The sequence below is a fragment of the Anabas testudineus genome, chromosome 17 (genome assembly GCF_900324465.2).
Source record: "Anabas testudineus chromosome 17, fAnaTes1.2, whole genome shotgun sequence".
NCBI lineage: Eukaryota > Metazoa > Chordata > Actinopteri > Anabantiformes > Anabantidae > Anabas > Anabas testudineus.
The window spans coordinates 6,352,503-6,564,001 of record NC_046626.1 but is presented as its reverse complement, the minus strand read 5'-3'; the positions used below and the strand labels follow the sequence as shown (position 1 = coordinate 6,564,001).

The window sequence follows — 211,499 nt, the reverse complement described above, 5'->3', positions numbered from 1 at the left end:
AAAAGCTGCTGAATTTCACAGAGGACTGGTTGAACACGTCTTTGATGTGTGGCCTGTTCACTGGAAGAGGAAAAAAAAAAAAACTCATGTAGAGAGAAGCTTGGTCATACAATATGGATCAAGTGAAAAGGAAATAAAAAAGACACTGTGTAATGTCATTAGCATGACCTCAATGTGGATTGTTGCAGTATTTATTATTTAGGATGTGGTGAGACCTGCAGCTGCACAGCCGCGTTATCGCGTCCTATCATCTTCACAATGAGATGTTTTTTCACAGGTATTGCTCCACTACAACCAAGAATGAGTTTCCCATCTGTGTGCTTTGATATCAGAAATGATCTGTTTTCATGTCGTGGCCCCGCATTGTGCAGCAGACTTGCTTTTTCCACATGGCGAGTGCCTCTACATAATGATGAGAGGAAACATAATCTAATTTCTACTTTTATTGAAACAAAGTAATAACTATCTCCTTTGCCCCTTCTTCTTCTTCTTCTTCTCTCTCACCTCAGCGTCCTCCTTCTCTCGCTCACCGCCAATTTCGTGTCCCATTCATTCCTTGAAGAATGCACGTGAAACCATGCGAACGAGAACAAGTGAACAAATGAATGTTTCATGAAAAGCTTTTATGATGAGAAAATGCAAATGAGGATGAGTGAGCGGATGAATGTTTAATGAACGCTTGTTTAATGAAAAGGACTTATTAACTAGAGCGCTGACTTAGCACTATGCCACAGCTCAGGCCTACCACGCATGAAAGGATCACATTATATTTTGGCAAGGAGCTGATACAATACATTTAAATGAACAAGCACTCCTAATCAGTTGGACTTGACTGACAGGAGGGAGACATATTGAATTAACATTTAAATGTCACTTTTCTCTCACCCGCCTCTGTTTGTTTTCGGTTACACTGAAACATACCATGTGATGGAGGAACACTGCGAGGCCCTTGCCGAGCGAGCGGGGGGACAGAGGCCCACGCGTGAGGGAGATATATCATTTGCCTCATTAGCTGCTGTTGTCATGTTTTCCTTCATCTCACACAGAGAGGTGGAGAAAAATAATATTTAACGTCACCCTCATGTCCTCTAGAAGCAGCTGACGTGCGCTTCTGTCATCGCAGCTTGTGTCTGTGTACAGGTACGCTGTACATGATGAGTGTGTGTACACGCCTTTAAATTAATAAAACACACATGACATTGCCTTTGATCGTAATGTTTAAGGCCAATTTGGTGCAACTTTTGTCTCTTTATGAGTTCTTCCGGCCGCCTCCATCACTCTCTCCAGAGTGGCCTGACCACAAGGGTACCCCCAGTAGGAATGATGATTGGCTGATGCAGTGAAGTGGATTAGCAGGTATGACATCTACTAGTGTGCATAGAGTGTGCCGGAGATATTTAGGTAAACAAATATGCTCTTTTTAAAACCACAAATTGAAAGAATGATTATTGAATGCAACATTCGAAGCTGCTGCTGTTCCTCTGCTAACATTCTGCTCATGCTCTGCTTTCTTGTGTTGACACAGCATTAAACCAGCCTTTGGGTTGTGTTCATGCTCCCATAGCATGAATGACGCCTGAGCTGACATGAGGGCTGTGTTTATAGCCAGGTTGATCAAATTAGGGAGCACGTCAGTTGCATGATAGAAGAATAGTCCAGAAGCGTGCACGAATCCATCACCCATCCATGTCCAACCATATCATGGCATTAAAAACAGCAGTTCATATAGTAGTAAGTATTTGTTTCCGTTTTCAATTTGCACTTAAGAAATCCTAAGTGGAAGTAGAAAATCTACATTTAAACATTCATTGAAATTTCTGCTCCACTGGAAAGACAAAAAACAGTGGCAAAAAACAAAACAACTAATGTGCAAACAGCGATGAGGGGACTGTTCTTCAGATTAATACATAACACAAATGTGTGCCTGAATGGACAATTAGTTCCACCAAATGTTTTTTGTAGGAAATGTAATAGCAAGCAAATTACATTTTCTATTAGCATAATGAGGGCGTGTTCATTATTTACTTAAATGGCAATTTGCAAAACAGTGATGCTAAACATTATTAATAAAACCTTACTTTGGTCTTTTCCAACATCCGGTTTTGGAAACTAGAAGGTCATTAAATTTGTAAGGATTATTATGAAAAGTTACAACGAAACAACAAGAGACGAAAGGGAGAGATGAAGAGTTGAGAGTTGTTGCTCAGGCTGTGGGGCTTGGAAAAGGAAGCGACAAAAAGAACAAACTGGAACTCAGCTGGGCTCCTGTTGTCCTTCTCCACTGCTGCAGCGCGTTTCTTCTCGTCTCTCCAGGTCAGCAGGATGCTTACAGTACATCTCTGGCTGTGTTCGACTGTGACAGTCAACCGCTGCACAATAGATGCCCATTAACTTGAAAGTGAGTGTAGATCTTTATTAAGAGGCCCGGGAAGACACTTCGGTCGTGATATGTGCCATTTTGTAAATATACTGTAACTCAAAACAGTTTTGAGATGACTTTACTCGTCCTTCAGGTCAGTCAGCAGACGTAAAAAAAAAAAAAAAGAAAGAAATAAAGCTCATCATTTAGAGGCAAGGTCACACTTTTTTTTTTATAATACCTGAATGATTTTAAACCTTTTAGCACAAAACAGGGCCATTTCATTTCAATAACCGTTATTATCCTTCGTATTAGCTTAGCGGAGAGAAGACACCAAATGGCAGAGGCTGCTCTGTCTCCTGTTTGACCTTCCACACCCACACTAACACTCACTACTCTGCATATGCTCTCTCCCTCTGTCCACAGCCCTCCCCTCTATCTTCCCCATCTCCTCTCTCTCTCTCTCTCTCTCTCTCTCTCCCCTGTTGCTACAGTTGCGTTAGGGGGAAATGGGGCTTAACAAAAATATTGTCAAACTGCCTGGAAAGCCGAAGGGAGGAAGCTGGGCGAGCATATCCAAATAGCCTCCATTTGAATTGCTAATTTGAGCTCTAAAATAAAAAAAAAAAAAAGTGTTGACAGAGCTGAGGAGAGTAGCTCCTTAATAAAGCAACAGTGTTCACTTTTGGGTGAGCGGCTTCAGAGCGAGATCAAAGCATTTTAAAACAGGGCAGACTTAAGCTTCTTCGGGGGACCTTTCTCACCCACACACCTCTCTCTCCCTCAGTTTCCCACTAATTCTGTTCCTGCAGTCGTTAGCCTCCTCAATCCCCTTTTCTCACAGCCCGGGTTTTTTTTTTTTGGATGAGATCCGCTACTTCCTCAAAGAGCATGCAAATGTGCAAATGTATGTGCTACAGAGACAGAGAGCGAGGCAGAAGAGAGGCAGTGAGAAGGCGCGCTTTGTTAGAGATGTCTAAATTGGGTTTGCCTTTGTGCAAATCCACTGATGAAAAGGGAAACATGTGCTTTTGTCCCACTAATAGGCAGTCCATATACCATGAAAAAGTCTCCATTGTTAGTGCACACGCGTGCGTGTGCATGTACAGTAACACACACTGCGTGTGTATTAGTCTGTAGTACTGTGCGAGTGTGTTGTTAATGTGCAGGTCCTCCTGTGGGCTGCAGGAATCATGCAGGTCAGACAGGAGGCACGCACACATCAAAACACAGAGTTATTCATGTGGAGAAGGAGTCAGACAGTGGAGACACACAACTGGTGGAAGAAACGCACACACCCACACACAACGATGCACATGTCTTGATATTTAAAAAGCTGTTTACAGATTGCTTTCCTGATTCATTTGGACCTCGTCACAATCGTTGTCTCGGCCCTCTTTCTTTTGACCTTTCATTCTTGATCAAGCCAACAGATGTCCTCTTACTTTCCCTCCATCCTCGATCTTCTTATCGTCCTCAGCCTCACAAACACCTGTTCCCGGTTCCCTCATCAGTGCTCGTAAAACGTGTATCGGCCCACTTCCACCTGCACGCTGCCACACTCTCTGTTGCACCGTGCCAGCTGGAGCTTTTCAGCCTTGTTCATCTGGGTGTGTCTGCTTTTAATGCCTACTCTTGAGCTCTGGCCCCTTTTCTCTTACCCTTCCACTTGTCTCTTGCCAAACAATGCCATGATTTTGGTTCTGACCTCCTGTTCAGTGACTCTTTTGAAATCCCAGCCATTCCCATTCACTTTATATTCTAATCAACCTGATATAACTGGACAGTTAAAACTCTGTGTATCTACAAGGACAAAAAAAGATTTGTAAAGTCACGTGTAAAAAAGAAAAGCCAAAGAAATGTGCTTCTTTTTCCTTGCTGTTTGGTGTTTTTTGTCATTTTTTATCCCCTTCTGGTTGTTAGAAATTCCATAGCAAGTGGTTTATGAATGCTACTCACCTGCACCAACACCTGTGCCAGAAAGGAGTGCCCTGGGAACACATGTTTGCACCTTGATACCTGTGACCCCTCTACTACTCAGTCAGTGGAAATAAATAAATAAATAAAGAGATTGTGTCACCTTGGCAAAGTTCTGTAAAAGCACCAGAACAGCTGTCGTTACATGTGGCTCATCACAAGTCTTTCATAACATGTAGCGTACCTGGGAAACTTTTTGCTGACGATGTCTTTGCAATAGTTAATATCAGGAAGATTTCTTATTGAGTTCTATTTAATTTAAATTTATATTAATTGTATTCATTTTATAAATCAATCCAAACAATCTATATAAGCATGAAGACATTCTCTTCATCTACATCTCACAAAGATTTCTCATACATACAAATCCTACTCTTCCCCTCATGGGAACCAAATATTACTGTACAACCAAAATGAATGTCTGCCATGGGATCAAACTGAATACTGTATCCCGGCACAAGTAGACTCTCTACACTGATCTCTGAATCTTTCTATGAATAAATAAGTCTGCCCACATCATTCTGTGGTCGAGCCAAATTGACCCCTGCGAACAAGTCATTCCATGTCAAATTGGATCGTGTCTGTGATGTAGACGAAATATTAATTTGAACAAAAAGTGGCAGAAGAAGAAGTTACCAGACCAGGCATCGGGTGTTAATGAGGAACGAAACAGATGAAGGAAACAACACTAGCAGTACAATGCCTCTTTGTACTGCTGGTACAAACCTTAAGGAGTGTTGTAAGTCTTTAAATTGATACAGAATTGGTCAGAAGTAGTTCAAAACTGTGCGTCTGATCAAGTAATTATACATCAATACCTGTACTCATTAGTTTTCTGGTACACTCTCAGTGTGGAACCTTATCAGATGTTTACTTGAATCTCTGTCTAGAGACAACCTCATCCAGGCTACGCGGAGTGCAATCTAGGTCAGACGTGTGAGCTGCAGTGCCAGTTTACCGCTCCGACCCAGTAACAGGGCGCCTGTCCTGTTTGCTGTCAGCCCACCTTACCTGGCACATGATGTTATTTCAGTCCCTGTGACTGTGTCATACAGCAGCCAGAGGTGAAACCAGACAGGAAGATCCAGCTGTTTGATCATCTGCAGGATCAACAGATGAAGGCAGCTTGATGACAGCTGGTTCTCGGTGTCAGCGCCAGAAAAAAAAAAACACAGGGATTTTTCATTAATTGACCAACTTTGGGTAAAACAGCATAAGCTAAGGTAACAATGTGATAAAAGAATCACATACTAGAAATATGAGAAGGACATAATGTCAACTTACACTCACTCTTGTGACCACGTGACCTACTTATGACCTTGGGTTGGAAAGCTTATTTTTCTATGTCCGTACTGTAATCTTTTGCCATTAGAAATGTCATATTATTTTTTATTAAGTACAATGATGTTTGACCACCAGTCAACTCTTGCATGCTGTTGATACATTTGTCTATTTGTATTTTTTTCACCTCATCTTGATTCAGCTGAGCAGAAATAACAGAACACGTCTGTGGTCATCTGAACTCAACAGTTGTAGTTATTGCTCACAAACTGGTGCTGCTCCTGTCGCTGTTTAGACGGACCATGCCGCCTTCTAATAACCAAATGACTAAAGTTATTAAAGAACAAGTAATTATGACAAATCAGGATGTTGAGGTTACGATGTAGAAAACAGAGTAACACACCTTTAAACTCTACTCAGAGTAAGATTGTGTCACACATCAAGGCAAAGACTGAGAGTGTGGCTTTTGTCATAAAAGAAAATCATTATTTTCTAACCTGAATCACATGTCAGCAACTATGATTGTGATCATCTTGATCAAGGGATTTGATCCTGGGTTGCACGAGTCTAACTGCATCATGGCTGACTTAAAAGGCTGTGAGAAAGAACTAGATCAGGACGTGATCAAGTTAAAAATAAAATATCCCTCACTCTCAGTTCCACTTGAGGTCGCGTTCACATTATACTTGTGCTTCATAAATTGCACATAGTTAGAAGTGATTATATATATAATGAAAGTAAACATGGTCTGTATTTTGCTGTACGGGGAACAAAAGCACAGCAGATATGAACAGCAGTCCAGTCCAACGTCCTGATGAAGGTCAGCCTCTCTGAACATTTCAATATCAACATGAAATAAAAAAAATGAAATTAAAATAAATAAATAAATTAATTAATTAGCAGGTGGTACATTAAGCAGCTTATGTTTCTTTTATGGTTGCCCTCCTCCCTTCTTTACAAGCCGGTTCCTCGCTGCCGCTTTTTTTATGACATGTCAGTTCTGTCCCCGTGTTGCTCCACCCTCCTCCTGTAGCTGCCTGTGAAGCTTCACCACAGCACTGTGTTTGTTAACTTAATGTTGGTGCAATACTCTAATCTGTCATTAATGCAGTGGGAGACAGGGGCTTAGTGGTGTTTCTCTTACAAATCCACTTCCAGAGAAACCCTGGCTGGCATTCTGCACTACATCACAGCAAGAACAGAGAGAGGGCTACCACAGAGAGGGGAAAGTGAAGAGAAGAGGAGAGGGAGGGGGGGAAAAAAGGTAAAAATGAAATGATGTGATGGAGGATAAAAAGAGATGAGATGGATAGAGAGCTCCAACGACACACGCCACAGAGATACAGGGATGGAAACCTACTGTAGGCATGGAAATGAATTTGTGTGTGTGTGTGTGTGTGTTTGCAAGGCGCTGCATTTGTGGTTTCTTACGTGGGAATGCACACAAGAGAGAGTAATGAAAAGGAAAATGACACAGGAAAGGGGGAGTGAGAGCAAGAAATGGAGGACAAAAGGAAGGAGTCGGTGGTGCTGTGTGGGTCCTCCGGTTGTAGAATTAGGGTTTGTGGGCTGTAACACATAATATCTGGTATCCACACAGCATTTATTCAGTATTTATTCAATGTTGTGTGCAAATATCACTCACTGAAAGATTCCTGCTCTGGCTGAACCTCAAACGTCTCCTGCATTCTCCCTCCCCTTTCTCTGCTTATCCTTTTGCGTTCGTGACAGCCAGAGTGCACGGCCCTCCCAGTGTCACTGTGTTGCAGTCCGGGCATGACTAACACCTTTCTGAAGGCTGTCCATCTGTGGTGGGAACACCGGAGAGCCAGAGCAGGGGGTCTGAAATGGAGCAGTCCTGACGGACAGATGGCTCGGCTCCTCCGTGCCAAGACTGTGCCCAGTTCCCTCCACCCCCGCAACTCACCTCCTCTTGGCTCAGTCCATCTGTGGACTGGCCTCGGAGGGGAATCAATGTGGCCCACCTTGGCTGACTGGGGGCCCCATGTACAGTGTCCATTTTTTGTTCTGGTTCAATTTAATGAGTCAGAGGTCTGTCAGAGAATAAAACACACTTAGCAAAGGAGAAACCGCCCACGCTCATCCAAAGAGCTGCCCTTCTAAAGGTAAGTGAAGGGTTTTTCTTTTCTTTTTCTTTTTTTTTTCTTCTCCTCCACCAAACACTCTTGGCTTTCCGTGGGCAGTTGCCATGGCTACGGCGAAGTAAGCGACCACCTGTGGGCTTGCTTCTGATGTACAGAAAGAAAAGGCAAAAAAGAGACAAATCACCAGACCGCAAACTGATTGACTGAGAGTACCCTGGAAAAAATCCAACGTTTCAAATCCTGTGATGTTTCAAGACATTTACGCAGGCAGATGAAACATCTTGATTGAGCAGACAGGCGACTGTCTGGATCGGTCTGATAGTCAGAGTCACACTGGGCTTGGGCAGCACATTTCTTTTTTTTCGTCTGGGTCAGAGCAGCTCAAACCCCCCAAAGCAACTCGCTCCCCTGATTCCTCTCCTGCTGGACATCAATCTTCAGAGTTGCTGTCTAGGCAAAGAGCAGATCTGATTTCTCCACTGAACAGCACTCAACCCTTGACCTCCCGCCCCTCAAGTAGTCCCAAGTAGTTGCTATGGTTACTGTAAATCAGGTGGTAGTAGTAGTTGCAGCCCTGTAGGATGCAGAGTTGCTGTGAACATTATAGGAATAGATATAAATTTGTGCGAGCGCCTCGCCAAGTGTAAATGAATGTAGTCAGGGAAGCTGCCCCTGTCAATAAATTACCTATTTATTTCTGGCCTTGAACAAGGTGACTGCGTGTAGCACGTGCCAGCACACTGTGCAGGGTGATGCTCTGAGCGAGAGCAGAGGTGGATCCTGTTTAAAAACACAGTGGTGTCTGAGCACCCCTCCAGTTGTGCACAGCCACTGCAGCGACGTGTGTGTGTGTGTGTGTGTGTCTGTGTACTAGCGTGTAACTGTATGTGTACGTACATGTGTCCAGACGTGTGAGTGTGTGTTGACTTGGTGCCAGTGCTGCAGCCTGGTGAGGCAGAGCGCCGTGTCGGCTGCACAGCTGCTCACGGGCAGCTCCCATTGGTCGAGGTTAACGAGGTAGAGAGCACATCTGCATCGGAGCAGGCCACGGATGAGTGAGGCCACAGCAGAAACTGTCATGCTCTCTTTCTCACTTGCCTGCATGTGTTTTTATGTGTGTGAGAACTGCAAGGCTGTGGCTTCTAGTTTTGTATCAAGAAGGATTTTTAATATTTTAGTGAAAGGCAAATACCTTGTATAGGTTTGTGTGCATATGTATACAAGAGTCTGAGCTGTTGTGGAAGGAGGAAAAGGCTTCAGTGCCTGTAAGCCAAGGGGCAGGGCTGATAAACAATGACTGGAGACAGTAACTGATTAGGTTGGCTAATAGAACTTATAGTCTAATTGTATGATTTAGACTATTATTTATGCAGAAATAGAAACTATTCGAAAGGGTTCACAAATTCTGTCAGTGGTTGTAGTTCTTTCATTCCTCTGTGCTTACCACAGAGTAGTAAATCCAGAGCTTAACCTCAAGTACAAGTGCTAGACTCAGCTGAAAGTTGCATTTTGCGCTCACCTCCAGTTCTTTACTTCTCACCTTGCAGCAATGATGTAGACGTTTTCGCCAGAGCGTGTCATTACACTGTGACTTCACTGTTAGGCCACATTACAGGTGCAACATAATGTTTTGAATGAAAAATTGCGGTCCGCAATTTAACTAGTGCACTGTGGCGTTGTCAAATACAAATGTAGTGGAGAACAAAGTATTACAGAGGAAAGAGTATTTCCCTCTGTGTAGTAGAAACATGAAGGATCATCAAATGGAGAGAGAGAGAGCTCAGGAACCATCATTTCTTGTGTAGAGTGAGAAAATGCTCCTTCTAGCAGCGATTTCTGGTTCTGAAAAAGTCATTTGTCTCATCTACAATTCACTGTGGTATTATGTGGCCTTTGGATAAAGCTGTAGATACTAAAAAATGTGTTTCAGTTTCTGGCATGTGTGCAGGTGTGTCTTTAGCTGAGGTTAGATACGAGTCAAAACACAGAAAGCCTAAAAGAAATACAGGAATTCTGCAAGAACATGAATAATCAGGTAACATCTGCATGGATTTTGAGTGCAACATGTGCAAAGTAGGCAACAGTATGAGACACAAAATCAGCAAACTCGTCATGGCAGGGGGTGCAGTCATGCAAAGGCTATTAGCTTCTGGGAATAAACATACACAAGCTGCGTCGGCAAAGAGAAGGAGTGATAATGTAATTCCATTCACTGTTCATCAAATTTCCCAAATACCAGAATTTTCCTTCCTCACCTTCAGTGAACATTTTGACCGTAGAGTTCCACATCAGCTGGAGCAGTGGAGGCTTTTCTTGTGGAAATATTTTCCACTTTTTCCCACTGCGAAAAGGGTTCAGGACGAACCTCGCAGCATCAAAAGAGCAGTGAAGGACATACAGTGGCTCTATTCCTCACTGGATACTTGTTATTCATCTAAAGGAGAGTTCATGCTTGTTTATGCATGTGCTGTCGCAGGCCTCACTACGGTCTACTGCTAAGTATGAATGTGAGTGTATTCAGTCATGCATAAATATGTATTTATGCTTAATTGTGTTTCAGTGCACAGTAGTATCTATCTAGGACAGTGGCATGTAGTGATTGTTGTTTACACAGCCTATTTACATTAGAAAGCCCCGTTACAATAGACAGACTCACCATGTAGATCCGATAGCCGGGGGTTTTAACGTTGAAACCCATCGTCCTTATTGTCTGTCTCACCCAGGGAATGTAGAATTAACAGATTAGCCAACCGGAGGGGAGGGAAGAAGAAAACGCCTGCATCTGCTGTTTGATTTAGAAACAGAAAGACAGTGGCGATTGTTTGAGCGAGCATGTATGAATTCAGAAGTCTGTTTGAGGATAATGACTTGAATTTGTGAGCACACACAGGACTTGATGAATGTAAGCAGGCCCTGACCATGTGTTAAAGCAAGTGTCTCCCTTTCCATCTCTGCTCCTTTTTTCAGAATCTACATATATATATGTGTGTGTGTGTGTGTGTGTGAAGTCTATCAACTGAAGCATGTGAGGAGAGCGAGACAGAGAGTGAGAGAGGGCAAACATATTCCTCTTTACCTTGGATTCACTGGCTGAGTCACTGCAGATGGAGGGCATTTTTCATGCTGCATTGCTACACAGTTCTCTTTACTGCGTTTTTTTTTTTTTTTTATGACACTCCTCCCCAAGGATGTTGGTGTCTTAAGGAGCCCCCTGACTGTGATTAATATAACAGGCTGCTGTTACCGACTGACATTTGAGTTCTTCTGCTACACCATTACGCATCTGCCTCGTTCTTCATCGGGCGGGTTATGGAGACAGCCGCACGTCATGCTACAGTACACGTGGAGAGATGGCAGTTAGCTGAATATTCAAACCTCCATCTGGCTCTTCTTGTATCTATTTTTTATTTTACTCTGTCTTCTACCTTTGTTGCTCCCTCTGTCACTCACTGCTTCCCGCAGATGCAGTTTCTTTTCTCCTCCTTCAAACACACACTGAGCACCTCTTTCAATCTGTCTGATTCCGCATACCCTTCTGCAAGTCTCCATGTTTTCATTGCAAACAGGTTGCAAATATCATACGTGCCTGGCCAACATAATTGAAATGTGGCTGCTCTACATCAAATCACTCAAGTTTCTGGTGTAATTATACTGCACATTCGCTGTTTTCTGAAGCAGTAATGCCCCCCATGGAACAAATCAAAACTGGGTCAGAGCTTCAAAATATCAGAAGAGGAGCCTTATTATCATTTTTGTGTATTGTTCAAACTTCATATGCTGCCAGATAAAAAGCCTCCAAACAATAGGTTGGCACATTTAGGATGGAGATGAGGATAGAGTGAAAGGAGAGGGATGCCCAGACTCTGAATGTCAGAGAAGCAGCCTCAGCAGTTGTCTGTTTGTCCAAAGCAGCCTCCAGCTTCTAAATAACCCATAGTCAACATTTTGGTGAACCCACTCCTGCAACATGATCAAAGCCCCGCAGTCTGGGACCTGAACCAGTTAAACTCACAAAATATCTCATCTCAAATCTCTGAGCAGCCCTGCCCATGTGGGACTGAGTGAAAAACCAGACTGTGTGTTAGTGTGACTTGATTTGCATCTTGTGTGCATGTATATAATAATAAATACGTGTGTGTGATGTCATGTATATGTTCAACAGCTGCGCCGTTCTGTCTGCATGTGCACAGGATGGTGATGCAAAGATGTGAATGTAGGTGTGCCTGTCAGGGCTGTGAAGGGGTGGTCTGAAGTCTTTGGAAGCTCTTGATGGAGAATCAAATGCTCCTCAGCTCCCTCCTCCTTTGCCTCGACTCCCTGTGCAGAGCACTACTTTCCTGACATGCTCCTAAGAAACGAACTCCACGTGGGTGCCAGACTGCAAAATCTACACATCGCAGCTTGTCATTTATCTGGGATTGAGTCTTAACATCTCGTTTGCCTTCTAAAAAATAAAAGCATTTGGCAATGAAATGACAAAATCTGACTTGTTTGCAAAGCTTGTTTAAAAAAAAAAAACGTTAACATCTTAAAATATGACAGATAAGATGCATTAAATCGAAGGTAGTCATAAATATTCTTGATCCACGGTGATTTGTGATGGAAGCAAGTGCAACTGCTGACAGTTTTTTCACAGCTTGTTTAAGGAAAGGTAGGAACTGAGACCTGGAAACACCCAAAATGTCAACATGTTGTCAAGAGAGTCGAAAATCTAACTATTGCAAGAAAAATTAATGGCACCATTTGCGATTTCCTGGTTTTCCGCATACATCAGTAAACGCGGTCTGATCTACACCAAAGTCACAAATATCAACAACCACCATTTGTTTAAGCTGATAAACGCTGTTCTTTCTTTCATGGCTTCATTAATGTCTGTTGAAAACCACTGCGAATATTGCCATTACCTTTTCTTGCAACAGCTTTTGATTAGTCCAATAATTTAAAATGGAATTTAAAAAGAAATGTACAGTTTAAAAGAAAGACACCTACAAAATGTCCCCTTTTTTAAATTGCCTGTGTATTTGTTGTTTAGTAGCAGCTTTTACAGCTAGCTTCCTCACTGCAGGTAAGTTTGTTCATAAAATTTAACTAATCATTGTAGATAATGATGTACTGTGTTCACTGTTTTGTCATTAACATAAAAAATGAGCAGTCAAGTTGTAATTCTTTGTCACTATTATTGGAAATTGAGACTGCCTGTTGCATCTAAGTAAAATCCAGTAGTAGCATAATACATTGTATTTGGGCTGAATTGAAAATATACGTTGCGTCTCAATTTCCTCATAAATTCACTGATAGAAATATGCAACAAAAGTCCCTAATTTATATTAACCTGCTGTGACAACAATGCTAAAAGGAGGCTACCAGTAAAATAATATATTAAACTAATACATGAAAACTTCTTCAATTCTAATGATGTGTGAATTTATAAACTGTAGAAACTCGAGCTAGTTAGTGCTACTCTGATGACTCTGATGACACAGACAGTGCTATTCCCATCATAGTGGCTTTAATTCACTTTAACCTCTTAGCTCATGTCAGATCCTTATGTCAGATTTTGGGACTCTTATCATTGAAGCTCTGGTGAAAATGGACATTTTTGCTGGGCAGCAATGATGGAGAGTCATCGTTCCAGGTGTCCTGCATTTACTGTCTTCAGTTTGTCCTTTGCTTTAAAAAGCATTAGAGTAACCCGTCTCTCTCTCTCTCTCTCTCCTGTGCCTTCATTTGACACTTGTGTATGTGTCTTGGGAATTTATCCACTGAAATGTGCAACACACACCCACATGACACACACACACACACACAAAAAAGACACTCACACATGCTGAGGCGCACAGGATGAAACACACATCCGTACACAAAAACACCCACTCTATGTAGTGCAGGAAATACAAAGATTGTATTTTGGCTCCATTTTCTCCAGGGTGGTGACAAGCATTTTTCCTCTCACATGGTTGAAATGAAATCCAATTATATCTGTGATGGCTCTCCAACTTTCCTTCTGCTTTGAAGGAGTCAGCTTGCTTGAGTCACCACTGTTGGACCCAAATGTGTTCAGTAAATCAGTGATGCGCAATGGTGCAAAATGTGCTATGGAGACAGATGTAGTGTGTGAGCTTGTGTGTGTGTGTGGGGAGGGGGAGGGGGGGCTTTTTTAGGCAGCTATCACTCAGAAGTGACTGAACTCTTGTCAAACTTTATAACTCTGCAAAATGTGTGGCATGTTACGGCGATAGCTGTCTATTTGCATATTTTAATTAAATAGCTGGAATTTAGAATTAATCACTTCCTAAATTTATGGGGTAATTATATGGTGTTTGTCCTTGACTTGGAAGCATCAACCCACCCATGAATAAATTCATCATAGTCTTGTGATGGCAGGCAAAGTTACGCTGACACCTGCAAACTTTGTTTCCTCCACTTACCCCACAATTACCCTCTTTTACTTTCTTTTCTGACACAATAAATCACATACTGTCACAGTGTCTTTGTCACCAGGCCCCTGTGACAATTTGATCACAGTGACGTGTGGGTGGAAAGAGCGCAGACAATGCGTGCTGATCTGTGTGTGTGTGTGTGTGTGTGTGAGTGCATGTCTTTCCTAAGGTTATGCGGGCAAAGTTTAGTTTAAAGTGTAGCTGTGAGGTCACTTTGGCCGGTCCTCACAACTTCACTCCTGGTTGGAGGGTTGAGGCTTTGGCTTAGGTTAAAGGTTTGAATTAGGTTTGAGTAGGTTACGGTAAAGGTGAGATCAGGATAGGGTTCAGGGAATGCAGCTAGAGTTCTCACAACTACTCACAACTAGAGAAGCGTGTGTGTGTTGGGATTTCTAAATACCCAGCACCCTCGCTACAATAAAGGGCCTCTTTGACAAACTAGACATGAGCGAGCTGTCATGTGTTTCCATGGCACCCTGAAGAAGGGGATGTGTGCTTAGGGTTGCTTAATGGGCCAAAGATTACCATCTCATTGTTTTCACTTCTTCAGTACTACTTACAGTACAACACCAGTAGATCGACCTGTTGGCCACTTTTCCAGACTGGTGATGAGCTTGTTGCACACATAGTTTAGTTTAAATGTTAACATGTGGACTCTCAAATGTATATGGCCCACCGAAATGGACTTGAGTGTTCGTATAGTGCTATCAAACAATAAGAATGTGGCACGAACAAAAAGATGCAAATGACTCGTGGAGTTTAGACTTTGCCAAATTTCCATCGAAAAGACAATAATCAAGATGTTCAGACCCCGAATAACTGGCATAAGATAGCTGTGTGCAATCCTGTATCCAAATAGTGTACAGATGCAATGTAACCATAGTGTTAATGCCTTTAATTAAGAAATCAGCAGATGGATGTAAAACCATTTCCTTTTCCCTCCAAAATGCAAACTGGCACCTGCCATTGTCCATCTGCTTGATTTCCTGTTCTTGTGATTTATCATCAGCAGCTAATGAACCCTCACACCTTGAGCTTAAGCTCCATCACTGTGTGTCCTTCAAGCTGTTGTCAGACCGACTGACTCCATGTTGCACTTAACCCGTGAATTATCCAGACTTCTACTTGCAGTTAATATTTCATGTGACATGTTTAGGTGATTGTTTTTGGGAAGTTTTATCAAATCAGTTTCCACACAAATGCAAAAATAGGCCATCGGTTGAGTGATTGCATCAGGATTTCCATAGTCTGACTTGCTCAAGTTTTATGAGCAAGATTTCCTTCAGATCTCCATGACAACTAGACAAGACAACTAGTGTGAATAAATGAGATCAGTGAGCAAGCATTTTGTCTTTCAGACAATCGAAGAGACCATCAAGACGCACACGTATAACAAATCTAAACATGTGGCACATTAATTCAATTGTAATCAAACTGTTAAAACAGCAGTTTGGCTACTTCAATACTTTGTTTTCCTCTCACTTTGTGTGTACTGTTAGGAAGATAGACATCAAATGAGAAAAGGGACGCTAACAACACACTTAGACCTTCAAGGAAAGTTTTTTGAACATTGACAATGAAGGTGATAGCAAACATCTAGTATGAATATAACATAATATGAATGTACAGCAAGTGCAGTGTTTGGTTTCCTCTGTTCTATAGCTACAAACTACAAACTGCGTCACTATATTCACCAGTTGACTGCTGCCAAACTGACTTTTGGTGCAGGGCCGATAGCGTGCAGTACAGTTTATAAGGATGCTTTGTTTGTATTGGAAAAGAGCTGACAGCTGCATCAGGATATGATAATGAGGTTGGCTGTGTGAAGCAGTAAACAGTAAGGTTGGCCTAAAACAAACAAAATGTGATCTGAAAGATAACGATGGTGTATCCTTAATACTGCCTTGGCTGTGCATTGGGTGCAGGCGGTGCACAATTTAACTTTGACCCAAGCTGCCTAGATCTTTATGGGGAAAAAAGAAGTTGTCCATTGCTTGAACTGAAAGATACATGAAACACTAATTATGAAAATGAGTGTAGTGTAAAGTGCAATGTGCCCCATGCTAAATGTTAGCACGAGGCACTGGAGTGAATGATCGGACCACCTCTCACATTTAATAGTGGGTGAACTACTTTGCCACAGGTGCTCCTCCTTTGTCCCTTGAGGAGTGTGGCCCCCGGACCTGCTGATGTCTGAGTACATTATGATTAGCCACAACAGGAAATGAAGAGGCCTGCGTGACACTGATAAAAGGAGAGGAACCTTTCAGCAGCCGGTGCAGTCAGGATCAAAGGTCACGTGTCATTTATCGATGTCAGGCCTCTCCCTGCCATCCCTCTTTGAATGCTAATCACTCACACGCTGCTACGACAATACGATTAGACTTGATTAAAACAGTCCATTAGCATAGAAACACAAGAAGCCTGAGCAAACAGCCCCCTCTCCTCCATAGCACGGCCGCTCTGCAACTGTTTTCTCGTGTCAGGACTATGACTGAAAGGTCTAATCAGTGGTCAAGTCTTCAGCAAACTGGAGGCGGCGTGGAACAGCAGGAAACACTGGCACATCAACGTCTCGCGTGTGTGCAATAAGAATGTTTAGTGTCTTTTAAGTACATGTTGTGTCACATCTGTCATTTTAACTAGAGACTAGTTAATTGATCAGGGCTCAATCCAAGGTTGTGCAAGGAGCCACCAGTTAACCATCCCTCCTTTGGGAGATGACTAATCATTTGCCGGGTGCAGCAATGAGAATTTTGACTGCACTAATCTCTGGATTGAATGGAGATTAACCGCCATGTGGGGTGATGACTCTCCTCTTTGTCTTTTTTGTCTGGATGGGGATCTGCTCGCCTTATCTTATCGCTCTGCCTCATTTCTCGGGGGCAGTTCCTCGCTGTTATCAACACAGCTCCATCTACATGGAAATCAAAGCCTTCGCCGAAGTGGAATACGATTAGGGGAGGGGGAGAAAAGTCTAATCTTTCCCCTTATGATTCATGCTAATAATACACTGCAGCAACCTACGAAGTGCGGAGAGACTGAGCGACAAAACAACACTTGGAGGACGGGGGGATAGATGAACAAGGTGGCACAAGAGTGTTGCGTTCATGTGTAACTCGTTTCATGTACGAGGCTTCGTTTTGTCTTGAAAATGAGGATTAAGTCTCGCCTCACAGGACACAGCTGCCTGATGACACTGACCTCCTTTGTTTTTTTTTTTAATGACCAGAGTAGATGCCTGTGTGCATTTGTATGTGTGTGTGTGTATGTGTGTGTGTGTGTGTGTGGGGGGGGGGGTTACAGAAGGGGGATTACACACAGCACCCTGCCTCCCCAGTAAACAAAAGTACATGGTAAGCGGTGTGTGCGTGTTTATCTGTGGAAATGTATAACATGCCACAGCCACTGTGGTGACACTAGACAAAAAGAGAAAGACTGAGTCCATCTGTGAAAGCAGCGGGATTAAGCTGTGCTCAAGTCGAGAACTACACGTCAATCAACTGCTAAGTGTATGTGCGACTGTGTGTACTTATGCCTGTTGTGTGTGTGTGTGTGTGTGTGTGTGTGTGTGTGTACACCCACGTAAACACACGGATCTCATCCCACTGTGGGGGAGGGCGAACCCCAACACTGTTGTTTTCATTTCTAATCTGTGGGATGGAGCGACGCCAGCGATCCATCACTCACGCAACACAAACTAAATGTACAGAAAAACTTTTTTTTTTTTTTAAATCACATGTAAACGCCGAGCGTGAATCCAACGTGACTAACGTCTTTCTGCCGCTCTTAATGTAGAACGTGGAAGACGTTTCAAATTGCACTAAAACGCATGAACGTTGGCTTAAGAGATGGAAGAAAAGATATTTCATGCTGCTTTTTATCTGCTGGAATGTTGCAGGATTTCTCCACGATGGGGTCCAGACAGTCTAGTGCGTGCTCCCACACATGGGTCACACCCCCCTCACCCCCCCTCACCAATGCTGTTTCCTTGAGGAGCTTGTTGTCATGCTGTCAGGACCCCCGACTGCTCCCCGATAATGCAGCAGCACTTCTGTGTGGCACCCTGTGGGGGCTTGTCTGAAGCCACCAGCGTACACTCACACATGCCGAAGCCCTCTCATAGGTGTGTCTGTGTGTTGGGGGCCTTGACCTGGATGTAGTAGCTCCCTCAGTGGCAAATCATGTAGGTAGAGGGGGGTGGTTCATCATACCTCAAGGTGTTGTGTACCAGTCATTGAAGCTGGCTTGCTCCCCTACACCTTTCACCCCGGCTGGAGGGGGAAATTGAAATCAATACAGCCTATGATGAGGAGACTGGAGTGGGACAAGGGGTGAGGGAAGAAGAAGGAGGAGGAGGAGGGAGGAGGGGGGAAAGCTTTGTCTTGATGGATGGCTACAAATGGGGGGGGGGGGGGGGTGATCAATTACCCTGATGGATTGCTTTTTGGGATTTTCAGAAATGAGACGGATCTCTGCTCCTTAAAGAGCGGCCGTCCAGTGGAGAGGAAAGAAGGCTCCACAGCAGTTTGCACAACATCCTGCCAGGCTCCCAATATCATTCACTTGCATCTTTGTTGTTGTGAGAAGAGGCAACTGGTCCCTCCTCCTCTCTCCAATCCTTTATTTTTTCGAAAATGTTTAATCCCCTCTGTCCCCTCCCCTCCTCCACACATTCTCCCTCTAACGGATCCCCATCTCTCTCTCCACATTATTCTCTGTGCATTTTAAATTTTTTTTTTTTTTTTTCCCTGTCACCGGGGGCCCAATTTCCCCGCCCACTCTCCTCATTTTTAGCCTGAAACTAGAATAGTTGAGCCAAGAAATAGTTAATCTCTCCGGCTGCTGCTATGATTGGCCGCTGTATGCAGCGCTTCAGCCTCCTTGAATGAGAAACAGGGGTAACCAGGCAACTTCAGTGGTGGAGAGAAGGGGAAAAAACAACAAGATAGAGCTCACAGGCATCTGAGACTGATGGAAGAATTTTGAACATCCCAAAAAACAGAGGCAATGTGATTTCACCTTGTTTCCGGAAAATGGAATTAACAAATGGATTTTCTTAAACGCGCTCTCCCTCCCTCTCTCTCTCTCTCTCTCTCTCTCCATCCCTCTCTCTCTCTGCCTCTCTCTCTCACTGTGGGGGAAAAATAGAGCGCTCAAATGAAGGGGACACAGATGTGGATTAAAACGCATAAATGGGACACTTCAGAAAAGCATTGGCAGAGAAAAGGTGAGTGATATCTCAGTTGTGCGCTTCTCTATTAGCGGGAGTCTTTTAAAAAAAAAAAAAAACAACTGTGAAACTGTAGAGCTGTTTGAGGATGCGAGGCGGCTCAGCGACATGTCAAGATTTATGGATAGGATGGCCGCGGCATGAAAATGGGTTGCGGAACGGTCCGCTGTGGATGACTGAGACCGTGACAACCACATATGAAATAAAAGGAAACGAATGAGATCAGAAGCGAGCGGGTTTCATCATCGATGGGTCTTCAGTGGATTTGAATGTTTGAGTCCTTTAAAGCGCAAACGCCGGTCGCCTGTCAAATAGCTGCTGTCCCATAATGAATTGCGCACCAACTGCAAATGAACATTCCGCTTTGAAACGATTTCGATGCTTGAGCTGCACTGATTTGTCATGTCGTTTCGCGCATTTCGAATAAAATACAAATATCAGCAACAGCTAAAAGCTTCTTTCCACCACGACTGCACCCCCCCCCCCCTCCTCCTCCCTCCCCTAAATATTCAAATGAGGAGATGTTCTGCTGCAACAGCAGTAAGTCATCTCCAAACGACAGCTTGTTAACCCGCTCTGATGCCAAGTGAAGTGAGTGAATGATGACGCATATGTTGATGCACGTATTGATTTCGGTGCAGAAACGGTCAGAAGACGCTCAGCCGGCTGCTCCGGGAGCTGGGTACCTGTGGATGGGTGCTTGGATGAGAGCGCACAGCGCTGCGCAGCGGCGCGGCTCTGACCGACAGCGCTGAGGCAAAGTCTGCTTCAGACCGGTACATAGGCCTGAACTATCCGGTCTTGTTTCAAGTTCACGGGTTAATGTGGGGATGAGACCATCGTGTTAAATGGGGAGGCGTCCAGGCGTGGAGGTGTTTAAGCTGCGTCATGGCGTGGTGGGTTTTGCTGATTTGAGGGGCCAGTGATGCTCAATTGTACATGGATTTAACACTTGGATAAAACTTATATTGGTCTCATTTCGGTTTTAGTTATTCAGTGTTGACCCAACTACCAGAAATCAATCTTTTTTTTTTTACAAAAGTAATAAAAATAAGAGGTTAGTGTTGAATAATTTCTTAAATAATCTTTATGAAAGCTGCTGGTGCAGTGTTTAACCCATCTCCTTCACATCTTTTACAGGGTTTTTAACCTTTAAACCGCCAACCCCCCCCCTTGAGGTAAAACTGGTGATGATGGCCAATTTTACCAGTTCAAATACACAATTCAGTGCTGGACCATATGTCTATCATGATGCCCTGTGTTTTCTGCTTGAGCGCTCATGTAAGAGCAGCCCCTACATGGAAAATGGCCTTGACTATTGCTGTGGAAAGACACAGTTAACGGCAATACAACAAGACGCTGATGAAGTAATGTGACTTACCTACAGTATATATCCAGTTCACGTCACGTGTGTTGTGTTTCAGCGGGATCTAAGCCGAGGTCAGCATTAGTATTGTGACATCGGTGCCAAAGTTCGTTGGCGACTTCTGCCAGCCGGCCAAACTGCCTTTAGTAATCTCCTTATGGAGGATGTTCTGCAACAGATCCTAAGCTGCACTCACTGGCTCGTTTGTAGGACACATGTGGTGCGCACACATATACACTCACACACACACACACACACACACATACACACAGACACACATGCCACAATTTCCAGTTGTCATCTCAAGACAGTTCTCTACAGTCCAGTGTGAGTTACGGGGCTTAAGATGGAGCTGAACAAAACACTAGAGAGCATTAACTTCTTCAGTAAGGACTCCTTTGTTGGGGTCTCCCAGTGGAGTCAAGACACTTAATTTAGCTCCTGACAGCAAACGCACTGAGAGGATATGGGAGTTGCTATATCTTATCCAATTAATGCCATAATGCCTTTTCCCCTTTTGCAATTATTGTAAAAAAAAAAAAGTGCAAGTGGTTTCAGTACTTCCTTTGCACGTTATCTCGGAATAATTACAACAGTGCAGGCACAACTTTTTAGCCGATAGTTGTTGTTGTTGCACTTATCTCACCCATTTGCCATAGTGTTGCTTCTTGTTTTCTGTCTTGCTGTCTTGCCGGTGTGTTATCACATTAGTTGTTTCTCTTCATATTGTGTTGGCATTACCTCAACTTGAACTCCCTTAAGATTTGCCCAAGTGCTCGGAGATAATGCATCTAACGAACAGAGGTTACACTGACATCAATGTAGCGTTTCAGCATTAGACGCACAGTTGCGACAGTGAGTGGCAGAGTGGCCTAAATCTTTTCTAAAACTTGATTTAATGAGCTCGCAAGATTGCGTCTGAGTTCTCGTTTTGCTGGTGGCCTGATCACATCTAGTCTATTCATTAATGAAGATGTGGCCCCTGGCAGCAGGCAGCCGAGGTGATGTCGGCTGCCTCGTCTGAACAAAAGCAGGAGATTGCTCAGATAGTTTTATATTGTAGTCGCTGAATGATGCACAGGCTCCATTTGAGGTTTAATCAACATGACAGGTGCATCTGAAGTTGGGAGTGCAATGGGAGGGTTGTGACAACCAAATGTGTCAGAAACAAAGACTCAAACCACAAGCTGCGATAGTAGCTAAAGAAACTGAGCTCAGATCTCCCATGGGAAGTTTAAAGAAGTAGTTTGACATTTTGAGATATATTTGTGTTTGTTTTCTTGCTAATAGTTAGACAAGAGGATTTTTGTGAGCACCAAAGTCCACAAAACCCCAATTTAAAGGTTCCTGTTTTACACAGGTTATGTGCTGAATTGCTTCTTTATACTTTATACTAAACACCTGCAGCTTTTTATTTAGTGCAAAAGTTTGACTGTGGCGCTGATCTTCTCATCGAACTCTGAACAAGAAGCCAAATAGGCATATTTTCCAAAATGTTGAACTATTGTTATAACATCTTCCAGGAAAGTCATCCTTCAGTGAAACACCATATTTAACTTGTTGGCACCTCATACGATGTAATATATTGGAAACGATCCTGACTTATTACTCACTGGAATAAACAACTTCAGTAGTTATGCAAAGTACAAAATCTAAGTGATAATTTTCTCTTGAGTATATTTGCTGCACCTGTCAAAAAAACTAAAAAGAGGCCCACACTTTTAAAATTGAATTCATCCCCCACAGAATAGTGCAAATTAGAGTTTTTGTCTCTTCATAATGAGGCTGTAAATTGAAACCCCATTTCCACTCACATCTTGTTACATTCATAAGGTTCTAATATGTAGACGTTATGGTAGTAAACATGTTGAAATGAGAGGAAACAATGAGAAAAGCGTAAGTTACTGGTCAGTAATTGTTGCTAATGGCAGCTAGTTCTTAATTAAGGTTTCTGTCCATTTCCATGTAGTGTAGTCAGGTGTAGATATGTGTACAAAATCTGCAGCAGCAGCAGTCGAGTGCCATTGACTTCAAGTGTCTTCACACAGTTATGTCCCTTATCACACTGACTCTATTGAGTTGACAGTGAGGCAGTGACCCCGCCACTACAGAGAGTCTTACGGGAATCAAATGGGACAGTGAATTGCCAGCGCATCACACAATTCTCTCCATTGTGTGGATATATGGGTGGGCAGTAATCCTTTTTGCCTTGGTCTGTAACATCTGGTGAATGAGTGAAGTGTTTGCTGTGAAGTGAGCAGTGTCATCCTGCCTCCCATGTTCAGCCGGAGCAGCCGTCAGTACCCACTTTACTTCCAGAGTGCTGGGCTTCTTCAATGCATCAATGACACCAGCCATCACGAGGGACGTGTAGCATGCCAAACCAATGATTCATTAGGACTCAATTAGCTAGGAGGCATGGGGCGCCCTGCCATATGCCTTGAGGTTCGAAGGCAAGCTGTACCCACTCCCTTATACTGTACTTTGTCTGTACATGTGGGATGCATCAGTGCTGTACAGTACCAGCACAGGGCTGTAGTTTGATCCCTTCTACAGAACCGTTCTCTTTGTACTATTAAAACAAATCAGTAGAAGAGATTTAGCGGCTCTGTCTCCAGCCACCCAGCTCCTGAGCTGGAAATGAGTCACAATGACCTTCAGCTCAACTCATGTTGCGCCAGTTGGCACCGTATGAAATACTCATCCATCTAGTGAAGTATGGGGCTGTGGAGCTCCAGATACTGTAAATCTTAGGAGGTAGGAAAGGCTCAATATCGACTTCATTTCGCTTGCCAAGAAGCAGTGTGCGCTGCCGACAAGATCTATCCGCCCTCAAATCTAGTTTGTCTTCTTATCTGCACCAAGGTAAAAGCCCCCTCAGCCCATCTTCAGTCCCGTCTCACTCTTCTACAACGTGAAATTAATGAAATTTCAGGTTGTAGATTAGAGTATTAAACAGTAAAAGCAATGAACACACATACTTCCAGATATCTGATGCCCTATGACATGATATGGTGTACATGTATGACATAATAATAAATGATTGAAGGTGATAGAAACTGGGCTCTTTAATACTCTGGTGTCCAAAGAATTTAGGTTTATGCACATTTTAAAGTAATAGTTTGCTTCAATTTTCAGGAGCTTCCATAACATGACTTAAATACAATAATATATATACATATACTGTAGCTAGAAAACCCGAGCTAACTTTTCAAATGGTCTTTTGCATGATGGGATGGTGCAGTGGGTCATCCCAAAATCACATTTGATAGGACACATTTATGTGTCTGTGAGTCGCAGCATGAGTCATCAAGTCTTTATCAGGACACTAACAGAAAGGGATTCTGCTGCCAAAAACACAAAAAGTAAAGTACTTTTCTTATATGTTTGTCATATAGAGAGATAAAAACATTTATTTTTATTTCACATCATGTTGATTTTTTCTGTTGTGAAGACATGTAACAAGATTTTGTGCCTATTAATACCCTTTTTATGAATGAACAACAGATTTACTCAAAACATGTTGTTGCACAACAATATATTTAAATCATTTTATTTGATCTTATTATGTATCAGCAGTGGACATGAAGCTAATGACGTGGAATCCCATTACACAGTATTTGTTAGCAAACCACCATAAACACCTAAAGTTGGTGCTTAATGCGCGTATAGTACTAATGTAGAATTTGTGCATATGTGCTCTATGTCAAACACGTTTTTATCAAAGCAGAAAGGACAAAACATGTAAAACGAATAAAAAAAAATTAAGCTTGCCTTTCAAACATGTCAGAAGAATTGGATTTGGTTCATTTTATGTTGTTGTTGTTGTTGTTCTGACTGAGGGACTTCAAGAAAATTAAAAAATCAGAGCATGTTTTTGCATATTTAAAGCGTAACTTTTCAATTGTGCCAGGAGCGTGAGAGGAGCCAGAGAGAGGAAATCAAGTCAAGTTAGAGCAGCTCTGCCCCAGTTATGGGCACGTGCAGCCACCCAACTACACTCCACCGGCGCTTTCACCGCATTACCTAGAAACGCTACGTTCGTGTGACCCAATTTATCAGCCTCTCCTCCCCATTCATCTGCTCTCACAGATGCACCGCAGGGAGACTCCATAAGAAGCAGAGCATTCATCACCTCTGAGTGGTGAGGTCCTTCAGTTTCATCCCGTTTGCCCATTCTACAACCGTATTCCCCATAGGGCGGGACAGCAGCTCCATGTGGGGCTGATGATTATAATAGTGTGGCAGGAGTTTGCAGCAGCAGGCGCTGCTGTTTGTGCATGCTTTTGTTTGTGTCCCTAAAAAAAAAAAATGTAATCAAATATAGGTTTAGCAGACTTTTCTTCCAGTAACAGTCAATTTAAATATTGTGTCTGCCCCATCTCTTTACTGCAGTACTTTCTTTTTGGCCCCTGGAGGTAATTGAGTTGTTCACTTCAGCCTAGAGGAGCTAGAAGGCACAACTCTCCTAGGATTTCATATCCCCTGACTCCCGTTGGGTGTTTTTTTTTTAAGCATAGTACATTCCCTCTGTTTCAGTCATTTACAGTGTTGAGTGCTCAAACATTAAATGGCAGCAAAAGTTTATTCACTCCCACACAACTGAAGCATCTCTGTTAATTGAATTGTATGATTGTTGTGGAGGCTGTAGCTTGTAGTGTTTGGAATACTTAATTAACTAATGACGTATTACAGACATAATAATAATTTGAGGTAGGAGACCTCAGATTCCCACCAACTTTCCGCAGAGTGGAGAAATATTAAGACCTAACAAGAAAGAAATATAGTTGCTGAGAAACCTCACTGACAGAATAGAAGGTTATTAATGTGTATAATCCACGTATAATACTAAATAATAATAAGATGGAAGAAATAAAATGCTGTATTTAATCATGAGTGTGGCTACATCCGCTCAATATCAGTCACTTATGTAGAAAATGAATAAAATACAGGAAGAATTATTCCAAAGCAGGGATGTATTAACCTGCCACATGTCCAGGGGCAAGCACAAGCTGTGAGCCCCTCTTGAGCAGCCCTAGCTCTCCAACTCCCTGTGGAATGCATATGTGGTGTTTAATTGGTTTGTAATTTCACTACACAGAGATGTGCTAAATATGAAACTGGCACACTGAACATGCACTGAAATAATCCTGCATTAAAAGTAGGTTCAATCCGCAGACAAAGTCAGGCCTGAAGATTAGTTACCTTATGATGTCGGTTTATACCATCTAAACCTGGAGCCTTCATGCCCTTTAAAGATGGGGCCAGCCCTTTCCCTGAGTCACAAGCAGCTCTAAATGTTGAACCTCAGAGTCCAGAGGGAAATGCTGTACAGTATATAGCTTGATGATGATCAGCTGAGCTACAGAATCTGTATAAATATTTCTTTCTTAATGGCTCATGACGCGTGATTCCCCTAAACGTCTGCCCGGGCTGAGTAATCACAGCTGTGTTCATTTGGAACTTTGTACCTTTTCTAATTAAATGTGGATCTGTCTTGTAGCAGTGCCTGCGGGGAACAGATTGTATGTTTCTGATGTGGAGTTTCACTGAGTGAAGAGCTTCTGGCACAGCAATAACGGTCAGCATGACGTCTTTTGACGAGACCCTTTAGATCACATCTCATCAGAGCATCGCAGTTGGAGGCTACCATGATGTTTTGCTCTAATCAGCCATCAAGTGTCATATTCAGAAGGCGTCACTCAGGCTCATATCTGGCCTCCTCTTTGGGTTTATACAAAACAACATGAACGGCTGAAGAAGCACCTCCTCAGAGAGCAAACAGCGGCGCCGCGTGTGGGCGTGTGTTCTCGATCTGTGTGATATCTTGACCTTGCGATGCCTTTGTAATGAGAGGCAGTTGAATATTTCACTTATTATTAGCGGCATGATTAGCTGCCAATGGACTGTGCCTGGCGTGGTTTAATCCTCCCAGTCTCCAGAGTGCGATAACATATGAGATGACAACAGTTTCACACCCAGTTTCACACCTCCCGTGGTTCCATACGTCGCAGCAGCCTAATCACTCATGTGAGATTAATGAGAGTTGTTGAGGTGTGGTGGGAGATTCACTAATTACACCTGCGCATATTGTATTGTAGTAAGGGGAATAGATTTTGTGTGTGTCAGTGTGTGTGTGTGTGTGTGTGAGTGGGGGGGGGTTGCATTAGCTCCTCTCTAACCACAGTTTTACACCACAGCCAGAGACGTTGAGCTACAACAAAGGTGCCCTCAAGAGAAAAGTACAAATAGTTAAAAGTTCTTTGTGGAAATGATGATGCCTTCAGTGCTGCAGCAAAAACAAAGTCACATCGCCACAAAACCTCAGTAATTGGGAAGTTAACAAGAGTTGTAGTGTAATTTATTGTAAAAAAAAAAAAAAAAAAGACTTCTTTCTGTGCTTTGCTCTTACAGCTGTCTGCAAGAAACTTTGTTGAGTCATAAAAGCAAAGCAAATAACCCATCACAGCAGAAAGTGGCAGACATGCTAACTTTGCTTTGCATGAAATATGAGATACTCTATAGTTTATCTTGGGGATCTTTTTTTTTTTACCTAAAAGGAGTTTTTCCCTAGCATGAGAAAAAAAAACTTTTTAAATTTAAGAATAAATTATCTAATAATGTTGGATTGATACAAGTTGTTTAATCATGAACATACAGTATGACTATCATCAATACTCTAATGTATCAAACTACGACGTGAATAGAGCTGCTTGAATCTGCAGCTCTTACACATTTTTCTAGTGAGTTTCACTCCTCTAATGGAATCATTTTCATTCAGCTACAGTAGGAAACTATATTTAGTGAATCAGTTTTAAAAACTCACTGTACATTACATATACATACAACGTAACAGCTGGTGAACAAACAGTAGGGGAGCAAATAGTGTGGAGTCTAGAGAGCATTTTAAATGCTACACATGTACATATAACTAATGTCAAACATACAGTATGAGAGTGTGATTACCAAAGTCCCCTTCATCAAAAAGGCCACTTTATGATTGAACCAGTAGTAAATGTTTAAATCCACTGTCGTCCAACCCCAAAAATAAAAAATTCAGAATTTCTTTGAACAAAACACTGAATACATTTTCTTTAGCCGCAATTTCCATTAGAATAATTGTCATACAGTCCCTTCAATCAATCTTAAATGACAGCAGCAGAAAAGAACAGAAGCACTCACCAGAAACAAAACTGGAACGTTTGCCTTTAGTTAGTGCAGAATATGTCGCGTCTCGTTGTTTTTTCATTCACAGCAAGTGAAACTACTTTCCAACACTACGTGTGTGTGTGTGGTTTGTCACATCGTGACAACATCGCTAAGACAGCGTGACAGTATGAAAACAAAAAGGTTCCCGTTTTTAGATCACTGGTGCTTCCCTTCAGCTTCATTAATTCTGTCTGGCAGACTGCAGGTAATGTTTTTGTGCTCAGCAGTTTTGATCATGGCAACTTTTATCCCGGCTGCACTGCGTGTCTGTTGTGTTTGATAGTCATATTGCCTGTCCGCAGTGCTTCTGAATCAAACTCAAACCAGCAAACTGTGAAGCCGTTATTCACAGTCAAGTTTCATGAAGCGACTGCTTATGTATCTTAATTATATCCGTGACCCATGTGCAATTAAAGAGCACACCTTTTGGCTATTTATTTAGTTCAAAGAGAACACAGAGGGAGGAAAAAACCCTAATTGTCTCATTAATTATTCTCTGCATGAAATTATGTCCAAACCAAGGTATCCACAGTTCTTTTGTAACTCACAAAAGAAGGCAGGGGAGGGGGTGGCAGCAATATAAAACATGCTTCAACTTCTTTTCACAAACAGGCATTATGTTGGAAGAGAGAGAAACAAAGACAAAAAAGAGGGCAGGGGGAGACAGCAGTGGGAGCTTGAGCAACGAGATAATAGAGAAGTGAAGATATAATTGAGTAAAAAAAAAAAAAAACAGAAAGAGAAAAATAGCTGAAGAGATTCAAAATACAGAGATAAATAGAGAGCGAATCAAACGGAGAGAAAAGATACACAGACTGAAAGAGCGATTGGCAGTGAGGTAACGTGGTGTTTGTCCAGGCCTTCTGGTGTCTGCCCAGTTCTCTCTCCCACTGAACGTGGTAAATAGTCTGTTTTAACACTCTGTTCAGACACTGAGACACGGCACAACAACAAACTAACCATCAACAGTAAATTAAAGACTCCACAGGGAAGCCACAGAGTAACACAGAGGAGGTGTTTTGGAGAGCCACATCCACCAATTAACTGTTCTGATACGGGGTCCGGACCTGCTATATGTGTGGTGGGTGGAATTAGATGAATAAAAGAGCCTACCTTTGTTTTCATGCCATTGTTTACTGTCACCATAGGGAGCTAGTGACACTTTATTAGCCTGAATATGTCTGTTAGAGAGGCAGGAGCAGCCAGAGAAATGCAAACTTTCAAAATAAACCCCATTAATATTTGCATCTTGAGACCTCCGCTGTGCATGCGTCAGTGTATTTGTTCATTTATGTCATGTATCTCAGACTTGAAGAGACCACTTTTCACACACTCGCTCACACACACACACACACACACACACACAAACACTCGATCTCTTCTTGCTCTCCTTCAGTCTAAATTGGGCCCAGTTATCCTGCAGCTGAGCTGGTAAAAAAAAGGATAATGCAGGAGCACTTCTGAGGGCAGCTCTTCACTGCCCTCTTGCTTGGTGCGCTCCATGTTGGAGCCACGCCTAACTGAGTGCACTGCTCCAAGGCCTTCGCTGACATAAATCTGCACTGCGAAGCAACTGTGTGGCAACGCTTTAGTTTACCAGCTGTATCTGCTGAACCTGAAGCAATGAGGCCTTTCTTTCCCTCAGAAAGTAAATGAGAGTGCCTCAGACGCCCAAACAGAATTTTGTGTATGTATTTTCTCCCCCCCCCTCCTCCTCCTCCCTGCTTGCACACTTGACTGTTCCATCGTCAGAGGCCCTCCATCTTGTCAGAATGAGGTGAACTAATGGGCCGTGGCTGAACAGCCTGAGCTCAGAGGCTATCAGTTCCCCCTGGAAGTCCAGGAAGGCAGAGGAAAACGAAAGGAGGAGAAGAAAGGAGAGAGAGAGAGGGGCTTTTCTCATCCTTGGCTACAATATATTTCAGTTTTGCCCCAGATAAATTGCTGCAGAAATCAAAAGGAACCGTTTTGTTTTGTAGCATGATGTTAATATAATGTAGTTGCCCCCATTTCTTTTGCTTCCATTTTATGTTAATGTTATTCACATTTGCACATGCTAAAAGAGCCATTGGCTTAGTTACATTAAGAGTCCTCTTCAGATTTAATACTTTAGCCATGCAAGTAGATGCCAATGATAAGTCTACTACACCAACAGTCTCCAGAATTCTGCTGGTTACTCCTAGACTTCATTGAGAGCAATAATGTTTTTTCCTGAGATATTGCATAGACTTTCATCACATTTGGTCCAGTTATTCAGATTCTCATTTCAAACATTGAATTTACCCAATAGTTCGGTTTATGGTTAAATATCTGACAAATCACTGACATTCTCATTAGCCTCAGCTGCACTAAGACACGCTAAGATGATGAGTTTGGTAAATATAACAGTATCTTAGTGAAGCCTCACATAGGAGCTAGAAGTGTCGTTATGGTACATTTGTACATTTTCATGTGTCCCAACAAATGTTGTGCCTGCACATAATAAGTTTAACCAACTGAATTACATGGTCAGAGGTGGTAATAGATTGCACCAGTACTCATTAGTCCATTAAAAGATAATGAACCTTATCTTAGATTTTAGGACTCAGATAGCTGTAAAGCCATAAAATAAACATTTACAAACAGCACAGGTTTAAAGGTTTAAACATAGTATATAGCAGTAGTTGGTCAGAGCCCTCGCTGCCATAGGTGACACAAGGTAACACAGCAGGGCTATTCATAGGAGCTGTGCTAGGCCAGGTTGTGACAGTCGTGTCCCACTCCATAAGCTGGGGGGCATTTTGTAACAAAGATGACCAGAGCGAGGTGCCAAAGCCGGTCTGTCGAACAAACGTTCCCCGAGCCCCAGGCCATGCCAGCATTGGCCAAGAAGCAACAGAGATGGTCCAGAGACAGGGCCTCCCCACTCCTCAGCAGTCACATGCGAGCTGGAGAGCACATACTGCGGTTTCCGTCGGGAGCAGACTGAATGGAGGTGTAATTGGCCATATCCAGTGATAGATGGTTGTTCAACCTTTGTTACTCATCGGTGGCAGGATGCACTTAGGCTCGCCTCACAATATGAGGTTGATTGTGCAGTCTATTAAACACCAGTCTCAGGAGGAAATGTTATTTATTGGAATGCTGGAGCTTAAAGGAAAGATCTGATTTAAAAATGATTGTGTGTTCAGTGATTGCCTATTATTTCTCAGAGACAGTAAACAACACAGAAGATCTGATCACACTTAATTAATCACTTTCGTGCACAAAGATACGTAAAAAGCTAGAACTCATTCTGACTGTAGAAAATCACCGGATTAATTCTCCCTGCAACATAAATAAGTTATAGAGTTTATTTTATTGCTGACTAGTTATTGTGTCAAGAAAATTATCACTGTGTTATATATGCATTAGTTACACAATTACAAAGAAATAAAACACTGTATTTTTAAACATAATGCACCAGAGTTCATATTGATTGATCTCAACTTGCTTTGCTCAGGGTTATATGGTGCTAATACGATGAAAACAACATAGAAAACAGATTGAAAAAATAAGAATGGTGGATTCATCCCAATCCACTGTGGGCACATGACCACATATATGCACCTGCATGTTGCCCAGGGTGTGGAGGTATAAAGTTAAACGCCTCTCCTGAAAAATCAATGGCCCTGCATGACTGATGCAGTTAATGTTAAGGAAGAGGCCATGCACCGGGTTTTCTCAAAGCATGTCTGTTTTTTGTTCAGTAATCTGGTTACAGGATATAGATTCTGATGCAAGCAGGAAACAAACATCTCCGGAGATGATTTGTGAAATTCAGGCAGACAGGCTGAGACAAAGAGAGCGGTGGGCTGATGCAGAGAAATAAAGAAATGCAAGCAGAAACGAAATTGGCTTCCCTAAAAGAAGTTTTCCTTTGCATTTGACAAAGGTAGTACTAAAAAGAACAAATTAATAAATAAAGGGTGGCTTTTGTCAAGGGCTTCTGACATCCCCTAACAGTTGAGAGTAGTTGAAGAAACGAGTGATGCTCGTTAACTCTGACCCAAATCATAAGAGACACTGGGAGCTGTTAAAACACAGAGCAGATTGGGGAGTCTGGGTGACCTACATAGCGTTGGTTTTGAAAAGCAGTCGTACATCACATTAAATCGCTCTTCCGTCTAATACAATGAGGCATATCTTCCTCGTTGGTAATGAAAATTACATTCTGATCCCGATTCAGAAGGTTCTTTGTGACATGGAAAATACCTCTCCCATCACTGACACTCCGAGGCTCTGTCTGTGACGTATTCATAGGGAGAGTGCCCGTTTGTCTCGACCTGGGTGACATTATCCTCCAAGTAGGCACACATGATGGCCTAAACAGCCATGCGCTGGTAGTGATGAGGCAATCGTACTGACCTGGTGTTCGCAGAAATGAATTGTGTCTTAACGCCCTAGCTCCTTTTAGAAGAACGGGTGTCTGCAGGAGGAGGAGGTTGATGTAGGTGTTCTGTGTTTGCTGAGAATATTACTGTGTAAGAGTTGTGAAAAAATATATATCTTCTCTTTTAGTGTTGCTTTCAGAACAGGCAGACATTGCACCATTGTGGGCGGACAACACTGTTGACCTGTGACTGGTAAAAAATGTTGTGATGTGATGTTTGATTTTTGTCCAGGTTTTTTTTTTTTTATTCTCTCTAAAAGAATTGTGCATCACCTCAGCAGAGTCAAGCTGAATGGAGTAGTATTCTGGGTGCCCGGCCCCTTTGGAAAAATATCTTTTTGAAAGATAAAATCTCGGAGGTTCATTGAAAGTCAGAAATGCAAAAATGTACATGAAATCACGCTTCTCTTATTGTTACAACAGAATCATGTTGCAAAGGCCAAGTTATTGAATCTGATGATGATCCTGAATTCCCCCTTTAGGGATTAATAAAGTTTATCTTATCTTATTGACATAATGCACACTAATGGGCACTCCACTGGCACTGTATTCAAATAAGAGAACTTGAAAAGACTCTTAAATGCACGAAAGAAAGAATGGCACTTTAGATCACATTCACTCTCACCACACTTGCTCACAATGTCACACAATGTCAAACAGGATAATGTGTGCCCGCTGCTCGATGTGCAGCAGCTCTTTTCAGGCCAGGGAAGGCTGAAGGCCTCTTTCTCCAACAATGGCCATCACCATGCCAACAGGAGCAGTGCCAGCCGTGGTGCCAGCTTGGCACGGCCCCCATGTTTGCAGTGGATGATTCAAGGGCATTAAAGCACAATGTGGGGGGTTCCAGTTTATAGATAGTTGTGCCAGAATTCCCACCACAGTCCTCTTTGAAACAGCCTGTCATTTACTGCTCTCTGCTACTTCTCTTCTTCGTGTGCTGCTGGCCTGAGCTACGAGCATTAACAATCCATCTTCTGAAAAATTTGCCTTGCACGCACAGACGCATCGGTCATGCCTTAATGTTCTATATTTACTCACAAGCAGTACATTAAAAAAAAGCATCAAGTATTTCGCCACAGGTCTCCTTCAAGGATCAGTGCTGAACAGCAAGCGTTTGCTGCACTCTCATTAAGGATTGATGATCCAGAAGAGATAATAACATCTTTGTTGATTTGTTAAATTGGTGCCTGCCATTATGTATGTTAAATTAATGTTGTAATGAGTGATCAAGAGGCATGTGTTTGTCATTTTAATTTTTAACCACCTGCAGCTTAACATTAAAATTGTCATCTCTGTCTCCTCGCCTTGCAGCGCTCGAAGCAAGTGACTGTGATGAGCTGTCGGATTGCATCTGAAGTACTCCACCAAAGACTAATATCCACTCCTGACCTCCTTTGAAGAACAATACTTGATTCAATCAATGTTTCAGTCTCCCCTGGAGGGAATTACTCCTGAGCAATAGGTGGACCCTCAGAAAAGAGCAACAGTGGACCATGTGATACTTGACCTTCACGGAGAGAACTCAGGTACACACCAGAAGAGGAAAAATCTGATCTGAAGCTGCTCTCGAGCGGATCGCCAAGCTCATAATTCAATCATCTTTTCCTGTGTTGTTTAGCAGTACTCAAACACCATGGGCCAGCGGTGACAGATCACAGATTTACATGCTGGATCTTCATTTATTGAGGAGTACCAGACACATCACTATGGGTTTGAACACGATTTTCTCCACCAAAGAGTGACTGTGAGAAAGACTGGAGTCGGGGGAATCGGACACCGGGTGTTGGGAGGATTAGCTTGTGTGCTGCTAACCCATGGTGGATCTGCTGTGAGCAGGACAAGGGACTCAGCAGTGGAGGATGTCAGCAGAGGCCGAGCTCCAGCCGGGTGTCAAAACCAGCCAGCGAAAGGAGTCAAGGAGGATCAAAGGTGTGTGAGATTTGACCTACCAAACCGCCTTTATAACAATAATTCTCTGAGATGGATTTAGTCAAATATTAATTAATTTAAATAGATATTTGTCTATTGTTCAGAGACATGTATTCTAAAGATAATCTGAAAAATAAAGAAAAGGGAGACAAAATTTGCAGCTTTCCAATATTTCACAGACATTGAACATTACTTTCAGCCGGTTTAGATGGAGTTAAATAATACTGGGCTACATGGAAACAGGCTTCACTCGGTTAAAATCCACAGAGAGAGACTCCCTGTCCCCTCCCAGGGATCCAGATGTAGCAACAGCTATTCTGTGTAGCCCCGGGGTTCGGTAGCGCCATGATTTAGGTGTCATGGACAGGGTAATTCACACCCTGTCGCTTTGATGAACAGCATAAGTGATGTAATAGAAGGAACGTTCTACTGGGAGATTGAAATAGGATTGAATTGGCTGAGAGGACGAAAGAAGAGGAGATACAGAGGCAGAAAAAGTGAGATTCACAGGGAAGGGGGAAGAAAGTGGGTAAGAAAAGGATGTTTTTTCATTTGCCTTCCCTCTCTTCATCTTTTTCTTTCTCATTTCTACCTACATGAATAAAGCCTCTCCAGTTAGTTCGGTAAATCTGGCTTCTGCGGGCTAGCTGTGACAAGGCAGCGGGGCCAAGTCCTCTGTGGCTGTTTCACTGGCTCTGTTGGCTTGCTTAGATAAATGGCTTGGCTGGAGGAGGCCCCATCGATTTGAGTTAAGTGGAGGCGGGAGAGCGGACGCGAGGGGGCTATTACACATGTGGCCGTGCAGCTCATCAGGGGGGCTATCATCCCCTGACTTTACCATGTTAATGACATGTGCTGCAGGGACCATTGTCACAGTAACCAAAGATGCTATTTAGATCTATATAAATGGAAATGGGGCGACATAAATGCATGCAGACTAGTGGTGGTTGTGTGTGAGGCAGCCTGGGCCAGATAAGAGAAAACTATTAAGGATCAGGTCGATGACACATAGAGAAAAAGCACTGTTTATTTTCATGTGGACGGGACGGCGAGGATAAGGCTGCCATTAGTTTTATACTATTCTTGTCAACAAATCCCATGAAAGACCAAAACCAACTATGTGTAAATCCGTTCTTCAATATTTCATGATTTCTGTCAGGAACGTTTAAGTCCAAGCCCATCAACTCATACTAAATCTTTCAAGTCTGGTCACAAATGTATTGAGGATTTCACATCGCGTCTTGTAGGTCACGTGACAACTCCAAGGTCGGCCATATTGGACGTGTTGCTATTTGTCACACAGTTTGTGGTCCTGACTTCATCAGCAATCTACGATTACCTTAAAGAAAATGAGCATCTGCTGTGTATCTGTTAGGTATCATAACTTACATAATATCTCCCCCACCCTGCTTTGTAATTCTTGCATCAAAGCTCTTGTGGGCTTTTAATTTAATAATACTTTAATTTATATCATAGAGATGAGTTCATTACAACATAATCATACGAATAACAATCTTTATCACAATCTCGTACATTTCATAATGTCTGACTGATAATAACATACCAGGAGAGACATTTCCTTCAAGATATTTCCTCTTACAATGTACATTTCAACAAAACAACACAAACAAAATGCTTCAAATGCCAAGCATCAGCCAGTTACACTATGCTGGAGTATAGTACATTTTTGGCCGCTGTATTCAGCGTGTGGATTAATGCATATTAAGGGCTTTAGTGACCATTTACAGAAGCAGGGCAGCTTACATGTTGACTCTAAATAAACTTGCGTGTGTTGTTATGATGTCACTAGCAATGATGTAGCTCTTGTTGTTTGGCTGCATAAGTCATTAGTTCTGTCACAAGGCTACTTGTAACATTGGGCTTTATTTAACTTGTACTTTGTGTTACTCACCCTCTCACCATAAGTGCATTCCTCCCAACTCGTCACACTCCACATTCATTATTTTTATGCCATAGTTTAGACGACAAGATTCATTTATTCCACTGCTCTCATGTCTTTAGACTGAATAAGAGACCCAGGAGACTTCACGAAGCATAGCCAAGATGAAGACTGTAAACAGGAGAAAACAGCTGGCTGTGTCATAAACTTACCTCTTAAGCTCACTATAATTAACATATTATATTATATTTAGTTATTATATGAGGTTGTGGCTTCACAGGGCAGCTGCTGCACCTGCTGGAGCTAAACAAACTAGTCACCCAACTCTTGCGCTACAGTTACCAGATGTCTGGGTGGTTTGATTCCTCTTTTACATTCTCTCCTTCTGTAATATATTCTGAACTGATAATAAAATATAACTTAAACATTTATGATGAGATTTTTTACACCCAGTATACATATTCATTGTTTTCAAAAAAACATTTGGAAAAAGTAAACCACCTTGCAGCAGACTCGGACTACACATGGTAAGACCATCCTGTCCTCTGCCCTTTGACAGAAATACTTTACAGGCGTGACTTATCTCCATAGCAACTGTTGCTCTCCAACTGTAATCTGTACACAAAATAAGGTTCATTTCAGAAAGAGAGAGACAAGGAATGGAGGACATGGAGAAGGAGAGAGGGAAAGAGACACTGAGACAGAAGAAGGTAAACAGGAGATTACACCAGTCACGTCTCGTACTGAATGTCTGACAGTGGAAGGATTGTAAGAGGCAGTGCAAATACTAACCATCTCACTCTGTTCAAACACTATTTCCCACATCAGACAAAATCATTTTCTCGTATGCTTATTCACCTGTTTCATCACACTGCCTCAGCACATCAGCGAGATAACAGTATTGTGGAGTCCCTATGGCCTCGCCTACCATCACCCTGCACACATCTATACTTACGTGTAACTGTAAATGAGTGGTTTCTCTACTGCACTGATAGTGCACCCCTCGCACCCCTCGCACCCCGCAATCACGCTGTAGCTGCTTTAACCATCAGACACTTAAGCAAAGCCGCGAGCTTGTGTTTTGTGCCAAAGTTGGATGAAGGACATCTGACATCAGTTTCTATTGGATGAGGGCAAATGTACTGATGTTAATGTTTGAAAATGTGTATCAGTGTGTAAGCTGAGGCTTATAAAAATTAGGCAGATGGCACGCTTGGATTTTCCTTCCACTTACATCCATTTTCTTTACTACTGCTTAAATTAATCAGTCCTCTGTGCTGTCAGGACCTTCCTAGTGTTTTTTTTATTTAAGGGACATCAGATGTCCTGTGCATAAGCACAAATTATAATAGTAAATATTGTATATTGCATGCAGGCAAACACATGTCACAGTAGGCATAGTCATACCCTCTCATTAAAGCTAACGGGATGGTGTGTGTGGCCTACTGGCAAACAGGGGCATTAATGCAAAGACACAGGCAGACACAGATACACACTCAGAGAGGTTCAAAGGTTAAGCTGCCTAGATGCCCGGATCCTCAACAAAAAGTTTCTCGTTGCCAAGTCCTTATATCTGGAGGGGCGCATCTGACTCTCCATCTGTTGCCATCTGTCCCTTCACTGTCCCCATTCTAGTGTGGCAAGGAGGAGGCTGCAGCACTGTGATCAGAGACAAACCCTGAAACAGTATGGAGCAGGGCTATCAGTAATTGTTCTCTCCATGGTTCTGGTGCCGGGCCTGCGTATCAGGCGTGGGATTGTAGCATTTGACTTGACGTCTTCAAATCTCAGCTCCTAGTCAATGGCATTCATATTTATAAAAGGGGAAATGCTGAAATCAAATAGATGCCACTAAGGTCCAGATTCTAACCTGGGACGTACCTACCTCAAACCACCAGGGATCTCAAAAAGCAGGCATGTTGTGCCATGTGTAGGACACAGTTAGACGCAGACTAACAGTAGACAATACTTTAGGCAACCCTCTGTCAAACAGATTATGAGCATCAAGCTTATGGGCCAGAAATACTGTGAAGACCATTCAACCTTGGGTAATTGTACATCCAGAAAGCCAGAGGAATATGTGTCACCCACTCTCACACTCACACACACACACACCTTCTCCCTCTCTCTTCTCCTTTCTTACAATGTGTAACAACATGAAACAGCATGCCCCGCAGCTCTTTAGTTTTCAAACACAGCATACTTGCCCGTCTTGATCTGAACCCAGAGCACGTAATGTACGAGTTATGCCACTGTGTTGAGACTCTCATTGGGTATGCAAGGCCTACTTTTTTAAGGGATCTGTGCATAAACCTCTAAATCTCTCCTGAAGTGTTATTAGGGGAAAATGGCACACTGTATGTAAAGAAACAAATGGCACAGAACATCTGGTTAAAGCTCATCTGAGAGAGCTGCACTGAATTGGACCAATCGTGTTTGAAATGCAACTGGAGCAGCATGCATTTTACATTATATTGCAGAGTGTATGAGTCAGTAAAATCAGCATGCAATGCATAATACTCTATGAAAAGTTTACAATCACTGTATGAAAGATGGTTTGAATCAGGTAGAGCAATAATTACTAGGGCACAGTTTAAGCAGTAACACTGCATGTTGCAATCATGCATGGAGCGATGTGAAAGAAACCTCTACGGTTTATCTTTTTAGTCAGTCTGTCAGCGCCTGAATGTTCATTTGTCTACGCAGTTGCAATTTGCCAGACTGCATCTGCAATGTTCAGAGGTGCACGGTGACTCTATGTAAGACTTGTTATCCTCTGGCAAAGAAAACAAGTATGAATTAGACCCAGATTTGACTTTCACTTGCTTCGAGACTTTAATGACTTCAGCATCTTCAAGTCACCCCCTCCCCCATTTAGAGAATTGTGCCCTCATGAATTAGTGAGAGGGTGTGCGTAGCCAAGACAAGCGCTTGCATTTAAACTAAGGTGTTTTTTTTTTTTTTTTTTTTGCTCAAGCCCCTTAATTTTCTCCTTTTCTGGATTTGCTGGGTTTTTTTTTTTTTTTGCTATTTTTCCTTGGAAATTGCAGGGATGGAAGAAAAAAATCCATTTGTGTTTGGGAAGATGTAGCGTGGATCATGTGTTTTTTCATGGAATAAGCTCATTATGGTTTAATATGTCTTGGAGTGCAGCTTGACAGTCTCTGTTAGGGATAATAAACATTTTCCTCTTAGCCAGCCACTTAAATACACCATCGACAGATGTACTGTACGGGCTCATGGCCTAGAATTAAGTGAGCAAGGGGCCTGAAAACTGGTGAATTCTCCAAGGTGCTGGTGACCTTGATTTGAAATCCTGCTATCTCTTCGTGTAAATGTGTTGGAAGCCGGTGTTGCGATTAACAAACCCCCCACAGGTTGGATGTTTAATACATTGTAGACGCACAAGACAGTGCTTGAGGCTTGCACCCACATAATCAAAACAGCACGATGACAGACAGCGCGGAGACAAAATGACAAAGGTGTCGATGTCAAGGTGGTGTCAGGGCAACTGCCGACAGACTGACAGACATAATAATGAGCAAAGCGGATGGGGGCGAGAAGGGGAGGGAAAGACAATATGAAGCCCGAGGCCATCCAGACACACACTTGCAAACGCCTTCCATTGTCTCCCACCACCTTCCTGCCACCACCCAACATCCATCACCCTGGAGGGCCATGGTGGATAGTGGGTGAGCACTGGACCGAAATGATTTATCTCAATAGCACCCATTCAAGCTGGTTTGTCTCCCCCAATAGCACCCATGGGAACTGTTGGAGTGGGTGACGCGCAGGAGAAAGCACCCCCGCGCTCAGCCACCCGACAAACCTCCACCCTTGCTTTTGTGTGTGAATGCCCCACAGTGCCCTGTGATGGGAGACAGTAGAGTGTTGTCAGTGTTCTCATTTAGTCCACTGGCTTTGTCCAACCTCATTTTCAATTTCAAGTTCAATTTTCTTTCAATCTTTGCTCGCTGCTGCTAATTTGCTATTCCTTCAGCATTTCCTATTCCATAAATATTTATACCAGGCACACGCAGACACACACACACACACACACTGTACCTCAAGCATCATAATCGCTCTCTTTCATTTTCTCCTCCTTACTTCTGTTCTGTTTCTTCGTCTGTCTTTCTCTCCCTCCACAGGTCAGGACCGCAGTGAGGCGGGGCTTATCAAGCGTTTCCGTGGCGATGGCGTGCACTACAAGGCCAAGCTTATCGGGATTGATGAGGTGACAGCGGCACGTGGCGACAAACTGTGCCAGGACTCCATGATGAAGCTGAAGGTGCAGACCTTTGTGTGTGTGTGTGTGTGTGTGTGTGTGTGTGTGTGTGTGTGTGTGTGTGTGTGTGTCTGCGGGGACATCATTGAGCCTCTTCACTCATCTCAGATTTGGAAAAGGCATGTTCGAGCATGTCTGTATTGTCTGTTCAATGAGTCATGGGAGCTGTCTTGTCCTGTATATGACTCACTGAAGCTTTGCAAAGAACTGACCAGATGGAACAAATAATAGTCCAACCACATTACTCTGTAGCTCCCTGTCGTGTATTAAGCTACTGTAAGGTTGATCTTAGTATACCTTGTGCAGAATAGTAGCAGCTTTATTCTTTATTTTCCCTCTAATAGGCTGCTGTATTTTTAGTATTGCTCAAAGCCTGCCACATTTATTCATACAGCTTATTTGACCTTGGAGGCAAACTGGCTTCCTATTCTGAGACACTTAAAGCAGTATATCACCCCATTTTGTCTGCTACTTGTATGTCTTCTCATGTCAGTCAGCCTTCTATTTTTACAACAAAGTTCATGGCGTTAAACTTGTAGCACACATATGCAAACTGTGATAATGTGTCCCAGATAATATTTGAGCCAGCATTCTTCACACAACGCTGCAAATAAATTGGGTCAATGCAGCCACACAGTAAGTTGGGGAAAAAAGTGCAGTGATGGTGGATGAAAGGGTTGAGGATTCTTGATTCTTCGTGTTTTGAAGTACAGTATGCGTACTAAAATTCAATTCACTGTTTCGTGAGCTCCACCATCATTGGAACTGCTTCCCAGAACTGCTAACAATGCTCTGTGTTGATGCAGTAAAAGGTTTTAGCAACACTAAACTAAATATTATATGTTGGATGGAGCTTTCAGGCCATTAAATAATGTTGTATGAAATTTCATTGGGCTGGTGTAATAATTAGTTAGGTTGTTGCCAGTTGTCAGCTATGTCAGAGATATACTTTTGCTCTATAGTTAGTTGTGAAAGAGGAAAAAATGCCATTCAGACTGTTTTAAATACTGAATATTGTTCTTAGAGCCCAATGCACACAACACCAAGATGTAAAACCTGATACTGCTAGTTATAGTTGCAAAGCAATGATTGCACAACTGTTAGGGTAGTTATCTGTCACTAGAAGTTCTATGTGACATATTACTGAGAAATTGCATGCTTCCTCTTCTCAAAAGTTTATTCTGTACCTTCTTAAATGTCAGCTCTGTTTACCGGCTACAAAGTTAAAGGCAGGGTATACTTCTCCCTTTGTTGGAGAAAAAAGCAGCACATAAGCATCTTTGCAGTAGGTAGCTACAGGATAAATCCTTCTCCAAAAGAGGACGTATACGCCTGGCTCTTTAAGTGCTTATCATAGATTTCGCTGGAGCTTAAATGTGTGGGAAGCCCCACGAGAAGAGCACTATAGCCAGAAGGCAAAGCCTCTCATCTCCTATATCCATTTCAAGTGATATGTCCAATAAAACAACTTTTTCGCTGCCTCCATCTGACATTTCATCAGTGCCCACCACATGACTCCAGTAGCCACCAGCCACCAGTCAATGGAGCAGTCGATGCAGGCCTGCTATTATCTGGCCAGTGGATAGAGGAGGGGATGGGGTCTCTATTGAGCTGCCTTGAGGACTAATCCACCAAATGGAGAAGCCAATGGCTGATTGACAGCATCCATTGACTCTCCCGCCCGCCCGCCTCTTCCTCATTTACTTCGTCTGTTTCTCATCCCTGTTACTTGTTCTGCGCTTTATCCTTTTCTCTGAACCATTTCCCTCTTTGTGCTCCACTTATCCCTCCAAATCTGCCCCCTCCTTTTCTCATATGAATATAGAGTATGTTTATGTTTGCAAAATGGATGGATATTTTTTCTTTAACATCTCCCTGCAGAAGCAACTTAGCCATGGTTCTAAATGTTAGCTGGGCTTAAAAAAGAAAAGGTCTCAGATGGAGGGTAGCTGACGTGCAGAAGAGGTCGACCACTTGTCAGCGTAGCTGGGCCTGCAGTTTTGTAAGACATTTTCAGCACAACAGGCAGATCTCCTCTTATCTCTTCACCTATTTTCCCTTCTTCTCTCTTCTCTCACAGGCTTTGTTTTGTGAAAAGCAAAACAAGCACAAAGGTTACATCAAAAGGAACACAATGGAAATGTTAATTGTTTCCTTTATTAGAGTCAAGAACATAATCATAAGAAAAAAAGAGCTGCTGAGATGCATGGGAAAAATGTACTTCAAAGGATGAACCGGTTGTTCAGTCAGCATCACGCAAAGTTGCCGTAGCGAGCTGGTCAGACAGCAGCGCTACCCATCCTGTCAGCAAATCTCAATTCATTGTTGTTAGCAACCACTTTCGTATGTCACGTTGAAGTGCAGTAGACCTACTTCAAGAAAATGGAGAGAAAAAAGGTGCTTGGAAAATAATAAGACTCGCTGCACGAGGCGATGTGCAAATTCCTCTGAGAGTGAAGCTTCAAGAAAACGCACATGAAAGAACATCATGTCCTATAACACCTTATGTAACTCCTGTCACCCCCTTTTCCCAATCTTCTCCCTGAATCACCCCTCAATCTCTCCCGCCCCCACCTCCCACTGTCACACTCACCTGAGTCGGAGGAAAAGTAAGCTCACGGTCCTTCATGCTGAGTTCACGTCCTCTCATCTCCTCATGTCATTTCCTTTAATCTGCAGGGAGTGGCTTCCTCGGCACGTTCCAAAGGAGAGCACAAGCAGAGAGTCTTCTTGACGGTCTCTTTCGGCGGGATCAAGATTTACTGTGAAAGATCAGGGGTGAGTAGCATGTCAGCGAGCGGGCCCGTGGCAAAACTGCTCTGTGAGGCCTCTGCCAGCTGCTGTTCTCTGAACCTACAGTATAGGACATCCAGAGGGCAAACACTTGCACAGTTCACTTCACAACGGCTGCCAGGGCGCCATCTTGCAAGCCTGGCTGGCACGGTTGACATATTTAATACAACTGTAATACCTGCACAGAAGTGATTCACAAGGTTGGGCTGCAGTACCACTCTAAATATCAGTGCAAAACAAGCAATAACATGCTGTCTATAGGAGAGTTTAGGAGAGAGAACTTGACGGCATTAAATTGCAGGTCTGAGTTGACCCTGAGTCAACTGGTTTAATATATACCCTTGCATGGTTAGGGATATGCTGCAGGAACTACTTCATATCATTCAGGGCCTGCATGCTCGCTAATGACAGCACAGTGAGCAATAGTCTGGTGATGTTATGAGACGGGCTGTTTCCACCTCCATGCTGGCTTCCTTCCCCCTGGCGGAGTCAGAGGCCTGCTGTTCCATTACAGGATGATCGAGGGGCTCAGCTCTCCCCCGTCCTGGGGCGTAATATTGGCTAGATAGGCCCACTCTGCTCATCAGCGCTAACTGATAATTAGCACTCAGTTCCACCCCTTAATGATCATTGCCGCTAATGCTAATTACACCACGGCTCCACCTCAGCTGTCGTTAGGACTAAACTGATAATTATGCAACAGCATTTGTCCCATAGGTGCTGACCCCTGCCCCACCACAAACCACAAATTTTCCAAAGAAACACCCATCTTTGATAATATTTCTTCTCAAAATGACTGATGGTAACAGTGGAGTGTCTTTTCGCCTGTAATGAAAAAGAACATTAAGCCTCCCGCCACTACCAACCAGCACACCAGCGTTTGACAAGCTCATTTGTTGTTTTGGAAATCATGCCCCCTAATGTTCTTCATTTTATTTACTGATTACTGGCAGTAAATAACTCTCCACACTTAATATCCCTCCTGAGTTATTATGGTGCAAATAGGGATCACTCCGGCGCAGGCGGCGTCAGCAAGCTTTTAGATGGAAATACTCACTACGTTAAGCTGACATTATTCTCTGCTGAATCGTGCGGGCAAGTCGTATTAGTTTTTGTATTTTACATTAATCTGAGGCGTTACTAGCAACACTCCCTGCTGAATATCAGCTAATATTCAAATAAAAGCTCCTCCCCAGCGCCGCGGCTTATCTCCACTAATGGAGGAGCAGCAGGTGGGAGTCCCTGAGTGACAGCTGAATAAGGCACAAACAAAACAAAAAAAAATGTTTGTTTTTTTTCCATTTTAAAAAGAAAAATGTTTCCTGTACAAACACATCTCTGCCATGTAGGTGCTCATGCATCACCACTCAGTCCATGAGATTAGTTACATCGCCAAGGACACCAGGGACCACCGGGCCTTTGGCTATGTCTGCGGGAAGGAGGGCCACCACAAGTTTGTGGCCATCAAGACGGCACAGTCGGTGAGTGCTTCTTTGATTCCTTGAATCATCAAGTGTCAAATACTTAGTTTGTCAAGTCCTCAAAAACATTAGAAAAATAGATGGGAAGCCCTAAAATAGAGGGCCAACCAAGATGCCCTAAACCTAGAACCAAGACAACAATAACAGTAAATTTGCTTTTAACTATATATTAGCTATAGTAACTATGAACTACTCAACACCTCTGGTGGTAGTTTATCAGTTATATACATTAACATGAATCTGATTCAGTAAAATCTTATTATAAATTAGTGGAAAGATATTTCCACAGCACAGTGAGCAATATTCTGGTGATGTTCATAAACTGCTTAAAGGTCACTCGCCCTAACAAGTTGGCATTGTGCTTTTTCCATCCAGGCGGAGCCTCTCATCATTGACCTACGTGACCTCTTCACGCTCATCTATGACATTAAACAGCGGGAAGAGCTGGAGAAGAAGGCACAGAAGGACAAACAGTGTGAGCAGGCGGTGTACCAGGTAGGACACTCCAAGTCCCCTTTTCTTTTTCATTTCATTTTATTTATTTATTTTTGCTTTTTTTTCTCAGTTTCAGTTCCCATTCGGAGGCGAGATCACACATTATAACTCAGCCAGAAATTCATTCACACAACAGAAATCTTAACACTTTCGACTCCTCTGAAGTGCATCTTGGACTGTACTTGTATGCATCATTGATTTCTGTGTTGAATATCTAAATATGATAGAAGTGCTGGTCTAGGTGCTTTTTTTTTTCACTCGAGTGACAGGAAATAGACTGTGTGCGTTGGTGTGTCTGTGTAATTGCATATCACACTGTCAGTTTGTGATGATGCTTGGCTGCAGACAAAGATGAATGTATTTTTTGTGTGCTGCTTTCAAAACCATCCTCCATTTATTTTCTAATGAGACTGTGAATGCTCAAAAATTACTGATAAAATACAAAATGTGTAATCTCCCTTGTGTCCCAAAACTGAACAGACCATCCTGGAGGACGAAGTGGACGATCCAGTTTACCAGGTAGGTCTGTGGGCACACACAGCCAGACCGAAACACTGCTGACTTTGACGCTTTTGTAGCTTCACTGGTGCTGTTTTCACTCTTAAAGCTCGGAATAAAAGTAATTAATCCTTGACTTAAGTATCTTCTCGAGTCACTGATCTGCTTGCATTAATGATTCATGATATTCCACCCTTCCAGTAATACACAGTAAACCATCCTAGTGGACAGTTTTGTTCAACCATTCAACTTCCATTTGCCAGTGCAATGTTGTTTTTAAGTTGATCTGTGTCAATGTTCTGATTTCTTCAAAAGACATGTCCCACCTTGACTGGTTGTTACCTCCCCCCTTCTCTTTATTTGCCTTGTGCATTTATTTGGCTGAACATAATTTCTTTTTTCTCTGTGTTTGCTCACACTGAATACAGACAACACTAACTCTTACTCTGAATGCTATGTTCAGTGGTATGTCCAACCACCTCCCAGATCACCTGTGTTCTTTGCTCTTGAAGTGTGTTTTGCATAAAGCCATTCCATTTTGCAGCTTTCAATTTATGTTGATGTTGGTTGACAAAACTCCAGACTGTGGCCAGAATCTTAAAACGAGTAGTCTGACATTTTGGGAGATAGCGTTTAGTCACTTTCTTTGAGAGCATTAGATGATGGGGTATATACAGCTCTCAATGATTGCTGGAGATGGAAAATGGTTAACTTAGCTTAGCAAAAAAGACTGCAAATGTGAGGAACTAGTTCTCTGTTTCTCCCTGTTTGTGCAAAGCTAAGTTAACTAACCACTGGCTAAATACTGGATTCACCTTACATGAGTAAGAGAAATATGAATCTTCTCATCCTACTGTCAGCCAGAAAGAGAATAAACACATTTCCCAAAATGTTGAACTATCCCTTTAACCTTGATCCATTAAAGTATTTATTTTTGTCGACATCAGAGAAGATTCATATGTGAGGCTACACTCACGGATCTCAAGTGAATATTCTGACCTCTGGGTCACCTCAGGTTGCCGATGTTGAAGGGAGACCTCCACATTGACTTGAACTGCTGCCTGACCTGTTATACTTGTGCTCTTTCCTCTTCCCACCTCACTCGATTTTTTTCTCTCTCTCTCTCTCTCTCTCTCTTCATTTCCCCCCATTCCTCTTTCCCATGCCCCATACTTTTATTCCTGATCTCCTTTCATTCCCCTCTTGACGTCACCCTCACTCCCCTGTGCGTTCATGTATTCTCATCATGTATATCCTCTCGTTGTATCTCTCCGATTTATATCCCTACTTCTCTCTCTGTCTGTCTTCTCATCTCATCATTCTCTGCTATGCCTTGCCCACTACTTCTGTTCTGTAGTACATAGTGTTTGAGGCTGGACACGAACCCCTGCGTGGCCCACAGTCAGAGGAGAGCGTTTATCAGGTACAAAGACAAGCATTGCCCCGTTTTTTTTTTTTCCTCCCTCTTCACACCCTGTGATAGATGATAATAGTAACATTACTAACAACTTTGTAGCACGGTTTTTAAAGAAGTGCAGATTGGTTTTGGAGATTCAGAAAGAAGATCAAACTAAGGTGTCTGTTTTAATGTGGGTGTCTTCTGTGGCTTCTTGATAATAAAAAATCTTCAATTTTTTTTTGCCACTGGAATAGTTTTGATGTTCAGGAGCAGCAGTAGCATATTAATACAGCTCTGGTATGGAGCTAGGAGATTGGGACGGTAAAGTGAGGCTGATATCACTGAAATAAAATTATGAACATCAGTGGAATATAGATCCGTGTTGTCCTCTGGATCCAGCGCAGGCATGACAGACTCCACCATTAACAATGAGATCTACTCAGCAGCAGGGTAATTACTCAATGTAAATACAATTGGTGAAATATCCCGACCATAGCTGTGTCAGTTATATACTTTTATATATCCAGCACTTTGACCTTTTGATATCAGACCAGTTGAAGGGCCAGCTAGGGCTCCAGAGACCTGTCGTATGGTTTAATCCTAGCCCCCCCACCCACCCTACCCCTCCGCCCCCCCCCCACTCCTCCTCTTGCTCTTTTTTGCCTCTCTGTGTCTTGCGTTTCCTCTGAAGATGAAAGATGCAGAGAGAGAGATTAATCACTTGCCATGCCATTTGATCTCAGAATGAAACAAGATCAATAGACTTGGGGAAAACGTAACTGAAAGTTAACCAGTGAAGGGAGCAACAGGAGAGACGGGCAGCGAGGTTAAGAGCAGCACAGACTGTAGCTCGGATAAATGAGGACAAAGTGGACGTGATGCAAAGAGCAGCGCTGAGGCATTTTTTAAAATGTTTTTATATTGTCAGACGAACCAGTTAAGACATATTTTATTAATAGATGCACCCTATCTTCGTAGAATTTACATCATTTCATCGCTAAAAAAAAAGATTCAAATTACACCAAAGAAACCGAAATTGATGTAGCACACTTTTTCTCTTTCAGTAGACGTGTTTCAGTTCTTGTAAGCTCTTTTTTTTTTTTTTAAACACACAGCTTGTAACAAAAAAAAAAAAAAAAAAAACTAAAGAAAAAAGATGTTGCTCTGATACGTCTGTTTGAATCGACCTCCAATCCAATGCAGGTCCCAACCAGTCAGCAGAAGGAAGGGATCTATGATGTCCCAAAACGCCATTTCATGACTGTAGGTGTTTTTTTATTTTATTTTATTTTATCATTTGTTTCTTTACTCTTCTACTTGCAAACCTCTCTTTAACATCCTCTTTAAGGAAGCGCTGTAAGCCCCTTTTAACAGTGTCAATTTGTATTATCTTACTCTACTGTGTTTAATGGATTTAGTATACGTCCTACAGCCCACGGGCTCGAAAACACATTCCAAGTCAAGAATCAGTGAGACAGAGGTCTGTGTCTGTGTCGGCTTTCTGTGATGGTGCAGACGATGAAACAGAGCTACGCTGGTCATGCCGAGCCTGGCTGCAAAGATAAGTCTAATTGATTGGTCAGCCGAAGTGAGACGTGTCGGTGATTTCGAAGAACATTAGACAAATGCAGTGCTGAATCTGAATCTGAAGTGTGTCTCGACCAGATGGATAGACGGCTCGATTCTCCTATTTGACTGGTATGACTAAATAAATGAAAGGGTGGCTGTTCCATCTTCCTTAGAGGATGAGGATGAGAGGTTTGTAGGTGGGGTGGGTGTCGGTTTGAGCTGCATGCAGTGTAGTCATGACTACATCCAATCAAGGCCACCAAACACTCATAAAAGCTGGACCTTAATGAATAGCGACATATGTCTCCTCAGTGAATGAGTTTGATCAGAAAACAGCGCAGAAAGCATTTTTCGATTTACCCCCTTCTCATCACACATGCAGTTATATTTCATCCCATCCTGGTAGGTTTTATGAGTTCTTCAACGCCATGCAGTGACCGCGCTATTACTTTACATCTCTCAAATCGCTTATTAAAAAAAAAAAAAAAAGAAATATATAGATATATATTCAAGCCCTATTTCACCGAACATTCACCCAGAGAGAATTTCCACACACATTTTGAAAACAGCCCTGGCAAAGGGCTTCTCCGCTCTTCGCTTGTGTGCTTGTTGCTCAGCATATCAAACAGAGGAACTGTCCCCGGCCCCCCCCTCGCTATCTCACCCGAACAGCCCATGCCAGTATAAGTAGCAGCGCTTCCATATCTCTAAGTGTTACTGCTTGTCTGTTCATTCAGTTGGAGCTTTTCGAGAGCCTCGAGCTCCCCTGATGTGTGTCAGTGCCTGCAGGGAGAGACCTCTGTGTACAGTGTTTACTTTTTTTTTTTTGTTTCCTCCAAATTCTGACTCATTCTGTGCCCCTCAATGGTTCCTAAGTGCCGTGCAAACTTGTTCAAGGAGGACATAAACACGACGGTTATCAGCAACACTGATTGCTGCGATTCCTCCTTTTTTTCTGTCTTTTGTTTGAATGTGTCGTCTTTTGTGTGTCTTTATTTATTGCATGCAAATCCTCTGTGTCCTGTGTGTTTCTGTGCTTTTACAGTGTCTCGTTGTCTTGCTTGCGCATGGCCCCAGTTACATTTCACGCAACTTAGCCATCCCATAGTGTCTCACACACAGCCGCAGTCCCCTGTCCTTCAAGTAGTGTGAGCGGAGGACAGAGGCGACTGGAGCAGGGGGTCACATCTGCCTATAGGGTGAGGTGGCCTCATTGTCTTGGTTGGGTGGTTTCAGGAGCGTCTTCTTTCATTCATTCTGATGAAATAAACACCGTCCTCTGTGTATGTATCGGCTCACAGCGAGGAATCAGCATGATAAAGCGTCCCGGGCTCTCACAGGGGCCCCCTCTTCACCGGCAGATGTAAGAATATCTAATCAGAGCCTGTTTTATAGAAACTGAATAGCCTTTTTACCCACTCAATTATAGCAAGCCATGAAAGATTCATTTTAGATCCATTTTCTGATAATAAAACGAGGGGATAGTTGTTTCTCGCCATCCACAGCACAAACTGCTTTTGTGAAAAGATTTCACTCCCCACACCTACCCACCCATGCAAGCACCAAACCCTATTTGGAAATGAATTCAGGGTTTCATGACTGTGCAAATCTCATTGTTGTGATGTATAACTGGCCTTTGTCTCTCTCTCTCTCTCTCTCTCTCTCTCTCTCATCCCTCGGTTCGTCTCGCAGAATATCAACCACTTTGATCTTTTCGGCGACATGTCTACTCCTCCCTCGGTGAGTATTGTCACAACACCAGCACCTCGCTTTTAAGTTTAGTGAAATGATAGAAGTTGGCGATATGTATAAAATCTAATTTTTTAAAATGTGATGTTGGGACTAAATTACCTGAATATCGGACGGGACAGCAGATGAAAGAGAAATGTGCAGCACAGTGACTTTTAGGTGACTTTGATAGTGGTGACATCTGTACGCGTGTGTGTGTGTGTGTGTGCTCTGCCTCCCAGATGCCCCCATCACCTGCCAACACGCTGGACCCGAGCAGAAGCAGCCGCCAGCAGCAGCAACACGCTACTGCTGAAATGTACGCCCCCTTCAGCCCCACCTCTGTGCCATCAGGTAGCTACCGAGACTGAAACACATCTTCTTCTTTTCTTTTTCTTTTTTTTTTTTACCACTAGACAAAACATAAAAGAGACAAGAAATAAGCTGGTGGGGATGTTTTTTTTTTTTTCTTTGATGTTACTGAAAAACCTTGCCAAGATTTATCAGGATGTGGATTTTATAAAGGCCACGCATCAAACAGCGTTGTGATTATGCTCTAAGCCCCAGAGATGCTATAAAGTGATGTTTCTTAAAAAACCATTGTGGTGGTTTTGCATATTTTAATGAAACCACTGACATTGTGTTTTCTGATAAACACCCACTGTCTCTTAATTCCCATTTACAATATTTGAATATGAAAAGTCAGTGTGATTAGGTATAGGCATTATAGAGGAACATGCTGTAATTTTGAGAATGAATGTGCTGAATTGTAATTACAGGACACAAAATGTATTTTATGTTCATAAAAATAATTTATATTTCCTTCTCCAGCTTTAATCATTTTCTTCCCTCTTCTTCTTTTCACTCCAGGTTATATGACTATGGGGCCTGTGCAGGCGGCCCAGTGGGCGCAGCAGTCTTTTCCCACTCAGGCTCAGACTCTGGCCTTCCCCGTGCAGGGTCCCCTCCAGGTGGCTCAGGTCCTTCCTGGTGGTCAACCGCTCATTTGGAGCCAAGCAAACATCTTCCCTGCCACTCAGCAGCAGTGGGCGGCCATGGCGGCGTACATGCCGGCCCAGACAGTGGGCGTGGGGGGCCACGCCATCCCAGCTGCCATGCTTCAAGGCCTGGTACCTATTACCACCATGTGCCCCCAGGCCTGTGACCTATCAGCCCCTTCCTCAGCCATCACCAGCCCCCAGCACACGGCCGACCCCGCTCTGCTCCAGAGGCAGCTAAGCCTTGGGAAGGAGGGCCTCAGCGTGGACTCAGACGCAGGTGAGGGCCCGTCTACATCAGGGGCAGTAGCAGCAGGTGTGGGACCTGGTGTTGCGTCAGCAGCGGTGAGCAGGTGTGGGACCCCAGGCCTCATGACTGTACCAGACACACTGGCCTGCAGTCAGCTGTTGCCACCTTCAGCTGCTGCAAACCAGGAAGACGAGGGGAGTTGTAGTGACCTTGATCTCTCTAGGATGACACTGAGCCCAGGTACCTCAACATCGCCATCCACCGAATCCCGTAAGTTTTCTCTTTGTATTTTTAAAAATCTCACTTGAACCAATTATTAGGCTTGATAATCCCATGAATAATTACACAGACAAATTCTTCAGCCTCATCTGTAGCACCGATTAAGAAATATTAGCATGCCATAAACCTAAATTAAAACACATATAAATGTATATATAACATAAAAATACAAAATTAAAACTGTGCAACTAAAAACTGTATCGACCTTTAGCGAGACAAAGAGAGTTACGTTTCATTTGATGGTACACAGAATACAGGTGAACAGGTAATGTCAGGTACAAGACAAACCAAAGAGAGGGGACGACTTGCAGTAAAGGTCATGATCTAAATTTAAATCCACTTCTTCTCAGAATAGGTTACGCCTGTTGCAAGCATGATGCTAAGATACATTCACAGGACAGATTAGCATTGAAGAGTTCACCGTCCACATTCTGGAAAAATGCTACAAATCAAAGTGGACGTGTAGTAAAATATTATTCTTTCCTTCTTTCTGTGCGTCTCCCTTCTATCTTGGCAGCATCAACTCCAGCCCCTCAGCAGAGCTCCTCCTCAGACTGCCCCCCTTCCCAGGCCAGTGACCCCCCAACAGATCACTCCCCAGTTGACCCTGAGGGCAGTTCCAGCAACGCAAGGGAGGAACAATCGGTGAGCGCCAGCCCCCTGGGTCACATCCCGATCTATAAGACTCATGGATTTCATTTAACAACTGACTGACGTGACGCTATAATCAATTACCACCACACTGATGATCTGTTCCCAACATGAAATCAAATGAGTCACATGTTATGTGATTATTACGACCAAATACGATCAATTTTGTATTTTGTTTTCTGTTTGTTTTTGTTTTTTCGGAAAAAAATGCCAAGTTAATTAAGCATGAAAGGTCAAACATGATTCAGGTGTCTTGATTAGATGTAAGGCTAAATTAAGTTTCAGAGTAATTATAGTTGTCATTTTCCTGACTCTTTAGATGGTGTTTTTCTGGAAAATGTTGGTGGAAAGAAGGGTTCACACTGGGATGATTATAATATTTGAGCTTTAATATAGATTTTCTACAGCTTCATCTCACTCTCTCTTTCTCTTAGGGCTCTGCTGTTGCAAGGTCGGCCTCTCCGGCACCCAGTGGAGCTCCAGATCCTCCGCAGGATCAGACCAGTGCACAAGAAGACAGCTAGAGAATAGACACTGAGTGGGTATTTAAAGGTCCCTTTGTTTCTGAATTGCCCATGTTATCTATCAGATATCTTCACTCCATGGCCTGTGTTGTCCTGGTCTTCTCCTCTCCAATGTCCAAGTGTGCCCTGTCTCTTCACCCATTTATTCACCATTCTTCTCTGTGTTTCTTTATTTGCTTTATATTTTCATTTGTCTCATTTCATTGCACATGTCTGCTGCCAGTTAGAAGAAATCCTGGGTTTAGTTTTAGTGTTTTAGTCATGATGTGTCTTTGCCTCAACAAATGATGGCACTATGTTGCCACCTGGTGGCCAGGTTTATAACTGCATTCAGAATCAGATTTGGGTCTGTTGACACACACAATGAATTTAATTCAGGCTGTTTGTGGCTCATAGTACAGGCCAACATAAAGACACATATGCACATTGCTATACACAAGACTCCACACGCACAGTACATACACAGCAAGTAAATAACATTCAATAACTGTACAATTGTTGCTGTTGTGTTTTTAAGGGGATGGAAGCTCTCAAGGCCAAGACAGAAGCTCATGAGAAAGAGAGGAGAGAGATGAGGGACTGTGATCAGCAGCATCTCTCACAGCTGGATTACACAGACTTGTTCTGCTTTTTTAACCTTTAAACGATATTTTGGCGGTTCTGAAATAAGCTGGCTATCCTAGGATCTGCTTTTCCTCCATAGGCTACAAACTGCACTGTGCTTCTCAGCATGACAACCAGGCTTCGGCTTTATCATCCAATCAAATAACCTTTCGACCAGGAAGTGACCTTTGACCGAAACCTGCAACAGGAGATGACTGCACCCTCCTGTGATGGATTTCTATCTGTGAGAATACATTAAAAGGCCATGGTGATGTTGATGATGCAAATGAATTTTCAGAAACTCTGAAGGAGAGCAGCGTCCTACTCTATGTGGTTTGACCTTCAGTCTGTCAACTGCCACCAGCAAAGACTGTGCACAGCAGATGGATTTGCCAAATGTCCTCATAGTGTTGCTCCACCGACTCGTCCATTTGCATGAACAGACTTAATGTGGATTCAGCGTGCTCAGCTGTGAGCAAAACTGCAAAAAAACTGTCTGCAGCTTCCTTCTAGATCTGAAACAAGTGAAAAAAAAAATATGGTTCTTATTTTATAAGCTGTGAATTCTTAGTTGATGACACAGAGTCATTTAGAGATATCGAAATGACTTTGAGGCATCAATGTCGAAATCAAAATTTGCCAAACATCTATTTTGTAAATAAGAATCTCCCGGGTCCCCCGTACCTGAGCCTCTGTGCCATAAGATAGCTCTCTGCCTCTTGAATGCCAACTACCTGTGTTTCTCTCAAGCAATGCCCTACCAGCACCTCCGTTTTTTTGACGTCTGGATGTTTGTTTTGCTTTTTGCAGGCGGATATTTTTTAACTTCTTGAAACGTCTCTGTTTCTGTTCGGTTGGTGAGACATGAACTGTGAATCTGTGTTACATGGTCATTCAAAATAAAGCCTGCTGTACCCGTCTCACTCATGTTTTTTGGACTCATTACGAACTTGAGAGATGAAAGGATGAAATGGAAGAGGTCAGACACAAAAAATTCTACTACGTCCAAAAGGTCACAAACTTTTCTTTTGTGTGTGTGTGTGTAGCAATAGGAGGCGGATTTGTTTTTCGAATATCCTGCGTTTTCAACTTTGCCTCTCAGAATATTTCATATCTGGTTGGTTCCTTGAATAAATGAGCAGAATATTCAGATGCGCTTGGACTTAAAAAGCCACGGGGGCAGAGCCAGCTGAGTGCATTTCTACGCCTTACCAGCTTTTTTTTCTTTTTTGTTGTCCAGTCACTGCACTTTTTGTCAGCTCATTGTAAACAGTAAACAGGTCACCGTTGTAACAAAGCACTTGGGAATATTGTGGGTCTGCTTCACTCAATTAAATGGTCAAAAAGAAAGGCAACTTTATAGACGACAAAGAATAGACATGTCACTATTAACTGCTAGACTTACAATAACAAACTGTACCCCTGCTTGTGTAATGAAAACGAGAAATAGTCCAAGATATTTTGTAAATTTTATTTATGGAACAATGATTTGTCATTAAAAAAAGAAAACAAATGACTTTTGTACATCTTTGACTTCCCCCATACACTGTACCCATGCCACTCTTCAACCACAAATAAAAAATCATGTGACTCCCACTCGTGTGTTTTCCTTCCTTATAACCTAATGATCCATTGTAAAGACTACAATAACAGCCAACAGAGGTAGCTATGCTCACACAAATTCAACTTCAACAACTTCAGATATCTTTTATATAAATCTTGACCCTAGTTATGGTTTATGTCAGTGGTTTGCTGAAGTGAAAGTACCAGTACAAAAATGAATATAAAGTCCTTTGTAGGTAAAGGTCCTGCATTCATAACCTTGTGTAAATAAAAAGCAGAAGTGTTATGAGAAAAATTAGAAAACACACACACATACACACTTTCATATTTGAATAAATCAAATTGCGGAGTGAAATTTATGACGTTTGCCATGGTGGAGTGATATAGAGCAGCATAAAACAGAGACACCACAGTGCAAAGAAGTGTTCATTAGTTAATATTTATAGGTCAGTAGTCGTGGTATTTTGATCAGGTCAGTAAGTGTTGTGTTGTTCTTTGCTGACTAAACACAGTACTGCTGATTCAAGTGATTGTGTCATGCTGTAAAATCAAAAGTGAACAAACTTTAAAGGTCACAAAGGAGACAAACATGACTTCAATATTTGTACTTCACCAGTTTTGTAACAGGAATTCACTTCATTACAAAGACTTGTTTTTCCGTCACTGATCTTATACATGCTCTAAAGGATGTTTTGTTGCTATTCCAGGCTCATCACATAATGATGATTATACATTAATGATCAATATGTGGTTGAAGGTGAACGGAAAAGGAAGTCAGAGCCGTGCATTAATAAGAGCATCACAGTTAGTGAGTTTTTAATCATCTATTCTCAGTCTTGCTTTATGTGATGTGTCCCTACCTGTGTGACTGTATATTCACTGAGTTCATATCGAGGTCAGTATTGATCAGTGTGTGTTTACACAGAGCGCAGAGCGGTGTTGTCTCCTCGATCATAGTCTGTCACTGACACACAACCATGTTTTCTGCAGTGATGCATACGAGTCTACTGCATGTTGCTCTGAGTTTGGTGCTTATAAGGTAAGACGTTTGCTTAGTTCGATGGATTTTAAGACTGAGTTTCATTTCCACTGAGATTAACTGATGTAACTGTTTGGCTGCCAAAGGCAACCCGACAGTGACAGCAGTGACTGATGTCACACTCTGAACCAAATCAGCTTTATCCTTTCACTAATTAAGATCTGCCAGTTGTTCTGTCTGTAGCCATTTGCTTTTAAGAAACCCCAAAACCTTTTGTGTCCAAATGTCTGTTAGTTTTTGGTTTTTTTATGTGATATTCATCTACATGTCACAGTAACGTTGCCATCACTACAGCGAGCAATGAGGGGCCCAGTGTGCGTGAAGCTCGATCAGTGGGTGATCGGGTAGTTCAGCCGGTGGACTGTGTTTTATCAGAGTGGAGCGCGTGGTCCCGCTGCGACACCTGTCAGAAAAAAAGAGTAAGTATGACGATGACAGACAGATGAGAGTTTGCACTGGTGCGCGTGTTTGAAGTTGAAAGTGCAGCCAGAGACACTTATGACAAGCAGGAGTTGTCTAGAGACTGTTGAAAATGTTACATTAAAATTGAAAGCCCTGCTTTTTATTAAATTATTCATATTTATAACATTTCAGACTAACATTTAGTGAGGGTTCCTTGTGTTAAACATTTCACGTTGTGTTAAAGTCACATATAGGGTTGGCCAATCAGACCTTTGGGAGACTTGTGCCAACCCTGTCTACCTCTGTGGCCCGTGGAGCTGACAGTTTATGGCAGGCGTTTAAACTGTTTGTCAGAAAGGTTTATGCTTTCTAAGGGAGCTCTCGGGACTGGTGACTGCGTTTCCTAAAGGAAACCTCATTACTGCTTAAGGAACATATAGTGTAGGTGGACATTAAAACTAAATCAACAATACCATGCTGCGCGGTGCACCTGCATGGATATCACTGGTCACAAGCAGTCATTCAGCAACACAGCTGTGACCTCTGAGGCAGGGATAAAAGCACGACCAATGAATCAGCTATTTTACAAGCTTCAGTGTTGCCTCAACTTTATTTTTAAAAAGGAAAAAACTTCCTCTTTAATGTGGAGAAAGCCTCTGACTCAGGCTTATAACAGCAAAATTTACCAGTGAATCATCATCATCTGAGGTCAGGAGCTTCTTAATGTTCCCCTCAGTCTACTTCCTCTAATCATTACTTCCACAACAAATCTTCTGACCTTTAAGGACATATTTCAGAAAGCAATTAGGGAAATATGCTTATTTGCTTTCTTGTAGAAAGTTAGATTAGAAAATAGAGACATTCGTATAACTGCAATGTGAAAGTGGAGCCAGCAGCTGGTTTACAGGTACTTAGCCGATAGAAGCAGTAGAACGTCATTTGATGGGGGTTAAATGTGTTTTGCAATCTGTCAGTCGTTTGTGGACCAAAATGTACTAAATAAATTAAATGAATCTAACTAATTTTCATGCACAGATTACCACGAGATTGGATTTGGATGCAGTGAGATTAGCTTTGAGTAAATGCATCACTCTTGCAGTACATTTTGATCCTTGTGGGTGGTTTTTCTCTGAGGTACAGAGCTCCACTGCTGGCAAACATCTCTGTTGATGTACTTCGGTGATCTATCTGATCCACTTTACAGGGGGGGGGGTTTAATAGCCCTGACATGACTAAGTGAAAACAGCCCACTAATGTGATTTTGGCTGTTACAGAGCTAACAGAGAGATTTTGGAGCTGTTTCCAGGGCCTTCCCCTACCTTTATTTAGTGGTGAATCTTCCTGTATATGTCTCTGACCTTTTGCTTGTTTGTCTCCCTCAACCATTCAGTATCGCTATGCTAAGCTTGATCAGCCGTCTCAGTTCGGAGGGGAGCCGTGCAATTTTTTTGGCAGGGAGGAGGAGGAGTGCGCTGTTCCAGCCCGCTACACCTGTGAAAATGTTCCTTTGTGTGAGGGATTTCTCTGCACCCAAACAGGTCTCTGCTGTACTAAGACTATTGGAAAACCATATAACGATGTTACATTTTGTGATGTCTTTGTAGAAATACACAGCAGTAACAATAGGTTAATGGTTATGTATTAAAGTCTCAAAGATATGCACAGACTTCCTGGAGTCACAGACGTGCTGTAACAGTCATATTAACCCTAAAAATGAACTAATGCTAAATGGATTCTATTTCTCTCCTCTCACTCAGGACGCTGTGTGCACAGAACTCTGCAGTGTAACGGGGAGGACGACTGCGGGGACATGTCAGATGAAGTCGGCTGTAAGAAGGTTCCCAAGCCCTGCAGGCAGGAGGCTGAAGAGTACTGGGGAATCGAAAACCTCGCCAAAGGGTGAGCCACGTCGCCTTTAGTCTACCGAGGCTTTTAGAGCCAATGAGCAGTAACTCACTGTTACTCTTCTTTCAGAATCAACGTCTTGAACAGTAACCTGGAAGGTGTGGTGCTTGATAACAGATACTATGCTGGCAGCTGTTTGCCACAGTACATCCAGGACGCCAGATTCAGGAAGCCTTACAACTTGCAACAGTACACTCTACAGGTGGCCCACAAACTCACTTCTGTCTAATGAGTATTGAGTTAGAGATAAAATGGGGCTTGTGGTTGTATCTGTACTGGGGGAGCTTGTTAGAAAGTGGTACCACTTGCTCTTTGCGTTGACCGGCTAGGATTAACTTGGAATAATCATTGTTTCTATTTCTTTCTAATAGTGCTTGCTTATTTAAAATGGTTCTCTCTACCTATCTACAGACAAGAGGCACATATGATTTTACCCTGCAGTCTTTTGAGACATATTCCGAATACATGGACTACACTATGAAAGAGCGGACGTCCAAAACCACATTTTCAATCGGCTTTGGTTTTCCAGGCGTATTTGAATTTGGCTTCAACTTCAGTAATGACAAATACAAAAAATCTGTTCAGAAGATTCGCAGTGTCTCCGGCAAGGTAAAGTAGTGTTTGCTTTTTTCTTTTCTTCTGACCTCCTCGCAGCCCACCTGTGTATACACTGTTCTGTAAAGTGAAATCAAACTTCCCACTGAATTCCCACGCATCGTGTCCCCAGACCAACAGCTTTGTAAGGGCCAAGGCAGAACTGGAGCTAGCCCAATACATGCTGAAGTCAGATGATTTGATGCTTCACCCTGAGTTCCTGCAGCGCCTGCGCTCCTTGCCACAGTCCTATGTTTATGGGGAATACAGACAGATATACAGAGACTACGGGACCCACTACATCACAGAAGCTGCCCTCGGCGGAGACTACGAACACACCATTATTCTAAATAAGGAGAAGCTCGAGAAGACAGGTCATAATGACTCATTCCCATGATAAGAATGCATTTGCATAAATATTATGATCAGTGACTTTATGTATATCTTGTTCAAATTGTAAAATTATTTTAATTGCTGGTGTGATCTAATTTTGTGAACACTAACCTAATTTTGAAGGTGTACCAACTGATCCCTGACCTAGTTTTGTTTTTTAGATTATTCTTTGGAGCAGTACAAGTCCTGCGTGCAAGCAGGCCTCAAGGTTGGGGTCAACATAAAAGGCGTCTATGTGTCAGCGGGCGGTGAAGGTGGATCCTGCAATGGTCTGCTGAATGAGATGGGAGGTGAGGTTCCATGGTTATCAAATGGCCCCCGTTTGATATTGCACATGTGAACTGACGCTAAAACAAACATGTTCTGTCTCTCCAGATGAAACTAACAAAGGTAGTATGGTGGAGGACTTTGTTGCTGTTGTCCATGGGGGCAGCAGTGAATCCATCACTGCTTTGGTGTCTAAAAAGCTTCCCACCCCACAGCTGATGAGGCTTTGGGGTGACGGTGTGCGTTTCAACCCCGACTTCATTCGGAAAACAGTGAGTTGTCGCTCATTAACTTTTGGATTATTCCCTCTCTCTTCTGAATGTGACATACTTACAGTGATTATTTGTTTGTTTGTTTTTCTTTGACATTTGCATCCCATTTGGTGCTGATACTTAATTTGTTTTCAAGGGATGAAACCACATCAATTCTTGTAGAGGCAGAGAGAGACATGACACAGTTAGGCGGATCAATATCAAGACAGTTATACCTTTATTTCCTATTAGACGCGTCCACTGTATGAGCTAGTGACCTCCAGAGATTTCTCCAATGATGCTACCCTGAAGAGAAACCTGAAGAGGGCCCTGGCCGAGTACCTGGCTGAGGCTAGTTCTTGTCGTTGTGCCCCCTGCCACAACAATGGAGTGGCTGTTTTGAGAGGTAAGAAAATGACATTATCTATTGTGTTTTTATACTTATCAGCCTTCATCACGCACAGCTGACTAAGGTTAGACAGCAACAGCAAGAGATTTTGTCACAGTTCTTTGGTATTTCTGACATGCTTGTTGAGCAATGACAAGACTAGTCTGATCGTAATATCTGATGTTGTTGTGGAAATGATGATGGTGCCTTCCGCAGGCACCAGGTGTGACTGTGTGTGTCCCCTTGGGTACACTGGGCGTGGCTGTGAGATCACTCAGAGGCAAAAAGGTTGGTTTTCCAGATGCAAAATACAAATTCATTCAACGTAACATTTCTTGTCTGACATAATATGATGTGACCGTTTCTGACAGAAATTGCCATTGATGGCAGCTGGAATTGCTGGGGTGCATGGTCCTCCTGCAGCGGAGGAACAAAGACGAGGAGTCGACAATGTAACAACCCGGCACCCAGCAAAGGGGGCATGGACTGCAGAGGACTGCAGCAAGAGTCCACTGAATGCTAAATCCCTCCTCAGTAGCCCTGACTTAAAGATTTTTTAAAAACTTCTCAGCGTTGTTTGTCTTTAAACGGCAGAGTGTGACACAATGATTCATATTTCAATAAAAAAAATGACTCGCCTAAATGGGATGTGCTCAGTGAATTCTCTTTAAATGATGTTAAACCATGTGTGTCGCTTCTTCTCTTCTGTGTAATTGAAGCATTTAACTAAATCTGCCTTAGGGACTGACCTTAATTTAGCTTCTAGTGTAACATTAGTACACACACACAAACAGTCTGTAACCACACACATTTATTCCAATGCGGAATGACACAGTGTTACATACAGTATGGGCTCACATCATAAATGGTACAGATGTCCTTTAATTTTGGAGACCTCCAAAAAGCTTGTAACAGAGCCAAGACATTTTCTTTGACTAAACAACACAAAGGTTCTTAGTCTAAAAGTAATGTTACATTAGCAGCGCAGAGTCTGAGAGGATGAGCCCAGGCAGGCTGCTCCGCCGCCTTCAGGTGGGGGATTATCACAGGTTCTTGTCCGAGTCTTCCTCCCTGATGCACATGATGACCAGGCCCCCCAGCAAGACCATTGCCCGTCTGTCTTGGTAGCTGTCAAGTAAAACTGAAGTGTTTACCAATGCACATGGATTCGGTAAGAGGAAATGTCTGCACGCTGACGTTACCCCATCACATCCTCTGAACATTTAGTTGACCTCTGTGATTACCAGATACTTCGCCAAACGAGATCCTACCACAACAACTAAATAATAAGATACTGATCTGTACATATAAATATTCATAGTTTTAGCATAGTATAGTTTTGCCATGCTGGCTTTGTGTCTGTAAGTGTGATCTTTAAATGTCTAAATCCTCATCTACATGTTCATGTGTTGGTATTGAAATTAAAAGTTTATTTGTCAGAGTTGTGAAATAATCACTTCTTGCAGCTAAGAAAGTAATTTGACGATATCTACATCTGCTTTATATTACAAAAAAGCTCACCTCCTCTGTGAGTCTCCTCGCAGGCGTCTCCTCGGTAGCCTTCCTTACATATGCAGCTACAGGAAGTCCCTGTTAGAACGGGGATCCCGTTGTGCTTGCAGGGGGCACAGCGACAGGGGTTAAACTGCTGCAGGTACTCATCCCAACCCCTCTTCAAGTTGGCCAGTCTCGCACCTACATGGTCAGCGGCTGTGCTAAGTTGCACTAGCTCATGTATCGGCATGATCTGGTTCACAGAGAGAAAGGCCAGAGGCAGGGTGAAGAGAAACAGAAAAGGTGATAGGTAACCGCACCAGAATAGACTTAATAGTGTAAGTTTGAGTCATTAATCTTGTGTTTTATCATAGAAAACAAGTGTTTTCACCTCATAGTTGATGAGTGCTGGGTTATACTTGAGCGTCGCCCCCCAGTTCCTGTAAGTGTCTGGGTTCCTGATAACCAGCAGGCCGCTGCTGCTATATGGGATTCCTCCCTTCACTAATGTCACAATGTCGTCAATCGAAACTGAATTTGACTTCCTATCTACATTTAAAAAAAAAAAACCAACAACAAAATATTACTGATCATTTTTTTATTTATCAGTTGAAGAGAAATTCATCTTACTTACTAATAAAGCTAATGGATAACAATTTAGGACTCCCAAACACGGATGTGCTGTCAGTCTGCATATTATCACTCAATATTCTATTTCTCATTTGATAATGAAAACAGAATGGAAAATGTCTCACCTTCACTATAACTCCCCTCTTTGTTGCATAGATTCCCACCCAGTTTTAGACCTTCAGTTACTTGGGGATTTAATGATTTGCTTATGCCAATAGAGGCACCGAAGCATCGACCAGCTTGCTCACCTTCAATGTCTGTAAAAGTTAGGGAAAAGAACATATCAAAGGTTACTTTACATCACCTTTACCATTAGTATTTATTAATTTCACAACTGCAATAAAGTGTAAAGTGCACTCTACCAGATGAGGCCAGGGAGGTTTTGTTGATAACCACAACATACTCGAGTGTTCCTCCCATAGTTCCCTCTGTGACATAGTGGGTGCCGAAAGTGTTGAAGAATCTAGAGTACATCCCAAAGTCATACTGCTCGGGAAGCTCCATCAGCGCAACATAAAAATCCTCATGAAGCATCAACTTATTAGTTCTCACCTTGAAGTTAGCAGTTTGCACTTTGGAAAAAAGCCTAACAAACCCTACGTCCTGAAGGAAAAAAAGACAAATAATAGAAATAGAAAGAAATAACTATATCATGAAAATGTTTTACATTTCTTTTGAAGAATGTATTTTTTCTTGCTATGAGTTAGATGGGGAAATCTGACCACTGACTTCCTGGAGTGTCTGCTGGTTACATTAAATGTGTCTGGACCAGGTTACTACATTATGTGATCTGGCCGCAAATTGACACATTACATTTAAAGAAATGATGAGATAGATTATACCTGGTTTTTATACTTTGTTATGTTCTTGAGAAACTCAGACTCATCACTTCCACTCAGTGTCCCCTCAATTTTGTTGATCCCAAAAGAGAAACCGAGATTGAAAGACTTCTCTGTTTTCCTCGCGTTGAGCAGGCTCACCATATCGTTAAAGTATTCGTGAGAGCCCTCTGATGTGGCTTGAGCCTGTAACAGATTGAATTTTCGCGTCAAAGTATTGAAGTGCTTCAGATGAAATTTTCTGTTTGCACACAAAAATAAACCACAACATTACAGTACCACAAAATGGTAGGTATGGTAGTTGTAGGGTTTCCGGTAGTTTTTATCATCCTCACTGTAGTGCAGATTCTCACAGAATGCATCATAGGTAAATTTCCTCCAATCGCCATTGTAGACATATTCACATTGTCCTCCGTAGTACTTTGGGTCAAGTACATGATCCACAAAGTCTCCAGTCAAGACATTGTAGCTGTGCAAAGAAGAATAATGCCAATTAAATGTTTAAAAGAGTACAGTAAGTCAGGACAAACATTAATTGCTTTTTGTCTCTATGATAACAGTTAGCTTAGCACAAACAGCAACCCAGCTCTGACCAGTGCATATCTTGTGTGATTGCTCCATAGTAAAATTTACATTTATGACATGGTTTTACAAGGAGTTATGTGTGGAATTATTTTGCAAAGGTCATGACTTTGCATTGCTTTAATTTTCTGTGTGATGAACTAAGTGCAAAATAATAATAATAATAATAGCAGTAATAATTATGCAAGATTTACCCTTGAGTGCCACGTTCTGCACCAGGAATTGGTAGTAGGGTGGAACACTTGTCATCTCTCTGATTGAAACTTGCACAGCCCTCTTCATCAGAGAAATCATCACAGTCTAACTCCCCATTACAGCGAAGAGACTGGCTGATACAGCGCCCTGGAAAGACACATCCTCACTTACACAAGCATATAAGTATATGTTTTGGAGGTGCACTCATCGTCAGCCATAACGCCTTCACCTTTAGAAAACGTGGTGTTTGACTGGTCTTTGATGGGACTTGCCTGTTTCTTTGCAGGTGAAGCTTTCCCCACAGTAATCTGGCACTTCACAGTCTGTGGTTGCTGTTGGACATGCCAGCCTCTCCCACAGTGTGTCAACACACTCCGTGCCTCCAAACTGAGACGGTTTCTCCATGTATCGGAAACGGAACTAAGACAAAATTTAAAATGTCATTATGTGTAATCCCTCATATTATTGTTGAGATATAAATTAATGTGCAAACACTGTAGATGTAAAGTCACATAATATTGCATGGTGTTGTGATGCAATCCACATATTAAAAATACATTCTATACATTTCTAGATTTCAAATGAGTTTAGAAGTAGATATGTAACATCTGGTATGTCTGCAAATGGCTTTAAATAACTGAAATGAATTGTGATTTCTGGGGATTTAAGCGAAGAACTTGCACAGTACCACCAAAGTCCACTTTTATTGAGCTGAAAAAAGCAGGACTGCTGATTCAAGATGACCATAGCTCCCTTTGGACCTAATGATCATCCCATACTATAGCTGTATTGATCTGAGCTACCTCAAACTCTAGCCAGGTATTGAACAAACAACCCACAATAAAAGTTATAAAACAGATTTCTCTCATCTTTAAATGACTGATGTCTAGTTCATTTTGAAAAAACATTAATACCTTTTTGTCTGTGCAACTGTTACAGGGAGTCCAAGTGGACCAGCTTCCCAGCTTACAGTTGACAGGTATTGGTCTGTTTACAGCCCTGGCCCTCCTCCTCTCGACTCCACTCACCCTAAGAACATGCATGGATGTTGATATTAAATCACAATTATCAACATATTTTCCATATGATATAAGAGGTAGTGAAGCAAAGAATACTGCACCTGTTATCAGCAGCTCTCCATGGTCTCCTGTATGCATTCACCGTCGGACTACAGTTGATGAGGATATGCAATGTGCATAACGCCAGGAGTATATTATTAAATAGTCCCATACTGAAATAAGAGTGGCTATTCCTTTAGATTCAATTGCCACATCACAAAACAGATGTTGTGATCCTGTGGAGACCTCTACCACTGCAGTCTTGACCAACCACAGTGAATGATTGATCAAGAGTAAACACATGGTGTTACAACAGTTTGGATTTTTTTAAAACGCTCCATAACCCCAATTTCATGGCGTACTGTGTAAACACCCCAGTCCACACAGAAATGTTGTCCCAACAGCAAGTAAAAATCTTTGATTGGAGCAACAGCTTAAGTAAACACAAATCTCATGTGCAATGAGAAGTTTTTGTTTTTTTAAAACAGGTAAAATAGCTATAGGCTAATAATAATAATAATAATACTATGATTACTCTTATCATTCTTATTATTGTTTACTAGAAATTACTGTAGTAGTAGTAGTTAGTAGGTATATTTTCTGATTATTCTAGTAATCATTGATACACTAACACATCGCGGCTGTCGACGCTTCTGATTTGTCAATCAAACCAACATGTACGCGCACGTACGTAGCGCGCAGGACGCAGGTGCGTAGCGGCGTTTTCAAATTGTTTGTGCAGTTAGCGTAAACACTTTGCTGTGGTTTGCCTCCTGAAGCTATCAAAGTTATCAAAGTTCAGACCGCTTTCTACATGTGTCATCCTGAACAGTGATGAACAAAACCACCTACCATGGAAGAGGTAAAGTTTTAAGAGTTCTCTGCTCTTCTAGCTGAAATGTTAGGGAGTAGCTAACGTTGCATTTAGCCGCGTTACCGTGTGTGTGTGCGCGCAAGCTACGGTCCTCTGTGTTTAACACGGTGTTACTGTGGTTTGTTTTTAACTAATTGCTCTGTGACATAAAATACACATTTTAGATTAGTGGTGATCCTAGCATTGAAAAATAACTTTATCATGTCAGCAGCATTATCTTTTCTGTTGCTGTTATTCTGGATAATACATTCACTTTATTATCAGCTGTTCTGTGGACTTTTTTTTGCTTTTTAATCAATCAATCAATCAATCAATCAATCAGTTAATTTAATTTTCAAAATGTAAGAGCTGCAAAACATGTTCATTACAATTCCAAAACTTAAAGATACTGAGTGTAAAACTGTAGAAATAAAAGTCAGGTTTTAAGAACCTATACTGACAAGATTATAGAGTTTTAAGCAAAACATTGCTCAGAACAATTAAATTGTTATCAAAATGATTATGAATCAAGAGATTAGTTATTGTATAGGATCGGGGTGAATGCCAACTCATAAATTGTCAGCACAATTATTAGGAGCTTTACCTCCCCTAAAATATGAAAGTAATGGCGATTTTTGGTTTTGTTAAATAAGCGACCAATCAACTTCAAAGCTTTGATGGCCAAGTTTCAAGAAGAGGCCCTTCTGGCTCAATCCAAAACCAGTCGACCAGCTGTTGCAGAGAAACCCAAACTCCTTCCACCTCCTGGCGGTCCCTGCAGCTCCACTGTTACCAGCATTAACAGTGCTGTAGAACACAAGATTGCTGGGGTCGTCTTCAGAGATGGACTCGGGGCATCTGGCAGCAAGCGACCAATTTCCTTTCCACCACTACCTCAGAAGACTTCCCCCTCACCTCCATTTACCAATGGAGACAGTACAACAAGGCAGTCCCTCAAAGAGCGACACATGCCTTTGGTGCTCCCATTCCTGTCAGTGAAAGAGCAGAAGTCAGAATCACAGATGAAAAGGGAGCAGAAACTGGAGTCTGAGCAAGGAAAAGAGGTCCTGCCACCACCTAAAATCAAAAAGAAGGGTTTGCTGCTTCCATTCAAGTCAGCCAAAGCAGCAAAAGTCAGTACAGAAAATGGAGAAGATCCCACATATGCTGAGTTGACCACTAGACCTGCTAGTGCTCCTGGTGAGTTGCCCTCTGTGGAAAAACTAACCACAGAAGAGGGGAGCTCGATTCATAACGACCAGTCGACCGCTGAGCGCCCCCTTTCGAGCCCAGATGTTATGACCTCCCCTTATCCTGTGGAGACAAATGCGCTCGAAAACAAAATCATTAGCACCTTGGAGAGGGCCAAGAAGAAGTTCTCATGCCAGCCGATGTTGATCTCCACCAAAGCCAAGAGCTTACTTTCCCCTGACCACACCTCAAGAGTCAAGGCAGTCTATTCGCCACCAGAAAACAATGAAAGTGTTAAGTCTGACCTAAATACATCCCCACCAGTTTGTCTTCCACACATTGCTTGTATTTCAGCCCGGCCATTCTCCAAAGCCAACAACTGTGCACGCAGTAAGTTATGTTCACACATAAACATTGTTAAAACATCACCTTTCCTTGTTTCCTTTATTTCAAATCTTTTTTCCCCAATCACTAGAGTCTCCATTGGATAAGCAGTTTAGCAGGGATAAAGCTCAACCTTTCTCTGTGAGAGCTGTTGAACCTTTTCCACCCTCTGTTCCTCTGAGGAAGCCTCTGCCTGACCTGAAGTCACTGGGGCCTCCTCCAGCAAAGCCCCGCAGACCTCCATTAGTGGATCTCATCCGCTACTACACAGTCAATGGTACTGCATGTGAACATGCTTTCATTTTTCCACTTTCTTCGCTTTGCTGTACTGCAGTTGGTCTTATTCTTATTTGTGGTAAGGATATAAATTTGTTTGAGTGCTGATTTCAATTTCTTTTTATAGAGGTGTCACCAGGTCTTAGCCAAGGTCTACCTGATGATCCAGAATCTGAGCGCCCATCAATCTCCAACACTGTACTGGATGCTCCTGATTTTCCAGACTTTGAGAATTCCGAGACTGAGACCGCAGTGAGAGATGCTGTTGATATTGCAGGGTTAGAACTGGAGGCTTTAACTTTAGTCAGCACCCAACTTCTTTTACCACCTGACTTTGAGGTCACCGACTTTAAAGAACCACAACTTGACTCATTGGTGGGTCATCCCACAGAGCCCAGTTTGTACTCTGTCAACCAAGAACTGAACCTTGGCAGTCACAGCATAATACCCCTGGATCCAGCCAGCTTTCCTGAACCAACAAACCTTTCAGAGTTCTTAGAGCCTGTTGCACCAGAGCAGTGGTCTCAGAGTGAGGAGGTGATTGTAGACCTCTCTTCTAACTCTCCAGCTGACGAGAATGATCTGGGAGCTGCTGAGGGCCACTCTGCCACCGAGGAAACTGAGTCTAGTAACCCTGTAGTGTTGAAGAATGGCATACAGCAACATACAAGGTGAGTTTTACTCTAATTACAATCACAATTCTCCTCTTTTGTGTCACAGTTTTGTATGACAAAGCATCTGTTTTTTTCTTTGTAGTGTTTATCAGCAGGACATTTACTTTGACAGGTCTGACAATCTGTATGAGGATGTAGACATCAACAAGCACATCCTGGGCCACAACGCTCGGAAACGCAATTTAAGTCTGAAGAGTAAGAATGTTCAATGCAGTGTTTTGTTCTCAAAATGACAGCTATTCCTTCTATTGAAGTACTTTTTGTAACATTTCTTTTATAGATCCATATGCTGAGAGCCAACCTATGGTAACTCCCCTTTTAATTTATTTGAGTTTATTATTTATTTTTAGTGAGCAATGCCATTTAGATTTATAGTCAGAGAATAATCAGTGAATGGTGAAAACAAGTTAAGATTTTTAATTATTGAACATTTAAAATCCTCTGTGTTCATCTCAAGAAGGAGGAGATGTGTCCTATCATGTGGTCGCGGAATTCCCGGTAAGTCTCTCTATTTTTTTTGTACAGTCCTTTGTTTTGTCACGGAGCTCTTTCTGCATGGAGAGTGTTGGATTGAATGCTAATTCAGCCCATAATCTTGTAAAAAGCTACAATGACCTCAGAAGTTGGCGCCATATTTTTCACATCAATCAAAAATATCACCTTTACCAAAGTGTTCAAATGACCTTAATTCTGTACAGTGTAGCGGCAACTTTCTCTGGTTCTTGCTAGTAGATTGTCTTAAGCTCCGTCACATTGTATATCTGCCTGTTGTTTACCAGACATAGCGCTTCCATCCAGCCTCTCTACCATAGAGGAAAAATAAAATTAAATATATGGCACAAAGGTGTGATACCTTATCTATTTTTTCCACATTGATTTTTTTTATATATTATATATATATATATTTTTTTTTGCTTCATATTCATGGTTGCATTTACGTTCTTTCTGCCACTGAAGAGTCCAATTTCTTTTTAGCAAGGAACGCCAAAGCCCCAACGTTGCTGACCATAAGGAACAGAAGAAGAAGGAGAAGCAGCGGCTGGAGAAGGAGAAAAAGGAGCAAAAGGAAAGAGAGAAGAAGGAAAACGAAATGAAAAAAAAGTTCAAAGTAAGTTAGGCAGTCATCTTACCTGCAGGTTGATGCTTTCTTCTCTGTAGCAGGGCTGTGTTTTTTCATGGGTGTTGTCGTAGCTAATTTACAGGAATCCATCTGCACAGAATTGTTCACCACTTGGTCTGCAATCGCTGTAAATCACAGACTTTCACTGCTCAAACTTTTACTCTCCAGGTGACGGGTCACGAGGAGCCAATGTATCACGCAAAGGTCATGGTGGCCAGTAAGGTTCGCAAGAATGACCTGCCTGTGAAGAGTGGGGACACAGTCAGCATCATCCGCACCACCAACTGCCCCAAAGGCAAATGGCTGGCCCGAGACACTAACCAAAAATGTGAGCACTCATTTCTATGTCTTCACTCCCTCTAGTCTAGTTTAATAAAGTTTCATTTTATAGTATGGTTCCTAAGATTATATGAGAACAAAACCTTGTGCTGACTCCACCTGAATTTTGAACTTAAAAAAAAAGAAAGAGGGGAAAAAAAAAAACACACACAAGCTTACATGGATTTCTTAAAAATATCATTAGCTTCTGCTCTTTTCTTGCTGTCTGCAGATGGTTATATTTCAGTCATGAATGTGGAGCTGAATATCAAGGATATGCTGGAACTTGGCAAAAAGGCCCAAGCAGCAGGACGAGGTGGCAATGTGGAAGCAGATACTATAAGCATTGGGAGCAGGTACTGGTTTGCTCGCTAATTAGTTTTGATTTGAAATAAAAAGTATTTGTAAGCACCTCTTGCTTGCCAGTTCATTACCGTATTGTCATTTATTGTTTATACTTCTTTTTTGTTTTGCAGATCTTCAAATCATCCTGTATTAACAAGCAGCTGTGAGTGTCAGTAACCTCTACACAAAGTCTGCATTACTGTCACCCCTAACCCTGTTATTATTGAATCAGATACTTTACAGGTTTAAAAACTTATCTTGGTGAAGTGACATAAGATGTTGTTGACTGATGGTTTACAGTTTCCCTAAGTCCTGGTCTAAAAACCCTGACTAGATGTCATGTGTTATTTAACAACTGTAAAGGAATTCCACGCATTCTGAAGGTTCTTTCACTGTTACCCTGCAAAACATCTATCATCAGCAAGAATGTAGTGCTTTATCAAACCAATTTGTTTCTCCACAGTCACAGATGACAGCGAGGAGTGGTCCTGTGAAGATGAGACTCTCTCACCCTCCAACGAAAGCCAGTAAGACTGATAAGTGTCTGTCCTCTGCTGTGGCTTCAGTTGCTTTTACATCAGTGTTCTTGCTAAGAAACCATTCGCCACATAAGAGTAGTTTTAAGTCATTCCCTTTGAAAGATATGATTGAATTTATGTGGCACACAGCGCATATATTATCTTTCTCTTTGTTTTTATATCGTAGCTGTCCCAGGCAGACTTCTTCCATGCCTGACATGTGTGAGTAGATTTTATAGCCGGTGCTTTTGAAGCGAAAACATGACAAGATGCCTGTGGTTGTTTTATGTTATCCACCGACATATGGCAGACTTTAACATGCCTTTGATGTGCACCTTTACCGTCCCGTCTGACTTGCTCCCTCCCTCTTCTGTCTCACTGCCGTTGCATAACTCGCCCCCACCCCTTTCCTCACCCACGCACCTCTGGCCTTCATGTGTTCGCTTTGACAGCTTGTGGCCATGTCAGCGCTCAGCACACTCTGAGCGATGCCAACCTGGAGGACCTACACACACAGTAAGTCTCAAACACACATGCGTGTAAGCAGATTCCTTTGTATATTTACCCATATGTGCATAAATCTTTCTTCATACACCTTTTCCCAAGACATCCTGTTTGTACATGGGATGTATGTGCTTAGTTTTACATTTTTTCGGTATTTGAATGTGGGACGGAAGAAAAGGTTTATAGCAAGCTAGACAAATTAGCACTCAACGCTATAAATTTGGCCGTTTGGTTGGGCTGTAACCTTTTTAGAGAGTGTTTCTGGGCTCCTCTATATGATTACAGAAGAGACCAAAAACAGTAATTTGTGCTGTGATAACAATAATGTGAATGGAGTGACCAAACTAGGACTGTAGCTAACTACTGTTTTCCTTTTCTGTTAATCTGTAGTTGCACTAGATGTGCATGTTTTGTCAGACCAACTGCCTGAATCCCAAAGATATTCAGTGTCTGTATAACTATAACACAAGCAGCACATTTGAGAGGACAAAACAAAAGCGGTTGCTGAGTGATTTATCGTTTTTTTTTTGATAACATTGTCTTCATTTTTATGTGATCATATAAAAACCTTTAGGTTATTTCTGAATGTTTTAATGTTATTTAAATGGAAAAAACCTTCGGCCTGTTTGTAATAAACTAAAAAGACTAGTTTTGTCATTAGTCAGCCTTCTGTTACTCTGTGTTGGGCAGGCAATCCTGCCCTGTTAATCTCTTTTTTAAATTTGTTGCAGACTGGCCACAACCACAGTGTCCCTGTAAATCTTCATACTCATTAGAGGACAGGAAGAACTGACAGAAATACTTTGACTGTTAAGTGGGGGAAACTTGTCAAACGTGTTTTAAAATAATAACCTCAATTATCACAAACTGCCATTTGTATCTGCCCAAACAAAAAAAAATGGATGGGAAAACTGCCTATTTAGCCAAACACTGCTGTAACCACTTACATCAGTGATGCAGATGGCAACTAGTGCAGCTTAGCAGCACCTACCGCAGCTGGAGACCGAGACCAGTGTGGAAAAGTGCAGAGCTGCTGACTACCACTAGATGCTGGCTCCAAAATATCCTGCCTCCAATATTGTTTTCTAGGAAACACAATTTTCTCAATCACTTCATTTGGTTCTTCTAAGAAGGATTCTGCAGATAATTTTAAATTGTATTGGTCCACTAATAAGATTTTATAGCATTTAGTTTATTAATCAACTAACCTAATGCAGCCTAATACAACTGCAGTAAAAATATTTCCATGGTTATAATGTTGAGTTTTTTTTTGTTTTGTTTTTGTTTTGTTTTTTACATTTTTATCCATTATTCATTTCAAGATGACTGTAGCTGTAGCTTTGGAAGCTGTAGCCCACCAAGTATGAAAACCAACTGTTTCCTGTCTTCAACTTTTAGGAACAGACATGAAGCTCTGCAGAAACTAGCCATCTTCTTCCAACACAGCAAAGATGAATTTGCTGATGTTCTCGATGGTGAAGGAGCAACGCCCACAAAGTACAGCATGTTGTTTTGCTTTGTTTCACATTATTGAAAATTATCTTTGTTTTAAGCTTCGTTCTAACATTGTCTGTTGCTCACCTTATTTTTTCTCTCTCCTTTGCACAGTTCCGAGCCACCAAGTAAGTTTACAGAGTTCAGTTTTTTCCATGACCACACTGTTGTCACTACTCCTGTCACCCTCACTGATAATGGGGAAGCTAAGAGGAGAGCACTTACAAATCACTAAGGACACTCCAGTCTAAACACTGCTTGGCGTCTTCCCCCTAATGGAAAATGACTTCTTAGAAACGTTTATCTTTTTCAAGTAACCTGGAGACGTGATGTTGGTGTTGGACATTCTGCAGAGACGGCAGTTCAAAGTTAATGTGACGTTTCTATCTGCTTGTCTCTAACCAGACTTCTTGTGTGCTGTGGAGGAGCCACCATATCTGTAAGCGCTGACAGTTTCCTTCCAACTAGCAAGTGAAGCTCTGTTTGATTTTGACTCATGTTAGCCTGTTGTTTAAACATTTTGCCATAACGCACTCATACGGTATATCAGATCGTTTGGCATCTTCCTTATGAACTGTGATGTCTTATTCTGTTTTGTATGACAGGGAGCAGGAGGCTGATTTAACAGAGTTGGAACTCTTTCCTCCCCCACCTCTATATGCTGACACTTTATAATCAAAGCACCGGTGGAAGCAGGAAAATGAAGCTATGTGAAACTTAAACTGCACAGTTCACTTTTAGGATCTGATGCAATGACAATGACCTGCCGTTGAGGTTAAAGAAATACTTTGGGGAAAGAAAACATGATTAAGATCTGATTGTATTGTAATCCTGATTTCACTTATTGTTTAGTTTGTGCATACCAGTGCATTTTCATTTTGTGTTCTGCACTTCACTTTTTCACTTTTTGTTGGTATTAAAAGAGTAATTGGCACACAAATTGAATTATTATTGCACTTTATCCCCAGAGCAGTGACATAAAGGAGCCAATTCTTCACTAGCAAGAAACTGTAGAATATTTTGATTTCCTTTTACATTTAATAAAAACTGTGATCAATTATGCTTTGATGGAGATTTTTGGGACTTTGAAGGGGTCTGAGTCCACAGTAACGTCCTGTACACTTTTCAGTAACCCTGATCTCTTGAGTTGTTCCTCATCAGAGTATTGCCCATCATACCTTGACATTGTTCAGGGTTTACATGTGCCTGAGATAGAAATAGGAAAAAGTCTGACTCATCTAGGGGATTTTGCTTACTCATTTTGCCCAGACTCTGTGTCATTAATGATTTCTTGTATGCAAGGTGAAAAGCATCATTATGCTATGTGGGAATTATCCTGGAAAACAGTCGTGAATATGTAAAACAAAAATTTATGCTCCAGGCTCTGAAAAATTCCCTTTTACTCCAACTCTGGCTGACTGCTTTGTAAAAACCCCTCGTTAGTATCAGCATCCGTCCTCAGAGGTGTGTGTGTGTGTGTGTGTGTGTGTGTGTGTGTGTGTGTGTGTGTGTGTGTGTGTGTGTGTGTGTGTGTGTGTGTGTGTGTGTGTGTGTGTGTGTAGGAGCCAGCATATGGCATTAATTGAAATAGGAGGAGCTGGAGGAGGGGCTTTCTTGGAAGGCTGTCGCTGGACTCCCACTACCCCCGTAGAAAGGACCCGAGGATGGTGAGAGAGGAAAAAAAAGAGCCGAGCTGCTGCTGATAAAAGCTCCAGGAACCAGCGCATTTTATAACGACACGACCGTGAAGTGAAGCACTAGAGTAACGGTGCCGTAAACGCAACACTGTGATAGCAAACCGGCAAGTTTTGGTTTGGTTTGTTCTGTTTGTTTTTTTTTTTCCTCATTCAACTTAGTTTGAACCACAGAAAAGGTTTTAAATGCAACGTTGTTTGATCTATGAGAAAACGATGGCAGCGCAGACGAGGAACGGCGGGAGCAACAATAGCTGCAAAGACCACAGCAGGAGAAAGCTGCTGGTCGGAGTGGACCTCTTCTGTCTCTTCTTAGGTGAGAGTCCCTGTAACTCTGTGATCAACAGGAATCAGCTGATCTTTATAAAGTGGCGGCTTCATGACTTTAATATGCATTTGTTTCATTGTAGGGAACATAAACGTGTAACCACTAGTTACTTTGTTGTTGTCTAAATCTGTTCCTGCAAACATGGCTAACATACTATACAATATATGAAGTTATATTATTATAATACTTACATTTAACTGTACTGTGTTGATAGTATCGATAGACTGTAATGTTTTATTTGGTGTGTTTCTTATTAGCCTCACTCGACTTGTGAATTAGCCACATTATTTGGGATCAATGAAGCCCTATCTATATCTCAGGCTTCACTTGAAGCTAACTTCGCTAAATGATACTTTCACAGTAAAGTGTCAATTAAACTTAATTATAAGATATATTGGGAAAAAAAATAGCATAACATACAAATTAATGTGTTACTGTTACTGTTTTTATATTGATTGTTCTATAATTATCTACTTTTCCTGTCTAGGGTATTTTTTAGTTTTAATTTTTGCTTGTTTTTTTACTATTGTTATTTCTCTGCTATGTGAACAGAGCATGTTAGTTTCACCTTTTCCTTTTAGGAATGAATGGACTTTGTCTATATCTAGACAAACCGAAAGCTAACCATCACATGTAAACCGTGGCAGTATGTTGACAACCTTTGTTAGCTGTAATGCTGTGTTGTAGCTACACCAGCTTAACGAGCTGTGTTAGCAAAGCAACAAGTGATGCCCCATTAGCAACATAGCTGCTGCCCCCCAACCCCCCCCAAAAAACTTTGTTTTCCTCGGCCAAAAAATGTGCTTGCAAAAGGGAAACTAATTAATTCACTGCTCCACGTTTCCTCGGTGTCCACCCACACCTGTACTGTAAGTATAGCCCTCCCCTGCTTTGCTTTTACTGCTCTTTATATTTTCCAGAATGGCTCACATTCCTCCCCAGCAGGAATTCACTTGATCTCAACATCTGGCATAACAAATCTATATGTGGACTAATTGAAAAGGTCAGACTAGGGTGTGTGTGTGTGTGTGTGTGTGTGTGTGAGAGAGAGAGAGCTTGTTCACTGCAAGTCTTGTCATGTTCAACAGCTGCAGAAACTGGGTTATGTTTGATGCAGCCAGCCAAACATGTTCTCCCACTGATGGTTGAACCTAAAAGTCCTAAAGAAGGGTTCTCCAGTCACTCAGGCCTAAACCTTTGACCGACAACTGATTTCCGTCATTTGTCTGCCTATATAGCAATATATTTCAGATGGGCTGATCTGTGCTTAAGTGTAAAGTCATGATAGCAAACTGCAAAGCAACATTCAGCTGCTAAGATAAATCTGTTGCAACTGTGTGGGAAAAACAGCAGTTCAGATCAGTTCAGTCAGATCTACAGCATAAACATTTATTTTTTTGACAGCCTATATTTACTTTTAGTCTAGTTATTGTCTCTGTGGAGGGTATGATTTGCATGATCTGTTCTGTATGTGTACAGTACCTTCCCACAGAAAAGCTTGTCAACAAACCAGCAGTGTTTTTATGGGTAAAATGTGGTTTAAAGCGGGCGACCACGAGAAGGAAATGGTGGGCCAGTGCTGGTAATCACCACTCTTCAGTTCTCACACACTGATTGCAGTTCTAGTATTACTGCATCCAGGGATATTTATCTCCTGCTCTCTTGTGTACATGAACAATTTCCAGTCACTATAATCCCAGTAGACTCTCAGCGCCAGTAAAGATAACATTAGTTAGTTGACTGGAGGAGGACGGCACCCTGATTATAATGTGATTGGAGATAATATAAATCCTGCAAATAGTATTGTTTGATTTGTTTACATTAGTTTTCGTTGAGCCAGTGAAAGCCAGCAGGTGGCTTTCACTTTTTAATCTAAACAGTATAGGGCTTACACTTTCACCTATATCTGTTCACAGCCCATGTTAACCCAGGAAATAGACGTAGTTTTGTTGTTTCACAAAAAATCCCACCACCTTACACTTTGGAAAACATTTTTGTTACTGTATGTGGGAGGCATTTAGTGGTTGGTGGTTGAAGTTGGAGCAGTAAATCTTACTGGAAAATATCTCAAATCCACAGAAGTAACACTGAAACTGAAAGTATCTAAAAATAACCTGCAACATGATCAATCTCAAACACGTTCTGTCTAGTCATGCAGCCACTTTATGGCCTTTGTTATTGTTTTTGAGTAATTGGCCACTTGAATCACAGTTGAAAATAGCTTTGAGACGTTACTGGGAGGGTCTCAGTTTAATTATCAGTGTATTATATTTGTCATAATATTGCTTTTGAATGTGATTTTATTTTAGTCACAAATATATACCAAGATGCTTAAATACTGAACTAATTCTACATGTGCTCACATGTCTAAATATTGTCTGAATAAAAGGAGGCCAATATACAGTATTTGTGGTTTTGCAGCAGGCTAGACTGAAAGACTGACAGACGGCAAGCCGGTTGTGTGTGTGTGGGGGGGGGGGGGCAAGGTAAAAACAACTGCATCTGTGTCTACACCACAACCACTTCAGACATATGAGTGAGAGATCTCTGCAAGTGGAAAATGTGTGGCTGTTTGTTTTAACTTGTAGTTTTGGTGAATGCCTTCAAAATATGGTGGAAAATTCAGTTCATCATGAGTTATACATTGATTCTGGTATTTACCAACTGCAGCTACATGAAACTGCTGTTTGCTGAACTGGAAGACAGGCTAAACCGGAAAGCGTAGGAATATCTAGCCCGTTGATTTTAATAAGTTTACTAGGTTAAAACTCCAGCTGTTTTGTTTGTTTCTGTTGTCTTTGAGTTGGTGTCGAACTAATGCGAAAGACATACCCACACTTGCTGACTGGTATTGTTATTGGCAGGACAAGAATACTTTCCCACTCCTCCTCATCCCCCCCTTGGCTGTTAGAAACGGGAAGGGAGGAAGAGGGTAGGAGGGGAAAATCCCAAGATGCCGTAGACAATGCTGATGCTGCACAGTTTAGACGGATGGAAGGGGTCAGGGGACTGAGCCGTAGGAGAAAAACCCTGCAGAATGTCTGGAAAACAGGACCTGGTGGTGTCTTGTTGTGACTTTTTCCTTTCTTTTTAAGGTACTTAACCCAATGCAGGTTCTTTAAAAGCTATTAACACTTAATAAACCCACTTGCCACCACATTGTCTCTTTCTATGAGGCTCTGCTCTTTTGCCTCTGGCTTTGTGGTTAGTATTGGGTCTTTGAATGTGTTCAGAGACTGCTGCAGAGGTCAGGACTCTGGGGTTAACGTGATTCTTATTCGGCACATGAGAAACAGAGTTTTTTGGACAGGTACATCAGTATATAGCCCCTGTGAACTGCTTTTTGCTGACGACTGTGTGCTGGACAGACTAAGCAAACTAAAGAATCAGACATTCAGGTTTCAAAGTAGAGTTTATTTTCATTGCCACAGTGGTTTAATACCCTGCTCTTTCTTTCCATCAGATTTTCTTCAGAGCCAATTGTTGGTATTTGTTTTAAGAGAGAAAGTTAATAATGTGAATCCTACTGAATTTGAAGGGAAGGCCAGTGTTTTGGAGTTCCCATCAGACTGCAGAGCTCTATGTGTAACCTGAGCTCGACCCAGCTGGACCTTCAAAGGCCAAAGTCAGCTGTGTGTGTATGTGTGTGCACGTATGTGGATGTAAGGGGTTGAGGGGCTCAGCAGCAATTGATGTGTGTGTTGACATTTGGTTTGAGAAATCATGCCCCCGCCACCAGCACCATTCCGCCTTCAGCAGCTCTTAGCGCTGACCTCTACACCCTGGTGTTTTTCAGCTTTCTGAGACAGAGCAAGAGAGCGTGTGAGAAAGTCGGCACTGATGTTTGTTTTTCTCTGTATTGGCAGATTGCAGAATTATTCAGAGAGAGACTTGAAAGCTGCAGGATCAGTTAAATGCCACTTTGAAGTGATTTGAAAGTGTGTTTTCAAAATTCTGTCAGAGATTTGACGCCTCTCCTGAGTACCACATTTACACTCAAATTTCAAAGTCCTCCTCTGATGCCTGTAGTAATGGGGGGAAATAAGCTGTCCTTCTTGGTGTGCATCATAGTTACACCCTTTATGTTTGTTGTCAGGAGATAAATAAGATCTTCTTGCCACTTTACGTGGCAAAAGACACTAAAGTGATCAGACGCAGACATCCCCCACTACATTTTTAAAGTGGTTCTTTTAAACTGCACTTGAAAGTGTCAGCCGGAAACCACAGAAAATTCTTAGTGTTTGTGTTTTTGTTTTTGTTTTTTTACTCTTGTCACTTAGATGCGGTTGTCTCTGTAAACCTTTTAGCGCTAACACATCAGCTGATGCCATTCCAAACGTAAAAAGTTCGCAAACGTTTAAAACGGTAATAAAGCTTTGATTGTGGTGTTTACTTTAACAGAATGTATTTTCATTTTCTTTTCACAGCACCAATGTCAGTTTGAAAACAGATGCTGATGCATGGCTTCTGGATTAAAGGAGTTTTTAATAATTTTTTTATTTTTGTATAAGTATATCTGCTTGTCTCAACTCTTATGTACTTTATGTATGCTTGCTTGTTTTTCTGTTAATGCAGCTGTCCATTGTTTGTTTGTTTTTTAAAAGCTGTCTGACCTGCGCTCATATATCTGTCCAATCATGCAGTGTTGCTTGTTGCCGTGTTTTTGCACAAATCTCCCTTCCCGCCTTACCAAAGAGGATTCTTCTGCAATGACGACAGCATCACACTGCCCTTTAAGAGCAGCACAGTGTCCAACACAGTGCTCACAGCCGTGGGCGTCATTGTGCCTGTGGTCTCAGTAAGTCCTGGTGGGGTGCATCAAGAGAACTAGAGAGCATTTGTTGGGACACTCAATTCATCCAGTGGTTGACACCTGAAACAGCATGATTGGTTTAACAGGCTCTGACACTTAGTTGTGCATGCTGTACCTCATTAACAGTAAATCGTCTATGCCGTGTCTGCTAAACATTTTTCAACACATGTTATCATAAGCTTTCATTTCCTACCCTACTGACAGTCACCGGTTTCTATGTACTTCACCACTGTCAGAAAATTTATTGTAAAAGTAATTTGAATATAAATGTTGAAGAGAGCTTGGAGGTTCATCAAAACCTTACAACCAGAAGGCTTTAGAGCTGCAAGGGCTGATTATTCTCTCAATTAATCAAATTATTAATTATTCCACATATGACCTGCCCCCACACAATTATCCAAAAGCTACATTTTTGTACTTAAACACAATCATTTAAAAGTATTTCATCATCTGTTATGTTAACTTTGTCCATGACAACTGAGAAAAGCCAAGAGATGCTGTTTAAACCTTAGAAATGTAGTAAGTGGACCTAGAGTTAAAGGTTTGTAACCTTAAAATTAAAACTAATAGTTTCATTTCAAACATCTATCAATGTATTGTCATTCCCTGGGAAAGTTATTGTTGGAAATCAACAGCTCTGTAGAAAAAAGAAACACAGTTGAAAAAATATATTTTGTGCTTTGGAAAATGACAGACAGTGGTGAATATTACTGTTACGGTCCTAGATCTACTAGATCTGGAGTCTATATTTTTTGATTAGTCGCACATAACAGCCACAGAATGGATTGAGCCAGTTCCAGATGTTCCCTAGTTAACTCTTGCTTGTACCTACTGCCTCTATAATGTGTCTTATTAACCGAGCACCTCCATCTCTCTCTTTCTTCTTCACCCATCCCCACCCCTGTCTTTCTCTCCATGCCACCCACTGCTTTATCACACTAGCCGGCCTGCCTTTCTTGGTCATAGAGACCAGCGCAGTTCAGCCTTACCGTAGAGGGTTTTACTGCGATGATGAGTCCATCAAGTACCCGGCCAAAAATGGAGACACCATTAGCGACGGTGTGCTTAGCGCTGCTGGCATTCTTATCACCATCCTCTCTGTAAGTCACCTCACTTTCATCACTAATATCATCATCACTTCTTATGTTTAATTACTAGCAGCACCTACTGTACTGACAACTAGATGTTAATCATATCATTTCTCACCCATCCCATCAGTGCATTTCTCCAAATCCAACAGCGAGTTCTAGTTTGATTTAAACAGAACATTTGCAAAAAGTAATTTATTTTTAAAATATAATGTTGTTATGAATTGTGAACTGTTGAATGAGTTATGTGTTTTATTGGGTTTCTTTTTTTTCTTCCACTAAACCACACACAGTCACCGCACTCTTGATCACAAAAATACACTTGTGTATCACCAGTCAAAGAGCTTTAACTGAGATTATTATACATGAATACTAAAACAACATTTTACTTATCTCTGATTGGCTGTTGCTGACGATCAGTCAGCAACACTTGTTTAAGGCTCTGTTTGCTTAAGATGAATGAGATGGCCCTTCAGAAATTAAGTCTCCTGAGAGAAAACAGTGACAATGAATCCACAAATCTACATGGTACTGTTATCGTATACTCCAAGCCATTGTAGATCAACTGGCCAAGTGTATTTTACTTACTAGACAAAATATTAATAATATAATAAACACATTCAATAAAAAATAAATTATAGTTTCATGTATATATTTCATAGACATAATAAGGAAAATCTGAAACACAGACAACCTACGGTCTGTACTGTTCCTGAATACCTCGCACTAATTGCCGGATTGTATGGCAGACAGAAGTAGACGCTACAGTTTGATTTTAAACCCGCACAAAAAAAAAAGCTCCACATACATCATAAAGACAGGAAATATCAATTCCAGCTACCATGTTTAGTTGATGGCACAGAGAAATATCCACTCGGCTATTTGATTACCTTGGTGATGACAGGTCTCTGTGTGTGTGTGTCTGTGTTTTGCCAAACTCCAACACAGACAGAGGAAAGACGTAGAATCCCTGTAATACAGTACAGAATATTGTTTCATTAAATGACTATTGTGCTACAGCACAAACATTGACCCGCCAATGTGGTGGATAGTCTTACTCGCCAAACGGAAAATCTACCCACATTTGGAGCTTGGCGGGTGGTAATTCTGGACTCGGACTATAATTCAGAGTCATTTTACTACATTTCCCACAGGTTGAGCTTAACACACCATATACAGTGTACCAGATGTGTGTTTTTTCTCACAGTTCTTCAGATATTATTCAGCCCATATATCTGTTTGCTGAGTGAGTGACTGATCATTGATGTTCTCTTATTCTCAGTCTCTCATGATGAAGAGACCTTAACCTCAGTTAGACTGCTCAATTACTTATTGTACTAATTTACTTAGTACTTATTATAATTACTGTAGGATTGTTGCAGCAGTGTTGGATGGTAAATTATCAAGTTACAGGTTATCCTTTGCCTAATGCTGCAGTCATGTCATGTCAGCAGAATGTGAAAGATAAGAATAGTTCCTGTTGAGAAAATTTAGGTGTGTTAATGCAGTAATCCAAGAGGATCATCCAATATGTTGGTTCTGCTGCCGCTAAAGTAGCTAACTTAGCTAATAGACTTAGCCTACTAGTTATGGCATGCTATTATTGCATTGGCTGCATATTTCTGCTTGTTACTGCATATATACAAGTTACATTTCTCCAATAGCTCTCCCTGTAGCCAGTAGTGCCCTCTTCCTGGAGAGCAGACAGCTCTATGGGCTTGGGGCCATAGGGGTTTTCATGGTGAGAGGGAGTCCTGGCTCCGTGTAATTATGGTTGACGCAATGGTTGTTTGGTTAAATACTGCGATTGGTGGGGGGGAATTGTGGTGAAGGCCTCAAACAAGGAGGCTTTGCCAGATATCTCATTTTCCCCTGGCAAAACGTGATTTTACGGTCTCTCCCCTACAGCTTTCTGGCCAACCTTTGTGTTTTCTGAACCAGAAAACTCCTCCATTAGGTAATTTAGTGATTGATTTCTCATCGAATGAAATGCAAGAGGTCTCATCCTTTACAATTTGTAAAGATGTTTTGGAAGAAATCATAGCACCATTTATATAGTCTACAAATCTGCGTTTTGCCTCCGTCATTATCTCTGAGGTTTCACTTTAACAGCTATGTATCCTACAATCCCAATTCGTTCACTAATTCACATAGTAAGTTAAACCTTTCACACAAGGGGAACCAGATGTGTTTTCTCCTCCATCCCTGTTTCTCTTGAAAGCAGCTGGACCGTATCGAGCTGGCTCTAAAGGCCTGGATGGTGGAAACACCACACTGTATCAGTTTGTTAAATCTCTTCAAGGGCTACCCCACTGCATAGACTGTTTTCCCAGAATGAGACTAGTTCATGCGCCCCTCGAAAGAATGTCTGATGAAACTAAGATACTAACATGAAAACAGCCGAGACATCCCTCGTGAAACTGGAGCCATTTCGGAGAGACTGCCAGAGCGCTGAAAAACAAACGTGCCCCCGATGTGTGCCTGGTGGAGTCTGGCCACCAAAATCAGACACGTCGCCTAGCTCAGCGTTTCTGCTGATTAGATCCAGCGGTGCCTCCCCCACTACCTCCCTCTCCTATTTGACTCCTTGTTCCTTGTCTCACCTCTTTCTTCCCCTTTCTCCTTCTTGTTCTTCCTCTACTTCTCCTTTTTATTAAGCCTCTGGATTTCTGTCCTCCCTTCTATGATCCTTCCCTCAGTTCTTACATTTTCTCACTACTCGTCTCCACACTTTCATTCGGGAGCAGTTGGAAGACAACAGGAGAGAAGCGAGTGTGGATTGGGAAGACATATGTTTTTAGCTTTAACAGCTGTTCTAAGTTATGGCAATCCACCTCCCCCTAAGTGCGCCTTACCTGTCAATCGTCAGTTTTAGACTGTGGTTTATTTACACACTCACAGAAAACTATACTATGGACAGTTTGAGTTGCCTCCCACGTTGCCTCACTGTTTTCTCTCAGAAGTCTAATGACACAGGTAAATACATTTAACCATAAAGCAGATGTTTTCACAACACTTCAAGAAATCACTGCATTTTACCTGTCAGAAAATCCTGATCCAGCCATCCAACAATTTTCCAATGGGGGTCAATAAAACACGTGCTTATTATTACAGAATCACTTTGTTGCATATTTTCACAACAAGTTTGCCAATGCCTCCCCTCTAGGAGGTTTTCTGAGATCATGAGAACTTTACATTTTTAAAAATGTTTAAGACCTTCTACACGCTTTATCTTTATGCTTCAGAAATTGCCTCAGGCCTAGCCTAATGATAGCTCAGGCTATTATTATATTAAGCAAAAAAGGAAATCATGTAATGGAGTGTACATGGAATTGTAAGAGTTAGAGAAATTGCTCCAGCCAACACCATTCCTTAAAAACCATGGCTCTCTTGCACTCACATTTTCACTGAGCACTCAAGAGATGTAAATAAAGTGCATAGGAATGGGTGATGACAGGGCCTTGCATTGTTGCAAAAAACATTAAACAGCATTCACTGATCTAACTCCATTTCCACCCTCAGATTGTCATTGGAGAGAGTTACAGGATCTACTTTCTGAATGAGGGATCCAAATCTTTTGTAGGCAACCCCTACATTTCCGCCCTCTACAAGCAGGTTGGAGTGTTCATCTTCGGCTGTGCCATCAGCCAGTCCTTCACTGACATTGCTAAAGTGTCAGTGGGCCGTATGCGCCCCCACTTCCTCGATGTGTGCAAACCTGACTTCTCCACTATCAACTGTTCCCTGGGATACATCACTGACTATGAGTGTCAGGGGCCAGAGAGCAAAGTTCAGGAGGCCAGGTACAGTAACAGGACTACATTAATAATAAAAGAATAAAGCGTTTGTAGTGTGTTGTATTTGTATAGTTGTAGTTGAATAGTGTCTGTCAAGACTAGAAGCTGTGGCACAATGCTGATTTTCTTCTATTTTTCTTAGGAAGTCTTTTTTTTCTGGACATGCATCGTTCTCCATGTACACCATGCTGTATCTGGTGGTAAGTCACTCAGTGTTTTACACATGTGCTTTCTCTTCTCTTTGTCTCCACACATCTGTACGGTATATCAACCCACACTTTTGTCTGTGTTGCAGTTTTACCTGCAGTCTCGTTTCACCTGGCATGGAGCCCGCCTGCTGCGCCCCCTGACCCAGTTTACCCTCATCATGATGTCTTTTTACACCGGCTTGTCTCGTGTCTCTGATCACAAGCACCATCCCACTGATGTCCTGGCGGGTTTTGTACAGGGAGCCCTTGTGGCCTACTGTGTAGTGAGTCATTTCTTTTCATGATTCATAGCTTGTAACAATAGTAATATCATAGTAGCCACTCAACTATAGGGACACACCAGAAAATAAACAGAATTGAGATGGGATATATACACTGGGCATTTAATTTAAATTAAATGATGTCAAGTATTTGAATTATAGAGGTCAACAGGTATATACAATGGGTTGTTGGTACAAAACAAAAGACTGACATTTACAATTGTGTAGAAAATACCTCCCCTCCAGATCTAAGACTAGCTCTTATATTTTGTAGTTATTGTTAACAGCATTAATTGTGATTTCAAATGTACTACTTTACAGTGTTTTAAATGTAATCTCTGTCTTCCCCAGGTATTCTTTGTGTCAGACTTGTTCAAGCCCAAAGGTAGACGTTCTACACTTTTGCCAACTCCAGTGAAGAAAGAACTGGTTCCTCCAGCAGACATCAGAGAACGAAGCAACCACCTCATCATGGCATAGAGATCACATGTAATTGTGAGCTATGCCGTTATAATCACTACTACAGCCACTGGTCCGTACTGGATAAATAAACTCCTCAAAATGCAGACAAATATGGAGGCATCACAGAGGATGAGAAGAGGCTACAGAAAAACCATCTACCAACTTAATCTTTTTAATGGAAACGTTTTTTCTCATCTTCACCAGACTTTTTAATGTGGAAAAGAGAGAGTACCAGGCATATTTGTCCTTTCTCTGTCATGATTACTGGAGATTCTCCTCTGTGAAGGCCTTTCCATGCACAAAACTCTAAAGTCGAACAAAACTGAGAAATGGCAGCTGGTAACGAAGCTATGTGTGGCATTTGTCCAGCATGGGACCTACATTAATATTCCACTCACTCACTGTGTGACTAATACAAACATCACAAAGATACAAATTCCTTGATTTCAGGAAGGATATTGTTTAGAGTTTGGTTTTATTTTAAATATAAGCATTGTATGTGTGATTTATAGCACTGTTATAGCTAAACTCAGTACTGTTTGTCACCACTTGAATGACCTGAAGTGAAGCTTTTGGAAAGCTTTGTAAGCCTTTTAAGTTTTTATTATGTCCAAAATGTGGTGGTCCTACAAAGGTGCACATCAGTGACATTAGGTGGAAAGTACAGTGCAGTATGTGTTGGATGTGGGCCTCTTTCTGCTGGCTAGGACGAGCCCCCACTGAGCCATTTAATGAAATGACTGTTATATGTACCAGATAGGTGTTCACCAGTGTGAGAGTCAGAGTGAGTGTGAAAGTGTGTGTAAGGTGTGTCCCTTGCAAATGTTCATGTGTATGTTTGGGTGAGGCCTTTCTGTGTGTGTGCCAGCATGTCTTAATGTCATGTCTATATATTTCAGTGTTTATAGCCCCTACATGTGTGCCTCTCCAGCCAGGGAGCAGGCACCTGCTCCAACAGACACGCAACTTGAGACTGTGGAAAAAAGCCCCACATGTATTACATGTACTTAACTGTTCCTCATCATAGTATTTACTGTAGGCTCCACAGTTATATTCTTCAGAATAAGACAGGAACTACAAAATGGTTACATATTCTGCAGTCAGTACTAAAGCACATTTTACAAAAAGAAAGCTTAATTATTGTGGCACATTGTAATGTGCTTGATATATCATAAAGTCTTGTAAAGCAACAAAGCAGAGTTGGTTTTAAGACTTTGAATTTTAGTAGACGAAAATCACTGCGTTGAATTTGAAAATAATGACAAAGAATGAATAATGATTGTGAAATGTTTCCTCGATTTTGATGGAACCACTGACACTGTCGCTGTGACAAATTGTGATCCGAGACACGTAGACAAAACAGTCCCGTTCCTACCTAGATACAAATTGAAAATGTACCATAGACAGCATCAGCAAAGTCTGCATGCTGCCATACATTGGCTAATACACTATTGTGTAGCATGTGTCTTTTGTATAAAAGGAAATCCACTATGACTTTGGGTTGAGACCTGTGTAAATGTACAACATGCTACAAGATCAAGCTCTCGAAGCAGAAAACTTCAGTACATTTTTGTATTGTTTTCCATATTTTTGTAATGCCTTGTGAATTTTTGTACAAATGTATCAGAGATAAAGTGTCTTCAATAAAAGACAAAAAACCGAGAGCAGTGTTGTATATTATTTATTTTACTCTCTGCGCCATACACCACAGAGGACGATTGTGCCCAAAAAAAAAAAAAAAAAAGTAGTAAGAACTTTTGAACTTTAATTCAGTAGCCACCCAACTATGTGTGTGATGGGGCGAGCTGGGCGTGGGGCAATGGTAGACTTCCATGCTCGGCTTCCTGTGGGGAAATAGTGAACATTCCTGACTTTAACCCCTCTCCCCTAAAGGCCCTCTGAAATAATATAGACTCAACACAGAAACTAAGCCAGGGTGGCTAAACACATTCTTGTATGAGGAATCCTTAAGGCAATAATTTGCCTTTAGTGTCTTGTATTATCCTTATAGGTCCCTTTACCAAGAAGAAAAACCGTATAAATCATTTACTGTCCATATTGACCCTCGACAAGAAGTGTTGTGTGCCAGCACATCATGAGCTGGGTTTTAGTCCATTGTGTTCACATGGTATCCTAAGCCTAAGCTGATTGATTTCACTGTAGATCAGGCACGTTGTCCAGAAGGAGATTAGAGCTGATTAGTTTAATAAGCTGTAAGATGTGTCTCGTTTTTATGACCATACCAGGGGTGATACCATTGTGTAGCAGCTGCCTTGTGTTATAAGTCATTTCAGTGGCACAAGACTTCACCCTGAATAATGTGTCTGCTTTGTGGGACACTGGAGTTTTCTTTTTACTGTAATTCTGTTTAGCTAGTCCATCATTTTAGTTCAGCTGTTAAATCGATTGCCAGAAAATTCAATGATGATCCCCAGAGGATGAACCCTACCTACTTTGTTAGTGCATGAACTTTTCCACTATGCACACTACAGGGCAGAAATTCCCCCGACAGCTGTTGAATAGATTGCATGAACTTGGGTACAAGGAAACAAGTCACTCTCTTTCTTTATCTCCTATACCCAACATAAATTAAGTTTGAACCAGTGCTGAACCACTTCATTATACCAGCAGTGGTGTAAGGTTTTCTCACAGATATCTTCAGATGTAATTGGAAGTGACAAAGTCTTTATACTAATTGTTTTTTTAGGGGGGGAAAAAAACAAGAGTCCCAGTCTGTAGTTTTTTCCTGTTTTCAGCTGGAGACATTTTTCTCGTTGGGAATCAAAGATCTGTCTTGATCAGCAGCGTTTGACTTTGTGATAAAGGAATCCCTCTCATGTGGTTTGGGGGGGGGGGGGGGGGGGTTAAACCCGTATTATTTGTGAGGTAATTAGTCTGAGTTATTTGCAAATTCTTCTCGTGAACTCTGTAGCAGTGTTGTGGTCGCTCTGATGAGATCAGTTGCTGTATTCTCTTTCTTGTTTACCCCCTAACAAACACGCCACCAACCTGTCTCCCGCTAAGCCTGTTGTGAGTTGCAGTTGTTATCAATTAAAGGACTTGCACAGATTTTGCCCAGGTGGCTTATGGTGCCTCCTTAAATTGTCTTTTCACAGCGTGTGAGCTGTTCCTGGTTTTTCTTTTGTGGTTCGGTCTAGCTATTAAGCAAGAGCAACAACAAATCAGTTAAAAAGTCATAAATTGGCAGCAAAAGCAAAGGAACGACATCAGACCTGAGTCATTCTCCTACTCCGTACAGTACTTCAGAAAGCTTGGCCTGCCTGCTCCCTCACTCAATTTGAAGTGTGTCAGAGTCTGACGCCACATGACATTATTGGCAGTGGTTGCTGGGGTCATTCGCCCTCGCTCTGACAGATGGAGGGATGCTGTTAGGAAGTGAAGCACACCCTCCGAATGCCCAGGCTGATAAGTGACCCCATTACAGCTCCACCGAGCATGTTTTTCTTATTCACGGAACACCATGATGACGGCTGGCTCCCCAGGAGACCTCAACTTTTAAAGCCGTGCCAAGCCCTTGGACTTTTTTGGAGCTTTTCTTTACTCCAGCTCAGGGCGCATCACTATCAGGCTGAAACACTTATGTACACACAAAAAATAAAACGCACCATCTCTTCAATTCCACTAACTATTTATAAGAATAGTCATTACATGTAAATGTTTGGAGTGGTCTGAAACAAAAATATGGCAAAGACAGCAGTTATGCTTAATGTGTTATGTCCATGCCCAGAAGCCCTCAGTCTTGGAGGACTTGGGTTGCCGCAGCTGTAAGTAATTCTCTCTCTTTCCCTCTTACTCTGTTCATCATCCCACGTGTCTGGAGAATGTAAACATCAAGGGGGAGGCGAACTGTCTGCCATCACAGCCTTTCCTACATGAGATGTAGAGGCAGGGCTACACTGACCGGGACTCTGGGCCTGATACATTTGAATGTACACAGGCAGTAAAGTCTGATTAGGGCTTAGATTCCAATGGTACAACACTTTGTTGACAGTTTAACACTTTCCTGAAGGTTTTCCAAATCACCATTAGCATTTCAGCTTCACGTGGGATGTGTAATTTTTCACAACCGAGAAAACTGTCAGGAAACCATCTCTACTGTTAACGAGGTATTCATGGTCCTTAATCAGACGACTAGATTTCCTCACACACTGTTGTTGAGTTTGTGAACTCTATGATAAAGAGTGCTGATGATCACACCACCAAATATTTCAAAAGCTACCCAGATGTCAATTATATTTTATGAAACTCAAAAGGCTCAGTACCATGGCGTTTGTGGAATACAATCATACTCACCAGAGGATGATCCGTTTTAAATTTGGTGATTCCAACAACTAATGATATCATATCACGGCAAACTTTCCATCTTCACCCTGTGTCTGCTCGGGTTTTCTTCAGGTACTCTGGTTTTCTCCCACAGTCCAAAAGCATGTTAGGTTAATTGGTGACGCTAAATAGGTGTGAATGGTCTGTGTGTGTCTGCTCTGCGATAGACGGGCGTACCTGGAAAAGCAGTTAAGATAATGGATGAATGGATTTACAGCTCATATTTGTGAACCCCACAGGATAAATGACAAGGTTATACCTCTGTTCTTCAAACGGGGAATTTCATGCACGACAATGAAGCCTCGATAAGATTTCTCACAATTCCAAAGTTAAACTCAAAATTCAAAGAAAAACAGATATTCAACGTCCCCAGAGGATGATATATGTTTTCCCTAGTAGCGTCATGCAACAGACAGATTACTATGCTGCATGTTAAGAATACCACCATTCCTCACAAGAGGAGAACTCCAAGAATAGTGACTGGAATTGGTCTAACAAGTATTGCGGGCAGTAATGGACAATGGTTTAACAAGCTTGAACTTTTTTTTATGTGCTGTTTTTGATCTGATGTCACAATCAAGTCGTAACGCCATAAAACATCTAAACACATACCAGCACGTTATGTAAAAACCCAAACGTGAACCCCCACCCACCCAATCCCAAACCCTCAAACTGAATCCCAAGGCCATTTTTCTCCCTCTGATTTTATTCTCTGTTGAAGAATTTGAACAAATTACCTCCATATGTGCCTAAAGGAGCCCCATGGGAAAGGGGCCAAGAGGAATATACTGCTGACAGAACACAAACATTGACCTCATCAAACATTGCGAACAGCGTGCGCTGATGCTCTCCATATGCTCACCTGGCACTGGCAACCGTTCGCTGACAGCACAACACCTCCCCAGTGATGCTCTTTATCTTCAGATGCCACATGTTGCTCAGTATCTGACATGAGGAGGCGAACGGAGGTCTGCCACGCTGGTTGATATCAGCAATGAGGCAACATGTCAGTATTTAGAGGAGGGCCTGTGTTTCCTCGGATGTTCGAATGATAAGGTAATGGAGAGATAAAGACCATTCAATGTGTCAAATCAAATGCTTCTTATGGGCAATGTAATAGAAGTGAAAGAAGTTCCAGAACAGCCCTGTGTGTGTTTTTAGGCAGTAACCAGAGATACGGCAGAAAGGGGAAGTGAGAGGAAGAAAAAATGGAGCAAAGAGGAAGGCAAGGTATAGGTTTCCTCGTGTGATTAACTTTAAATCTCAGGTACCACACTAAAACATGTATTGCGTTTGGCACCTAACCAGACTCTTGACCTTGTTCATTTTCTTTCTCATGCCACTTGGCAGGCACTTGATTATGACCTTTCGGGCAATAAATGCACGTCTCTAGAGAAAGATCGCTTACAGAAAGTCCTCCTGCCATATAAGAGAAAAATCACCCAGTCACATTCAGCTATATTTCATGGAACCATCAATGTGTCTGGAGCCCTAGTCCTCCCTCGGGGCTGACCTTCCACGTTAGGAATGTGTGATTCACCAGGGAAGGGAAAAGGGTGGACTGCGCTCCTATCTGCGCTGTAACAGAGCTTCAGGCTGGTCCAGAGGAATCCTGTCAGTGGGTTCTGCCAGGCTGCTCTAACGCCACAACACGCACAGCGAGAGTGAGGGGGGAGGGAAAATCCAGGATTTGGCAATAACAGACTTTCTAAGTAGAAATAGAGCTATTAAATTGCAGGGGGGGGGTTATTGTGTAGCATTCCAGTTGGATCTGCTATTCAGCTGTTTGACAAGTCTTTTAATAGTGCTTAGATGAGATTTAGAGCTCACGGCTCACATAATAATGAAAACAGTGCAACTGGATGGGAAATTACAGTAGTTTTAAGCTGTGTCACAACAACACTCAATCAAATTATTTTATAGTCAATTCAAACACTTACGACAGCTAACTGGATCATATTGACCTCTATAGTTAAAGATGTGACAGATAATGTGAATCCAAATGAAACTCTAAATGCTGAATTCATTTAGAGTGTCACTATATGTGTTTAAAGCTGCACTAATCAATATTTTTGATATCACGAATGTGCCAAATGACTGTGTATAATGAGACAGGGGTCACGTGCAGTAACAAACCCACAGTAAATTATCAGTCAGTCGTGCTTTTTCCCTCCGCTCTGCTAAATATTTCACCATTGTTCAGCTCATTGTCTTGGTTTTATGACCCGGCAACTTACTGTTTTCGTTCACTCTCTCTCTGTTCTCATTGTTTCGTAAAGAGCTAGCTATTTCCCTCACAACAAAAAAGAGATAACCTGTGAGTGACTTCTAGACCTACATTTGTCAAGTGGACACACACAACCGCAAATGAATGATAATGTTACACTGCTTACAAATGGACGAATGGCTTACAGACAAATCAATAAGGCATTGATTGAATAACTTGCATTTTCACCCTGTGGTTTCACCCTAAAATAATAACACAAAAATTATTATCTTTCACGTCTTTATTGAGAACAACCATAAAAACCTCATGGTGTTGGTGGAAAGTATGTGAACCCTTCGAATTAATAACTAGTTGACCCCCCCACCACCTTGGCAGCAATAACTTCAACCAGGTGCTTCCTGTAGCTATGGATCAGACCTGCACAACATTCAGGAGGAATTTTAGCTCGTTCTTCCCATTCATATACTTTGGACGTCTCATGTGTGTGGCTCTCTCTTCAAGTGGTTCCATAGCATCTCTGTTGGGTTGAGGTCTCTGCTCTGACTTGGTCACTGCAAAAGGTGGATTTTTAGCTGACGTACAGACATTCTCACAGTATTCTGTGTTTTTTTTTAATACACTTACATTTATCTTCCCCTCAATCACTGTAAGCTGGCCAGACCCTGATGCAGCAAAGCAGGCCACCATACTTTAGATGATGTTTTCATGATGGTATGCTGTGACTTTTTTACACCAGATGTGTTCTTTACAAATACTTTAAAAATAGGCACATCATATATGTTTAATATTCTTGAATGAGATGAAAATCTGATCACATTTTATGACAAATTAATGCAGAAAACCATGAAATTCCAAAAGGTTTACATACTTTTTCGTGCCACTTTGAATATATAAAAAATTTTCTGTATAAAGTAGTGCAGTTTCATCAAGCCCTGATTTTTTTTTTTTATTTTTATTTTTTTTTTGAAAGTGAAATATGTGCGTGGCAGTATGATACCAGTCCTCAGTGTGGTTTGCACTCACTTATGGCAAGATGTTTCTATTTCCTAAGTTTTACCATTAATACCATGTCACACCGTGAAAATTACAGTTTTTGAGTAAAGATGAAACCATGAGTTCCTCCTATAGCGCCCCTTAGTGGCCAATCTGCATGAAACGCTATCATATAGTATATATATCATCATATAGTATTCTATAATAACATTGATTGTTTGGTTTGTTTAGTTTAATTGTATTTAGGAGCTACGCCATTGAAATGACAACATTTTCATCCAAAAATTACAGGACAGCGGTAAGAACTGTTGTAGAATGGGTGGTACCATTGAATGTGGGGTGGTCCAAATAGGGTATGTACCAAATTTAAAGATGTTTTGATGCAGCATGATAAATAGGGAGTCAAGGAGTGTTTTACAGAAAGTTAAAAATGGAAATGGAAATCTAGTCAGACGGAAGTGGGTGGTGCCAGTTACAAAAGGTTTCAAAAGCATCCAAGGAACAGGAGGAAAAAAGATTTTGCTTCTATCACTTATGGTTCAGGAGTCGGGAGAGATGTATGTGAAGTATTTCAGCATGGAACAGCTCTCCACAAAAAAATAATTTAAAAAATAAAAGTAATAGCACGTCTGTCGTCAGTAAGCTTCACATTTAAGCAGTGGAACCATGTTTCTACCTGATAGCATCAAGGACTTATTCACTTACAAAATTTAGTGCGGAATAATATTAATAATAATAAATAGGTAAGATAACATAGTGCTTTCAGCAATCAAACAATTACATCTGATTATTAATAAAATCACTAAAATGGCCAAACATACAGTAACATGACTTTAAGTCATGTGCCTAAATAGCCAACTACCAGACTAGTGAGCAATAAAAGTGAAATACAACGTATAGTCAAAATTAAAAGATAACGTACTTTTAGTGCTAAATCATTTCCATGTGTGGCTGCTAAATTTTTACGCCATAGCAGAATCTGTGGAAGGTTTTAAAAACAGCTATAAAAATGTTTTATTATTGACCGAGATATAGTAGAGATGGTGAATGTATATTGAGTTACAGTGCATGCAGTATTACCATAAGATCTCACAATTTCAGGCTATAATGAAGATTAATTTGTTTGTTTGTGCATTTTATGAGGTCACAATGTGAGGACACATTTTACAACAGCATGTCCCCATTTACATTTTCCATCATGTGTATTATCCCACTAACAGCGGATGATGTCAAGTTAGTGCACACGACACTCAGTGAATGTAGCAAGAAAAAAGGGGGAATGCACATGCACAGTACATCAGGTGCTTTTCAAAAGTCCCTTTTTAACCTCTTTACCCCCACAGGTCCTTCTGAAAGTCTGATATTACAGGCACGTGTGTGCAAAACAATGTGACCTCTTGTGCAATAAAGAGTGAATATGTGGTTTTCTATGTGCAGTCATCAGATATGAGAGTTTGTGCTTGATGATTTCACTATTATTCAAATAACTAAGTAAGAAGTAAGTCAGCTGAATTCTTTCATGTGGTGCAGCTTCTGCATTTTGTTCTTTAGTTTTCTGTTATTTTCAAAGAGATGACAGGATGTTAAGAGTTTGCAGACCTCTCCTTTTTGCTTCTTTAGCTCCTTGTAACCCGGGGCGATGGAAACGAGTGATGCCTGGCCGTTCTCCTGGGATCTGGGATGAAAATCCTGTTTAATCTCCACAATAACATTCCCCGGGGTTATTTATTCAGGAATGTTAATGTGCTTAGAATCCACTGGCCCCTGTGGCCCCTGACACGGGCTCCTCTAGGCTTTCCTATCAAGCACTAGATCAGGCACAGCGCAAGCCCGTTGCTGCCTCTACCATCTGTTCAAACAACAAAGATTGATGCAGATGGAATCTATCGACGCCTGCCGTCAGACAGCACGGGCTATCTGTTTGTGTACAAGCCTGCGTTTGGTTTATTCTCACGTCGTTGCTTATACTGCAATTTAACATAAAAATACGCACGTTTGGAAGTTGCAGGCCTTTCAGCAGAAATTCGTGGTATGCCGACTAACAGCTATGCTTCATGTCATGGTTTGAATTGAAACAACACAATAACAGGATGCAAATGGGCCTCTCCGTGCATATGAGATCCATTACTACACCAGCCTCATTGAATCTCTCTGTAGGTTGCTAAACAGAAACAGATGCACAGCGCAGCAACATGGTGCAGACTTTCAACTACTTTTCAGTTTGTGAACAGATGAAACAAACAACAATATACAGAAAGTTAAATGGTGGAAGTGGCTTTTGAAACCTTTGGACCGAGCCGGGGTGAGCAGTTTCCCTTAGTTTGAGGCTAATGAAGGTTGATCCGTATTTAATATCAGCATACAGGTATAGTAGAACTGTATCGATCTTCTCATGTAACTCTTGGCACAATGTTCAGCACCTCACTGGAACACGGGTGGGGGGGGGGAGCTCACATTTCTTGTGTGCTGAACACTTGACATGTGAAGATTTCCACACGCGAGAGCTTATTTTTCTTGGGAAACTAGAACGAATGAGTGTTTTTCAGGCCTCGCTGTAAACCCACCAGCCCCCACCCCCTCTGGTAGGCTTTGTTTTCATGCGAGGACATTCATCAAACTATGTGAACTTGGAGGATTTCCTGGCCCAGTGGCCTCATTTGTAATGCTGTTTAGGTGACCCCTCGACTCAGAGCGTGCAAACACACACACACACACACACACACACCACGCTGCACGCTTGTTCACCGGGTGAATGAAGCTGTGCAAGGAGGATGTTCAAATATCTAGTCCTCTTTTCCAATTAACCACCCGCTTCAGAGCGAATGCAGTCAGTGAGTCACTGGTCTTGGTGTTTCAGAGGGTCTAGAAAGAATTTCAAGCAACTCCTCTAATAAACCTCACATCCTCTTTATGAGTCATGGTAAATCACACTTAATTGCACTGACAGACGTTATAAAACCTTATCTGCTCATAATGCAGGCTTTTTCAGCGACATCCACATTGTGACCATTTCTGAATGTTTGTGTAATTTTATGATTTCCCTTAAAACTGGAAGTCAGAGGCCCCGACTCGTAAAAAACATAATTCTTTCTGTGTGCAACGTTTTTATGATTACCCTTTACTTCATGTAATGCTGACCCACGGGTCACTCTGAGCCGCACTGAAAACACTTGCTTCAGCAGGGGTAATATTTTACACCCCCCCCCCCACCGGGGTGAAGGTAATCTGATTTTTTTTCATCCACTCGTCATCCCAGCTTCCCCCTCGCTTTTTCATTCCAAGGAAATTGCAAGAATGCCGTGTCAAGTATAACAAATTTGCTTTCAGTATTATGTTTTTGCTGATGAAATCATGGAATTCACAGCAGGAGAGCATATTTGTCATGGTATTTCAATAATTAATGGCTGAAACTCTCCTATTAAATTACAAAAACGTATTCTGTAGGATTCTTAAGTGGGTGAGATGACCTCAGAGTGTTGATTTAGGCTCAGCTTCCAGGGTTGCAGTGGGTTTGACAGCCTCATCAGTGAAACTTAATCGGCACTGTTAACAAAACAGACCTAATGAATCTAATCCCAGGGGCGCACGAATCCAACGTGATTTTTCAGCCTCTGAGAACGTCATCAAATGCCCCAGTGGTTAAAGATATTGATAGCCTGCTGCCCCCTAGAGGTCTCTTTAGAGAAAGCCATCCATTTAAATTTAGCTGACTGGTACTCCTCTCCACAGAGTACCCTGCCTCTCACCCAGTGCGAGCTGGGATTGGGTCCAGCACTCCTGCCACCCTTGGCAGAAAATAGCAGTTAAGATAATGGAAGACACACCAATAACCCAGCAGATGCCACCCTCTCAACGTGAAATGTCTGTTCCAAAGGCACTTCAACATGTAGAAGTCAGAGATAGACATTTGCAATAACAACATTATTTGGAATGTGCAAGAAGAAAAGCATTTAGGCGTGCATGTTTCAGCAAAATCCCACTTTCATATTTATTCAGTCTCCCCCTGGAACCTGTCCGCTACAACTACGGTGCTGTGCTGATGACCACAGAGCAGCTCCAGTAAAATCAACCATGAGATTCTACTGCACTGCCGAGACTTTGGAGTAGAGGTGACTGAATTTTATGAGCGACTCTAAACTGTGGAGTAACCCACCGAGGGAGGTGGAGGCTGGTAAAATTTCACCTTTTTAAATCACATGGGTGAGATCATGGTTTATTGGTTACAGCAGCGTAAATCTAAAGTTCCTCCAGATTGTTTCTTACAATACTTCTTGCTGGTTTTGCTTCACACGTTCATGGTGGCTGCAGCAGTGTTTGTCTCCCTCTACTGTGAGCATCGGTGAAAGTTACGAGAACAACATTTTCGAAAACACTGCTCACCTTGTGCGGGCTGCTTCACCCTTCCTCATGCCATCGGAGTACAGTCACAGATTCACACTCACGCAGTTGGTGTTTCTCATCAGAAACTGGTTTTAACCTCAACCATGAGGAAAGAGGAAACCCCCAGAACCGTTGCCCTGATTTTGAAAGATATGAGGCAAGATGGCAGGCCGATAAAAATAAATCATCTATTTGAGTTTGTGGCACATTTTGGCTGCATCGCTGTTTGTTTGGCCCGTTTCTGTCTCTGGATGTGGGCTGTGTGCAACTGTACAGACCTGTTTCTTTCCACTCATTTGGAAAACATTGAGCAATTCCAGGCAAAAGCATGGCGATAATATGTCTTAATAAAATATGTTTACTCGTGAATAGAAAATGTCTTTGTAAATGACAGTGAAATGAGATTTGCTAATATTCTGGACATTTCTTTTTACGCACCTTGGAGCAGCATCTGCAATTACACAACAACAAAACCACCAGGTCAGTTTAAACTGAGTATATCTTACAGTAAATACACAAAAAGCCTAGATTCCACACAAGCTGTAGCATGTTAGCAGAATTTCCCCAACTTGGGCTATTTCTTATGTTCCTTCCTGTAAGACTGTCACACTCTGCTACACTCTGGCCGTACCTACAGGTATTATTCTTAGGAAATTACTTTTAATAAAAGCTTTTTTTAAAAAAATCCAAATTCAATCTGATTTCTTTGAGAGAGCTGCACCTTGGGCACAATGAAAGGCCCCAACTCAGTCGCAGTCCTTTTGTGTCTCTTTTAGCTTTTGTCTCCTTTTTCAGCTGTTTTATTGTCATTTTGTGTTGTGATTTGTGTATTTGTTGTCCGTTTGAAGCCAATCTGCAATTTTTGTCTAATCTCATGGGCTCCTGAGTCTAGCCTGACTGTTTAGTGAGTCTGGCTCAGAGAGGTCTTTGGCAGCAAACCTTATGTTTTGGGGCATATTTCTACTAAAATAATGAAAAATGTTACACACTGCAGCTTTAAATGTAGAAGAAATTTGAACTGACTTGCTAAATTAGCCAGTTGACTGCTGTGTGACAAAACAAAGAGAAAAAAACTGAAATTGGAATTGAAAAAAATACTGCTACAGTACCAACTGTGGTTGTTTCTTTCATGTTGTGCCATCAAGGTTTAATTCTGATAGCATTAAAATAATTATGATAAATAGATCGTTCATTAGATTGTAGTCAGTGTAATAAACACAACCACGCCATCTCCCACATCTGGAACGCGTAAAATGCGCAAACGGTTAACGCGCTGCGGCTCGATGCGCAGCGCTTCAGCACTGGTGTTACTGAAGCTTCCCCATGTGACACCTGCTGTGAAACTCCCGCCATTGTTTAACCATTCCACAGAGAAGCGTTTCCTCTTTCCAGCAGCATGTTTGGTGCTGCATACCAGCAATACCTCTGTAGTGTGAATGGTGGCAACAGTCGGCAGGGGCGGATGATTTGCTCTTCCAGCGTTTTCATGACTCGTTTTGCGCTTCTGTGGCACGTTTGTCATTAATGATCGTGGAGGGTTCGGGGATAAACGCGCTCTGTTAAACACTTTTCAGGCTTTGTGGCTGTGTGATTTCCTCGCTGGGGGTATAATTCCTCCGTGGAAACAGAAAAAGTGAGGTGACTCCGCACCAGCGCTTCATCCAGAGCCTGGATAAAAGACTGCATGTGGGATGACAGAGGCACTCTTTAAAGATTCGTTTCCAGATCTGAAAGCTGAGCTGGAAAATAAGATTGGCAGGAAAATACCTGAGAGTCTCCTGATGTGCTTTAGGGATGCTGCGGACCGTGAAGACGTTTGGGGGTCTGATGTGGTCGACAGAGGAGACCAGAGCTGTGCTTTGAGCGACAGCATCTCTGCCAAAATCACCCACTTAAAACAAGAGATGGTGAGAAAATGTTCTGATCCGAATTGATTTTTGGGTTTATGAGTGTTTGTAAGTGTGTAAGAGTCACTCTCTGTTTTCTTTTGACTCCTTGTATTCTATTTGAGGATATTACCTGTGCCTCCTTTCATATTGGGACAATGCTTTTTAACAGTCACTGCTCTCACCGTGTATTTTAATGAACTGACAGTGTCCAAACCACACTGTCTCATTCTGAGCAACTTGCTCCCGTTTGTTTTTTCTTTCTGGTGACAGACTCTGTCACCTGTTCCTCCACCACACCTCTCACTCAGCTGGTTTCTGTACTCATTCACCATTTTATACATTCTTACTGGATTCCTCTGCTCATCTTTGCTCCTCCCTAATTCTTCTCAGGTCTCTTGCTTTGCTTTATGTCTTCAGTGTTCATGCTATATAAATACTCATGATATTCTATAATAATCAGAGTCAGTCATGACTAGAGAGGGGCCCCTGACAAAGGATTAACGCTACAGTGAAATCCACACATATCTGTATTATTGCACACCTGCATTACATGTTATCTAAAGCCACATTAATCATGCAGAGGTTGCTGCGTCGAGCTGACGTGAAGATACTGTGCCAGCTGATGACTGTGCACGAGGGTATCGAAGACATGCGTTGGATGATGGAGAATCACGGGGTGTCAACCAGCCGCGGCAGCAGCTTAGCAAGCAGTCTGAGCAGCCTGGTGACTGTGGAGGAGTTTGGGCCCTGCATTTCTCCCTGCAGGTACTTATTCTACTAGTTGTGCAGGAGCCTACTCCTCCTACTCTACATCTAAAATGATCTTTTCCTTTATATCTTGACAAAAAATAATACCATTAATTAAACCAAGGTTGGTTCTTATCACCTGGAACAATTTCATTGCATAAAGGATGGGAGAGGGCGTTATTCAGATAGTTGCAATCTACACCCTCACCGGTAGATGCAATTAAATCTTGCACACTGCACCTTCAAGTCTTTATTTGGATGTAGGGGCCCTTGCTTTACTTCACACATGGTTCAGTAGTTCAATCATTCTACTATTGCTCCCACAGGGAAAGCCCAAGTCCAAGTCCAGTCTGCCTTCAGGATTTGACTGAAACCACTGGGGAGGAATCGGAAGAACAACAACAACAACCACACACTGATGATGGTGATTCAAACAACAAGAGCTATTTTAACGTGCTGAGCCCCAAAGACAGTGAAGCAAGAGCACCTCGTCCTTCCACTGCTAAATTTGGAGTCGTTTTGTCATCACATGCTCAGGCATCCACTAATCCTGCCTGTGGTTTGGAGAAGTCACAAACACAAGACCTGGCAAGTCCATTACAATCCATCAAAACTAATGCCAACACCATCAGAAGGGCTCTGCTAAGATCTAGCAGACTAAGAAAAGAGGTGACAGAAGACACTAGCAGCGTTATCTTCACTAAACCGTCAGGGGAGACGCGGAGAGAGCACCAAGCTCAGGAGAGTTTCAGAGCCTCTCAGAGCAAAACCGTAGAAGACAACAGCACACTAAGTGCACAGGAGGATTTGCTGGACTACGATGCTAAGTGGTGCTGGGTGGCGTCACAAGACGATGTGACATTTTTATGATCTTACATAAGCATAGTCTAGATGGAGTGATGCTGATTGAACTGGGATGTAAAATGCACTTTGACAATTAATGTGTCTCACTACACTGTCTATGCTAGGCTGCTCATTCTGTTATGTCTTTTTTATGCTCTGCAACAGAAAAATGGCATTGAAGTATTAAAGTATTATTGCAATCTTTGAAAGACTATAGAAATTATTTAAAACAAATAGTTTTATACATTACGGATTCGATTTTTATGATCATAGTTGTAATTAGCTGCACTTATTGAAAATAAAGTACAACAATGATCCTCTATGCTTCCTTTAAGTCCAGTCTTGTTGAAATCTTCCAATATTGAGTTTATATGTATTAAAAAAAGTTTTTATTGTTGTTCTTGCTTGTCTCTAAACCATGGTAGCACAGAAGTGTGTGTGCTGCATGAATGTAAAGGATAGTCTGTTGTTATTTCATAGGTACTTATTATTACCAAATCTTTTAATCTGTTTTTCAGTGTCTTTATTATTTGTTTGAGGGCAGTTTAAATAAAAGGATGCAGGGATGTTCTGATAGTTCTTATCACATTCACACTTTCCCACCTGAAAGCTGCCGAGTAAAACCACAGTCTGGCACGTGACCACTGAGCAGCTTCACTGGTGCAGATAGGATTAACCAGTCTTGCCCATACTTTCTGACTTCCCTGGCAATTGCTCCCAGCAGTAAACCCATCACCAAAATGCAAAAGGTCTTAATAAAAGTGGCTCAGAAATATGTCTGTAGAATTATTAAAAAGTACTTTCTGAAAACACTGGGTCCCGTAGTTTTTAGTAAGTGTCACTTAAGCATGAATAAATATTTGTTGAGAAAGACTTGATAAAAGGTTGTTAACAATAACATACAGAACATCACTATTAATTTTTATTTGTTTTTATTTTATTTTATTTGGGATATGAAGGATGGTAAAATAAATCCTACTCATGTCAGTTATTACATGTTGCTCTGGGCCAGCGTTGCCTTCTCTAAGACTTGTATTTTCAAGTTCTCAACACACGCATTGTTCGTTACCTAAAATGTGTACTACAAAATCAATGTGTAAGTATAGCATTTTGTCGAGATATTGTTGTTTATGTGGGTTTAATGCTATGTGCATTATCTCTCTTACACACGGCTCTATATCGACTCGTTATTCTGGTGTGTTCTCACATTTCCGACAGGCCGTAAATGTAGCGCCTGTGGTCCTTAGTGACGTAGCGTATTTACACGGAAATCAGGAAGTTTTGTGCAGAGTGATCAGCAACGACAGATTATCCCAACTTTAGTGCCGAAAACACGATGTAACACTTAAGTTAGTCGGAAAGAAAGCATGGACGTTTGTTTTCTACGCGGTCTGCTTTTCGTTGCCCTGACGGCTTGGACATTAGGAGATGGTAAGGGTTTCTACCTGAAGCCACAAAGTCGGAGATAAATGTTAGCATGTTTGCTAACATGGTTGAAGTTACCTGGATACCAGAGAAACGTACAATATAACTGCACAGTAAAATGATCCCACACTAGACGCTACGTTTATATTTAAATTAGATTATTAAGGATGCATCCTCTGTCAGCCTCTTGTAAAAAAAACCTATCATGCGTGAAGGTTATACTATTCTTCATTACGATATGTTATATGACACTAACTTCACTGCACTTCATGGAATTATTATGTGACCACAAGGGATTTGGAGGAAATCGTGCAAATGTGAATCTGAAGTGCCACTGTTGCATTTTCACGCGGTGAAATCATTGTGCCCCGCAGATGGACAGGTGACGTTCGTGTCAGAGCTCTCGTCCAAACCTGCTCAGAAGTTGTCTAAGTATGCTTGGTATGGCAACGTGAGGCTGCAGAGGTTTCACATACCACAGGACACCGCCATCGCCCGCTGGCTGTTCTCTGTTACCACGGGCCACACCTTCAACTGTGGAGAGCACAACGTCACCATGTAAAAGGAATCATACATTTCTTCATCATACCAGCATTCAGCTCATTGTTTTTAAAGTCTATTTCTGTGGTGATGGGCAGATCAGACTTTCTTTTTCTCTCTTCACAACTTTGTGTGACTTTTTTTGTAGCTTTCTTCACTTCCCTGTTTCTCTTACGTCTCATCTCTCTTTTGCAGACATGTTCGATGGGGTGCCCCTCCAGTTATAAACCCAAAAGGTTTGGTGTTCCCCAATGCGACGCTGTGGAACCCCGGCCTGTCTCTGACGGTGCCGGTAACCGCACACAGCTCCACGACCTTTAACCTCCCCAACCCTGCTCCCGGTGACTGGTACATCGCTGCACACTTGCCTGAAGATGATGGGCGCATAGAGCAGAAGGTATTGTAGATCTGCTTTGTATCTGTTTTGATTTGTGCTTCTCCTGACTCATAACTGTTCCTCACACTTCGATCCGCTCTCATCTGTATGAAAGGTGCAATGCAAACGTTGATGAAAAACATCCATGCACCAATACATCTTCTTTTTTTTGTCTTCCTTTTATCTGTTAGGGCTTTCCATCATGCTCCTTCTTCTTCCAGCCTCAGCTGTCAATTAGGAGAGCAGTGGACAGCCCCATTTTACAGCAGGGCTCAATTCTCCCACAGACTGCCGCCCCCGACAGACCTGCACGCCTTAAGTAAACAATGTTCCTCTATGCATGCATGTATGTATTTCAATTACATGTGGTGGTTTTCGCTGTGCCAACGTATTTGTTTCTGTGTTAGGTTGTATGTTCCAGAGTTTGCCTCTATCCTCTCTGTATTTGTGACTGACTGTTCATCTGGAAAAGGAGCAGAAAGTGGAAACTGTTCGCTGGTCCTCAGGCTCGGCTCCGTCTCTCTACAGCAGGGCCCAGTGACAGCGAACTGCTCAGGAACTAACTGCTCTGTAACTCTCTCTAACCCACCTTGGAACACCTGGTTACTAGTAGCTGTTGAGAGCAGCCAAGAAAACCGTACTGTAACCTTTAGTATCGTCTCCAACTACACAGGTGAACACAGAAACATATAACTTAAATTTAAGATTCACAATTTCTGTTCCGATTCACTAAACATTTTCCCATTCTGCATTTGTGTGTGCACCTTCAGTGGGATGCAAGCCAACAAGTGTAGGCCTTAAAGCAGATGATGACATCAACAGCCTCCGCGGCAACAACAGCCTTACCAACCTAACATCAGCAGCGAACAGCTCTGTGGTTACCGACACACTCACCCTTAGCAACAGATCTGCATCGGTGCTAATGCCATTGCTGCCGTCAGCGTGTGTGTGGAGCATCCCTGTGCTTTATGAGGAGGTGGATGTTCTGTCACTCAGATTCACGCCGGTTAACAGAACCAATGTCAGCGTTACAAATACACACCCTACACTCCTCAGCTACCCCCTGCACACACAAGCCACTGGTGGTACACTCAACCTGCAGCTCTCACTCAACACTGTGAGTAGCACACAATAAGTATACACTTAAACACCTAGAGTCTAGACGCACAGACTTGATGATCCATGCTGTTTAACTTTGATGTGTGTTTGTGATTGTAGACTAATGTAACCCTGGGGAACAGCAGCAATGTGGTGGCCTGTCTGTCTCCCTGGGCCCCAGTCCTCAACCTCAACCACTCTCAATCCTGTCACACAGGTAGCACAGACCTCTAAGGATTTCCTCATATTTAATTATGCTTGATCATCTGGAGATTACGGCTGAATTAACAGTAATATGTGAAATAAAAATTGAATTATTGAAATTCTGAATTATATAGTATTCAGATTTAGAAATCTAAACATTTTATGCGTTAGGTCTGTTACATGAATATTGATCAGATTCTTCTAGTTCAAAGTATGTACCTAAGCAGGAGACCTGTCTTTGCTTTATAAAAAAAAAAAGTGCAAATTCTCACTGTGTGTGTTTATCTGCAGCTTTGTTTGGAGGATATAGTCTCCATGTAAATGCCAGTGTTCCTAAAGCTGTGGTCAGGCTGCCTTTCCCTCAGTCAGCAACATGGTACCTCACCCTGCAGCTCACATGCAACAGGTAAAACATATAAGCATATTGCATCTGTACATTTGCAAATGAGTTCTGTTTCTAAATCATTTCTGCACCTCTGACTCTTTGCCTCTGCATGTCCTCCGTCAATAGATGTTTCTGATATTCACAAATATATACCTAGGATTAGAGAACCCTGATTTCCCCTGGTAGATTTCTCCTGGAGAACAGAGATCTCTCTTATTGAATTTTTACCAGAGTACATGTGCAGGACAGAGGCTGCAGATAGGAAAGTAGGGAAGAACATAGAGTGGCTAGATGAAAGGAGAGAGCATTACGCAAAGAAGTGCATCACTTATAGAACAAGGTCACCCTAAAGTGAGACTCACTCTAAGAACTTTCCCTGAATTATAGAATATATAGTCTATAATATATAGTTTATATTATATGTACAAACAATTAATACATATACAATATATATATATGTGTGTGTGTGTGTGTGTGTGTGTTGCATGTGTATATGTATTGCAAACTAGAATTTGACACAATTTATTTGTTTTGTTTTGTTTTTTTCTGTATTGCCTCTGCAGCAGTGACTGTGGTAATGTATCAGTGGTGTCTGTGGTCCCAGAGGTGTTCATCAGCGCCTGTATAGAGGACTGTGGTACATACGGTGAATGTAGACTACTGAGATCCTACAGCTACCTGTACGCTGCCTGTGTCTGCAAGGCTGGTACGACACAAGCACACACTAATTACCTAGTTATCTGTCTAAAATGGGTCGCCACTGTATTCATTGATGTAATACTGTGTGTTTGCTTTCACTCTTTGTGTCTGCAGGGTGGAGTGGTTGGGGCTGCACTGATAATTCTACTGCTCAGTCATATAGTCATCAGCTGACTGCAACTCTGCTGCTCACAATCAGTAACCTGTCCTTCTTGCCCGCCATCGTAGTGGCCATCAGTCGCTGCTACATCACCGAGGCGTCGGTCTACCTCTTCACAATGTTCTTCTCCACGGTAACTCACGCTCTCAAACACGCACGTATGACCATGGCCATGGGACCAAATAATAATAATGAACTGTTTTACATTTAGCACATTAGTCACCATGAAAACCAGCCTGTGTATGTTAGGAAGCAGAGCACACAGGCAGGAAGAGCTCCATTTACTCACAGTCAGAGTGGTGTGTTAAATTTTGGAGAATTCAGAGTGATCCCACTCTTTCCTTGTACATTTTGTTATTTGCAGTTCTACCATGCGTGTGACCAGCCAGGTGCAGCTGTATTGTGTATTATGGACTACGATACCTTGCAGTACTGCGACTTCCTTGGGTCAGTCTGTTCCTTCTGGGTCACCATCCTGTGCATGGCTCGAATCATGGACACATTCAAATATGTAAGACACAGACTTGTGGCTTTTTTATGATACTCTCATCACATTTTACTGTGATCTGTTCAGTATCACCTTTTTCTTACTACTTTGTGTGCTTGTTTGTGTGTGTGCATGTTTCTATAGACTCTGTTTATGCTCGGGGCTTTGCTCATAGCCATGTCGATGCAACTGGACCGCAAAGGCCTGTGGAACCTGCTAGGCCCCATCCTCTGTGCACTGCTGTTCATGGTCACAGCATGGGTAAGGTGCCACTAAGAGGGTTCTGTTAAGAATCTGTTGCTGATTTCTGTAGACAAAGTGTTGTTTTTTTTACTATGATCTTGCTGTGGCTGAGTTTTTCTGAATCCCTTTTTTTTTTTTTTTACAGGTCTATCGTGGGGCACGGCAGCGACATTGCTACCCGCCTTCTTGGAAACGCTGGGTCTTCTACCTGGTCCCCGGGGCTGTCTGTGCACTCATTGGGGTTTGCTTGTACATTTTTGCTGAAACAGAGGACAACTACTATTACACACACTCGCTATGGCACATCCTGGTGGCCACATGCGTGGTGTTCATGCTGCCACCAAAAGAGAAGAACAGGGAGGCGCTGGGTTGGAGCAGGGGCTGGAGCTGGAGCTGGAGCTGGAGCTGGAGCTGGAGACCCCGGGTTTGTGGGTACACTCTCTGCCAGAGCGGCAAGGATGAACTTTACACTGTCACGTAGTGGGACAAGATATGTTGTAAGGAAGTAAAGGGTATTCGCTGTTAGAGTTCAACAAACATTCACAGAGGGTAAAAAAATACCTTCTGTACACAAGAACAGGGTGTCTGCATGTGTTAGAATTAAATAATGCCGTTAAACGTCCCGCTCTTCATTTGCTAATATGTTGAATAGGGCATTTTTAAAATTAAATAACTGTGAACTGTCTTCAAAATGTTAAATTATCACAAAAACATAAGAAAAAAACAAAACAAGCAAACCTGCAGACACCCTGAAACGCACACAAACACAACATGTAACCCAAATGGAACCTGCTGAAACCTCCAAGGTGGTCCAGTGAAGCAGCTAAAATCTAAACATCAAAACCTTCAGGTAACAGACCACCTGACCTGTGACCTCATGACCGGGAGTTTGTACATATTGTACTTTACTTTACTTGGCTAGGAAATGAATGTTGAAAAAAAAAATACAGTACTGTGCAAAAGTCTTGACTATATATATTAATTTATTTCTCATGTGCTGACATTAGAACTGCTACACGAAACCGCTTTATACCTTCATACCTGAAGTAGAAAGTGGTTTCGTGGCTTCTCTCCTTCCACAAAGACCATTCCTGATCAAACTTCCTCACACTATGGAACAATCAACTCGGCATCCAGATGAAGGGGCGAGATGCTGATCCAGGTCCTCGCTGGTATCATAAAAAAGACATTCCGAGAACTCCCCATATTCCTCTCCAGAGGTCACTCTTTGTCTTCTTAGCCTACAGAAGCTGTTTTTTTTTTTTTTTTTAAACTATAACTGTAATACTAATACTGTTTTTTAATACAGTGTTTATAGTTTCTGGTTGTATTTTAATAGAGACTAAGAAATAAATATAAATATGGTGATAACACAATGAATTGCCAAAACAACAAATCCAACGTTGGCCAAAGACTTTTTCACAGTACTGTGTAACAAATGGCACTTTGTGGAACTCTTTTAAAACTTTATATTCACTCTATCACTCTATAGAGTATAAAAATCTATATTTATAGCTGTTAACACTCCTCATCATGAACCCTCCTGCATTTTCATTTTTCCCCATAGACAAGGCACTTTGACAAACGCTCCCTAGCACTACCAGCTGATGCCAAAGCAAATCATGTGATTCTACATATGAACCGTGCAAACAGTTGGCTTTAGGTGCATTGCTTTGGGATACAGGGTGCCTCCTCATTCCTTTAAACAGCTCTGTGTCTGTACACAGCGGGAGCTTGTGTTGAAACTGTCCCCTATCTTGTCTTGTCCGTCATCTGTTGTGTTTGTCACCTTCACTTTTGCCTTTCCCACTCTACAAATGTACCTGTTGTAGCACTTTTATAACTACAAAGCTGATACCACTATGTAATGTGCATCGCCCATATGTGTGTTAGTGGGCCCATTATGAATGTATATTCACAGTACTGTGTCCAGTGCCTCTTCTGGTTTTGGGAATGAGTGCACCTTATGTGTATGTCTGTCGCCTGCACCTGTAAAGCATTTCAATCTTTGTTTTATTTCGGTGTGATGAAATTCTTATTGTGATTCAGCGCAGGTTGAACTTGAACAAATTCTTGACACGTTATTTTGTGTTATGTCCGTAAGTGTAAATGATCGGGGCACAAAAAGTCATCTTACCACTATAGGATACTTTCATTGTGTGTGAGGGTGAAGAAATGTAATGTTCACTGTTAAATATGATTCCGCTTCCTTGTATTGGGCGATTACTGTCTGTCCGGTAAAAACCTAAACAGCATTTACTCTACCAAAAATAAATATGTCAGACAAAGAGAAATGTTTTAGGTTTTGCTTGTTTAGTGATTCTCTTTGTCTTTTTTTTTTTTTTTTAATGTGGACATAGTTTCACACTGTTTGTCTTTCCTCAGACAGACTCGCATGCACTGAGAGTGGATTAGGGAGTAGAGAGAAGCAGATTATCCTAATCCTCACAAGCGAAGAGAGTGCTTCCGTTTAAACACACATTTCACTCTGTGTGTATGTTTTTTTGCGTGTATTTGCTTGTGCACCCGTATGTAGCTTACATCCATTAGTAAATTTGATTGGGCTCCCAGGTTCTGCAACGCCTGAAGTGCTACATATTACACATCACCCCTAACTGTTCATTGTTGTGCTGCGGTTGGCATGTGAGTAGACTTAAACATGTCTTTGGTGGGCAGATTGAAAAAGGGATTGTAAACATCAAAATAGCAGAGGCTGAGATATCCTGACCTTTAAACCTTAGTATGGGCTTCAAAAACACTGGATCCTACAATTCCCATAATGCAGTTCATCAGTATCAACAGCCTTAGACCTTCCAGGCCGGGTTTTAATTTGCTGGAACATTCTTCTGTACATATTTAACTCTAATATATTTTGTACTTTAGAAACATTGGATCCTTTCATCTGTGCAGCTTCTGCCTCAAATGCTATTTGAGCTCTCACTATTTGGTTGAACGGCATACTGAAGCCAGCAGAGGGAGACAGTCCAGTGGAAGAAACTGCAGCTCCAATAGAACCAGTGAAGAGAAGAAAAGAGGGAAGTAAACAATGAAAGGTTGTTAGAATAATAAGTTCAGACAAAGTAGCAGAGTAGAAATTGGGCAGCAGGCCAGTCTGTTTTGTATTTGTCTCCAAATGACTGCTGAATATAACGCTTAAGACGGCATTATATGGGTTAAACTACTGATCTGTACTGAAAATAAAAGGCTAATCAGCGTTCCACACATACTCACAGTTTTCCACAGCATGCAGAGCACAACACACTGAACACATACACCTGTTGCCGTGACATTTTATTGGGATGAAAACAAGCTCAAGCAAAATGAACTCCAGCATGGGATGAACAAAACAAGCAGTACGATAATGACAGACATGCCAAGGCAAGTTTCTGACTGTATATATATTTTACATATCTGTTCTCTGTGTGCAACCCCTTTATCTAAACCTATTTATGACAGACCGATGGACTGAGGCAGGAAGAAGAACTACTAGGTCTTTGGTCCGAGATGGGATGTGGATGCAGGATGAATATGCTGCAGTCACGGCAGTAACAGTAGCAATAAAATGCTCTGGGTCTGGCTCCGATCATGCTCTGGGAGTAAGATGTAATGCTACAGACATATGCATGAAGCTACGGTGAAATCCTAGCTCTGGTAATGTTGCAGCAGTGGAAACAAAAAGCTCTGGCAGAAGAACTCGGTTTGACAGAACGCAGAGGAGAACTCCTTGGGCGGTTGCTATGGTGACCAACAGAGACAATGCTGTGGAGACGGAGGCGACTGCGTCTGACATGTATGTTTTTTGGCCCCAGCATCAGACATGGGAGCCGGCTGCGGAGTTGGTACCTGCTTGCCCGGGCTGCTTGGCACGTCCCTCTTCTTCCGGTGCCTGGGCGCCGGCCTGAGCTGGCGAGGGGCTAGAGTGCCGCTGGCGTCTCATGAAGGGGAACACACTAGCAGGAATGGGAAGAAGAAATAAAAGGATTAAAGGGAATGAAAGATGAGTAAAATGATGATGAAGTTGTATTGAATATAACTGTCACCTTTTCTTAGTTTCCTGAGGAACAATAGCTTTGGCCAGCAAGTTCTTGTAGAGGTCAGACTTAAGATATCTTGGGTAGGAGTCCTACATACACACATATACGACACTTTAAGAGCTGAAACGAAGATGAGATTCTGCATGAGTGTAACGTGAGATGTGGGTCTGACCTTTTTCATAAGGAAGTAGATGTGCATTTGCGCATCATCCATGACAAAATGATGTGGGTGTTTGATCCCCTCTAATGTCTTATCCATGGTCTTGCTGTCGATGTTGACCCAGCGGGCAGCTCCGGGAGCCAGAAAAGATCTGAATCGCACACAAAGGAAACAGTCGATGGCGCATAGAAAAGTGCACGTTTGCTTGCTTGCGTGTCTGTGTACTTACTTGTAGACCTCGTCCACTTTCTCTACTATCTTGGAATTTTCTCCGTGCCTGATGTCCTCACAGGCCTGCCAGAAACACAGGTTCTCCGCTGAGGGCACAGAGGCAGACAGGGAAACGACGGAGCAAGAAAGAAAAGTGACAACACAATGAGAAGCTTTTTAAACCATTTCATGCATTATCTCTACAAGGATGAACAAACCCCCCCTCCTGCTTATTGTCCCCCTCTTGAGAGCTGTCTTGGACATAATGTACCTCTCTCCTCTCTACCTACAATTCACTCTTTCCATCGTCTCAACTAACCATGGTTAGGAAATTAATCTTGGTTTCCACTACCTCAGTCCTTCCACCTCTCACCACTGGGACTGGAAAATGTGATTAGGGAAGATAATGAAAAATCCTGAATGCTCATAACAGAAAGAAATAAAGTCATTAACACTAACAACTGTGTTATGTTCAGTTATATCACATAGGTGTGAAGCCTGTTAATAATAACTAATGAAGAAATACAGGTTAAAGGTAGGACAATGCTGTGGAATACTATGTCACTGTATGTGTGAATTATTAAATGCATTTTGAATATAATCCCACTGTTCTTTTCTTTACCACTGAACTCTTTTTCCAGGTAGGTCATAAACTCCTGCCTCCCCATGGGGTCACTGAGAAGCTCCATGAAGCTGAAGCTCCAACGCTCCACGCGGAGACGTGTCGGCACAGCCACACTGTTCACAGACATTCACACAAAACAACCCCGACAGGACACACAATACAAAGTACAGTGTTATTGTTCGACTGAAATATCAATTAATATGTTCGTAAATGGAAAGCGGCTCAACTACATGAAGTATATTCTCTCACATTTGTGCATTCATAGTCCAGTGTGCAGTGTCATCAGAGATCCAGGGGTTACTGGGAAGGCAGCCTTGCATAATGGGATCATGGTTCTGGTACTGCTCACTGTACTTCACAAAACTGCACACACACACACACACACACACACAGTATTATTGTATTAGTGCTCCAGATCATAAGAGTTAATGGCCACTAATTCCAACTTGCCTCTGGAAACATCCATTAGTGGCTCTTATAGTGGGAGCACTAAGCCTTATGTGTGCGTGCAAGACGAGATGAAGAGTTTGGTTCAGGGAATGTCATGCCCGTTAAACCTCCCTCGTACCCGCACGCCTGCGTGCACGTGTGTGTGTGTGTGTGTGTGTGTCTGCATGTTCGTGGACATGGAAGTGACACGCACCCTTCTAGGCAGATGGACGACTTTACGCGGTTTCGTCCGAGGGCTTTTCTGCACGTTTCGATCTGTTCCCAAAGACAGAAGGAGCACACGTGCAAATGAACACACACACACACAAAGTGAACTACATGTGCTCGATGTACTTAAAGTGAAGGTTTATTAATTATACATGCTACGATGCTCACCTCTTTTTTGTAGTAGTCGCTGTTCTAGTTCTGTGAAGAGAAACGCGGCGTCATTACAGACTCACTGAATTATACTGCACATTCATGCAGTCACATCAGTAGAAAGCAGTTTCCCTGTGTCCATATGCGTTTATCTATATTAACAAAAGCTTTAAATATTAAACTTTCCTATATTTGAACAAATGAGAAAGGTAATTGCAATATACTATCATTATCTATAGCATAGGGCAGTGGGATCTCTAGGTCACTTACTTTGAAACAATTCCAACACCAAGTAAGATGGAAAGCAATAAAACAAGTAGACAAGGGATAGACAGCAGACGTGTTATCACACTGGATTTGATCGAGCAGGGAGTGTAAAGCAGGAGGTATAGAAATGTGTTGATGTCACTGACCAGCGTAACTCCTGAGCTGTTATTCGGTCTCTCCAGACCCATGTCCAACACATCATGTGCCCCAGGCTGAAAAATACGCACACGCATGCTTACTGTCTGTGTGCATGTGTGTGCGTGTGTGTCTGATGAGAATGAGCATCACATGAGCTACCACTTATCCTTCCTTGAGCTTTCCACTCCGCTAGCTCTGACTTTTCTTTATTTTTCTCCATGCCCTCGTCCCTAATTCATAAGGGCAAGACAAGATGAGTGCTTCCTCCAAACCCTCTTCCTACGCTTCGCCCTCTCCTCTTCCCTGCGGGACTGCTCTGCAATTCCTGTCGTCACTTTTCCTCCTTCCTTTTCTGAATCCCCAATCAATGTCTCCACCTAAGAATCAAATGGACTGCTGCGGTGTTTAGGTGACACATAAAGTAGAACGTGATCATTTTCTCTCTCTCTCTTTTAGTTGCCCCTGTTGACAGCTCAGGCTTTTGCCAGGTTGAATATTTCATGTAGGAGGTAGAATAGCACGTATAATAGCACAATAGATTACAGTACAGTATATATAGTGTATTATAGAACAACACAGCACAGGATAGTAGTATAGTACTATAGAGTAGAGCAGTATTATAACAGCGACGTAACGTACCGGGGGTCTGTTGATGAGCCAGTAGGCCTGCTCCTGACATTCTAGAACAATGCGGTCAGCCTTTCTCCTCTGTTTGGACGCTCTAAACATAAATCACACTGTAAGTTTGTGTGTGTGTGTGCGCATGTGTGTGTTTATCTGAGACTACCTGAGCTGCTCCCTGGCTTGCATCACCACAAAGTCCCAGGTGTGGTTGATCCGCTTGTGCAACAGACTGTATCTCTCCTAAAAAGAAGGAAGGCAGAGGAATAATGGCAAAGGCCTGTTAACACACACTCGTGATTTCATAATTCATAATACACACACACACACACACATTCTCCTCACCTTTTCATATTCCATCAGCTCTCCTTGTTTTCTTATGTTCTTTTTAGCCAAGTAGATAGCTGGTGAGATATAAAAAGGAAAACAAAAATAGCATTCAAAGAAAAACTGATTTGTCAGCTGTCTTACATGGTGTGATCAGCCTTCACGTTATTTTTGTCTTACCATAGTCCAGCTCTGAAGCAGGCCACCGGGTACTAGTCCAGAAATAAGGGGTCTGAGAAAAAGAAGTGATATCTGTTTTAATTTCTGACAGATTGATGGGTCTTAAAGAAAGACAGAATGCTTTATTCTAATACATCAAGGATGCTCATCTGACCTGGAAGCGGTAGGGCGACTCGTCAGGCCTTAACACAAGTGATCTTGGCTCCTTAAGTGGGTAAATATAGCCGTATCTCACCAGCATACCTCCAAGGTGCATCGCTTCTGTTAAACCGGGAAGTAAAGTCTTTAGATAATTGTCAGGGCTATAAACTTAGAGTGGTTTTATTCAAGCTTACTACACTTATTCAAGGCAAAAGTGAGCTCTCAGGTTTGTTCATGAAATTATTTGTGGTGAATGACAATAATAATATGCCAGAATACAGAATTTCTCTAAAACAAATAAAATTAACTGTTCACAAAAAAAAAAAAGCATCAAACACAGACGCTCTGTCAGCAGTTTCTCGCAAATGAAGGCTTTGTTCCCGTGCTAGGATGCTTCATCAATCTTCAACCTCTGCTCATTTATTGAAGAGCCCTTCTTTTATTACTGACAGCAACCAAAAAAAGCTGTGCAGTGCATTTTAATCAGCTCCCTCGCTTGATGTCTGACTCAACTCTTTCCTTCTTTAGTCTGCTCTGAGGCACGAGGGACCAGTGGGCTACTTTCTTTTCCAGCCTCTAATTTAGTTCAGGTATGATAAAGTCTCCTGTGGTGAAAACCTCCACAGGGACGTTAATCAAACCCAGATCATCGAGTGGGTTAATCAAACTCGGATCCTCTGAGGCTCCCCTATTCCTGTTTACTGGAAAGAGCAACCCCCACAGTAGACACACACCACCACCACGGCAGCTTGAGAGAAAACACCATATCCTGGCAACACATTAGTTCCGACACACACAACAAGTCGGCGAGGATCAAGCCAGAGAATCACAGGACGCTGTTGAAAATCCTTCAGCTGCGTCTTACCCTCCTCACAGATATTATTTTTCTGGATCAACCAGTCAATTACATCCCGGCCTGCGCAAAAACAGAGAACACAAAAAAAAGGAGGTCAAACTCAGCAAGGCACACAGTATTCTCCAAAATCCACTGCTGCATTATGAATGACCAGTGGGAAAAAAAAAAAAAAAACACAAGCAGCAATGTGCCCCATCCACACAGATGCTAATGCACACTGACACACACACACGCACCTGTCATGGCGTGTGGAATGACAGTGATAAGGAGCCTCTGGTTTCTCATCTTCATGCCCATGTCAGGGTCCTGCATGGACACAATCACTTTTTCCATCTGTAAAGTGAAGGTACACACACACACACACACACACACACACACACACACACTTGTGAACATGCAGAGCCACACAATAAATAAATACAGTCAAAATACACATGCACAGTGTAAGTCAGAAACTAAGAAAAGCTGTTCAACATCTTAAATCCCTTTCACAACTGTTTCCGCGTTTGATTATATTTCATATTTACGGAACTGTGTCCCATCTGCAGTATAACGTGTCCCGTTACAGAAAACACACCCAAACAAACTGAAGCATGTCATTTTACCTTTCGAAAACATGCCATTTGTTCTCGGTTCCAGCCTCCTTTAGCCATAGTGTTGATTGTCATCTTGCGGGGTGCTCGTTATCCCCTGACGGGACGATGCAAGTGCATGAGCGAAGTGAAGAGCTGTCGGGAGCGCGCAGCAGAGAGCGCTCCGGTGCCCGGCGGGCGCGCTCCTGTGCAGATTATAAAGGATTACAGTGTGCATAAGTGATCTCAAATCTGAAAATGTGGACTGTGAGATATTGGACAAATTGCGACGAGTTCCACACACTCGCGGGGAATCTGGATTAACACAAAAATAACAACATTACGACACCACTTTGAAGTCACTCAGCATACAGTTTCGTCTTGTCTTGCACATTAAAAATGCACATATCTGCAACGAATGCGTCCTTATGTAACAATCTATTAAAACTATAATAAACTTAATAAACTTATAATAAAAATAGTTTTTACTGTCTGTCTGACAGTAAAAACTACTTATAAGTCAACTGTAATAAAAAAAAATTGTTTAATTATAAACAACTGAAGGTGTAAATTAAATATCCACCGTAAAACATTAAACTAAGTTATTTAAACTAGGTGAACTTTTGAGGACAGTGTTTTGTTGACTTTTAGGAAACAGCTCATGCAGTGACTTCACTGAAAACGTCAATGACAAACTTTGTCCACGCAGGCTTCCGTAGCAGCCGGAAGTGGGTGCGTTGTCGTTGTGAGACAATCCATTAGTCTCACTGTGGGCACATTTGTTAAGTAAATTAAGAGCTTTTTTGCAGAGGTAAGATCCTAATTAAATTTATATATTCTTTATATAAGGCCCCGATAATAATAAAGACGGGTACAATTTGCTGCGCAGTGGAAATCACTGCTTTTAGCTAACGTTGCTAACCCTAGCAGTAGCAGGATGGAAGAGACCGACTCATTGAAGTGTGGAGTTGTACCTACAGTATATGATCATGTGCAATGTTTACACGCGAGTTTTTAGTTAGTCATTTAGTGACTGTGTTTATTGTACATCTGTTTAAATTGTGTGTATGGACAAGTCTGGCTGGATATCTGTGCATTGTTGTGTTACACTACAGTTAGATGCATAGTGTGTATCGTTGTTTTCGTCTTCAGCATTTTCCAGACACATAACAACAACAACGTGTGACACATTTCTAATGTCAGATTTATAATATCGTATTTTGTCTGGTTCAGGTGGTGATGGGTGACATTCGTCAGTCGTTGCTGCCTCGCGATGTGCTGAGTGCAGCCAAGGAGCTGCTTTACCATCTGGACATTTACATCTGTAACCTGGTGCAGTCTGGTAGGCAGCCTCCTCAGGTGGACTCCAAAACCCTGGAGCTGGTGGAAGAGTTCATTCTGCATGCACCCAAGGACAGAAATACCCCAGCCAGGGTAAGATATAAACCTGAAATGCCTGTACACCACTATACAGTATAGAAACACAATAGTAGACCGTAAAGCTAACAAATGATGGCTGCATTGTTGTTCTTTCAGAGGATGAGTGCTCTCCAGGAGCTCCAGCTGCTGGAGATCATGTGTAGCTGCTTCCAGGAACAGAGTCGTGACACGGTGCGTCAACTCATGTTCTCCGCCCTCTTCAGTCTACAAGGCAACCAGGCAGACGAAAGCCGAATGGCACTGTTAGGCAAGCTGGTCTCCATGGCAATCGCTGTGGGCAGGGTTCCCATCTTGGAATGTGCTGCCACCTGGTTACAGGTGAGAATCATAGTCTGATAAAATGTGTGGCTTTGGTGCATTGATTCCTTCTATACTACTCATCCTTCTCTGTGTTTGGACGTATGTATGCAGAGAACACACCGTGTGTACTGCGTGCGCCTGGCACAGGTGCTGGTAGATGACTACTGTAGTATGGTGCCCGGCTCAGTTCCCACACTGCAGAACATCCACAGTGCCAGCCCACGCTTCTGCTGCCAGTTCATCTCTGCTGTCACCACTCTGTACGACCTCACCTCAGGTACTTTGGTGGAATTAACGCAAATGTACAAAAATAAACGAGATCTGGGTCCTCCAGGAAATGGGACATTCAATAATCGCTTTGTCATTTTCACTTGTGTAGAGGAGCTCACCCCTCCTTTAGAACTTCTCCAGATGATTGTGTCATGGATCCAAGATGACCCTCGTCTAGTCCTTATCACCTTCCTGAATACACCTCTCTCGGGCAGCCAGCCACTCAGCTCACTTGATGTCACACCGCTAGGGGGTTTGGTACGCTGGTGCGTCAAGGCGCCACTGACTTACAGGAGAGACAAAAAGCTGGTGTTGACCAATGGCAGCAGTGAGAGCGAGCCGGAAACGGGGCCTCTCTTCTCTGCTCTCCACCTAAGTGTCCTGCAGGTATGTGTTTGTAGTTTACACATACATGCAGAACATTGAACAACATCCCATGCTATTGTCCATCTTCTGCCTCATTTAGGTCTTCATGCTTTTGCCAAACATACTAAATGAGAAGGGGCTTTTTGGTCGCCTGGCGCTGCTTCAGATGGAGTCCTTGGCTGCACTGACCTCTGACCTTTCTCGACTGTTAGACCAGGCAGACAAACACACACACACATCATCCACAGATACACATGTGTTGTCTCAGCTGGCCCTGGACCGACTGGCACAAGCCTTGCAGGTGGCGATGGCTAATGGAGCCCTGCTGTGCTCAAGAGGTAAGAGTTTGGTACGGAGGTGGGGTGGAAAAGAAAAAGAAGCTGGGAAAGTAGAAAGAACTGACTCGGAGAGTTACATTTTATAGAGTACTCCTGCTAGATCTTGGTAGTTTCAGTAAGTGGCTTCATTAATCAGCACAGCTAGCAGTGCAGAGATATCCCTTTTCAGGTTGTGAGACGAGACCTGACCTTCTAGCCAGTCAGAGAAGGTCAAAGTCACTTGTAGGATTTTAAGCAGGTGAAAGGCTGGGTGGAGTGTAATAAAGCAGGGTGAGGGAGGGGTGGCAGGTGCAGTGTTTAGTCTTATGCTTGTGCAAGCATGATTTCATAAACTTGGACATTGTAGCTTTAACTGTAGATTTTGAAATCCAACCCACTTTACATGCTTTATTTCGCTTTGTTTTGTCAGTTTCTACTGTAATGTTTACTAAAGACAATGACGCTCAAGATGACACTTAGACAGGAAAAAAAAAACTGAATAATCCTAGTATAGATTTCAAGCTGTCAGAGTTTGTTGCTTATTGACTGCTGTCTTGCACAACTTAATTTTTACTTTTCAGAAATACAGAAACAACCATAACGTTACAGACAAATGACCCCATCTTGTGTCACTCTTTTATAATTTACATTTGAGTCATGTTGACAATTCAGGGATAAACCAGAAAATCAGTGCTGTACGTGGTGTTTTCTAAATCTGAATACACTCACACCAAATTCTGCAGGTATTTCCACAGTCCTTCAAAAAGACCAGACCCAGCTTCACACTGGGTAAAACTTTTACTCACAGTGCATTCAACTGTGACAACTGGCAGCACTGCCTCAGATTTCCAAACCAAACTAGACAGGACTGCAATTCAGTTGGACCTGTGATGACATTTTTGTATAAAAAATGAATTATTCAATTGTTGTTTCTGGCATTAGGGCCATGTTTCATTGTAAACTGGTGAATTACAGAATTATCATAAAGTTCTTGGTGGTTGCTTGTTCTATGGATTGTGTCATTACGCTGTGTTGTTGTGCGTAAAATGTGTTCTGTTGTCTTTACAGAGGACCTGAGAACAATCTGCTCCCGCCTCCCCCACAACAAGTAAGCAGTGCTCACTGTTTGTTTCTCACTTGCACCACAATAAGTCATTTGTACGTGCAGCTGTGTGATGTCAGTGTTTTTAATTAATCAGTACCCTTATATGAAGAGTCAGTCTTTACTATGCCTGTTCAAGGTCATACAAAGCAACATGTGATGTTACTCAAACCTGATGGAAAAACAGGAGAAAGTACATTTGATTTCTGATGCAGAGATAAGTGGTCATTCTGGGCTACCCCTGTTTTTTTATTTTTTTTATTACTTATTTATTTATTTTAATGAGTGTGCTCTACAATGTTAAGTACATTTCAAACACAGATCAGTTTTAGAACCATAAACATATTTACAGTAAACACTGCTAAAGAGGATCCACTCACATTTGTTCAATCTAAGTGTAGTTTTCATGGATGAATGTGCTTCAACCCTCCGACTTTTGTTGTGATGTGCAACACTGTTGTATTATATAAACACAATTTCTAACGTTTTTGTGCTCCATCTTATTTTTTTCTCCTTTTTAAATCTTCATCTCCTCTTTGTCCTCACTCTTTTTTTTTCTTTTTTGTGTATTTGTGTATCCAGTTTGCTGCAGTTGGTGCTGTCCGGCCCAGTGATTTACTACAACAACATCCACACTCCCCCGCTGGCCTTCAGCCCCCACGCGGCTCATTCCCCTATCGCCTCGCACCCCACACATCCCGCACACACCCCACACACGCCTCATGCCACACACCCCTCCTCACACCCTCAGTACCCAGCGCAGCCTTTCATCGCAGGGATGCCGTTTCCCTTCCGACCCAGCCACTGAAATAAGTAATGTCCAGCCCATTTGCAGATGTGAAGTGTGTGTGTATGTGTGTGTGTGTGTGAGCGGTTGAGTATGAGCGCTGCCGTTGGTTTGTTGTCGCGCATGAACTAACGTGTGTATGAGAGTTATGTTTTAGCACATTTGCTTCTGAGAAAGTCTGTAAGACTAACGTTTGATCAATAAATATTTTTTTACTTAATTATCAGTGCTGTTCTTTTTATCAACCACTTGTGGTCACTGTTCATCAGCTTTCACACTGACAGGTTTTGGTGTCAGAATTTTATTTCAATTCTTTCACAGACCAACATGACATCAGATTAATGTTGCTTATACGTGCACGAGAAGGGTCGAGTGTTTCTAACTGCATATGTTTAATAGAAAAAATATATACTAGTATATACTATATATACTCTTCTACAAGAAATGTGCTGTATTTTATTTTTGACTGTATGGAGCAGTGGCTCTTGTTGGTACTTGGTGAGAAACAGGATCATCATTCAGAAATTCAGAAAAGTCCTGGATTTGACTTTTGTAAATGCAGGGACACCAGTGACCCATGCTAAACACTAAAAGCACAAATATTTAAAGTTAGACTGTTCGCATCTGTCCTAAACTCTGTGTTTGATTACATAACCAAAGATGACACTCTAGTGGCGCCAAACCTTGTGTGCATAAGTTTGTCTCTGTTTTGAGACAGATAGTGTTATCGTTTGTCCGCACGCCGAAAATGCGAAAAAGCTGTTTGACCCAACCCCAAGACCCCAGCTGCCCTCATCCAGGGCGCGAATTGCATCATCCATAGTAGTCTAGTCGTCTCCACGCAGGGTCTGTGATGGCTGCCCTTTTACGTCAACATGTTTGCTCAAAAGTTGTAATTGGAGATTTACTAAAGGCAGTTGGGTTTTGGGAACCCAGCGGACATCCCTGAATTGTGTGCATCTGCTTTTTACCCTGTTTCCTCATTATTTTATGCATGTGTGCCAAGAATGAATAAACGGACACAACATTGAGATGCTTCGAATATTGCTGCTTTATTACAATTAAGACATTGACTACTCGTGACTTACAATCATTTCTTAAATACACCGTGGAACTGTGCCATCACATTGTTTCTCCCAGGTGTACAGTCTGTTGAAGGCTGATTTTGCTGTTGTCACAATCTGTAGATGGTAGTATCTATGGTTTCCCCCTATAGAGCTGATGGGTGGGACGGTGATAAGGATATCTTTTCTTGGAAAGTGATGCACTGCTGTTGCTGAGGGAACATGACACACGAAGATACTATTCAAGTGAAAAAAGGCGGCCTCGTAGTGGAAGAGTTTTTCATCTGTAAAGCATACTGTTGAGCTGTTTTCAGATTCTGTGCACCTGTGTCACCGTCTCACTTTCATCAAACATAACACCAGCCAGAGCTGTTCTGTCTGTGCAGACGCACGCACGTAGTTTAAGAAAACAGCAGATTTTCCACTGGTTTTAAAGGTTTTCATTTGGTTTGGTCAGAACCCCCTTTGCAGGTGTGGGTTGTGGTTGTGTAGGACTTTCTGTGCCAGCAGCTGAATATTGGTTTCCTGTACGAAAGGAAAAACTTTACAAGTCTGGGTCAGAGAGGTCTGCGAGGTACCAATCTTAATTTCTTTATTTAATTTCGACTCACTTTAAATGCAACCACGTCCGTTGCTTGAACTGCTTTGCCTGAGCTTTTATCATCTAAATGTCACAGTGAGTTCTAAGCTTCAAGAAACTAACGGGTGGACAGAAATAGATAAGGATGTTCAGAGGATGCTCTATTTTCACTTCCTCTATCATAAACAGCAACACCTGCAGATCTGATCACCTGCAGTTTCAGATTTAACTGAGCGCCAATTTGAAAATTGCAATCGGAAACTGTCAAACCATCAGGAGGGGAAGACAAAGAACACAAACATCACCTGGCTTTTGGACATCATGTAACTGACTGAACACTTACAATGAGTCCATACTACATGAGGTATCATTAACAAGCTCAGATCCCAGGGTTTTGGGTAAAGATTAGAAGTCCAGCTGTGGTTGAAGTGAGACCCCTGTCATTTGCTTTTCTCAAAGAGGGGATTACCACAGCTGAGTTTACATCCTGATATGCCTGAGCTCATAATTGTCTTGACTTTCTTTCTCATCCACTCCTGTGCTCCTCCAACATTTCTCAGAGATCTGAGTGAGGTTTGTTGGCAGCATAACGATACATTACATTGTTTTCTGTAAAAGATCAGCATATATAACATCCTCTCTAACGTCCCTTTGTTTTTGTGCAATCATCTGTGGCCGCACTTATGCCAACATGCTGTTAAGTTCAAACATACTGCTGTTTAGCAAAGCAAGCGGTAACAAGCTTAACAATTAAAGAAATTGGAGACTGCATCCAAGAGACAAATAAGACGAGTTCGTGACATTTATTCACAGAAGAGGATGATTTTGTGTGCAGGACATATTGCATTAAGTGTTGCGTGTGCGTTTCTTAATCATTTCAGCACAGCGGTTTTGTCTCGCAACCTCCTGAAGTATTGTTACAGTGCCATGAACAGCAGCAACACATCCTGTAGAACGCTTTCAGCTTGCTTTTCAGCCCACATGCAACGTATCTGTCTGAGAGTTAACAATTCAACCCAGCTCACAGAATTATTACCGGTTACTTTACAGACCGCAGCAGAGTTTCAAGCTGTGATTACACAAAAGAGACTATGAAATGTATCCTGACTGGCAGTCTCTGGTGGTGACTTTACATTTTTGGTCTGCGATTGCATGAAACTACAACAACGGCTTGCCGTAAAAAATGCTGTTGAACTTTCAGGACTGTAAATCCTTTCACAGTGAGACTGCTGTTTCCAAGAGAGGACAGGACTAAATCCCCATCTAGTCCACAGGAGATACACATATAGTGATCTTGGGTGTTAACACTTATGTTTTAAAAGTGAACTTATCTACTTAGGCTTTTTGTTTAAACCCACATTAGCATCTCTTTCATATCATTTGATTCAAAGCAATGAGACAAAGAGGACTGGAATGTGGGAAAACGACACTGTGAGAAAATTATTAAAACCTGAGCTCAGACCACCCAATGACTGGTTTACACAAAATACATGTTAGCAGCCTGGCACTAAGCATAAACATGTAATTACTGAAGACATCCAAAAGAAAAATTACAGGGACAGTAATACAACCTTACTAAAGCTGTTTTGGTTTGATTATCAATAATTAAAATGATGGCAAATACGTAAGATTACAAAACTTAGAGGGAAAAAAAACTGTTTACAAAGATTTACTAATAAGTTACCACCAGTGGCGACTGCTTTGCTTCTGCCCACCACAAATACCCAATCACAGGGGTTGCTGATATGTCAACCCTGTCTGTGTGAACATAACATTGGGTTGATATGATGACCCAATTATCAATATTGTCTCCATTTTGAACTGCTGGCATTGGATTTGTGATGTTTTCTGTTGTGTAAAGGCCAAATAGACAACCTCTGCCTTTGCACTGAATAACTTACCAGTGTTGGCGTCAGTAACATGTGGGAATGATTTCCAAACTGTGCATTTTAAAGCTTAAACTCTATTATTAATAGTAATACAGAAGTGGTCCCAGACAGCCTAACTGGAAAAAATCTGTCTTACTTACTCAGCACACTGATGACCAAACTAAACAGACCTTTATTCCCTTTCCTTTCCTCGAGCTGGTATTTTGACAGGTGCTGCATGAAGGAATTTTGTGGATTCCGAGGTCTGAACAGTCCCGGGAACGCTGGTGTTGTGTTTGTTCTTGTTTCAAGGTGAGCAGCAGATGGAAGTCGCCAATTTGTCTGTGACCTGCTCGGGGTCATTCAGATGTCATTGAGATGCAATAAAGAATTGGTTTTATAGATCATTATGGGCAAACCTGTTGGGTCAGTGGTGCAAAGGGACACCACAGAACCCAATCTGTATGTAGATACTCAAATTCGCTACCAAAAGTGACAGTAGGCTTTTGCATTTTTAAAATAATCTATCATTCAGGATTGTACTCTAGCAAAAAGAATTAGCAGTGTTGTCAACAAAAAAGTGAGCTTGCTCATTATGGAATCTTTTACTGTTCTATTTTCATATATAATATCATCTGATTCAGATGATTATTACTCATCGGTTATGTGGAAGTGACCAAATCGATGCTGGTTCCTAGTGTATAATATTTTCTACATACAACCTTCTGTGAAGCCATCAAATAAATGCAGTGGATTCCCAGCCTATCCGCTAGAATTAAAAAGTTAAAGCTACTCAAATGAAGGTGCCAGTTGTGGAGAACTTTGTTTTATTTTAAAAACGATTTCAAGAGCAGACATAGCCATTTATTAGCAGCTGTTTCTTTGTCGCCTATACCTGCTCATGTAGATAGGCTTTAAGATAAAATCTTTGTCTTTTTTGGAGTGATTTTGCCCAAAGTGCAGTGCAGGCTTTGTGTAAAACGTGTATTATTGTATTATTGTATCCTGACACATGAAGGGCAGTGGAGCTTTCTGCAGGGATATCAAATAAGTGGAGGCAGAGAGGCGGGGCTAAGACGAGGAGGAAGTGACGTTATACGTGTGCGTCGCCAGTGGCCGTATAATTGGAAGCATGGTAGTCAAGGGCAGAGCCACCGGCTGAAAGAGACGAGGAGGCAACCGCGTGTCCGAGGCTGTCATAGACGAAGTCAGGCCACATAAGCTGTGTTGAGGAGAAGGTGAGAGCTTTATCTGTCATCAACAGCTAGCCACAGTAGTTCAAACGCAGCGGGAGCAGTGTTGAGGCTTAACGTACAGTGCTTTGTGGAAGGACATCGGTTTTCCCTTTGGAGCTTGTGCTCACAGTAATAACCGGGCGATGTATTTGAATGCATATTTAATTTAACGTTGTACGTTTTAAAGTGTAACTCTTTATTCGACTAGGGTGGATTGTATTAAACCTGTGACTGACTTGTCGTAGCATGTCATAGAAAAGCGTACGTTAGCGCTGCACCACCTGTCACAGCACGCGTTTCCTCCCTCCGCTAATGCAACTGGAGGTAGGAAGGAGCTTGTCACGCTGCCAGTGTAACGAGGACGCCATAACGAGGAAAGCTGCTAGTCACGTTCAGCCAGTCCCCAGGGCCCAGTGAGCTGCACTGTGGTATTGTTAAATACTGTCTGCTGCTCCGGGGTAACATTACACTGTCCCCCGTTTACTGACCTTGACGCGCTGCTTCACGTCGATATCCACCGGTGTGCAGCCTCCAGTCTGGACTGTTGTCAGAGTCATCCAGCCCGCTTCTTGTGCACATGTAAGAGAAGCTGAAAGGCTATTTGATTGTTATTGTTATTTTTATTTTAATGCTTGAAATGGATTTTCTATGAAGATAATGTAGGGCAGAAGCTGGATCTGGTTGTGACTCAGACTGGCAGCAGGTGAACCTGACAAGTCTGGACTGTTGGCTGCTGCTTGTCTTTGTTCTGAAAGTTATTCCTCTTTATCATTGCATTTCAGTGCATGCCTGAACAGTCATGGATTGTTTATTGCATTAATGGTAAAAAGAAGCCTGACTGCAGTAGGACTATAATAATAATAATAATAATAATAATAATAATAATAATAATAATAATAATAATAATAATAATTTACTCAGATTTTGACAAGCCTGGCTTGGTGGGACCTAGTATTATGAAAATTACCCTTGTGTTATAGTAGAAATGTGCTTAAAGCTGAAAAGAGGTTGTTGCCCCGTCTGCAGAGAATACAGCTGCCTCCTGCGATTGCGCTTTTAAGAAGATGTGTGGTATTTTCCTGCTTCACTGTTCGACTTCTGGGTCATTTTCCCATGAGCTGCATCAACCTTCTCCCCAGTGTGACTCTCACATGGTTTCACTGCACAAGGACTCCTGTGACACAATCCCCCCCCCCCCCTGTCGTTCACGTTTCTTAACTGAACCTCTCATTGTCTCTGAAGGTTTTTATTTCCCGATTTCATCCGCTGGATGAAGAAAATGGGTTTTTCGCTACATGCATTGGAATTTGATGTGGGACTCCGGGGGGCACACAGGCACAGATTTTGTTCAAAGTCCTGACTGTAATGGTTGTTTTGTCTGTAATTAGACGATTCAGCTCTTCTTGGAATGAAGAAGTCATGTTTTGGGACCAACTTATTTTTATAAAAATCACATCATGCTATAGTAGCAAATGTGATAAGTGTCTTTTGCAACAACAGCTGAATATACACAAACAGTTGATGTAAGGTGCAGCTTTATTAGGCGACAGGACCAGGTCTTTAACACCATAAGGATAGCTCTTTCTGTTATCATGCCTATGTCAGACATTCAAGGCTGCACCTACTATAATTATGTTTTGTAATGTTGTTTTTCGGGTTGGCGTTAATTGTGATTGTCTAAAATAACTGCTTGTAATTATGCTCGAACCATAAAATAAGTGTTCAGACAGATTCAACGATGCAGTGCACGTGTATTTGGTGTGTGTCAGTTAATTTATGAGAGAAGTGGGGTTTTTTTTTCGCTTTCACTTTGGTTTTATAATGTGGGAACAGTGTCTTCTTCAAACACCTTCCGTAACGTGGTAATTATGAAACAATAGGTACCTTTCGTTTTCAATTGGATTGAGTTAGTAAGAACTCGGTGAGAAAGCTTTGTGAGATTTTTGACCCTGGAAACCAGAGATGAATTCCCTCTTTACACACTGACGGTGATATTTAATCTGTCTGCAGAGCTATGCAGTCCTTGAGGGTGAGCTTTAATCATGCTTAATAGTGATTCTCTTCAGCACCTTTAGTGTTCTTTGCTAAAATGGCAAAACTCAATGGAAGGTAAGAATGGCAGGTTGTTTTTTATTTTAACGACCTTGAATAGAAGTGCATTATCCAGTTAAACCTCTGAGTATTATGCTGTCCTGTCTTCAACCCAACAGTCCACGTCTGTATGCATTTGTTGTTCCCAGAAGGGCGTGACTCCAGTTCGCTCTTACTATCTCTGTTGCACACACGTGCCTACACTTTTTTCCTATGGAGATACAAGTTGTGCCTCTCAGTCGTGGTTCAGAGACTGATACAAGGAAATGGACCTCATCAAGGACGTGACGCACATGCTATCACGTTTTAGTCGGATTGTTAATGTAGTGCTAAAGTGGTTTGTGTGCGTACATACAGTATGAATTACTAATTTAGTTTTGTTGCATTGCCAATATCCATAGGTCTCTCAGCTAAAAGAGCCGCTTATCTGATTATAGTATTAGCTCTGCTGAGGCCCGGTATGTTTGGTATGTAAGATTATAGACATGACTCTGCCCACCTTTACGGATCAATTAGCTTTAGAAAGCAGTTAATCCTGACTTGATACCAGTTGATCTGTACTGGTCCATATCAGTAAGTGTCTTTTTTGGTTGCATTGCAAATTAGGATATAAGTAAGAAAATTTGACGAAGAAGTTCCTTAACTTAGTGGCCTTTATAGCTAGTCTAGTGCTGTTTTAAAGGCCTGACTCTGTCTCAAGCCAGGTCATGCTCTTAAGTTAGTTGTACCTCACAATGCCTAGAATAGCCAGTGTTTTCAGAGCTAACTTATGAGATGGCTAGGTTCCACCATGTCTGCTTTCTCATTTGCTGTATTGAAATACACTTGCAGTACAAGGTTAGGCCTTTTATCTATGCTGTTGGGAGTTCAGCAAGGCCATGCTTTGGCTCTGCAATTTAGGACAGGCCTGCCCGCCCGCCTGAGGGTTCGTGTCCCCTTGGCATTTACCCACACAAGATCTCCTCACGCAAGAGGTTTTTTTGTGCCGTTTGGCTGCACAGCACAAATCATAATCGCCACAAGCAAGAATGTTTGTCTCTTGTCTTACCTCCATTCCCTTGTTTACTGAACATTCAGTCACAGAAGTCATTGAACTGATGCACAAATAAAATTGTGAGCCAAATTAGACAACATTTTGAAGCGTATGAGTTTTGCTTAAACCTACAGTCAATAAAACGGAGTTCTCAGTGACTATTCAGTCCAAAGTTCAGTGACTGTGGCAATGGTTTAACTACTGAAGGGGTACCTTTCACAAATAAGTTGATTGTTAAAAGCTGGTGGATTAACATACTTTAGGGCTTGATAAGATGAAGGTTGTTTAACAGGGTTTGTCTATTTTCTATGAAGGTCTGACGGGGTATAAGAAGTAAGAGCACTCTGTCAAATCATCCAGTCTGTTGTATTTGTACTTGAAATTCCCTTTATATAAACTACATTGGAAGAAAAACTAGAGACCTTACCACTACTGTGCTTTTCCAGTGAACATGACTTTTTATTTTTCCCCAGCAAAATGTTTGCATACCTAATACTAAGTAACTCTATTGAAGTTTTATGTCACACAAATGTATATAATCATCAGCCAATAATATAATCATTAAAACACGATGCCCCTTTCAGTACATGTTTAAGTCATGGAAAACTGGAAAACATTATGGTTAGTTTCAACTTCAGGTCCATTTTTTGTCATGTACATTTGTAAATACAAGAGCAAGTTTATATATAGACTAGCAATTGAGGACATTGCCTTAACGATGGATATGGCCAATGTGTACTCGTGATCCCACCCCAGTTAGAGCCGTCTGTTCAACATAGTAGTCGTGTGGATTCACATAATTATCACGGGTTACTCAAACACAAACCTGAAGATGATCACATGCTTGACTCTTATTCCACAAATCATGGATTATAATATTTAAAAAAAAATAAACAAAGGACTTGCATTTCAGGTCTTGTTTTTCTGCTACGTTGAAACTTTGCTTTGTTTGGCTTGTGATTTGAACTGAAGCTAGTGGGAAGCTAGTCATTCTGTTATTGTATTCTTCAGGAGATGGAGGCATGTAGTCTGTGCCGACCTGTGCAGGACACTGGTCTTTTGTGTCTAGAAACAGGGCCTTCTTTCTAGTTAGCAGCAAAGGAAACCCCATGGTTATTTGGACAAGAGGTGGGACGTGTTCTTTGGACACCTCTCTAATCCCACAAGTAGAAGAGGAACACACTGTGCAACCTAAGGAATTGAAACCCTTAGGAAGAACTCCACCTGAAGTCTTTTCAAAGCATACTTGAATGTTATACTGTATAAAATAATTTTTTTTTTTTTTTTTATAAATACATACTATTCTACAGTGTTCATGTCCATTATTGTTTCTCTTTTTAGAACCAGGAAAAGCAGAAATGGACCAGGCAAGGTCAACAATATCCAAAATTGTAAGTATTGTAACTCCTGTTACAACTTAAATCCTCCAGTAACCGGTAATCTTTTATCTTATATCTTTTAAACATTTTACATCAAAACTTGTTTTACCAAAAAAAACTTTAGAATTTCTTTCAAAAATGTATTTTAAAAAAGTATTTTTTGTGTATAACTGTCCCATCCTAATCCTAAATAATGTTCTGTAACTAAATGCACTGCAGAGTTTTATTATTAATAAAAATAACTGTTGGGCTGTGTAAAATTCCTTTCCTTCCTCAAATGAGCAAACCCCTAAATCATTACTTACTAACTCAGCAACTTGCACACTTGATAAGTAACTAAAATACCATACATGCAAATACTTTTATTCATCACAAATCCACTGAACTATTAGTTTATCACTGGCTAATCTTCAGCTAAGCATATGGCATACAGCGTAGCAATAAAAATGCAAAGTAACACAATGTGTCAGTATTAAGTCAAACTCCCATTTTTCAGAAGGCTTCTGAGAACTGGGAGTGTTTCTTCAACTCCCTGTAATAAGATCTTGTTTAAAAGCAGTACTGCGTAGTGCTCGATGTTCGTGTTCACCTGACCTCCTCTTACAGCTCAGTCAGAAAGTAAGTTCATTATACTTTTTGTTAATTGACATTTATTTTTCTTGCTTTAATAATTTATCAGATAGGTATTTTGAGTTGCTGCTGAGATTTTGTAGATTGAATGCCATGTGCTTAGGTCCAAAAAACGCATTACATTTACATTTTGGTTTTAAAATAAATAAATAAATAAATCTGTTCATGTAGCATTAGGCTTCCTTGTCACAACAGAAGATTGAGCTCAGCAGATGAGCATGTTAAATGGACTTCGTAGGAAGGGGGGGGATGTTGACACTCAAAGTAGATGCAGGAGTTTGCAATCACAAAGACGAAATAACTATTTTCTCTTAATTCATTGTCATTATTTCACTAAGTTTCCCAAATACAAATACATTTCAGAATTTTATAGTCGACCAAAAATGAGTCATGGGTTTCAGACTACCAGATCTGCAGTTTCCCCCGAAATGGTAAGCGGTTGAATGACCCGTTCCAGGGTACTTTACATGAATTGCAAGTGCAAGTTGAAAGATTAAATCAACTCATGCAAGAGGGAGTGGAGTTTTCCTTATTACTGCTAATAAACTAAGGTTTAATAATTAAAGCAATAAACTACAACTTATGCACACTTCCAAAAACTATATTTTTCATATTCTATAGACAAACATTTCACAGCCATAATACATATTTCTGTGTATCTTGTGTCTCGAGCTTTTGGTTTTACTTTAACTATCATTAGGAGCGGACCTAAAAAGGGGAACAATAGCTAATGGCGCACACGCTGACTTGGTTGAAACCCTTAATCTCACTTATAGTTCTCTCAAAACTTTGTAAATGTGCTGAAATTTAAGTGAGACTTGGCACTAAATGTGCCAAAAACCTAGGAAAATGTTTAGTTAACTGTCCAAATACTTAATATTGTCTGCACACAAGCGATACAGTATATAATAAACCTTTCTCAACTTTTCTGGCATTAGTTCAACGGGGAGCCGCACTCCTACACACGTTTCAACCTGACCCAGAACATGGAAGGTGACAACAGCCAGGTCGAGATGAAGCTGTCATCTGACGTGGATGAGGAAGTTGGGGGAAATGGGGTGGGAGACCACCTCAATCACAACTCCAATCGCAAACCCTACGTGGCTCAAAAGTTCGGACGCACACCCAAGAACCTCTGCTTCATGGCGGCTGCGATTTTCCTCATCTTTCTCATTGGTAAGAGAGGCCATCACTCTTAAAAACATGTAGCACAGAAGCAAGACGCTGAAAAAAATAGCCCTACTTGCCAAATGTCTTAATAAAGTTTACCACTCCACTAAGCTGCACCACCTTAAGACTCCACCGCCCTCTACAACCTCCAGCTGCTGTAGCCAACAACAGCAAACATTATTTTACACTTGTGTCAAACAGATGTTTGCTGACCTGTTCAGAACACACAGGAATGTCAATGAGTGCATGAGCTGTGGTGTTTGCAACTTTCTGCTGTGCTCTCTCTCTCTGTCTCTCGGCTGTTGGAGTAAAATGTACTTTAGTAGAAATAAGACGGTACACGTTCTACACTCAGTAGTTGGCTGTAATTTGATGTCTTCAGTTTGATCTGTGCCATACTCTGTCATTGCTGTTGTTCCTGCCTCTCTGTTGTTCATTATAACAAATCGACGCTTTCTTCAGGGTACTTGATTGGCTACCTGGTTCATCGGAAGAAGGATTTGAGTCCTAGCTGTTCAGCCTCTGCGCTTCCTTTTGCAAACCCTCCTCCCCATGAGACGGGGGCTGCCCCACTCATGGACTGGGACAAAGTCAAAGAGCTCCTCGCTCAAAAACTCAATGCAAACAAATTTGAAGCTGCCTTCATGTAAGTGTAAACTCTGCACACTGCCTGTTGGGCTTCTTCCTAAAATGTACATTTTGAGTTAAAGTTAATGTTTCCTCTCTGCTCCACTTTATTTATTTATTTATTTTCCCCCCCCTTTCTCTTTAGGGAGTTTAACAGTGAAAACCACCAGGCTGGTTCTCCTGGCGATGAAGATCTAGCGAACAAAGTGCTCACGAAGTTTAAAGAATATGGCATGAACCCTTGGACAGATGAGCACTTTGTTAGGGTTCAGGACCCCCCAGCTTCTGGCACCAACAAAATTACCTTTAAAGGGACGAACTTTCGTCCAAGTGGTTTCCTGTCTTACAGTCCCAGTGGACGAGTAACGGTAATCTACAAACAAAATAAATGAAGTATATTTAAAACAAAAATAAGAAGAGAAGAATAACCAATGGTTTCCCCCCTCCCCCCCAGGGTGCGGTTGTGTATGCAAATTTTGGGGAGGAAAGTGACTTGGATTTCCTGGAGGACAAGAACTTCAACCTGACTGGCAAAGTTGTGCTGGTCAGAGCTGGAAAGATCAGCTTTGCTGAGAAGGTTGGTGGTTTAGTATGAATATCATGACTTAGTATAAACTTTTCTCTTCTTTTTCTCCTCAGTGCCTCTACAGTTTATATTTACTGAAAATGTTCTTTCCTGTACTATTTATTTATTCTCTTCTTGCTTACAGGTTGCCAATGCTGCCAAAAGGAAAGCCGCTGCTGTACTGATCTGCCCAGGCACCACTGATGACTCTATCGGAGATAACATCGAGCTCTTTGGACATGTGAGTGTGGACAGTTTGTTCAGTGCACTTATGATATGAAATTATCAGACAGCATGGTGGCTTTATAAGGCAGGGGAATTTAAACGTGTGTTTGTTTGTTTTTTTATTTATTTTTTTCTATATGGAAAATGCTTTAGATGTCCATATTAAAACTCAAGGAGACACAGAGTACGTCTAAGGCTCCAAGCTGACGAAAGCCTTCAAACATAACTGTCAAATCATAGCTGATGGCCAATTTTCTTTTTTTTTTTTTTTTTGTCGTAGGTCCACATGGGTTCAGGGGATCCCTACACCCCAGGCTTCCCCTCCTTCAACCACACCCAGTTTCCTCCTGTTCAGTCCTCAGGCCTACCAACAATCCCCGCCCAGACTATCACAAAAGGCATGGCTAGCAACATTCTGCGGTATGACTTGCATCTTGTCGATTTTTTTACTACTACTACTACTACTACTACTACTACTACTACAGCTTTCATTACAGTGCCTCGTCTCTCAACTTCAAATATTCTCTTGCACCAAGATTGTTCCTGCAGTTGCTCACATAGTGTCACTGTGTTAATTTCAACCCACAGGCAGCTGAGTGGTCATGAAATTCCAGCTCAGTGGAAAGTCTTCGGTAGCCTGGGAGATGAAAAAGATGTTATTACTGTGGAGGTGAATAACACTCTTACAGAGAAAAGGATAAATAACATCTTTGGGGTCATCAAAGGCTTTGTGGACGCAGGTAAGATATAATATAAGGATAATGAGAGATGGGGTGTTTAGAAATTTGATTTAATGAAAAGAACGCAAGGGATGAATGTCTTGTCATGTTTTATTTTTTTTTTTAAGATCGCTACGTGGTTATCGGTGCCAAGAGGGACGCAAGGGGTCCAGGTTTTGCTGCTTCGACTGTTGGTACCAGTGTCCTCGTTGAGTTAGCTCGTTCCATCTCAGACATGGTGAAGAATGGTGAGTCTCATGTGGTCTCTGATGTTTAGTCTTCAATGGAAGACCATGTTGCATGTTTGAAGGGGGATAAAGATTATATTTATTAAAAATCTGGTGACTGAGGGCATCGTCCTTTTTGTTAATGTGCTTTTTTTTTTTACCCTCTTTGACAGATGGATTCAAACCAAGGAGGAGCATTGTGTTTGCTAGTTGGAGCGGTGGAGAATATGGGAGCATTGGTGCCACCGAGTGGTTGGAGGTGAGAACTGTGTAACTGAATTTTCTCTCTCTTCTGATTTTCTCTATAGCTGCTTCTTGAGCTGTTGCTGATTGGTATTTGTACTGTTCCCTAATTCAGTCATTCAATGTGTTTGTATGTCCAGGGTTATCTTTCTTCCCTGAGCATGAAAGCCTTTTCCTACATCGACCTGGATGGAATTGTAACAGGTATTTCTTGTCATTGCTGATCTTTAGATTTGAAAAGGGACACTTTTAGTGAGTTAGTGCAGACTTGAAAACAAAATATTGGACTCAGGCTTATGTGGTTACCAGAAACCCAACTCCAAATTATTTACAACATTGCTACAGATCTGCTGAATGTGTGAATAAGCAATTCTTGGCATAAACATTTGACACATCAACTTAGACAGATGATTAAAACACAAATATTTCATTCAATTCTTGTCTCTGTTGTCCCTAAGTGGCCAAAAAAACGGTAAAGACTGATTTATTACCGTCACACTTAATCTCATTCTGATAAAGTGTCATAATTAATACAAGTCTTCTTCTTAAGGTCGAAGTACATTTAAAGTAGCGGCGAGTCCCCTTCTGCACAGCCTGATTGGAAGCACAATCAAAGAGGTAAATCCACAAGAGTAGAGCTATGAACACAGCTTGTAGGCAGTTCATATGTCATTTTATTTATTCAAAAGGATGGTTAACTAAAAATGTTATTCTCCACAGGTGAAGTCTCTCAACAAGGATGCGTCCATGTTTCCTGATTTAACTGGCAGCTGGGAAACAAATGTGTAAGTATGACCAGGAGGTTTGCAACCACATTCAGTGTCGGCATTTATACACTTACTGGCTAATTTATTAGGCACACTTGCACAATTTAATGCAATCTAACACAGCAGCTCTGCCATGAATTCTACTTTTACAAGGTTATGAATTCTCAGTTGAAAGGTAATTCTATTTATAGAGGTCGTTAGAGTCAAACTGGAGTGCATTATATTAAGGGTTTTTTCTAACATTTTGGCTCCTTCATTTATGTAAATAAGGAGCCCAAAATATTAAACCCCTCTCAACATAATGCACTCCACTGCGACTCCACCATAGACTGTGACCTCATGACCATACAGTAGACATGTCTTACATTTCCATGACATCCAATGTTCTCACAAGTATCATATCTACTGCTGGAATGTGTAGACTTGTTGTCACGCTCGTGTTTGGCAAATTTTCCCTCTTTAATCTTATTCAGGTTCGAGCCTTTGAAATTGGACAGTGCTGCGTATCCTTTCCTTGCCTTTTCTGGGATTCCATCAATCTCATTTAGACTGACCTCGAATGACTTGGTAAGTAGAAGTTAAATAAATCTTTTTGGAACAATAACCAGAAAACCTTTTCCATTGAACCATTATGTCAAAGTTTGCTCCGTCTTGATGTACATTTGATTTTTGAACTAATGCTCAGTACATTTTGTTTTTTGCCTTCGCAGGATTACCAGTACTTTGGGACAGAGCTAGACAAGTGGGATAAGCTGAACCTGATCACAGGAGCCAAGGTTCCTCACCTGACTCAAGTAGCAGCCCAGTTCGCAGGTCATATCGCTCTGAGGCTTGTCCATGATCATCTGTTGAGGATGGACCTTGCCAAGTACGACAAGTTTATACGTGCTAAAGTGGTTCAGATCAATGTTAAAGTCAAGAACGTTCAGAGGGTGAGTGTTGAAACCAAGGTCATTTTTACATTTATCTATTTGAAGACATGTTTTTAAAGAAAGCAATGCTGACATGCATTTTTACAGCTCTATACCACTGTGGATGTTATGTGTGCTTCCAGATGCAGCCCCAGCTGTTGCCCAAGGCCCTGACAATGCAGTGGTTGTTCTCAGCTTCGGGCTCTTACAGCCGCGCCTCTCGCAGTCTGGCAGCCGACATCGAGAACAGTGATCTGGAGGACATTGAGATGTGCCGCATCCTCAATGACCGCATCATGACAGTAAGAGCTGTGCAGTTTAGGGCTCATTGTTAAGATCTTGGTGCACAGTCTGCATAGTGGGATGTTTTCAGAATTATGATTTCTCTAAAAGTTATAGTGGAGGCGTTGGATTAACCACCCTACAGATGCGGCGTACAATAACTAGAGATATTTGGTTAAAAATAGTAAAGGCATTAGTACAGTGGAAATGTGTAATTTCTAAGAAAAGCACTACAAAATGTAGCCAAATACTACACCTGCAGTAACTGTCCTGTGGCTTGGTAATCTGTGGACTTCAGCACGCTGTTACATTCTCCATCATCTTGTGTTCTTTGTTTTCATAGGTGGAAAGGAACTTCCTGTCACCCTACGTGTCTCCAAGGGACAGTCCTTTCCGCCACATCCTGCTGGGCTTTGGACCTCACACACTTGGTGGCCTGTCTGACCACCTCCAGGCCCTGAGGAGCAACAACAACAACAACTCCAATGCTGATGTTGAGCTGTTCAGAAACCAGTTTGCCCTGGCGACCTGGACCCTTCAGGGCTGTGCCAACTCACTAGCAGGGGACATCTGGTCTTTGGATAATGAAATTTAAAATGGAATTTTCCCTCCCCCCTTCTTTGTTCATGGTTTGGCCTCCTAACACAGCTGGCAGTTTAATAACTAGGCTAGTATAGTCACAGGTTTGCAGCTTTTAAATTAGCCTTAGAAAAGGATAAAAGGGTAAAAGTGGAGCTGCTTTTTATACCATCATCACCTGTAATCATTTGTGTTACATAATTTGACATATCAAATATAAGCTGCCTCGTCCCCTTTCTCCATAAAGCTGAACTTTAATGGGAAAGCAGTACTTTAAAAAAAAAAAAAAAACTAAAACTAAATCAAAAATAATTTTTGTTTGTTCCCATGCTGGAGAAAATAATTCTCTAATCATTTTTCCACATGGTTCTTAGTACTTTGAGTACTTTGGTGCTACTAACAACTACCTTCATAGGCCCATGTTTGTGTTGGCATATGAAAAATCTGAAGGTAGTGTAAGTGATGCTTCTTTCAGCACAGTGTCAGGTCATAATAGTTTTCCAGCTCAGAGATGAATAGAACAAAAAAGGTTTGATTTCAAATAAGCTAATGGCCATGATTATGATGAATAATTTCAAAACTGCTAGTATTTCCACTGCTGCTGTAGCCTGAGCTGGTTTGTGTTGGTAGCTATAATTTCATACTGTGCTGAAATGTGCTACTGGACTCACTGTCAGAGATTCAGAAGTTGCTGGAAGGACTGAAAACGACTTTACATGCGCAGAGCACACCTCAAATTAGATTTGGAACAGTCAGCTGTTGTTGCACCGTCCAACATTTGAGATGCATTAATTTCTCAAGAGATGTCCTTCCATATTTACATGCAACAATTTAAAAAAAAAAAAAAAAAAAAAAAATCAGAATTTGTTAATGATCTGAATCATCCACCTCCTGACATGAGAACAAATATCCCTTTCAAAACTCAAGGGAGGAGGTCTCTAATCATGTGGCACTGAAACAGAAACCGTACGTCTATTTATTTTGTAATTTATTTATCAGTGGCAGGGTTCACTATAAATAGTTTTTTATCGCCTTTTATAAAATTATGTGTAATTATCGGGAGCAGTGCCTTCCATAATTATGACAGTTATACTGTCGAAATAACAAAAGCAGCATCTGCTTAAAGGAGGTGTACATGTTGACTGACGGGCGGTAATGAAACTTAGAAAACTGCTCAACTCTGAGGTTGAGAGCCCCCCCCTCCCCCCTTTAACTGACACCAGGCTTGTCTTTTAGCAAGACCAGATCACATAAGACACCTCACCGTATTTACTGAGCAGTTCTGAAAGTTTCCTGCTGGTCCCTTGGTACATGTACACTCCTCATCCTCACGGCATTATCGGGAGCAGTGTCTTTCATAATGTGAAACAAAAAGGTAGTTTTTGCCTACCAGTGTGTGTGTGTGTCCATATCGGAGGCAGTGCCCTCCATATTTCACTGTAGGGGTGGAAATTTTATTATCGGGAACAGTGTTTCCCATAATGTGTGTATATATAAATTACATTTCCCCTTAATGCACATGTTGTCTGCATCTTTAGATCCCTTCTATGATGTTTCCACACTATCTTCATTGTTCCTATGTAGTTTCCTACTTGTGGCTTCTGCTCACACATCTGAAAAATAGTGATCAGCTTTAACGTCAAATTTCATGAATATTATTTGTCTTATGTCTCTTCTTTGGGCTGCATATGGAACTGATTTAAAGGGTCTTTTGCTTCGAAGCAAACGTGTTTCAAAATATGTTTGGGTCAACTGTGGTTACAGCGGTGTGGTTGAGCATTTCCAGAAAAGATCACCTCTCTGGAAGATATAGCTCATGATTCAGTTGGTGTGAAAGTACATTGTATCTTCTTGGATGTGTTCATTTGTTATTGTTGAAGAGATTTCCTTGTGCCTTGTTTGTTTCATGAATGCAATCATAGAGCTGAGTTTCTATGTTACTTAAGTTTTGGCTGTGGGTGTACATTTGGCTCGTTTAGTTTCATATTTACATATTTCTTTTTTCCTACCTGTTGTCTGCTAGAATCAAATGTTACTTATGTAAAGGCCAGTTACGCTACAGCACATTTAAATTACAGGAAGATTAAAAATCTAAATAACGTAAATGGATTTAAAAATGATGTGAATGTTACAGTAGGTGATGTGGTTTTCTTTAGCTAATTTGCTAATGTCTGGCCACATTGTCATTTCTTTTCAAAAATTGTATTATGAAAACCACTGGCTATAGTCCCTCTATAGAATAGATGTTCAATCACCAGGAAGAAAATAAACTAAATCTGCACCCCTGTCTGAGGATGTGCAAAATTAGTTTTCCTTTAGAGGGCATTCAAAATTCAGATGACTTGGTTAAACAATGTGCTTTGTTTTTCTCAGACTGTATACAAGTTTACTTAGATTTGTGTTTTTGCTGCAATAAACAATCACAAACTGAGTGTTTCTCGTATCTGTATCACAACTAGGGTGACAAATAAAAAAAAATTTATGTGATACTTAATGAAATCTTTACCTTTTTAAATTTAAATCATGCACAAAAATGTAACTAAATGATTTTTTATACAAGCAACAAGATAATTAATGTAAATAATGATATGAATTCTTCAACAGTCTCATCCTTGCAGACCATGCTGAGAACATGTCAGCTGTAGTGACATCCTTTGACCAGACGATGGAGACTAAAGTTGTTTTAGTGCTGGTTTAAGCTTTGCTGAAGAGATGGCTTGGATCTAACCAGTAAATGAGAACAGTATTACATGGTCTCAAGCAGTGCCAGAGGTCTAGTTTTAGTTTTTGTGCGAGAAATTATGCACCAGGGAAACCCATCACTTCTTGTAAGTTCAGCTAAAAAAAAAAAAGAGAAAACATTGCAAAGTTTAATAATTTGGTCTGTTTGAACTGTTGGGTGAGACATTACCCACTTGAGATGTATTTAAATGCGTCATACGAGTCCAAACCACTGAACTGTGCAGGCTGCAGCCACCGAGTGCAGCGATACTGAAAACTGTGGCATGTTCCTTTAAGAGTGGGCCGACAGTCTGAGCGGGGACATATTGAGACCTCTCACTCTGCTGCTGATTTATGAAGCCAAGGATTTTTACCACCGTCTCAGTAAAACGTAAAAACAAACAGAAAACAATGCAGAACTCTGTCACCAGTCCATCACAGGGCTTAAACGGATAAACACTAAATCTCAGTGCAAAATAATGTGATTTATGGCTCCAGTAGTGACTACTTTAAACTATACTTAAACGCTACAGTATAGAATTAAATGTAAAGTCACAATGTCGCTAATTTATTTATCATTTACTATAAAAATTGTTGTTGTTCTATGAAAAATTTGCAACTACATTTGCAGATGAGGACAAGTGCACAAACACGACTAGCCACTTAGTTAGTTAGTCAGTTGTTAGTCAGAGTGGTCCCTCCCTAGATGCACTGACGATCTTTGTGTCGTACAGAGACGGCGCACACTTCGCTCCAGCAGCTCCAGCACTCAAACCCGCGGCCGTGCGCTCGGACCAGGCTGCCGAGCAAGTGCCCCATTCAGCACCATCCACCGCGCGCTGGTGCCCACCTCGACTCCGTCTTCAGTTTCCCTTCACTCCCCGAGGCTGAGGCCGTTGAACCCGCCAGGAGATGTCGGCGCTGGTGAAGCGGTGACGCCGAGCTCGTGTCAGAACACACCGGAAAAGGAGGTGACAGCTGGTGACAGGAGCCGAGGTTGACAGACAGGTAGGGAACTGAACACGAACGAGCTCCATGTCATCATTCGTAGCTCTGCTAATGCTAATGTGCTGCGCAGCCACTCGCCGAGTGACGTGAAGGGATGCTGGTCAGGTCGTGAGGGTGCGTGAAAGGGAAAGGGGGGGGCAACAGGTGAGAGGGCAACAGGTGAGGGGGCAACAGGTGAGAGGGCAACAGGTGAGAGGGCAACAGGTGAGAGGGCAACAGGTGAGAGGGCAACAGGTGAGAGGGCAACAGGTGAGAGGGCAACAGGTGAGGGGGCAACAGGTGAGAGGGCAACAGGTGAGAGGGCAACAGGTGACCTCTCTTGTGGTCACTGATGGAGCCAACATGGACTCCAGAGGTACAAATAATATACATTATCATGGCTAAACTCCAGTGAGCTGCTTTGGTTTGTTTGGGTTCTGCGTTAATGTCATTAACAACACATGTGCTTCTACCACTGTTAAGTCCAAATGCTGTACACAAGGACAACATTCAAATGTGTCACTTTTGGCTGCAGAGCTGCCGAACCCGTTTTCTTTCCCTTTCAAATAGCTGCATATGACTAATATCCCAGACTTCCCAGCTCCAACTTATGTTGGACGCACGCTTGACCAGTGAAGACAGAACTCACACTCCACAGATGTGTCTCTAATCAGTGGAGAATGATCCTAGTCTTTTTTTGCAAATGGGATTTGTTTAATAATATCGGCAGGATGTCGGGCCACTCAGGACGAGTGAACTAACTGAACTCTATCAGACAGAAGGATCAAATATGCCCATTTTTCCTCTCTCTCTTTCCTTACTCGCACACGCACACACCTGACACTCCTGGTGTCAGATACTAGGCCTGAGGGCAGCAGAACAAAGCTCTGTACTTCTGTAAATTTAACCTCAGCTGGGCCCAGCCTTCCTAAATCCCACACAGTGCGCACTCACTTACTCATGCTTGTAGAGAAGTTACAACAAGCATCAGGGATGGTCAGCTGCTGTCAACATAGTATCTTGGGTCTCTTAATGGAAAAACGCTTGATCTTTTTCTCGCCGTAATAGTCATTGTGGGTCTGTGAGTAATGCATGTAAGTGCAGTAATTGCATTAATCATGTCATTAGTGTAGCATCCTAAAATACCAGCAGTTAATAACCCAAAGATGTTTTGTTTACTCTTATACTATGCAAATAAATTAGGCTTTAATGAACTGGAATCAGTAAATATACCTCTGTGCAGTTTCCCTCGTGTTTTTTCCACTGTTGTGTGCAGGACAATGTTGGTATGTTGCACTTGCAGATGATGCTACAAGATATGCAGGATGTGATTTACTGCTGTGGTAGTTGGGCTGTGGTAGACTTGTCAACCCATCTGTAAAGAGTTTGCATGTAAGGGCTGGTATTGTACACAAGCCACAGTTCTACATTTGCTTCACAGCAAACTTTGAGCCTTGTTAATGTAGTAGGCAGTTGTATATTTTGGTTAGATGCGAAAGTCAAGGTGTTTATAAATGGAATACACAACTAATGGGAGGTTTAAACAGCAGCTAGCAGTACAATACCACAAGATACTCTCAATCACAAGCTGAAGGACTTTGATCTGTGGTATGAAAGCATCAACGAATATGTATATTTATTTTTATTAGGTCTGATAAAGTATTATTATTATTTGAAATAGGTAAATAAATGATAGTTTTGAACAATGTAGTATATATTTTTTAATAATTCCAGGTAATCTCTTTAACAGATACAGTTACACTACTACAGAGTAGTGTAACAAGTCCAGGGTGCTGCATATTGACAAGAATGTCTGACTGTGGTTTCTAATATTAGTGGCTTATGCTGTAATTCATTCAGAAGGGAAGAATCTGATTTTCTTTCTCTTCCCCAAGCTCTGACCAGCCTCACGAAAACAGGGATGTGGCTAAAACTACTTCCACTTTACAGCTAGCGTGTAAATATAACAATAGTATCTCTCTGTGTGTTTGATGTTATTATCTAGTTTTCAAACTGTGGATGCCACTGAATATTTAAAATGTGTCTGTGTGCATTGATATTAGTGAGGTGCTCACATAAATACATAAGATGGCAGTGACAGTCCTGTACTCTGTGGAATGGGTTGATAATGAGAAGCAGTAGATCTCCCACCTTCCTGTGAGGTTATAATGTGACTTCAGAGTGTCCCATACAGACAAGCATCAATCAGTAAAACATAACATTTTAAACTCTTTTTTTAATACACTGAACAGAGGCATCACCTAATTGCATAACTATAGCATGAGTTGTTTTCTCATAGTTTAATATAATTAGTTGCTGTGCATCATCAGTTACTTGGTTGAGGGTGACAGTCATATGACATACAAATGCAGTTAAACCTTATCTGACACAAGGTCAGTCATGCTCTCCTCACTAAAGAATGATTTAGTGACAAATAGACAGCACATAACTGTGCAACTGCAAGTGAGGTTATGATTTACATAAAGGGTCAATAGTAGATCCGATTTATTTTTTTGATATCATAGATTTAAAGTCAATACACAGACTTAAACAGAATTATTTGACTGAACTTTTGATCAATTTATAAAGCTGACCTAAATTATGAAAAACTGCCATGCAGATAGTTCAAGATTTACCTGCTAAGAATTTAATTCTCTCTGTTTTTTTTTTACCAAATTACACTAAAGAAATTGCCCTTATGGGAAAATTGAAAAATATGGCATATTTAAAATATTATTTAATTATTATGCTATAAATTATCTTTACTTGCTAGTTTCATGCTGTGTTGATAAAGGTCAATATCGTTTTATTTGATAGCTTTCTAGATTCATTTCTTTATATTATCTGGTGGAGAATTAAAACATTTTATAGATCAAAATGTTTTGAGTGCCAGATTTAGCCCTGTCTCCTGACATGGTTGTTTGGTGAGCTCTAATTTAATTATTGTTCCCTGGACTTTACCAAGATCATTAACATAACTCAGCTGTCAACTACTTCAGCGAGCAGCAGAAAACCGTCTCTAACAGGGACAGGAGTGGGAGGCCCCGATGCAAAACTGTGCAATAGGACAAATATTTGAGAGTGTGTAGTTTAAGACAAAGATGCCTCACAGGTCTTCAACTGGCAGCTGCACTAAATAGTACACGTCAAACACCAGTGTCAGCATCAACAGTGAGGAGGAGACTTCAGGATGCTGGACTTCATGGCAGAATTGCAAAAAAAAAAAACTGTATCTTAGACTAATCTAAACAAAAGACTGAGATGGGCAAAAGAGCACAAACATTGGACAGTGGAAGACTGGAAGAAGGTGTTGTCTACAGATGAGTCTAAGTTTGAGGTCTTTGGATTAAACAGAAGAACATTTGTGAGATGCAGAAACAATGAAAAGATGCTAGAACAGTGAATAATACCTTTAGTCAAGCATCGTGGAGGCAGCGTGATGGTCTGGGGGTGCTTTGGAGGTGGTAAGATGCAAGATTTGTACAGAGTGGAAAGAACGGTGAGGAAGGAAAGCTATCAAAACTGACAGCTAGAATGCCTAAGGTCTGCCAGGCTATAATTGCTGCAAAGGGTGCGAAGGCACTTCTTACTAATGACATAACATGGTGTGGTGAAAATATCTGTAAAACTGTAAAAAAGGTTCTTTGGTAACACTTTATGGTAAGGCTAAAAAAATTCACAAATTAATACATGTAATAAGACTTCTCAAGAATTAATGGTATCTCATGCAAGAACAAAACACAAGTAATGCTACAACCAAGGTATTTTAATCATCATGTAGCAGACTACTTGTTCAGTGATGTGCACATCTTTAATAACTGTAATAATGATGATTCAAATACCTTAGTTGTAGAATTAATTATTTTATTGTTCTTGAATTAACACATGCATGCATTAAATAATTCAAGGAAAGAAACGTTCAGATGTATTGCCTTAAAAAAAAAAAGAAAAATGTTTTGAATGTGTTGTTGTAGCCATGTGATGTCTTCCCGAAAAGATGATGCTTAGTTTTTATACTTATCATGTTCCAATAAGCACAAATAGCAAAGAGAAATAAAAAATGCATATCAAATTAGAGCTTGGGTCTTATGAGGTTAAATATCAAGTCTATCAAGTCTTTTTTTTTTTTTTTTTTTTTTTTACATAGAGTTTTCAAAAAGCATAATGTCTTGATGTTTCCTTTCTTTGGTGAATGCAATGCACTTCTGTAGGAGCACAGGGCTCTAAAATGTAAACATTAATAGTATTTGTACTTGCCCTGACACTGTGATTACAAGTGATATAGAACATAGAAGAATGCACAAGAGGAAACTGTCTGTCAATACTCGCTTGATGCCATAAAGCAGTTGACAATAATGGTGTAAAATGTGGGCAACTCCCCAACAGGATGTCATAGACAGTGTTGCAACAATATTCTGCACGATGAAAACAATCACTTGATGACTCACCGCAGTTCACTGTGTAGTTTATAGCAAGTCCAAATCAGTAATTAAGATTAACATCCATGGATAAGATAATCAAAGGCAAGATGTGTTCTAGGGAGGGAGGTGCTTTAGATTAACTTGATAGTTCAGTATGTTCATGAGTGGCTCAGTGTCATTTTGAATTTGATTCTTACACAGTTTTTTTTCCTGCTTTATAGTACTTGGTTTTAATTTCTACTAATGGCTAAATCTGGTGACTTTACATCTTTATTATAGCTAGAAAATAAATATAAATAAGACACACTGCACACTGAGCTACACTACACTGTTGCTGGAAAAACGAAACCATGCTTTTAGAAAAACATGTCTTGCCACACACAGGTTAAGGAAGTTGCGAAATATCTAGAAAGTCTTCTCATTAGCTTATCCTTTATGTTCGGGTACTGTGTCTGTCAGATATAAAAACTACTGACTAGCTCAGTGAATAACTCCAACAGGTTAAAGTTGGTAATAGTGTCTAGCATTTCTCTGACTAATGTTGTTTCAGCCCTTTAGTTGCTGGTATGGGCTGGATTCAGACAAAATGAAAAACAATATTAGAAATAGAACACTGTGTAATAGAGATGTACGTGAATGTGAGTTCACTGGTGAGTTCATTTTGACTCATTCTTGTTCTGTCCATCACATCAGTCCTACTTACTATTGGTTTAGCACAGTAATAGAGAGTACTGGATTTCCTGCACAGTCTTGTCTGTTAGTGAGAGCAGATTGTGTTTCACTCTTTATAGTGTCTTCTCTTTCTCACTGATTGACAGAGTAACCGTAGCTGACCTCTGTGGTATCGAATGATCCACCAACTGCAGCTTTTTCAGTGTTCATAGAAACATCAGTAGAAAAAGATTAGTTCTGATTCTTAACTGACTTGGAGCACAATGTTTAATAAAAACTACTCTATTCATTTCTATGTGACTATTATCAAATTGGTAGTACTTTCAGTAGTAGTATAGTAGTAGTACTTTATAGACTGTTAGTACCTTTGTCAACATTCAAGAGGTCTTGTAAACTAAAGATGATGATATTCATCACCAACATCATCATCAACACTTGATGAGTGGTGTCATGTTGACTTCATAAGTGGTGGGAAGAAGAATGAATGAAAAGGCTTTTTTGTTGGAGGTGGAGTGCATGAATCAGCAGTGACTGTGCAACTGTAAAAACACTAAATGTAGACTTTCTATTCTGTCGAATAAATTCCAATAAAGGCCTCCAAGTGCTAGAGGACAGGATGAACGATTTTATGTACCAATTGCTTTATTTTATATTGGTGTGACTATCCTAAATTTCCTAAATGTAGACTTTGGATATTGTATCTTTATTTTTTTCAGGCTAATTTTGGACGATAATTCCAGCAGAGCTGCTTAGTGGCTAACATTAAAAGCCTATTTTTTTAGTAAGCATAGCATATTTCAACATATTTCCACCTGGCACAGCGTTTCTTTAGGCTAATATGCATGAGAGATGATGTTGTACATTTATTGCGACTTCAGTGCTTGGTGGTTTGTGCATAGTTTATTTTTGGTCTTGCTTAAACACTCTAGGGACAGGGTGGTGGTTTGTGTTGCTTGTATGTGCCAGGGTGGGGGCAGCAGCCATAAACTACCTTCTCCTCCCCAGTCTTGCCAATGACAGTGTTGCATAACAAAAATGTAAAATCCATTGGGAATATGTCATGCACCCTCTGGCATGTTACACATTGTTGTCAAAAGACATGTGTGTGTGTTTGTTCACAGTTCACGCCTATGACCTTGTAAGTGATTAGAGTGTGTTACTGTCCAGCGTACTGGTGTGACAGTTACGTATGTAGTCTGTATCCTCACAAAGGATTCATTTGTGGAGTGTAAGCAGGGAGGAAGAATAGAGCGGTGTTTCTGGCTGTTGTGAGTTTCTGCTCTGACACTGTAGACTCCAGTCAGCTACTTTACTAGATGGTGGGTGGTACTGTGTCCTCATGCGTCTGTATGAATCGCATTGATTCATTCATATTGCCCTCTTCTGCACACGGCGCCTCAGGCATTCCTACCCCATCCCCCAGACCTGGCTTGGAACAATATCAAGTCAGTTCATATCAAACACTGAAAGCTGCTTCCGGTAGTGTGTAGCTTACTCTAGATTATTCATTCAGCAGGCCTCAGTAAAACATATTTTCATGGTAATTAAATTGTGTTATGGGGATTTGTATCAAATCATGTCTTTCTAATCTTGAATTGGCTCCAGAGTTGTTGTATAGCTATCAAATTAATTTGACCGCAGTAGTTTCACGTCAGTTTTGCAATGGTCCGGGTGTTTGTCAGCACTCTGCTTTGTCATGTGTGTATTGTTGGAGTTGGTTGATGATGGCTGCCAAACTCGGCTCCTGCCTCACATCACTGTGCCCAGAAAGAAGATAGAAGGTAAACAAAAACTAGTGCCTAGGTTAGATGTAACTGAACTATATATCTGCTCAAAAGTGTTTGATTTTCTGTGTGATAACCTAAAATACTGATTTGTGAACATACTTTCTGATTTGCACCTCTGCATAAAATATCACTGATTTCTACCTGAGACTTGGTTGGTTGGCAAATCAAATCATAGTACTGAAAGGGTGGTTTGCCACTTCCTGTGTCCTTTCAAAAGATAAATTGTTTCAAACTATAATGTGACACTGTTTTTTGTTGTGTTGCTTTTTCAGACTATTCCTGCAACATACCCCTGGGTTTGTGTATAAAGTACCAATGGATGGAGATGAAATCATGTAAGCATGTGCTAACCTTGCAGTGCCATGGACTCATAGATGGGCAGAGTCACACCTCAGTGGACTGGGGTCCTTGTCTGGATGTGGCTGACTTTCTGTCATTAACCTGAGAGGAGCATCTGCAGAGTCACTGGACTTAGACATAGAAAGACAGCCAAGTTTCAATGGCTCAAATATTGCAGGTAAGATGATTGTGTTTCCATGTACACACACGCTCATACATTTGGTTTGTTGTCTTTGGTGACTTTAGCACTTCATCAGTCCCATGTTTTATATCTCAGTTCACTATAACTGTGTCCTTCGCATTTATTTTAGTGTTTACTGTTCAAACACGCAAGAGTAGTTTATCTGCCATATTTTCTATTCTGTCTTTGTCTGTGTGTCTCTGTTATTAAGAGTGTATGTGAGTGTGAGCATGAGTGAGACAGAGAGAGAGACAGAGAGTCAGAGCAGACATAAGATCATGCCAAAACACAGCTTCACTTAGAGCAGGAAGGTCCACTGACCAGCTGTGTATCTGATTAGGAACAATTCACCTTTCAAATACAGAAGAGCATACCCTGGGGATGATGTCATGTTTGTTTCTTGAGTCTGTGTGTTAAAGATAGAGAAGCAGAATGATTTGGAAAGGAAAAGAGGCGTCTATGTTTTGATAGTTTACCTGCAGACATTAGACACTAAAACAATCAGAAATTGATGTAGTTGCTGTGTCATATGCATCTAAAGGGAACTAGTTTTGTTGATGATTTATTTTGTATTTGAAAGACACAGTCACCAAATAACAGCTTGAGCTGATGAGGTAGAGTAGGTGGAAGTGAGAATCACACTGGTAGTTTTAATAGAAACCCCTCTGTTCCTCAGACACAAACAGACCCACCCACAGGATGCTGGCCAGCCAGACACTCCCAAACAGGTGCTTACGATCATCAATACAACGAGAAATAATAATCAAGTCTGTGTGTTTGAGAGTTCAGATAGAGTGTTGAAAATTCGATAGGGACAGCGTGAGTGAAAGTGTACAGTATGTGGGCCAATGAATGTAGGAATTGTGCCAGCATGACTTTGTGGGAGCGGGTGCACTCAGTGACACTCGATGTATACTTTTGTTTTGTGAAACACTATGTGAATGAATGAATGTCGCTACCAAGGCAGTTGTTTACATATCAGAGACAGATGATCAGTGGGGTGAGCAGCAGTCATGTAAAAGCTGCTTTCATCAGAGTATTGTTAAGTTCAGGTCAGAGCTTCTTGGTCTGTGGAGGGGATAGTCCACTCAGCAAAGGTGTGATATGTAATTGCATATTTATTTGCAGTTTAACTTCTAAAACATTAGTTAAGTAGTATGAAGAAATTGTATATTATGTACTGTAGCTAAGTATAACAACCACAACATTAAAATGCAGGTTATAGATCAGTGCCATAATGATGATAATAAATAGTGTTAGGACACTTTCAGTTCAGTTCTTTCAGTTCTTTTTAACACATTTTTATTCGGAGTAAAATTGAATTAGAGCAACTAGAAGTATTACTGGTCCTGTGAGTATGTAAGATAAGTACTGCATAACCCAAGGGCAAAGAAAATTAGTTCCATTATAGCCACAGTTTCCCAAGAATAAATTCATTTTTTCTATAAAACAAAAATCTAGTGATTCAATTACAGTGGGGGTCAATTGAGAGAGAGAGAGAGAGAGAGAGAGAGAGAGAGATACAGTGCAATGTTGGAGGGTTAGGGGCTAAAAAGGAGTTGGAAAGCAGAGAGGAACATCCCAGAATAGCTGCGGCAACCAGTGAGTGTCTCTAAATGCTTGGAGGGCCTCGGGGGCCCAGACTGACAGAGGAGAACTTGGAGAAAGGGTGCCTCTGGGAGTCACAGTCTATATGTGTGTGTGTGTGTGTGTGTGAGGGAGTGAGTGAGGGAGGACAGTGTTATTTTAACCCTGAACTTACATCCGGCTGTCACACCATACCACCCTAGTCTGCTTACTCATTAGTTGTCACACACCCCACTGCCATCCTGGGGCTTTCTCTGCCTTGTCCCTCTTTTTACCTTTTGCTCTCGTTTTTCCTTATAATCCCTTCTCATTTTGTTTCTCTACACAGATAGATACGTATTAGTTTACCACCACCCTGTGGACTGGTGTGCTGTGTCTCACTTTCAGATGCATTTTATGTTACTGGTGTTGTTACCGCATCAGGTTTCCTGATTAGGTGACCCTGTAATAGATCACCAAATGACATTAGCAGCTCACAGCAATAGACTATTTTCCATAATTTAAAAATTAAGTTTTGCTTTCATATCAAAGGATAAATGTCATAGTACTGACTAGTTGTACTAATTACACATGTACAGCAACAAGAAGAATTTTGTATTTTACTTTTCTGAAGATGTGCTCCACCTTTTTGACAAGCTGTATTTGTGTGGCTTTCTATTTTAGTCTTTCTATTTTATATTTCACACACACACACACACACACACACACACACACACACACACACACACACACACACACACACACACACACACACACACACACACACACACACACTCAGGTTCACAGTATGTATTGTTGTCCCTCTTATCTATAGAGTCTGCTCATCACTTAGTCCTACTGGGTTGCGAGGACTAGAATAGCACCTTACACAGTGGCCAGGTATTCAGACCTCTAAACTGTGATTTATACACACAGAGAAAAAGTAGAAGGTGTAGTGAATGGACACCAGGACAGATTGTTTTCAGAGACCATCATAAGTTTTAAGGTAGATGGTTGGTTTTTACACTTCACACTTTTTCTCGCTAAGCTGAACGATAAACAACACAGTTCTGCATGCAATTACAAGTGCTAGTGAGGGATGTCTGTTTTTTCCAAAACCAGCAGAGATGACGTCCATGTAAGCTGCAGACAGACATTACAGTGAATTATTAACATTTAACCTTTCATTAGTTTTAACAGTAGTCTTCAGGTTCTCATCTCTCCTAAATCACTTTGTTTGCAGTACTCACTATTGGCCAATATTTTTACCTCAATAATCTCAAAGTCCATTATGTTTCTATTATGATTTAAAAAACATTCTGACCATATGTTTGAAATCATATGTGTAACTTGCTTAGTCATAGTAGTCACCTGAACAGTGCCGCCTGACTATTAAAACACATAAGTAAGGATTTCTGCTGTAACTTCAAAGAAACAAATCTGAGTTTAAACATGAATTTCCCTGTGGGGAGTAGTAAAGTTATCTTATCTTATATTATCTGATTTGGGCTACTTATTGTACACCTGCCTCATTAAGATACTTTTAAAGTTCCATTGTCTTCTCGCTGCTGCCACCATGTGGTCAGAATAAAGAAAGATAGAAAGATATGTAAGATTGTTCAGTTTTATTCATGCCGTTTTTAAATATGTCTTAATTCAACTGTATGATCATCATGTAGTTTGTGCTGATGTTAAACTGTGCAATTAAACAGGAAAAGATATAAATCCATTAGACTAAAGAATCACTTTTGTTAGTCAAAACTCAGTGCAATTCAAAAATGCCACAACCTGCATTTTCCAACCATGATCATACAGTTTATATCAACACCTGTATCTGTAAACCTCATGAAGGGAGAATTTATTTCAGGGCCATGACATTAGACTACATTGTTTCCAGCTAGCTGTATGTAATAAACTCACTGCAGGTATAGCCTAGAACTAAGGGTTTTCTTTTTAACATACGTTATACCTAAAAATGCAAAACTACAAATAGTTCAGATTTAAAGCTATTTTGAGCTAGAGATGGTTAAAAAGGGTGGTTAAAATGAATTAAAATTATGTTATTAAAATTGATTTTATATTGATACAGTATACATGATGAGATAAATGTATACAAAGATTAACAATCAAATTGTTATATATATAAAATAAAAAATACAAACTTTTTATGATCACAGCATAAATTCACTCACAGTTGATGCTAACACTATATTGAATTACCATCCAGCTATAGATGGTAATGTGGAATAAAACATAGTGTCATATATGGAAGCTGCTTTCATTTCTGGACAGCAGGTTTGGCATGTGAGCTGAGGGTGTGAATCAGTTCGTATGTTCGATGTCACTTCAATGTCACCACACACACACATACACACACAGACAAACAGCCTTGGCAAGATGTACAGGCATCCAGATGGCAGCGCCACATTCAGAGCTTTAGTTACCAAAGATTTGCATACCTCATCACCTGTGACCTTGACACCAATGCACATACAGATTAAGTGAGAGAGTGGGACCCTCGTCCTTAGCTCCCATTCTTTTAATCCTGTCATCTACTACCCTGCACAACCTAGTGTTGCCACACAGGCTCTGCTAAATCCCACCTGTTTACCCTGCTGTGGCAGGGGAAAACCAACACCACACACATTCGCACACCTCTTCAACACTTTGTAGAAGGACAGCATAAGAGCCGTACAATATATAGCACAGAGTCCCATTTATCTCTCACACTCTATCACATTTGTACAAACAAACATGTATTCTTCCTTTATCTCTTAATTTCTCTCACGCACACCTCTATCCACAGTGGATTTGTTGAGTGTGCCTGTTTAACTCTGATTCAACTGAAGTGGAAATCCTTCTGGGAAAGGGGTGATGAGAGAGGATTTGTTGAGGATAATGTTTCTCCTGACAACTCTGTATGACATATTACATGTTCAACAGTAAGTGGAAGTTATTAGAAGGTTTTACTCTATGCCCAACTTTGATTGATTCCTACAATGCATGCTGGGTCAGGGACAAGCCATCGTTCAACAGCTCCCTTTTTATTAAGTTTACAATTGTGGACTTAATTGTTCAAAGCTGAACAAGGCCGTCTTTAGTCCTCAGTAAGGCTACTGTCGTCCTCAGAGTGAGGATGTGATATTTTATTAATCCACACACAGTGAGGAAATTTAGATGAACAGGAACGTAAAGTAGCCTGAAATAGGAAATGGGATTTGTTAAATGTTGTAACTCAGTGATACAGAAAATGCATCTCGCTTTCAGTTGCCCATCTTACTGGAAACCAAGCCGTTGTTGCTGTTTTTATAGCACTTTAGGCATTTGATGCCTTTATTCCATAGTTCAGATAGAGATGACATGAGGAGATAAGAGTAAAAGAGAGGGAAACAAAGGTCCATCTGTCTCTCTATCTCTGTCTGTAGGTGTGTGGGTGTTGGATCAATGTTGCACCTGGAGTCTGTATCTCCACTGCCTGCAAGCCTGTGTTGGCAAAAACAGAAATGAACTAGGCCACTAGTCATCCTGAGAGTCACCCACTGCACCAAACCACTGGGGCACCTCCTAACTTATAGAGTCAACATAGAGAAATGGGTGGAGATAACGGTAGAACGATTAGGTTGTTGTGGCCAGCAGGAAGCCAAAGAAAAACACACAAGGTGTGAGGCACAGCGGTTTAAATGGTTATTCACTAACAAAACATGTCTAATACCTTTCCTGTTATTATTAATTAATACCATAGAGTCTAAATCTCATTAGTGACAGAGAAAGATGAATTAATGTTAAAAATTATTCATAAATTCATATTAAATGAAGGAGCAAATTATTATCATCACTGTTGATTAATAGTCTTTCAACTATTTAAATATAGAAAATATAAATATAAAAAAAACTGTGAAAAATACTAATTACAACTTGAGCTTGATAAATAAGGTTATTTGAATATATAAAGTGTGACACTTTATATATAAAAAGATAACATTTGTGGTTAATTGTTTATTTTACCATTCAAAGCATTGTGGATCAACATTTGATGACTGAAACACATTTTCCTATATAACGGCTGTTTATTCTTTTGCTTTACAATGGAGATATTCTGCTGCACAATTGTTACATGTAACATCACACTAGTACATGAAAATCTTACATTTACTCATTTGGAAGCTACCTTTATCCAAAGTGACTTACAATACATGCAAAGCAAAGGCAGGGTAAGAGTAGGGAGGTCTTGCCTAAGGACCCCTACTAAATTTAGGGGCCACAGCCGGCATTTGAACACCAGTCTCCCACATAGAGGGTGGCGATTTTATCACTACATCCAGCTATCCAGCTGCCATCTTAATAAGGTTTTTCAGCATATGGAAAGTATTTAAAGAGAAAATAGGTTTAGTATGTGAATCTAAAGTTAGGTTTTAGTCCACACTTCATTGCTTAAGTTGAAGTCAGAAACGTTAAAGGTGTTACTGTAGTATTTCAGTCCACACCCTGACCACAGCTACATCAGCTTCCTTACTGGCCAGTGACTCATTTACTAAGTCAACATTTTTCCCTGGAGTAATGACCTTAGCAAAACAGCAGAGCCACTGGTCAGTCTTAATGTCTCTTCTTGTATCGTAGAGTAGTGAATCATCTGGTAGCATGTCTGCTGTTTTTACCCTCACTTAGGTGAAGTCATCAGTTAAGTCAATGAATCTGATCTCTGACCATACATGATGGGTGGGTCGTGCTACTGTGACTCATAAAATTTTCGTAATTTGTCTTTTACATAGGGAATTTTTTGGTGTTGTGAGTCTAAATTGGTTGTAAAGAGCAATCAGGTGGAGCCCCACCAAAAACAGGTCTGTAACATATTAAATATTTCAAATAAGAAACCTTTTTGATGGGGGGGGGGGAACCTGTGTTTGGTTCAACTTCTCTGTGACATTCTACTAATACATTAGTTCATTTTTCTATGCGAGTAAAATAATTATTTGCATACATTTTATATACAAAGTTGATGCACAGGATGAGTTGACAAGACCTGATTTTTGCTGACATGCTGAGACTATGTTGTATGAAAGATGCAGCCATACACCAAGTCTAATTTGAAATGCATTATGCAGCATGGAAAGTGTAGAATCCAGTGTTGGTTACAATATCTTAGCAGAGTTTCATTGATTTTGATTCAGTTTACAATGTAAAACTGGAAAATGCAATATGCACAATATGACTCTGTTGTTGTTCTCTCTCTACTTTCCCCTCTTCACCTAGTGCTTGCTCAAGAGGGTATTTGTAGTTTTTTCTGTGTAATTTAGGAAGCTCTTGACCTTAGTCTCTTGAGGTAATTCTTGTTGTGATTCGGCACTAAAGTAACTGAACTGAAGTGAATTGAATTTGGCATTTTGGTTGATTATCAGTTGATTGATTATCAAAACAATTGCTGATTTATTCATCTGTTGACTGATTGCAGCACTAACATTGTTTTTGTATCTATAAGTTCCCTTAAATACTACTGAAGTGCAGTTCTAATGAGCTAAATATATACAGGTAGATAGTGTTCATTTTTTATTTTGTTTTGTTTTTTGATTAAGGTTATTTGTTACTGTTAGATTTCACTCTTCAGACATCAATACGCGCATTGGTAATCTGTATCGGTAATTTGTCTTTTTTTTTTTTTCTTCTAAATTTAGTGAACAGTATTTTGTTAATAACCATATAGTCACTACAGATGGCCACTTCTGTAATACTGTCCAGTTACTACCCTGATTATATTTCCACCCTACGAGTCCCATATCATAGGATACATCAGGGATTTCATCTAGTTTCTGTTTAAAAGCTTACTGCTGCCCCCAGAGTCTGCTGTCTACCCACCACTGGTCATAAAAAGCGACCCAGAAGTCGCAGTCCTTTTAGTCTTTAAGGACTCTGAACGGTCTCATAAAGGGAGTGTTTTAACAGCCTGTGATGTTTGGGCTGGGATGGGAACACTGTGCTGTTACACCCACAGCCTGTCTGCTTTGCTTTTGCTTGCTCTTCATCATGGGAACAGAGAAGGCGTTTACGTGTTTTAACAGGCTCAGCTTTACCTTACCCCTGACGCAAGATGGCTGACAAGAAATTCAAGGGTGAAAGGTTGCAGCTTCTGCACTGGGTTAATGAAGGGTTTTTCCACATTTATGGAGGAGGCAGGAAGGGTTATAAGGGCTAGATGTGAAGATTTTTTTTTTTTTTACTATTTTATTTAGTGAGAGAAGGTTCAAACTGTCAGCCTGTCTTTAGTATAAATTTGAAACAAAGGAAGTCAGTCAGGAAAGAAAATTACACTAAAGAGAACAATATGATACTGTGTTTTAAAAAATAATCAAGTGGCTCGAAGAAGCATAATAACCTTAAATGTTAGTTGTTGTGATTTGGGATGGGTTAATGGGTTATTGCATTTATTTCTGCCCACAGTATAAGCAACATCAGTTATATTCAGCATGTAATGTTCATCACATAGAGGCGGTGAACAACAGTGACCTTACATTTATCATGGCCTCTATTGGGCAGCATGTCCTTCCTGTCTTCTTGTCTCTCCTTAGTACCCACTTTCCTTACTGTGTTCCCCTATAAGTTTAGTCCCCTGCCTTGTGAAGTCTAAGTGTTAGATTGTGTAATGATAATGATAATGACATACTTTATTAATCCCCTTGGGGAAAATTGTTTGGACAGCTGCAGTAGATAACGGCGCTACTGCGGGGTTTCGGTGTTGTTGTTGTCTTGTCGTAGACTAGTGAATCATCTGGTAGCATGTCTGTTTTTTTCACCCTCACTTAGGTGAAGTCATCAGTTAAGTCAATGAATCTGATCTCAGACCATACATGATGGGTGGGTCGTGCTGCTGTGACTCATAAGATTTCTTTTTCTTTTACATAGGGAATTATTTGGTGTTGTGAGTCTAAATTGGTTGTTAAGAGCACTCAGGTGGAGCCCCACCAAAAACAGGTCTGTAACATACTAATTATTTCAAATAAGAAACTTTTTTGATGGGGGGAAAAACCTGCGTTTGGTTCAACTTCTCTGTGACATTCCACTAATACCTTAGTTAATTTTTCTATGTGAGTAAAATAATTATTTGCATACATTTTATATACAAAGTTCATGTACAGGGTGAGTTGGCAAGACCTGATTTTTGCTGACATGCTGAGACCATGTAGTATCAAAGATGGAGCCATACATCAAGTCTAATTTAAAATGCATTATGCAGCATGGAAAGTGTAGAATCCAGTGTTATTCACAATATCTCAGCATCAGTTTCATCGATTTTGATTAAAAGACCTCTGGCTACAGCCTGGAGTATGAAGTCAGGGCTACACTTGGTATATATGGGGGCTGAAGGTGATTCAGTTTACAATATAAAACAGAAAAATGCAATATGCAGAATGTAACTCTGTTGTAACTCTACCAACTGAGCTAACTGCTGCCCCAAACCTGTATACTGTTGCTGTTAACGTGTATAGTTATGTTTGATATTAAGGTTGTACTTATATACTCTTTAAAGTATCTAAACCAGCACTGCGTGAAGTCAGACACCTTCACAAAGGTATCTATTACATTACAGTGTTGTAGATACAAATGTTGCTTATAGGGAAGTGTGGAGGGATAATTAGCAAAAACGTATACTGTAGATATCAACTGTCGAAAATTCAGGGCTCTTCGTAGGGCTCTTCTTAGTATAGTATTGCGTGCCATTTGCATGACAGCTGACCTCCAGGAGAACAGATTCAACAACAGCGCAGAGGAGAGGCAGAGGATCGAGTGCAAAAATGAATATGTTGCTTAGCTGGCTGTGAATAACTGGCCTGGACTAGAAGACTGGAATGGACTCAGAGAGAGAGAGAGAGAGAAGGAAGAGGTGGTGAGGATCAGGAGGAAAGAAATGAACAAGATGAAGGAGGAAAAAGGAAAGATGAGATAAAGATGATGTGTATGAGTCAATGAGCACTATGTGGTGCTGCCATTTACTCTCTGTGCCTGAAACGATGTACACAACCCAGGAAAGACTGAAGCATTCCCTCTTTCTCTCTAACACACACACACACACACACACACACACACACACACACACACACACACTGTTCTTTTATTCTATTTCCCCCTCTATCCAGATGTCCGCTCAGCAAGGATCCAGATGGCCTGGATGGCCTGCCTGTAGTGGAGAGGTGCTTTTGACGCACACACACAAAGCAGCATGGTCGTGTTTTTCTCCCTCTCAGAGGGAAGATTAACTCTCCTCATTAGGGCTCCCCCGCCTCTTGCCCTTGTCTCACCTCCCCCTCCCACCTCTGTCAGCCTGCCGCAGCATCATTGGCTGCTTCTATCAGGACCACCGCTGACTGGATTGCTGTGACTACAGGCCACAGGAGAGCAGGGAGGAGGTGGGATGGGTTGATGTTGCCACGGTAATAGAGGAGGTGACCACTCACCGAATCATTGAGCCGGAGCTGAAATGGAAAAGTAGGGGTGTGCAAAGCGGGTTAGAGCGTGAGGGACTGAAAGGAGGAGAGGAGGGGGAAAACAATAACAACAGCAACGGGTTAGGCATCGACCGAGCAATCAGTCCATTTAGGACAAAGCAGTGTTAAAAATCCGTCCAGCAGAGCTGTCAGTCTGATTGGACAGCTGCTCAAGGTTTGTTTGGGGGAAAAAACAGAAGAACACAAAGGAAGGATGAACTCAAACAGGCAGAAAATAAAAAGCAGCTCCTGGATGATGTCTGCTCTGCGCTGTTGTGATATTTCACTCCTGATGGTAAGTCAGCGTAGGTAAGCTGGCTGGAGTAATGCCTGGGGCACTGAAATAGGAACAGAGAGACGGGCATCGCTAAATGTGAAGTGCATGCATCAGCACTTAAGCGAGGAGAACAAGAGCAGCGAGAGAGAAAGACGGTGACATCAGAGATGAATGAGGTGCTGAGAGACTGAGGGGAGAGGTCATTATCGTGGTGTGAGATGGGACGACAGAAATAGAGCTTGCTAGTTTGTCACTTCCAGTGCCACACCTTGGCTGCATCATCCCAGCGCTGCAGCAGCTCCACCGAGGACCCACAGAAGGGATTTCCTTGTCTTCATGGACATGCTCAGTGAATTATTTGGAGTTACCTGTTTTGATGTTTCCTGAGGACTGAAGCCACTGACAAGCTTGGCCTGTTTTAAACAAGCATATTGTCTTTTTTATTTATTCAGAAGAATAAGAATCCCCAAGTGTACTCGGCGACTATTTTCAGTGATGAGTGCACAGACCTGTTATCACAACGTGGAACTCATTGTCCTACCATTTTTAACAAATTCTGACTCGACTGAATGATGAAGACTATGAAGGTGGTAGTACTGGACATACACAACAACACCACAGTTATTTAAATTGTTAGAAATATTGTGCAGAGATATGGGAAATAATGAAACACTGTAAAGTCACTGACATGCTGAATACTGTATTTGTATTCCCAACGACAGCACAGACCTCGAAGCGGGCTGACTAAGTGTGCGGGTTACTCACTGACAAGAACTGTGGCTATTTGAAGATTTTGTGGACAAGAAGCCCTGGGCAGGAGTGTTGGATCCCCACAATGGGAGAGACGGCAGAATACCAGAGGCTGCAAGAGACGTCAGAGCCTGACTACCAAAGCCTTCCCTGCGATGATGAAGAGGTAGACCTCTGCAGCTCCCTTAATTATACAGTAGTAGTGATGTGCCACACCACTTCGGACAAACGTGGAGACTTTAGACAGATAAGCAGTAAGCAGAAATATCAGCATTCAGCTATTAGGAAATAGCTAAACAGCATTGATTGCTGCTTTTTCATGTCTTACACAGAACCAGCTCTTTTACACCAGCACCTTCCTCAATCGCCATATGCCCACTCACAGCATATGCACTTCACACCCACACTCTAGGCCAACCCCTGCGTGTGTGCGTGAATTACTGAATACTAACCCACGGGGTTATTGATGAGGTGCTGCCGAGTGAGAGTAGTGACAGGTGACACCATATTCCCTCTCACCTTTTCCACACACCCTTGTGTTCTTATACACACTCTATGATCTACTGACGGGCCCAGCTGTAGCTGTTTTTTTTTTTTTAGCTTTTATGTCATTCATTTAATTAAAGCAGGAGATTGATAAGGAACTAATTTACTTGTGTGGTTGGATACTTTATGTTGATATTGTCGACACTGGACAAACGTGTGCACAATAAAATATTGTCACCATTATACAGTTTGTCGATTAAAGAGCACTGACACTGTTATCTCTCTATTATTTATAATTATATTTTTAGATCTCTATATTAGAATCAGCCTCAACAATATAGTATTGTTTGGGATAAATTGTTAGGGTTTTGATAAGATGGCTGAAGCATAAGATTCTTTCAGCCCTGCTGGATAGTGTGTTGGAATAGACTCCAGCCCTCTGACCCTGCTAAGGATGAATGGGTATAGAAAGTACAATGGTTGAATAAATGTTTTGATCTGTGCAGTTTCAATGTATGAATGTTGAATTGTGTTTAGAGCCTCTATGTTAGTTCAGCAGAGTTAAGCTAGTGGATGCTGCAGCTGTCCTTGTTGCTGTCTGCTGAATCAGATCGGTCTCTTTCTACATCTGCAGCTTTGTGCTGAGTACATTGGTTCTCTAGTCTTAATCCACAAAACCATGAGACACTGCATACAGTCTCCCTTTTTTCCTTCAGAAACACGGAGATAAAGACATGTAAGGTTTTGGTAACTTGCAATACGTATGCACCTTTGTGAGACCATTTTACCATTTTGTCATTAAAATAGAAGTTTTGCTGACATACTTTTCCCTGTAAAGACTGAGAGATTTTTTTTTCTTTACTTTTTTATACACTCATTTATCTGTTGATAGCTGTGTATGTTGTTCTAGCTTGGTTCGTGCACTGACATTTTCCTCTAATGCCCTCCTTACCCCTCTTTTAGAGGATCAAAGAGGGGATGGCTTAGGGTTGGTATATTTCCAGGCGTAACACATATTAAGCCATGCCAAGCTACCAAAACAACCTTGACAAAAGGCAACCCATACAGTATGTCCGGAGTTGTATCCATAGCTCCTTTTATTCCCACAGTTCTTTTCTATGTTGACGCCCACCACTGCACATAACCCCGTCCTCTTTTAGCTCTGTGTATAATGAGGTGTTGTGGACTGTGAAGGGATTTAAGGACAAATTAACATCAACTTAACAACATCTGTGACATCAGGAATGACGCATCTCTTTCTGTCTGTGCATGCAGGCCTCTGTCAGAGGCACTGTCTGTGCATGCTTGCATGTGTGTATGGATGTTTTGCTTGCAGAGTTGTTTTAGGGATTAATCTTGTTTGTTCAACTACTCCTTCACGCTACTCTTCAGTTTTTGGCACTCGTCACCAAACCACAGAGCAATGTTTGCCATTTTTCACCACCTTTTTATAGAAATGCCCTAGTGTTGTGTCCACCTGTATCCACTAAGCCGCCTTAATTCCCAACACTGTATAGCAGTGTGAATCCAGCAGATGTGAGCTCATGCCTCTACATGCCTGTGTGTGCGTACAGTGAGCATCATATTACAGAATCAAGCTTTGTGTGTGTGTGTGTGTGTGTGTGTGTGTGTTTGTTTATTGCAGTATGCAGACTGCCACAGCATTTTGTTTTTCATAATCTCATTAAATAGCGTCACTAATGTGATGTCAATTTGTGCTAATACAGTCTACACTATCGGACATTTCATTTGGAGTTTACAGTATTGGCCTTATTTCACATTCTAGTTGTACAGCCAGTGAGTCAGCATTTATGTGCATGTATACGTAAGGGAAGAGAAAGAGAGACGCAGATAAAGCTCAGATAGGAGCCACTGAACAGGCCTTTACTAGCAGCCTTATTGTGAATGTCAAGGTCTAAGCAAGTCAGGCATCAGAGACACCTGAATGTAATAATTTTATTTACATTTACATTTTTAGGCATAAACAGTAAGTACATTTTGATCTGTTCAGTCTTATTCTAGCTTTAGTTCCACTCAGGATGTGGAGTTTATTGTCTCTGTATAACCATATATTCGCTAGGTTTCTGTGTGAAGGTGTGTCTTGATTTCTCAACATTTCAACCACAGTTGAAAATAAACATATTAATATTTGACTGTTTGAACTCTGCTAGCTTATCTGTCTTTGTTTCATTAAGGTGATAATCACTAAATTTACCATCATATTGTTTTGTTTGTTTTACTTAATATAAGATAAGTTGACTTGATGACACTACTTTAAGCATATCAAAGAAGACAGTTTTCTTAGTTTTCTACTGCAGTAGTCTTCTTACTAAGGTTTTTTAAATCTCTACTGTGGACATTACCTAAATCAGAACCAGAATCAACATGAATCTGCATGAAACGCAGAAATGAAATTACCAATCCATATTATTCTGGTGTAGCTATGTGGGTCAGTATGATGTGACTGATCAATCCCTGTATGATTTGGTGCCACCTACTGGTATCTCAGTGGACCTGCAGTCAGGTTTACTGAACAATATTGGCAATGGCCTAATCTGCATGATCAGGAGGCAGTTGATGGCACTGTGACACATTAACTTGGTTACCAAAGATCAGTGTAAATCTGAAATAAGAAGCTGTACAAACGCTGTAAAGTAACCAGTGTGCAACAATGACAGTGTTTTATCTATATGAAATTATTTTAAAGTGTTTCCTAATCCTGCTTCATTACTGTCTAGATACACACACATATTTGTATGGTAGTCATTGTGAGGACACTCTTTGATATAATGCATTCCCAAGCGCCTTACTATTTCGTAGGCTAAGGTTAATCTACTCTGTTTCAATTTTTAAATTTTAATTTATCCCATGTACTGCGTTCACCATCACAACTAACTGCCTTACCTACCAAAACCTAATTCTAACCCTGACCCTAAAGCCTAGGTTTCTCTTTAAACACCCTTCACATTGTGGGGACCAGCTAAAATGTCTTCACTTTGGAAATACATCCTCAGTCTGATGGTTAGAAATTATTTTACAATGATAGCCATACAGACACACACACTCACTTACCTGCACAACTGAAAATTTGTTCTTTCTGTTGTTCAGTCTAATTTTCTTTAATAAAAAGACATATTTCAACTCAGTTATTTAGATTTAAAATTCGAATTTAGCTTTGAACTAGTTGTTAAATCATGCCCGTCCAGCTACTGATTTTAAGGAATGTGTGCAACTCGGTCATCTGTTTAATAGGCATGTAACTTACATACCTGTTATGTTTTCCTATTTGTCATAACAGTAATGCTCATAGCATATTAACTAACTTATAGTTGAAGAGTCTTTTTTTATTCCAAAAATCTCATAACTCACTTCATGGCATTGTGTTTCCAGATTATGTGTCTGTGTGTGAGTGAGAAAAGGAAGGAGTCTTTACTTTTTCCCTCCTGGACAGTGACATCCTGTGTGCTTGATGATTTGTAGCCAAATTCATGATGTTATCTTAGATTTTGAAAGTCTGTGAGATTAAAATTGGTCTAAACAAGTCTAGAAGGACTTGAAACAATTACACTGCCTTCCTGAGGTCAGACCTACTCTATGTACTCATACGAGGGCTGAGGGCTAAACCTTTTTATTCTATCTTCTATAATAGTTGCAGAAATCTGATGTCAGTATTTTGCCATGACAGTTGTAGTTTATCTAATATCAGAGGATTTATTTGCTTTAATATTGTAGATTATCCTCATGCATTGGTCACATTTGGACTGAGACATTGACGTTTTGTCAAGCATTTCTCTAGCCTGTGTAATAACATGTTTAGTTACCTAACATGGAGTGCCTTTCCATGTTCCTTTTTCTGCGTTTATGTTGCATAAATTGACTAAACAAACTTTCTTATTAAAATAAATCAAGACTATTATGGACTAGAACAAAAGGATAACTAAACTAGGATGACTACTGTTTGGATTAACATGTATCATTTAGACACAAATAAATGCATGCTATAGTCTGAGATCATACCATAAATATAAATTACATATGATCTATGGACAGACTTGACTAAAAAATACTAAACCCCTAAGTCTTACATGTACACCTTTGGTCCTTTTGACTGCTCTTGCGTCCGTTTACTGTATAGTAAACCAGTTGACCTGAAAAACATTGCTACTCAAACTAACACACCAGTGAACCCATAACCAAAGTCATAGTACACTGCACTACATGCTCTTCAGAAAGGCCCACTGCCCCATCTTTAAATAATTTATGACAACATGAGGCTAGGAGAATAACTTAACTGATAACCCATTTGTTGTTGTTGTTGACTGTTTCCTTACCCGCCATGACCCGGTTGTCTGCTCACCTCCCTTCCTTCCTGTAGCAAATTTTTTTTAATTAAAAGCAGACAGGACAGAAAGACCTGAAAAATATAGAAAGTGAAAAGCAACAGGTCAGTCAAATGCTGGAAATATTGGTTAGTAAAGAACAAAGAAAAGCAATGACCACAGTGCAGAAATCTATGAAATTAGGAAGCAAAAACGGAGTAGTCTGGTTAGAGATGCAGTGAAGGGGGGCTTAGTGCTTCTAGGGCCAAAAGCAGATGGTAAGGGTTTGTTTATAGTCAGCAGAGTGAGAGAGAGAGAGAGAGAGAGAGAGAGAGAGATAACATTTTTGGAGGATTAGAGGCAGGAAATAAAAGGCAGCACCAAATAAAGAAAAAAATGCAATGGATTGGACAGACCCTAGGGAGGAGTGGAGGGAGGGGAGACTGTAAGCAGAGTGAGAGAGAAGGGATTAATGAAGGAGTGAAGGATTGGGAGAAGGGCGAGGGCAGGAGGTTTATGCTGCAGTGGTAAAAAACAGAATAGTCACTGAGATAGAAAATGAGTGTGGGTGGGAGGAGGGCTGTTACTGTAGGTGGTCTGGGCACATCTTGTAGATTTGCTGCCTGACTTATAAACAGTCAGCAGGCTTTTCTCGTTTTACTAAACTGATTGTAAATGTTGCAGCATTGTCATTATTTAAACAGTTAAGTTCTTTATGTCTGCTATACCGTGAAGATTTGAAGGCAAAGCTGCTTTTTCCTTCTAAATGTATACTACAATGTAGAGCTGCCTTAAAGATCTAGATTGCAGATGTTTTTGGACTGACAACTAATGCCAGCACTGAACCTTATAATCATCATAGCTTAAACAACAATTTTAATTTTTTTAAATAGTTTTTTTTTTCTTCTTCACAATCAACAGTTCAAAAACCCCAAAAGTGATATTTGTTGATGATGGAATTTTAACTTAAGAAGGTTAAGAGATGAGGAGGGAGTGCAGTGAAAAACGGAAAGGGAGTGGTTGTGTGTGTTTGGGGGGTTGCATCACAGGAAACAAGTGCTCCATCTCGCTGTTGAATGTGACCCTTTGGCCCTGGATCAAATGCTCCTCCGGCCCGAATACCATGAAGCCTCTGTCCTCTGCACCACGCACTGCTCTGCACTGCACGGACCGTCTGACTGCCTGCAGGAGGGAGGAGGACAGAAAGATAGGGTGCAGATTACAGCAGGAAAAAGTACTGCAGGAGGAGATAGGAAAAAGGGGGCTACATGGAGTCAACAAAGGAGGAAAAGACACAATATAAACACTGTACAGCCAGTACGCTGGCTGTAAATAAACACAGCCAGCTTAACACATGATTGTTCTCTGAAACCACCCAGACACATATCTTGTTGCACCCTAAAATGTGAAACCAGAGACACTCACTTACTGGCTTGCACGTCTCTGCTGCCTGTCTGACTGGTGAGCAACTGAATCGGGGAGAATTTCGCTCCTATTTTTAGCCCCATGCTAAATAGATGGAAAGATACAAAAGCAAACAGACAGTAGCTCCACGCGAAAAGACAGAGAGAGGGAGCAAGAGGGAGTCTATGTGAAGGAGAGAGGGAGTGAGAGGAAGGAGGAGGAGTGACTTATTTGTGAAGTTCTGCAAGTTTGGATGACTGGCTCATTGCTGTCTGCAGAGGACACATGGCTGGACTGGGCACAGGGCAGAGCTTGGAGGCTTTCTCTTTTACAAACAGCAGCCCCCAATCAATCTACAGTCTCTTCTCACATATTAAAGAACTGTTTTGCTCTTTTGCACACTAAAGTAGAGCATGAATGCCTCTTTGCCTTCTTGAGGGAGCTGCAGCTGAAGAAGGGGCTTATAGAAGGATTGCCTCGCCATGGAATGTTGTAGATCTGTGTACAGGATTGTAGGAGGTTTTTCCTTCCACTCTCAAGACTGGTGGTGCGAGTCTGGATCTAAAAAATGTTTGTGCTTCTTAGAATTTCCTCAGAGACTTGGGATGTCAAACTCAAAGGACTATGGCTCTGGTAATAATTTAAAAGACGAGCATCTGGCCATTTAAACGCGCATGCACAGTTTTTGCACCTACTCTCATCCTGACCAAAGAATTCAGGATGCGACGCTTTGACAAGCTGAAAAAGACATTCCCCTTCCTGGCACACTTTCATGTGTATCGAGTAAGTCTGGTGTCTGTCCAGTGTCCGCTCTGCCTCTTGGACTTATTGGAATTATTAAAACAGCATTTGTCTCATGAATATGGTAGTGTGTGTGTGTGTGTGTGTGTGTGTGTGTGTGTGTGTGTGTGTGTGTGTGTGTGTGTGTGTGTGTGTGTGTGTGTGTGTGTGTCTACTCGGCTGCTGGACTGGGAAGGTTGTTGTTATTGCAGCAGGATGTTGGAGCAGAACAGATCTGATACAGGACATGGCTTTGGCCAGGAGATGGTGTGTGTGTGTGTGTGTGTGTGTGTGTGTGCGCGCATGCGAGTGTGTGTTGTAGGCACGCATGCATTTCTCCATTACCATGAGGAATTAGTTCAGGCCTGAGGCATTTCCCAGCAGGGGCATTATGTTATTTCTTTGCATCAAAATTCCTACATTCCTCCTTCTCCTCTCAGTGTTATACTTGTTGTGTCTCTGTCTTTTTTAACTTTAGCTATGCATTTTTGTGCATTGAATGTACACTTTTTTGTTAGAAACTGAAAATGTATTTGCTGTACTTATGATTTCGTAACATGTATAACATACAAATGTTTCTTTAAACATCGTACACGACAAACAAATGTACATGACATTCTTCCTGCTGACCTCACACATCCACAGTGCACAAGTAATGGCAACAAGGTTTCACAAGGTTTCTAACAGCTGGTTGAACTACAGTCTAAATTAGACAACGATAACCTCAAGCAAGCACTCGCTGTAGCTGTGGGTTAGACATACACAATGTCCAGGAGGAGCTTTGAACCATTTTTTCCTATAGAACTGCTTTATCTTAGACATTTTCTTAGGACGTCTGGTGTGAATGGTTGTCTTCATGTCATTCCACAGCATTCATATAGGGTTAACGTCTGGGCTCTGACTGGGCTACTCCAAAAGGTGGATTTTGTGTCTTGTTATTCTGTAGGACAACAAGTTTTGGGTCATTGTCTGCAACACTCAGTGCTGTTTGAGCTTCAGCATGTGGACAGCCACCCTGACATTATCCTGTTAAATATATTGATAAACATGGGAACTAATTTTCTCCTCCACAATGGCAAGCTGTCTACAGTATGTACAAAGAAAGCAAAGCAGCCTGTAACCCTGTCCAGCTACATGCAAATCAAAAGATCTTGATCTTAGATCTTCTGATATGTCTTTTTTTCAAGACATATCACACATCAACTGATGCAGCTTGTGAATAGCGTGAACTGATAGGGTTTGAGTGTTTTTATATGTTAAAGTATCTCTAATCCACACGTCCATTGCTAACATCAATATAATATACGGTAAGGACGTGAGCACTTAGATTTTTTCACCTCTCATGCTTCAGATGTGACACTGCCATGGAAAGAGGCCTCAGAGGAAGCTGACTCGCGTCCTTGGCACCATGCAGTGAAATCACACCTAGGCTACATGTTGAGTGCCAGGAGCGATCAGACGTCGAACTGCAATTTTTAGGACAAGGAGAAAAATAGTTAAGTGTGTAGAGTATGCCCCATGTACTGTAGGAGTATATATTTTTTAAACAAGTTAGTTTGTTTAAATGTTGACACACAGTAGGAAACAAGTGTTTTAAATTGTTATTAGCATGAACTGCAGATCAAATGATTCATGCCAAGAGAGCCTTTGGTACAGCTTACCAGGTAGCCAAACAGAGCTAGCTAATAAGATCACTGTATTATCTTTCTCAGGGTAAGAATCATGCATGACACAACAAAATGCAAAATTGTGTTTCCCAAAGGATTTCCAGCACCACTGACACTGTTGAATCCAGGAACTTAGAGGTTATTACACTGAATCAATATGGGTTATTCATTTGCTAGTTGTAACTGTGATTTCTGCTTCCATCAACCAAGAGAATTTCTATCCAAGCTAATGTTTTAGCAGAGAGTGTACAAAGCCTCCTGCTGGCTCGAGGAGCAAAAGCTGTATGCGTGGACATTGGTAAAGAGATATCAGCTGACCCACTTTTATGTGCTTTGTAATGAATGTGTATCAGGATATGGACATCTGGCATAACCATTGGGGATTGAGCCCTCCCAGAAGGTTGGCCCTAGTCAAAGCTTGTAACTAATTTTCAAGGAAATGACATGACCATTCACTGTGCCAAGGCACAGTACAAACATATTTTCAGTGTTCAGTATAGGGGTTGATTACATACGAACTTTATTTTTATATCTGATCATTACATTGGGATGTGTGTGTGTGTGTGTCAGACAGGGAGAGGGAGAGAAATGTCTAACTCCTTAGGACACAATCCTAAGCAATAGGAAGTGACCTCTAACCAAACCCACTAAGATGTTTCAATGACAAAGACGAAGCTGTAACCCCTCTGACACTTTCCTTTGGACCTTGTAACCTTGCCTCAGCAAGCACAGGAAATTCCTCATTCACAAGGCCTACTATTACTACTTAGTGAAATGACCCTGCACCCCAGAGTATTCACCCTAAAGGTCTCACTGGCGGTCTCTGTACCGGGGGGGGGGGCCTCCCCTATTTATCTTTCAATTCTTTATGCAGAGATGCCAGATTGCATCTACAGTAATTCAGCCAAACTTTCTTTTTTCACAGTATTTATTAATCTATGCTGAAATATGCTAAATATTTTAATGAAACTACATTATGATTCTACATGTATTGTGTTAACACCACAATACACAGGATAGGTGTGACATCATAAATATGTGTGAGTTATTTCTTGCCTCACTTACGAGCAGCTCATGTCATATTTTACTCTTTGCCCTCCATTTCCTCATGTCAATTTGGGACTTCAGCATGCATGATTATTTTAAATCTACATTCTGTTTACTGAATTTGAATGAAACATTGAGAGAATGTCAGATGAATATTGAATGTTGAATGATTTTAACTAAGCTTCGCTAATTCTGTGTGTGTGTTTTGCAGAAACTGGGCAGCAGCATGCAGTGTGAGGAAGGCACCGAATGGCTGCTAGAGCTGCTGATGGAAGTGCAGTTGCAGCAGTACTTCCTGAGGATCCGTGATGACCTTAATGTCACCCGACTCTCACACTTTGACTATGTGAAGAATGAAGATCTGGAGAAGATTGGCATGGGTCGACCTGGTGAGATGTGTACATGTGTGCAGGCTCTTTATTCTGACATACAGAGCCTACATAACCTGACTGCTAGCATGGCAGCATACTCTTTAACTTGCTGTATCATCTCTTTAAACATTAGAAATGAACACAAGTACTGTTCATCTGGGGCTTAGCAGACAAGCAAGCATTATTTGCTGGCAAATAATTGAACTAAATATCTGAGGCTACCAAGAATGCTTATGTCTAACTACCTCGACTCGAATAATGACGACCGTTAACATTTGTCGCATCAGCTGTTTTCTTTGCTCTGATTAGCTGTCATGTCAGCCGGTATGACCTGAGAGTGTCAGGGCTACCTTATGTTTCCTTAATGTAAGGATACTTGCTTTCTCATAAACATTATCAATAGTCTTAAACGGCAATGAGATTAGAAGTAAAGTTTAATGTACTTGCAAAGTTCTCTTATGACTATTTATGGGGACATTCTACATCTGTAATGTGCTGTATTTAGCCTGAAGTATTACTTTTGTCTGATATGGTGGAAGTGTGTCATTTGTTTCACCCCTAGCTTAACTAGAGCAAATCCTCCATTACTGATACCTAATATCATTTTAAATTTACTCTAGTAATTACACACAAAAGGAAGGGATAATAAAGTGCCACGCCTTTTGTGTTTGTGTGGGGAATGGCAGTAATGTTCTAAATCAAGTTACTGAAAACCTTTGGGCCTCAGCTTCAGAGCTGCTCAAGACTAATTACACCCCGATACAAAATAATAACAATAATTTATGAGTGACTAACATAATAATAATAATTATTTTTTATTTACATTAAAACCAATATTTTACAATTGGTGATTGTTTAATTTGATCCCAAATGGGGAAGTAGCCTACATTGTGGAAAGTTTGAGCACTATAAATTAAGCACTAATTAAGCATTTATGTTTTAGTTCTGATGATCATTGCATTTGCCTCTTATTTTTATTATTTGTTTATTTTTTATTATTTTATCCTTTTGATAAAGGGCAGAGACGGCTGTGGGAGGCTGTGAAAAGGAGGAAAGCCATGTGCAAGCGCAAGTCCTGGATGAGCAAGGTGACAGTCATAGCACACACACAAAGGACTTGTTTATTATGGTACATGGTTTACTTGACATTCTGCCTCCACAGGCGTCTGTCTGCCTTCCACACTGCACACAATTATGTGAACACAACGTTCGGACGATACATGGGAGAAACTTACAAATGTTAACTCAGTGTCCTCTTTCAGCATTTTGCAAAACCTGGACAAATTTTGGTGTCATAGACTTTTTTATGTGAAGTCAAGCATTAACATAGACATATATTGTTGCTTTGTGGTGTCTGTTAATGTGATGCCAGTTTGCTGGCAGAGGTGTTGGGGTTGAAATAGCTGCGAGTTACTTGTACATGTGCCAGCAACTGCTGGCTTTACCGAACCTATTTGTTGAGTTTCTTGTTGTTTACTGTTTCTGCTACAGTCTGTACTGTATGTGTGATTATGTAGTGATAATGAAGCATTCTGTAACTGCCTTTTAAAAAACTAATTTGTGTATCTGTAGGGAAAATTCCTCCAGAGAACAAGACAGCTTAATTTTTCACATGATGATAGGTGTGTCTACTTTCTGACATAGACAGAGACGCGCGCACACACACACACACACACACACACACACACACACACACACACACACACACACCTAAATCAAGAGTTGGTGACGCAAAGATTCACTGAAAGTCACATGAAGCAAGACAGTTTACCCTTAAAGAGAGAGAACCATTCATTACTGCTTATTCACTTACTTAAATTAAAGGGTTAAAAATAACTTAAATATGTGTTATACCCAAGCTACATAAACACTAATACACTAGTACACTGTAGTTTGGCATAGAAACACTTTCTTAATGTGTTCTCCATGGAAGGGTGTGCGTTAGGGTGATCTCAGTGGAAGCCCTGGTGCAGAGAGGATGGTGCTTGCACTCTGTAATTTACACCTGCCTGTTTCCGCCTCTGGCACCATCCTGAGCTGCAGTAATCTGCTACCTCAGCCTGCTCTGTGTATGTGTGCGTGTCCTGCTCTGCCATAATCAGAATCTTGTGAATGTTGAGCATCCTATTTGAAACCCACTTACCACACAGCAACTATAGAGAGGTGGTGTTTTTAAAAGGTCTGCAGCATTATGTCATGTCTGGTCCAGTGTGAATGTGAAACCACACACCACTTGCTACTGTTTATATCTGGGCAGTAAAATATGTTTGGCACTGGGGGTTCGTTGACACCTCTTCTTTGCTGATGATACCATTTCTGGTTACTGAGCTTTTATTATTAGCGAATAATGACTTTAAATTATTTTTAATTTAGCCACTTTACTGGAAAAAAAAAAGAATAAATAAATAATAATAATAATATAACTTAATGTTTTAAATGTAATATTGTTTTACCTATAACAAAGCATTTGTTATATTATTTAATATACAGTACATACATTTCAGCTACTACACAACCAACTTAATTTCTTTCCCTCCTTCTTTTTCTCTCTTCTACAGGTGTTTAGTGGAAAGCGTCCAGACGGAGGAGAGTTCCCACAGCAGGGTCAGCCAGCCTCCACATTTCGTAAGCTGTCACCTACCCCACCCCTGGGCGTTGGAGAAGAAGTCCTCACCACGCATCCTGGTGGTGGAGCTCCCCTTGATGGCAATCAGCATGCACTGACCTGCCTTATCCCAGAGAAGGATTTGACGCTCTTTGAGAAGCTTGGGGATGGCTCTTTTGGTGTTGTTAAGAGAGGAGAGTGGCTGACACCTACAGGGAAGGTGGTGAGGAGACCTACACATGTTAAAATAATGTTTTCACACTGTCTTTAGAATAAATTTGTTTTTTAACACGGACGCAATAATAAATATAGCACATAACATATGGTCTGGGGAAAAGTGATGATGAATAATCATGAATGAATTTTATTTGACATCTTTTTTCTGTTTTCTAGTTGAATGTAGCTGTAAAATGTCTGAAGACAGATGTACTCAGCCAGCCTGATGCTCTGGAGGACTTTATCTGTGAGGTCAACGCCATGCACTCCTTGGACCATCAGAACCTCATTCGCCTCTACGGTGTGGTGCTCACACACCCAATGAAGATGGTAGTGGACACAAAGAAATGCACAAATATAGCCAGATACTGTCTAGACGGTGGCAAAAAAACTGTATGTGAACCTTTTGGAATTTCATGGTTTTCTGCATTAATTTGGTATAAAATGTGATCTGATCCTTATTTAAGTCAAGAGCAGAAAACTGCATAAAAAAAAACCTTCCATATACCATTCCACATACTTTTTCTTGCCACTATATATACATACTTGTTTCATGGCATATCGGAATCATGTCCGGCAAAAACAATTACCAGTATATCTTTTCTTTCTTTATCTAGACTTTGACAGCTTATGTGTGCGTGCCACATTATTTTATCTTTTTATTTATTTTTGAAAAGACAACTAAATGCTAAGAATGAGCACCACTTGTTCCCTGATTCTTTCGTGTGGAAATCCATTTCAGAGACTGTAAAAAGTTATGGTTGTTCTGCGCCTCTGAAGCTCTTTTGTTTTTTTTTTTAATACTACAATTACATTTTTGTGGGAAACAAACCACCCAGTGCAGCAGCATGACTCACTGATAGTTTTTTAATAGTTTTTGAGCAACAGTGTAGACAACCATGGTTCTGAATTCACATATGCTACAGTGAGCACGCTAAACTTGATTTTAGTCTCTTTGTGGGGTGTGTTGACAACAACAAAAACTGACTGTTGAAAATGTGAATCTGCTTTAGTAAGTTGCTCTGTTGTACACACAACAGCTGCTATATGTCCTATCTGTCCTGGAGGAGGAATCCCTCCTTTGCTCTTCTTGAGGTTTCTTCTTCTTTTTTTCCTATTATAAAAAAATGGGAGTTTTTATTATTCAAATGATCAAGGAGGACGTCTGACCAGTAAAAGATTTTTTGGAATTAGTAATGTAAAAAAAGATGCTTATCTCAATGAGATTTCCTGATTAAATAAAACTCAGCTAATGCAGATCCAAATAAAGAAAAAAGAATAATATCACATCTGTCCTTCTCTATCTCACTGATTGCTCTTTTCTTTTGCTTTTTACTTCCATATTCATCTATTCTCTTTTTACCAATCATCTTTTACCTCTCTTTCTATTTCTGGTCTGTAGGTGACGGAGCTGGCTCCTCTGGGTTCTCTGCTGGAGCGTTTGAGAAGCATTTGTCCACAGGGTCCAGTGTTGATCCACACTCTGTGTCAGTATGCCGTGCAGGTGGCATGTGGCATGGCTTACCTGGAGCAGAGGAGGTTCATCCACAGGGACCTGGCAGCCAGGTAGAGGACAGAGAGCTTTTAAATTTTTTTACTTGTTTGATGTATCGGTAGCTACTACAATTCAAAAGCCTACTTTTTAAACAGATTAACAGATTATTTTTGGCTGATATGTTAAATATTTGTTCTCCTTCGCTACCCTGAAAGTTACAGACCATTACAGGAGACTTGGCCTTCAAGCAAAATGAGTCAGTGGTTGGCTGGCTATACCGGGTGGTCTAAGTTCTTGGTGTTTCCCAAATTAGTCGCTTTCACTTAAGTGTTGAGACTATGTACAAGCCTGAGAAAAAGCTTAATGTCTGGCAAAAATGAGTAATTTCTCCAGTTAAAACTGTAATAAAAGGCCTACACATGGATGTTCCAATGTTACAGTATACTAAACGCCAGGAAGAATTCTCCAACTGTTTTAATTGCTCATCACAAGTCCCTCTGGTCTTATAACCTACCAGGTACTCATATATCCTATATTCACTAGGCAATAACTTACTTACTATTGTGAGTGATAAAAGATTCACCAAAATTATGTTTTAATTAGACCATTTACAGGTTACAAGTTTTTTTAATCTTGAATTCTCTGAACACATGGTAACTATCATCATATCATTATTGATGATATGTGATGGTGTGTGGAAATGAGAAAAATTGTTAAGACTTTAATTGAGCTTTAATAACCATTTTGAATATTTTATATCACTTTATAATTGTTGCACCCATGTACTCGATGCATTTACAGCTCAATATTAAGAAGGGTTTGATGTCTAATTCTGAGGTCATGCTGTATCACAAGAATGTGTGTTTATAAGAAATATGTATTTATTTTTCTGCAGGAATATCCTACTGGCCTCAGCTCACCGAGTGAAGATTGGGGACTTTGGGCTGATGAGGGCACTGCCTAACAACCATGAGCACTATGTCATGCAGGAGCATCGCAAAGTCCCCTTTGCTTGGTGGGTAGATCAACACAACAAAAAAAGGAATGCAATAAAGTAAATGACGAAACTATACTTGAATATGGTCCTGGGATTTAGGGCATCATTAATTTTGTTCCATTAAGTTTCCACTGAGAAATCTGACCTGTGAAACGCTATATTCCAGCGCTGCTGTTTAGGCTTACTTGATCTGCTTTTTTGGTTTCCAAATGTCAGTGATGTCTTTCTCCTATTGTTTCTATTTAAACACATTTATATTTTAGATATTTTTCCAAGAAATACACAATTTGAAGTATTTACTACACAGTGGCACAATTCAAAGGCTCTGTTATATTGCAGATAATTATAGATATACACTAAATGATACTAGAGATAATTTGTTTATAGGATTTGTTGCCTTTCCTTCTCCAGGTGTGCCCCAGAGAGTCTGAAGACCAGAACATTCTCCCATGCGACAGACACATGGATGTTTGGAGTGACCCTCTGGGAGATGTTCACACATGGTCAGGAGCCATGGCTGGGTCTTAATGGGAGCCAGGTAAACAGATCAAAACACAAATCTAAACATGGCACAGTACGATGTTTACTGGATGCATAAACACAAATGTCTTGAAGCTAAAATAAGATGGGGAGGAGAGAGTTCTCACAAAGCTAGTCTCATGTAGTCGCATCTGCAATAATATATTATGTATTATATGTATAATATATCATCCTCTGTCTTCTTTTGTCTTTCCATTGTTTTTTCTTTTAATTTAAAAAAAACAAACAAACATAGATCTTGCATAAGATTGATAAAGAAGGTGAACGCCTTCCTAAGCCAGAGGACTGTCCGCAGGATATCTATAATGTCATGCTGCAGTGTTGGGCTCAGAAACCAGACGACAGACCCACTTTTGTTGCTCTGCGAGAGTTCCTGCTTGAGGTAAGGGTACCCAAAAGGGTCTTCGCAGTGTTGAGTGTTACAGTTTTTTTTAGCTTTAATTCTTATTTTTCCACAAACATAATAAGCAAAAGAGGAATTATTGGTAGTCTGACACTACTTGTGTGAAGGGGACAGGGTTTCCATGGAAATCTTGCTTTTATGTAAATCAACGGACTTCTAGCTCCATCTAAGGGTCATAACAGTTTTCTGCACTAAAGGTATCTTGGTGACTCATGTATGTGCTTGTGTACTTGTGTGTGTCTTTTTCAGAGCATGCCTACAGACATGTGTGCTCTACAGGACTTTGATGAGCCTGACAAACTCCAGATCCAGGTTAATGATGTCATCACCATTATAGAGGGAAGGTAGGTATAAAGAGTTTTACGCTCAAGCTTTTCTGTCTCATTGCTTTCATTATATTTGAATATATTCAACTTTCTAAAAGTCCAGTAGGATTATTTAATGTGGTAATGCTCTACCGATTTACAAATTTGTCCCTTGTCCTGCGTTCAACTCACTTGCAGAGCAGAGAACTACTGGTGGCGAGGCCAAAACAAGCGGACTCTTAAGGTTGGACAGTTCCCCAGGAATGTGGTAACATCAGTAGCGGGTTTGTCAGCTCATGACATCAGCCGGCCTCTCAAGAACAGCTTCATCCACACAGGACATGGAGACACTAACCCTTATCGCTGCTGGGGTTTCCCTGACAGGATAGACGAGTAGGGACAATCATTAGTTTTTGCTGAATTGTGAAAGTAATGCATTGTCACCAATAGATGGCAGTAACACACTGTAGCTTATTGCAATACGATAACACCCATGTTAACTACAGTCAGTGTATTGAGTTACTGGAATAAAATCTGTTGCTCCCTTCCCTCCAGTTTGTACCTTGGAAATCCAATGGATCCTCCAGATGTTCTGGGGTTAGACCTCAGCGCTGCTCGGCCCACACTGCTACCAGGACGAGCTAAAAGTGAGTAAAGAATCTCTTTTGACAGCACCTCTACACATTAAGATATGTTGTGCAGTATATTTCAATTTATTTTAACAGAGCTACTGGGAAATGTACATACATGTAAATTATGTGTTAAACATACTGCGTGAAGTTTTGGTTGTGGGCCTACCCTAGACAGACAGGGGTGTTTAAATTTTAACAGTTTGAACAGTTTGCTTCTATTTTTTATTTTTCCAACAATTTGCTTCTTTATTTTTCTTAACTAATCTTTATATCTTTGCTGTCCCCCTACCCCCCCACTCCTGGTTTCTGTTGCGGTGGCTTTATCTTATTAAACATTTTCTAGAGGAGCCTCCTCCCCGCCCTCCTCATCCAGCAATGTTATTCAAGAGTAAGTCTGGTTTCTCTCAGCAGCTCCTCACCTATTGCTCCTGCCCTCTCTGTTCCCTCCTAGCTCCACTCCTCAAAGGTACTTCCCATATTCTTTTGTCTTTTCCTTTGCGTCTTTGCAGTGAATCTGTCATCTACTTTTGTTTTCCTTTCTTAACAACATCCCATCTCTCAACCTGTGTTCCTCTAACAGGTGTGTAGTGGCCTTGCTGTGCACTGTAAGACTAACTTCGCTCCTGGAGACTTGTGTATCTAGTATGTTGTTGTGTGAGGTGGTCTACATTCACATTCTAAGCTTCTTTAAGTAAAGTAATGAATGCATTTTGTTGTTGTTTTCAGAGCCTTGCTATGATGCAGTAAATGATGATGAGGATCTGACTTGTGCGGGACTAAAAAGATCACTTCGAAAAACAGGTTCTGTCAAAGGATTAAAACTTAAACCCGCTGCATGGGTCTCTGCTTCCAAACAAGGGAGTAGCCGCACTTCAGGTTCAGGCTACAACCCCAACGGTGAAGTGTCCCTCATTGACTTTGGAGAGGAGTTTCTTCCATCCACACCCTCACCCTCTCCTGTGGTTGAAATTCAGATCCCCTCACTTGCGAAGCTGGCTTTAGAAGCAGAGAACATCCTGGACCGAACACCACCTCAAAGTCCTTCTAGATCATTGCCCCGCCCGCTTCACCCCACACCAGTAGTGGACTGGGATGCACGACCATTACCTCCACCTCCAGCATACGATGATGTAGCTCAAGACGAAGATGATATGGAGGTATGGTGGGAGGTGATGCACTGTATTACACACTATGCCAAAACTGAAAGCAAATGGGTCGGTACTAGGGGTGAGAGGTATAGCCTCGAAAAATATATATCACAGCATTTCAAAGAAATGTGCATTAGTTATAAAGATATAGAAAAAAATACTGAATTTTTAAATTAAAATTTTATCTGTGATTGCAGCTTCTAGGCAGCAACATTTATTAGTGCAAATAAAATTAAGGGCATTATCAATCCATCTTTTTCAGTGAGCTACTGTCCATGAATGCACTTACATGCAGTTAAGTAACCAGGTAACTCAAAGAAGACTATGCAAAAGATTTTTTATTACTTATATAGATTCCTTTGAGGCACTTCTGTGTTAGTTTTATTTTCAGACTTTAGGAAGACTTTGATATAATAACAAGGCAGCATCAATCTCTCCCTCATTTAGCATCTACTAAGTTGCCATTGGAGGCTGACACGCTGCTCTCCCTGTAGACATTAGGCCTGTGTCATGGTTGTGTGCGCTAGAGGATGTGAATGAGTCATACGTCATTGCATCACTATATCATCGATATTTAAATGAGACCTTTTTATTGTGTATACATTTTTACCGGTGATATAGTGGAAGGTGTTATATGACCATATCTCTACTGATTATAATTCCATACAAGAATGTGTTTAATATACAAGTTGTTCAGAATGTTTCAAGAAATGTAATAAATCTTCTTACTCCACAAAGGTTTGCTCCATCAACAGCTTGGAGCAGCAGCATGAAGAGGAACAGACTGATGTCCATAACACAGACAGGGCTGTCTCCTCTGGTCAGAAGGACAGTGAAGCTCTTGTTTACACAGGTCCAGACAGACCAGGCCTGGAGGACAACCTCTTTCTCCCCAGCAAGCAGAGCCAGGGCTTGTCCACGTCTTTCTCCCAGTCTGCAGAAATCTTCCAAGAACTCCAGCAAGAGTGCATGAGGAGGCTCAATGTACCAATGGGAAGTACTGCTCGATCAGCCTCACCATCCCAGACCTCAGCTTCATGTCCCCAGACTCCACACAACCCCCACATCAAGGAAGAGCAGCAACACAACGTCTTCACCTTCAGTGAGGACAAACCCCAGATCCCCCCACGTGTTCCTATCCCCCCTCGCCCCATTAAAAAGGGTGACTACACATCTGCTCGCTGGTCAAGGGACCTCTCTCTGTCTCCAACACCAGCTGACACGACAGACAATGTTTTATGCCCAGACCAGGGCAGACCACCTCAGATCCCTCCCAGGGATCCTTTGTCCCACCCAGGCTCCAGAACTCCTAGCCCGATGGGCCTGGTAGTGGGCTCCCCTCAGCAGAGAGCCTATTCTGTCAGTCCCACAACAATGCAGGTCCCCCTTACTTCCTGTCCCTCCACACACACCTATGGCTCATACCTCTCCACCTCTCCAGGTAAACTAATGCCTACTACACATAGCTTTGCCTCAGATCCTAAGTATGCTGCACCCAGAGTGATCCAGGCCCAGGAACAGGGAAAGGACCCTGCCAGCAAGGGGCCCTGTATCCTTCCCATTGTGCGTGATGGACGTAAGGTCAGTAACACCCACTACTACCTTCTACCAGAGAGGCCGCCATACCTTGACCGTTATGATCGCTTCTTCAGGGAGGCGGAGAGCCTTCCTGCCAGTGGTGTTGAGGACAGACATGTGCGGCAAGTTAATACTGCCACGGTCAGACCCATGGTAGTCGGCAGCCATTCTATCCAAGGACATGCCCAGGGACAGCCAGGCGAGCTGAAGGCTAATTTCTCCACCAACAATAACAGCAGTCTGGCCGGACCACGGTCAGGGATGAAGACATCAGTTAGTCTCCCCCGTGTCTGTTCAGATGGACTGACAGGCCTGGTGGTCACTGCTCCCTGCACCAGGACAGATGGAGGAGAGAACTCAGCTGACAGAGTCAAAATGGTAAGGTCATAGATATTTGAATTGTCTTTTACCGCTTCTCATTTGAAACATACTGTGTATACTTGATTATATTATATTTTATATATATTATTTTATACTTGATGATTTAAATCAAGTGCTGAAAGTTATTATTTACTGTTTCAGTAACTCGGTTAGTTCAGTGAGTTCTTTCCATTCACAGATGTGCATTATTTGTTGTTATATGTTTTCATTTATATAATCTACACACACACACAAATTGAACACAAAGGGGTAACAGAATTCCATGTGTGATAGAAAATACTGTATATATGTTTGTAATTTTTTTGTATTTTGATGCATTAGAAGCAAACAATTTATACTTTTTTAAATTTACTTTAAAGTATAAAAATATAGTTACGTTCTTTAGAAAGAGATATTAATTGTACATATTAACAAATACATGTTTTCTGACAAATAAATGCAACGGATAGAGTTTGATTGGTTCTTTTTCTTGGCTTATTGATTGTGGTTGGACTTGCTTGAACTAGAGACAGAATCACTGCAATACACAGAAGGCTCTACATTGATCATACACTTGGCATTTTGTAGAAGATTCTGATCTTTGACTGCATACAAGGTGCAGTGGGAATGCGAGAAATTATATTACATGCAGTGCAAAAGGGTTCAATGCAAGATGGAAATGCACTAGATATTAAATCGTAAAGCTACATACGGTAGGTAATGCATTAGTGTAATAGGTCTGTATAAGAGAAAGAAAGATTACAAATACAAATCTATATGTAAGTACAGTGTATATACTATAATGCTAAGTCTCACTACAGTCAAGAACACAGGGTAAATGTTATCTCAAACCTCATCAAATACAGTTTCTCAAATCTCAACACTTGGATTCTTATCATCAGCAAATCAAAGGTAACATAATTGCCATTATTACTAGATTGTCAGCTTTAAAGGAATCTGTACATTAAGTATTCATTTTAAGTTAAGATAATAGATAGTACCCGTCACCCAAAGGACCCAGGTGCTACATGTTGTAGCTAGAACTGGATCTGTCAAAAGGAATGAGGGATCACAGGCAGGGGATTTAAAGTGTTGGATGTTGACTTGGAATATTGATGTTGTGTTATTCAGGTGCAGGAGGCAGTTCACGGTGTGACAATAGAGGAGTGTCAAGCCGCCCTCCGCAACCACAACTGGAATATCGAGAAAGCTGTGAATTACCTTAAGGTGAGAATATTTATTAGAGGACTGTTTACGGTAGGTGAGTTTTTTTTTTGAGGGAGGGTGAATACCTAGTATTCCTAGTCCCCTTTGTAGACATCTGTGATACTAGTCTGCGTCTTATACTGTATAAACATGTGAAAGTAGCTTAACCAGCAAGCTGACTGTTACAGGTACATTTATTACATGTGATAACATTCTGTTGTTGTTGTTTTAGCTCTTAATCAGTAAAGTATGATGCACACTAAAGCAGTCATTCATAACATGACAACCATTAATACAAATGTTGCAGATACTAATATATACAGTAATATTAATACAGTAATATTAGTTACGCATAAAGGTAAACTGTCGCACAAGAAAGGCAAACTGGGTTGAAAAAAGATGTGTTTTTACAAAGTAAAAGGCAACAAGCATTTTAAGGCCCTATGAAGCAGACAATTATGTTGGTAATTGTTGGGTAAACGCTGCTGTAGAGGGGTTCTTGGAGATCCAGTTCATTACATCGCAGGTCAGACCTCTGGGTCTTTTCTGTAATAAACTTGTTGTAACTACAAACGGGAGTCGTTTAACGTTGCTTTTACTTTATAGGCTCATATAAAGAAATGATAAGATGAGCTGATAAGCTTTGTTGATCCTCAAGGAAAAATCAGGTTATTGCTGCAGCTGTGAGGTGGCTATAGATAAAAAGCACATATATTTACTGATGTGGCTGAGGCTGTCGTGGGAGGATGGAAGATGTGTTTGGGTGATGATGAACACAAGAGAATGCTTGACAGTCCTTAATAGTGGCAAGAAAGTTAAGAAGATAAAAATGCAATCCATTGGTCCAGATTCAATCTGGGGCAGACACAGAGTTTGTGTCATTTTTTTGAAGTATGCTGACAAGTGCAACAATAATGGGGTAAAAAGATGAAGTCTTTAGTCTATAGTTCTTTATAGTACTTGACACTGTGTATAGGGTATACATACATATTCCATCTACTCTCTTCTCCCCCACTCCCTGGCTCATGACTTCACAGATGATCTGATCTTTGTTTGTCTCTGCAGGTGGAGCAGTTGTTCTGTTTGGGTCTGAGGAGCAGGTCAGAGTGTCTAAAGCTGCTGGAGATGTGTGACTGGAACCTGGAGGTGGCTAGCACTCAGATGTTAGATAATTATGGATCTACAACAAGGCAGAGGTAACTTTAAATGGCCTAAACTTTCTAACAAGCACAATCTTTTTGTCAATTGTATTTTTGAATTTAGCATTGCCCTGTTATATTACAGCTACATCCCATCATCACCATATAGTAGATTGCTCAAAATGTTTGTCACAGTTTCCAAAAATTAGAATTCGATCACTTGTGACCACGTCAGTGTTGTGGCACATGGTGAGTTTTTCTCTTATCTTTGGAAAAAATACTACTAAAATTTGCTTTATAGCTGGATTTTCTTCAAGTTTACTAAAAACGTTAATAGCGGAGTATAAAATAAATTAATGAGCTTAACGCTTATACTCGCTGCTGGACTGAGACGGTTTTATGCCGTCAGAAGTTTTATACAGAAACATATTTAATATTTGAAAATGTTTTTTAAAGCTTGAACAATAATGTGTATTTCACTTTAAAAGCCTCAAACATTGAAGTCTCTTGCAGTTCAGTGAACATGTAATAAAAGTTAATTTAAGAGGAGCATCTCAAAGTGATCTAAACCTTCTTTATATTTGCAGACAGTGACAGAAATCTTAAGCTGCCGAGCTTGATTGGAACACATCATCCTCAGTAAAACATCATCAGGGGACGAGAATCTGCTCCTTTCTATTTGTGCTTTAGGTACACCTTCAATCACAAGACTGTAATTTAAATATGGAAGAATCAAGCCCATTTTCACTGAACAAGCACAAAATCTTATAGCTGCCTTCATGGAAGTCAGAATTAAGCAAAAAAAAAAAAAAAAACACCTTGGGTCATAATTTGTCTTTGGTCTGAAAGTTATGTCATTGTTTGTTTGTTTTTTCAAAGTTGTTTAAAGGGTAAAATGGCTTAGTTTGCATGCTCAGGTCCTTTGTGTTAGCCACATATTCTGGGTGCTGCCACACTGTCACATCCCTTTACTGGTATCGTCACTGCCACAATTGCACTGTTGACCGTCTGCAAAGATAGTTTTATATTTATGTTAGGGTCATTAACCAGTCAGGACAAAAGTATACACTAAAGTATAGTATACACTAAAGTATAGTCAATACTTTTATTCTTATACACTATACTTTCCTAAAAAATGACTCCACTATGAAAAAGATGGCAAAGAAAATGTATAGTAATTGATAGTAGTTGGTTTGGAATGAAATCAACAGCAAGTGAATGTAAAGTTGAACTATTTAATTTACTCTTTAATTCATGAAATCACATCCCAAGCTATTAGTTGAAAAAGTGTATATCTTCAAACTACTAACTAACCTCCACAAATAAATGTAGTAGAGTGAAAGTAACACAAAATGGAAATAATAGAGTACAAAACCATTAGATTGTACTGTGAAAATGTAATGTTGTGGTTCTGTAATGTGTCAGGACTCACACACAGAACCAGGACGGCTTCATTCGACAAATGACAAGTGACAACATGCTCACAGCTGTGTGCATTCTGCCCTTCTAATGCCCCAGTCTAATATATCTGTGAAACCAGATCCTGTATATTGCCGCAGCCAATTTGGTATTTTCTGCATGCGACCTGGCTGCAGTAGCAGTGAAATCTTCACCAGGGCACATCCTGTCCTGTAATCATAACTTAAAAACTGTAATATTTTGGTCAGCTCCTATAGGGGCTATAATTTCAAACTTCTAGGATGTGTCAGGTCTTGGAGAAATCTCTGCACGATGTGAAAATACATTTTCTGACAGAATCATCACAGCAAAGCCCTGAGCAGTATTTAAAACTCAATCAACAGAAAATGCTTTTGGGCCTTTGCTGCATTTTATTCCAGATGCAGCCCCTGTGGTACTTAAACTCTCTTTGCCAGCTGCCACCCATCCATTTAACTTACTGTACAATATTAGTGCATGTGGCCGAACCAGTCAACCTCTACATATATATATATATATAGGTCATATATCCGTCAGACCCTCCAGAATGTGACATGACACAAGGTGTTTAAGCAGAAACCTGAAATTAAAAAGCTAAAGTGGAACCACAAAAGCTTGCTCTCTGCCACTTTAAAAAAAGACATACAGGACTAATGTTTGAAGACGGTCTCCAGTAAAATCTTTCTCCTGTGTGCAATAGAGCGGATGTAGAACCTGTAACCTCCCCATTTACCCACCTACCAGTGCCATCCAGCTATGGAAATACTGAAGAGTTCCCCCCTCGGTGTGATGTGTTCTAGTAGTATGTATAGACAACACAGTTTTTAGAACAATGTTCGGTGACTCAGCTTTCCCCCCAGAGTAGGATGAAGTTGTCCTTAAACACTGATCCAGGACCAGTTTTGCGATGTGTCGTGGTGAAGCTGATAATAAACCAGTTGATGAGGACGTCTTGATGTGAGAGCTGCCTCCACAGTCTGTCCGTGTGTTGTGTGTCTTTATACCAAGCTGCTGTATTTGCATTAGAAGGACTGAAGTGACCCTTGTGGTGTTACGATCAACCCAAAGCAATGTTCTCCTCTTGTGGTGTTGACTGTTTAGTTTGATTAGTTTTTCCAGTGTGTTTCTTCAGAGACAGTTATTTTAAGTAATTGTATTGTTTTTGCTATTTCAATCCAACTCGCCATTTCTTCCTCATGTGTATGTTCTTGCTTCCCACAATGTTTTAAATACCTACTGTACAGCTGGTTTTTCTGGTTTGATGAAAATATTCAAGAGAAGTTCATGCTGCCGAATTTATAAATGTATTTTTTATTAAAGAATGAACTATTTTTTACCTCTTCTCCTCTTGATAATTCTTTGTTTCTGTGGTTGTTTCTACGGCTCCTTTGCTCCAGTGGTTCGATTCCCAGACCATCTGTGTCATGTGACAAAATGTCCTCCAAGATGTTGAACCCCCAAGTTCACGTAGCCGCACTTTAAATAGCAGCTGTCCTGAAAGTCACTGATAACAAATTAAGACATCTCCCCAAATTAAGTATTTCTGTGTCGAACACTGAGACTCTGAGAGTGAACATAAGTACCAAACTTCACACATCCCGTACGTCCATAGTGTGAGTGAGATGTGACGGATTATTCCGAGTGAGTGTGAGCCATTCCAACAACGTGAGGCCTTGATGTGTGAATGAGGCCCAGACCTCGCACGGGTCATATTGATCCTCATAGCACACAAATCAATTGACCTTCATATTGTACAGTCCTCCGCCGCAACACCATGTGCTTTATGGTTCATGGTTCATAAACAGTCTCCAACGTGTCAGGACCTAAATGAGCGCGTCGTGCACTCATTTGTTTACAGCTGATACGACTTGAATCCTAATGATGAACAAGGTCTGCACGTCAATAACACATAAAACTTTATTATGGAATAAGACCGAACAGCGAGACTGAGAGGAGAAAGGTCAACAGATGGAAGTCGGAGTTACTGCTGAACTCTCAAACGCATCTGTGATTTATTTATTTTTGTTTGTTTGTTTTCCACCTCGGTCATCATTCACTTTGTTTTACACACACACACACACACACACACACACACACACACACACACATCCTGCTTTATCGCTGGACCAAAGGAACGTCTGCCTACTAATGAGAGACACAGTCAGCCCTCTATTCATCTTAGTCGCATGTGTATGTGTGTGTGTGTGTGTGTGTGTGTACAGTATCATTACCCCGTCCTGGGGAAAAATTATTCATGTCTGTTGTTCTAGTTGTTTTGGGACAAACAGGAATCCCCAGAGAAATTACTGTAGATTTCAGCAAAGAGAGGAGGCTAAATAAGGAGGGAAGAGAGCAGCTGAGACAGAGTGCACCTCCAGCACACACAGTTGACTTATTTACACGCCTGGATTTGGACGGTTTATCCCGTCACGCTGCGTCATCAGATTGAATGGGAAGTGTCTCTCCACAGACGCTCCAGCGTTCAGGATTTAATCTGGACATTCAAAGACAGCTGGAGAGAGAGTTGTTGTAAAGCCACTCCACTGCCGTCCACGCTGTCGTCCCATCAGACCAGATAAAGTGTTTTCCTCGGGCCGTCGGAGCTGTTTAAATATTTTTTTGGCCAAACTCCAAGCTGGCTGTGACACGTCTTTCACGTGAAGCGACTCCCATCTGAGCCTATAAAAGCTGATAAAGGTCTGATTGGTGCGTTTGAGGGTTGCTGACATGGTCACTCTGCCAGCAGGTTTCCCCATCACTGAAGAATGCTTTTTCCATTTCACAGTTGTTGAGGCCACTGTGCTACTGGCAACACTCAAATCTTTAGAAATAGTTTTTTTTTGGCCTTGCAATACCTTTTAAAATGAAATATACCAAAGTCCGGGGGTCAGGACACTTTCTGAACCGCGTGTGTGTGTCTCCTGTGTGGTTGACAGATTGTCATTCATTCATCTTTGCTCTTTTTCCTTCTTCTGCCTCTCTGTACTTTTTGTACTTTTATGGAAGCTATATTTTTCTTACCAATTCCGTCTTTTCCCTCTTCCGCGCTTTCTTCTTTATCGCTGTGAGTTGAAACGCTGCTGAGCAGCTCAGTGCGCACTGGATCGGCTGGCTGAGGAGCAGAGCAGAGAGAGTAATGACAGGGTGACAGGAGGAACGGGGAGAAACAGGAGAGAGTAAGAAGAAAAGACGTACATCTAAAAAGGGAGCGAGGCAGGAGTGACTGGACGAGTGGGACGAGGTTTGTTCTGCTATTGATGATATGATATTCTCACTATGTTACGTCACAGAAACTGCTTAAGTTTTTATTTCGAGTTTGCATTAAACAACTCATTTGGACAGTCCGGTGATATGTTAATGTCTAATTGAAAATATTACTGAAAGCTGATATTCAACACTAATGAACTGAACATTATGAGATTACATTGAAAAACCCACAAAAACCTCACCTCTAGCAACTAATGAACTCCCACATTTGATCTCTAAACTCCCTGGTTGAATAGGCGCCATCCAAATGTCCTCCTCGTAATTCATATAAACTGAAACTGAATTTCATCTCCTAACAGGCCTTAAACATCCCATGACGTAATCGCATGTGCGAAGCCGCAGTGGAACATGTCCTGTCCTTTGACATTTGACATAATGAGACACGAACACGTGAATGTCAGCTTGGAGAACTTATGTTTGGAGAGCGGGGCTGTTACTGGGCTCGTGAACGATCGCCTGACTGATATTGGCGCATTATGTGCAAGTCCTCCACTTGGAGAGTGTTAGGAAGGATACACGTGCTTATACCAAGACGTATGGTACAGAAAAGATGCACGTGTGGAATGCAATAGCAGTGCTAGCAGGAGTGCTGCGTTAGCGCTATTTGCCAGTTTCTGCATTAAAAAGAAGAAAGTCTGAGTGTTTTAACTGCAGTAATGAACCCAGAGGGTTCTTTCTTTCTACTGCACCAGGCACCATTGGAGAAGATTAGACTTTCTATCAAGAATTGTGTCAGACACAAAGTTAGTTATTCATTGGCAGGAACATCGTTTAATGACTGGTGGTGTCACGTCTGGGACATGAAAAACCCATTTCCTGATTTTCAAGACAGAATCTTAAAAAATGAAGAAAACCTTTTTCTATAATTGGAAATCCTAGGTTGTAATTAGACGTGACACAACTATTCTCTCTTTTTCTCACTCTTGGAGGAGAAAAAATCCTTTTTTTCTGTGTCTCAAATGATCTTACAATATGAAGGACATGTCAAGATGAGTTGTAGGTAAAAATAAATCTTAACTGTTAAAAACTAAGTAACTATTTCTTGTAGCTATCAAACTAGTTGTCAGATTCAGACACCTACATGTTGCTGAGGGACCCAGGATACAGCATAGATCAGTGATAAAAAGGTTACTAGAAGTTGGGCACCATCACCCAGAGTCATTATGATAGTTAGTCCGGGAACAAAAGAGTCTGTACAAACTTGTAGGACATGAAATAGTCCATCCATAGAATATCAGAGGTATTTCTGTCTGTTTCATTGTGCTGATTCTAATTCCAAAGTAATAAAGGGTAAAGGATCTCACAGGACAAAGGATCATTTTAGATTTTAGGTTTTTCCCTTTTTATTTCATTTAATATCAGAGTAATGAGGTGGAGAATGTTTTGTTGCTGAAGCTGGTTCAGTGTGTTCAGTTAACGTCTTCTCAGGAACCCCAGCAACACCAAAGGCCCTGGAGGAATCCTGCCCTGTTTCAAGAACAAGTGATGAATATGGATCCTTCCCTTGGTCTGCAGTCAGTGTCTAAAACTCCAGTTACAACACATGTCTAAATAAATCTAGATTTAGATGAGTTAAGTGCCCTGAGTCCACTCTCATGTCTGAAGCAGCCAGTTAGCTTAGCATATAGTCACTAAACGTTTGGCAAGAAACTAAATAAAAGTCTCTCCCAAATTGATTCCTTAACTTACTTAAGTCGGCTGAGTCACAGGTGATCACTGCTATCCATCGTGTGGTCATCTTCCTGAAGGTGGCCCTGCAAATACTCTGAAACATCTGGGTGTTTGTAATAACAAAAAATATTATTAATATTAATGTTATTATTAACAGCAACACTTATTGATACACATGCAGCTGTGTTTGAAAGTCCAAAGCTCACCTTTTAGTAACAGCAGCAGCTCAGGTAGTTGAATAAAATAGGAAAACAATAAGTGATGGTTTATTAATTCGAAGTGATGTATGTGTGAGATTACACAGTATGAACAAGAAGGGAACCATAGTGTTTGTATGGATAGTAATACAGAATATTGTCCTCTTACCTTTTTCCAACATCATGTGAACAGCAGCAGCTCAGGTGTAGATTAAGATCAAATATTTAGTAAGACAAGTCATTTTATTAATAAAGGATTTTATGTGGATAAACTATGCTAGAGTAGAATATGATACACGATTTCCAAAATAATCTGCAAAACTTGAACTATTTTTAAATTTCACAGTTGTCAATTGATGTTCTCTCTTACTTTTTGCACAGTGTGTGAATATCAGCAGCTCAGGTAATGACATATAAATAGATCAAGATAAAACAAAGGTTAGTATAACTAAACAGAATTATCTAAAGTATATTAATGAACAGATGTGGTAAACAGAATTTACACAACATACATTAATGTTTGGATGGCAGCCATGTTCTCTGGTATCTAAATAAGAAGCTTGTAGGTACTGTTCAGTCCACAGCTCAGGTGGAGTAAAACAAGAACACAGAACGGGAAATAACTGTCAAATCATTTATTAACTGGTGAATTAGTATATAGCTATTATTTTTATGTTCTATATTTTAATTAAAATCATTTTTCCAACAAGTCAGGAACTCATACTTACTTTTGTGTCCACAGTGAACAGCAGCAGCTCCGGTGGTGTAAAAGAAAAACATAGAAAGAAAAGTACCAGTAAGTCAACTCAATTTCAAATTGTTGAGATAGTATAAAGCTATGTTTTTTATTTTCTATATCTTAATTAAAGTAATTTTTCTAACAAGTCAGGAACTCATACTCACCTTTGTGTCCACAGTTAACAGCAGCAGCTCAGGTAGAGTAAGACAAAAACACAGAACAAAAAATAACTGTCAAATCATTTATTAACTGGTGAATTAGTATATAGCTATTTTTTAATGTTCTATATTTTAATTAAAATAAATGTTTTAACAAGTCAGAAACTCACACTTACATTTTGGTCCACAGTGAACAGAAGCAGCTCAGGCGGTGAAGTAATGTAAGAAAAGAGAACAAATAGTAATGATTAGTGAGAAACATTTTTGACTAAAATATACTCTTTGTATACAGTATAAAGGTGTAGAATACAAAAGATACCCAGTTTACTTTTTCACAAGTCAGGAACTCATACTTACCTTTGTGTCCACAGTGAACAGCAGCAGCTCAGGTGGTGTAATACAGGTGGTGTAATACAAAAACAGAGAAAGAAAAGTAAGTAAATTGTTGAATAATCTACATCTATGATAAGATCAATAGGGCTGGCAAACAGAATACAGCAGTATATACAAAATACATCAGGACTAAAGGTTTTTTACGTTGTATCCTTATCAAAGTCACTTCTCTAACAAGTCAGAAACTTACACTTACATTTTGGTCCAGTGAACAGAAGCAGCTCAGGCAGCGAAGTAATGTAAGAAAAGAGAACACATAGTAATGATTAGTGAGAAACATTTTTGACTAAAATATACCCTTTGTATACAGTATAAAGGTGTAGAATACAAAATATACCCAGTTTACATCCTATTATCACTAAGTCACTTTTTCACAAGTCAGAAACTCATACTTACTTTTTTCGTCCACAGTGAAGCTCAGAGCTGAGGTGTTGCAGGAAGCAGGAAGAGAGAAATAATAGTTAGTCATGGGGAACTCTGGTGTAGAGCAGGGTACGGACTGCAGCCAACCATGAGCCTTTTCCATAACACGGTGTTGCCATGTGCTCTCTTTCTGCTTTTGATGAGCTTGACTGGGAGGAGAACATGTGGGAGGTCCAATCCAGACACCCCCAGTTCCACTCTGACTGTCCAGTCCTCACACCAACCAGTCTGAGTCACAGTGCTGTGATGAGAAAGATGGTGTAGACAAGTGAAGGACACCTGCCCTGCCAGATGTAGAGGATCCTTGTACGGGGTGTCGACAGCCCTGCCAGTCCAAAACCAGACTCCAGGGTGAAAGAAAAGTCGGTGCACCCTCCGTACCAAGATAAACATACAAACAAGCCATGGTAGAAAGATGCTTCCTGGGATGTTGAATGCCCTGCCAGACGCAAAGGCTACTTCACACGGGGTGTCGACAGTCCTGCCAGACCAAAACCAGCCTCCAGGGTGAAAGAAAAGTCGATCCAACCACCATGCTAAATTGTGAAAACTAAACAATACAAAAGAGAACCATTAGTAATGATTAGTGAGATACATTTTCTGACTAAAATATACTCTTTGTATATAGTATAAAGGTGTAGAATATCAAAAGATACCAAGTTTACATCCTATTATCACTAAATCAGTGTCTTCACAAGTCAAAAACTCATCTATCACTACTTTTTTGAAAAGGACCAAACCCAGTCCAGTGTCGTCTTAGAAACAGTCGATACCAACTGCACCTTGAAGATGCTTCCTTTTTGATCGATGCTTGGACTGCGAAGAAAACAGGTAAGAAAGGTCCAATCCAAACACAAACCATTAGTAATGATTAGTGAGATACATTTTCTGACTAAAATATACTCTTTGTATATAGTATAAAAGGTGTAGAATATCAAAAGATACCAAGTATACATCCTATTATCACTAAGTCAGTGTCTTCACAAGTCAAAAACTCATACTTACTTTTTTGTCCACAGTGTTGCCATCTGCCCTCTTTCTACTTTTGATGAGCTTGACTGAGAGGAAAACATGTAGGAGGTCCAATCCAGACACCCCCAGTTCCACTCTGACTGTCCAGTCCTTAGACTAACCAGTCTGAGTCACAGTCACATAGAAACAGGCACTGGTGCAAGATGCTTCCTGGGATGTTGACTGCCCTGCCAGACGCAAAGGCTACTTCACATGGGGTGTCGACAGTCCTGCCAGACCAAAACCAGCCTCCAGGGTGAAAGAAAAGTCGATCCAACCACCATGCTGAATTGTGAAAACTATAAAAAAACAAGCCCTGGTGCAAGACGCTTCCTGGGATGTTGACTGCCCTGCCAGACGCAAAGGCTACTTCACACAGGGTGTCGACAGTCCTGCCAGACCAAAACCAGCCTCCAGGGTGACAGAAAAGTCGATCCAACCACCATGCTGAATTGTGAAAACCAAACAATGAGGCCCTGGTGCAAGACGCTACCTGGGATGTTGACGGCCCTGCCAGACGCAAAGGCCAGTTCTCAGTATTAAAAAGTACCTTCAATGACATAGTCATCGCTAAAAAACAGTAAGAGGCCCCAGTGCCAGAAACTAACTGGGGTGTCTTCAGCCCTGCCAGACGCAAAGGCCACTATGAGACTGACTAAACTAGGTTGTAGTTTTAGTCTGAGTCAGTCTCATCAGTCCACCTCGGCCTCTTCGAAGCAGCTCCCTCTTCATCACTGTCTTCCCTCATCCTCCTCGTGGATGAGCTCAGGCCACATGATGATGGAACTACCTGATCTTCTTCCTGAGAGCTTTCACTTTCTGATTCCTCAGAGACAGATGCGCTGGCGAAAGGAACCAGAGTAAGGGAAGGAGGACTGGCTGAGATGATCATCTTCATCCTCACTCAAGGTATCTACTCCTGAATCAGACTCCTCGTGAATAGTGAAGCCATAAGGAGAGGCAGAGTAAGGAGCAGCAAAAGGAGGAAAGAAGGGGAAAGCGTGAGGGGCAGCATAAGGAGCAGCAAAAGGAGGAATGAAGGGGAAGGCATAAGGGCCAGCATAAGGAGGATTGTAGGGGAAGGCGTGAGGGTCAGCATAAGGAGGAATGTAGGGGAAGGCAAAAGGGGCAGCATAAAGAGGAATGAAGAGGAAGGCGTAAGGGGCAACACCAGGAGGAGCAAAAGGAGGAATGAAGGGAGGAGCAGGAGGGGCAGCAGGAGGAGGAGCAAAAGGAGGAATCAAGGGAGGAGCAGGAGGGGGAGCAGCACCAGGAGGACCAAAAGGAGGAATGAAGGGAGGAGCAGGAGGGGCAGCACCAGGAGGACCAAAAGGAGGAATGAAGGGAGGAGCCTCATGTCTTCCATCCATCCCAAAGTTGGGTGAGGGGGGTGGAGGAAAGGGACCATCCTGGAGTTCCTCCTCAAACTCATATCCCCTCATGTGGTCGGGACGCTCAAACCAGACACGATCAGCGTCTCCACCACCTCGCTCCTGCAGAGCATCATCATCCAGTCCAAGGATGTCTAACATTTCCCCTTCCAGAGCATCAGCGTGGAATGGAGGATCCAAGAAGATGTCGTTCTCTTCAGGTCTGTCAGCATTACCATGAGCAAGGTCCTCATTCACATGCCAAAACAAGCCACCTGAAGGTAAACATAAAAGAGGCATTCTATAGTCAAATCACTGCAGTGAAGTACCTTACTCTATGTACTGTACACTACTCAAGAATAACTCCATGTTTACCAGCAACAACAGTACAAATCTGTCAATCATTATAACAGTCCAATGTCTTATTTATACATTTAACTGCAGGATAGTTTTTTCATAAAGGCATTATCAGATGTATTTCCAGTAGTGGAAAAAGTATTAACATTTGTTCGTTACAAACAGCCATATGCTAATTTAAATACTCTGTTAAAGGGCTTTTGTATTTGAAAATGCTACTGGAATAAAAGTACTAACGTGTTATCAACATAAACTAACAAAAGTAAACACCCAGATAGCCCAACGCAAAGTGCACATTACGCATGCTTTAAAGCATGCACAACTAACAACAGAGCTTCTTTAAAAAACACAAAACAGAAACTTGGGGTTTTGTGTGCACTAATCTGGACATTTACTGGTTAATGTCGCACTTTATCATCCTCTGTTCTTCCCCCAAACTAAATCACCAATTCAATTCAATTCGGTTCAATAACATTTTATTTGTCTAGCGCCAAATGACAACAGATGTCATCTCAAAGCACTTCACCGTGTAAACCACATATCAACATTATCACAGCAAATGTTTTAACAGTGACGACTGAGCACAGCACTTTAGTCTGCGGCTCCACACACAGGCACACACTTGTAAATCACTTTATCTCCTTGATCGATGCTCCAAACAACAGTAAACTGTTTCTATGTTTTAAATAATTTCTAAAAACCCACAGTGAACAAATGTTATAAACTTATATTAGCGTTTATTGTTATAAACGACAACAGACCCGCACACATTTAGTTCAATCCGAACTAACAAACTCCACTGTGCACACTGGACGATACGTCCTGCTTTGTTTACACCTGTACGTGCTGACGTCCTGACGTCAGCAACTAAAAATTCCATCATCTCCATGGTGAACAAGAAAATTAGTTTGTTGGCATTTTACAAAAAAAGGCCCAGTCGCCATCTTTTTTTACCAAATCGTCGACGATAAATGTGGAAAATTTGATGTCTCAAATCAAAATAACAAGATTTTCAAATCACTACACCATTGTTAACATATTCCACACCGGTCCCGCCAAAATCCCCCCATTCACACAGTGTAATATCAAGTTTATAGCCAGAAAACGTCGAGTGTGTGTTTGTTTCCATCAAAACTCATTTTTCCCACAACGTTCCATTAAACGTTTTCCTTGAAATCAACATTTCTTTGCTAATTTACTCGTTATATTTGTACTTGTCCCTTTGTGTCTGCATGTTTAAGACAATCTGTATAAATGAGCTGAGAAATTAGCAGGTGTAGTCTACCTGGCTGGTCGCGGGGGGGACCTCCGTCTCCGGCCAGCAAGTCCTCCCACCCGGGGAGTGCGTTGAACGCCATGGCTTTAGCAGAAATTCACACTTTTCGTGAAGTTTGCCTCAGTAGTCTTCTTTAGTGATGGTATCCGACAGTTGCTTTTACAGCAGAAGTTGTTCAATTCTCCAAAAGTTCAGTTTGCAGTAGACAGCTTTTGCCTCGGGTCAACTCGAGTCGAGTTCAAGTGCAAATGATCATTTACAGGTCGCCTGTCCTCTGACGTCAACGACGTTCACGTCAGAATTCTGTTTCCATGACTTTTACGTTCTCACGCACGCACACGAGCGTGCGTGAGAACGTCCTAGAGATGGACTCAGCTGTTGATCCAAACTGGGATCTCAACAACAGCACTCAACAATAATTTAGCTTAGATGAAGCCCTAAACATTTCTAAAGTGAAATAAATAATGCATTCCTTAAATAGAAATAAATGATTTGATGTTATGTGAAATGATTCTATACAGAACATGCAATCATTCCCATCCTCATGTTTGCAGAGGGGAAGAGCTACAACTTAATATTGTAATATTGAAATAAAACATGGGAATGTATGACCTAGTGGTTTTTACCTTTGTTTCTTCCAGTCTAGTAATAAATCACAAGACTTAAATTGTGACACGTGTCAGTGAGCAGTTCTTAAAAAAACTAATAGAATGTGCATTTCTCTATGCATTTTGGTTTATCATATTTTACTAACAAAATGGGACTTGCTAATGAAAATAGTGATCCTGATTACCATTAGTAGCAAAAAACTACATACAATACAAACTGCAAAGAATATAAAAGCACTTAGAGTAACTAACCAACATCCTCATTAACATTAGTACTATTATTACCGTAAATTCTTTAAAATTGATTGTAATTATGTTGTTAATTATCATAATTACACCAACACTATGCACAAATAACAGCTGACAATGACAGATAATGTTTATATTTACGCAATGATACAATCAGGGTCTTTTAATATTTATGAATCTTAACACACTGAGTAATGAGACAATTAAGCTGTGGTGTGTTGTATGAACTCCCTCTATGCTGACTGTCTACTCACGTATGTTCTACTTCTTATGGTATTTTCACACGTCTAGTAACGGTACATCTGCAACTCAATTAATAAAATAAAAATAGGAAAACAATAGAATAGCAGTCAGACACCTGAATTATAAATCAAACTGAATCACTGATGTTCAAACAAGTAAACAGTATTTGTATTCCTGTGTTTCCTCGCCAGCAGGGACGGCTGAGTGAACTGATTTGCTTGCAGACTGAATGTGTCTGAGTGTGTGAGACCCACTCCCCTTGTGTATCCCAGCCTCAGCACTGTTATGCTTACAGTCTGCCTTCATTATTGCAAACAGTGGTAATAAACACTCACAGGGTAACACGTGTATCATCACAGTGATCATTATTCTAAATTAATTGGATATTTCAAGTAACAGTTCCAACTTTACGCGTCAAGTTTGATACTGTACCACTCTCACATTTGTCTGTATAATATGAATATTTTAGCACTGTATATTTTTAAGGGAATTACTAGTCATTAGTTTGCAAACTGTTCTCCTCTCTGTGACAATTTCACTCCTTATAATTTCAGCTGGCATCTACATCTCACCCCCTGGCAAAAAAATGATTAAGTGGGATGCTTATCAGAGGGACACACTGCGGAAGGGGACATCCCAACTCTGCAATCTGCATTCTCGCTGATTTCTGCTGGAACTTGTTACCTTTCCAACTCGTGTGAACGAAATATTCAATCTTCTTTTTCAGTATTTTGCTATATTAAGGGCACATTTTGCCTGAAGCAGTTCTGACCAGGCAGTTACTCAGATTGTGCTGTTAGAATTTCAATAAAGCCAGACCAATGTGGATCCCAGAGGAAAGTGAAAAGCGTGTAGGTAGGTGAACATTCCTGCACAGACACTTCTCCATGAAAAAACATCCTAATATTGGTTGACCAAACAAAATAGGCATCTCGGGTCTACAAACTTCTATTCAGTTTAACGTAAACAGCCAGAGGCTTTAGTTAAAATGAATAGATTGTAAGTTCTTGGCACCCTCTCTGAAAGGTGACACAGGCCAGCCCCTCAACTTTACCCCTCTACAACTTTGCCTACACTGGTCAGTGGTTGTACCTGTCGAATAAGTCATCACAGGACGCTCTTTTTCCCAACTGTACGTCTGAATTGTTCTTGTTGACTACACTGGAGACACCTTCCACATCTGTCAGTAGACAACATTTTGTACTTTCAGACAGTGATTATAATTTCCTCCATACAACAGGCTACATCTCAAACCATGTAAATCATTTTTGCTATGGACAGACCAAAAATGATTGTTGCGAGCAGATTTTACCCACTATAGCGACAGTCTTAACATATGAACTGTAATTTCATGAGCTGGTTGCATGCTTCACTTTCTATTTCAAACTGAACGTATGTAATGTAACTAATCTGTATGTAATGAGGTGTATCAGTGTCCTCAGCACATGCATAGGTGTGAAACATATATTGGGATTTTAGAGCCCTCGTGGTGACATGTTTTCCTGGGAAGTCACAGAGGGACAATGTCTGCACATGCTAAAACAGCTTTGTAGACATGGAATGAATGTGCATTGCTAGTCTGTCTGCAGTCCACATCTGATTCCTGCTAAAAATGTATCACATATCGGGTAGTTGAGTTAAGTAGTCGGTGATTAAAAAGTGGAATTAAAAGCTGGCAATGTTGGTTATGTTCGTTTGTCATATAAATCAAGGTCCAATAATTTATTGGCCCAGCTTTTCTGGAAATGTACATCTCTGTGGTCGATGATGTCAGTACTAGTGGAGGTTGTAATAAAGGTTTGTTTTTCCTTCAAAGCCTATCTCTGCTGATAAGTTATGTCCAGTATTGTCCTCAATAAACCGCTCCTTCCACTTGTCTAATGTGTTGTGTAAATTCTTAATAACCTCAAATATGCCTCTATTGGCCGTTTTATCAGAGGGAATAAATTCTAAATGAGAACAAAGCTAATAAAACATCTTTACCCACCACTGTGACTGATTTTCACTGGCCTCTTTTTGTTGTGCCATCTGTCCATTTATTACTGTCATGAACGGAGAAGCACAGAACAAAGCAGAACCGGGCAGCCGGCAGACCCCGGCTGACCCACGCCCGGTTTTCAAAGCAGATTTTTCTTACACACAGTTCAAGGGCAACAGGACAGAAGGTGGGCTGTGGCACTTGGTGTGGTTAAAAGAGACAGAAAATAAATGTAACACAATAGATTTACTGCAGAATAGTGAGATATGCCATGGTTAGTGCGCTTGAAAATTATGACAACAAATGTAAAGAAATCAGGATGGTTGGCCACCTTATATTATATAGAATAAGTGGAGTGTCAAATTAACTCAGCAAATACGTAAACAGCGTAAATTGAGCGTGAAACTAATTTCTCACTGTGTGAAATCTTTCAAAAGTCGTTGTAAGTTTGCTGTTTTGCTTTTTCCCAGACAACAGATGTTGTAGTCTTCTTGAATTTCCAGCTTAAGATGGATTCCATAACATAATTTCTGAAATCTTAACAGCCACAGATATTCCCTAACACAGCATAATCACTAGTCCATCTGTGTCCCCACGCAGGCAGTGTACAAAACAAAAACCTCTTCCCTGGGGTTTCTAGTGTGTGAGTACTCTAGCTGTTAATACGAGCCTCCAAGACTCCACCAGGGTTGTACCTTGGGACCAATTCCACTTGTGATTTTTTTTTTTTGGACTGAAATTCTTGGCACAGTTGAGGTGTGGGGAGTTCTAAGAATTGCATCTCTGCAGATGAGGCATATCAAAAGCTGCAGGGATAAGGATCACAAGCTCCAGGTTTGAGGTCATGAAAATGGTTCCTCCCTTCAGGCCATGACCAAATCACTACATCCCAAGTGAAGGAAGTGTTTGATGGTCTTGTTCACATGTGAGAGTGTGATGAGACTTGAGCACTGAAATGATTCAAGGATCTAACCTCGATGCCTCTTGAACCCCTTCCTGTGGAGGTAATTTGGGCCCTTTCAAGTGGGTGGAAACTATGTGGCAAACCCACAATATACTGGTAAAATGGGCATGGGGTGGTCTTGTGATCTCCCAGTGTTGGGTTAGCTTTAGGATGGTTGCGGACAGGACATACACTCTCCTCCAGAAGTATTGAAAAATATCTTTTGTCTCATATTCATCTTTTGATTAACCTTAGGTTGCTACCACCACAAACATAGAGCTTGATATGAAGCAGAAAGCAGATGGATGGATGGATGGATGGATGGGTAGCCAATAAGGCCACAGCGGTCTACATTCTATGGTCATACATTTTTATAGCTGATTTTTATACATTTATTGTTTTTTATTCCACTAGGAAAGGTAGTCATGCTCAATAATAATTGAATTCATTTTAGTGACAGAAAAATGTAAAAATCAATAATAAATGCCACAATTACACTAATTATCATGTTGTATAGACATGGAAAAGGAAATGAATGGGCCAAACAGAAACTGCATTTGATGGTGATACCGTTTGTCTTGGGAACAGGTTCTGCCAGGATGGTATTGTGATTTTTGTAATGTTGTAATGTGTAATTTTAACTTAAGCATTGCTTTTATGCTGAATAGGGAATGTACAGAATGAGGCAGATGGTGGCTGTTAAATATATTGCTTAACAGCCACCAGAGGTATTTCAGTTTGGTTGCCTGCAGCTCGTGCACAGTCACTCACAAATATTGTCCATCTGCTGCAAAGTAATTGATTTTTATTTGAAATCGCTCCGGAAAAGTGGCACTACATTTTGTACACACACACATAAATTACACCAGCCGAGACTCTAGGTTTGATTGTTTTCAGTATTTATGGCCGTCATTTTGTATAGCTTCTGTAGGTGATACTCCCCCAGCCTGTGTTACAAACATGTTTATTGTACATTAACATGTTACAATCCACTAAAACTAAAATGAAATCAATGTGTTGAGGTAATAGAATTTTAAATTCACTGCCTCAGTGATCGGGTCAATCAGGTATTTGACACACTTACAGGAAAAGCTGGGGCTAACAGACACTATATCAGCATGCTGCCTTGCCTATGGGGCTCTAGTATCGATCTTATTTATTTATTTATTTTTTTACCATATAACTGAAACCTCAATCGTTTGTCTCTTCCTCTAGGTGTCCCCCACTTCCTTCATCTCAATGCCCCATTAGTGCAGTGAACAGCCATCAGGGATGCCTGGGGCTGCTTAGCAAAACACTGAACAGAGCTGACAGGAGTGGGCAAGAGAGGAAATGTACCAGAGTGATGAGAGTGGAGAGAGGGAAGCGGGATGGAAAGCATCATCTCTGCCATGAGGTCGCTGGAATTGGTGAAGACATGTATCACCACAAACATAAACACACTGTACACTACAGCACTGTATGTTCTGTATCTATAGGTGGAGACAGCGATGTGGAGTTCTCCGGGTAAAGTTTAGGGAGCTCAATGTACTTCTGCAGTTGTTTTTTTCACCTACAACTCGTTCACCTTTCCCCCAATCTTACTCAGACATCTTTAAATTTGTATAGTGGGATTTTCTTTATCTACTTTGCTCTCCAAATGAATCACTCCTTGTTTTTTCGAAACCTCAGCATCATCTCTGGCTTTAACTCTCTCTCTTTTTCTTCTCTTTTTTTTTTTTTATCATAACAATTATTAATGCTCACAACGAAACTGGGTTAGCATACACTGTGAATCTGCTCTGTGATGAAATATTTCCAGGGGTTACATGTGACAGCATACCGGTTCAAATGTTACTGTACTATGCATATGTCCACTCATGACAACTACAGCACGATTTGTTTATTGTTGGTTCAGGTGACTCACAAAACTTTCCCAGCACACCGTGGCAAGTTTTCATATAAAAGTATGAAAACAGAGTTCATGTGAGGTGTAAGAGTAGCAATTGTACTGTTTCATATTCCTTTCTGAAAATGCTACCCAGCTCCTTGTGCAGTTATTTGTCATCTGTCATATTGACTACTGCAATGCCCCACCAACAGCATTAGATGATCCAGTATGCAGCGGCACATCTCATTTCTGCTCACCAAAAAGTATACACATTATACTGCGATTCATATCACTCTCTTTCTGTTGGGGCCTGCGTTGGATTTAAAGTTTGAGACTTACAGAGACACCTACAGAGTCATTTCAGCAGTATTTCTTACCTGAACACACCCCAAGTTCATGTCCCTGAAGAAATTTAAATATATAGGCTTTAATGCAAATACACTGACTAAGCTCGCCTAAGATAAACCATAATCAATTCATCAATCACTGAGCATCGAGCATAGAAACTGTGAATGTGGGTGCAACAGCTGACCTGTTTGCAGTTCATCACAATGTCACATCACAAGATTTAAACAACCAGTGCGGAGCCACATGCACAGCTCCTCTCAGTGTGGAGTTCCACATTCGACGTTCTACTTCTACATGTTACTGCAGCCGGGTGCTGTCAAATAAAGCTGTAAGGTATGTACCAATACGTATTTGTAGATACAGATACAGAATACAGAATAAGTAGGAGGAATTTGGCGGTGCAACCTGGAAACGTACATGTATTCAAACGAAATGTATTTATACTTTTACTTTTAATACTGTATTTATTTATTTACTTTCTAACTATGAGGTATCTATTCTAATACTACATGGTACTTCTGTTATACATGCTAAGCACAAGCAACTTTTATAATTTTTTTATCTAAAGGGTACTCGATTAAAGAAAAATACAGGATACAAGCTGAACATAATGAAGCAACAAAAGTGGAAATCCTGAAAGATGGGACAACTCACCCCCACCCCCGTAGTGTGCATAACAGAGGAAAGTTTATCTTTTCAGCTCTACAAAGGCAATTCATGTGGGCAGAAAGATAACAAACTTAAACTTCCTAACTTCCAAAATATTTTGAAGTCCTGCTAGATATAGCATTTCATAAACATAAACTACCTTGTTGAAATTGGATAAATTGTAAAAACTGTTAATTACAACTGATGCATTGACACATTGACAGAAAGCTGATATTTAGCCAGCTAGAGCAGCTGGATAGAACTTAAGATGCAGTGTGTAAGGCAATTATGAATGCTAACTTTCCATCCCACTACTTAGCATTTAAAGCCAGGACCTGTGTACTTTTCCTTTTTTTGAATGCTTACTGCAAAGGGAAACATCTTAATGCAGCAACAGACTTCAGAACAGAACAAGCTGCACTCACGCCCCCTCTCTGCTTGTGTTGCTTGTCTGGTAGTGAAAGCAGGAAGAAATCCATACAATCAGGGATGGATGCCCCATATTCTTTTCCTCCTGGCATGTTTTTGACATCCTGAAATATGATTCGACAGATGCACCAGATTTTGGTTTCCCTGCATGGTATCATTATGTCATGTTCCACCAATCTCCTTACACATGTCAGGAATTAAAACTCTACTAGGGCCTTGATGTCCAGCATCAAGAGAGTGCTCACGTTTGACTAAGACATCAGTATGAGTCTTCTCTGACTCAGTTATCCAAGAATAATATTATCTCGTAACCTGAGATTTCCAAAACAGCATGAGCAGCAGAGCGTCGAGACCGTCGGACAACAGCACGTCCAATATGGTGGACACTGGAATACACACAGGTATTACAGGAAACATAATACTAATACACACTACACGATACACACTGATTTAATAATATTATTACGTGTTTAGATGGCGGCCTGGTGTTTGGTGGTGATTTCTGCTTATGTAGTGTGTACGTGAGCTGTATGTGCAGCTGCAGCTGAGAGTACCTGTACATTAGTGTGGTTAGCTCGCAAATAATGGGGTTTGGCAGGAGCCGGCTCCCTGCTCTTAAGGGAATACCTCTCCTCTCCACTAACCTCACCCACCCCACCGCACCCCACCCCTCCTCTTCTCGCCTCTCAGTTAAAGTTGTCTTTCCAGCATAGTACTTATCTTTTTTTTAAGTTGTGTATGATGTCAGTGGTGAACTAATGAACCAATATAGAGCCCTTATTTTTTAATAAAAAATAATAGTAGGACAACCTACACATGAAAGTATCCGCCCTCCTTGGAAGTTTTTCCCCTTTTGTTATCACATTATCTTCAATAAACAAAAATCCTCTCTTTTGTCAAAGTGAACACAAAACAAAGCAAATGTTCATTGATGAAAAATATAAATTCACCCCCTTTAAAGTAAGTCAGCTAAATCATCACTAGGGCAGCCAGTTGGTTTGGAATCAGTGCTCTGGCATTTCCAAGTCACTGAGTTTCTCTTGGCGTAGAGTTACACAGATGCATTTAACTTCTCCACCTACTCTTAAAGTGCAAACCTACGTTTTAAACCTAATCAAGGTGAAACTTGATGTATTTAATTTTCACTGATTTCTTTCAAATGAGATTGTGATTCATGGTGATTCCACTTGAATTAATGAATGGATCAAATTTAAATAAATTATGGTGCTGGGCTTCTTGGAATAAAAGGTAAAGGGGTTACTTACAGAACCTATAAATTCCTTCTGGGCCAGAAAACGACACCTCAGCATGGATGCAACCTCATGGAATAATAACTGAGAATTAATACCATTTGAATGTGGGTAGAATATGTCCATATGCACATTCTTAGGTATATATTTGATGTGAAATCACTTACTTGAACTCTTTAACCTTTGAATTTTAATCTTTTTTTTTTTTTTTACTGATATTGCTTCAAAGGAAAATATCTGTTTTGCTCCTCAGTGACTTTCAAGTTTGAGAAAACAAGACTGAAATAGAAAATAAATATATAACCCCGACTGAAATTTACATATGGCAGGTTCCTCCTCCTCTGGCCTTTTGCGTTCTACCAGCATGAAAGACTTCCATTTCACCCATGAAAGATCAACAGTTTGAAAGAGATAGCTTACTCATTTTCCATTTCATAGTTCAGCATTCATTGCAGACGGCTCACTTTTCCCATCAAAGGGGAAGGGTCGAAGCACACAGTTACCTTTGACAAAGATCTGGTCAGTAATGAGTTTACACACATGGACAGCCTGTCGGAGAATGAACTCTCTTAGTACTGAAGACAGATGATGCACTGCCTGGCGTAAAAATGTTTCTGGTTCTGTCTGCTGCGTAAACAGGAAGAGGCTGATAATGCCCCTATACTGCATAACACACGGTTGATTCATCCTCAGGTGAAACATGGTTCCAAAGGTGTGAGTGTAATAGTCCACATTTACTCTGACTGCAAATATGTGTTTTCGAGGTAAAAAGCAAGTTTCATTTGCCACTTTGACAAGTAGATAGTCATGTTTACAGCAATGCATGATCAAGTGATTTTTCTCCCAGCTGCTGCACAGCGGTCTCATGCTACATTAACATATAAAAACTGCTGTTATTCCATCTGCCAGTGTTGTGCTTTCTGTGCGAATGTGGTGTTTAATAAAAACAGAAAAATAAAAACAATACATATTCTGCAAGTACACCGTATGTCTGCAAAATCGTGACTACTGCGCTGATGTGGTGAATGCACCACGCACGCATGTGAATGTGGGAGAGGATGATGCTCGTGCTACAGAGCGGAGGCAAGTGATAAATGTACTTCTATCAGACTAGTTTATTCTCTCTGCTGAGATGCTAACAAGTGTGCATAGTCTCAGGAACAGCTGATATTTAATTGGTGTTTGCCACAAAGGAGTTTACTGTCATGCTAGCATCTCTGCAAGGCTGTACTTAAAACACAAGGATGCTTTGACCTAATTCACAAATCAACTTATTTAAATTTGTTACCGCTCTGCTTCTTTCAAGTCTCTTGTGATATGTGATGTTTTTAAGTCTAAGATAAAAGTGGTTGGTTGTGTTTTCTATATAGCTATAATCAATAGTTGAATGGCACGATGGACACAGAAAATGTAACACACTGTTATGATGTTACATGTTTTACAGTATGCTTGGTTGGAAATCGAACTCAATAGAGTGTTTTTTTCCATGCAAGGACAAACTGGAAATACAATTTACAACTGCAGTTCTGAAGACTCAAATGAAAAGGAAGCTCCATACACAAAAAACTAATAATACAACCAACCAAAAATAATAATGTCTAACTAATCACTGTTCAGAAAATGATGCCACCAGCTGTATAGCCTTCTCCATCACCTTAAACGCTCTTTGCATTCTCAAGAGCAAACAATTGTTCAACAATTTATTATTATTATACTTTCAGAGGGAATCAGCCTTTATAAGCAGATTTATTTTGTTATGATTATACAGCAAAGACCCATATTTATTTGGTACTGTGGTGTATCAAATAGTAGTCTACTGTAGTTGGTGGAACTGTTTGGGCTTCTCTAGCACTAACATGTTTCTGAGAATAAAGAAATTATTTTATTTTGGCTCAAGGCTTTCTCCTCTTATAGATTGTATTTCTATTCCAAGACTTTTCCACAAAAAGTGTCATACGATAATTCAGTAAAGGGTTAATGGTTGGATATACGGCTCAAATTATTTAACAGAAGCCATTTATGAGAGCTCCCTGTGGAGAAATATCTACCATTAATAACTGTTAATGATCCCTCATGCACTTCACTTCAGCGAGGGACATTGAAGGTAGATCATTGTTTATCATGGAAGCAGGTGAACTCGCACGGCACGTTTCTTAATCTGTACCGTATCATGTTAATGTGCTGCCTCCCTCGGCATGACGAACCCCTTCATCTCTCAAACTCACACGTGACCTAACAATGCCAGACCTCACAGACAAGCGAGAGCTGAGTGCACATGTGAAATAGAATTCTAATTTGAGAGGTTTTTACCCAGGAGTCTTCCCCACAGGCTTCTCACTGACACCATGATGAATGGCTTTGTGTTCGCTAGGAGTGTTTGTCCGTGTGTGTGTGTAGCAAGGGTTCAAGGCACAGAGGTTGTCAGCCCTCGGAATAAACCCCCCTTTCCAGCCCCTCCATCCCATTAAACTGCCTGTGGATAATTAAACCTAGGTTCGAAGAGCGGCCGTGCTATTGTTTATTTACTTGTTTGTCTTAGATGATACATGAAAAGAGAGAAAATAAGAGGGAGGCTTGAGGTGAATTGTGCCAACCGTGGCATATTCAGGGACATGTCCTCAGTTAATGGAAGAGGGGAATGAGGAGTCATGCACTTTCATATGTTCCTCTGCGTGTGTCCTGCCATTTTTCGTATATATGCAAAATACCTGCTGGTGTGTTGGCAAAACATTCTGGACACTAATTAATTCTTGTCCGTAAGTCCTGTAACATTAACATCTGTGAGTCATGCTGCTAAACCGTGAAGGTGGCCTCGACCTATGACCAAACCAGAAAGACTGGTGGGGGGGAAACTCTCAGTTCTTCATTGTGTCATTAAGCATTTTTATGGCGGATGTTTAAGCACTAAAGACTCATCCATCCTAACCACCTACTTTAGCGACTGCGGCACAGAAACTCCTACTTTAGACCACTGATATCAGACACTGGGCTGAGATCTGTCCTAAAACCGTCTCTGTAGTGTTTCTCTACAAGAGGGGTGAATCATTAAAAGATTGACTCCTGGCAAACAAATTGGAATTACAGGAATGAAAAACAACACACAGTAGTTTCTATGACTAATGTACTTCCTGTAATTATTATTTTTTCTAGTTCTCTCAACTGGTGAGGCCGGCTGTACTGTCGGAAGCATTTGCAAAGTAACCTTGATATGGCTACAATGGGGGTTTTTGTTCCCATTGTGTATCTCTCTGACCCCATTCACAGTGTAAGCACTAAATTCCTCCAAATCTAGAAAATCATTATCAAAGCTGACTTTGATCCCAGGAGGCCAATGTAAGATTGCTCCATCAATTTGCTTGTTTGACAGTAGCTTAAAGAACCCGAACCCTCGCATCATATACATTCATTTTTGTGGCCCCAGACTGTTAATACTGTACCGTGTGACTACTTGATGATGCCTCAACAGCGGGAATCCATGAGGGACAGGAGCCCAAACACTCTATGTGCTGAAGTGTTCCCTCGGTGGCTTTGCTGAACAGTATGTTTAATGCACGGGCTCCCATGGTAAACCATTACTGTGCCTGCTGTTAGACACAGCTACCACCCTGGGGAGAGCTGCAACCAATTAAAAGAAACTTTGAAAGGGAGTTACTCTCAAGGAAGTGTATGACAGGTGGACAAGAGTGCCGTGTTGGGTATCTGTACATGTGTGCGTGTTTTCAGATGGAAGAGAGCTATATAAAAAAAAAAAAAAAAAAAAAAAAAAAGGGGTTATTGTGTCAGAGTATTTGCACTTGGGATCTTTTGCGACATCTGTGCAAGCTGTTTAGAGAAGAGAGACGTGTGTGTGTGTGTGTGTTGTAGGGGGTGGGGGTGGATAAAACATGACATGGGACATCAACTTCAAGGTCCTGTCACTGTTATTTATAAATAGCTGACTGTGAGCATTTTCAGGTGTGATGTACCTGTCACTCGCTCTGTGACAGTGAGTAACGAGCTCCACTCACCTCTTCGGCTCATTTAGTCGACCACCCCTGTTTCTTCTCAACTGAAGGAAGGCAACTACAACTACACCCACACAAAAGGTGTGTTCCAGTTGACCCTTCAAACCATGGATAATAAGCAAAAAGCAAACTTTAAATATTGATACATTACTACATGAATAACTTAAATTAATACTAGTAGTAAATAAATACTAAGTCAATTAAACAGTGAATCATTTTACTAATGAATCGTAAATGTGACAGTTTATTCAACAAAAGTTGCTCCAGTTTCTCTAAATTTACCTTTTCAGCACAGCACAGGTTCCCCTTTGTCCTCCAGCAGCTGTTTCGGAAGGTATTTACATACAATTTGCATTATTCACCTACAGTAATGAATAATGCAGGTTCTCTCTCTTTTCTGACACATCTTTACGTCAAGTTAGGGCCGCAGCTGAAGACTTAAGACAGGGCACACTACAGCAATTTATGAAGTGGTGTCTGCTACAGAATGGGAAGGGGCCAAACCTGCTGTTGCACATTGGTGACTTCTGCACAATGTTAAGGTCCAAGTTTCCTAACAAAGCAATGGTATTTTCCATCAATGCAGCTGGAGGTTGGTATTAGTTCAAATGCATAGATACTCCTGTGAATACTTATTCAGTGTGCATGTAAACTTCCCATTCTCCCACCAGCTATACACGCTTATCTAATAGAGGGTCTGGAAGAGGCACACAGTGGAGAGGTTCATGTGATCAGTCTATCACATGAGCACACATGCACCATGAATCAAAATCCCTCGTGACCAGCTGCAGCCGCTCCTTTTTTAACTGGAGAATGAGTTTTTTCTCGCCCACATGGCTGCTATTGGGAAATTGCTTGGAGGTGATCAATAGAAGTGGATATCAATATACTGCAGATGGATGGCTAGCAACATCATGCAACACACACACACACACACACACACACGCACTTATCCCTGGAAGACACTACATGTTAGCCTTAAAACATGCTTTCACGTCATTGCCGGATGAATGATGAAGGCGTATTGGTATTGTAGCCTCAGATGCTTTTGTTAATTTCATCCACATTGACTTATACTCAAGTTAAACAATCAATTGTGTCCTAGGTGCCTGATACTGTATCTTACTTGTTTTCCAATGAGTCTCATGGAAAACACTTATTGATTTCTTCATGCTACCCAGATGGGTTATATTTGTTTACTGTTTAGTATCATGCTCATAGTAAATAAGGTGTAAAAGCATCACCATGTTGGCAGGTCTCTATACACCACAGGCTTTCACTGGTGCAGAAGTTATGGTACCTCCCTAATGCAAGTGGAGTATGTAGTGGTACTCAAGGGGCTATGAACCAGCAAATAAACAAAAGGTTTTTAAAATTTTATTTCAGGTTGCAATGGGCAGAATTTGAAATAGATTTATTAATTACTAGACACACTAGAGACTAACAAAAGCAAAAGAAAGAAAAATAAATTCTCTAAATTATATATCAGCTACTCTGTCAATCTTTTCCTCGTAAAGGTTTGTTTGCTTGGCTCCTGAGGACATTTTAAGAGACACATCACTCCAGCTGGGTTTGCCTCACATTGCAAGTCACTAAATACTGTTAGTTTCTGAGTATATGGTATAGAATATAAATAGTTTGAGCAGGTACTTGTCAATGCATCCACATAATACTTTATGATATGATGATTTTTAGTCAGGGACAGTCATTCAAAGCCAACTTCATTTGTACTGTGATGTGAGGTCTTCATGCTTTTATAGACTGTGTACAAATGTTGATATAACATCAGCTCCTGTGTTGTGTTCTGTTTAAACTGGGTCAGATATCTGTAGTTATCCGTTATGACAGGTTGAAATGTGTGCCATAATCCCAGCAAGATTATATGTATTGTTTGATACTTACCTAGATGATACTTACCGTACATACATACTGCGATGAAGTTTTGTGGAACACTAATTGTGACTGGAAAACGTTTTCTATTAACATTTGAGCAGAACATGTCAATACAACGTTCCCACACAACTCATTTCTTTTCTCGCAGTCCTTCTGCCCTTCAGTGTCATTAAACATTTTTATAGGTGTTGTTTAGGCACCAAAGAGTCTTCCATCTTAACCACCTTCTTCTTGACAATTTATGGCTGCATTAATAAAAGCAGCGCTTTGTTCGTTTATAGAAAATACAATGACATAATGCAGCCAGTGATGTTTCCTACAACATGGTTGCAGTTTAAATGCATGGGCGTGTGGACAGAGCAGTATTTACATTTTACTGTTGACTTGTTTTATTTAGAAAAATACATTTTTAAATTTAGCTTTATCAGTTTCTTTATGAAGGCTCCTGCCCTGTCTAAAGATGCTGCATACTACAGTATATACCACTGTGACTAAGCTCTGCTAAATTTCCATTTTTCTTGTTTGACTTTGGAACTCTGTCGAGTTTTGTCCCACAATGGGATAGGGCAAATATCGTTGAGCATATCATTTTTCTGCTGAGGAGGTCCAAGCACATCTAAAATCTCATCTCGATCCGTGTACACACAAATCCAATAACTTGAGGACCTTTGCCCTGGCAAATTCTCATTAATTCACCAGGATGCCTGAGTACTGTAGGTGACTCGAAGATTCTTTCTTTCCCCAAAAACGCCTCATCACTCTCTACCCTGCACACAGCCTGTGTGTGTATCCACACTGTGACACTGTGAGCACTTTAAGTCTTGACAAATGTTTCAGTCTAGCTGTTTTGTGAGTGCACTCCCAAAGTTTGCCATAACATCTGCTGCATTTGCAATTTTAAATCACAGTCTCAAACGGTGCAAAAGATGGGAAAGTGTGTCCTTAACTGACAACAACCATGCACAATCACAGAAAAGATACAGCTGAAAGATGTAATGGTGAGTTCAGGATCACAGGGAAAGATCCTGTTTATCAAATAGCAAAATGAAAATGGTGATAACACCGCGGTGATTCAACAGCTGCCTTATTTGCTCAGCTTAGCGCCATTCGAGCTTAATCGGCCTCAGTTTTAACTAACACCTGCTGCTCTGACAAGCGCTCTGATTGGCAGCTGCCATTTGTTAGCAAGAGTTTGACCAGTCGGTAGCTCCATCTGTTGTGGGCTGTAGTTTGAGTTGAGGCTCATTTGTTAAATGGATGTTGTAAATGCTGGTGCAGAAGACAAATCAACTGAGAGATGTAATATGATTATGTGATTCAGTCTTTCAATGTAGTTATGAATTCATCATTTAAAGACCGGATTAGGAAACGTTAGGAAACTTAATGATCCTGTGACTGCATCACTCAAGCACCATCTTATACTTCTCATAATGCACCTGAAAGCAGCCTTCATTATACCCTCCCCGCTCAGACTCATACAATTCAGTGCCCCTTGGGTGCAACACAGACTTGCAAAGGTATGTAAAACACAAAAAGAATCCTTAATCCTTAACAACTCTGTGACTGATTCTCCAGTTTGGAGCCTCAGTGGTATGAACTTTGTTAAAACAGGAGGACAGGTTCATCTGAACCAAACATTGAAGCAAATATTTTGACCAGGACTTTTCAGTTTCCATTGCTGTTTTAGTCGTGCAAGGCATTTAAATTCAAAAGAGTTATCTGCAAGATTAAAAAACCCACAATATATTCAACACATGATATATGATATATATATATGAAAATAACTTCTTAGAAAAACGCATATAGCATCTTTCTTGTTTTCTCCCTGCACCTCTCTGCTGCACACACCACACACACCTCCCTGCCATGAAGATGACTTACGGAGGTCAGGTCCAGGCATCGAGGCTCGTGCGTCCGTTTCCATAATCTCCTATTTAATTTTCTTTGCTGCTTCAGCCCATTGTGTAGTGAGGGGAGCAGTGCAACGGACTGAGGGCGGGTTATTATCCTGCACCCGTGTGCGCTTATAATTCGGATGAGTTGCATTCTGGGAGGATCTGTGTGCAACCAGGTGGCCCTGTTAGATCCAAGGAAAGATAATCTATAAAGTCATTCTCTCTGGTTTATGCTTTTCTCAACCTGTTGTTTTTCTAACTCCCTCCTCTCCTGCCACCTCCTCGTCTTCCCTGTCGGCGGTTTCTTTGGTTACGGGTAATATGGCCTTTTGCAGGAATGATATCTGAGAGTACGTCATGGCCCAGTAAACCAAACATTCACTCTGAGCACATGGAACAAAGGCAGGCTGATTGCAACGAGGCTTTAACCATGTTTCCAGTCTACTGTATATCCCCACAGCTGGTCACGATCAACTATTAACTCATACACACTCACACAAATTGAGAGACCCTTTGTGAAGATTGTGTGCTAGACACAGTTTTCACAATTAAAAATTATGGTTTAGAGTCAGAAGTGAAACAAATTGAGTCTCTCTTTTTTGCATCACTTTTGAAGAATGTCAATGTGTGTGTGGCAGTGTATTGAATTGTGAAAGAAACTGAAGTCAGAGAAATGAAATGCTTTTATGCTCCCTGTTTATCATGCTCAGCATCGTTGCTCAGGTGTCAGCACATCTTTGAAACGTTCTCTTTGTCCTAACGTCCTAACTCTGGCTTGATTACCCTACTTAACCTGTCCACCAATCTAGCGCCTCTTTTGTCTTCCTGCTTTCTGAGCAGTGCCATTGATTCCTCTTGTCATGCAAATGCCTAACTTCACCATTAACAGTAATTTTGCCACTTGTTTTGACAGGTGTGCCACGAACAAGTCCCGGCTAACGCATGATGACCATGTGAATGATTTGTGACGAATGCATCGCACACCTCCTTTTCCTCAATGATGCTAAACATGCCACGGACAAACATCACATCTGAAAAACAGGAATAAAGTCCTCATCAGTCCTCAAAACAAACCAAAGAAAGGAGTAGATAAGGAGAATAACCATAAAGAATGACAAAGGGTTAAAATATTACACCATACTCATTTGTCAGTGACCCCTTTTCATTTTTTTTCCTACACACCCCCTCTCTCCAGGTGAATTTCCACAATGTTAAAACGCTTTATATGTTGAAAGTGAGGGAGTTTGATGAATGGCCATGTGCTTCCGTGGTGACCTAGGGAGATGTCTAAAACACCTACATTGTCCCTATTATATTCAGTACAGAGCATTTAGCTGACATGTCTGGCCTCAGCCTCTCTAGGGGAGTACAGCTGGACTGTCCTCTCCCAGCTCCGAAAACCAGACTTATCACACAAAACCACTTTATTTACTATAGATGAGTTATTTGTGACTGCATTGTGTTGAATGTATTAACTTTAATTTCTGTTTTCTAACATGATCATTTTACCTTGTGATCAT

At 41.1% G+C, this 211,499-nt stretch overlaps 11 protein-coding genes across 22 annotated transcripts; 9 read left to right on the top strand and 2 right to left on the bottom strand.

The window, feature by feature from the left end:
- The first annotated feature begins 19,016 nt into the window (after positions 1-19,016).
- Positions 19,017-55,313, top strand: dab1b (DAB adaptor protein 1b). 3 transcript variants are annotated; one of them, XM_026373814.1, is made up of 16 exons: positions 19,017-19,392; positions 33,696-33,910; positions 34,003-34,313; positions 40,362-40,501; positions 43,178-43,276; positions 44,641-44,772; positions 45,148-45,267; positions 45,748-45,786; positions 47,123-47,188; positions 48,368-48,427; positions 50,426-50,473; positions 50,704-50,815; positions 51,332-51,979; positions 52,506-52,633; positions 53,074-53,177; positions 53,681-55,313. In XM_026373814.1, the coding sequence occupies exons 3-15, from the start codon at positions 34,244-34,246 to the stop codon at positions 53,161-53,163; spliced, it is 1,752 nt and encodes a 583-aa protein (XP_026229599.1). In that variant the 5' UTR covers positions 19,017-19,392; positions 33,696-33,910; positions 34,003-34,243; the 3' UTR covers positions 53,164-53,177; positions 53,681-55,313. The 3 variants fall into 3 exon arrangements, with proteins under 3 accessions (XP_026229599.1, XP_026229598.1, XP_026229600.1); XM_026373813.1 differs by having other exon boundaries at positions 33,696-34,313; XM_026373815.1 differs by lacking the exons at positions 47,123-47,188; positions 48,368-48,427 and having other exon boundaries at positions 33,696-34,313.
- Positions 55,314-56,242: 929 nt separating this feature from the next.
- On the top strand, positions 56,243-61,229 carry c8b (complement component 8, beta polypeptide). The gene is made up of 12 exons (XM_026375312.1): positions 56,243-56,368; positions 56,643-56,787; positions 58,161-58,308; positions 58,528-58,669; positions 58,745-58,877; positions 59,087-59,284; positions 59,403-59,643; positions 59,824-59,952; positions 60,038-60,201; positions 60,433-60,586; positions 60,785-60,856; positions 60,940-61,229. The coding sequence occupies exons 1-12, from the start codon at positions 56,307-56,309 to the stop codon at positions 61,089-61,091; spliced, it is 1,740 nt and encodes a 579-aa protein (XP_026231097.1). The 5' UTR covers positions 56,243-56,306; the 3' UTR covers positions 61,092-61,229.
- Positions 61,230-61,361: 132 nt separating this feature from the next.
- c8a (complement component 8, alpha polypeptide) lies at positions 61,362-65,645 on the bottom strand. Its single transcript, XM_026375311.1, has 11 exons — positions 65,429-65,645; positions 65,223-65,337; positions 64,581-64,728; positions 64,308-64,455; positions 63,811-64,000; positions 63,535-63,717; positions 63,055-63,295; positions 62,818-62,949; positions 62,454-62,611; positions 62,090-62,315; positions 61,362-61,696 (listed from the first exon to the last, which is right to left on the bottom strand). The coding sequence occupies exons 1-11, from the start codon at positions 65,536-65,538 to the stop codon at positions 61,545-61,547; spliced, it is 1,803 nt and encodes a 600-aa protein (XP_026231096.1). The 5' UTR covers positions 65,539-65,645; the 3' UTR covers positions 61,362-61,544.
- A 420-nt stretch (positions 65,646-66,065) lies between these two features.
- Positions 66,066-74,089, top strand: si:ch211-188c16.1 (uncharacterized protein LOC562677 homolog). Of its 3 annotated transcripts, none has more exons than XM_026374105.1 (18): positions 66,066-66,228; positions 66,873-67,800; positions 67,886-68,071; positions 68,198-68,741; positions 68,857-68,939; positions 69,025-69,050; positions 69,202-69,242; positions 69,720-69,852; positions 70,033-70,192; positions 70,415-70,538; positions 70,659-70,696; positions 70,991-71,054; positions 71,233-71,267; positions 71,498-71,561; positions 72,948-73,046; positions 73,158-73,171; positions 73,449-73,482; positions 73,649-74,089. In XM_026374105.1, exons 1-18 carry the CDS (start codon positions 66,220-66,222, stop codon positions 73,716-73,718), a joined length of 2,652 nt encoding a protein of 883 aa, XP_026229890.1. In that variant the 5' UTR covers positions 66,066-66,219; the 3' UTR covers positions 73,719-74,089. The 3 variants fall into 3 exon arrangements, with proteins under 3 accessions (XP_026229890.1, XP_026229889.1, XP_026229888.1); XM_026374104.1 differs by having other exon boundaries at positions 68,827-68,939; positions 70,659-70,690; XM_026374103.1 differs by having other exon boundaries at positions 68,827-68,939.
- Positions 74,090-74,631: 542 nt separating this feature from the next.
- On the top strand, positions 74,632-86,663 carry LOC113171621 (phospholipid phosphatase 3-like). Of its 2 annotated transcripts, none has more exons than XM_026374106.1 (6): positions 74,632-75,053; positions 80,821-80,978; positions 84,489-84,769; positions 84,906-84,963; positions 85,059-85,235; positions 85,584-86,663. In XM_026374106.1, exons 1-6 carry the CDS (start codon positions 74,924-74,926, stop codon positions 85,710-85,712), a joined length of 933 nt encoding a protein of 310 aa, XP_026229891.1. In that variant the 5' UTR covers positions 74,632-74,923; the 3' UTR covers positions 85,713-86,663. The 2 variants fall into 2 exon arrangements, with proteins under 2 accessions (XP_026229891.1, XP_026229892.1); XM_026374107.1 differs by lacking the exon at positions 80,821-80,978 and adding an exon at positions 79,709-79,863.
- An 11,604-nt stretch (positions 86,664-98,267) lies between these two features.
- LOC113171389 lies at positions 98,268-101,683 on the top strand. Its single transcript, XM_026373716.1, has 4 exons — positions 98,268-98,275; positions 99,431-99,545; positions 100,108-100,292; positions 100,601-101,683. The coding sequence occupies exons 2-4, from the start codon at positions 99,543-99,545 to the stop codon at positions 101,142-101,144; spliced, it is 732 nt and encodes a 243-aa protein (XP_026229501.1). The 5' UTR covers positions 98,268-98,275; positions 99,431-99,542; the 3' UTR covers positions 101,145-101,683.
- An 801-nt stretch (positions 101,684-102,484) lies between these two features.
- pgap6 (post-glycosylphosphatidylinositol attachment to proteins 6) lies at positions 102,485-109,028 on the top strand. The gene is made up of 13 exons (XM_026375202.1): positions 102,485-102,548; positions 102,917-103,100; positions 103,278-103,479; positions 103,650-103,777; positions 103,866-104,131; positions 104,229-104,575; positions 104,677-104,773; positions 105,052-105,166; positions 105,709-105,851; positions 105,959-106,137; positions 106,369-106,515; positions 106,636-106,752; positions 106,880-109,028. The coding sequence occupies exons 1-13, from the start codon at positions 102,485-102,487 to the stop codon at positions 107,213-107,215; spliced, it is 2,325 nt and encodes a 774-aa protein (XP_026230987.1). The 3' UTR covers positions 107,216-109,028.
- Positions 109,029-110,008: 980 nt separating this feature from the next.
- On the bottom strand, positions 110,009-115,873 carry rgs11 (regulator of G protein signaling 11). The gene is made up of 17 exons (XM_033326503.1): positions 115,706-115,873; positions 115,337-115,433; positions 115,110-115,160; positions 114,258-114,364; positions 114,104-114,155; positions 113,942-114,000; positions 113,763-113,839; positions 113,615-113,696; positions 112,984-113,049; positions 112,589-112,612; positions 112,407-112,468; positions 112,013-112,126; positions 111,761-111,876; positions 111,158-111,245; positions 110,941-111,079; positions 110,775-110,857; positions 110,009-110,684 (listed from the first exon to the last, which is right to left on the bottom strand). The coding sequence occupies exons 1-17, from the start codon at positions 115,766-115,768 to the stop codon at positions 110,546-110,548; spliced, it is 1,419 nt and encodes a 472-aa protein (XP_033182394.1). The 5' UTR covers positions 115,769-115,873; the 3' UTR covers positions 110,009-110,545.
- A 501-nt stretch (positions 115,874-116,374) lies between these two features.
- On the top strand, positions 116,375-120,474 carry c17h7orf26 (chromosome 17 C7orf26 homolog). The gene is made up of 8 exons (XM_026373573.1): positions 116,375-116,483; positions 116,906-117,106; positions 117,209-117,430; positions 117,524-117,689; positions 117,792-118,069; positions 118,149-118,386; positions 119,434-119,473; positions 120,050-120,474. The coding sequence occupies exons 2-8, from the start codon at positions 116,912-116,914 to the stop codon at positions 120,273-120,275; spliced, it is 1,365 nt and encodes a 454-aa protein (XP_026229358.1). The 5' UTR covers positions 116,375-116,483; positions 116,906-116,911; the 3' UTR covers positions 120,276-120,474.
- A 4,409-nt stretch (positions 120,475-124,883) lies between these two features.
- Positions 124,884-138,880, top strand: tfr1a (transferrin receptor 1a). Of its 2 annotated transcripts, none has more exons than XM_026373889.1 (18): positions 124,884-125,004; positions 129,467-129,516; positions 131,073-131,310; positions 131,767-131,950; positions 132,077-132,299; positions 132,386-132,508; positions 132,642-132,737; positions 133,002-133,141; positions 133,310-133,461; positions 133,569-133,688; positions 133,841-133,926; positions 134,051-134,114; positions 134,461-134,528; positions 134,631-134,695; positions 135,151-135,244; positions 135,388-135,609; positions 135,732-135,890; positions 136,214-138,880. In XM_026373889.1, the coding sequence occupies exons 2-18, from the start codon at positions 129,484-129,486 to the stop codon at positions 136,463-136,465; spliced, it is 2,319 nt and encodes a 772-aa protein (XP_026229674.1). In that variant the 5' UTR covers positions 124,884-125,004; positions 129,467-129,483; the 3' UTR covers positions 136,466-138,880. The 2 variants fall into 2 exon arrangements, with proteins under 2 accessions (XP_026229674.1, XP_026229675.1); XM_026373890.1 differs by lacking the exon at positions 124,884-125,004 and adding an exon at positions 125,364-125,580.
- Positions 138,881-139,909: 1,029 nt separating this feature from the next.
- tnk2b (tyrosine kinase, non-receptor, 2b) lies at positions 139,910-184,102 on the top strand. Of its 6 annotated transcripts, none has more exons than XM_026374201.2 (19): positions 139,910-140,178; positions 147,310-147,554; positions 158,597-158,790; positions 168,539-168,716; positions 169,716-169,786; positions 171,257-171,526; positions 171,697-171,849; positions 172,922-173,085; positions 173,910-174,029; positions 174,423-174,549; positions 174,787-174,933; positions 175,204-175,298; positions 175,458-175,652; positions 175,815-175,906; positions 176,618-177,048; positions 177,778-178,995; positions 180,109-180,204; positions 181,249-181,379; positions 181,910-184,102. In XM_026374201.2, the coding sequence occupies exons 3-19, from the start codon at positions 158,710-158,712 to the stop codon at positions 181,914-181,916; spliced, it is 3,576 nt and encodes a 1,191-aa protein (XP_026229986.1). In that variant the 5' UTR covers positions 139,910-140,178; positions 147,310-147,554; positions 158,597-158,709; the 3' UTR covers positions 181,917-184,102. The 6 variants fall into 6 exon arrangements, with proteins under 6 accessions (XP_026229986.1, XP_026229990.1, XP_026229987.1 ...); XM_026374202.2 differs by lacking the exon at positions 139,910-140,178 and adding an exon at positions 146,697-147,031; XM_026374205.2 differs by lacking the exon at positions 158,597-158,790.
- Positions 184,103-211,499: the final 27,397 nt, after the last annotated feature.

What these genes read in the sequence shown, in the direction of transcription:
- dab1b (XM_026373814.1), top strand. Translation starts at nt 34,244, where the DNA reads ATGTCAGCAGAGGCCGAGCTCCAGCCGGGTGTCAAAACCAGCCAGCGA. An exon ending in TTTACTGTGAAAGATCAGGG is followed by an intron (nt 43,277 to 44,640) that starts GTGAGTAGCATG and finishes TCTGCCATGTAG; the next exon opens with GTGCTCATGCATCACCACTC. An exon ending in GTGAGCAGGCGGTGTACCAG is followed by an intron (nt 45,268 to 45,747) that starts GTAGGACACTCC and finishes AAAACTGAACAG; the next exon opens with ACCATCCTGGAGGACGAAGT.
- c8b (XM_026375312.1), top strand. Translation starts at nt 56,307, where the DNA reads ATGTTTTCTGCAGTGATGCATACGAGTCTACTGCATGTTGCTCTGAGT. An exon ending in ACACCTGTCAGAAAAAAAGA is followed by an intron (nt 56,788 to 58,160) that starts GTAAGTATGACG and finishes TCAACCATTCAG; the next exon opens with TATCGCTATGCTAAGCTTGA. An exon ending in TGGAGTGGCTGTTTTGAGAG is followed by an intron (nt 60,587 to 60,784) that starts GTAAGAAAATGA and finishes TGCCTTCCGCAG; the next exon opens with GCACCAGGTGTGACTGTGTG.
- c8a (XM_026375311.1), bottom strand. Translation starts at nt 65,538, where the DNA reads ATGGGACTATTTAATAATATACTCCTGGCGTTATGCACATTGCATATC. An exon ending in ACAGTTGCACAGACAAAAAG is followed by an intron (nt 64,729 to 65,222) that starts GTATTAATGTTT and finishes ATTTTGTCTTAG; the next exon opens with TTCCGTTTCCGATACATGGA. An exon ending in AACCTCCCTGGCCTCATCTG is followed by an intron (nt 62,950 to 63,054) that starts GTAGAGTGCACT and finishes TAACTTTTACAG; the next exon opens with ACATTGAAGGTGAGCAAGCT.
- si:ch211-188c16.1 (XM_026374103.1), top strand. An exon ending in ACGCAATTTAAGTCTGAAGA is followed by an intron (nt 68,940 to 69,024) that starts GTAAGAATGTTC and finishes TTTCTTTTATAG; the next exon opens with ATCCATATGCTGAGAGCCAA. An exon ending in ATGCTGAGAGCCAACCTATG is followed by an intron (nt 69,051 to 69,201) that starts GTAACTCCCCTT and finishes GTTCATCTCAAG; the next exon opens with AAGGAGGAGATGTGTCCTAT.
- LOC113171621 (XM_026374106.1), top strand. Translation starts at nt 74,924, where the DNA reads ATGCAACGTTGTTTGATCTATGAGAAAACGATGGCAGCGCAGACGAGG. An exon ending in ACACCATGCTGTATCTGGTG is followed by an intron (nt 84,964 to 85,058) that starts GTAAGTCACTCA and finishes TCTGTGTTGCAG; the next exon opens with TTTTACCTGCAGTCTCGTTT. An exon ending in CCCTTGTGGCCTACTGTGTA is followed by an intron (nt 85,236 to 85,583) that starts GTGAGTCATTTC and finishes TGTCTTCCCCAG; the next exon opens with GTATTCTTTGTGTCAGACTT.
- LOC113171389 (XM_026373716.1), top strand. An exon ending in CCCTGCATTTCTCCCTGCAG is followed by an intron (nt 100,293 to 100,600) that starts GTACTTATTCTA and finishes TTGCTCCCACAG; the next exon opens with GGAAAGCCCAAGTCCAAGTC.
- pgap6 (XM_026375202.1), top strand. Translation starts at nt 102,485, where the DNA reads ATGGACGTTTGTTTTCTACGCGGTCTGCTTTTCGTTGCCCTGACGGCT. An exon ending in TATCGTCTCCAACTACACAG is followed by an intron (nt 104,132 to 104,228) that starts GTGAACACAGAA and finishes GTGCACCTTCAG; the next exon opens with TGGGATGCAAGCCAACAAGT. An exon ending in TCATGGACACATTCAAATAT is followed by an intron (nt 106,516 to 106,635) that starts GTAAGACACAGA and finishes ATGTTTCTATAG; the next exon opens with ACTCTGTTTATGCTCGGGGC.
- rgs11 (XM_033326503.1), bottom strand. Translation starts at nt 115,768, where the DNA reads ATGACAATCAACACTATGGCTAAAGGAGGCTGGAACCGAGAACAAATG. An exon ending in AAATGGCATGTTTTCGAAAG is followed by an intron (nt 115,434 to 115,705) that starts GTAAAATGACAT and finishes TTCACTTTACAG; the next exon opens with ATGGAAAAAGTGATTGTGTC. An exon ending in AGCTGATGGAATATGAAAAG is followed by an intron (nt 113,840 to 113,941) that starts GTGAGGAGAATG and finishes CCTTCTTTTTAG; the next exon opens with GAGAGATACAGTCTGTTGCA.
- c17h7orf26 (XM_026373573.1), top strand. Translation starts at nt 116,912, where the DNA reads ATGGGTGACATTCGTCAGTCGTTGCTGCCTCGCGATGTGCTGAGTGCA. An exon ending in ACAGAAATACCCCAGCCAGG is followed by an intron (nt 117,107 to 117,208) that starts GTAAGATATAAA and finishes TTGTTCTTTCAG; the next exon opens with AGGATGAGTGCTCTCCAGGA. An exon ending in TCTGTACGACCTCACCTCAG is followed by an intron (nt 117,690 to 117,791) that starts GTACTTTGGTGG and finishes TCACTTGTGTAG; the next exon opens with AGGAGCTCACCCCTCCTTTA.
- tfr1a (XM_026373889.1), top strand. Translation starts at nt 129,484, where the DNA reads ATGGACCAGGCAAGGTCAACAATATCCAAAATT. An exon ending in GTGCCACCGAGTGGTTGGAG is followed by an intron (nt 133,927 to 134,050) that starts GTGAGAACTGTG and finishes TTGTATGTCCAG; the next exon opens with GGTTATCTTTCTTCCCTGAG. An exon ending in CCTGGATGGAATTGTAACAG is followed by an intron (nt 134,115 to 134,460) that starts GTATTTCTTGTC and finishes CTTCTTCTTAAG; the next exon opens with GTCGAAGTACATTTAAAGTA.
- tnk2b (XM_026374201.2), top strand. Translation starts at nt 158,710, where the DNA reads ATGGGAGAGACGGCAGAATACCAGAGGCTGCAAGAGACGTCAGAGCCT. An exon ending in GATTGGCATGGGTCGACCTG is followed by an intron (nt 168,717 to 169,715) that starts GTGAGATGTGTA and finishes CTTTTGATAAAG; the next exon opens with GGCAGAGACGGCTGTGGGAG. An exon ending in ATCACCATTATAGAGGGAAG is followed by an intron (nt 175,299 to 175,457) that starts GTAGGTATAAAG and finishes ACTCACTTGCAG; the next exon opens with AGCAGAGAACTACTGGTGGC.